This window comes from Vidua macroura, chromosome 2, assembly GCF_024509145.1.
Source record: "Vidua macroura isolate BioBank_ID:100142 chromosome 2, ASM2450914v1, whole genome shotgun sequence".
Lineage (NCBI taxonomy): Eukaryota > Metazoa > Chordata > Aves > Passeriformes > Viduidae > Vidua > Vidua macroura.
The window spans coordinates 98,926,209-99,210,931 of NC_071572.1; the positions used below are offsets into that span (position 1 = coordinate 98,926,209).

At 40.8% G+C, this 284,723-nt stretch overlaps 3 protein-coding genes and 3 long non-coding RNA genes across 18 annotated transcripts; 2 read left to right on the forward strand and 4 right to left on the reverse strand.

Annotated features, from left to right (window-relative positions):
• Positions 1-91,579: 91,579 nt before the first annotated feature.
• Positions 91,580-102,089, reverse strand: LOC128803349 (uncharacterized). The gene is made up of 3 exons (XR_008435701.1): positions 101,979-102,089; positions 96,233-96,292; positions 91,580-94,007 (listed from the first exon to the last, which is right to left on the reverse strand). It is a non-coding gene; the product is annotated as an uncharacterized LOC128803349 (long non-coding RNA).
• Positions 102,090-102,139: 50 nt separating this feature from the next.
• On the reverse strand, positions 102,140-187,814 carry LOC128803347 (uncharacterized). 9 transcript variants are annotated; one of them, XR_008435690.1, is made up of 17 exons: positions 187,700-187,814; positions 186,197-186,316; positions 182,929-183,003; positions 180,310-180,380; positions 179,627-179,809; positions 177,322-177,548; positions 177,126-177,207; positions 176,916-176,959; positions 166,685-166,920; positions 166,168-166,236; positions 160,621-160,707; positions 155,252-155,403; positions 145,690-145,795; positions 143,692-143,777; positions 128,226-128,266; positions 113,554-113,613; positions 102,140-103,987 (listed from the first exon to the last, which is right to left on the reverse strand). It is a non-coding gene; the product is annotated as an uncharacterized LOC128803347 (long non-coding RNA). The 9 variants fall into 9 exon arrangements; XR_008435697.1 differs by lacking the exon at positions 145,690-145,795 and having other exon boundaries at positions 180,310-180,374; XR_008435694.1 differs by lacking the exon at positions 145,690-145,795 and having other exon boundaries at positions 166,858-166,920; positions 187,700-187,811.
• Positions 137,527-216,342, forward strand: LOC128803348 (uncharacterized). Of its 3 annotated transcripts, XR_008435698.1 has the most exons (11): positions 137,527-138,009; positions 165,479-165,526; positions 195,087-195,177; positions 202,395-202,491; positions 206,878-206,939; positions 208,589-208,626; positions 209,781-209,867; positions 210,248-210,334; positions 211,474-211,591; positions 211,926-212,020; positions 215,230-216,342. It is a non-coding gene; the product is annotated as an uncharacterized LOC128803348 (long non-coding RNA). The 3 variants fall into 3 exon arrangements; XR_008435699.1 differs by lacking the exon at positions 202,395-202,491 and having other exon boundaries at positions 137,528-138,009; XR_008435700.1 differs by lacking the exons at positions 202,395-202,491; positions 206,878-206,939; positions 208,589-208,626 and having other exon boundaries at positions 137,528-138,009; positions 209,776-209,867.
• A 14,389-nt stretch (positions 216,343-230,731) lies between these two features.
• Positions 230,732-234,016, reverse strand: KCNRG (potassium channel regulator). Its single transcript, XM_053970224.1, has 2 exons — positions 233,423-234,016; positions 230,732-231,588 (listed from the first exon to the last, which is right to left on the reverse strand). The coding sequence occupies exons 1-2, from the start codon at positions 233,998-234,000 to the stop codon at positions 231,336-231,338; spliced, it is 831 nt and encodes a 276-aa protein (XP_053826199.1). The 5' UTR covers positions 234,001-234,016; the 3' UTR covers positions 230,732-231,335.
• Positions 234,017-235,565: 1,549 nt separating this feature from the next.
• On the reverse strand, positions 235,566-242,306 carry TRIM13 (tripartite motif containing 13). 2 transcript variants are annotated; one of them, XM_053970223.1, is made up of 2 exons: positions 241,866-242,306; positions 235,566-236,807 (listed from the first exon to the last, which is right to left on the reverse strand). In XM_053970223.1, exon 2 carries the CDS (start codon positions 236,802-236,804, stop codon positions 235,575-235,577), a length of 1,230 nt encoding a protein of 409 aa, XP_053826198.1. In that variant the 5' UTR covers positions 236,805-236,807; positions 241,866-242,306; the 3' UTR covers positions 235,566-235,574. The 2 variants fall into 2 exon arrangements, with proteins under 2 accessions (XP_053826198.1, XP_053826196.1); XM_053970221.1 differs by lacking the exon at positions 241,866-242,306 and adding an exon at positions 241,678-241,759.
• Positions 242,307-249,739: 7,433 nt separating this feature from the next.
• On the forward strand, positions 249,740-264,197 carry SPRYD7 (SPRY domain containing 7). 2 transcript variants are annotated; one of them, XM_053971049.1, is made up of 5 exons: positions 249,740-249,880; positions 251,109-251,225; positions 254,137-254,303; positions 255,938-256,040; positions 263,979-264,197. In XM_053971049.1, exons 1-5 carry the CDS (start codon positions 249,775-249,777, stop codon positions 264,065-264,067), a joined length of 582 nt encoding a protein of 193 aa, XP_053827024.1. In that variant the 5' UTR covers positions 249,740-249,774; the 3' UTR covers positions 264,068-264,197. The 2 variants fall into 2 exon arrangements, with proteins under 2 accessions (XP_053827024.1, XP_053827023.1); XM_053971048.1 differs by lacking the exon at positions 263,979-264,197 and adding an exon at positions 258,511-259,610.
• The last annotated feature ends 20,526 nt before the right edge of the window (positions 264,198-284,723 follow it).

The following is a 284,723-nucleotide window of genomic DNA, read 5'->3' on the forward strand; positions in this document are numbered from 1 at the left end:
CTGATGAAAGAAAACAGAAACTGGAAAGATTGTGGTGCCATCTGACAGACTGTCCTGTTCTCCATGTCCCTGAGGAGAGGAGGAGGGAGCTGCAAGGATCAGAGTTAATCACCTTGCCCAGCGCCAGCTAGATGGGGCTGGGAAGTCCTGATGACGAGACCAAACTTGCCCCAGGCAGGTTTCACACCACTGTGTGGTAGTACATCTCAGGCCACTGAATGAGCTGGAAGAAACTTCTCCTGCAATGCTTCAGGCAACTTCTAAAACTATATAAACAGTCACAAACCTTGTGTTCCATCACCTGCACGTAAGCAAACATCGGCAACTTGCCCTTTCCGTGGAAACCCGCATCTGCCTTTGTTTTAATTGAGCTGCTGAAGAGAGGACACCAATGTGGTTAGAAATAGCATATTGAGAGGTCAAGAATTCAATCTGTTCTAGAGAGGCCTACCGCTGGTTTTCTTGGCAGGGCTCGCAGGGGCTGCCGTCAGCCAGTCCCCAGGAAGCATTCTCGCTCACGGAGCAAGGGCGGTGCGAGTGGCCAACATTCAGCTTGGCTGCTGAACCAGAGGAAGGTTTTCAAAATGTCAGCTTGGATCAACCTAAATCAATTTTCCAAGGCACAAAGGGATGGATGGGGAACTGGAATGAAATATAGAGGGAACAAAAGGCCAGGCAAGACCTATACCTTCCCTATAGTATAGCCCAGCTTTTAAGGAGTCCAGGATATGAGTAATCCAAATTCACTTATTTTTCCCCATTTGCACTTCTCCCATTCACTTCACAAGAGTGTCTCAGAAACCTTCCTCATGGCTTTCTGGCCATGACCCACCAGTCAAAGCCAGCTGGTCCCCAGGACAGACCAGAGATTCTCTTTCCAGGGTATACCGTGCGAATGTACTCACTGGGGCTGGCAACATGGGTTCAGGGGCACTGAGACACTGCTGCAAGTGATACTTGGGTGCCTCATACATTCTGTGCATGCTCTATTTACCTAGTGATTGCATGAGGGTGTTAAGACATCACCATGAATTTCAGGAGTGCCCCATTGCACACATAGCTTCAAGCACACAGATTCATGATTCACTCAAGATGACTGCAATCACATGAATGGAGTGTCTTGTTTCATCTTGCTTTTTTTAAAATTTCAGCTGGAGAGAGACAGTCCATCCTAAAGCCCCAAGCTTTGGCCCACTGCTCCACACATCTGAAATCTGATGACTGTGTTTGGTCTAAGGCTGGCTGCAACTTGCAAAGACTTTGAGAATTTAAGCCTTGCTGTAATCCAGTTCCACAGGATACCAAGCAGCAACATCTAATCAAAAATAGCCTTTTCAGTGTTGCTGTATATGATGCCGGGATTGTACAAACCCTTGCATTATTCTCCAAAGGCGAAATATAAATGGACTTGAAAGAAAAATACCTTTCTAAGAGTAAAACATCCTGCTGAAGGCACCAGTATAGGAAGGGCAACATTAAATGCAGAAGAAGTCTTCAACATGTGCTGTGAGGAAGTTATTCAGCATCAAAAGAGGGCAGGGAAACAAAGAGATCTCCCTCCAGAAAAGATGCCACGGTACTGTGTTCAGTGTTCAGCATCCCCATGCCCTGGGCAGCAACCAGAAATCCATCATATTAATACCAGTAAAGGCACAGAAATTGCTTTCCTAAGTTACAAAAACAGCCTGGGCTCCAGGGGATTCCCTGTCCCTCTGAGCAGTTTGTGCCCATCTGTGTTGCAGATAGCAATCATTATCTCATCCAAGGGAAAATGAGCAGTGTTTGCAAAGAAAAGGCAGAGGAACAGCAGCCTTTGCCAAACCAAAGAGGGGCCACCAATAAGAAGATGGTTATTTTTCAATAGGGGCCTATTTTTGCTAAAATGTGATAAAATGTGCATCATTGTGAACAGCCACACAAACACAAATATTGACATTCGTGTCACTTATGACCTTTGTTCCTATGGCAATTTTGTTTAAAAGAAAAATATGTATCACTGACTCAGTATGTTTTCTTAACGTGTAATGCTTATATTAACATAACAGTATCTTACAGCATCACTACAGTAAGCTTGTGTCAGCACTTCCTTTGCAAATAACCCTCTTCAGGGCTGTTTGGATGAAGCAGGAAAGGATTATTTAGGGGCAGAGTTTCAGTCTTAATTTTGAAAGCATTTGTTTTGTTAAATCAAAATATGTACAGGCTTCTTGGCCTCACATTTGATCAATCATTACTTAAATCCTATTGTGGGCACTAGTGGTTTTTGTGGATGGGATTATGGCTATCTTTTCATAACTAGGAAAGTAGTCTTGCCAAAGAACATGATTATAACATTAGTTTTGCAGTATACACTGCTATTCCTGAAGACCCAACTCTTGGCTTTTGTGAACTTCTGAGAAAATCCTGCTTAGCTTTTGTTTATTTGTTTGCTGCTCTGTAGAAAAAGTGTAGAAAAACCCCATTTCTGAGAGAAGAAAGGGCACACTAATTTTAAAGATTTTAATATCCCAAGTCAAATGTAAGAACAGAAAGAGTATTCATTTTAACTAATATTTTCAGCCTGTAACTTTTCATGGTTATATGTTGAATACACATATTCAACGGATATATCTATTATATAGAAGATATACATCTATAAATATAATTTTTATATATTCATAATGATATTATATATATATTATCATTTATATATACATTTATAAATATATAAATAAATATATTTAACAACTATTTTCAGTCTTCAAAGGTTATAGGCCTGTGACAAGATTTGTGGCATTTAACAAAATTAAAGTGACAGTAGTAACAGTGTACTTAAGCAGAAAATTCAGAAAACCCTGCAGTCCAACCTATATAACTACTGTAATTGAATCAGGGTTTCTGGCTTGAGGTATGATTACAAGTTACAGAAAGAACAGAAGTTACATCCATGGCAGCCCAGGGTTTTTGCTGGGTTCGAGTACAATGCACATGTTCAACAAAGAGGAAATCCAGTATTAGGAGTGTTTGTGGATAAACAGGCCAGACAACTGGAAGTCACTGGAGGATAAGAAGGTGATCATGGTTATATAGAGGAGTATCTTTATATCTCTTCTGATGTGTAACAGAAAAGAAATTTCCCCATAAATTAAACAGTTCTGTCCCAGCCTATAACAACGAGCTTTTAGAATATGAGGTTGTACATAATTTGGGGAATAGTTTTCTATATAAATCTCTAAGGCCAGAAGAATGAAGACTGTAGTGAAAGTCATATATAGTCACTATTAATAGTGTCTGACAAGCCTAAATATTTTTCTAATACTCTGTATTGTGCTAATGAGTGGTTGATATAGCATGTATGCAGAGCTGCTTTCACTCTGAGAAAGCCTTTATCTGACATCAGAGAGGGCTTCATGCATCTTTAACAGTATTTCAAATTACAGCCTCAAATATTTTTTAAAACATATGAGAGACATATTGGTAGGTACCCAGAGGTGGTATTATTTCCTTCTTTGTGAATGTTCTTTTGGGATAGTAGAATAAATGAATTGTTTTTCCTTTGGAAAGGAAAAACAATTGTTTTCTCTTGGTGGAGAGAGATATAGTGAATGAAAAAAAAAAAAAAAAACAACATTTTAGAGTTAGCAGATCTAGAGGAGTAGTCATAAAATCTACATTATGTTCATAATACATGTCAGTGTACTAAGACACACAACTCTCCTGATAGACTGCAAGAGGTTTGTTGTGCTGCAAATGAAAATACTATCGCAGACCAAGGAGGACATAGGTACAACCAGCCGTGAGCAAAAGCACCCGTCCCCTACGAAGGACATGTGAAGAGGGCAGCAAGCAAGCTCTCCTTTCTCCTTCTCAGGCTGGGGCACTATCGAAGGCAGGGGCAAACTCTAATCCCTCAGATATGGTGAAAAAGGTGCTTGCTATCTCCATAACAGAAAATAATTCAGAGGCATGGAGCTAAATCCTGAGGTGTCAAACATGCTGCTCACAGCCAAGTGCCAGATCCAGGAAGTGGCTGGAAGTCCTCACAAACACCCATTTGCCCCCTGTTTCCTTCTCCCTTTTTTCAGCCTCAGCACATTGGTCTTTCTGGGCAGGTTTTCAGATGTGCCTGTGGATTGAAGGGGCAGCCTAAGCACCTGACTTCAGCAGTCTGGATTGCCCATCTGGGGATGTGCAGCTCCTGAGCTATCTGTCAAAAAAAAAAAACAAGTCTAGCTCTCGTCCTGCTCTCTCGCAGGGAAAGGGAACACTTGGCTTCAAAATAAAGAGCTGGGGAAACACAGACCTATTCTCAGAGCCCAGTCATGTCTGTAGCACCTTTACAACTGATTCCTTCCCCTTTAACACCATTTCTTGAAAAATCCCTGTTCTTTTCCTTCCTTGGTTGTTTCATGGCTGTGAATCTCCCTCTAAAATGAAAATAATGCACATCACAGTCTTCTTGGTTGTAGATACTTTGACTTGCCAAGTATTTTCATGCACATTAACAAAGCAAAAACTGAAAAATGGCTCAGCTTTCTCTTAGTTCAGGTTGTCCTTTTAATACTTGTTCTGTGGATGCAAGCCTTACTTTCAGGTCTAGTCTTTATGAGATGGAAAGAGGTTCGTCTATTCTTATAATGGGTTTCATTGAAAAGCAAAGCCACTTCTCTGCATTTATTTAAGTGCAGAGCTAGAATAGAGACCAGCAGGATGAATTTTAAACAGAGTTCACATCTGGTCCAGAAACCACAATCAATTTATTGCTGTATCTGAAACATTTTAAGCATCTGTCATATAATATATTTTCACACGTTTCTAACACGACATTTTCTTGGACATAACATAGACAGGTATATCTGTCAGTTCAATTTCATGCAAACGAAATAGAAGAATTTTTTGGCATGGTTTATTGTACTGTCTTTGGACCAGTGTAACTATCATGTGAAAAGGGTATTATTTAAGGATGCCAGAAGCTCAGCAATTTCTTCCAAAATGTGGAACTACTGACTACACAGCAGATTTTTTTTTTTCTAAATCTATGCCTTCTTTTTTTCCATTTTGATAGAATCCATTATCCAGTGAATTTGAGAGAGAGGTGCATACCTAGTATTATAAAACCTATCTTAGCTCATTCTGGGAACTCTCATGTTTTATGATAAAGTGGAATCTTCCATTCATGATGACCATTTAATCACAACTTTATTCAAAGTTTTATTAAAAATTAAATTGCAACACAAATCATATTAAAATTCTTAAGAGCTTCACGTTTTCACCCAAACCTGTCATGGGCTTTCCCACACAGAACCACAGATGTATCAAATAGCCTGACAGCACTGCAGCCCTATAAATAGGTACGCCAACTTGCCCCCATATTGGCCCCAGAACAACCATTTACCACCTCATTTTTGGCTACATAAACTGCCTCTAAGCACTTTCTCATTTGAAAACCCTGGGGTTCCTGTAAGAGCACTGCATCAGCAGACAAAGTCCTGCACTCCTCACCCTTTCCCCTGTGTTCACATAAGATCATCCACAGACATTACTTCTCTAATTAGAAAAATTGAAGGAAATCAGGGCTCTCATGTCCTAGTGATAGTTGACTTGGTTTGTTTGCCCTTTATTATCCCAATTAAGTTGAGAGAAGATGAAGTTTGTCAGGGCATACTGGGGTGCGCGCACAAGTGAGCAAGCCTCTGCTTTTGCTGTAAGCACACTCGAGAAGTGGGGAATCATGCCTGCTGCATCACAGTCCCCCATGGTGGGAGGAAGACCCTGAGATGATTAAACATCTGCTCCTATTAAATTAATGTCTGCCATAATTAAAGGTGACATTTAGCTTCTTGACCCAAGAAGGGTGACCATACTTGACTATCTGGACCAGGTAAAACAGCATGGTCCCTTCTGGGCAGAGGGGTTTTAGTCTTTTGAAATTGGCTTAAGCATTGGCTATAAAACGGAGCAAAGTAACTTGTGGCTGGAGAAAACACTCAGGCAAAATTGGTGAAGGAGGGGGAGGTTTATAAGGAGTGGCTGTCCAAGGCTGTTCACACCACAGAGGGGAGACCCTCGTGCCACAGGGCTTCGTATCCCTATGCAACAGGATGCCATGGGCTGGAGGGTCACAGCTGAGCAACAGACATAGGTTCTGGTGATCCCATACCAGAATTGGCTTATTTTCTTAGCTTTGCAGAAGTCTTTCCATCACTGGACAAAGAGGAAAGTCTTGTGAGGACAGAAGTAGAAAGCAGCAGCCTCCCCTGCATCCCCATGAGTCTTGTGCTCAGGGATGCTCAGCAGCTTGTTTTCCCATGCCAAAATCTGTGTGGGAAGTGACAGTGCAGCAGTAGCCAAAGCAGGACAAGGTGGGTAACTTTTTGCTGGGCTGTGGTGCTCTCAGACTTATTGTCACCTCTGAGTTTCTCCCCCAGCAGCTCTAGATAAGGCTTGACTCAAACATAGAACTTGAAAAAAATGTCAATTTGATTTCTATTGCATTTTATTTTGTAATAAATATTTTATTGACTTTCTTGATGAGGCTGTGACAGTTTGAAAGTTTGTTTTTATGAAGCTGAGGTATTTATATAATGTAAAGACCTTGTGCTCGAAACAAAACTTAGGAGCCTGATTCATACTATCACTCTTGTTTTATTTTTTCTCCACTATGAATACAGGTTTTCACAAGCAGATTCTCCCAAGATATTCCATGTGGGCTTGGTTCCACCATAAATATGAATGAATTTCCAGTGAATATGCCACATGAAGGTTGCCAGCTGCTTTAAATAAGTTTAACCATTTGACTACTGAACGGCATAGCAGGTTATATGGTGCTGAGAAACTCTGTGTCTCATGTATGTCTAATAAACGTATGTTTCAAATTAAAGTGCTGGTATCTTAGTGACACACCATTCTTAAAAGAAGCCCATAAAAGTTACAATGGGACAGGCCAGCAAAGGGTTAAAGAAGTATACCTCCTACTGTGGCATGCCCTGAATTAATAAGAAATAGAATTTTGTCAAGAGAGATATTAGGTGATATCTAAAGTCTACTTAGAATAGAGCTTTTCAATATTTATTTCTAATTATTTTAGCCTGAAAAAGAGAACACAGTACTTCACCTGTGACTCTGAAGAATTCTACTGTCCCCATTTAATTGCAATGTTTTAAAATAACTGCACATTTGCTTTAAGTACCAAGTTACTCAATAAAGTGCAGGACTGATGGATTACAGAAAATCACCTGTGGAAAGAGCAGATTTTTATCTTTTTCAAAACATTGTGATATGTGTTGCCAAGATTTGTAATTTCCCTAGAAGCTGGAAATCCAACTTTCTCCAAAAGGCACAGAGAAGTCAAGGACTGCTCTGCAACAAGAAAGCCAAATCTAAGGAAGAAAACAGACTCTTGAGGAAGTGGAACACATCTATTTACACATCTGCAGTCATTTGGGACAACTGACATTCAAAAAAGAAAATTCTCACATTTTTCTCCCACTTAAGTCATAAATAGTTGAGACAAGGTCCTCACCTGCCTTAAATTTTGCTAGTGTGCTATAAAGAGGTCACAGGCAGGCAGGGACTGACTTGAGAAGCAGATGGAGACAGGGGCTGCAGATGGATGGTATGGAGTGGCAGGAAACAGCTGAGGGGTTTAGCACATCCCCCGGCACATCCCATGGGCAGGCGTCAGGTGAGCGGGGCACCGAGCGTGAAATCCTGGCACTCCAGTGGCAGCCGTTCCTAATGGCCAGGCTGGGATTTGACAGACAAGTCTGAGCCTGCATCATAAAGCAGATGAGCAGTGCCAGGCTGTATCAGATTAGAAGCTGCACAGTCATGGTTAGGGTTGCAAGTATTTCAAATCAAAATGCAATGATCAATTTTCCCCTCTCTCCAACTGTGCAGTTCTGCAACGTGTTTTTACTGTCTCAGCCATAAATATTGATGCTGAACATATGTATAGTATGACAATCCGCAGGCATCTTGTGCTTTAATTCTGCAGTGATAACTCAGCTGTCTCCCATACCACACAATAGTCATAGTTTAGTATTAGCAAACCTGGTACCCTGTATTTCTTCAGCTTTTGTTCCTTGCTCTTCATACACATTACACTTGTTTCCTGTCACCGCACATCTTGAATTCATAGGAAATGCATGTGAATACCCACTGTGTCTGTGATGAGCCAAGTTTGTGAGTTAAAGCAAGACCCCTTAGACATCTTTCCAAAAAATAATATGGCCCATACATCTCCAATCTCAAAATGTGACATCATTTACCATATCCAGAATTATGAGTGAATAGGAGCAAAAGAGGTAAAAACTCATTGTATGGCCTTTGCCAGAAAGCTCCATAAAATTGTTTCTTGTGCAGCTTCTAACCAAAAGGCAAATTAACCACTGCATCCAAATCGCCCTTCATCAGCCTTGACCAGGCCAGCTCACTTTCCCTTCCACCACACAAAGTTTCGTTGGTTGTCAGGCTGGGTCTGGTCTCAGTAAATATTGCCTGTCCCTCTAACTCCCAACAGAGGATCCCTTGAAGCTGCCTCAGGCTGTAAACCTCAAAAGGCTCAAACGGAAGGATGGACTTTGTATTACTGCCCACAGCTCTGTCTGTTTTACCACAACTGTTCAACAAATGTTGCTCCTTCATAGGAGAAAGAGGTTTGGCTAAGTCACCACTGAAGACATCCATGTCCGGCTGAAACACAACAGAGAACATTTGGTTTTGGGGTTTTTTTGGGTGCTTTTTTTTTTTTTTTTTTTTTTTTTATGCTTGCAGCATCAGGACTCAAACTCATAACAAGAACTAAGTAAATAATTACATTTTTTTCATCTCACTAGCCAAAACTTGCTTAGAGTTGACCAAAACCAAATAATTTTCAGTGTCCCCACCCAAAGCAAAGCGCTTAAAATCTTCAATCTAACAAAAGGTTTATTTCAAACAAAAGTAAAAACAAAGCCTTTTGTTTTCCTGGGGAGTGGAGACGGAAAGGGGAGTACTTTCTTATTTTTCCGTTAAGGCTAGATTAGCCTCTAAAAACAGAAATCTCAAAACAAGCACAAGAATTATTCTTTTTCAAATATTGAGTCAAAATGGTTTTATTGTTTTTTCTCCTTTCCCTCTCAGAAAATTTTAATGACTTAAAAGTGCATTTTCAGCAAGAAAAAGAAATTAATCTAGATCAACTTTTGAACTGTTGCTTTCAGGAAAAGAAAAGAAAGCCCCTTGCTCTGCTGTCACTCAATCTGCAGCCCATAGATACTCCCAATCACAGTTGGGAGTAGTCTGCAAAATCCTTGCAAAACAGTGAGCTTGCAAAGGAACATGGTCATGATTTTCCATGCAACCAATGGGTGCACCAGTCTTTTCCAGGAGAAAAAGGTCAGTGCTGGCTCCCTACTATTGACTGTTTCCATGAGGATCATCCTTAGGGGTCTCCAATTCCTCTGATGAGCCTGTTTTTTAAAGTTATTAAAGTTTTGGTGAAATATCATAATTTTGTGTTTCTAAATATTGAATATTAAATAGTGAATACTTTATCTGTCTTCCTCTTTCCCTTACAACTTTCCCTTCCAAGCACCAATGGGACACAAGATGGCAGTAGGTTTTCTGGTTTTCCTTTTTCAGCTGATGGGTGGGGTGGTTGTTAGCCTGAAGAAGCCTTCCTTCCTGCATCAACTCGGAATTAATTGTGTGAACATACCTGGCAGCTATCCAGTAACGAGCAGAGAACAGAAACACAGAGAAGGCCTGTTTCTCCTCACTTACTCTGATCTGTGTATGGGCATAATGGTGCATGTCACCCAACACATCTGGCAAATCTCATCACAGTGTCAGGCAATATCTGTATCCACCTCTGCTCTGCTCAGACACAGACACACACACAGAGGAGATGACTCCCACCAATAGACACCTCAGTGACTAATGCAAAAACAAATACAGAAGCATTCTCTGTGTGCTCCCCATTCCCAAACAGTTCATATAATTTATTCAATAATCATATAATGCCAAAGGAGTAAGGCCTTCCAGAGTCCTGAACTTCCAGATGAGGTACATAGTCCCCAGGCTGGCAGGGGAAGCACCATCTTTCTGTGGCACAATAACTTTTTGTATTGTGTGGTCAGGTTTGGGCAGCAGGAAGGCTACAGGGGTGGCTTCAGTGAGAAGCTGCTGGAAGCTTCCCCTGTGTCCAGCAGAGCCAATGCCAGCCAGCTCCAGGACTGACCCTCTGCTGGCCAAGGCTGAGCCCAGCAGGAATGATAGTAATGCCTCTGTGGTAACATATTTAAGAAGGAAAGAAAAAAAAAGGGATTTTTTTTTTTATCCTTTTTTCCAGAGAGAGGAATGAGAATGTATGAGAGGAGAAACTCTGCAGGCACCAAGATCAATGGAGAAATAGAGGCAGGAGGTGCTCCAGACTCTGGAGCTGGGACTCCTTCCTGTGGTGCAGACCATGATGAAGCAGCTCTGCCACTGCACCCCATGGAGGACCACAGGGATGCAGAGATCCACCTGCAGCCTGTGAGGAAACTCACACGGGAGCAAGTAGATATCTGAGAGGAGGCTGTGACCCCATGGAGCGGGGTCCTGGCAGGGACCTGCAGACCCATGGAGAGAGGAGCCCATGCTGGAGCAAGTTTCCTGGCAGGACTTGTGACCTTACAGGGGATCCATATTGGAGCAGGCTGTGCCTGAAGGATTGCTCCCTGTTGGAGACTGACCTGTGTTCCAGCAGTTTCTGGAGAACTCTTGCCCGTGGGATGGACTCATGTTGGAGAAGTTTGTAGAGGACTCTCTTCTGTGGGAGGGACCCCATCACTGTGGGGGGAGAAGGTAGAACCTGGGAAGGAGTGGGGAGTCGGAGGAAGGTGTTTTTAAGATTTATTTTACTTCTCATTATCCTTCTCTGATTTTGTTAGTAATACATTCAATTAATATCCCCAAAGCAAGTCTGTTTTGCCTGTGACAGTATTCAGTTTGTGATCTCTCCCAATCTTCATTTCAGCTCTTGAGTCTTTCATTAAAGTTTCTTTCCCTTGTCCAGCCATGGAGAGGAGTGACAGAGCAGCTTTGGTGGGTGTCTGACATCCAGCAAGGGTCAAAGATCTACAGCCTGATCAGGGGAGATGGAGGACACTTGTTGGTGGCCTTCTGCACCACCAGAGATGGGACCAAGCTTCTGAGGGATGGAAGCTGTATGCACAAACCCCTTCACAGTAAGTGGAAATGAACCATACATCCTACCACACCACAGTCCTCTTGACATCCAGAGACACATCTCTTGTGCTGAGTAATGACCACAACACCTAGCTCAATCGACAGGGAAGCAGTTCTGGGCAAATACAGCAGTGTCATTCTGGGATGCACTGGTCAAAATTCAGTGAAGTCATAGTAATAGGACTTCTAATAATGAAAAACAGGGTGCAAGTTTTGCGGACCTGTTTGGGATTTGGATACTTAAATTCTACTAAGTTTCCTTTTTAACCAACTAAACCCTCAGCTGCTATTTGAACCTCTGGACCTAGAATTCCAACACTCATCAGTCTGTTGACTGATCCCAGAAGGGTGAGAATGAGCACCAAAATTTCCAGGCTTTGACAACTGTCATTTCAGGGTGGATCCATACTTCAAGAAATACATTGATCATCACAGATTGGAGCTGTACTTTAGCCACTATTGGAGTTCTTCAGCCACTCTGAGCTGAGCAGCAGAGGCAGCTATAAGCACTAAAAGACAGATTGACCTGAAGCTGCTGTAAGGGTGTTATCTGGTCTGATTGGTTTATGTAAAAGTTGAGTAACAGGGAATGAAAAAAAAAAAGAAAACAATCAGTTTTCCAAAGGACCTCTGCTAGCAGTCATGTGGATCCCTCGACCTCTGCATCTCTGCTGACTTTTCCAATGTGCTCTCAGACATTTCATTCCCCAGTTCAGCCCCATTTCACTACGTTTCCTTCATATAACATGAAGAAAAGGGATGTAAAAATACATAAATCTGAGCTGGGATGCTTCTGAAAGCTCTCAGCCAGATGACTACTTGAGCTCATTTTGTCCTGGTCAAATTATACCTTCCAAAGAACAATTTCTGCCAATAGGAAAAAGCTCTCAGTGAAGTGCTGCTGGAATTGAAACATAAGTCAGCAGTCGCAGTAAGAGGCAAAAAAATTGATGAACAGTTTATATTTTCTTTCCTACAAACTGTCCTTTCCATATCAAGCATCAGACATAACGGCAATATAAAGAAAGCTTCCAGATCTATAGCAATGTGTTACAACAGAGCAAGCTGCTTTTCAGGGCCGGATGTCTGGCTCTTTAAACAAGAACCTGCACTAAAAACCTGTTTTAATGGTTATAGAAAGCACACTCTAGCAAATTTGCTCCAAAATGTGAAGTCAAATAGACTGTGTAAGTTCAGTATCACTAAGGCTGGTGAATAATCAGTGGAATGAAATCTCTGCCCAGAAAAATACCCTGTCTATGGAGTAATGCTATAGGCACCCCTGGACAGATGGGACCCAGAAAGGTCCATGACATCTAGAGATGAAAATAGCTTTTACCAAAAAAATGCCAAGATCACAGGCCTGATTCTGATCTCACCTTGCCATAAATCATAAGTCACTCCATTCTGGCTGGAAGTTAAGTGAAATCAATTTAAGACACTTAATTTTTAAGGAAGGATAATTATCTTATTCCCTCCTTTCCAATTTGAAGCAGCCCATCAAGAATCCAGCTGGCTGTAGGCTGTAAAAGAGCAATTCTCTGGATGAAACCAGCCCTTCTCCCTCCTTTAAATCCCCTGCCCTCTAGTGAAACACTTTAATAATGTGTAAGAGCTATTTTTGTTGGGGTATGCCCAGTTGTCCCAGACATAATATAGACTGTCTCCCAGTCCAAAATCAACTCAGGTGGCCACTGTGAAGCTGTGAAGTCAGAGACATGAAGCATGGGAGCACCAGAAGTACCTTCCAGAACAAAAGGTATCTCTTTCCCCTTTCTGTGTCAAATCACCTGCAGCCAGTGGAGATTCAATTAGGAAATAGCTTCTTGGCCTGTTGTTGGCCTCTGAAGACATCTGTCTCTGAAGGGCTCTGTATTTAGGTAACAATCCATTTTCAAAACAACTCAATTTCTTTGTGGAAAATTTTAAAAATTACTCCAAGATATATTTCTTCCTACATCTGTCAGGGTAATGTTACACATCCTGATGTGCATGAGAGATGAGCAGGGTCACAGATGTGTCTTGGTTTTGAGCCAGAATGTTAAAACTACCAATGTTAAAACATGCAGCTTCTGTGTCCAATCCAGCATGCAAACTAAAACTGTAAAAAAGCGCGCAAACCTCTCATTTGCCTGATTGCAATAACATTAAACCTTCCCCAAGCAGGGTTAATTCTATCTTTTTAATTTAAATGAAAATGTTCTCCTTTTCCTATGTGAGCTTGTAAAGTCATGGGAACATATTCTGCTGCCTTCCTGACATAAATCAATGGATATATTGGAGGGTCAGGCCAAAAAATATATACATTTCTTGCCCTTCAGCTCTATTTCACCCATAAGCATTTGCCCACATCCTGGAACAGAAGAAATGTTTTCTTTCCATTGAATTTCCAACTTTCATATTTCTGCAGAAGTTGGCCATCACCACACAGTTGATATTAACAGCTTGACCCAGAATCTGTTAGGAAGAGAAACTCTTTTAACAGAATGACAATTATAATTCATCAAAAAATACCTACCAACAGAATAAAGTGAAATACAAAGGAACGTTTTTCTTGAGAATATCGTCTAATACAAACTCCATTCCAGTCTGACTCTCCTTCAAGCATACCACTCTTTAATAGGTAATTGCCAGTATATTCATCCTAATCCTGTTCAGAATATGAACAAAATTATTGCTTTGAATATAACAAAAGAATAAAGATCTATGGAAAACCAGACATTTCTTGGCCAAGAATGTGTAAACTCTGACAGTTTATAAATTTAAGCCGCTGGAAAGTGCAAGTTTATGGTCCTCAGTAAACTACCACATACGATCGTTACAGGAAAATGTTAAAAAATGTATGCTAGAAGGACAGAAAATCAAAATTTAAATTAATTGCACGTAACATGCTGTAAGGTTTATCTATCATTCCTGTGGACCACTGTTCATGTGGGGACCTGTGCATGCCCAGCAAACCTCAGGGCATGATTCTCTTCCATACCCTTCATAACAAGTATATTTCTGCCAAAAGTAGTGTTCTCCACCATCTTATTTTCAAACCTATCTTGAGCAAGACTTTAAAAGTTTCTAAAGTGCATCCCAAAGTGTTCTGTGACTGTGATGTATCATCTTTCTGTCAAAGGAACATGTATGACTCTGGCTAAGTTAATATAAGAGGGAAGTCTTTATTGAATTCACCTTTAAAGCAATCCTCACAATAGCAACTCCCACCACCCCCTTGCCCCAAGGCAGAGAAGGGTTTCTCAGGAAAATCATCATCAGGATTCATCACAGTGCTTAGAAAGGTTTTGATGCTCAAATAACTCCTGCTGGACAACTCTTCCTTACAGTGTCACCTCATGATCTGAAGGACCCTGCAGACTAAAATGTCACTCTTGGAAATAAAATTTAATAATCTACTCTGATCGGCTCTAATCTCTGTGATTTCTTAATTGACCTCACACTTTGCAGTTTGGACAGGCCTTTGAGCAAGGTAAATGCAAATACAGCTGCACTGTTTCCAGACAGTGTGTCACTGCAGCAATAACAACCACTTAGGGACATTTCTCTTTAAATAGAAAGTTTCCAGGCAGTAAACAGGTTGTCTGAGTTATTTTATTTTATGTGCATTATTATGTATTACTACTTTGATTTTTTTTTCCTATTTTCCTTGACATTTTTACTCTTCTCAGGTACACAATGAAAGGATAATGCAAGCAGTAACAAACTGCAAAGTCTATTTGGATATTAGGGAAGATCTTATGATGAAGGTGGTCTGACATTAGCACAGAGGTTGCGGAGCCTCTGTCCTCAGAGATATTAAGAATTTGACAGGTCATGAGCCTGAGAAATGTGCTCTAATAGAGCTGGAGTTCAAAGTCAGTCCTGTTTTATGTGGTGATTGGACCACATGACCTTCAGATATCCTGTTCACCCAAGATTATTCTATAAACACTTCTGTGTGAGTGTCTCCTTAAACCTTAATAGTTGTCATCCCCCAGTTAATTTTCCAGCTTTTGACAGGTTTCCTCAAAGGTCTTCTCTAGTGTTTCAGTGGTTTTGATGCCTTGAGGAAAGACAGGAGGTCATCTGGGTTTGCATATGAGCCCATCAGGGCAGACACTTGTGTTTCACTGCTGTAGCATGTCCATCCCTGGGCTGACACCAGACCCAGATCTCACTTATGTGCAACTACTCAGCAGCTGTGGCCAGGAGGCTGTGCAAGGAGCACTGCTTCCCCACAAGCCTCCAAGGGCTCAGGAGAAGCTGAGCATCCAACATCAGCCCATATCCTAGACATCCATCATGAGATAGTGAAAGCCAGTGGGTTTGGGCTGCCCTTCTCCAGCAAGGCATCAAGCTGAAGCAGTTGTGCAGCAAAAGTCTGAAGTTTTTATTAAGGTAAAAGATTTCCCCATGACATATGTCAGTGTCCAGATCTGGTGAGAACTAAGGGAGGCTCAGACAGAAGGTAAGCTGAGAGCACAGCCATACCCCAGCACACCTGGGGGCCTGGGTAGTACTAGTGAAATTACTTTCTTTTTCCTTAATAAAGCAAAATAATTTATTTCCTGGCCTTTGCACTTCTATTACAAGCTGTGTAAATGGTGTTGTTTGTTTGTTCTGTAGTTTTATAGCTGGACACTTTTGTAATTAAGGGTGTTTTTAAGTGATATGAGTATAAAATCGAAGTGGGCAAGTGGAAAAAATAAACAGAAGGAAAGTTTTTAAGAAGTTATTTGAATTGGCTGTGATATTCTTCCCCACTAGCTAGTGAGGTTTTAATTAGCATTGAAAATCATAAGTAACTGGAGATGAAAGAGCCCTGTTAGGTCATCCAGTCTAGTTCCCTGCCAGTTCAGAATTGTGCCCAACAGTGTATTTCCCAGTGTTTTGTCAAGTCCGGCACTAAGCCTGTTCATTACATGAATAATATGCTCTTTTGAAGTAGCAGGAGGGAAACTGCTCACAAACCATATCCAGGCACTTTCTTACAGTTTGTAACAAAAAAAAAAAAAAAAAAAAAAAAAAAAAAAAAAAAAAAAAAAAAAAAAAAAAAAAGATGAGTGAAGATTCAAGCCAGTGTATAAATTTATATGCAGGACTCCACATGGGGTATTTACTCTCATTATTCTTATAGGGGAGCTCACACGTGGCTGCGTAAATATGAACGATGGACTAAATGTCATAGCAAGGATTGCGGGAAAAGTGTTTAACTGCTTCACTGAAATGATTCTAAAGGGGCCCAAAAGAGGGAGAGAGGAGGAGCTGCAAAGTCTTCACTCAACTCCTCCTGGCCTAGGTCAGACTTCATCCCGCAGGGATATCTAGCATAGTTCACTTGCGTTTTTTAAAAAATCTGAGCAAGAATTAAAAACCAAACCAACAAGCAAAGAAAAACCCTCTAGAGCATATGTCTCAGGTGACAAATCCCATAAAACAAGCAGCCAGCAGTGAGTTGTCAAACAGAGGTGAAGGTTTCTTTTAGACCAATGAGTCAAACCAGAGATCAGGGCAGCTAGTACAAAAACTACAGTTTGGCAGATGGGGTCAAGGGATCCTTCCATATCCGGTAGCCAGGCATCAGCGGGATTTCTTTAAAATACCTGTGACATTTTTCTAATAAAATTGGCTTTCCTAGAATAAAACTTTTATACATCATTATAGTAAAAATTACAGAAAGTAAACTGTGACAGAAATCGTGATGAAAAGACATCAGCATGAACCAAAAAATCAATTTTTAACATTTAGCTTACTTAAGTACAGTTTCATAGAGATATAGTTCTGCAAACAAAACTTAACAAATGCTACAGAAGATCTTTCCAGGCAGGCAGAAAAGAAAGAAAGAAAGAAAGAAAGAAAGAAAGAAAGAAAGAAAGAAAGAAAGAAAGAAAGAAAGAAAGAAAGAAAGAAAGAAAGAAAGAAAGAAATTTGGCTGGGGATTCAAAGAAAGAAACAAAAATATAGACGTACAGACATTCTCAATCAGCCAAAAGCACATTGTCATAATCAGGAAAGATAATGACATTTTCTAAAAGGCCATCCAGATGAATTTAAACATAAAGGAGCAATAAATGACAGAAAGGTGAGCAAATAATGTAAACTAAAATTCAAAGTATGTAAAGTTAATATAGAAGTCTGAAAATATCAGGGTAAACTACATCTAATAATAAAAACAAAGGATAAAACCTTGCTATATTTTAAAAGTCATTCTAGACAATATCTGATTTGCAGAAAAATATATAAGAAGGCAGAAGTGTTGGGTGTCTAGTTCTGGCCTATGCATGGAAGGCATGGTAACATGTAAATAAGATATTCATAAGAAGAGAATATTATAAGAAACACTTGATTCCATCACAGTAAGAAGGATGTTGAAGACCTACTAAAAATAATATTTTTTATATGGGAAGGCCCATAGAATATACATCTGTAAGTCCTTAGACTTCTGCTTAAGGCAGCAATTAGGCAACTTGCATTCAATTTTGATGCCTGTTTGAACACTGTATACATTCCAGAAGTTTGAAGCATACAGTGATGTCCCAAAATACAGAAAGGACAGGCCATGAGGTGCAAGTAGCCAAAATTTGGGTAAGTGGATGCTAATCCTGGATATTGTTTAAAAGTTAGTAAAAAATGGGATGACAGGGATATAATTATTAGTATTCAGTACAGTTTCATATGGAAAAGGTCTTGTCATCCTAAAAAATAAGTTGGACTGGTGTTTATTAGGTTGTTAAAAGTGCAGCTGAAGTATGGCTCAGTTTCTAGGGCGTGTTCATCTCCCTAAAATTAGCATTATACGCAGTCAGTAAAGGCTGCAGTAACTGAATCAAGTACTGGCTTCAGTACATACCCAAAAGTAGTTATCAGCAGGCAAATTTTCCATATGGGTGCACCTGATGGAGAAGTCTTCTGTGATCAGAGCTGGGCTGTACACTATTCAACTCGCTTTTCATCAGTGGCTTGGGAGTAATAAAGTTAGAATGTTTAAAGCAATCAAATGCAGAGCTGCAAGCCTAACAAGGAATACAGAGCAATGTGAGGGTATGAGAGTCCTAAGCTCTTTGTATTTTTCACCAAATTTTTTCCTCATCAAACAGCTTTAACTCATAACTATGTGATGATTAGGTCAAGCAGAAGAGTTCCCAAAGGAAACAAGAGCTCCAACTCTGTAGCATGATGAGAGTATTCAGCTGCTGTATGGTCAGATGGCATAGCTGATGATTTAGCAATATGGCTCCCACAGAAGAAGTGCAACAACAGCAAAATCCACTCAAGAGTGTCTTACTCAGGCAACAGGGATGGAGATTCAAGCCTTTGGCTGAGGTCCACCTTCTCATTTTTCAGGAGAGGACCACAATAAAGTTGCTGTGAGTTCTCTGCAGATGAGAAAGTTCTTTAAATCTCTCAGATGTAAGAATGTACCAAGCAGGAAAAAGTTTTCCACAAATTCAATCACTCCCTCCCATTACAAATGATAAAATAGCAAGCTAGGGCTAGAGAACAATGTGTGCCTGGGCATCGCCCACAAGCAGGTGGTGACACAATGCTCACAGCAGACATGCACCCAGGTCTAGGATTTTAAAAATTTTCCCTATATTTTGTCAAGACAGAAAGATTTGCAGTTCTGCCACTCATCTTCTTAAAAGGATAGTCAAGCACCTGAGAAGACAATTATTAATTTTTAAGTGTTTTTAAAATGAAATATAAATTTCCTTACTGGGAGAAAATCATAAAGTGCAATCTGTTTGCATTACCTTTTCAACAGCTAGAGAAAGGACTGGGATGTGTCTTGATAATAGCATATATAAATATCTTCATGGGGACAAAATACTATATTCCAAATCGCTGTGTCGCCTGGCAGGAAAGGCATAACGTGAACCAAAGCGTGGATTCAGTTTCCAACCAAATTCAAATAAGAAACAAGGCACAATTTTAAATCATTGTTACAAACTACCAAGAGAGTGTCAGAGACTGTGGCCCTGGATGTCTTCAAATCCAGGTTGGATATGATTCTGGGTTCTGTGATTTAGCCAACTCTGACATTAGTTGGCTCAGTAGGAGGCTGACTGGGTGAAATTTAATGGCTTGTGATGTACAGGAGGTCAGACCGACTGTTCTAATGGTCCCCTCTGGCCTTAAATTTTGTGGAAAACTTCAGCTAACCAGCAAAGCAAGTGCAAACAGCCCAGTGGTTGCAATTGCTCCAAGTGTAGCTGACCAACTTTAAATAATTAATAATTATCAAATCCTGTCTTAATCACAAACAGAAAAACAGAGGGGGAGAGGGAATTAGCCCCTGAGAACAGTTTGCTCAGCCTTAATATAGAGAAAAATTGCATCAAACTCCCCAGAAAAAAAGGTGTCCAAGCCCTTTTACAGAATCAAACCTAGATTTTACAAGTAGAAAAATGGCTTACACACTTAAAAGTCCACTTAGAGCTTGGCATAGATCTATTCCTTTCTACCCTGAGTGCTAGCACACTTCAAGGGCACTGAGGATCCGATTACTATCCTACAAAGTGTAGGGGTTGGCTGAACAACCCCTGAGTAACTCAAATACCAAGGAACCTGGCCTATTCCCTGTCCATAAAATACACAGAAAATTATCCCACTCCCTGACATTTTTTCAGCTGGGACAGCTGCTATAACAACTCAGAGCTTTTCAATCTCTGTACAGAGCTCATGTATAACCTCTTCAAGTTCTCAGCCTGGAACCACTTTTCTTCCAAGCCTATTTCACTGGAGCAACCAAAAGTGTTCAGGGAAAAGCTGTTTGATAGCCTCTGAAGGGGGAGCATTAAATCAATGAAGAATTTAAAAGGTGGGGAGGGAAACAGGGGAAGGGGAGTGGAATAGAAAGATTTATAGCAAAAAAAAACATACAGCTTGAATCCAGTCCAAGGGGAGCCACAGGGGGCTGGTGCCAGTCATCACTGATGAAAGCATTTGGATTTGTCAAGGAGAAAGATGCTATGTAAAAATTGCATTCAAAGCCCCAGTGAAATTGCATTAAGGGGCTGGTCTCTTGGAATTTTGCCTGAGCAATGGCTCCAGGTTTGTGCACTCTGGGTACATTCCGATCCCCTCCTCCATGCCCCACTCTTCCCCAGCAGCCCTGCAGTTCCTGCTAGGGCCACACTCCCCTCAAATCCAACTTAGGCTGCAGGGAAATTATGTGTTTAGAGAATCAGCTGCTTCAACACTCACTGCTGGATTTAACTGTTTAGCAATGTTTTCCAGCCACTTGACTCCCTCCATCACCCAGCCCAGCCAGAGGGCTTAGCCTCTTTGGAGTGTTTCTTTATATGTTTTTTGCTCAGTGGAAATCTGCTATAGTTATGATGTGACTCAAAATCCTGTCTGTGTGTCTGCTGTTGGGGCAGAAATCCCCACAGCCCGCCTCGCCCTGGGACAGGGCTCAGCAAGTGGCTGCAAGAGCTGTTTCCCATCCTTCTCCTAAACCCTGCCAGCCCCTCAGTGCCCCTGGCACCCACTCCCACAGCATCAGGGAACGGGAAGACTAGCAATTTGTAGTATATTAGTAGCAAATGTAGTTTGCTTGATTTAAGGGGCTGATGGCGTCCCCTCTAGTATTTGGCATGGGGATGTTACCCTTGGCTGTGCTCATACTCAAGGGCAGAAGTTTCCATCAGCAATTTAGAAGTCTTATAATGGAAACAAAAAAAGCAGAGTCAGTAAGAAATCTCCACCAGTGAAATCTGAAGCATTTAGCAAGGGAATGCAAAACACAAAACAGCAAACACTCTTCCAGCAAGCTGTACACTGTTCCTATTGACCAAAGCAATCAGTCAATATTCAGGGCGTTAATCTTCCGAGTGGGCTGGAGAAATTAATTCTAGTGTCAGTTATTTCTTTGATGCAATACTACTAAGTTTGAAAGACTGCAAATATTATTTCATGGGACAAACTGGGAATCAAGCCTCTCTTCAGTCACATTAAAACAAAAAATGCTTTACATCTTCTTCTCAGGCCAGCAATGTGAGGCCTTCCTCATTGTCTTCTTCTAGGTGCTGTTGCTTCCCAGGTGTTGAGCAGTGACACTCTGAATCAGCCCAAATTCCCTCAGAAAGGGCTGACAGCCCACCCCAGGACAGTGGCTTGGCAGCTCCAAACGCTGCCTGCACACTGGGCAGAGGCTCCTGCTGTTTCAGCCCCCTCAGCCCAAAATACACCTCCCCAAATTGACCCCAAATAAGGGAAAGGCAGACCTGGCACCAGTACTGTCAATGACAGCCAGGGCAGCAACCTCAGCCCCACAGGTTCCTGCTCTGTCCCTCCACACCCCAGGCACTGGGCTGCTCCACTGGCCTCCAGCCATCTGGCCTGTCATAGGGATAAATAAAGACCGTGCTGCAAGCAGTCCTTCATTCCAAGGTAGAGAAGGGACTTTTTCAGAGGCATTAATGAGATGCAAAATTTTTTCACCCACTGCTGTAACCCTGCAGCATCACTTCAGCTGCAAAGACATGTGCACCACACCAACATCTTTTGGGAATTTTGCTTCACTGAACTTTCTAAAATGTCACTCTGATAATCTTTCAGGTTTCAGTCCTGAGGGTGGAAAGCTTGCGGTCTTGCTTGGCTCACATGGAGTGGTTCTTAAGGACCTTCAAGGGGAATGGCTTCAAACTGAGGGAAGTAGCTTTAGGCTGGATATTAGGAAGAAATTCTTTACTCTGAGGGTGGTGATGCCCTGACAGGTTGCACAGAGAAGCTGTGGATGCCCCATCCCTGACAGTGTCCAAGGCTGTGTTGGATTGGGCATTGAACAACCTGGTCTAGTGGAAGATGACCATGACAGGAGGGTTCCTTCCAATCCAAACCATTCCATGATTCTGTGATTCACATCAGGCCCAATTCTGCATGACCAGTCCAGGTTTTACGCAACAGGCAAATGTAACTCCTGGTTTCCATAGGATTTTTTAGCCTATTGAGTTGCAGCCATGATGAGAATCATGCTCCCTCTGGAAAAGAAGCAGCTCTACTTGTGTCACAAGTAGCCATAGCTGTCCCACACTGTGGCCTAAAGAATCTGCAACACAGCTCCAGCAATGTGAGAGATTAACCCAGGCTTTAGGCATGACTTCATTTCTTGCTGCTTTTTTTCTATCTGACTTGCAGCGTCACCATTGGCATAAACAGCCCTGACTTCTCCATCAGCTATTTCCTTCTTCGCTTCCTCCTGCACCAAGTGTGTGTTTTTCACATTTGTATAGTACTTGCAAGCTCAGAAAAGCTCATCTGACTGTGACTGAAACTCTGGCACATAGCTTGATTTTCTTTTCCCCTTTTACTGAACTAATTTTTGCGTGTTATGCTGCCAACTTTACTTTCCCCCCCTTCCTTCTATATAAACAATATTCCTCTTCCAAATATTTCTTACACATTTGATAAAATGTGTTGCATACATTAGATGACTTTGGCTCAATTTTATAAAGAATTGGCATAATGCAATATACTAACTCAACTTTGATTCACTAAAAAACTATGTCATTAAGAGCTGTATATACTTCTGATTTTAGTGTACAGCCATGATTGACTGTTTCAGTGGTAAGCAAAGAAGGCATGGCCAAATATAAATAAAAGCTGTACACCACCTTTCAAATACATGCCTTTTATTTATTTTATAGGACTGGATTAGGTTCTAAAGTTTTCAGGAGGTGTTGCTCTACCAGTGGCACTTCTGCAAGTACAGCAGTGTTAACCTTGGTTCCTTGGCCAGATTCCAGTGTGGTTAATTATACTCTGCACACCATGAAATTCCCACATAATTTTCAATTAAGGAAGTTATTTGCCACTTCTCCCACTCCTTGAAAATTATTGGTAAGATCTGCTGCATACAAAATGGCTGCTGTGCTCCATCCCAAGAGTGGCCGTGTGTTAGCCAGCACTCATGAACAAAGATGATGCGGATATAAATAAGTTTAGTCTTTTATTCTAGTCATTGTCAATAGAGATTCTTTGGTCTTATGCTTCATAGGCAAAAAAAAAAAAAAAAAAAAGAAGGTCAGAGGCTGGGAACACAAGGATGTCTAAATGCATGCATGCACCTCACCATGTTAAAACTGTTTGGAGCTGATCTGCACCCAAACTTTAACTTGAAAATGTGAATTGTTTGCATTAAAAGTCACCCTTTTGCTGTCGAACCCTAGAGAGGGTGACAAAAGGATTACGTCTGGCTATTAAGGTCTCCCCAAGAAGAGGAAACATTCAAGCTAACATTCACACTACCCTTTCAAGAACATCTCCAGCCTGGGTGGCCTCTGGCAATACTACTGCTGGCCAACATATGCTCAGGCACAGCCAGAGCTGCTTTGCCCTTGTCATCCCAGAAGACTCTGGTCTTGTTTTCCAGCCCATCTGCTACCCCAGGAGGTTGCTGTTGTTTGTGAGGATTGGGGAAAGGCAATGGGAAGGGGCTGTGACCTGAGGTCAATAGCCTGAATTCCATGCCAGATACTCAACACCATGCCTTGTTTAGCCAATGAAGAGCCTTTTTCAACATGACCAAGTCTGGCTTCCCACATCCCTCATGCCTTGTACCTCAGCATTCACTGACAAGGCTGGGTCATGCTCAGAGAAGATGCTGCCCGGATCACTGAGAGTTTCAGCTTTCACAGAACATATCACAAAGGGAAAACTCCTTCCACTTCAATACTGGGGGAAGGATGCACGATGGGAGTGTGCTTGTCAAACCAAGGCTGACCTTGGCCACAGGTTCAGTCAACATGTGCCCTGCAAGAACAGGGTTGTATCTGAAGTCACATTCCTAAACTATCACATTCTTCCCAGTCCTTGGCTACAGTCAGTTGTTCCTTTCCATCTCTGCCTAGCCTTAAGACACTGGAGTCTTCATTCTTCCCTTCCAGTACTTCCAAGTTTCACTAACTCCCACTAACTATGAAATTAACACTTTTCACAAGCTCTTCTTTCCCTGTTCTTCATACCTTCTACAGCCCCATGTCATGACTACAAACGCCCGTCTTCAACATGTCCACTAATTTTTGGATGTCCCTGTCCTTTCTCATCAGAAACACATCTTCTTGTGAATTAAAATGAGAAAAATCTTTGCTCTCTCCTGCATTTTTTCCCAACTCTGGCTGAAGATTCCCCTATACTGGAGGAGTAGTGCTTTCCTCTCTTTCCAACACCCTTACATGACACAGACATGGTACTCTGTACACTGGATAGTCTGCTGAAGTGTCTCCATCAAATGTGTGACCCTCCTGTCTATCCCAATGTACATACAAGTATATGTGTACGTGACAGATTTTCTGTACTGAAACACCATCCCAAAACTGCCATGCTGCCAAAGTCTTTTCTTGCAAGGCAGCTTATGAGCAGATGCCCCACCCTTTCACTTTTGCCCAGAGGTCACACCTGAGCACTCCCTCCCGGCCACTACTGCACTGTCACCTCTTGATTCTGTAGCAACATGACTCCTTATTTCTAGGATTTTACACAGGAAATGATCTTCAGAGGGAGCTGACAGAAGCCATCACCTCAGTGAGCGAAGTGTGGTGAAGAGTCCAACCGGGCCTTTTTTTCTACTGATAATGTCCTCACCATCACATTTTTTAAAATACTTTCAGAAGTAGTCTATTCCATGTCTTTGTCAGCATAAGGAAGCTCTCCCATGTTTTATTATGGATTGCTAAAATTGAGGTTAGCTGTGCCAAAAGTACTTTTCCAAATACAGTCTCTGTTTTGAAGGCCAAATTGTTCAATAATGGCCTACATCTGTCAAACAGGGGCACTACCACTGACCAAGTGATAAATTTAATCCATGAGAAAGCCCAGAGCACATAAACTATATTGTTCCCCATCCGACTAAGCTAGAGTGTAGTTAACTCACTGTGAAGCCGTTATTTTATAACATCTGAAAAAATGTTCATAATAAAGATTCTGTGGAGGCTGTTTTAGAAGTGGGTATAATATTGGAGTGCCTGTGGTAGTGACCCCCTGGGAAGAGCCCCTTGTAAACCATTCATAAACAACATGGAGAGAAGGAGCTCTGTGTGTGGTCTTGACTTGATCTTGCAACTTTGGGAGCTGAACAGCTCAAGGTGGATCCATTTCATAATCACTTTATTTGTTTTGAAATCTCTCAGCATCCTTCAGATGACCTTCATAGGACTGTGAGGCAAGAACTTTAATTATTATTGTACATAAATCTAATGCTTATCATAGGGAGGCCCTCAATCTCTGTTGGAACCTCTATGTATAACTGCAATAAAAACAAAGCAATACTCCCACTAATTACAAAATGAGTATTTAATCTCTCTGTCAGTAAGTCTGATACTGCCAGCATGGCTTACAGAACTTCCCTGGTAACTGGCAGACAATGAATTCTACAAATGCTACGTGACAGACATCTATTTTGAATATCTGTCTCAGCTCTTTGACTTCCCATGAGTTTCTCAAAATAACTTGGTAAACAACCTGCTAACATGGATAGTGGGACCACCGCTAAAATTGGTTCCTACTTGTCCACACAAGCCCTGGGATTCCAGGACTTAGGCAGTGTGAGTTTTTGTGGTCATGCCGGGCATATGAAGCAACATACGTTGAAGTTTCTTGGCTAACCTGAATTAATGGTGACATTCAGACCACCCTGCCTTGTAATTTCGAAAAGGTCAACTCAAAGGCCACTGGTGCAGACACAGGAAGAGACAGTGTTCTTATTTTATACAGCTGTGTTGCAGCAAGTCCCAGCAGTGGAAGGAAAAAACAGATAACTATTGATCCAGTATTTTTTAAGAGCTTGGTTGTAGAAGCAGAAACCCAACCTTGCAAAGTTTGATATTCCCATTCTATCAGAAAAGGGAGTGTTTCAAATATGCTTTTTATATCTCTGAAAAAGTCTGCCTGCCATTTCACAGATCAAGTATGTGTTGTCCTTACTAGAAAGTGGTAAAATCTCATTTCAAGCTTCTTAAACAAAATGTTATCAACTGAATATGTAGAGGGGGGAAAAAGTACAGAGTTTGCTTGAAGGAGTAGTATGTGGGCCTTGCCACAGCAGTATGGGGATATCATCATTTCTGCTAAAAATGTAAATAAAATCCCTTCACAGAGATATAAAACTTCTTAAAGATCTGAATGAAAATAGAAGAAATATTTACTCAATAGACAGTAAATGCAATCTAATCCTTCCCTGCTTATCTTTTTAGTGCATAATCAATACAGTCAACACAGAAATAAAAACTGTTACAATTATGGCAATTGTTTCTTGTGCAGCAAGGTTTGACATCATCTAATGGGAGGTTAATTAATAGTTAACTTGGATAGCACAATTACCTAGTGAAACCACATTATTAAACCTCTGGCTGTAACCAGCTTGTAACTTGAGAAGAATTTGCTCATATCTGGCTCTGGCCCATGTTGGAGACTGGGGACTTTAGTGGCTGCTGACTCCGGCAGTGCAGCCACATGGTGTACATCCAGCATGGAATTCTCCTAGTTGAGATCTAAACATCAGAAACGTATACACAGGATTGACTCAAAGGAACAGCAAACCAGTCTGCAGCTCTGCAGGAGAGGATGATCAGGTGAAACGTGAACTCTGTTTTCACAGATGGGGCTTTTCTAATTACTGGTATGGTACCTCAGAGGTGTATGATTTGGAAGATACACCCTCAGCCCAGTGTGCCTGGGCTTCTCAGTGATGCTGCCACTGCAACTTTTGCCCTGAAGTGCAAAGACCGGGGCACAGTTCTTGCTGGGTGAGCTGACACACTCATATGTTCATCCCCAGGGGTTTTGTGACCCGCATGTCTCACTATTTCAAGTCTCAGCTGATGTTTACACAACCTCTGACATAAAAGGGGATGCCTTGCTTCTTAAAACTAGCCAAAAAGTTACTCCTCATAATTTCAACACTTAAAGTCCGCTTCTAAGACCCAGAGATTTAGTGGACCTACAAAAAATTATGAATACTCTCTGTTTGTGTCTATATTGCTAAGATATCCAGTGCCTAGAAGAAGTCCTGTGTCCTGGAAAGAGGGATCATCCCTACTGTTAAGCTCTTGGAGTGACCCGATTACAGCACAGTTTGGACCAGTGCCATCTGGAGTGTCCTCCTGCAGTTCCCAGGCACAGTTTGGGAGCCAGAGGGTGTCAGGAGTGGGTGGTCCAAAGGCAGCCACCCTCTTCCAAGTGCTGAGCTCCTCTGCCTGCCCAGGCACTCTGTGCTTGGCCTTATGGGGGTCAGACCCAAGCACGTTTTGTGGACTAACACAGACACAGCTTCAACTCCCAGAAGAAAAAGCTGGCTTAAAGCTGTCAGAAGATATGGAAAAAAGAGCAGATATGCTTAGTACTTGATGATTTAAAAAAAAAAAAGTCAAACATTTTCCAAAGCTAAAGAGTGGACTTCACTGAGGATAGAAAATTATCTTCATTGAAATGCTACTAAATTACTTTTACGCACAAATATGTAAAAGTAATTTTATCTTGATTTCAAAAGGATTTTTTTTTTTTTTTGGATGGTTGGTTGATTGGTTGGTTTTTGTTTTGAGAGGCAAGTGTGGCTTTGCTTTCACATTCTCCATTTCTCTCTGCTCTGCCTTTCTCCACTGAAATAAAAAAAAAAAAAAAACAGGGAACTGGACTGAATGGGAGGGGAGATCTTTGGGACTCTGCTGTCATTTGGTTTTCTCCAGGAGATGGTAAGGAGGAATAAAACATTTCTCCTGCCAAAGAAGAAATGGCCACAAAATCTAGCTGCTCAAAAGAAGATGGAAAATGAGAATGAGAATTTCTGGAAAAGAATAGGCATGGGGCATGGGCAGAGAGAAGTAAGGCATTGGAAGCAAGGTTGCACGCAATGGTTGACTGGAGATGAATTCCATCTGGAGCTGACCAGCTGCTTTGAGTGTTTGCTCAAGCTGTACCAACATGACTCGAACAATGAGTCTTCTGCTGGTACAAGTCCAACCTCAATTCTATAGCTCAGTCTGCACACTCAGGATGTCTGCATCTTTAACAAAAAAATAATCATCAAGGTGAAAAGAAAGGTTTAATTTGGCATATGGCACCCTCAAATGGGAAGGACTGACAGAGCCTACTTTCTATAGCAAGGAATTTTGTTTCATTTCCCTGGGTAAAAGGCACATGCACTGTATAGCAAAAACAAATAGGAAATAGTGTGATATTGATCAGTAAAACAAAGAGGAAAATCCAGAAAGCCAAGAAAGGGTGGATACTAGTATATGATATTAATCAAATCAATTAAGATTCATTGAACCAATGAAGTCACATGCTTGAGATTTATTTCATTTGCTAACTAAATCCTGGCACAATCAGCAGTAATCAAGTCTATATACAAGCACTTTTCTAGGGAAATCAGTAATACTAAACAAAGTCTCAGGCCAGTTCCTCTCTATTTGCATTTCATATGGAAGAAGATGAAACATAATATGTCAGTTGCAGAATTTGGTTCACTGATAGAACTCTAGATCCCATTTGTTCTGATCATTAATTCATTTCATTTGGTATTGCACTAATTTGACAAATTGAAGGGTAATTCACTTCAGAATTTTGTTTTTAATTTAAAGATAACTATTAAGTTCCCCAGTGCTTTGCAAAGCATAAAATTGAGTCCATTTCTCCCATTTCTAATTTGCAAGTCCATCTCTGTATTTAGCCCAGCAGCATTGCTATGCAAACACTTGCACAGGGGCATTAAGAGCCATAGGACTGAACAAAAAGCCCTGGGGACAGTGCCCTGGAGCTGAGACATTGTTAAACATTTTACCATTTGTGGCTGGTTGTGCTCACATGACGCTCTGTTCCAGTTATTCCACTGGAATCACCAATTGAGACTGAAACCCTGGTTGCTATGTGGTCTGCATCCTGAGAGAAAAGAGAATTTCATACTGCACTGCATTTTGTAAGCATTAATTTGTTGCATAAAAAAAAAAAAAGTAAATATTATTTTTCTTCATGTAGGTTTCAAAATGTCAAAGAACCAAAGCTAATTAAGGTTCAATGACAGATTTTATAATTTCAAGTTTGGTTGTTTCGTTTTTTTCTGTTGTATTTTAAAGAAAAGCGATGGCCATTATATCCTAATTTGTGAACAGTTTATTTGATGGTTGAGGCTGGAAAGTGTGTTAGTGTTGTTTGTCCTGTCAAAGCCTTTGGAATGGTTTGGAGTCTATTGAACTACATCTGCTGCTATTTATCAGGGTTGGAGGAGTTACCCTGTTTCTAACACAGTTTATAAAAGGAAGAAAAATTTTAAACTCTGCAATTAGAATTTAATTAGGGGGCTTTTTCCTCCTAACAAAAATTATTTAAGTCTTTCTTTGAACTTCCAAAAAGAATATGTATCTTGTAACCCAGAAACCCAAAATGTTCTTCAGTTTTGTGTCTTGCTTGTGGTTGAAAATTGTTGCAGATGTTCAAGTTCAGAATTGGACTAACAGCAGGAGAGCTAAGCTCAGAGACCACATTTCTGTCCTTTGCACGTTCTGACACCATGTAGGCGCCCAAATGTCTTCCCAGGAGCACCCACTGGGGCAGTGAGCTGCTTCCTACATCTGCTGCTCACAGGACAGCACCCAAACTCAACACACAGATCTGTTCTGTGGCAGTTTTAAGCACAGAGCTGGAAAACCGTGGTCTGCCCGTCACCCCACTGACACCAGAAATCCACAATTATTTACTTGGTTTTACTCTCACAACACATTAGAGAGGAAGGAAAATTTCATACCTGTTGTACTGGAAACTGAGCCAAGGATTGAAACCGGGTTTACTGGATACCATCTTAACATTCTGCCCTGTCCGCTGCTTGTCAGCTTTGACGGCATACCTGCTGCTGTGCCAAAGCCAGGACTAAAGCAAAACCTTCTCTTTCCACCTTCCTTCAGAACAGGCACAAAAAGGGGCAACCCACCGCCTGTGCTTTTGAGTGCTTCACTGCCAGCCCTGGGATTTCAGTGTGCTGTTAAATAAGATGAAGTCTTCTCAGGTAAAAAAAATTACTCCATTCTTAAGGGGCAACCAAGAAAGAGACAGAGACAGAGCACAAAGCAGGTACTGAAGAGACCATGGAGACTGGTACCAGCAGCAGAGCTGAAGAGTTATAGAGAGTACAAGGAGAAGAGCTTTTCTCCCAGTATTTAAAGAAAGCACACCCTTGGAATAAAAAGGACAATTTAACAGTCAGAGCCATAGCAGGGAATATATACTAAGCAATCACGTGGGAGCATCACACAAGGGGACTTGGGGATAAAGAAAACAGAAGTAGAGGGGCATCACAAACCTTAATCTCTTTCTAAGTGGGAAAACTTGGCTATAAAGGAAGGAGAGTGTCAGTTTAGGGAGGTGAGACACAAATTATGAAGTCATGTCTCTTCAGCGTCGCTGCCTCAGCTTCCTAAGATTATGGGGGAAAATTCATCTGTGATATTCAAACTTTATTGAGAAACATAAAGCTGTGCTTTCATCACATCACTGTGAAACACCTCTTCTAAAATGTACAACAAGACAGATGAAATTTAAAATAATCTGCAGCAAAATTAATGCAGATTACATATTTGTTGTCTTTGAAACCAGTAGGGATACATCCTCCTGATCAAACCTAGAAGTCAATATTTATAGCAATAACAGTACAAGTCAAATTAATTTTCCCCTTGCAAAAAAAGCAAATGCGGGGGTGGGGGGGGGGGGATAATGGTTAACGAAATTGTGGGAAAAAATACACTGTGGTAGTATCTTGTGGGAGCCTTAATGCAGGTCTCCTGTGACTCTTTCCTGTTCTGCATTCTGAATTCCCTTATTATTCTGCATTTCACATAGACCACAGACTTTGCTCTTGCAGATAGGAAAAGGAAATCCCCTATGGCCCATGATACAAGAGGAAGTTCTTCCTACTATTTTCATTTTTAATAATTCAGAATGCAATGAAAAAATATTTTTAAAAGCTAACCTGAATTACAGCAGTACTATTTTTTACCTGAAATTATGTCAGTCCTGGTCAATGCACTTTGGTCTTCTAACAAAATAATGAATATGAAGCTCACATAGAAAACTGGTGTTTTCAAAGGAATGGTTTCACTGAAACACCAACATTCTGGAAGTAGTCATTGTGAAGTGCCAACAAGCACTGATAAGTATTTTGCTTTTTCATTACTATCAGATGAAGATATGTGAGAGGAATCCAGCCCACCACCTCTAACAAACAACCTGAGATGTCCATAAAAACATTTTGTATTAGTTATACTAATGGGCAATTTAGTTATTACAATATGAGAAGTGAGTACAATTCAATTTCCTGTTAACTTTGGTTTTGTCTCTTGTAATTCATTTTTTATAATTATTGCAGTAGTAGTGTTGCTCAGCACTCACACTGATAATAGTTTAAAAAAAATATTCCCTTGTTTTCCAGATTCTCAACCTTTCCTTGGCCTTTCCTTGGCCTTTATGCCAATGGTGGCACAAAAAAAATCTCTAAAAATCTATTGCAAGAGATTTTTGCAATAGTCATCCATCTTCCATGCCACATTAGAAATATCTGTAGGACACAGGAGGTAGGTGGGATGTGTCACACAAGCTAAGTTCAACTTCCAACAAGCTTTAGGAAGCCTTTAGGAAATTACGGAGTCCAGGAAAAGCAATGAGTGGCATGAAGCTTTACTTACCTCATTTCCTCGCTAGCCCTTGCATTACTTTGGGTAAAACCATAGTATCAGCCACACTTGAAAACTCCTACATTACACTCTTAACAGACTCAGAATTGCAAAGATATTCTTCTTGAAGAACTGCTGGGCACAGCCCAAACAGCCCATGAAACTGAGTCCAAAATATGTTTATTTCTTGCTGAAATCAGCATCCCTGATATGTTTTTAGGAGCCATCAGAAAATACTGCTTTCTGAACTGCATTCCTTGAAAACAGTGCTTTATTTTTAGAGAGTTTTCAAATATTAAATGTGCTCAAATATACCCAAACAGCTTGCAAAAATCATGACAGAATATCACAGCAGTTTATTAGAGAAGGTGATGAGTGTTAGATAACAAGTGATCCATTAAATATTTTGGTCTTCAGTGTAATGAATACTTCAAAACAGTCACATGAAAGTTAGCAGTCACCATAGAAAGTGGCATATGCTTACACAGGAGGAACAACAGGAAATACATTTAACACACTTTATTAGTAAAATCAAAAAGGCATTGAAACTCCAGCATGTTATCATACTCACAAACTCACTGACTTCGCAAGAATCAAATGACTTATTAAAAACTCAGCTCTTGCAGAAACAGCTCCTTGTTTTACTATTTGCGTTCTTTTTAGTTTTAAAAACCTTATCATCTATGTAGTGTATGTCACAGCCTTGAAATTCCATTTTCTAATGAGTGACCCCAGATTTGCTTAGTGTCTACATCACAGTGTCATCTTAGCCACAGACCTGCCAAGTCTTCCCTTTGTAAGGATCTCATAATGGATTAACCAGGAGACTTGCAACTCCAACATCTCATCTACTTCACAAGTGTACAAAGTCATAAATTTGTGTGCTAAAGAATTAATGCACTTAACTTCACAAAGAACCACGGACCTCCCTCTCAAAATTTATCATTAAACCTTTGGCTCCAGAATCACTCTTGTTATTCCAGATATACCTATGTTCCAGATATACCTATGTTAAAGAAGTGAAGAAATATTTTTTGACAGGCATCTCAGAATCATATTCCTGGGTTAATAATTCAGCATTAAGTGATGTGATGTGATGTAACAGACTGTCATATAATCCTCAAAGGTCATGTCTCGCTGTGATTTAGCACCTTTAAGTGAGACAGGATACCAGTTTTAGGAAACATGCAGATATGCTTTATTTCATGCAGATGCGTTTTTGGTTTTTATGGAAAATCTCTCCAAGCTGTGATGGCTGTGACAACCTATTCTGGACCCATGGATGTAAGCCTTTCTCTCTCACCCATCCCTTCTGGAGCCTGAGGATGATGATGATGCACATAAGGATAGCAAACATTAGCTCCACATTAGGATAACAACCACAACTAAGACTCATGCTTCAAGCTTCAGTTGTATTTATCAAGTGCCTTCATAAGCTTTGACTCAACAGCTTTGAGGACTGGACAGGATTTCTTCTGGCCATGCTAGGGGAAGTTTGCTGTCCCTGCTTCCCATGGTGCAGTGCACCAACACCTATCAACCTTTAGCTGTACAGTCACAGCAGACAAGAAGCTTCCCATTCTCTGCCGACAGCACTGACAAGAGGAATATTCTTTCCCATCCTGGAAAATGATTAAAATGTGACAGTGATGAACAGAAGATTGGGCATAATCTCAGTGAAATCTATTAGATGTGTTTTGTCTCTGGAATCCGAGTTCATTTACTTGCTCTTCAAAAGAGAGTTTGGTTGCTGCCTTCTCAGTCACTGATCACTGTTAATTAACAGGGTAAATTAATGTGACAATTGGCTCCTACTGCACTTGCTTGAAGATGACACCTCTAGGAAAGGATCAGTTACATTTATTAACAAGGGACAGTTGGATCAGGTATATTGGCTCTGGCTGAGATGGAGTGCATTTTCCCATAGTGCCCTCACAGTGCTGTGCTTTCTATTTGTAACTAAAAAGGTGTTGATAACACACCAGTGTTTTGGCTTCTGCTGAGCAGTGCTGGCACAGCATCAGTGCTGTCTCTCCAACATTCTGCCTCCCATCAGTAGGCTGGGGGTGGCAAAATCTTGGAAGCAGACACAGCCAGGACAGCTGACCCCAGCTGACCAGAGATATTCCATACCATGTGACATTGGCTCAGCAACAAAAACTAAGAGAGAGGAGGAGAAGGAGGCAGAGCATTCATTATTACAGTGCTTTGTCTTCCAGGGCAATCTGGGCATCACCTGCTTATTGGAAGCAGAGAATAAATCTTCTGTATTCCTTTTCTTCTGCACAAAACCTTTGCTTTTGCTTTTATTAAACTGACTTTAGCTTGACCCACAAGTTTTTGCCATCTTACTTTCTTCCTCCTCCATCCTGCTGAGGGCAGAGAGCATGATAGAGTGACTTGGTGATGTCCAGCAAATGTCAACACACCACTTCAGGAAATCTGGTTTGCTTTGTAAGAGGTATGAAACTGTAGGCTGAGGATGTTAGAGGCTGTCATACATCTCTCTTGGTTTAAACTAAAAGCTGAGCTTTTAGCCATGCTTCTGCAATCTCGTATCACTCCTTTGAATCCATCATAAAAAATAAGGAAATGCCGCTTCATACCACATCTGTGTTGTAGGTGATAACATGGGGTGAGGTGACATCCCCAAAGAGAGAATTGCAAAGAAACACTTCAGTTGTGGGATTGTGTAACAGTAATGTAGGTCCTACTTGACTTTCTCTTTTCTCTATTTTAATTGTGTCCTAATCCAGCCCCATAATTTCTTGCAATTCTAGTTCTCCTCCTGGATTAATAAAACTGCACTTTCAGTTTACTCGTGACCTTTCAATTTTTCTAGGTTCTAATGGACAAACATGACCAACCCAATGCTTCCCCAAATATCTATGGCATATGAAGATTCATATTCTCTAGAGAAATCAATGAGTTCTGCAGGTACCTCCTTTTAGGTAGTTGTGAACAGCAATAAGGTCCTCCTGAGCCTCATTTTTTCCAGGATAAACAATCTCAGCTCCTTCAGTCGCTCCTCATCAGACTTGTGCTCCCCAACACCATTGCCTTTCTCAAGACATGCTGCAGCACCTCCATGTCCTTCTTTTAGAGAGGGACCCAAAACTAAACACAGTACTCAAGGTGTGGCCTCACCAGTGCCATGTACAGATCACTGTCCTGGTCACTCACACATATAAGCACATAAGAGCAGTTTTTCAGAGAGGTACAAGGTCAGGTTCATAAGAGGCTGGCTTAATGCTCTTTCCATCTCTGCAGTTATTTTACAGAAATAAGTGCATAAGGCTTAAGTATGGAAAAGATATTACGGAATCCAGTAAAATTTTGGAGAAGACATCCAATACATCTGAAATATATGTACTTCTACTCTGTTCTTTGTCATTTCACTGCTATCCATAGTGATGTGCTGAGCACAAGTTCAATCTTCATTGACATTCAACAATGAAAAACCATTAATCAAACCTTATAAAGAAATAAGGAGATTGTAGGAGCCATAAAAAAGACAAGCTTGACTTCTCCAAATTTATTTTCTTCCTCTATATAAATCAGAGTTCAGTTTACACTAATTGTTGTGGGTTGAATGTAAAAGGTATGGCTAAGCAGCCACTGAATGTTTGAGCTTATTTCAAATATTTGGACATATTTGGTAAGATTTTCAGACACTGCTCCTTTTCTGTCTCTTCTGCTCTGTGGGAAGGCTGTTTCTTAACAGCTTGACAGCCCTCTTTAGATTTACCCTGCATTGAGCTGAAGTGGGTACAGGACACAGCTGGGGCTCTGAGCCAGCCTTACACTTTCAGGGCTTTAGTTAATCACTTTCCTTCCCTTCTCTCTTATCCAGATGGCTCATAAATGACAGAGAAATGACATATAATATCTTATCTACATTCTTTATAAGTAGTAGATTGGGAGTTCTCCTGACAGAAGAAAGGAATCCAGATAGTAAATCCTTTTCCATCACTAGGACTATATTTTTAAGTTGAAGAACATTGTGTTATCCATATAATCTCTGAGATTATCTTTCTTCAATATTTCTTCAGTTTTTGCCCTCAACTCAAACTGATTTAATTCAGAAATTAAGACAGTTTCTCCTAGCCAGTGATATGTCTACTAGGGGGAGACATTAAGGATTTTAAGTTCCAGAGCTATTGTTAGAGCAACTTCTGAGGGGTGCTAGATGAGGTTACTAGGAAAGTAACAGCAGGATTATCTTTACCCAGAGAAAAACTATTGCCTAATCACATAAAGGTATAAATCCAGGCCTGATGGACAGGCAGAAAGGAACAGCATCTGATCCTCACATCACAGAGGGTAGCTATCTCAGGGACTTCTTGCACAGAAACAAAAAAAAAATGTTTCACTGTGCAATGCTTATCTTGCAATAAATGAATATATTGAAACAGAGGTAGCTTGGGTAGGGAAGGTTCCTGTGCCATATGAAACCATTTATTCATCCCTTCAGCTAGTACCTTTCTTTTGTTGTTGCCTTTCTTCCTGCATCATCTCAGCCAGGGAATGGGTGTGGTGAAAAGAAAGGAAAGCCCCATGGCTGCATCGTTGTCCAAAGGGGGAAGAGGAAAGAAAGGAAAAGGGAAAACAGCTGAGCCTGTTGGGACCTCTCCATCATTGTTACCTTTTGGCTCAGAGGTCGTCTACCCAAATGAACAAAACCTGCTGCAGTAGCCTATTCCTGCAACTGCAGATTCACTCCATTAACTTGTGCAATTTGTTAAAATCCTCTGTATCCAACATACTCCATTTGTAAAATGAAGCTAGGAGGTGCTGTACTTTAGAAAGAATTTTCAAAACCTCATATGAAAAGTACTTAGCTGTGTGTCTCATTTTTACCCTTGCAGCTGTCCTGCCCAATTTATTTCTTCCTGGAGAAAGTGGGCTCTACAAAATAAGATAATACATTTTGTTGGCTGTGTTCCTCTAACACATGAATGCAATCCCCAGCTCCACTGAACATTATAGCAGACAAAAGCAGAAGACATTGTTTGCAAAGTATTTTTGTCTTAGACAAGCGAAGGAAATTAATTGTTTTTCCATACAGTCCTTTAGTCAACAGTGAGCTCATGCACAGTATTGAAACCACACCCCTTCATTATATACATATATCATATTTTATCTATCTGCACTTCAGCAGCCCACTCTAAAACCCTTCAAGAGTCACAGATTTTGACTAGCTTTGGATTAGACCATAGGTATCTTAGCTATCATATAGCCACTCAACTGCATGACTTTCCGTTATTATCTGAAAACAAGAGCCTCACTTAGAAATGGGAAACATTTTCATGCCTTATTTTCTAGCTCTTTTCTCCAGACCCATGCACATCTGCCCACAAAAAGCAGGTGCCACATCTCACCTCAAATATACAGTGCCCACCTGTTTTAAACATTTCTACCAAAATATTGTTAAGAGACAGCATAAAAAGTAGTCAAGAAGAATTCTCTGCAGCTCACAGGGAACTCCAATGATCTTACCAAATCCAGAGACAGCCTTACTTGTACTTGAGCATCCATGTCTGGTACCTGATTGGCAAATCAGGTCTAGATCTAGCAGCTGGAAAATGATGGATAGTGATGAGCTGTTCCATATTTCCACAGAAGCATCCCAAGAAGGAAAATGGAGAGAACAGGATAGGACAGGAGTTACAAAATCCATCCCTTGGTCTCATAATGTAATGTGCTCTGGATAGCACAATCTTGATACAGCACTCTGCTATACCACAATGTGCACAGCACTGAATTCTCCTAAGACTTCAGTCCCATCAACACATGATGAAAGCAACAAATTTCCCTGGAAATCAATACACATAAATAGCTGCCTGTGGTTAACCAGGCTGCCACATTTCCTGGCACCTCAATGAGGAATAGGTTGTTCTGTAAGCATAGGAAAATACCAGGTGAAATATTAAAACCTTGTGCCACAGTGAGATATAAGAGGTCTTCTCCAAAGAAACCGAACTTTTGCAGAGCTCATCAGCATTTCTGGAACCTGACACTGTCCAAGGGCACCAATTTGAAATGCAGGCTGCCCTTTGTGAAGTGGGATGGGTAGGAAGTGTTCACAGAAAAGTAATGCTGTGATCCAAAAATTAGGCACAAATTTAAGATCTACAATATTAATTAAATTCTTTTGTGACACGGGCAGTCACAGACACTGGAATTTGTCTAACAAACCTCTCTTAAAGATGGTACTAAAGTTTCTAGACTACTTTTGTTCTGTGGAGGCTCCAGGTCCAAGCAGTACTTCATGAGGATAGATCTAATCTTTCATATAATGCAGATGCTGTGGCAGAGCAGCTATTGCAAAGATTAATTATCTTTTTGTTCTTTTGGAGAGTGTTTCTGTTTCTTTTGAATGTACCTTTGAATACTTGAGGTTCCTATGTCAATGCCAAACATTAGCATACCAGTAGCAAAAGATTTACAGAGACCTGGTACACAGTGGGAAAAGAAGGTGGATCTTGAAAGGCAAAGGATTTTTACCCTGCTAGTTGAGGCAAAACAAACCACAGCCTGCTGTATGGAGCTGGTCTTTTGCATGCCAGCTTTGGTTTTTTTTAGTGAATGCAATGGAATTTCTTTAACACAAAAGCAGAGGGCATGATCTGGTAGCCACATGGTAAACACAAAAGCAAGTCACAGAGGATACCCTCTTCAAAATTGGTGGGCACATTACAAGGGCTGTGCCCTTTGCTCCCTTGCATCTCATCAATCTCTGAAGCAGCAGGCAGAGAAGGAAAACTGGGTGTGATGTGCTCTTTCAGCCAGGAGAAGAGAAGGATTATCAGGATATGGAGGTTGAAAGTGGCTGACCCACCATCCCAGCCCTCTAGCAGCTCCAACAGCTGATTACATTTTTTGTGATGAAGCAGCCACTGCATACACAGGGAGAACACTGTGGCCCAGAAATGCCTGGCATACAAAGCTGTGCATCACCCTTGCAGAATCACTCCAGCCCCATTCCCAAACCTCTCCTCAGCTCCCAGCACCAAAAAGATTGCATCATCACTGTTTGGTGCAAACCACATCTTCAATATTTTGGCCTGCTGCTGAGGGATTTATTACAGTCAGTAAATACTTTGCAGTACCAGGCATTCTGGGAATAGTTACTAAGAAGTTGGCACTGGGGGAAAGCTGCCATTTTCCCTGGAGCTTAACACAAGAAAGGATTTTCTGCTTTCACCTTTAGCTTTTCAGCTTTTCTTTGCTTCACTACAAAACCACGTGAAGGCCAGACACAGTAACTGCAGTTGAAGCAGCACTAGCCAATCCAATTTCTCCTGCCTATTTTTCATTTGCCTTAAATTCTAGAGACTTTTTCTAACCCTGATACAGGTTTAAAGCACAAAGAGCAGTTTGGGGAGACACTTTGTTGTTTGTTTTTCTTACTTCTTCTCCCTCTGAAAGGGGAGGAAAGGGCATAGGAAAAGGATGAAGCACTGGACGACTTTAACTATAGCTAAGGCAGATGCAGTCCCTCTCTTATAGCTTATACATATGTAATTGGTAACAGTGCTTGGACCTTGGACTAAAACTACAAATTTCCTCTTATTTAGTCAGTCCTTCCCACCCCCTACTCCCCCCCCACCCACCCAAAAGGCCCTAATCTAAATCAGATCTGGGTATTCAGGAAACATGCAGGCCACTACAATGAGCAAAGTATTTGCGAGTCATCCAGAAACTCAATTTCCTTCCTAAAGGAGTAGCACAAGAGGGTTTATTTTGTAAGGAGGAAAAATTCCTTTTTGGTTGCCTAAACTAAGTTTGCTGTCTCTTTGGCTGAGTCCCTCTGAAGCATCCAGGAGCTGAGGACAACTGGTTCACTTTTTAATGATTTTTTTATCACTACCTTGTTCACTTCCAAATGTGGAAAAAGATCTAGCATCACACTGCTAACACCAAATAAAAAACTTTAGTCATTTCCACCCTCTCAACAATAAAGAGAGAAAAGTGATGATAGTAGAATTTTATTGGCTTTATTTAAACAGGCTTCTTCTCCCCCAACAATACTGTGATGCTACTATAAAACTTTTCTGACACATTACTTTAAACATTAGCACATGGACATGCCAGCTCTGCACTTCAGGAGCTACAGCTCAATGCCAAGAGCTATTAGTCACATTAAAAAATCTCTTCACAATAGGTCAGATAGAGACGAGAGTGTCTGAGCACTCCTGCCTTTGGTGCCACCCTGTGCCCTGTTACCCCCCTCCCAGGCTGTGGCCAGCTTGTACAGGGCAGCTCAGAGAGGTTTCTGCCAGCAGTTTGGAGCACGAGAGGTTTTGGGGAGCAGGAACTTTCTTTCCCCTGGTTTTAAGGTGGATGCTGCTGCAGAGCTCCACGGGGATTGCTGCAGCCAGCTGAGGACAAGTGATGAGAGAAGGGAAGAACAATGAAGTTAAGCAAACAAATGTCTCGTCTAGGTCTGGGGAACTTCTAGTCTAAATACATCCCTATCCTCCTTCGGTATACATGTGTGTGCTGCTCCTCAGGACAAATGGGGCCTTTCTTTTCAGACCCTTTGACTTCAGCAAGGATTGCACAGCTGGGATGATGACTTGTCTCCTCTTATTAAAACCACTTCTTACAAGTGTCGGCTGTGTCTCCGTGTTCCTCTGAGTCACTTCTTCAGAGGAAAGAGAAAAACAGAAAATATTTTAAGACCCGATCTATCATCTTTATGCACTTTTATCTATATTTAACCTGGTATGGGGTGAAAAAAATACATCTAATGTTATTAAAAATTATGATTTATTAAGTAACCATTCTGGGTGTTCATCTGTCTACATTTTTCCCCATGTACAAAAGCAAGAGAATCTGAAATAGCCAGAGCACTCCTAAGCAAAGACACAGCCTAGACAAAGCAGAATATTCCAGAAGAGACAGAGAGGGAGGCAGCATCCTGAGGGAATCAAACAAACCACATATATGACTGAAGAGAAGTCTTAATCATACCTATAAAAATAGTAATATCAGTGGGTTGATTTTTGTTTGTTTCTTTTGCATTTAAAACAAGCACATTCTCCTGCTGATCTCAGGCAGTGCATAAGACACACACTGAAATACAAGATGGAGAATGTGTACACACACTGCATAAGAGAAGCTACAATCTGCAAAAGTGAATGTTGCATCCATATATCAATTGAAATGACCTACAATTCAGGCAGTAATCGCTTTGAAACAATCTCACATGAATTCACCTTCACAGGATTAGAGGCTGATGTCACCAGGAGGGTGAAGTCATCAGCAATGACTTAAGCTAATGGGAAAATGCCAGAAAAACTCGATCAGTCTGTTGAGAAGAGCTTAACCTCTTCCAAGCAACAAGGAATGCTGAGAACTATTTACCTCTTTTGTTTGCAGCATTTCCTGAGTAGGTTTTAGCACAGGAAAGCTCACAGTTGACTAATGGGGACAAGGAATGAAATCTCCTTCCTACCGTGTGGCTGGTGATTGCTCTTTTGGAAATTTTAAAACCATATGTCTGAATTCAAGTGGAATTTCAAGACAGAGAAAACTGGCAGTAAGCTGTGGGGATAATTTTGTGATGTACAGTCGATTCCAGCAACGCTAACTCATGGGAGTAGTTCCTGCTCATTTTAGGTCACTGACACAGCGGGATTCGGCAAGGGGACTCGGGCTCAGCTTTACATTCATTAGAGACAAAGATTTAGAACAGAGACGTGGCATGTGGTGACTATGGCAAGCTTTTCCCAGACATCACAAGCAAACCAAGCTGCCCATAGCCACACATGGTGGGGCTGACAGCAGGCCATACCAGTGCCAGCTCAACACGTGTTGGGTGTCTTCCTGAGGTAATAGCAGAGCACATGATTTAGAGTCAGTGGCATTAAAAACGATTGGAGTCATCGTGGAAAGTACAGATATTTTTGTTTGACTGTGTAATGCGTGCCTGTGTGGGAGTGGTGTGAGCTTGTTCTATTTCCAGCCTGTGAATACCGAGGTGTGACAAGCCTGCTTCCCTGTTCCTTCGGCAAATGGTGCCGGCAGTGCCACTCCCTGGCGACTGCAAGGAGCTCGGGCACAGTGCAAACCATCTGACAGAGTGCTAAAACCAAGAGGTGGGCCTGACCCTGGGTGCCGCAAAGCTCACTGGCTCCTTGCACTTGGGCTCAGTGCCCCAAGCAGAGCATACAGGAAGGATTTGCTGGTGTGGTCAAGTGGCCTCTGCCAAGCTGGTGTGCATGCTCCTTTTGCTCCTGATGTGGATATTCTCGATGCACGCAGTCGATGTGGCACCTCAGGCAGCTCATTAGCATCATTTAAGAGAGCCCCCAAGCCCCACCTTAGCAAGCTCCACACACAGCTGCAGAGCCCAGGTGAGCTCCAACTCTAATGACACCAACTCTGCTCTGCTCTGCTTCCCTGGAAATAAGATTAGAGCTTGGCCCTTTGTCTATCTGAAGTGTTTTTCATGTTTTAAAGCCAAGTGTTTTCTTTAACCCCCTCTTGGTCTGCAACACCCTTATAACTCATTTACTTCATAGAGCTTGAAAGAGAAGAGCATTCTCTCACAAAACAAGTGTACATTTTGAGTTGAAATGCTGAAGGTTAAATGTTGAAAGGTTCTCTAACAGTACATGCTGGTTGAATTATAAATGTGGAGATGCACAAGTCCAGCCAACATGACATATCAATCCTAAAAGAACTTAAATTATGATCTTTCCAGAATAGCTCAGCTGGTAGCCTGTAGGCCAGATGTTGCTAAGTAGGTTAGCCCATCATCTTTTCCACGAAGGAGTTAAAGAATGGCTGTTTGGACAACAGGCAGAGGCAAATCTCCCCGCTGCCTGCCCAGCTCTCAGATCTGCCACCTTCACAGATAGCCTGCTCCTGAAAGACAGGCAGAGAAGCCAGGGCTGCCAGTCTCTCTGGCCAGGTCGCTGTAGTTCACAAGGAGAAGGGGATCCCAGGAATAATTTGCAGCCCTCTTGGCCATCAAAATGAAATCACCTGCACTTTAAAGATCCATGTTTTAGCTTCAAATGGCCTCATGTTTAACAGCATGTTTTCCCAAGCAGGAAGTATTTGTTCAAGAAAAAAATCTACAGCTGCAGACAAAAGGACTCTACAGGATTTTAGGGCCAGGTTGTCCTTGTTTCACAGGACCCACACAATACGAGACAAACATTGAGTGGTTTAGCAGTGTACTGCAGGTAAATATAATATCCTTCCTCTTTTCCTTTTCCACTTCACTCTCCATCCTGGCAGATCAATTTCAAAGCAATCTCTCCACCCTGAAAATGGGTTGACTAACTATGAACTGACCATAGTAATTTGCACAGTAGTAGAAGATATCTTCCACACAGGTAACTCATACCTGTTTTGAAGAAATTAAGAATCCATGGATTGGGATGTAGCTCAGTTTTTGCACTTTCTATTTTGACGTTACATTGCTTACATTTGCTTCTTACCCAGGCAAAGAATCTGTTTTCCTGATGGCACTGAAGGGAAGACAAATTGCTCAGTGTTCAAGAGGCAAATTTTGAGCTGCATAACGTGCTTACAATAAAACAACAGATCAGGGTAGAGCTAAGAGTATTGCTATGGTTTCCAAGGAGTGGGAACTACTATGCCTTCATCCCAAACCCATCCTGACTCCCTGTCCAAAGGAGAGTGTTCCTGTAGGGCTTACTGAACTAGCACAGTTGGATGTTTCATCTACAATTCCCTACTTAGGACCCCACTTTATTAGGGCCCTGATCTAGTACTATACAGTTAAATGAAAAAAGAGCCTCCAACTTCTGCAATGCCATAGTTGGACAGAGTGCAGTGGCCTGAGCTCCCTTTACAACAAGTGAAGGTGAGGGAGCTCCTCAACAGCTCAGTGCATCAGAAGGCTTCCTCAGCCTCTGAAGGTGCCTATTTCTTTCCAGCGATTGCAGAGCGGGCTGGTAGGGACCGAGCTCCTGATGCAGGCAGCACAGGTAAGCACCTGAAGTTTGATGGGGGTGACCAGCACTTCCTGCCCTGGGAAAGGAGCCAGCACACACTTTGCTCTCACAGACTGGGACAAGTAGTTATGGTTGCCAGGTTCCTCAGGAGATACTCTGAGCTTTTCCTTCTAATAGAGAACTCTGTTGGGACCATCTACCTCCTGGAGTGAAGGGAAAAGAGGAGGTAATTCTGCCTCTCTCGTTATCCTACTGTGCCTTACGAAGCAACCCATACTGGAAGCTTATAAAAAAATATCAAGACCTTATATTCTGTAAATCAAGTCCCAAAAAGGGAAATTTCTACAATCTTAATTACAATTTGCTGTAGGAGGTCCAATTCCAGCCAGTTTTCCAAAGCTTGTGGCAGCTGACTTATTATTCTAGCACGCTTGATGGAAATACAAAACTGCATATCCTTCTTTGTAAGATGACTTCTCAGGCTCTGGTGCTTGCTGTTTGTCAGTGGATTATACGTTGGATTTTTCTGTCAGCATGTAATAAAAAGGAAATTTTAAAAAAATTAAAGCAATACATGAAAATAATTCCATTCATATTAGGTATTTTAAAACCCACCATCTAGTTTTGGGCTGCCCATGTATGGATAACTGAATGAAAAGCACAACGTCTTCAGCCCCTCACAGAGCTATGCAAGGCCTGGCCATTAATTTCATTTTTATGCTACCAGGGAGAACTGGGGATTTCCTGCTACCAGCGGTGCTCACACTCTGTAAAAGATCAGCTCTAGATTTTGGCCACCTTGAATACACAGAGCTAGGGTAACTGACAGGAGAAGCTTACACTGTGTTTTCTTCCAATGCATTCGTCAGAAGGCTTTCCCCATGTTGACTGGATGAGATTAGCCAGAGAAACACCAGTAAATTACTGTGGGGATGTCTTTCCCTTCCTCTTTCTCCTTCCCCACTACCTCAAGCTTCATGTAGCAGAGCAGGACCATAAATGTCTGTCCTAAATGCCTTAGCAGTGTTCGTCTCAGAGCTTGCTACCCACCACATCAGGCTATTTAACCTACCAATGGGTGACACTATCCAATCTCCACCAAACAAAACCCCCGCCAGCAAATTCAGCCATTCTGGTCTCTGACAGATCCAACAGGATGCAGTACACACCACTGCACATCATGCAGCACAAGGAACATCTCTTTTGACTGCTGCAATCATCTCATTCCCAGTCCTTACACACAACCAGGAAAACTGATAGCATGTCTGCTTGAGAAGGCAGCACCAAAATGGTTAAGCAAGTCAATAGAGCTACTTTGCTGGTAAGATTTTAGAGAACTGGAAAGGGTAGAAGAGTTAGCCTAGACAGATGTCTCTACACTCTGACTCAGGAGAAGGTTTTCAATTATATTATTAGAACATGCCTTAATTAACAGAGCTACTTAAAAATTATCCACAGTTCATACTGTATCTAGATCTGTTCTTCAGTCCCTTGACAAACAAACAACAATGAACAGGAGCAAAACCATTTTGAGTGAAAAATTATTTATTTTAAAGTGCAATTTAATTCCTGTACTTAAAGTTAGGTACTTTTATAAACGAAATACCATTCTGGAAACAAAAAAAAAATGCATTTTATTTAGAAAACAACCTTTAAAAATTTTTAAAGGAATCAGCTGTTTTTCAGCCAAAATAATTTTATGAGGTCAACACAAACTTTGCCAGCAGCTTCAATAACCTAAATCTGGGGGTTTCTTGCTTGCTTTTTTTTTTGTTTGTTTGTTTTTTGTTTGTTTGTTTTTTTTGTTTTGTTTTGTTTTGTTTTGTTTTTTGTTTTGTTTGTTTTGTTTTGTTTTGTTTTGTTAATATATATTGAAAGACCAAAACATTTCCCTCAGCTCTGGTTGCATCTTCAGTCCTAAAAGAGGTCCATTTTTCACTTCCCTGTGTTGGACAAGGCATATTTTTCTTTACTTGCTCTTTATATCTTTCAAGATATTAGGGAATTTGAATAGTAAACACTGAAAAGAAAAGCTTGCTATTTGTTATCTGATCTTTAATCCCAGCTTTCCCCTATGTACATTTCGTCTAGGGAGCTATGTTTTTCAAAAACATACGGGAAACTCATCTGCTAATCTGTCAACAAGCCATTCATCTGTAATGTCTGCTCTACATTTGTTTTGCTATGTCACTATGCACCGAATGTTTGATGCAGATGTTTTGACACAAGTGGTAGAGCAAAATGAAATTTGTTGTTTCCTGACACCACCACCCTCAAACGATTTATTTAAACAACAAAATCTGGCCTAATTTTTAAAAATAACGGAGTACTCCATGACGATGTGTGGCTTCCCAATACCTCCAGTCAAGGTGTTGCCTTGCTTTTTTAAGGAAATTAGACCAGCAAATCTTTTATGCCTTCTAAAAAGGTACAGAAGAATGATTTCGCTCTGATTGCCACATTTATGTTGGAATCCAATGCACAGCTTCTGTTAATGGAAAGTAGAAAAGATAGTTTGCAACAGGCACCTCCCAGATGAGAGCTAGTCCAGACATTCAAAGCCAGAACTGAAACGCTCCTGTCTGTTCCCATATGTTGCACCAGTAATTGTGCCAGACATCTCACCACCTGAGAACGGATGGAAAGACATCTGCTTCCTTTCAGACAGCACCTTACACCAAGCCCTGGGCTCCTGCTCACTCAGTCCACTTTCTTTAACTGCTTCCACTTCAGGAGAGGGGAAGGAAAAAAAAAAAAAAAAACCAAATCCCTCTTTACAGCAAATATTACATGGGCAGTGTGACTCATGTAGATATGGTTGGTAGGACACCCAAAAACAAAGTTTCAGGTTCAGATTACATTGTCAACAGGTCAGTACATATTTTAAGGGATATGTAAAGGCATATGAAGCCAAATCACCTGGGTGAGGCTGGGTGGCTGGATAACCTGATGCAGTCTTTATTTGAGACACCCTAATGTATGTAGGAACGGGCCATGGCCACATCACCTGCTAATGGGTGAGATCCTGGCATTCACATGCACTGTGAAAGGGGTGGGTGAGTGCATTTGCCTGGCCCAAGATCTCAAGCCAGCCTGTCTTCCTTGTAGATCCCAGGGCAAAAGCCATGTCTGAGGGCTGTGCTCAGGAGTCCCCACTAACAGCAGGGCTGGCAGGTGAGTTGGGACTCAAGAAACAACAAACTCAACCCCCCTGCTTATGTGTTTGCACGGGGACATCATAAGGTTAGTTCATCCCATTGAATTTTACTTATGGCCCTGCTTAGAGTCACTGAATTGAGACAGTGGGAGCTTGCCTGGGAGCAATGCCTTGCCTTAGGGGCCTAAATTTAAAGTAGATCACGTCCTAAAGCACCTAGCTTTCTCTGCAGGCTCCTGAAAACCCCTACCAACTGTCTTAGATCAGGTGTCTAAACGTAGATGGAATCAGCTCAGCCATGGTGCCAGCACTAGTATTATGTACATACATATATATAGATATATATGTGCATTTCTAACCATCTTCATACAAAAAGATCCTCAAAAATATGTTATTTTAAATTTACAGTGGAGAGAGCTATGTTACAGTCGCACTACAAAGCCTGGACACGAGGTGCTCTCAGAAACCATAGAGGAATGGGCCTCAAGGCATGAGAAAACCTTCAACCTGTAGAGGCATAAAATGAATTCACAACTGTGAAGATGATGCCACCTGGACTACTTCCAGAGGCATGAGGACCATCATAAATTACCATGTGGCTGCCAGCCAAGAGCTTGCAGCTGAGGCAGGTTCTCTGCTATCCAGCTGGGAGGATGAAGCACATCAGGAGAGGCAGCCTGGGAGCCAGGGAAACAAGGAGAAAAAAAACAGGAGAGCAAAGGACAAATGACTTCCAGCACTGAGTCCCATTGTATGGCTGGATTCAGTAGCTAGAAAACGTAGCAGTACTTTTACCCCTTTACACCAGTTCATCCTCTGATTCAGATCAGCTTTTCAAGTCATTGCATCTCTGCATTTCTGTAAGCATGACCATGCTTGACTCTGTTTCATATCCTACTTTTACATCCACGTTTTCTCAGTGTGCTCATCACATGAAAAAATTAATATTAAGCCAAAAAGCCATTTTCTGGAAGCACCACGTGAGAATTGCAGAGAATGAGACTGCCTTTGTTTCCTTCTTCTTGAGCTAGTTGACTGCAAGGAAAGAGACCAATATGTCTCTTGAGAGGAACCACTTAAGAGGTTTTTACTGTAAAAATATAATATGAGACCCTGGAGGAAGAACTACCAACTTTCTAGCTGCTTTACCTTCTCTCATGCCAGCTGCTCTTGTGATTTATATGTATGATACACAAGTGCTGATAATATCAAATATGTCCATCCTCTTGATACAACTGGTATTATTGCAGCTTAACCAAGAAGTGTACATTAACAGGGGAAGGAACCATGATTATCTGAAATGTGATAGTGAGCACAGTTTTTCTGTTCAGGGATTTTTAGTTATTTCCCCATCCCTAAATCTGCTCATGTAATTTTGGAGAGCTCTGTGGATTTTCAGTTCCCTGTCACACTGCACAGCCAGTTTAGGGTAGCAAAATTAAAGTGTTCTGGCTGCTTCAGCCATTTCAGTCTGAAAATTCTTTGGTTTCAAATCAGAAAAATCAACACAGATCCATTAAAACGAACCATCCATGTGACTGCTAAATAACTTAAAGAGGAAATTAAGAATTAGCAGATGGCACAAGTAGTTGTATATGGCTTCATAAGCACCAGTTCAATCTGCCTAACTTTTCCCAAAATTTGTAAAGACACCAATCATGTAAATCAAGATGAAGTTGTTCTGCACAGATCAGCCATTTCCTGGATGTGTTTTAAGTTTGAACTGTTTGAATTGCTTTGCATCTCTGGGGCTTGTCTGGGGAGGAAGTATTAAACCCCAGGAAAAAAAAAAAAAAAAAACAACAGTGTCCAGGTGCACTTTCAGCAGTCTAGGGGATGGCTGTGCATGGCACAATGCTTTTCTATGGACCAAATAAAGCTGACCTTTTTTCCTATTGCCATGCTGCATTGTAGACTCCTGTCTACTGTGTCATCCTCTGACACGTCTTTCAGCACTTCACCTCCCCTTGGAAACCTGCACTTGCAGTCCTTTTTCAGTGGCTGCTGCCCAGAATTCATTCCATTTCAATATTGCTTCTCCATGCATCAGTGGGTCCTGAGGGTAATCCTTCTACATCCATGGGTCCAGGGAGTTCTTAATTGCTCTGACTGATTTAGGATTTCAGTTTGGATTGGGAGCATGTTTGGAAGTGAATCTCCAGTCTGTCCCCACAGTATGTGCCTTGGTTCACATCACAGAATGGGCTCAGAGCACATGAACTGGATTCCTTTCAAACAAAGCTTGCAGAAATTGTGCCTGTGGAGCCAGCCTGCTCCATCAGCCAATGGATGTGCTGTGAATGGCCCAGACTAGAGCCAGGGTGGAGTAAACCTTCCTGGAGCATGTCTGGTATGGGTGTCAGGACCTCAGCCACAACTCTTTTGCTTTACAAACCTCCTGTTGATCTGCACTGCCTGCTAATACAGATACAGTCAGCAAATGCTATAGGAAGTCTAGGCTAAATTCCGAGCCTAAAATCTTTAAAATGGGTGTAAAAAAAAACTTACTTAAAGCATTAGAAAAGACATCTGGCTGTTGGTATATAAATCTTATCTTTGTGGGAATACAGTTAACCTGCAATACAAGCGTTCCCAGAAGCACAGCTTATTTCTGGTGTAACCTGAGTTTACATTTGGCCTTTTACTAGTATAAATATTTTAGTAAAACTGGCCAGATCACAACTGGCACAGTTCTTATGGTAAACTTTTAAGTCTAAACTGTTTTCGGAGTGAGTGAGATTCAGTCCTTCATCCACAGTCTAAGTGACGGGCATGAGACCACCGCAAAACTGAGGCCAGAGATCAAGGCTGGGCAGAACATCAGAAGGATGCTCCTCACTGGAGGAGCGACAAATCTGTGACCTTTCCTGAGGACCTCTGAAACTACAGCAATTATGGAACAGGTGATTTGTATGCTAAAAAATTAAGTGTAAATGTTTCTCTCCTAAGAGCTAGTAGAAAACTCAGCATGGACAAAATTCTTTCTTTGCCCTCAGGAAAACCAGTTAGCGTGATAATTCCGCAAAATTAGCATGTAATGAAATAGTCACTTGTAAGACACAAGAAACGTGTTATCATGCACAACATTTTGGGGTTGGGCCTGCTTACCTTTTCACTGGTTTAATGCTGATGTGATGCTAGCTTACTATAATACAGCTACTTCTGACTTGCAGCACTGAAAGTGTTAAGTCTGACTTGTTAGGTGTATGGATATTTCAAAAGGCATGAGGCCAGCAGGTAAACAGATTTACTCAGGGATAACACTGATCTCTTTGAAACATAGTGTGCTTCATCCCATTTCTGTTATAAAATGAAAGTTGCAAAGAAAATAAAAGAAACAGCTCCATCTCCATTTACAGGAAAATATTTTACATGATGTGACACCATTGGGAACTGGCAACTGTCTCGGTTCAAATCCATCAACCTAATACCTTTTCAAAATCATTCCCTGTATTACTGCCACCATGCCTTCTATTCCAAGAAACTAAGGCTTTGATATAAGAACAAATTCCTATTGAAAAAGCCAGCTGTTAATGTGTAAGCTCATATGTTGACGATGTGCTTAAATGCTTTCCTAAACTGGTCCCTGGAACTGATGGAATATGACATAGAAAGTCTAGTGCATTCATTTCTAGAGCAGACGTCCTCATTGCACACATTAGCACTCATAGTTCTCCATCAGCACCATTCACACAAATTAATTCCTTCACTTCTGTGTCATTATTTATGCCAGTGCTTCTATGAAGCCCTGGCCAGTAACCTTCCTTTGCTCTTCACCTCAGACCATTTCTCTGCTTAAAATTTTGATTTGCCAAATCGGAAGACTGAAATCATAACTGATGGTCATCTGCACTGTACAAATAAAGAAGATCAAAATACCAGAATAGACTAGAACGAACAGTACATGCCTTGAAAGCAATGCCCAAAACACTTGGAAGATGCTTGCTCTACTGAAAATGACTGTGAATTTCCAGTATATTTCCAAGCAGACAGAGGGTGTATGTAAATGTAATTTACTGATGAAAAACCATTTAGCTGTTCTGCTAAGGATGAATTGCTGTGAATACTGTGGAAGACTTCTGAATTTTGAAACAACTTTCATATAACTTTGAGGTCGCTGAGAGGGCCTTGTCTGCTGTAACAACTTTATACAGTGCGTTTGCACCTCCTTATATGACTTTTGTTTTGTATTATTATTATGAATTATTCGTGTTTTGGTGATTTCAAAAAGCCCCAGGAATGGTCTAGGATCCCATTATGTGAGGATTATACAGGCACAGAAGAACATGCACAGCAGTGTTAAAAGTAATCCACAAGTTGCACTTTGTCTGAATATGCTGTATTTGGAGATTACTTTGTAAGCATTTTTTCCAAGCATCTACCACTCGGATAATGCACTGAAATACCTTTGGGGAGTCTCTGCATGACAACATGCATTCATCTTAGACACAGTAAATTTAAAGCTCTCTCCCATATTACACAATAGTATTAGGCCCTTTGAGTTCTGTTAAAATGAAAATGTTTCAGGACTGTTGTGCTTCTGCTAAGCATATTTTAAAGCCTAAATGAAAGAAAATTATGTAATTAACTGTATACACTTATAATTTAATTACATAGTTGTGTCATATTAAACTGTGAGCAGGATTTCTAAAAAAAATCAGACTCAGAAATCAATTCTCCATTTATGATTCACGCTGACATGTTTTATCGTTAGCAGTGCAGATCAAAGAAAGAACATGTAGAAAAGCTGGAGAGTGTTTCTTTGCACAGTAGAATGAGAGTTTTGTGAACATAAAGCACAAGAGAAGCCTCTTTATTTCGATGCCTATTTAGTAGCTGAGTCACGTACATATTGTTGGACATGAAGGAAAGTTTTAGAACAGCCTCACAAAATCTTACCTCCCTGGGGTATTTTTTAAAATTGAAAATATCAGCAGTGTTTTCATTATCATAGCAAAGGACAGGCAGTGAGTTCTGTACCTTGGCTAGCTTATGACCATGATAATTTTGCAGAAATGCTTTAGGATAACATATCAAACAGAAAACAAGCAGTTGACTAGCTCTTCCAGTTTTTACTCAAGTGTGTGCCATCAGTGCTCTCTGCCAGCATGTCTGAGCCCCTCTTTGCCTCATATGTGCATTTCCCCTGCACAAGAGGTAGCAGTGCCATTGCACAGAGAGGCAGACAAAGCACAGCAGCACAGGATGCCAAGAGCTATACCTGCACCCAGAATGAGAACAGGAATCTCCATTCCTTCCACTGTCTCCTCCCTCTTCCCAGGTGTCGTCCTCCTAGAAAAGGGAGAACATCCTCAGTGCTGGGGGCAGTGCCTGCCTCCCCTCCAATGTCTCCGGTCCGTGACAGGATGGGGCTGCAGCAGCAGGGAGGGAAACCAGCTCCAGCTCAAAATGTTGAGGCCTCTAGGAGCCCATGTCAGTGAGGCATGGGGAATAAGGGCCCACCATGAGGTGAGGGCAACTCTGACCAAGGACACCTGCTAGGATGCTGAACTTCCCAGGATTCTATCCCCACAGTGGGTCCCATCCAAAAAGACCCTGACTCAACTTGGAAGGACGCTGCCAGACTAATAAAAAGGCGTTGTATTTGTAACAAGTTCTTCTTACCTCTCTAGCATAAGAAAAGCTTCAAGGACTCAGGCCAACTGGAGCAGTGTCTCCAGCAGGGACAGGGTGAAACTTCCTTTGCCATGGGACATCTGCAGCTTTCCCCATCCCATCTCAGTTACCCAGGGGACTAGGTCTCCACTGACACCTCAAGATGTGGGAGCCCTGAGGATTTATACAGGTGGATGATGACAGACTGACCTTTATTATGTACTCCTTTTGTAATAACACTTAATGCACCCTTTGTCTTCCTGACCACTAATAAGCAGAGAGCTAATGCTGACTCTCTCTTGAGAGGCAGAAGTTAGGTACAGACATTTTGTTGTACACATGTACATAGCTGATCTTACTTTTCCTCTTGTGTCTCACTCACCATGCAGTGAATTCCTGGTCCCTGTGTGTCTGCTCTTCTGCAAGCATTGCCTTTTTCATGACTCAGTCACCCACATTTTAAAACCTTCATGCACGTCTTCTCAGCTACCTTTAGTTTTACTATCTTCTATAATCTTTAATCACTGATAAGTGTTGATACTTTGTACCATACCTTTTATTAGGTCATTTATGAAGATGATGACCTACACAAGTGTCTATGGATACCTTCAGATAGTCTTTCTCCATTGTGTAAATAATAACTTTTCCCTGTCCTCTTTCTCAGCTTTTAATCAAACTTCAACCTGGGTCCCCACTTGATTCTGTAACAGCTTTGAGAGTTGTGAAGTAAGGTTTTTGAAAAATTCAATCCACTATTTTAATCATACAGGATTTACCTGCTGCCTGCCTGTGGGCAAGAAACCCTAAATTTTAGGTTTGGCTCTATCCAGAGTCTTGAAAGAAACTGCACATTTAAAGTAAATGTTTTTAAATTTTCTGTCTTCATATAGTCCCTGGGGGAATCATAACAATAAACAAGCAAAGCAAAATTTTCACTTTGGCATGAATAATGACTTTCTACTTTACATGTGCCAAGTTTTGTGAACAAGTTTATTCCCCCAGTTATGTCAGCATGCAGCATAGTTGTCTAGTTACCTGATTTGTGGGGGTAATTGGGTACTCAAATGATCTAAACTGTGCAATTACTGGTGCTGGCAGATTACATATGGAAAACTAAGACCAGGCCATAAAAATTTGATCTATTGTGTCCATAGTCATCATAAAACCGTTATGGTTGGTGATTGATTATAGGAATATTAAAATGCAGAAAAAGAAAAAAAAAAGCTGCTTTAAATTGCACTGTATTCTTGCGTTCAGGGAAAAAATGATTGCTATTATCTTGACATGTTTATCACTTTGAGGCTGAGCCAGTCGCTATCGTGTGAGTTCATTCTGTCCCATAGCTGACAAATTCTATCATGTACTATAAAAATCATTATGGCTCACTTCTGCAACTGCAATAAAACAGGAAAGCAAATACAGTAACCATTTATATTTAGGACTTCTGCCCTAGCGCACATCCAGCAAAACTGACTTAAAAGTTTAGACAGAAAACAAGATAGATTCTCAACCTGGGTGCACAGATTTTATTCCAGAACTGGTCTCAATGGCAATCATTGATATTTGTGTAAGAAAAAGAGCAAACAGTAACAGAGGCAATATATTGACATCATGCATTGTTGATCTCATTTTTTGGCCAGGGACTCCTCTGTATTTTTTAGCATTTTTACTTCTTTCTTTTGGAGGGAGCTTTGGAGGTCTGAAAGTGTCCCCTGGCTGCACCTCCTGTGTGGATTTTCTCACCATAGTACATTTTGCAGCTACACTTTCTGCACAAGTGTTCTCCCTCAGGGCCTCCTTCCCCAAGCACTGTTCGTGGGCATGTGCAGGTTGCTGCCATACCACCAGTGTCGTGCTAAAATCCCAAACCCTCAGTTGTCCCCATAACCTGACACTGATGTACACCTGGTTGTGCTCTGCCATGCACCAACTGCTCCCTCACCAAAGGATACCAAAGTACATTTGGATACTTCAGCCAGGGGTAGGACAAATTTGCTTTAGAGATGTCCAGTCCTTGCACATTTTCCCTGTAGACGTGCATCAATTCAGTGGTATGGTAAATCATACCGACAACAACTCCTACTTTTGTGGAAGTGATGTGGGGTTTGTTGAATGCCTCAACTAGGACCAGATGCACATCATCTTGGTGTGGATTTGCACCTTCCCTTAACAGCCTGCTGCCAGACTCCTTCCCTTTAGACTGAGGGATTGAAGCAGTTGAGCAATCTCACATACCCCACTTTTAGCTTTTTTCCTCATTCATCGTGCTTGAAAATGCTTGAAATATCTCTTGGGTTTGAACACAGAAACTAAATCAGGAATATTTCACACTCCTCATTTAGCTTTCACCAAGAAAAAAACAGATCAAAACTGTAACATGGCCATGGACACCTGCAGCATTAGAAGATGCAGATGGCCTTTGCTTGCATTTATAAATACACAGGTGTGCTTCAAGAAGTGAGAAGTATGGGTTTAATCTGCTTTTCTCAGTTCCACATGCTGTAATTTCCAACCTCTGAAAGCATGCCAAGCGAACAGTGAAGATAAATACACAACATTGAACTACAACAAGGGACTTCAGGGCCCATCTCAACACTTCACACCAGTGTCTTCATGGACTCACATCCCATCAAGGGTATACGTGAGGACTGGTTTGGTCAGATGACCAAATTCGGCACCATGCAGGATCAGTCATGAGACACCCTAAATTTTTTGGAAGACCCAACCTCATTTATGATGGGCTGGAAAATTGTACTCAGGTCACTTCTTCCATTCTTAAACACACCCTCCAGATGATTCACCAAAGCCTGTATCAGTCAAATTCTCTTAAAGCCACCATTCATGGCTGATGTTAACTGTCCATAAACATGAAAAGTTCAGATGCCTGAGCACCAAGATATGTGTAGGTAGGCTGAGTTAATACATTGCAACCAAGTACTGAAGGTTCATCTGAAAGACAGAAAAGAATCCCACGTCAGGAGAAATAAAGACATTTACAGCCTAATGCATCAAGCACTGCCAGAAAACCTAGCAAGGATCAGCTCCCAGCATCTCATCCAGTAACGGTTTGTTCAGAACAGCTTTTAACCAGAACAAAACAAAAAGTACTTCTATGCTTTTTTCCCTTTTTTTTTTCTGGGAGCCTCAGGAATAGAACCACATTAAATGCTTGAGCACTGATTGGCAAGTTTCTGTATTGATTGGCTTCAGAGGCTGATCAGATAAGACAGAGTCAACTAATGAGAGCCACTACAAAAATCTACTGGAGTGTTATCTGCGGAGATAAACTCCCCAAACTCCCAAGCCAGTCTATTTAGTATATCTTTTATCTAAACATATCCTGATATTGTTGACAGTATTGTGCACAAACAAAACTGGGGATACTAACAGAAGGGCTTTGTTAAAAAAAAGATAGCTACCGTCCTGGAGAGAAAAAAAAGCAAACAGCCTGGGCTTTAAACCCAGTAGTAAGAAGTGAGAGACTGGCATTAACATCTGCCATTCCTTCTCTGTAATTCAAACTCTCCTTCACCCCCAAAACATAAAAAGTAAACTCTAGGATAGTTTTGTTAAGTGCCTCAGATCCTATCATACTGACCACGTTAGCCACAACCTCCTTCAGAGGAGCAGCTGGATATTGGATGCCCTGTCTAGAAAAAATGCTTTTCTTAAGCTGTGTGCTCTGCTTATCTTCCTTCTTTTTACTTTGTCATGTTATTTTTTAGCCATTGTACTGGATCTGCCTGAAGCCCTCCCTCCGTTTTCACACAGCACTTTTGGAAGTGAAAAATCTTGCTGACTTGGTAGGGGTTTTGGCTGATTAAAACCCAAGTAAGGGAGGCAGGGCAAAGCTCAGAGTTTGTGCTTCAGCCTTTCCCTGCTCAGTCCTGCTCAGCGTCGGGACCCACCATTCCAAATCTCTGTATTTTCTATAGTGTGGAAATACCAGTTGTTGGAAGTGATTTGCGGGTATACAGGACATGAGGGGAACGTCCTGTGATACATGACCTGTTGGGAGATCTGTCAGATGCACAGCACTCATTTAAGGCAGATGTCCAGGAGAGAATCCAGCCCAGCCTTGGGCTTGTGCATCAACTTGAAATAAATAATAAGTCTAAAGAGGAGAAAAAGGAGTTTGAACACACTGTGTGCTCTGAATTTCCTCAGAGGGGTTCGCCTGGGAAAAGCAAGAAGCATTCCTCACCCTGCTCTGGCTCACACTGACAGGAGGTTAAGCTGCAGGGATGTTCCAGTATACTGAATGAGGCAAGGCGTTTTCAGAGCTGTTATCTATTTTAAAATAAACATTTCAGTGTGTATTGTTATCATATTTTGTCGTGCTCTCATAATTTAGAAACAAAAAATAAATAAAGGCTTCTGAATATTAGTTTCAGGGGGTATTTGTACAGAATCTGGCTCAGATACCTTTTTTTTTTTCTGTTCACTCCTCTATTCAGCTTTTTATCTAAAAACAGTTTTAGATCCAACTAAAAGAATACAACTGCTCCTTGAGACTCATGCAAAAGGCTTATTATTAAGCATACACGGCAAGGCAGATGGAAGCCACATCTAGTACTCTTCCTTTTAGGGTTGCCATTGCACAAAATAAAGGTCTCTCACCTAATATCTCAAGTCTAGAAAGTCCAAACTACCCAAGTAAAATTCCAAATTGTTTCAGGCAGTCTTTCCCTTCATTTATGATACTGCTTGCCAAAAAATACAGTTTTCTGTGCATCCCAGAATCTGCTCACAGGCCTTATGGCACCAGATCTGGAATGCTGATGCTCCCTGCAGAGCTCACACAGTACAGTCATGGTTTGGGTTTTTATGGAGATTAAGTAGTATATGAATTCCTTAGATAACAAAGCAGCAGCAAAGCCAAGTGAACTTCGACTGTCTCAAAACAAGAATGCCAGGAAACAACCAACTGGCTGTGTAAGAGCTTCCTACCCTTGGCCACTGCTAAAATCCAGGTAGCTGAGCAGATAAGCAGAGCGTTGTTACCACTTAGTTCTTAGCAAAGCAGCAGTACACATTCAAAGCTGTTGTTATCTTAACAATCCTATAATAAAAGTTCTGCCTTCCAAGCCAGTGCAAAGGTTATCAGCTGATGTTTCTGAAACACAAATTCGCTATAAATCTTCAAGAGAGCTGGAACAACTGAGGTGTCACTTTTGCAGGTGCCAAGGGGAGCAGAGGGCTGGTCTCCAGAATGCCAAGTAGCTAGTGAAAGGGCCAAACTCCAGCCTCACATTCCCTTCAGAGGGAAAAATGTGTGACTTATGTGTGCCCTTTCACATAGGTTATCATGTCAAAAGGAGAAAGCCTATTGGAAATCTCAGGGATTTGTGTCACTGCTTAGATAGTTCTCAGACTTGAAAATGGGAGCTCCTTTGTGGGACCATGTATAGATAAGTCACTAATATTAAGTTTATCCTGGAATTTGGTCTTCATTTTGTCTTCTCCTACCTAGAGGATGGGCAGGTTTTCAAGGGCTTAGTGCCTAGGTAGGGATAAAGAAAAGGGGTACCCAAGTGCTAAGAGGACGTCATAAATCAATATGTGGATTTGCCTTGTCACATCGGTGCTTTGGCAGGATCTGGGCAATTTTGAATACCTGAAAACAGTTGAGTACTCTGAGTCCTTTGGGAAAACCTGCCCCTTAACACTATGTAATTGTTGAATGTTTTATAATTATCCACAGCTTTAAATTTCTACTAACGAAAAAAACCTAAGGAATTCCTTGGCCACTGAACTTTGAAAGCTGCTATATTTTTTTCTAATTACTTATTTATATCTAAGTTGCAAGGTTCAGTTATCTGTGCATATGACTTATTAACGAGACAAAAAAATTCAAATACCAATTTAGGTGACACCCGAGAACATATAATATCGTCTTTCTAAAATTTAAAGCAATTGGTTAAGCACTCAAGGACTTTGCACCTTTGATATGAATGAGTCAGTTCTAACACAATGCATTAGCAAAGATTAGTTGCATATGCTAAAACTGAGTCACACAGTACAAAAATGAAAAACACCCTATATTTTTTTGTCCAGGAGTGCTTTGCATCCTGAATTGGACAGAACAAATGAAGACAAGAGTCTGTCTGCAATCTTTACTCAAAAGAAACAGAGCTGAAGTTGAAATTGGCTCAGCAGATAGCAGCTAGTAGTAGGAGAATGGGAATTACATCAGGTCATATTTAAACCATGTATCCCATGATGAATTTATTCACAGCCAACAAAAACAAGATTCTTACATTTGTTCCAGTATAGGCTGTAAGCTTAAAGGGAGACTAAAAATCCATCTCTTGAAGAAGCAAGGCACCACTGGACTTTGTTTTCCTTTCAGACCTGCATTCTTGCCTTAAAGCAATTGTATTCATTGACCCATATTCATGAGTTGCTTCATTTGGGCATACTGAAAAAAAAAAAAAAAGACAGTTTCTTCTACCAAGTAGTGCCCTTTCCATGTGGAAAATCATTAAAACCTCAGAGACATTTCAGGCCTGATGGGAGGTGTCTTTCACTAAGTTTAATCAAACCACACATATGAGGAAATGTTGACAGAATATTTCTCAGCTGTAAATTACCTACAAATGTGAAATTGTTCCATGTTAATGCTGGTGCTTCTTAAAAAAATATTTACTGATGATTTATCTCCTGAAGTCACATATGTAATGATTGTTTCCCTCATTTTTTGATCCTCTTTGTACAATAAAATATCTTCCCTGAGAACTTCTGCTGTAATGAATCCTGTCTTTTCTTGCAACTATTTTTGTTTATATCTCTGTTCATTGACACAATTTGATTCTCATTGGAAACAAATTAACATTTGATTATGTGTTCTCTTGGCATATAGTATAGACCTCTTATATACATAAAAAATGCAATGAAGAGTGCATATTCACATTTGTGTGCATCCTGCTTGCTGTATTCAAATACAATAATTAAGGTGGACTAGCACTGCGACATGCAGCTGCGTGGATATCTATTGTAGGATATGATAGAACAAGGGGAGATGGATTCCAGCTGAAAGAGAGCAGGTTTAGATTAAATATTAGGAAGACATTCTTTACTGTGCGGGTGGTGAGGCACTGGCACAGGTTGCACAGAGAAGCTGTGGATGCCCCATCCCTGACATGTTCAAGGCCAGGTTGGATGGGAGTTTGAGCAACCTGGTCAAGTGGAAGATGTGCCTGCACATGACTGGGGGGTTGGAATTAGATGATCTTTAAGGTCCCTTCCAACCTAAACCATTAAATGATTCCACCTTTGCTCTTACACTGATTCTGGAGCTAAACTGCTCAGATGAGAAGTGAAAGATGGGCTTTATATATTATAATGCTGTAAAGTGAAAAAAAAACCTAAAAATCAATGTGGACTTTAATTATGGTGTGGAGGTTTTGATTGAGAACAACTTGTTTTGATAAGCAAGAAGGAATTTCTTTAGCATGTCCCATTCCAGAATGGGCTTGCAAGACAGGAGTTAACCTGAATAAATTTACTCAGCATGACCAGTAATTCTCCTGGAGCAACATGAACACTTTTTCCATTAGAGGCTGCATAAAAGCACCCAACAGTCAAAGGAAAATGCAAGAATCACATCAGTCAATCTCTTGCATTTAGACTGCTAAGGGTATGGAATATTTCCAGAACTCTGTCCGAACCTCTGAGTAGTTGCCCAGTTTTTACTGAGTTCTTACTGGAGCAAATACTGTTTGCACTAGAACAGAGTTCATTATGTCAGCTATGCACATCACACAGCTGCATATCCCACCTCTGCAAGGACAGGCTGTCAGCAAGCACCTGAAGATGTAGCTCTGTCTTTCTACACCTATTTCTGTATTTTATTAATAATGTTGTGCTCTGGCCAACAAAATGGGAAACAGGCTGCTGCACTGTTGATGGCTAGCCATCCAATGGAATTTGGGTGAAACCCTTTGCAGATTTTGGAGGCAAGAGGAAAAAAGATGGTCTAACAGCTCAGGCTGTCAAACTCAGCTTTAAAAATCTATACCTATTCCTGTTGCTGCTGCAGGTTTTCTGTGCAATGTCAAATTAACGAGACCAAACCTGCCACTTGAGTTCACTAATGCACCCTTTTTTCCTGCCTGTGTAGTTTGGTAATCAGAAGTCCAAAACATTAAGCACTCACAAATGCAAATGAAGCCAGTGGAAAGATGCCTGAATATACCTGTACTATATAATGCTGGCCACAGCACAGGTAGGCTGGAGCATACATTGCAGAAGACACAGAGACACACCTCGATTAGTGGGGGTGAAACAGCTCACACAAAAGCAGCTGTTTCTTGAGGAAGGTGGCCAAAGAAGAGTCATCACCTGATCTGAGGGGGGTTACCTTACCACCAGTGACCAACATTAGAGGCAGTGATTGATTTTGCGGGTCCAGCAAAGACCTTTTAATCTGTTTTTAATACACCATGGCCTTTATGCATTTGAGTCTATCCATTGAATATTTCTCTCTCTTCAGCACAAAGATTGCCACAGAGACTGCAGGAGGTGATAGATGGAGAAGTTGTGCTTTGCTATGTAAGGAAAATTCAGCCTCCTATATGACCCTTGCAAATATTATCTATGTTAAACTGAAAATGCCCTTACCAAAGATCAAACTGAGCTCCTCTCATGCACTACATCTGTTCTTCTCCTGAAGAAGAAAGCCATACAAAAATCAGCTCAGAGCTGAGAAGTGGAACTCAAATTGTACTGATGTAAGAGGGACTATTATTCATAAAGGCCCAGCATTTAATCAATATGGCAACAGTTTTCTCCCAGCTGTAATAGCTTATGTAGAATGGAAAAAAAGTAGTCAAATTCCCAAGGGATTCAGGCTTTAAGAGTGGTTTACGCTGAACCTCCAGGGCATCCACAGCTCTCAGATCTTTGCCAGCGCCTAATCAAGGCCTTTATCTTAATCAACAAAGCCTCCAATGGATTAAAATCAAACATCTCTATGACAGGCTGAGGCAAGTCTCATTTACTTGGGCATGCAATAACAATGCCAAAACTTTTCTGCCATAACCAGAAGCAGGAAGCAGTACATAGAGGCTCAGATTTTAAAAGGATATTAACATAAATATGAAAAATAAAATTAAAACACCGAAAAAGAGCAGCTCCATAAGTCCCATAGCAGGGAGCGCTGCAGCTCCCTAGTTGGTGTGCACCAGGTCTCTGAAAGCAATATTACTTCATTATGACTGAAAAACATTGAAGAAGGTCAGAACAGAAGAAAAAGATGCAAAGTTTATGTTTTTCTAGTGAGTCAATTGATCAATAGAGTCAAAATAGCACAAAAGTACAATTGCCCAGTACAATTTCTATATTAGAGTCAAAGCAGGGTCTCATCTTGGCATTTAGGAAGACACTAAAAATGATAGCCCTGGTACCTACTCATGCATCAAGGAGAACATCCAAAGGGTGTTTCAACAGCACCTTGGTGAAACAGCTAGTACTTGACATCCCACTGAGAACTCTCAGCTGCACCATTTAGCCCTGGGACTTTTAAAAACCACATAAATTAGCAGGGTGTAATTGCAAATATGATCCAAGAACAGTCTGAAATTAGTTCTTGCTGAGTCTGAAGTGGGGTTAGGATGACATGTTTCCCTGACTTCTGGAAACAAGGAGAAATTTTAACCATTTTTTTCCTTGGCCAGATTGTCCTAACCTAGGATTTAATAATTTTCCTACACTTCCCTGAGACCTGAAAATCTTTATGCAGAAAAAAAGCTTCAAGACATTTCTTCTGCTTTCTTTCAGAAGAATGTCTGTTCAGCCTCTAGAAATCCATTACAGAACCAGGCCCTGCATAGGGAAGGAAAGATTAGGCCTTTAATGATTACTTTGTCCCAGGGATTGATTTTTGGTAGTGGAATCTCTTTTGGTTATTTTTTATTTCCTTCCCCTTGTTTTTTCTGTATTTTTATCTTTTTTTTTCTTTTTTTTTCTTTTTTTTTTTTTTTTTCCTATTCTGGTATGTATTCCAGACCCTGGATCCCCATATTTAGTTTCCTGAACTTCTCCAGTATTTGTTCTAGCCATCCTGGTTGTCTGCCATGAGTATCAGTTTCCTTCCATCTAGCTAAGAGGACAGGGAGGGAGAAAAACTGTTCTCAGGCCAAACAGCAGTGCCACTCTGGAGATCATTTGGTGGGTTGTGCAGCCTGAGAATGAATCATTGCTTGCAACACTTAAATCTTCCTCCATTTCTCACTTTCCCTTTTCTAGGGAGCAAGGAAGAGGTGGTGCCAGAGGCTGCTACTTTTAGTAATGCATGAAGTAGAAGTAAACAGTTAGATTAAAATTACCATGATTGTTATTCAATTCCCAGGAAGATGATATGACGTAATGCTTGTCAATTACTGGTACTACTCATTTTTAACAGTAATTGCTAATATTTAGTAGATTTTAAGTGAATTAAACCACCGAACTTATGGAGCAGCTGTAGCCTGCTTCCCACAAGATGCCTCCACTTCTCTACTATACCCCTGAATGCCCAATGGTGGTGGCTGAAATTTCTTCTGTTAGTCCATGCTTGCTCTAACTTCTTCGTTCCCCATCTGCATCCGTTGCTTGGTATTTTCCCAAGAAGCTGTTTTTTCTGAATATGACCTAATAACCCCCTCTTTCAGCTTGAAACTGTGCTCACAAGCACATCAGTTTTCTTTCAGGTTATGTTCCTAATCTTGCTGTAGACCCTTATACGACCACCTTAAATACATTCACAGGCAGTGCCTTAACATTTCATTCCATTTAGTCCTTCATAGGAACCCCTTCTGCACTCCTGAGGTGTAAGATCAGGAACAGGGTGATGTAGTGCTCACAGCCTCTGCTGCAGAGGCACCACTGGAACATGGGCTTTCAGGCCAAGCCAGACAATGCCCACAGCCAGTTTGTCTGTGGTACCACTCCTCATAGGGACTTTACACTTCCCAGCACAGGCTCAATCCTGCCCCCACTGACTCTTGTAGGAAGAGGGTACAGTCTCAAAGGAAGAAGTATGTTCCATGTCTCATCTTTCAAGGGTCAGTGCTTAAACTCACAAATCCGTCCTCTTCGACATTCTAATCTCTAGTTGTAAAATGGATTTAGTGGTTTAACATTAAAATTTCAAGCACAGTTAAGGGATTGCAAAAGAGTTAATAAGCAAAATAGTTTAACAAACTTTGGCATTGAAAGTTGAAAAGCTCAAACGATCTCCTGACCAAAAGAGTTTAGCCCTGGATTTGCCAGTGCTTCCAGTCTAGCACCTGGACACATCACAAAGAAATTGACACAGGGTTCCTATTTTGTCTCTTGTCACTCTATATTTTTGTTAAATGTAATAAACAGGCCCATTACACCATAAAAAGTAAAGTAATTCATTGCTGTCTGTACAGTGGGTATCTGGCCACATCTCCCTGTTGCTCTGCTCTGCAGTGACTGCTTGAAAGATCATGTTTATTGTTCCACACCACCCTAAATGTACCTGCACACATGCACACACGATCTGCACATTATCATACTGCATTACAGGAAATGACAATAAAAGAGATAATGCCCCACCAAACCCCTTGCAAAGTGACTGGACTCTTCACATACAGCCAGATGTACTTAAGTACATGAAAAATGCCCATGCATGACCTTTAGCAACACTTATAGCAGGTTAACAAAACAAACAAAAGAATCTGAACTCCTGCAGGAGATTGAAATCTTTAAATAATTTAAACTTATGAAAGTAAAATGAAATCTCATTTTTGAATGCAGAGATATTGCAGGTCAAACACTGCTGGAAAGGAGATTTTTGATCTGGACAAACAGAGCAAGAAGCAGATGTGTACTTGCTCTAATAAGCAAGACAGTAGTCGCACTGCTGCATGTGCCATTCACTTTTTGGTTCAGAGACACAGGAGATCATTTTGTTCTGGCAAGCATACACTCCCACAATTTGTCTGCCCTAATAGCCATGTTCAGGATTGCAAGTGAGAGCACCAGTTGACTCAGGCTGATTAACTCACTGGTGGCACAATGCTAAGTGTCAGTACCAGGTGACAAGTCACACAGTGCCACAATGAGAGCACTGTGTTGCCAGGTCTGTACACAGCTCGTGTGTTTCCACTAGGGTGACTCCTCTTCCTCTGCTTCATCCTGTCTCAATTAATAAAATAAAACTGGTGGGGGGAAAATGAAATATTATGGGAAAGAAAGAAGATACAATGAACAAAGACAACATTACAGGGCTAAGACCAGGGCACTGCAGAGCAGATTGAGGTATACTTAAAACACCAAGACATACCATGGAAGGAAGGAAAGCAGAAGGAAGGAAGCTAACACAGCTTGTGGCAAATACTGCTTCTGAATGACTCATCTTTCATGTCCAAATGTGAAGCCTCTTTAAAGGCCTGGCTTTCAGAATGCATGAAAAATTTCTTTTATTCAAAGAGTGTGTCATGATGGGCTCTTGGGTGTGGTAAGTCCTTAAATCACCAAATCATCCCATCTGAGAATCTTTTGTCTATATATTTTTAACATCAGAAAGAGGCCACTCATTCCTGCTATGTCCCACAGTAAATAATTTCTCTTTTTTTTTTTAAGATTTTTTCTTAATGCTATGGAGTTTGAAGACAGATGTAAATTAATATCCTGTTAAATAGCCTGCTCTCTGCCATGTATAACATCACTCATGCACTGGGAAAATAAAAGTCCATCATCCTGTATCTACACCATATCCTGCCTTTCTTGGCAAAAGAAAAGATCTGACTGGCACATATCTGCGGCCAAAGACGACAGACACCATAGCCACCCCATCCAATGTCAAGGACTTGATGAATCCTTGGGAAGATGGCAATCCAATAAACCACATGGGCCCTTTCCAACAATTATAGACATTTAAAGATAGGGGTGTTCTGGAGGAGGTGTGCAGAGCAAAGTGGGAAAGAGACAGAAAGGAGTGAAAGCCAGGATAATTGTTGGGGGGGAAAAAAAGAAGGAAAGAAAAATGTGTATTTTACTGTTTCATGAGGTGAGTTGGTGGGTGTGAGTGCAAAGGTGCACATGTGCCTCTGCCCTCTCCTGGGAAGGGAAGGAAAGGAACTGCTGACCTTGGCCTGCTACAGAAAGAACCAAAAACAGCTCCTTGCAAGCAGCCCATTGCACCAGGCAAACCAACAGACTGCTCAGCTGGTAGTGTGCGAGCTGGAACACCCAGCCTGGGTGCCAGCCTGTGGTGTGCTTTTGATGCCTCTGGGAAGACCTGTTTCCAAATTTTTCAGTCCCATTTTCCCCAGGGTTCCTCTGGTTCTGTCCTAATGCACCAGGCAGGTGTGTAGAACCAGCAGCACCATCTCCCACAGGTCAGAAAAGAGGAATTTGAGGGGGACGAAAAGGGTTACAGTAGGTTGTGCCTGTGCACTTGTGCATCTTTGAGCCTGTAAACCAGAGGAAAAGTAAAAGGGACCGTGAGTTCAACAAAACACCATGCTCGGAAGGGCAATGGGTAGAAGGGTATCTCATTATCCTAACGATAACCAGTTAAAGCAGTTCTCCACCCTTAAGGAGATGAACAGCCAAGACCTTCTCTCCCAGAGGACAAGAGCCACTGACAGCCCTTATCAAGAGTGCTGAATATCCAAATATCACCACGCAGTGGAAAATAAAACCACATGTTAGCTCAGTTTATGCATGGATACCTGTTCCTGGAAGAAGCATGGCATCAGCCTTGCCTCATTGGGGGAGCAAGCACAGCAAGAAGGATGACAAAAGCTACATGTGCAGGGAGAAGACAAGAAAGAGTGAGCACACTGAGTTTTAAATAGAATATTTGTGTTCAAGTTTCAGTTCTGAGGCGTATCCCCGGTAAGTGGCTGCCACACCAGTGTTTATACCAGTGGTTCATTTAGCCTCTGATCTAAGTGCAGTGTACTCTGTTTTCTTTGTAAATTCATCTTGCATTATGGCATATCTGCTTACATTTTAAAACTACCTAAGGAGTAAATAATTTGTTCTTTTTGACAGGCATACTGGGAGTTTCAGTCTGTTACCCATTTGCTTTAAATATCAGGCTGTAAAACTGTGTGTGTGTTTTTGGCTGACATCACTGTTAATGATGCGCTGTGCCTATTCTCTGGTTATGGAGGAATTCTCACATTATTTCTGGGGTAAGCTAATAACGAATATTACTCAGAACAAATCTTATGTTTGTGGTTGACTTGCTGCCAGTGTAGGAAATCATGTTACAACCATTATATCACTCTACCTCCTCCCTCTCAAGTGCAAAGTTTTAATATTCATTCCAATGCAATCTGTATCTAAATAAGCAGTGCCTATTTGGTGTGCAGGATACTGCACCAACTCCATTTAATAGTGTCAATGTGTCATTGGTACTGGTGAGGGGAACCATCCTGGCAACTCGTCTTCCCAGGTTTTTTGGGAGCAGCACTTCATTTATTATGTTCAGCTCTTCTCTGCTTTGCAAAATCTTCTTTAGCTATTCTCATCAAATGAACCTACCTTAAATGTGATCATTTAAATGGGTTTAGTTGCGCTTATTTAGTATTAGAACAATGAGAGAAACAAGATAGACATCACACTTGTCACACTGCAAACACCTCAGTAGAGCGAAACAGAGCAGTTCACTTCCAAGTCTTTAAAAATAGAGCCTTCAGGAGCAACAAAATACGTCTGGAATCAGAGTGTTGCAATTAAGGTTTTGTTCACACTAATGATTGCAATAGCATTGAAAAACAGTCTAACAGACTGCATTCAAGCTCTGTGTTAAGTGGTTGCCTCCACATTTGGGATCCAACCCACCAGGGCCTTCAGAGCTTGACTTTTCTCTGATGTGGTTACCAAACAGTGGAACATTTCTAGCATGACCAAAACTTAGTCATGCCTCAGTAACTTAACTCAGATTCCACATCTTCAAGCCTGAAAGTAGTTTGAGGGGCACAATTTCATCCATGCCATCCATAAAACGTAATTTCACCCTGCTTTCAGATTGCCTCGGATGTTGTGGTATGCATGCATCACCTACCCTGCTCATGTGCACCGTGCTGTCAAAGAGGCCATAAATCCTGTGACTGCAGCCATCCAGTTATAGCATATGAGAATTTTCCTTTAAAAAACTCTCTCCACTGTTAGCACAGTTGAACTTGTGTTCTCCTCACTGTTAGAATCAAGGCTTTCAAACAGCTACATAATACAAGTAACAGGGGCAAAAACACTATCTACATTTACGATGGAACGTGATCAGTGTGTGAAAGGTCCATATGATGTGGTGACGACAGCAGAAGGAGACAGGACTGAGTGACTCAAGTTTTCCTTCCAGGTCCCTGTTAGCGTGAGGGTTCCCAGGGGCTCTTCTCCTCCTATAAGATAGCACAGTTCTTTCCACTGACGTGTAGTTATATCCAGCTCAGTGAAAACTGAGCTCGTTCCTTGATTTGCTCCTCTCTGAACATCAGGTGAGTTACGGCAGGGGGAAAAAAAGACGTTTCCTTTCCTCCTCATCTCACTTTTTCACAATATTGCCAGTGGCAATATTCAAGTCCAGAAAACAGCTTCTTGATGACTTAGAGTGGCAAGACCTAAAAAGAAAAAGACAGACAGTAAAAGCAGAATATCTGTCTGAATATGATCCAAGTATTTTTTTTTCCATCCACATGTTTCCCTTTCTCTAACTTAGGTCCAGGTTTCCCTCACACCTAAAATAGGTGTGCTACTTGAGAGGGGTTGAAACAACCTTTTTCTCTAGTTAGAAAACAGAGCAGGACAAGAAGAAATAGACTTAAGTGGGAATCTTGTTGGCATCACAACACCTTCTCAGCTAGCAGACCTCCTCCATGACTGTCCTTCGAGCCTCTTCATGTTACTACCTGATTTTTAAAACCCTGGTCTTGTACAGCCAAAGAAAATAAGAGGCTGAACCAGATTCAAACATGTTGGTGAAACACTGCATCAGCACATACAGAATCTTGCTTTAAACAACTGTAACTGAGGTCACTGCCTAGAAGTGGCGCTGTTCTGCCAGTAGAAAGCCAATTCATTGTGATACAGTAGACGGCATAAAAGAAGGCAAAAGATTAAATTTTAAAAAACCCTTGAAGTCTTATTTTACAATTTCAGGCTGTTTCGTGGACCACTGCTTTTGAAAAGTGTGTGATTATGGGAAGTGAGGTGTGGAGAGGGATGAGTGTTTTTAGAGCCAAGTGAAATGGAGAGTGGTCTTGAGAAAGAGAAGAAGTGATTCCACAATGGATTAAGCAGAGAAATTTTTACACACAGAAAGTGTTGGAAGGGTGAACCATAAAGAGAGAGAATTTAGTAAGTTACAACAACATTTTCTCGAGCATTAACTACTTATAGTTGTGTACTACAAGTAGTACACAAGCTTTCCCTTTGCTACGTTAAAAGTGTACCACTTTCACATACAAGATGAGCAGACTTCAAAGATGTCCATGACCAGTCAGGGTAATTCCAGTGGTTTAAAAAAAAGAAAAAAATGCACAGGAGAGGCCTCATTAAAGTTCTAGACAGTTCCTTGGAGAAAACATTTTTTTGGAGAATAATACATTTTTGTGCGTGGCGTGCCAGTACCTAATCCACTTTCTTTTCTGCAAAATGAGTTCTCTCTGGGAGTTTTCTCTTGGGATGCCTAGCATCACAGAGCCAGAAATCCCTGCTGTCTCAGCACCCTGATCCAGCTCCATGCAGCCCATCCTCCCTTAGTGTGTTTCTCCAGCTCCTCATGCTCTTGTGCCTTTATCTCATTAGCCAACTTGCTCTATCTGCCCACGGAATTCTCTGCCTGATGAAAACCTCCTGCGCTCAGCTTTTCCTGGTCTCGACGCTTGTCTCGTCTCAGACATGTAGACATAATATGGTCTGAGAGGAGATCAGTTTCTTCTTTGAGGTCCAGTCTTATCTCCCAGACAGTGGTTTATGCAGTGGCTTCCCTGGGGAACTTTCCTCTTTGCACATGAAGCCATTCCCTTGGCCAAAAGCTAACGAATGTGGAACGTCTCCAGACTGCGCCATAAAGACAGGCAGGAAGGATGCACGACCAGGTGGGCTTCTTGTGCACTTAGGCATCTACTCTGAAGCATGGAGAGGCACTTCACTTCCCAAATTGGTGGAATATCCCAATCCCTCAGCAAGGACCTCTCACACAGACAGTTTGACTTTTCCCCATGTCTTCAAGGTGCACTGGGGCATTTCATGGCTGAAGTCCAAAGCCTGTATCTCTCCCTCATCAGCATCATGCTGCTATCACCAAACCCTGAGCACTGTTCCCATTGTGGGCAATGTTAATGACCCATTGACTGCAGTACAAAAACACCAACAATTTGGTCTACAGGGAAGGGAACCAGGCTGGAGGTACTTTTGCCAAGCTTTGGCCTAGTTTGGCAATTCTTCAGAGACATTGGCTTTTCTGTGCAAGTTCCCCATGGCTTTTGTGGGGCTCTGGGGTGTAGTTTGCAGTCCAGGTGCTCATGGCTCTTTCCCTCACACTGTGTACTTCAGTCTCTACAGTAGCTCTGGTGAAGCCAGTGCTCTGTTTTTGCAGGAAGCAGCATGAGCTGGAAAGTTCATGCCAGACACAGACCTCTTTCAATTTGGAAATGTCCAAATCTGGGCTTTGATTAAGGGCCATTTCTTGCTGTTAGCTGCCCTTGGCTGTACTCATACAGGCTTGGCCACAAGCAGTCCCTTCCAGGGAAGCAGAGCAGTTCAGTGGTGGTTTCTGTGTCTGGGGCAGGCGACACAGGGGCTGCTGGTGTAGGGTTGTCTTACTGAGGACTGGATGGAATAGCTAGAGACATCAGACGCTACATGAAGGACCTTCAGCTATATCAGTTTATCTCGCCTATTTACACATGTCCCAAGCCCAATAAATACCTTCCCTGCTGCACCTTCCTCTCACACTGCCCAGCACAAGATCCTCCCTTCCTTGAAACAGAAATGAGTGGTGGCAGCAAGTCCCCCAAACCACTCCTTGAGTCATCTGGCCCTGTCTGGGCAGAGACATGGCACCCATGGCTCAGGACTCCAACTGCTGGAGCAATGACCTATCTTCAGGGTACTTCCTCCTGCTGCCTGCTCCGGCAAGACACATAAATTATGCCCAAACCTCAAATTATTATCATCACCCTCCCCCTTTCCAGATAACATGCCTGTTTCCCAAAGAATTCATCTGCAGAGTTACTATCTTTTCCCAGTTTTCCTCTAGAGGGACCCTTACCTTGATTTTAGTTTTATTAGCTATGATTAAAGCACATTTAATTACAAAGAAGCCTCACTAAAACCAAGTGCTAACCCTATAGAGGTGGCACAGTAACCATTCCTACCACAGGCTGTATAAAAACCAAGGGGAGTCCCGGGTGTGTGAGGAATCAAGACAGTCAATCAATCAACACTGCTGAAGTGCAACTACTAAGTTTTAATTAACCATGCAAAGTAAATATATTTGTATGCTTAGTCTTAAATGTAATTAAATGTTTCAGTAGCAAATTAAGTGAAGAAAACAAATCAACCACATGTTTCCAGATAGTGGGTACATAAATACTAAATCATTATAAAAGGCATATGAAGAGGAAAATGCAAACATTATGCTGATTTTAATTTCCTCAATTATTTCTAATTCCCCCTGAGCCCTACATTCATTCCCAGTGATTGCAGACAGACTAATCACTCAAAGCAGGACACCATTTAATAAGATGCAGCAGCTGAAACCCAGAGTTTGTCACCGGCCCTCTCTTGGCACTGTCAACATGGTGGCACTGTTGCCTTGATCAAGCTCCTCAGCCACAGGGGACTGTGTTTTGTGATTCCCATGGCTGTAGGTATGTAGGTGATGTGCATTTCACACTGCTCTGCAGTCTATCTGGGAAGATCTATCCATCAGCATCTGCCTTCAAAAGCCTACAGAGATCTATTTATGTAACTCCGTCTCTGGAGGAAAGGTGCTGGGAAAGCAGCCAACAATAAATGGAGTGGGTGTGGGAAAACGAAAAATAAGCAAGCAGAAATACTACATAAAAGAATGACCATATGGCTTAAGCCACAAGCTATGTAAGTCACAGCTATAAAGTTGTGTCTGATAACAGATTCAGCAGAGACGTGCGTACGGCCAGAAGCTCTGAGAAGAGGGTCCCTTTGGGGGGTCAGGTGTGGGAAACAAATGCAGGCTGAGAGACCTCTGACAAGCACAAAAGAAGCCAGAGTGAGCCCAGCCTTTTCCCAGCCAGCCATAGGTCTGCTTTACTCATCCACAGACACACCTGCCATGGCATTCGGTATGGATGAAGAGAACAAACACTGCTCAAACCTGGGCACTGCTCTGCTTTGAGGAGGGGTGGTGAGTAGACCAAGGTGTTGATTCTGGATCAAGAAGATCATGCACACTCTCCTGACTTATTCCCAGTCTTGATAAGGTCACTCCAGTGATGTGCAAAGTGACTGTCCAGGCAGACAAAGAGAAAGCTTTTTGTGTAACTTCTCTCTCTTTCAGTATAATGCAATGCATAGGCTGGGACAGAATTTAATGAGCACTCACTGTATTGTAGAAAGCAAATTAAAATCTTTGCTCTTCCAACTAATCTTTAAAACAACAGCTCCAAAGTAGCTCACTGTTCTGCTGCACAACACTGGGACACGAGTGTGGGAAGGGTTCCAGCTCACTGCACATGCAGCCCCACCAGCTACCTGGTATTCAGCACCCAGTGCCTATCAGGGCATTGGAAATGCTCACATAAACCAAAGCAGGAACATTTGAAATGGGTGATGTGGTCAGTTTCTTTGGAAAAGGGGAATTGGTTGTCACTCCTTAACCTGCACTGAGATGAAACCATGTGGATTATATCTTTTTTTAAATCAGGCACCTTAGTTATTTAGTTCCAGCATGCCAATCCTCCTGCCTGGTGGTGACAGGGACTCCAGAGATGGATGATGGCAGTCATTTGCCAGTGGGAAGGTCAGCTGCTTCAAAGGAAAATGTACTTTTTTCTCAAGAGAAGGCACTGAAATACCATTAAAATCCCACCTTAGAAAGCTACTGCAGGGTGAAATATGCTGATCCAGAAAAGCCCGTTTCCCTCCACTGACTGCAAAGGGACCTCAGATTTGGACTTTACATTTGATCATGGTGAAGCCCACATCTTCACAGGAGAGCGCCGCCCCAGAGCACTCATCCTGTGCGTGGAATCTCACTGGCACGAGCCTGCCTCTCATGCAGATACTTCTTTATGATCTCAAGCCATGTTTCAAAACAGACTCCTAATGCTGCCTTATCCCCCAACCCACAGAACTGAATCAGAATTCAAAAGGCCATTTCAAAAATCCTCATTTGCCTATCACTCAGCTTGGATAGACGCCTCTATAGAGGGTCTTCTCCAACTCAGCACCAGTGCTGGAGGTGAGAGCAAGGTGGGCAGACTTCATCTCATAGCCCAGCACATTTGGCAAGGAAGTGTGAAAAGGATGAAAAGGGTAAACATTTTGTCTGTGCCTGTTTACATCCATGGGAACAGTGGGTATAAGCAAGTCGTTTATCCTCCTCAAGCTTCCTGTGGCAACCAGCAACCAGAGAGTTTGGCAGATGACAACAAAATGAGCACGGGGCAGATCAGACTTCAGGGCACTGATACGTGCACAGCACGGTTCAACGCAGTCTGCAAAGCAATACCATATTCAGAAGGAATAAAAAAGCTGAAGAAATAGCTCATCAAGCTGAGAAAAGGGGTGACAGACAAAACGAATGTCACTTTGCAAAGGCCATTTCTTATCCTGCCACCCCCACAAATGAGTTCCAAAACTGATGCAAGCAGTAGTAACAATTTCTAAAGTAGGCAGCAGCTGTGGCCCTTGCAAAGATGGGTCAGAGAATGGAAATCTGAGATTGATGCAACCATTATATACTCAATACTCCCCAGGGTATTTGTGCAAGCATTTTTTTCCTTTCATATGTCCTCTTTTTTTTTTTTTTTTTTTTTTTTGTCAGCAAAGAGGACTTCTTATTTTCAGGATTAAGTGCAATTCTTGTCGGATAGTTTTTCAGCAGGAAATGGAATTTTTAGTTGTGGTTGTTCAGTTCTATTTTTCCTCTAAAAGCGATTGTTTCCCAGACTAAATTTCAACTTTTCATCTAAAAAAAAAAATCCTTAAACCCATAGCATTTTAGTGGGTTTGGTCCAAATCCAGCTCAAATTCAGTATACTTTGAATTGTATCCTCTCTGAGTTGGGCTAACCTATTTCAAGCCACCTCTTCCCCAGTGTAAGGTGACTTTTAATGTAGGGAGACACCAAGGCACCCTGGGATCTGTGGCATGGCAGGGTTGTCTGACTCTAATGGAAAAGTGAGACATCATAGCTTCAGCAGTATGTCTTTAACCACACCATAATTCCCAGGAGGCACCAACATGCTGTGCCACAAACCAGAGCTATCATTTGCAGCTGAAAATAGTCACATTTTGATTTTTCACACCTAGTGAGGTCCTCTAGGGGGAAGATGATGCAGTCCCCTGTAAGGACATGTGTCCCCTGTGTAATACAGTGAAATGTTTGAGTTGGTCCCGCTGGAGTGACCTTGTTTAAGGTCATTAGTGGTGGGGCAGAAGAGGGGAGGGAAACATATCTGCTCACAGTGGAGATCACCCCAGGTGAGCTGCAGAGGCTTAGAGAGGAAAATGGGCAGGAAGTAGATGCTAACTGAGGAGGCTGCAGCGAAGTGCCTTACACGATGAAGATGTGGCCACCAGCGAGCAGCTCGAATGATGAGCCATCAGACTTGTCCCTGTTGCAGGGCTGCTCTTCCCATCCTCTCTGTACTCCTGCAAGTGTTCTGTTCTCCCAGTGAAAATCTTTGTCATCCATTTGGGATTTCCATCTAGATCATCACTGAAATCCCAGTGTCCCAAGGGTCAAAGGCTGCACACCACTCACTGCTCCTCAGAGACTGCACACACACCCTGCCAAGTCAAAATGAGGAACACCAGGATTACTTCTGGCTCAAGGTCCTACACATGGCAGCAGAAAATTTCACCTTTCCACTACAAGATTTCATTTCCTGTGCCAAGCCCGTGACAGACGCCACGTCAAACCTCTAAATTCTCCTTTAGGAGTTTTCCTTTTTTTTAAAAAAAAAAAAAAAAAAGAAAAAAAAAGTCATTTCTAGGCGGTAGGAAGCTACAGACTGCTGTCTGGTTTGCTGTGTGTATATTTTTGAAACTGAATGAAAAATGTTCTGGATGGATACAGAGTAACAATATGTAAGCCTGAGGCATCAGATGGTTAGAAAGCTGTATTCTGTGTGTGTGCACAGATGTAATTCACTGCAAGGAATATGTGACACCACACAGCAGTTCAAAGTAGCAGGCTGGTACTAATTACTATGCTCTTAATGACTTCATCCATCAAACTGTAACATGTTCTATGATTATACAACACAGCCATATGACAACCAAATGCCCAGCCACTCTTTCGTATGAGATGGTTACGCAGCAAAATTCTCTGTTGATTACAAGCAGAAAACTTCAAAAATAAGTTTGCTTTAAGTCATCTGAGCCCTCAGAATTGTTTTATCGTACCCTTTTGTGAGAGGAAAAAGGTAAAGCATTGAGGGTTTGTGAGGAGAGAGGTTGCACACAGATAAGCCAGAGAGGCTCTGGTGGGGTTTGCCATTTTTCATGCAGGTCTGGAATGTCCACAGCCTGTGACTTGGCCCACTTAAGGACACGAAGTGAACATTTTTTGGCCTAAAAGAGTTGTGTTCCCCTACAAGGACATCTCAGTGGTGTGAGTAGCACCATGCTTCAGCCCAGACAGCTGTCCCACTGGCCAGCTGTGGCCTCAACATCTTCAGAGGGCACAGTAGTGAAAATGAAGTTTGTCTTTGACAGATCCTGAAATTTCCCACGGCTGTGTCAGGGCTTTCCCAGGGTCTGGGCACCATCACTGTTCACACCACCTCCATCTGCATGAACACATCCCATGTCTTGGCTTTTTCCCTCTCTAATATGATCACACTTAGCACATCTACCATCAACAGCCACCCTCATCCCCAGCAAAACAACACACTCCAGTGCACACACTTCTCCCCTGGGCAGAGGGCGTGAGATTAAACTCTGCAACAGATCCTGTTCTCACTGCTGCCTGAACCATGAATAGGTGCTCTGGTGCTAGAGCACAGGAAAGCAGGGCTTGGCCCCCAGTTTTCTGCAGTCTTTACTTCATTCCCTCACGAGATCCAGTCCTTTCATCACTTCTGCCCACACAGTAACACCCTGCTCAGTAGTGCAGCATAGATGGAGGTAAGTATAGTTCATCCACTCATTATTTGTACAATGCTGACTTCACCCATTTCCTGTATACGTCAAAAAAGTGAGTTTCCCACATTTTCATTTGCTATTTCACCATTGTTTTTCTTCCAGAATTGCTGTGGAGGGTGTTATGCACCAATGTAAACAATAAAACTACAGATAATACGGAATATATCAGGATGAATAACTTATTTCCAAGCTAATAAACTGTGAAGTTAGCATTGCACAGATACCCTGCAACAGACACCTGCAAGCCCTAGAGCTGAGTGCTGGCTGGCTGATGGAGGCTGTGGTGGGTCTGGAAGCACTGAGCTCTCCTGTGCTATATCCATCCCAACAAAGCAGAAGGTTTGTTCCCACTTTTCAAGCCTAATTTTCATGTCAGATCCAAAGAGCTAATCTCCCTAGAGCTCCTCTGTAGAGCTGAATGAGGGAACACTGAATAGGTGAGCCAGCTACCTCTCCTATGCAGCACTAAGCCATGGAATACATGTGCTCATTTGCAAGATGTAGTGGCACAGGGATGTAAAGCATCATATTTATTAAATAGCATGAGAAAACAACAGGTTTAGAAAAAAAAAAAAAGTGGTCAGAAGAAGACCAGAATGCATCAGATTGGTTCTTATATCCCAGCTCAACAGAAAATTACTGAATTTCAGTGACCAGGTTTTGTCCCTAATTTGGGAGATTCAGCTTCTGGGAAGGGCATTACACAGGTCAGTCAGGCAAGCTGAACATTTATTCTCCAAGAAGCATTAAAAAATGCAGCTGTCTTGCAGGATACACTAGTCTTCAGCATAATTTATACCACATATCATCAGGGTCACAGGCACAACACTAGTTCAACAAAGTTTATCAATCAATTGCTTACTTTTCCAATCCATGGGTTTTTACACAGATATCGATGGCTTTTCAGCAACTTCACCCAGACATCTGCACTTCTGATTCAGAGATGCAAGTTCCTCATCACACAGAAACAATCAAATGGCTGTATCAGTATAAAACAGAGACTTTATTCCAGGAAATCGCTTTATTCCAGGAAAAACATTTTGTCCTAAAAATGGACAAAATGTGCAGTGCTTGTTCCTGTTAGAGTTTCCTAAATCTTTAGAGTATTTCACAATTTAATTGTTGGCATAAAACTTGTCCTTCAAAAGTCTGGAAACAAAAATTTTAAGTGCCTTTATTCTAGCAGTAGATAGTGGGAATGCTTACCTCTATAGGGCTTTCTTGCAAGATTAACATAACTGCTGAAAAAGAGCTACATGAAAGAACTCTACTAAATCAGTGTTTACATTTTTGCTAAGTGTGACAAGGCCCAATACTCATCTCGGTGGCACTTCTGCACTGATGCATGACACAAGGCCTTCAGAGTGCTGTCACTGTGCTTTCCTTTCCTATCTCCACGTGTCCTCTGGCAGCATTAACTGCAGAGCCTCTTGGAGCTCACTGACCACAGAGACCATACCCTGCTTCACTGCCGCCTCTCCTGGCTGTCTGGAGCTTCAGCAGGGCGGTTGCATATCCCAGGCCTCCTCACCTCCTTTTGACTGCCAGGTATTTTCTGGGGCCATGGAGCACAGAGGCTGTTGGAGTGGAGCTCTGTTACCAGAAGGGTCTTGTAGCACCTTGGGTTTGTCTACAGAGTCTAAGGCCACTGCACAGTTTGCTTATGGCTCTTCTGGTTAAAATATGTGGGTCAGCGCAGGCTTCTCATGGAGCTGTTGAAAAGATCTGGTAATGATATAACATCTCAAAAAATTTCCTTCTTTTTTGCCCATTTATTTTGCCCCCACCCCAAGCCATGCCCTACACAGAACAGGGCACTTCCTGAGCCCCATCATTTGCTGTCTGTCAAGTGGCCGTGTCAATGCCTGCCTGTAGCAACTTCTCACTCCTGTACCCACAGATCTTCCTGATGCAGGATTTTGTCAGAAGTTTGAATGACTGAAGTCAGCATATCTCTCCTCCTACGTATCGTCCTGTTGATGTGACAGAGGAGATCAATACACACAAGCTCAGGAAGAACTGTTTGCACCTAAAGGAGTCAGCATGGTTAACCACAGTGACCTGTTTCTGCACAGGAACAAAGAGCTGCCGTCTCACACCAGGCCACCAGCCAGCCCAGCACGGTGACACACTGCCATCCCAGACAGCGCTGTCCAGGTAGTGCTGGCTCTGAAAGGAAGGACAGAAGTGCATTTGCAGTATATGGAGGCCACTGGCACCTGAGGAGACATTGCCAGGCACCACCAGCTTCCTTCTGCCTAATTGCAAGTCTGAAACCTCTGAGAAGACTGCACCAGTTGCTGTTCTCTGACATGAGGAATTTTATGCTTGCATTGGATTTTTCCTAGGCTTATCCTGCAACCTTGACTCTTTTTGCATTCTGTGCCTGAGCAGTAGCCAGCAGAACAGGAGAAGATTGCCTTAATACTTGGGTCTCTTCTGCCTCTGCCAACTCACTAGAGCTATGTGCTCTCTCTGATGGTTTGCACCAGGCCAGCACAGCCAGGCATTCACTGCTGTGTGGTTTTTGACATGAAAGGAGATGGTTAAGGTCAAGGTCTCCATCAGTCTGTGGTTTATATTTCATATTGTGCCATGGGGTTGGTTTTTACACTCCCTAAGACCTTGTACACTGTTGAAAATTGCATTTCACTGCCACCTCTTTAGCTGACCTTGGCAATAGGCTGGGCACAAATTACATTCTGCACCTCTTCAAACATAGACTGTGTTGCTCAAATCCTTGCAGGTTGTTCAGCTCACCCAGAATTTTCCTCTTCTCTCTGCCAGTGGCTCATCTATGTCCTACCTTTACCTCCACCGGTGCTCGCTGGGCTGATTTACATCTATTCTCATTTTCTAAGGAACAGATGAACAAAAAGAGGAAAGTGTTCATAGAAGGTCCCTCTAGCTAAATATTCTTTATTGCTCCAATTCAAAAAAAAACCTATTTACCCTGGGAGCTTTTTCACAGCTTGCTTTGGTGGGGTTTGGGCTCGTTTTTTTCATAAATCATTAATCCATGCTAGAAAGTCCCTCTGTCTACAAAGAAAGCAGCAGACGGTCCTCCTGAGACTGCTGCCCTCCACTGTGGCTTTTTATCTGAAAAAAAAAAAAGGAGGAAAATAATTTCAGAGAAGAGACTGCTACTGGGAAAGCACCAAGATAAAAATGGAGGACCAAGGACAACTGGAAAGAATTACCTCACCCCGCATCCTGCATGTGTCATCACTCTCCACACCTTACCTCTTGTTACTCCACACCAACCTTTTCCTCCTGCTCCCAGCACCAGTGACTGCCTCCATTCCACTGGCATGGAACCCACTTGCACTTAACCTTTTTATATCTTTCCTAAATCAACCAACAAGGCTTCCCTCTAAGAGCCCACGAGGACACACAGTGTTAAGGACATTTCTCAGTCCCCAATGTCTTCCCAAGGCACCCACAAACACATTTTGCCCACTTTCATAGCGAGTAAGTGGTCAGAAAAGCATAGACATTATGAAATAAGCTGGAAACCCATGAACTGGACCAGGAGGGTGAAAGATGACTCATTAGTCAAACTGGATATAGCTTTCTTAGCTTTTCAAAAAAGAGATTAGTGGGAGTGCTCTCAACACTTTCAGTCAGTCTTAAAGAAAGGCATCATGATATTACATCAGCCACATGTTTACTTTATTTTCATTATCACTACCCAAAGAATAGTTAATCACACATGAGAAGACAGTGTCAGAGAGAAATCATCTCCTATAAAAAGCCTGTTTCATAATAGGTGACTGTATTAGCTTTCCTGCCTCTGGGAGATGATGAAAAGGAGACTCATCACCAGCCACGCTGTCTCCAGCATGACAGGTCAATGTACAGGTGGTATTTCACTCCACTTAGGAGAAAATTCATATTTGTCTCTAACATAGAAGGACATGAAAGAACTTTGGAGGAAGTTCATGGAATGCCAGGCAATGATATAATGGCCCCAAGGGAGGGGCACTTTTAAGACTAAAAACAATAGACCCCAAGAATCAGAAAACATTTAGCAATTTGCCTTGCTCCTACACCTTGGAAGCTCTTGTTCTTGGTCCACAGGTCATTCCTTCTTTCCTTGCCTTCATACAACAGTGGCATCTCCTCTCTGTCCTCTCCCATAAGGACACAAAGCCCCATCAGACTGCACAAGACTAGAAGGAATTATGTGACCTGTAACTAGTGCTCCCTGTTTTCCAAAGTTCAAAGAGCATTTTAAGGACCTTAGTGGGTGCCCTGCACTTTAGAAATGGTTCCTTTCAGAGTAATTCAAACAGGAAATTGCATCATCCAATGGACCTGGACCAGAGGCTAAGAATCAGCAGACCTGAACTCCACAATTAGTTTACTAATTACCAAGCATCAACTCTGGAGCCCAATTTCTTTGTCTAAAAACTGTGACTGGTGACTTTATGTGGTCAAAATGCTTTGAGTGCTGTAAATAAAAGGTGACATCAGGGAAAGATTTGCTGTTCTTACATCCAAATTCATTTCCCCTCATCCCCTCCCCCCTGAACATTTCTTTCAAATTAACACATTTTCTAGGCTTCATTGGGTAACACTTTGGAGTGGATTAGTAGGGAATTTGACAAGAAGAAAGCAGAGAGCCTACTGCTGTAAAACACAGCAGGAGAACAGAGGGTATGTGCTCTTTTTGGTTTTTTTCTTCCTTTTCTTTTAGTTTATGTTTTAGTCTTATGGAAAAATGTGGGGTGGTGGGCAGGGGATTTAAGGAGAGAAAAATGTCATCATGAAATGACAATACTCCTGAACAAGAATAGCACTGTGGCATTTATTTCATTGAAGCTGTAGGCAAATGCAGATTCAGAAGAAACAGGAACCACAGAGACTTGATTTGGTTTTGAAAATTTTAAAACCCTTGCTGGCAAATAAGTTTGGGGGCCAAGTTGGGTTGTTTTTATTTTTTCATTTGGAGTTTTTCTTTTTGGCACTAAGTTGGTCTCACAATCAGTGAGATGGTAAAAATTATTGCTGAAGGATCTCAGTTTGGGCTTCTTGAGTTTTACGTGCATAATGCCTAAATGAGGAGCTGTGTGCTGTGACAAATGACTCGTGCAAGCCAGCTGACTTAGAAAAGGTGACTTGGAATTTTTCAAGTTCGATATTTTATTCTTTTTACAGTTCTCTGTTCTTATCTCCTCCCCCTCAGTGTATTTCCTGTTTCCTCATCCTGTAATAGTTATGTACATTCAAACGGTGGATCAAGCACCTTTGAGCTGTTGTTGTCAAGTTTCATTAACATTTCTCACATCGTTTCCTGTTTTGATACTGATACCCCAGCAAAGTCTGCATAAGTGGGCAATGTGGCTGGCCAATACCTCCCCTGAACTGCTGACAGATCATTCTCTTCATAGAGCATCACCCATTCCCAAACCTATCAAAATGCTGGTGCTGCAGCCATAAACTTAGAAGACATTGAAGGAAGCATGTCCCCCACCAACCAGAATTCAGCCAGCTTTGAGAGAGAGATGCAATAAACTTTAAATATATAAATATAGCAAGACTGAACATGGACCTAGGGCAGGCAGTAGCAAAGGAAGTTGCATGTGCCAAAACACAGAGGAGGTGTATGTTGGTAGAAGGATGTTTCTCATCCTGATGTAGGCATTATGCATCCCACAAAAAAAAAAAAAAAAAAAAAAAAAAAAAAAAAAAAAAAAAAGACAAAAAATGTCATTTTGTTTGTGTAGGCTGCAGCACTTCTGTACCAAGTCCCATTTCTGAGACTACACTTTCAGTGGTGCTGTGTCCCAAAGAGCACTGGAGACAGGCACTAATAAATTTAAGAGAAGAACTAAAGTTTCCACTGACTTCAAAGCCACAACTGCAGGAACAAGCCTATTGCTTACAAGCACCAAGGTCTTCTAGCACAATACTTGGCATATAAAATGCCCCAGTCTATGAGTATGCAATGCCATAGTAAAACTGATTGACTAAATCAGCATCAAGCAGTGACTTTATGGAGGTTTTTACATTGCTCTCCCATATAATCCCCCTGCAAAATACAGCAATATTTTTCTACAGAAATAAAAAATATGTGTGTCACTAGGAGGAAACAAATCTAGTGCTCTTTGTTAGCCAGCAATATTAAAAGCAGCGGACACATCAAGGCACATTCAGAATATGTCAGACAGTGACTGAAAGCAGTAGGGAAAAAAGCCTGTGTTCTCCCACATCAAGCTTCAGCAGGGTTTGAGGGAGGGGAGTGGAACTTTAAATGGTTTGAGGATTAAAAAGAAGCCAAATCACAAGAGAAAGCCTTTTCAGATGCAGTATATTTGTGTTTCTAACCAATAGTCTTTGTTTAAAAAAAGGAACAGAGAAGTGTGTTTTTCACAATTTTCTCTTTGGTGTTTTGCTAAGTCTGTTACTTCACAGGATGTTCTATTGTCTTCACTGCCACCATGCACAGAAATACCCTGCAAGCCACTGTGGGCTCCGATACATGTCTGGGGACATGAAAGAAGTGTTTTGCTTTTAATACCAACAGACTGAAAATCAATATTTCAGAGCTTTGCCAGCCACACCTGGCAGGCAACCTTCCCAGTTCAATGAGATTTAAATGTTAAGGAGGAAAGCCAGTAAGTCCACTGCATCCAGCTGCAGGTTGGTGTTTGTCAGATTCCTAAAATCTGCTTCCTAAAGAAATCCCAAGATTTAACTGTAATTGTGCTCTTTTTTTGGTGCTTTTTACAAACCTAGGGGGGGTGAAAAGAGGATCACTGACTTTTCAAGCTTTTATTTACCCTGTGGAGCCAATCTATTTTTCAAAAAATATTCACAGCCAGGGTTACTGTGTAGTCAGCTTCTAGGACTACAAGAAAAAGCAGCAAAACTTTTCTGGAAAAGTTGTCAGCACAGTCCTGGCACTCCACCAAGATCTGCAGCAATCACGTCTTTGCTCCGGTAACCTGAAATGAGGGCCCAGCATCAGAGAGAGGGAAGCCCAGGCCCTGTACTATAGAAATCAAAATCCCTTTTTTCTCCATAACTCAATAGGATCTGGATATCCCTTTTTCCTCCACAACTCAATAGGATTTCCCCATTCCCCAAGAATCAAGATCCTGAAGCAGTGGTAGGTAGGAATGAGGAAAAGTTGATGTCCAGAGATGTGGGACTACACTACAAGAGAAGGTGCAGACTTAGGGTGGCTTATCTCCACTGAGACCTTTGGCCACCATCTCTCTCCATATCTAAAGCAAAGGGCAGCTTAGGTCAAAGTGGGCATTTTCACCTGGGTGGCTTTGGGAAAGTAAGAGCAGCAAATCCTGCTCACATAAGGCTCCCTCTGGAACCAAAAACAAGAGGCCCTTGTGAAGAATAACTTCAACAGCCCCCTGAAGATCCAAACCTACCTCCATGGACATGTCCTTCCCCCTTCTGACTGGCCCATGGGTTGGCTGGGATGAATCCTGCCCAGAGCTTCCCCAGGGTGCAGGACCCTGAAAGGGCCAGGCTGGGCAGCCCAAGAGAAAGTTCAGGAACCCCTAGTCTTCTTGGAGACACCTGGATGCAGATGAGATGATGGGGGTGGGGGGCTTCTGGAAATCCAATGTCTGAGAGCTAGCTCAGACCTCTGCACTAACAGCAGAGTCACCATACCTCAGTTTCACTATGGAAAGGAGCCAGCCTGTCTGGAAGAGCAAATTCTGGAGAAGACCATCTGTCGCCACCTAGACCCATCCATTATCATCATGCAATGTGCTTCTCCTCATCCAAACCCGTCCACACTCTCTCACAAGCATCCCCACCAGTCCACTGACCCGAATTTCCACACCATGCCTCCAAGTATTAAAGCTTTCTTAGCTTGTGGCAGGTCTTTTTCCAGAAGCCACCTGGCTCGACATGTTCCTGCAGCCATACAGCCATCCCTCACCTGCAGCCCTATGGCAGAGTTAGCTGTGCAAATCTCTCCCTCCCCAGCATCTGAACCCAGAGTAGGGTTTGCCTCAGCTTTCAAAGCCTGTGATGCTCAGCAGATGACTGGTGGTGTGTGTCCCAGAAGAACTGTTGGACTTGTCTGCTTGCCTTTCTCCCTGGCCATGCCCACGTACACTAAAGCACAGTCCAGTTTGGAACACTGAAGGTACAACAAATCTCCCAAAGAGAAGTGAAGTGGGCCAAACTGCCAAAACAAGAACTCTGTGTGAGTGTGGTTGCACCCAGCTTTGAGGCAGTTAAGTTTGGCAAGGGGGGGTTAAAGGTATGGGTGGAGGTTAGTCCATGTCATGAAATGTCAGTAAGCTTTTTATACAACCACCAGAAAAAGTCTTTCTGGGTTTTGTAACACCTACAGAGTCTTATACATTGTCTTTCAGATGCCCCAAAAATTCCCCTTAGCACTTTTATCATTCAGCATCACTCCAGAGTTTAGTCAGCCAAACCATACCCTTTCCCAGTGTTAGATAAATTGCATCTTGAAAACAGCAGAGACACTAATATCACATCGTCCTAGAGCTGAGACACAAGTGAAATCTCTATCCTGTTTTTCTACAGAGATGAGTAAGATTTTCCTGTGTAATTAATATATAATATCTTTCTGTGCCTTTGTGTAAATATATAGAGCAAAGATACCACTGCAAAGATAACGATTTGCCAAAGCGCTTTTTGCATTCTTTCAAATGTGGTTGTTTTACTTGCAGTTTACAGCATTTTAGTCATGTTTTGACATTTGAAGAATTTTCACCGAAAACAGACCTTATACCAATAACAGAACCAGACATAAAACTCGTAGTAATAAAGAACAGCAGCAAACAACAGATGCACTTTTTATTGTATGTGTTTATTATGTATTAATGGAATGAAGTATTTAAGTAAATTTGTAATATTTCTAGTGTTGAATTAATGAGGCTAAAATACTTTATTTAAGTAACTTGCACATATTTAACAGTGATAGTAATTATCATTGTTACATATTTTTGGACAGATTTTGCCATTTTTAGACCTATCATCTAGGTGATAAGACATCTACTTCTCTAAATCCCTCATATCATGAGGAAGGTTGCAAATTCTCTAATAACACCAAGATAAAAATAATTTACAAAAACAAAAGAAAACAAAGTCCTGATTGAAAGAAACCCATTACAGGCAGAACTGCAAAGAATTGGGAATTTTGCCAGTTTGGGATTCAATCCTTATTTAATAATTCAGCAATTATTTTAAAATTATCAAGCAGACCAAATTATTCAATGTATCAAGGGGTTTTGCAGAATAAGAGTTTCTTCATTATAAGCTATGGGGATTTATGAAATAGCATGTTCTTGAGAAAAAAACAGGAAAAAATTAATGAGTCACTGATTTGTGAGAAACAAACAGAGGGCATGGAAAGACCAGACCATGCCTAAAATATGGACAACCTACACTTGTGGGTTTGGACAGGAGGCATTTTTTCAAATCCATTAACTTTTAGTGGGAGGCTTTTCATGTTACTTTTCTTTGGACTCTCCCAGAAATGTGGAGCTGCTGAACTTTTTCCGGGGTAGGAGTGGTTTTTATGCACCATCTGAAGCACTGGAGCAGGGAAGGTGACAGGGTGACAGGGAGGCTGTTGGCTGCTTGACATGACCAAGCCATGCTCACATAGAAAAACGTTAACTCGGCTCCACTTCTTTGAGCACATCTAGCACAGGCCTTCCTCCTCTTCCTTCCCCCTTTTAGCCGCCCTTGTGCCTCCCAGCTTGAAGTTTTCATATTCAAAACAAGGCTGCTTGCAGTCGCAGCTGCATCTGCAGTAACCGTGACACCTGCTCCCAGCAGTGCCAGCCCTTTGCCTTCTGTCCTTTGGGCGGCCTTCTGCAGAGCTGTACAGCTCCAGCTTGTATTTATCACCAGTTACTAGCTGTAGGGCACATTAAGGTGGCACAGTTTACTCAGCACAGCTTTCTGCTTTGCTCTAAAATCTGAGCAATTACAGCAAGGGAAACAGTTCAGCAACGTACCATTGCCTTGGTTCTTACCCTCTGCTCCCAGCTCTTTAGGATTCTTTTAATTTCTGAGCAGACTCAGGCACAAAACCACCTCTGTGCCCTATGGCTGCAACCCACGTGTGCCAGAAGGTCACCATGTCCTATGGCACACTGCAGCTGGGAACGCCCCACCAAGGGCATGTTCAGGCATGAAGTCTGACCAGATAGGCCGAGGAGTATGATGTGGAAGGGAAAAAGGAAAGGGCATTTCCCAGGAAAGGTTAGGCAGTTTGACTTTTTGCCAACTTTGCTTTGAATAATTAGCAATGCTCAGGAATGCAGGCTGTGCCATTCGTAGGGCGTTGTCTGGTTACACGCTCTGAGGTTGTCTCCACGTCTGCAGCACCATCCAAGACCCCAGTGCGAAGCGCTGCTCTGTCACACACAGCGTGGGGCTGCGGCCCCTCTGTGAGGCCAGAGCCCACCCCAGAGCCAGGCACAAGTGCAGAGCTCCCCAGGCAGGGCAGCCAGCAGGGAGTAGGCAGGCACATGGAGCACCCACTGCTTTCATGGCACCGGCACCTGTTGTCTCATCTGGCAAACTTTGCCTGTGCAGAAAGGTCAAATTCAGAGGCTAAAGCAAAAAAAAAAAAAAAAAAAGCCCATAATTTATTTCAGAAACACATTTCTAAATGTTTCCTATTCTCCTCCCCCCACCTCAGCAGAGCCCCATCTTCAGAACACAGGTACAAGAGAGGTCCCATTCAGTGGGACCTGCTGCAAGCACAGGCACAACACAAATGTCTTCTCAATGAACAGCATCTGCCCTACTTGCACCACACTGTCACACAGTCAGAAGTGTCTGTGTCATACAGAAACTAGGTTAAATGAAAAGGGTGTAGCTCTGTGAACCTTGATTTCAGCATTGTTTTTCACCTTCTGGGTCAGGAGCTGAAGGTTTTTAACCATTCTTGTATAGATAGGAGTAGATCCATAGGTAGTTTGCCTGAGTAAGAGCTAAGGCAGGAAATAGGGATTTGAGCCGGCTGCTGTGAGGGGAAAAAGACACCATCCTGAAAAATAAGCCTCATCAGCCTCCAAGTGCTACAGTGTGTGCACGTTTTATTGTGTTTTTAGCTGCCCCACTGAACCCAGCCTTCCCAAAGGATGTATCGGAATGTCAAGCTGTGAAACTGCCGATACCTCACCTTTCCAACTACTCCAAGTCTCCCTGTCAAAATAATAAATACATGAAATTATAAACAAGTTAGCACATTGTGCTGGGAGCAGGCAATTCCCCTGCTGGTATGGACGCACTCCCCATGCCATGCCCTCAGATTCTCACCTGTCCTCTCTGCCCAGGGACAGGGATCACCTTCCCAAAAGCCACTATTTGCAACCTCTGCAGACAAGACACATATTGACATTTAAAAATACTGTTGTATTAGAAGATATGGGAGAGCCATGAGCAACCTGAAGCACAACTCTGAGCAGGTTACTCATTACTAACTCCTACATGGGCCACATCTTACTCTGCAAACACGGGGCAGGGGCCCAGGCTGCGCTTTCACAAGCACTTCAGCTCAGCGAGACTGAGAAAGTCTGCTTTACTCCTCGTGACAACAAATCAGTACACCGCTTTCCCAGGTGATGTCATTCCTCCCACGCTTTCAGCAATTGCCATTTACACTGGGAGAGAAGGAAAAGGGTGCTTATGCAGTCCTGGGCTTGTCTTTAAAGGGAATGTTGACCGTAAAAGGTAATCTAATGTTTAGGTAAACAAAATTTCATCTATAAGACATCAGGACATACTCTCCCAATGAACTTTCAGGTGGCGGACACAAGTCAGGTCAGTAAGTTAGTTTACATTGTCTGTAAACTCAGGTTTTATTACAGGTAAGGTATTTAAATGCTGCTTGTTCATGTTCAGTTCCAATGACATTGTGCTGCAGTACTTGTTTTTCCATATGTTTCCATAATGTGGCTATCAGCACCAATTGTGGTTTTCATGGCCTGGGTTACAGCTTGTCTTTACTTTCCTCCTCCAATCTGTGCTCACTAGTACTGGCTACTGAAAAATAAGCCCATTACCAGATTCAGAACATCCTCACATCTCTGTACCTTCTTTTCCTTCCTGGAAACCTCCTACTAAAATGCTGCTTAAACACATCTAGGGAGCAAGAGGAAATCAACATCATACAATTGTGTTTTAAGCCCAAACACCAACCAAAAAGATTCTGCAATATTAAAAATTATGTTTACAATGTGATAACAGCATTTTCTCACTGTGAATGGTACTGGCAATCATAAAAGCAGACACCTTAGGCCAGGTCTGCTGAGCACAGCTTAAGGTATTGGTCCTGGGGGAGCACGAGTACTCCCGTGCTCAGCGGAGGAGCTCTGGTGTAACATATCCACTGACCTGCACTTGAACCTACCACTTGCTGTTTTGCTCTTATAATCTAAATCTGGAAATGTGCTGTCTGGTCAGTAGCGTACTACCAAATCATTCAGCGAAATGCTCTGGATGCCATAAAAGCGTGCCTGTGCTTGCAGCGCCATAGCAAACAAACTTGTAAAATATAGCCCGAGCATGGCTCACAGCCACTGGCATCACAGCCGGCGCATGTGCTGCTGTGAGGCACCTTTGTAATGTAGCCAGGCAGCAGCTGTGTGCATTGCAGACATTGTGGGTGGGTGGCTGTCTGCGAGCTCAACAGCTGTCCCTGCTGCCACGCCGGGCCAGCGCCCGGCCTCCCCGGAGAGCGCCCTGCGTCCCTCTGCCAGAGACCAATGCAGAGCACCCCGTGAGAGCACTGCTGCTGCTCACACCCATGCCCCTTGGTGGAGTTTTGAGGGATGTGGCTGCCCCAGTCACAGGGAGAGCCTGGTCAGCCTGGGCACAAGGTTCAGCTCTAAGTAACTCGACTGGCTGCTGTGTCCACCTTCCCAAAAATGACTGCAGACTATTTGGTGGATATATTTGTGTTAAAAAATACCAGGCAGTAAACTGCAGCTTTGCAATTTTGCTTGTTTTATTCCGCAGCCCTGAAGTTCGGTCAAATCCATGCATTTTGGTGAGCTTGCATGTTTGCTGCCTTTCAGTAAATCCCATTTGTGGACCCTGATTGCTCTAAAGTCATACGTGTGTTCGTGACTGCAGCTTTTGTAAAGGTTACAATTAATCCTTCCATAAACCTTCTTACCTTATGCCATTGAGTAAGAGAAGCAGCCCTTAGTTTTTGTTACCCAAAGAAGTTGAAAAGCCTTCATTTCCAAGTCTACTTGATCTGCCATGAGTGGACGGATGACCTCGGCCATGTTTATAGAAGCCCCTGGCTTGCGGAGTGAGGGGGCTGGGGCAGGCCAGCATCTCAGAAACATGAACCTCCAGAATTGCAGCTTCTCACTGAAATTCAGAAACTGCTGCAGCAGCTGTAGAGGCTACCAAAGGCTTGGATGGCAGTGAACCCCAAGGATAATGGCAATCAGAGAGAGCAAAGTGCATGACCTCACCTAAAACCGCCTGAAATCATTCTGCATCTTTCTGTTGACTTCAGTGATCTTTGCCTCCCTCCCTGAATGAGTAACAAGGATCCCCACAGATTAGGCAAGTGAGAGGTATGAACAGACAGGAATAACCACTTTGAAAGTGCTTACTTATATTTAGATACTTTTAACTTTCTACAAAAGTCTGACAGCCTCCATGAGTTGTCACAGCTTGGCTTCTGGAGTGTTTTCCAGTTTAACAGCAGAATCCCTATCAGCCATTTTAATTGATCCTGTGAGCACAGATCACTTTTCACTGTGAACTGGGGGGTTTTCAGGCTGTATTTTGCATTGACACTTGAAAAACATCAAGCAAACTGTTGACTCTTTTTAAGTTGCAATGTGTCGCTTAGAAAGCCTTTAAAGAAGGACCATACACTTTGTTCATTCTGATTAAAACACTGGAGTTTTTAAAGCTGCACAAGAAGCAGGAAAGCACCAACTGTGCAAGCAAAACCCTCTTTTTCCTTCCCAGGGTAACTGGTGAGCTCTACTGGATTTTCCATTCTGGTGATTTGCTCTGGCCACAGAGGCAGGGCTGTGGCGCTTGGGGAAGAGGGGCTGGCAGGGATGGGCACACAGAGATCTGACTCTTCAGGACTATTTGGGGAGTGCACAAAACATGGAGATGTGGGGACTGATTTTAAAAACAGTGTGCTCCTTGCAACTGTGAATACTGAAGCTCCAGCTCAGAACACAGGGATCACAAAGATGCAAGTGAAGGCTAAGCGGCTTCAGTGCAGGACTGGGAAACCATAGCTCTAAATCCTTCTGCAACACATAACTAAAAAAAGAGAAGAAGACTTCTTACAGGCTTGATGTCATACTGAAAAGGATTTTTCTAGGCTTGAAGGAGCAGGGGAGGATGGAAAAATGAAGGGATTCTTAAAAATCCTTCTCTGCCTTCTTTTTATTTTTTCACATCAGAATATTAATTTCTTCTTTCCTCTCTCTTCATATGGCAAAGAAGCTGTGCTGCCCCCAAAGAGAGGCAGGCACAGGTTAGGTATTGGGGCCAGTTGGGCAAGCCTTTCTCATTGCCTGGGTGAGGTCCTTTCTCAGCCATGAGTCTGCTCTAACCTTACGTAGAAACGCCTTCTAAAAGCAAATTGAAAGAGGAAAAGAAAAATGGATTTACCTGAGGGATTTCTGTCCTGCTTGCTCCCTCTGATCTAACAGAGAGCAGAGGAAGGCAGAATAGGAAACAAGCTCAGAGGAGTCTGAGCAGATGCTTTTGTGCTGCCTCAAAGCCCTCTAAGCACCGAAGATATCTCAGAGCCCAGAGCCAGTGGTAGCACAGACACCACAGGTCTCAGCAAGCCTGACACCCTGCACTTCTTTGTGATGCTGGAGTTGCTCCACTTAGATAAGAGCGAACAACAAGCACCAGTGCCCATGCTGCAGGAAAGGTCTGCAAGCTCAGCAGGCCTCCAGGGCTTGGCAAAGGGGGCACAGGTCCATTTTGGGGACCTCTTTGTTCCTTGAAGAAAAAAAATTACAAGCCAAAGGAGAGAGGTAGATCTGTAGTTTCCAATGAGGACTATGGGCCAATGCCAGAAGAAAACCAAATGATAAATTACGTATTATATGAAATTATCAAATCTTAAACTGTGTGTTAAGAAGTGTCCAGAAACAGTTATTTTCATTACTCACTGAGGACCATCTATCTAGCAACTGATAGAGTTTGGAAGTTGTTTCATCAGTGCTTGCCAGACACCCACTTCCCTTATCAGACCTTTGCTCCCAGGGAGCACCGGGCTTGGAGAGTCCTCCTATGCTCACAACTTCTTCTTGGATCACAATGACTTCTTTATATTTACAAAATCTTTATTAGCCCCCAGAGGCACCAGATAAAGACAAAAGACCATAAAAACGCCCTTAGGAGGTCAGACTAAAGGTCCCTCTAGCCCAATATCCCATCTCTAAAGCTGAAAATGGGGAAGAGTACAGGATTAGGGCAAGCCTATAGTAAAACTACTGTGATATACTCTGTCAACCTCCAGTGATTTGGAGGTCAGGGACTTCCTGACCCAGAAATGGTATGTTTGTGTTTGAAGGCGCAGAAGGATTTGAACCTCTATTCCAAGCATTTGAATACTACAGGAAAAAAAAAAAACACTTAACTCATCTGGTGAGAGAAATAGAAGTTCAGTATAAATACAAAGCTGGTGGAAGCAGACCAAAAGTTTATTTCAAAGCCCATGACATTATCTCCAAGAACACACTAGCTTTCCAAGGCCAAGAAGCACATTTTAGCCTGAAAGGCTCTGACTGCTCCATATTCTTGAAGCAGCACTCACCCAGTCCTCTTCTTTCTTTCAGCTGACCCTCCAGGAGAAAACAGGGAGGATGAGGAGCTCTTAGCATGCAGGGTTGGGGCATTTGAAGCCTTCCTCTTCAATAATTCAGTCAAATGCTGAAGCTTCTTTTCAGAATAAATAGCAGGTTAAATAGATGTTTCCTTCAGGCATCAGACCAAAACAATATCTTACTGGAATGTGGTGGGCAAGTGAATTGTTTACTGGCCAGAGCGCAGCTAGCCCAGCTACAGGTAGTGCAAGGAAGTAGTTCAGAGTTGAAGTCAAGGGTTTATCACAGTGGCCCAGACTCAGGCCAGACCACTGAGCAATGCCTACACACTTGGCAAGTGTGTGCCAACAGCACCTCGGGACCACACAGCTCCAGCAAAATGCTGCCACACCACGACCAGCAGTGTTGGGACCCAGGTCACGAGGACAGCCACCACAATGGGTCTCAGCAGCAGCAACAACAAAAACAAGCACAGGTCCCTCTGCCACATGAAAGGCTGCACAAACATTCGTTCCTTTGCAACCTTTCTGCAGGGCCCTGGTGCTCACATGAAAGAACAACAGCACTTCAGACCTACCCCACTTTTCTCTGTCAGCCACCACATCCCCTATTGAAATCATTTCCTGTTTTATTTTTAAGATTGCTGCTGTCATAAGCTGTTGCTGGCATGGGGGTGGGGATGGGAAGGTGGTGTCTGCCCAGCGAGAACAATAGCCAGTTGTCACCTCCTCCCCAAGGTAGCTTTTACTGCTGCTGCTCTGCAAGATGGCATGGTGGCAGAGGGAGCACCTTGAGGAGGAAAGAGAGCGATGCTTGTCACTTTGTAGCATCTCTCCTAGAAAATCAAGGAAAACAGGATTGATAGAACAAGCAGATTTGATGTTTCAGATCCTTGTGGTGCAAGAACATAAAAGCTGCAAGGGATAAGAATATCTCTTTGAGGGCGAGTCTGTGTAATTGGAACAGAGATGCAACACAGAAATCCAAATTCTAGCTAGCAAGAGTGGCAGCTGGCATAACTGTCCCATCTCCTTATAGCACGCATAGCAGGAAAAAAAAAGAAAAAAAAAAAAATTCAAACTGAAAATGGTGGTAAATTATATTGCTAAGGCTGCATTATTCCTAATATTACCTTTGCCTCTGAGTCCCAGGTCCATGCTCAGCTTACACTGGGACAAGTCTGTTGGTCCATCATGCCCTCCTGTGAGGTCTTTTTATTTGTCTTAAAAAATAACATAGCAAGTGGCATAGTTTGAGTGAGATGAGGGTCAGATTGGAAGGCAGAACTGAAATTAGTAACAAACCAGCTGCTGGAAATTATTTCACTGACTCTGGAACAAACTACTCACTTTCACTAGGGGCCACTGTGCAGCACAGGATCGGCCCTTTCCACCGGGCTGGCGAGAAGGACCAGTGGGCACCACTTGGGAGAGGCGGGTATGTTTTGGTGCAACAAATTGATTTGAGGATAGCCAAGAATTTTTTCTCAAAGGAAACTCTTAAAAATTCACCAGCAATCCCCTTCTGAAGCCAGAATAACTGCGAAATTTAGCTGCCTTTTTTTTTTTTTTTAATGCCAGAACTCATGTAATTTTCATGGCTGTGAATCAGAACATCTTCATTCTTGTGGCATGTTTTTCACTTTTATGAACACTAATTTCACTGCATTTTTAGAGTGGTGACTTTAGCCACAGCGTGGCTGCTGCTAAGTTCCCACGGCTACCAGTAGGACTTTTATGTGGGAAATCTGTGGGCAGCAGGGAGCCTCCCTGTTTGTATCAATATGAACTTCCCAAGAACATCAGACTGACATTTTCTCAGCCCCAGTAAGAGCACACATGCTCTCACTTAGAGCTCTCTTTTCCTAAGCTGAAGGACATGTGTGATCATTTTAATTTCATCAGTTTTCTAGCAGGCCTTTTGCACACACAGAAATGCTGCACCAATGAGGTTTTTTTCTCTCCAGCCAGCAGAAGCCCAATCCTACAAACTGCTGAGTGCCAGTTGCAAGGCCCTAAGGGACTTCAGCAAACACCAGGAGATCCTGGTATAGGACATCCTTCCAGCTTTCAAATTCCCATCATTCTGGAGACCCTCAGTGCTGCAGAGACACCCATGATTCCCCTCCAGCATCAGAGACCAGGCTGTCAGTGCTGGCAGGTCATCAGTGGCACAGCCGTCCACAAGAGTTTCCCAGCCTTTCGCTCGCCGGCTACGCATTCCAGAGATGACCAGACACAAACACATCTCCTGTACTTGCATACTGGAGCACTTTCTGCAGCTGGGTAATGAGTCGAAGAGCACATTAGAAGCATATATATACTGTCTCTCCCAGCTGGGGGAAAAAAAAAAAAAAAAAAGAAGCTGATTTTTTTTTCCCTGTCTCAGAACATAAAAATGTAGTGAAAGGGCAAAGGGTCAATTGTATGGCTTCAGCTTTCTTAGAGATAATATATTGCAGGGAAAAATTAGCCATGGTGGGACACTGTTCAGTCAACCTTTAGAGAAGCCCACATACAAAACAGGACCACACTTAGTGATCATTCCTAACTATTGCTTCCTATTTGCAGAACTGCAAACCTGTGGAAAGGTTTCAGGATCATAATCACTAATAAGAGGCATCAATACTCAGGAGTGTGAGGCACTGGGAAGCAGGGAAGCAGAAACACTCAATCTGTTGTTTACCACTTTGGTCCAAAAGACTGGTTTCTTTGTCAGTGAGAGATGTCCCAGCTTTGCATGCAGCTGAAGCCAAGAGAAATCCTTAAACCCTGATCCTTCAAAACACTCACATTTTAGATTTAAAGTGTTCAATTCTTGTATGAACCTGTCCTTTGGAAGCTGCTGCAACCTTCACTCTTTGTACCTGGCTGCAGGTGAAGTCCACGACACACTGCTTTGGGCATATTCCTTAACATCCTGCCACATGTCCCACATGAGGACAGCAATAATGTGAGATATGCTGCTATTCAGCTAGCAGTGAGAATGTCAACATATAATTTAGAGGGCTTGAAATGGAAAAGAAAATATAAAGTTGAAGGTAGTTTTTATTGTTCTTGCAGCCAAGATAGTCTAGGACTATAAGTGTGGTGAGGTTTGGAAAGAAGCTATATCTTTCCCAAGACCAACAGACATTTTGGGGAAAAACAAGCTAACCTTCCTCTAGCTCAAAACTGTCACTTCTGGGCTTTAAAGTTCTGCATATTTCACTGCAAAAACCTGGAAACTCCATTCCCAAGCACAGCTGTCTTGCTGCTGTGCTCATCATAGGCTTACAGCAGAAGAAGGAGTGTGTGCTCAGCTGCTGAGCAGTGCACAGGGTTGTGCTGTCACTTCATGATTAGAGGAAGCGCTGAGCATGTCAAATACCCACGAGCCAGAAGGGCAGTGGGGAGAGAAAAGGTGTCTCCAGCCCATTGCTAAATGGTGTCATGTTTTGGCAATGCTTTATTTAAAAGGCTCAGGACAATGAGGTTTTTTTTTTAGGAGTGGAAGCATTGGAGAGTATACAGCAAAATTCAGAAGCTGTGAGTACACCAGAAAGATTTATCACAGAGGGTTTGTGTATTTCTCTGACATCAGGACAATGTTTTAATATACCTGGTACGAGATGCATTGAGCCATTTGCAGTCTCCCTTACTCTCTTTATCTCAGATAATGAGATTGGCAGCACATTCCAGGCCCATTTCAAACATTTTTCAGTGAAAGTCAGAAAGCAAAACATCTAGAGACACTACACCTAGATCAAATTTCCCAGTGAAAATCCTTATCTAGTGCAACCACTAGTGCAAGAATGCCAAAAAGATTTCTCTGCTGTCTGTAACTTGGGTCTGTTTTGAAGGCAGTGTCAGTGTCTGCATGTGCACATCTGTGTCTTTTCTCTTTGAAAACCTGAACTCCTTGGCCAGAGAAGCCAAATGAGATAACGATCTCAAAGTTACCAGCTTTTCTAAAAAACACATGAAAATAATTGGCCAAATAGAAAAGAGGAGACCCATACACAACCTCTGCAAGAACTCAGGCTGAAAGTGGGGCTGTGGTACGACCCTCCATGTTATTATGCCCCCTGACAACCACCCCTGAAGCTGTAATACTTCAATAGGGAGAACAGCTTCAACACCTCACTGCACTCACCTATTATACAAATCCACCCCCTCTCAGCAGCCCTAAAGTTCAAGTAATTCCTTATGGACATTAGGAGTGTGCTCATTTTCAGGGCATGGATCTACAGATATGGTTTTCCTGGGGAGCTCAGGGCTTCAGCCAGCTGCCAGCCAACCACACTACTGACTCCCTGACCTCAAATGCCCACTGGGCAATCCCACCCGGTATCTGCCGGGAGAAGGCACATATGGATGTGAGCTGAGTGTCTGGCTGGTGAGAGGGGCTAGAAAATGACAAATGTGCAGAAAAATAAAGGGGAGCAAAAAAAATCAGGGCAGAAAAGAAGGTCAAAACTTTGGTCTCACTCTGCAAAACCTGTAAGAACCTTCTGGTATCGAGTCATATGAAGGGAAAGTGGGTGGGTCTTGAGACACAGTAAAAATGAGATTAACTCACCTACTAAATTCTCAGTCATCCTCCTCTTATAACCACTGCCAGGAAGTATGAATAACCAATCTAAATTTAAATAGAACAAAAAAGAAAATACTATACAGTATGACTAGTCCACAAAGAAACCATGAATTTGCTCTTTTAATAATTAAAAGCAATCCAACAAGTTTTACGAAGCACTCATCTTTTGTTCATGAAATAAAGCACAATCTTTACTGCCCATGTATGCCAAGGGTGCTTCATTATCTGCCCAGATAATTGCATTATTTTTCCCATTTGGATGAAATTGCATTTTATGAGAGTGACAAAGTAATTCCCCAAGTGCCAGTTATTTCTCTGCTTAGAAAATACCATGTACAATTATTCCATTCATGGAAGAATGGAAATGCTTTAACTACCTACTTGCTCATATTTTGTAAATTATGGAAGAAAAAAATATTCATTGCCACTACCAGCATGAGACAAATGTTTAACTGCATATGACCAGGGCTGGCAAAATTTCCACCCCAAGCCCATTTGAGTTCAACTTGGGACAAGCCTTACAGACATTTTTTTTGGGCTTTTTTTTAATTCTTGCTGTGCAGAACCAGTATACTCCTACAGCTCAGCTAATAGGCTATGTGTTTTGACCTTGAAAACCAGATTTCTAGATATCTTCACTCTTGGATATTTTTTATGTGTTTACTTCACTGAACTTTAGAAATATTATTAATATCTGTGTCTCAAGAGCTCTCCTCCAGATACTGCCTGCAATGTAGTTCTCTGGGAGCCATTTAGAGAGAAATCACTTTTAGTCCCTTTCAGCAGAATTTTTCACTCAAGTCAGTGAGTGTTGATACTGTGCAAAGTAAGTAAAGGTGGTAGGAATGAGTTCACAGGCAAAACTCTCCATGAGTCAAACTGTCCCCCAGCTACCACATTAAATTGTGCTGGTAAGAGGTGAGATTGCCAAATGCCATGGAGAGGGGTTTGGCACATTAGCATCTGATAGCGTTTTTCCCAGACATGAGTGTGGTCCCAGATCAGAAGTCCATTAAAGCCTTTTAATCACTCTGGATCTGGCTTTAGGAAAGAAGGGCAGTTTCTGGTGTTGTTGAGTTAGTATTGAAACAACCCAAGTCGTTGAACTGTCAGTGCCGCTGCAATGGAAACAAAGGAGGAAGCGGAGCTGAAGGGATTTCTGAGAAACGTCGCAAACCAGTTAAGTGGGCAGGAATTGGACAACCTATCAAGCCATATGGAAAGGCTGCTTTCCAGAGATATGCCACCTACAGCCATTTTGTCTTTCACTGCTCCAGTAATCAGATCCATACATATGGATTACGCTACTGGGCAAGAAGAAATACATCATTCAACAGTGTCCATAAATTACAGACATAATCAAAGTAAAAAAAAAGTGCATCTGCTTCTGCACCACTATGCACAGCAGTTCGTGACTTAAAATTAATAATGTATTGCTTACTGTGCCTAAATACTGAACCTCAACAAGCCTGATTTCATGTTAAAATCACAAACCTTTGCCTTTTATCAGAGAGAGAAAAGAGAAATTAGCATTCTCTTTTTCATGTTTCAGAACAGAAGTATGAGCTTTGAAGTCCTGTATTTGTGAAAGAAACCGTCGTAGCCCGTTAAAATGAGCTTTTGGTAGTGAAAAGGTTAACTAATTTGGTTTCCCCGATAAGTTTATCTATGATCAGAACTGAGTCATACAGAAAATACTCCTACAAGATTTGACCTTTTACTTGTATCCCACACTGAGATAATATACTTAAAATGGATATCAATAAGAACTTTGTTTTAAAAAGCATATTTAAAATAAATTACTTTTAAATAACAGAAACTGTTTTCAATTAGCCCTGTTAAAGGAAATCAACTAGAAAGTTATGTATGCTTTTTTATTTTCTTTATATAAATTATACCCAGGAGTCCTATGATAGCAGCACTGTACAAACTATTCACTACCTTTATATTTATTTCTTATCAAAATAAACTTAACAAATTAGATTTGTTTTTACAGCACTTTATATCCAATAATGACAATGTTGTATTGGTCCCAGGATGAAAACAATGAAAGTAGCAGCTGAATGGTATTTTTATTAAGAGTTAACAAAAATGTCTTGTGCAAACAGAGTGTATAAAGAAAATTAATTCCATAATTCCTCATGATGAAGGCGTTCTTCTCTTTTTTCTTTTTTTCTCACAATATCAATCTCATTTGGAAAGACCATTTTGAGGGGAAAACTTTAAGTTTTAGCATGACTTACTCAGCAAAATGATATGGCTGAACTTAAACATTGCTGACTGCTAGGATTTAATATTAGGACCTGGCAAATGATTTGATAACTTAATACTTTTTAAAAGAAAACTTGTTTGTTACTGAAGATTTTGGGAGCCCAGAAGAAATATAATCTAAAAAAATAATAGATAGAAAGATCCAAAGCGATGTTTCTTCTTTTTCCCATTTTTTTTCCCTTTTCCTCTACCTTAAACTGGTTCCTCCATGCTAGCATTTTAGAAGCCTTTTAACTGGTGGTAGATTCAGATATATCCAAGATATTTACCATACAGCTCAGCAAGAGTCCACATTTTCCTCCAGCAGTGGAAAAATGGCAGGGCTAATAGTCTGGGGTTTGTTACTAAAAATGAGTCCTTATACCAAAAGAAAAAAAAAATAGAACATTGTTTAGAACATGTGGTTTGCTGCTATTAAGTTAACAGTGGGAAATCTCATTACTTTTAATTTTATTTTGTGGTGGGATTGTTCTCTAGACTGAAGCAGATTTTGTCTTGAACAGAGCCTCTAATCCTACCTTACAGTCTTCTGTTCAGCAATTCACTCTCTGCATAGCTTGGCTAAGTGCATGTTTAAAGTCAAGTGATGAATTAAAAGGTAAAAAGGAAGAAAAATAACTTTTCCCCACATGTGCCCCTGGGGCTGCTAGCAGTTACTCATGTGCTATCTTCTCCAGCTCTTGCTCTAACTACAGGAGTTGTCCAATAAAGATCTTGGGTTAAAGATGCTCTTTTAGCAGTACTAACTATGTTTCTGCTTCTAATGCAAGATCTGAGTGCTCTGCTGGGACAAATTAGAGGTTGGGCAAATTCTAACACCAGCTCCATGCAGGAAGCACCGTGGAGAAGCAGGGGTGTAAGAAAAGTGTAAAGTGGCCTGATGGCCCAAGGGCTCTGAAAATCAAAGGGGTGAAACAGAGAAGAAAGTAGTAACTTGTAAAGATTTCTAGTCCAGTTTGTTTTCAAATTTTGGAAGCAACTAAGCTGACTTCTGACTTTTGATTGAGGCTATAATGATTTACAGTAGCAGAGAATGAAATCTGCAATTTGAGGGGAAAATGACCCCAAGAAGCCTTGTTTAAAGCCTGCATGCTATATATGCATATATATATATATATGTATATATATCCTACTTACAAGTTATGATGACTCAGATCTAAACTCTCATGGTTTAAAATACCAAGTGAGATTCAGTCACATAATATTTGCGTTCCACCAATAGTCCAATGTTTCGGGTTTTTTTTTTTTTTTGTAACGTGATCATTCTATAAAAAAATCACTCTTGTGCAAAGGTGAGCTATTCTATTGTAAATTCCACTCACAAGAAGTCTTGTGTAGCTCAAGTCTGTGAGCTATATTTCAATACACCCTTAAAATTTTGTACTCAGCCCTTCCCCTTGCACTTTTCTATACCAGCTCACCAGGAAATTTTGACACGTGAATAACCAAAATACATGCACATAAGTTCACTGATTTTTTTTTTTTTTTTTCTGAGCATCACTCTAGCTCTTCTCAACTAAGTTGCCAAAGTGTGAGAGCTACATCTAGAAGCCTCCTACCTTAGCCCCACTGCTGCTGAGGTCTTGCTTCTCCATCAGTGATAATTTAGAAAACTCAGGAGCTCAGTTCCTCAGTATTTTTGGGGAAAGAAAATGGACCAGCTGCCCAGCAAACAAAGGAGTTCTGACCTGTCTGAACTCATAAGTACTCAGCGATGCTCTGTTGAAAGTGTCTGTGTCTCTCACAGTTTAACCTCAGATGGCAATCAAGTACCACACAGCCACTTGCTCACTTCCCCACCTGCACTGGTGGGAATTAGAAGAAAAAGTAAACCTCTTGTGTTGAGATGAACAATGATTGAAACAAAAGAAAATATTAAGATAACAACAATTGTCATGAAAATACATTGAGGACCTAGGGGCAGTGTTAATTAAACCCAGAAACAACAGAAACAGCAGAAACAAGTGATGCTCAATATATTTGTTCACCACACACTGCTCAGCCCACCCTCAAGCACTGATAGCAGCTCCTGGCCAAACTGCAGCAGTTTATATACTGGGCATGATATTCTGTGGTATGGAATATCCCTTTGGCTACTTCAGGTCAACTGTCCTGGCCATGCTCCCTCCAGATTCTTGTGCACTTGCCCACTGGCAGAGCATGAGACAGTGAAAAGTCCTTCAGAGTAAGCACTACTTAGCAACAACTAAAACATCAGTGTGTTATCAACATAATTCTCATACTGAATCCAAAACAGAGCACTGCACCAGCCAGCTGAAAGCAGTTCTATATCAGTGCAGCATCAGTTTGTTGTGTTTCACTAAAATTTTACAGAAGCTGAAAACAGAGCAGAGGACTGCTCACTGCCCCACTGTGAATAAGAGCAGACCCCTTGAGATGAGGGGTATGATCTTCACAAGGGCATGAGTTCCTGCAGCTCCTATACAAGCTAGGAAGAGCAGCAGGTGTTCAGTACCCCTGAAATACCAGGTTTTGAACTTAAAGCATGTGAATGCTTGCATGACCTCCAAGTGGCGAAGTGTCTACTCTCATTTTGGGACTAGGAGCCATTTAGAGCAATGATAAAGATTTGGGAAATGAGTTCTCAGTGCTGGATACAACTGTGAAAAACAGGCTGAATTTAGGTCTTACCACAAATTTCTTGTTCTACAGATGAACAAAAGCTCAACGTAACTAGCCTAGAACTGAGAAAATTTCATGTCCTGGCAGATGTCAAAAGTATAAGCTAAGACAGAGAATGAGAGCAAGACCTTGCTCGAACAGAAGGTGAAGCTTTAGAGCTGTTTATCTGTGCCATGGGGTTGTGAAACCAACTCATTTTTGACATCTGTCACATGTGCAATTGAAAAGTGAACTTGCAGAAACTGAGTGAAACTAGCTTGCTCAGTTTGCAGTTTTTGTGTTAACTTTCTTGTATTTTCCTTCATACAGTTCTATACACCAGGAGTTTTGTTTTGAGTTTTAGCTTCAAACAAAGCAAAAGTGATCGTAAACCACTATATTTTGACTTTTCATGTTGAAACTATATCTCATACGGAAAGTTTCAAAAGCCAAAGGGCACAGGACTGGTAGCCTGGGCTAGTTCAGCCTGTGTTCAAGCTAACAAACTGAGGGTCAGAGACAAGAGCTCCCTACATGCAGTGATGCTGATATCTGGCTTTTCTGTGCAGTCCCATGTCTGTATGAAACTACCCAAACCCGTCCAATTTTATGTCACTTTCTTCCAGGAATAATAGAAGAAGCTTATAGGCAGTTGTCAGATTAAATTAACATTAAGTAGTGGCAAATTAGTAACTTCTTATTATTTGATTTTTTTTTTCTAGCTAGGTCCAGTATTATTATTGTTGTTGTTGTCGTTGTTATTGTTGTTGCTTTTTCAAACAGAAATCCAGACATACAGATAGCACTATTTTCTGCTAAATGAATGCTGTTTTTTTACCTGTATCTTATCAGATATGATTTGCCAGAAACAGCATGGCAATGTCCAGAAACATCTTCGTGACAGAAGCTTTCCTTTATTTTCCACATTCATGTTCTTAGCAGCCCTTCAGCCCAACTGTTAACACATTGGAATATTTTAAATAGAAAACAGAACATATTTTAAACAAAAAAAAAATTCTGTCCGCTTTCCAACAGCACTTATTATCATATTTCCATGATCATCATTTAACTTTCCACTATATTAATAACTAAGATAAATTTTACCTTGCAAGCAGCAATCTAAACCCTCTAACTTGACAAAAATATCCTGTGCTTATTTCTCTTTCTAACCATCAAAGAAAGTCACTACAACAACCCTGGGTATCAGCATTTTTCCTGTGTGATTCACTTATACCAAGCAAACCCTCTAGACCTACAGTTTTCCTTTTTTGAATTTCTGCGTAACCAATATGATCAAGAGGTCCCCTTCTCTGTGGGTGGTGATAATGTCAGTATACCACTGCCCAAATAACCTTTCTCTATAGGGAAATGCTAACATTTAACTCTTTAAATTTAAACCACATGTGTTTTGGTCTCATAACTGCACTCTGTATTAACTGACTTTTGTTATTAATTTGTATCACTAAAAATCTCAAGGAAACCAGTTATTGGAAATGTTAAGTGCAGTAGACATCTAAAATTTGTGTATGAGCTAATATATTTAAATGCTGACTAAATATTTTCCCCAACCATTGTAAACACATTTTCAGAATTGCTGATGACACTGCTCTGCTCATGTTCAGTGTAAAGCTGTGTCTCAGAAGAGCTGTTCTTTCCAGCCCATTCCAGGGAACAGAAGCAAATGGTTTCTATCTCTTACCTTCACCTGATCCGGAAAAATAAAGTGTCATTCAAGTGCTGCCTACATGAGACCTCCACCAAGAAGAGCAAATTCTGTGTGCTTTGATTACTTCCAGTTTCCCTCCTGCTATCCCCAGTGAGAGGCACTGCTGCTGCACAGGGTCTTTGCATGCATTACCATCAGGTGACCACAAATATACAGCTGCCAGTGTAGGAAAAATATTGGCATTTGGGACAAATACTCAGGGACTTCTTGTTCAAACAACACAAACCACAGATTCAACGGTTTCCCCAAACTAAATTGTTCCTCAGTAAAATTTAATGCAACTGCAAATGTTAAAAAGTTAATATATGGATTAGCTCTAAAATTGCAATTATATTAAAAACTAGTGGGGGAAGAGGTGGAAAGACTGTATAAAATCCTAAAGTGTTTTCTGTAACCTCTAGAAATGAAACAGTTTATTTAATATTTACAGATATTATTTAGGTAGTATTTACACAATTCTATACTTATAGTCATTGTTTCAATTATGCATTTCATGTTTCATCATATAGATGTGTTATTTAATACATATAAAAAGGTAAAAAAAAATCTCTTTTGAACAGCATTTTTTAAAACAGATACCAGCTCCCAGGTACAAATAAGCACTGCCTTTTTTTTTTAATCTGAATTCTGTAGCAAGTCCCATAAACTGTATGTTTCACTGCTCAGATTACCCTCCAGTCCCCTGAAGTAATATTAATAAAAGGAATGTATTTTCCCAGTCTGTCTGGGGAAGGGTGCAGGGGCTTGCAAATTATATTTTTAAACAACAGTCATCTGAGATTGTTCTATCACCTCAAGATATTCTGTGGGCTGGGTCACAAATTTCAGAGTGCTTAGGTTGTAGTTCTCCATCGCTTCCCATAATGTGAATTCTTCCCCATTTCACAATCTTTCATTAATTCCCAATCCATAAACTCTTATCACATGTCCTGATATTTGGTAAAAGCTTTAAAAATGCCATTATACCCCCCTTACAAGACAAATTATTCCTCCTACTCTCTGCAGGAGTTTTCTTCCACCTTCCTTCAAGCTCCAATTCCCAGTGATCAGAGATGAATGACACCAAGGGTATCTGTTTCTTATTTCAAACAACCATTGCAGCCATTCCTTGGGAGTCCATCCTGAAAAAGATTGATAAATACTTGGGAAAAAAAAGAAAAACACAGACTATATGGAAACAGTTCTCTCTTTCACACCCAAACTATAAAATTAATATTGTACATCACTAACTCAGATGTTATGATTGTTCTGTCCATCATTATCTTTTCTGCAACAATTTCATTTCTTTAACTTCTACAAAAGTAGTCCAAACTCCTATCAATCATAATGCTAGTGAGTGATTTTAAAAAGTTCACAGGAAAGTGTTCTCTGTCTACACAATCCTAATTAATGCCTATGGTGGATTTTATCTGGAATTCACTACTTTCCATTAGCTTTAATTTTATTTTAGGATGAGTTATGTATTTTATACATATACAATATATAATTTTTATGTATTATATGCAACAAATTGCTCTTGTTATAAAATAACAATTCAGAAATGCTCAACCCCACATTGTGCAATTTATATATAACTATAGTGACTAGTATAGTCAAGATTTTTAACTTCCCTCTTATTCAGCAGACCATGAAAACTGGACCTGATTAATATAAGTTTCTAATTGTGTATGTAATTATTGTGTTCTTTAATTTCATTTCTTTAATTAAAAAAGGTTTTTTTTTAATTAAAGAAGTATTTCTTGTGTCTATCGGAGTGTCTTGCTGCCTGAAATTACCACTTTCTCCAGGAAAATTAGTTTGCTGCATCATGCCCAAAATTGGGAATTAAGCTTCCTTTAGCCAGACTCCCAAGAGTTTTGAGCCTCCAACCACTACAGTTCTGAGGAGAAGCCCCAGGCTCCTGGCCAGGACCTCTGTGGTGCATTTGCTCAACAAGAGCCACTCCCAACTCACACACAGGTTCAGTTCAGCCACTGGAATTCAAAACAGACCCTTGACAGCATCCCATTGAATACAGAAACTCTGTCCTTGTTAGATATGAAAGAACTCTCCTGCCTCTATGCCTTGTTGACCGGAAAAAAAAAAACACCTTAGAGGGAATTACCTTCCCAGACGTGATATCTTTAATTTTCTTAAGTATTTGCAGAGGCATATTACCATTTACAGCAGTTTTTTAAAGGGGAAATTCAGGTTCCTAAAAGAAGGTACCTAATGCCTGCTAGGATACCCTGGAGTACCCATTATATATGTGCAGGGCTGGCATGTTGTGGGACCTACAGGAGATTTTTGACCTTTGACAAAATCCCACACCTTTGATCTGGCAGTGAGAGGACAGATGGGCTTCCTACAGGCTCTAAAATGCACAGGCCTATGTTTAGGCACATGAGTTTTTTCTAAAACTAGTAAAATAAATCACTAAAATTAAAAACCAAAAGAGACTAAACATAATTTTATATTATTTCATTTAATTAAAAACCTGGGAAAAAATAGTAAAAACTTTAAAGAAATAACTTTGTCTAAATCTCATCCTTTACTGTACTAAAACCTGCTGGAGATTATCATGGCTTGTTATCTTGATCCATAAAGGCCATAATGAACTAGTCATATTTGCAATACTTTTTTACTTTCTGACTTCAAATTTTAGAATACCACTACATTTTCAAAGTTAAATACTTAAAAAGTCAGAAAACATTAATACAGGCTTTGTGCAAACCCAAGAATACAGCTTTTAGCTATTTTGGAGTGAAGTTTTAAATTCTATGTTTACATACTATTTTTTCTAACTCAGCAACTGAGTGCTTGGTACTGTTCATAAGAAAAGTGTTGTTACGTTTCTAATTAAATAACATCTTGGAAAAGACATGGCTGCCAACAGGACAACAATTTTACATCCCTTCGTTGCAAATAAAAATTCTAAAAGTGTAAAATCAATTCCCACTTTAATGTGCTCCTTGCAGCCAAGCCTTGGAACTTGCTTTCATGTTTTCCCTCAAGCAAATTCCCCTTTGATTCCAGGAAGAGTTTTGGCACGCCATCGTATCACAGTAGCACACAGTCCTTTGTAGTCCTTCTAGAAATGGCTGAGAAGGTAAACCTGGCTGGACTAGCCAAAGGGAAGATGATTGTGATGAAGTTACAAGGAAGAAATTATATACAGGGCTAAGATGTAGCAGGTGAAGTATTTCTAGAGGGGTGTGGAAGCTCTTGCATTAACATTGCATGCAAGGCAGCAAGGAAGGGAGCACACTTCTGTGTGCTTTTGTTTAAAGCAGAGCAATTTAACTTAAAGTAATACCAGAGGACTGGAAACCTAAGCTTCTGGAAGAAAACAAATGCAAATTGGGTTTGTTCAGGCTAGGATGCTCAGGCCCAAATCTCTCAGCTGCATGCCAATACAAATGGTATGGGGGAAACTTTAATGTAAAAGGACAATAGAGATACAAGGGATCTGGATGAATGCAAAAGACAGAAAGACAGAAAAATATTTATAATCATCAGAGCTGTGATGGGTTGGAACAAACTTCCAGTAGCATATAGGGTGGTCAAGGCAGCTCCTGCATGGATTTTAGAGTAAGTTTGGTTTTAACAGCCAAAGATTAGACTTGATAGACCAGGAGCCCTCAGCAATGAACCAGCAGGGTCTTGGTTCTTTACAACTCTGCCACAGCTTTCTCACTGTGATCATGAGACATCAAAAACAGTCTCTGCATATTAAAGGAGGTTGCAGCTAACACCCAGATAAACACTTAAAGGAAAACATAAACACTATAAGAGATATTAAAATTATTATGAGATTATTTTCTGCTTGAGGCTTATTTATGCCGTAGAAAGTTAAATACTACTTTCGGTTATTTCAGATTAAATTCCAAACATTTCTGCATTCAGTTGCTTCAATGGGATTACAAGAAATTTACCTAGAAGTAAATGAAATCTGAATTCAGCACCTTAATTCTTTGTTTCTTGTGGGAAGGTTGATGAATATTGCTGATTTCATAGTCATGGAGGGGGGCAGTGAGTAAGCAGTGGTAAACACATCACAGAAAACAGTAAAAAGCAGAAGACAGCTTTAAGTAGACATTGGTTTGCCTTACCAATTGTCTGCCCTTTGTTATTTATAGGTCAAGATTACACACTGCACAAAGATTATTAAAAATTGCAGACCAGCCAGCTTTCTCTTGGTTTTAGTTTGAAGTGAAATATCCTTCAAAAGCTATATTTTAAGCAAACTTTTTTTCTTCTTCTTTGTCACAGCCAAATTCTCCAGTTCAGGAATTTACAATATTTTCCTTTTTCCAGAATGACACCTGCTGGTGGGAGAAGCATGGATGAATTGCAGATATTTTAGAGGTTTGATTGTTGCTAACCAGACATATTCTCTGAGCATGCTCATCACCCCATGCTCAGGCCAACTGTGGAAAATAAAGATTTGGAAGCTGTAAAGGTGCTTTAAGGAGGTTTTTTTAGAAGTAAAGTAGTTTTCCATTATGATTTAATATTTGCTCTTAATAAACCACAAAGCTACCTACTACTAAGACAGTGCTTCCATGGTGTTTCAGTGCTGGACACTAGCCCTGTTTTGGGAAGCCCAAAGCATCATTCTGTCAGACCCAGGTAAGAGCCAGAAGGAAATCCTCCCTAGCCAATACAAAAAGCTGCTGGGCTGCTTTGAACTCTCAACTGCAAGTAAAACCAGCTGCTAATGCAACTATTTGTGCTTACCATCCCAAAAGATTAGATCTCAAAGACAGGTATTGTGCACATGTTCCTGACTTAGTATGGGAGGACACAAGTACAAGAGACAGCAATATGTGCTTTTGCCAAAACTGTGACAGACACTGCTCAAGGCACCAGGCAGCATTAGGCTTCCATATTCACAGCTCTTCTGCTGCTGGGTCTCTTGCCATAACCTCCCCCACAGCTAAACCAGAGTCAGACCTGAGTTTTTGAGACTTCCAACACATTTACAGCAATATTTCTAAAAGTGATTTCCAATGCTAAGAACAATAAATAACACTACTTCCTTTTTCTGAGCTGCAAACCATCTACTGTCTTCTGTAAAGGCAAGCTGAAGTGTAAGGTACTCAGAACCCTGAAGAAGACTCTGGGTTGGGCTCTAAACTGTATGTTTTAAACACAACTTATGAATAAATTGTTGAGGAAAAAAAACAGTTATAAAGAAAACTGCTATATATTAAATTCAGGATTAGAATTCAAAGAAATCTTTCAAAGTGTTTACAACACCATAGGCAAATATACACATTCAAATGTGCTCCCCTTGGATAAATACTAGGTGTTGTTATGGCACACCTCATAGTAACATCAGAAAGCAAACTTTCTTTTGATTTCACTGGCTTGTTAATGGCATTAGATTGCAATTTAGGAGACTTGGCTTCTACATCTGGATTTATCATTGGCCTCCTTTATGGCTTTGAACAGGTAACTTCACAGCTCTGTTCCTTCAATTCTTCCATTTGTACAAAGAAGATAGCACTGCACTATTCTCATGGTCAAAAGGTTGGTTTCCAAAAACTGATTTTATTTTGGTAAATGCAAACACATGAAAAGGAGGCACCTTTCTACAAACTCACTCATAAATATAAGACACAAAAGACTTCAAGAGATAGTTTAGATCTGGAGAGTTTTTTAACATATTTTTTGCAAAGTTGATCAGATTTTCAGTCCTACCCATGGTTGTACATACTTCTGTTTCTAATGTCCTTGTTTGTCACACATATAACAAAGATTATCAAAATCTGGAAACATGGTTACTGCAGTTTATCGTTCTTAACCTCATTAACAAAGCAGTAGCTTCACAAAGAGCCCAGCTGCATCTCAATGCTTTCAGAATAGCCCACGGTAAGCACTTTGCTGCAAACAGTAGCAGGATGGAAGCAGAGAGACTGATCTAACACCAAATCTGTGGACATCCACACAAGGTTCGAGCTAGCTGAAAAGCAAAGAGGAAACAGCAGAAGAAAATGCTTGTGTAAATATGTTCCTACTTTTTAGAGCTAGAGCCGAGGAGGTTTAGTGAAAAAGGTTTTTTAGCCGCTTCCACTTAGCTCAAGGAGTGTCTCCTTTAGCACATCATTATCAATGATTGACCATGACCGTCTCCATTCTGTGCTAGAATCCAGCAAAAAGACACTTCCAATCCCAAAGGGATAACACAGGTTTTTGTGTTAGATAGAGGTCAGCTTGAGTTTGAGATCAGGTTGCTGATCACCCTTAAGAAGTCATTCCAGTTTTTATTGCCATACATGGGGAATGAAATGCCTGCACGGGATACAAATAGCTTGGGATTCAAATAAACCTCTGCACAAGGATAAGAGCTCTGAATTTGGCCACATTTTTCTCCTTTCTACTCTCTACCTATCAAACTCACATTGCATGGAATAAACTTGTGAATACTTTCATATCCCATTCTCTTTATTTCACCTAGGACACTCTTAACTTCAACACTTTAACTCTTGCTCTCTGAAATGATGCATAAGATGTGCATGATTGCTATAGACCCCTCCAACTTCTTATTCAGCAGCTATTGGGAAACTGGTTTGGACCAGAGCACTGCAGCTGCAATGTTTTTAAGCACTCATCACTCCTGGCAATGTGTTTCCAGCATTATTTCCCATAGAAGTCCTTCCATCCCTTCCCCCACCACGCCCCTTGATGAGTCACGGCTCATCCAAACTCCCTTAGCTGCTAAACCACACAATGACCAAGAAGCTCTTCCTCAAAGGCATCCTGGCTCCAGCTGACCTCCTTAGGGACAGCCACAGGCTCTGCAGAAGTGACCTCTAACATGAAAGTTAAACATTACTTCAAACTGATACACACAGAACAAGACATAACCATATATGATACCATGGCTTCATTTTCTCACTAGTTTTGCATGTGTAACTTTTCTTGTGCCTGATGGACACACTTTTCTTCCCCCTGTAACCAGCTTCCTCCAACTTTATTTGGTTCTGTACTTCTAAGAGTACTTTCTTCCCTTCAAAAAATATGTCCTTACCTTCATCTCTTTTGTCCCAAGCTTTCTTTACTTGTCTTACCCACATAACTTCTACATTTGTATGGATCTTTATCAGCATGCACTTTTTCATTTGCCTCAGAGAAATTTGTCTCCTTCCAACCACAGTCCTTTGCAGTCAAGTTAGAGGGAACTGTTTATCTGCACAGTGCAGTAACTTCTTTGGGCTGCACAGACAGACACTGTGCGGCCACTTCTCAGCAATCAGTTATTTGTTCCATGAGGATGAATACCAGGTAACATACAAGTTTTGGGAATGTCACTCTATATTGGCCTGAAGAGGTCTGGAAGACCCAGTTTTACAATTGGGGAAGTGAGTCCATTTCTTCAGAATACTAGGCTGGTGAGCTCTGGGAGTCTCCAACGTGCAGGGGGATGCAGTGTGCACTGGGAAGCTAAATACTGTGTAGGGAACCAGAGCTCCCGGAAACCTGAACCAACCCACCCGTCTGCACATCAGTTTGTGGGTCAGATGTGATTGCAGGCACAAGTATGTGCTACCCTCACCACCCCTGAGGAAAGCCCACTGTGCTTTTTCCTGGACAGAGTCTCCCTGTCCAGACTACAGGGCAGCAGAGGAGGTGCACATCACTCCTTCCCTTTGGGAGTTTGACTGCTGAAAGTGATACAGATCCAGAATCTCAACAGCTCCCTGCACAGTGGAAGTTAAAAAGTTCCTGAGTGTTACATATTTTTGTATTTCTGCTTTTTTTTGCACTGTCTTTTTTCCCTTTCCACACTGTTTCCCTTTCTCAGAGTTGTTTGCCATTTTACAATCCTTCCCTGAACACCAGAACGATACTTACGGTTCTCCATCTAAAGACAAATGCCTTCAGCCAAAATGTCATATATTTTAAACTCTGGTAAGAGCAAAGCAAGAGAGAATCCACACTGTGAGTACCTTCTGCATCTGTACAAGACTACTAAACACTGCAGAATGCACAGGATATAATGTCAGTCCATGGGGGGAAAAAGCATAATTACCTGACCCAAACCAGCAGATAAACTCAGTCAGAGAATTGCTATTTCCTACTTTTCTCCACCTTATATTTCCCCTACTTCCGTATTTGTCTCCTTCTTCTCAGAGATATATTTTATGGGGATATATCAAATATGTTCCTGTACCACAGAAACTCTTTACTGAGATCCAGAAAGGTTAGTTTTTACAAGATGTCACTTTTCCAGTAAATCAAAGTACCAGATTTGCATACCATGTACAAGGTGGGGGCTTTTTTTTAATGAATTTTCCTCCTCCTACCCCACATTTACTATATAGAAATTTGTTTCCTTCAATATCTCTTTTAAAGCTTTGCACCCCTGAGGTCAGAATAATAGGCCAATCTTCACACCAGTCTTTCCTCCCTTCATACACAGAGGAACCGTCTTGTCACCTGGTCCTTTTCCTTTTCATGAGACATTCACACATATGGTTTCACATACCTGTTCTGTCTGAATTTTGAACAACAGTTATCCCACTACCCCAACTGGAGCCTATGAACTGTCCTAAGCTTTGTTCCCTTTTTATCCCATTGGTTATCTGCCATTTCCACACCCTCAGAAAGCCTCCAGACTTTGCCCTGTTCCTAGATCGTCATTAGTTTATCCCACACATATTATAATTCCTCTTCACAGCACAAGAGTCTTTCTCTTTCCCTTTCCCACATTTTTTCTAGATAAGAACTTTTTTTTCAAATGCTGCCTGAATATTTTTCTCAAGCTCCTCTCACTTGTTTTTTACTTTATTCCTGCATATCCTGTCTCTGAGATACAACTTTCTATTCTGATTCCTCTTTTTCCTCTGTCCTTGCATTACCTACCAACATCTTTTCTGTGATGATTACCCATCAAATTAGACAAGGTGCTTTTTCCAACTGTCTTTTGTTTGGACTATAAGTTCTAGGTAGCTTTCACATCTGAAACTTTAAAAACTTTATACCTCCTCCACATTTCAACCCTGAGGCTCCTCAATCTGGCAGACTTGAGTAATTAAATAATATAGTTTATGAAAATTTTCCTCTTCAAAATCAGGAGCCTTATTTACAATCCTGTTTCTATTTAGTCTTATATTTAATATAAACATAGTAGACCTGTGAACACTTAAAAATTTCTTTTATTTTTATTCTTCCATAGAAGCCACAGTAGTCCTCAAAACAAAGGCAAAACAGGATTGGCTGAGAGGCCATTTGAAGAAGTATTTCATCTACTATGTTCATAGGTTCCTTAAGAAATAGATCCCTACTTCTGCACACCTTCCTCCAACCCCCATCTAGCAAGTTGAAGTCTCACTTAGACACATAATTTCCAGTTGTCATTTATTTCTCTAAATATACTACAGAGATCTCCATCCATGTCTAGACTATAAAGATGAACTAAGGGCTACAGCAGCCATCTGGAATGGTTCTCTTTTACTAACTTTTACCAAAGTAGTCTTGACACATGCAAATTTTGTCTTAGGCCAGCAATAAATGCTAATAATCTTTATTTTTTTCCCTGAGGAAGAATTTATGACACACTGGGTTTTTTGAGAAAGACAGTATACAATATTTCCAGGTCATTCCCAAAGCAATTGCATCACTGGGCAGCAAAACCCCAGGGCTGCTGGACTCCTGGCTGCCCTCACATTGGGATACCTCAAAAAAAGCAGTCTCCAGTGAAGCCTTGGGGAAGGATAACCAGAAGGGGCAGCAGCCTGAGGACTCAGTAGGCTTGAGGGGGCAGACCACAAAGGTCTGATCTGCCACCAGTCTAGCAAGGGAGGAAGCCAGAGGGCTGCTAGCCCACTGCATGGACAAGGTTGGAGGGGTCTGTGCTGGGGTAGGGGAGACTTGGGGTCTGGAGGGAAGACGTGACTTTATCCATTTCATTATTTATTACCATGCCATCAGTCTGCTCAGCCCAGCAAAGAGCCCAGGGCTCACTGCGGCGAGAAGCAGGGGCCAGGCAGCAGCCCCTCAACTCAGCTCTCTCTGAGGCTTCAATGGAGCTGATGCACCCCAGAGACAGCATTTCCACCCTGCACAAATGGCATTTTTCAACTGAGCATGGCCCCAACCAAACACCTGTGGCAACCAAACTCTTATCTGCAGCTCTACCAACTCCGGTTACCAACAAAATATCTACATCTTTCACAAGTATCAGAAGTGTGAAGCAAGACCGGTATTTAAGCCACCAAATGAGTAATGTCTGAAGCAAACTCAGAAAGAAGCTTGTGGGAATTTTTGTCTGGCATTATTAACTACTACAAATTACTTACCATATCTAGCCAGTTCAGACTGCTGTGCTTGTTGCACTAACACAAAAAAAAAGCTGAATTCTGTGAATCTTTTTTTTTTTTTTTTGTTATGGGGTACTGTCACTCACTTTCACTAACACAATAAAAAAATGATGCCTGGAATTACAATAACGTGGTGGAAACTTTCTACTACATTACAGTGAACCTTAAGGGAAAACACGTACATATGTGCTACAGATATTACATGTATTTCCACGAACCTTGTCAAAATGGATCACATGAAAAAAACAAAACAATTACGAAGAAAACGGCTTCATCAACTTCTTCCATTACTCACACCATACGGCAGATGTAAGATCAAAACCAAAAGTGTAATTTTCAAAAGCCTGTCGAAAATTTGAACATTTGGCTAGATTTCTTACCTTGTCACCTCCATGAACCCCAGAGAAAATGAGTAGTCTGCGATCTTTCGAGAAGGAAACCTAAAATATCAACATGGTTCAGGATTAGGTCCAAACACTGAACTGTTTAATTCAAGAACAAACCGCATTGTACTTTGCAAATGCATCTGCCAACAGAATTAGGATATGATGAAACAAAAAATTCTCCCTGTGGTTTTGTGTATATCATCCTTGCCACTTTCATAATTAGAGGGCATAGGCTACCATTAAAGTCAATTGCAAAGTTCCCATTGACTTCAGTAGATGTAAACCAGGCTTTAATATTATGCTTTTCAGTTTTCTTGAGGTTTAAACACCTCATAAAATAAATTTACAGATGAACTAGTAAATGTACACTTACAAAGAAACCTCCTGAGGAGTCCCTGAAGCCATATTTTTAAATGCTGCTATTCATTCAGGTTATATCAGACAGATTAAGTGACTGTCAAACATAGCTCAAGAACAGCAATAAGAAATGCTGCGAATATACTCCAGAAATATAATTTTTAAAATATCATTTGATACATTTGACAAAACAGAGTTAGAAGAGGGTTTTATATTATGCTACATATTTCACAAGCTCAGAAATCCCTATCTATTTATCTGCCTATCCATTTCAGTGATCTGTAAATGAAAACGTGTACCATATATACAGCAAGTTCTAAGAACCATTTCCAAAAAAAACCCACTCACATAAAAATGCATGAAAAGCTAATTGAGAAAGAGAGAAAAAGTGTGGGAGTAGAGAGAGTCTAACCGATGAGAAGTCAGAAATACTACCATCTGGAGCTGACATTTTCTACTATAGAGCTTTGTGCCCATTGGGCATAATTTTTGGTCTTGCAGACTTTCCACAAGTAAGACTCCAATTGACTACAGTGCAAGTGAATGAACTGCAGGATCTAATTAATCCTGCTGAGGTTTGAAAAACAATCTCATATGCTGCCTGAATATTTCAGTGAATTTCAGAGATTTTCAAGATAGTTTGTCCAAATCATTGATAAATATTTATTTATAAATATTTATAAGTATAAAGTAAAAATATAAATAGAAGGTGAACATTAGATGATAAACAGATGTAAGGAAGTAATAATTACCTAACCTGACTTGATGAAGTCTTTATTAGATGGAACACCATAGATGACATTACCAAAGAAAGAGCTGTGATTGCTGGATGACATTTGCACATCGTCTTGGTCCAGATACTACTGGAACAAGCAGAAATGGTCTTTTGGCAATTAACCACTGGGGAAATGTCTGCCCGTTACCACACAGGAAGATGGTAGAAGAGGCATACTCTTCTGTCCAGCTCTCTGGAACAAACTTCAACTACCTAAACCTGGAGATCTTGTTTTCTTTTTCTACCATGTCCTGTTTCAATCAGGAAATACCTTGCACCTTCTCAACAAGTGACCTAGAGTTCTGCATCCACCAATCCTTCTCGGTGCTGCTTCATCTCCAGAGCAGATCCATGCTAGATAGAGAGATGAATCCATGTGAGTGAAAACACAGTGCAATCACAAAACTAGAGTCAATGTTTCCACACAAACACATGTTAGAAGTGTACTGAGGTTGCAGAGATCATTTTTTTAATCTTAATTTTAGGATACCTGTCTATGCACCTTGAATATTATCTTAATGAGGTGCTTTGAATACACTTGTTTTTAAAATAAAGTATTAAATAGTATTTCCACTATGTGCATCATACCTACAGAAACCCATCAGCTAGGATGTTGCCTTTAGGCCTACACACACTAGTGAAGAAATGGTCAGTAAAGAGTCACAGGACCATGAACTCATTCAAACTGGGAAGGACCCTCAGGATGCTGTCTATTCTCACCCCCTGCTCAAAGCAGGACTCATTCCACCATTAGATGTGGTTGCTCAGGGTCTCATTGAGGTCGTCCAACTCTCTGTGTGTGTTCAGGCTAGCAGCAAAGAGAAACTATGCTGGAGTTTGGCCAACAGCATACAAACTAAAATTTGGGAGCCCTAAGATGCATTCCAGCTCAGGAGGGACTGGCTCCCTACTCCCAGTTCCACTGCAGAGCATCACTGCAGCTCAAAGTAATGCCCAGGGACAGCACGATGTGTTGCCTCAGTTTTGGCCTCTGGTGCCCCCAGCCAGTGACTGTTCAGTCATCCTGTGAGGACGGTGTATGGAAAGTCTGATCGTGGGAAGGAGCTGTGCAAGGCGGAGAAGATGAAATCTCTGGAAATATTTGCTGTTAGGCTTTAGTAAACCTCTATGGGATATTGGGTAACTGTGGTTTTTTCCATGCCTTGAAACAGTCGACCAAACTTGAAAGGTTTTGTGAGGATGGCAAAAGGCACATACCTGATTCAAAGGCAGAAAAAGGCCTGTCTTTGCTCAAAACTATGCAGGGCAGATATTATTTTTTTTAAAAAGCAAAAATCTAGCCTTCTTTTTATAAATAGTTCAACCACTTTTCAATTCAAAAACTTAAAGACCTGGAGACTGGCATTGGATTAAAATAAATTTAGCCCAAATACATTCACATTGGCAGAGCTCTGGAAAATTAAAAAAAAAATAATAAACAAAACTAATTTTTTTAAAAGAGACTATTGAAACAGGAAGCACTAGAAGACCTTAACAATGGCCAGAGCTGCCCATCCTGCCTGTAATATTGTTTGTTAAGCACTTTGGAATCCTTAGAAATGAACAAAATCATTTCTCTGAAGCTGCTGGACTGCATTTCTCTGCTCCCCATTTTTCTGCTGCAGTATCTTGCTGCTAATTATTGTCATTATAAACCACAGCTGGCTGGTGGGAGCACCAGTCAAGTATGTTTTCCTCTGGAACTAAACTCCAGGAAAATAAAAACTCTGAATATGCATTGCATCAGGATTAAAGACAAATTTTGAAGTTTGCTTCCAGAGAAAATGCTGGTACATTTAAACTGTATTAATGTACAGGGGAGGCAGTGCCAAAGGACAGCAGCACTCCACAAATACAGCTGCAATTCCATGAAGTCAGAGCAAGCAGCTCCTTGCCCACAAGATGAGGTAAGTATGGATGTAGTGTAACAGTCTACAGAACACAAACGGATCTTGCAGTCCTATCTGGGTTGTGAGGCCCCAAAATTGGCAGTGTTAAATACATCATACATACAGTTTTTGTATTCAGCTTGGGTTTTATTTGAGAGTCCTAAATTTTCACTTTTGAGAGAGTATTCTTTCTATCACTATTATTATTAAGGGTTGTTTTTTTCTGAGCTTCCAGTATGCCATGTCACTAGCTGGTAAGGGACCACTGATGGACTCTCCATCCTCTCATACACAGCAAAGTGTTTGCTACTGGTTTCAGAGGAGCAAGATTTCACCCCACAGAAATCAAGGTTAATGGGAAATAATACTCATTTCATTCAATTAAATAGTAAAGCTCACACATTTTCAGGATCTCAGTCCACAGACATTTCCTTTTTCTGTCACAAAAATGCGGTTGGGAGGATATGTAACATAAAGTACAAAAAAAGGTGCTGTAACACAGAGTGAGACAAGGGGGCCAAAGCTGTAAATTCCTTCCATCGACATGGTAATCTGTATTTGTAAAAGGCCAATATTGAGCAGGCAGTGAAAACAGAAATGCATAACCACATCACATCATTCCACTGCCAGAAACATTCATACTAATTTCCACCATCAAACGCGCAGTATGATTACTTAAAAGCTTTTTTAACTTATAAAAACAAAACCCTCAAGATGGTATAACTTCTCATTTTCATATTCTGTAACATGAATATACATCAAATTGGCAACAATCTGTACCTTGTGTACAAGCCTCCTTCAGGGTCATTAACATGGAATCAATTCCTTGCAGTAAGTAAACACTTTCTTGGGTTTTATGTTAAAAATTGAAAATTAATCTTGCAAGTCATTTTGAGCCAGCAAAACAGGATTGACAAAGCAAGTACTGTAGTATGATATCTTTTATTAGGCCAACTTAGAGTTCAAAAGTATGCAAGCCTCCTTGACCACACACAGGTTCCTGTATGCAGAATTCCAGGCTGGAGCCATAAAATGTATTAAACTACTTGCTTTGTCACTACCTATATATATATAATATATATGTATATAATGCATATGCATACACATTTGAAATGCTTCAGAATAAATTGTTCATTGACACAGGTTTAAAATAACAACTCTGAAGGATTTCTGTGGGTTGGCATGTAATCTTGCTATGTATTACTGGGTTTAATAATTTATCAGTACACAAAACAAATCCTGCTTCTGATTTCTAATGAGGTCTAATTCCTATGAAAAAAAGCCATAGTAATAATGTTACCAAACATACATTGTTTGCTGTTTATAATAATAACAATGAGAACACACAAAAGAATACACGAAGACACAGCTCAGTGTTTCACATCAAGTGTTTTACAAGGAATAATACAGAGCATCACTAACCTTGTAGTAGCTATGCTACTTCAGGATACTTTATGCAGGCAAGACCCAATCTAAATGGGTCTAATCTAAGAACTGAAATGTTTCTAATGTTTAATGTGCCCCAGCGAGGTGTGTGCATTACCTGCTTAGCTCTGCTCTCCACCTCACAAGCACATAAACAGACACCACCATGTTGTTGAGCACCTCTCAGTCCACATGACAAACCTTTTATTCCTGGAACAGAAGGGCCAGTGGTGGGAGCTATATACAAAGAATGTATCAAAGAAGAGTGACAGAAGCAACCCCTCTTCTTCCTTCACGTTCTGGTGTTTCATTAGGAGTACTGTCACACCAGTAAATGGAAGCCAGTCATTGTTACAAAGACTGAAGAATTGGTGTCCCTCAAGCCATTGGGTGACCATATGTAACGGTTCATAAACATGAGTATCAATAACTGCAATAACGGTGCAGTAACTGCAATAACGGTGTCAATAACTGTGTCTCTAAAGCCCCCAGCTACTGCAGCTCTGCCAGCACAGGCTGTGGTCTAGTTGTGGTCTAGAGGCCTTGTGCTTTAGTTGTACGTGCCTTGGGATGGGTTGATGGTTCTGATAGGATCAAATGTGCCTCTGATAAAGTCTGTTAACTCACTTTGAACGAGCCTGAAGTTGATGCTACATTTTGTTAGATTTGATCCTGAGCAACAAAGGCTGTTTAAGACCAAAGAACATCACAGATTTGTAGAAGAGCTTTGTCTGGCTACAGCAGTACACTCACAAAGGATCAACATTTTGATCCTTCTGCTGGTGAACTGGGTCATGGGAAAAAATATTTGTAAGTAGATATACTGATTAATAAGAAATCTGAAACCGCCTTTAGAATAAATTTAAGATGTGGCCTCAGTGTTACCCTATCCACCTGAAAATAATATGGAGGATTAGACATGAAAGCTAGAATGTCATTTATATCTGAGCTGAGATAATGGCTACTAAAAATGTGGATTTCATTGACAGATGATTTAGTGAACATGATGACAGATGCTCAAACATGGCTCCATTAAAAATAAAAGCAACATATTTAAATCTCATGAGGAGACATTTTTTCTTATTGGTATAAAATGTATGTCAAGACCTTTAGAAACTTAGGAACCACATAACGAGAGAATAACAAAGAATCAGCACTCATAAGTGTCTGGCTGAAGTTCCCACTAAACAGGCTTTGATCGATCATTTTTTCCTGACAACAAAGGCACCAAAGGGATTGGCTGGATTCTGGTTCTCCACTACAACCTAAGATGAAAAATACTTCCTGTGGCCAAATGAAAAGACAAGGAGAGTACTTTCTCCCTGAAAATGTGGGTTTGTTTGCACTTCTAGAGTGAATGTAGTCCAGGGATATCATCCAAGGACATCAATACCATCAGGGCCAAAGGGGGAGATGTAGTTATAAAAGTGTCACAAATATTGGGACATTGTGTTCTTTGAAGATGGGAGTTTTATCAATGACTGAGAAGATACTGAAAATCTAGAAATTAAAATTAGTATTCTTTTGCTTCTGAGAGTTCAAACTCCACTGCCAGCTGTAATGCACTGCCTAAGTGTTCGGTGTCAATGAGGGTGACTCAAAGGCTAGCCCAGAGCTGTCACCCTCTTCTCTGTGGGCCTCAGTGACAGCTGGCTGCTGCTACAGAGCTGGTCTTCTGGAAACACTGGTCTTGAGTGCAGCTGATGATAGTGGGTGGCCTCAGTCCTCTCATTAATGGGACACAAGAAGAGAGAAACAGACACTTCTAACGTGGTTCTTCCCACCAAAAAGGAAATGTCAAAAACAGGTAAGATGGATAATTCCCCAGAAGTACCCACTCCTCTCCTAAGGTGATGCACTTAAATACAAAAATTCACGTTGCAGACATCTACAAATAGATTAGAAGAATCCCGCCTCAGATATCCACATTTGAGAAGAGGAAAACATTGGAGCTTTACGGCACAAATGCACCTAAGAGGTGATATTATCATCGTAGTCTTACACATTACAAAGACTAAAATTTTGAGTCCCAAGTCTTCTTTGGGCATTCACAAAGAATGTCAAACTGCACATTTGACAGGAATGTGGCCTGTTTCTCAAGAGGAGAATATAAATCATGTCCATCATGTCATACACCTTTCACATATGGCTTAAAGCCTGAGAATTTCACAAAGTGGACTACTAAAGGAAATTGTACATATATTAACTACTATTTTAGTTATTTGACAACAAACTCAGAAAAATACCTATGACAAAAAATATAGTAACTATTAATTACAGTAATAATAAACTATCCTGAATTAATATATCCAAATAAACACTAGGACTTTGCCAAGGAACAATAAACTAAAGAAAGTGAAGTTTGGGGCTCTTTTTTACCTTTGGATACTGTGATTTTACAAACTCAAAGAAAAATAAGCTTTTAATCTTGCTCTATAACAAGATTCCTCCATAATATTTTCATAATTAAAAACTAGGAGTAGGCAGGTGAGAGGCAGAGCTGTTCCATGTGAACAAAGAGATGAGAAAGAAAGGCATAATTGGGGCTCCTACTTCCAGTTCCTACTCCTCAAGCTATAAAATTGCTGTAATGCTTTTCTAAGAGAGCTTTATGATGTTTTTTCATAGGAACAGGCTACCCAGAAGTAGTGCAGTCACCATCCCTGGAAGTGCTCAAAAAATAACTGGAAGAGGCACTTCATGATATGGTTTAGTGGACATGGTGAAATTAGATCTAATGTTGGACTTGATCTTGCAGGTCTTTCCCAGCCTTAATGATTCTGTGATCTATGTTTATATGACTACAAAGAGCATTTAGACATTCAAGTCACTTGTGGACATCTATATTTACACAAAAGGTAAACATCTAACACCTCTCCCATGCCTCACAACTCTCACTGACAGATAGGTGAATATTCCAGACTAGCTTAGTGATGAATGAAATTGCCCTAAAAAAAAGAAAATAGAAATAGTCTTAAAATAAGAGACAATTCTATTGAGACAAAAATAAAATTCTGCATTTGGGCAGCCCTTGAAGGATATTGGGCTAAGGAACAATTCTGAGAAAAAAATTTAAAAACTTAAGATTAAACAACAGTGTCAATTGGTTATGAAAAACAAAACAGTCATAATATGATGGGATGTACATCTGACAAGGCATATGAAGGGATCCTTCATTCTGTTTGTCACAGGTTATACTGCATCTAGGAATGCATGAGGAAAGATGGAAAATAAAAGTAAAGCTACTGGAACAGCTGAAGGTCAAGAAAAATAAGTTATCCTCAATCATTTTCAAATCAAGATCCAGAAAAGGTAGCAATGGTCTTAATTTGCAGCAAAATAGACTCAGGCTGCAGATTAGGCTTGTATGTGTAATTTGCACATGTCAAAAAGGACAGTTTTCTAAAATTATTAAATACTGGATTTAACTACCTTGAGAGGTTCTGCAATCTCCATCCTTGGAGGTCTTAGAAAGCAGCTTAGTCAAATATCTGTTACATAGAACATGGGATATTTAATGTGACTTGATCAGAAGGAAGGAGTAGATGACCTCATATCTGCTCTAGCACTATCACTTTCTGTGATTCTGTGATAACAAATCACAGAAATCACTTTCTGTGATTCTGTGATAACAAATCACTTTAGAGACTTGTCTTTGACTGCAACACTGTGTTATACCCAGGATTAGAATATTCTGTCTTTTCTCATTCTTTTAAATAACACCAGCCAGCAATATTGACCTATTCTTCAGACAAAAAAAAAAAAAAAATCTCTTTTAAACAGACACATAAACAGGTAATAAAATCATACAATAGATTGGATTGGAAGGGATCTCCAAAGACCATCTAGTCTGATCTCCCTGTCATGAGCAGGGGCTTCTTTTACTAGATCAAGTTGCTCAAAGACCCATGTAACATGACCTTGAACATTTCCAATGATGGTGTATCCACAGCTTTTAAGGGAAATCTGTCCCAATATCTCACCACCTTTAGTAAAAATTTTCTTCTTTTTGTCTAATCTCAACCTGTCTGTCAGTTTAAAACCATTGTCCCTTTTCCTTGTCACTACTGTCCCTCTGTGTTTCTTAGAAAATCTCTTTCTATACTGAAGGGCCAAAATAAGGTCTATCCAGAGCATTCTCTTATCCAGACTGAACAACCCCAACTCTCTCAGTCTTTCCTCATAGCAGAGGTTTTCCATCCCTCTGATCTTTTTTGTGACCCTCCTCTGGACCCACTCTAACAGGTCTTGTCCTGTACTGGGGAGTCCAGAAGTGGTTGGTAACTGCCAGCATCCTCCTTTTTACCACTTTAAAACTGGGGATAATGTTTCCCTTTTTTTACCCACTGGTGACCTCACAGGACTGCCATAACTTTTCAATAATGTTGGAAAGCAGTTTGGCAACTACATCAATCAATTTCCTCAGGACTCTGGGATGCACCTTATCAGGTCCCACAAGCTTGTGTTCAGGTTCCTCAGGTGGTTAGGAACCCACTCTTCTCTTACAGTGGGAGGGACTTTGCTGCCCCAGTCCCTCTCTTGGGGTTTTGAGAGATGTGGGAAAGAACATTACCATTGGAAACAGAGCCCAAAAAAAGCACAGGAGTAACTGAACCTTCTCCATGTCATCTGTCATTAGTCTTTCTATTTATCGGGGCAGCGGCTGGTGGTGTAACCCTTGCAAATTTAAAGAAGTGCATAACTACAAAATTGTTGAATCTTTAAATATAAACTGACCGATTTCATCATTGTTATGTCTTAAAAAATCACACTCATATTTACAGTCACATCAATTGCATAGCACAATAAACATATTACGCAGCAGATACAAAACTGAGCATGCAATGTCATGCAGTACTTTTGCACCTTTTTAAGTGCCCTGTAAAATCCCTGAAATAAAGACACCAAAGAAACTCTGAAGACTCTGTCATATATAAACATCACTTTCATTTTCTTCAGCAACTTCCCTGCAGAATAATATTATCACAGACCCAGAAATACAACCTCACTCTTTGACCTTTTCAAAACAGATGGGTTGGGGGATCACCATGAAAACTGTAATTACATCATCTTCTAACACAATTGTTAAAACCCTGTGCCTTCTCAGAAACATGCTGTCCATTTGCACTGAGTGAAGGCAAATTTCTGGCATTATATTTTAATGACCTTATCCCCAGGGCTGAAAAATTATTTTTTCATTTGTTCTAGATGGTCCAAGCATACATCCACCACTTCTCTGAGGTCCTATGGCAATAATGCAGTGCCTTCCAACAAAGTGATGTTTGGGAGGAGAAGTATGAACATGGCAATTATTATTTTAAAGCTAAGTGTTCTTTTACATTTGTGGATTCATCTGCCTATGCTTCTTCATTCCTGAAATTAATTATCATGTTGCTGTTATCTGTTTCTTAGTAGTTTTTACCAAATTTTAGAATTGAATTAAATTTCCCTGTTCAGTTTCAGGACGAACATTCTTATTTGCATTACAGAAGACATCAAAGGATTTCACATATAAATGGTGTCCCATGCTCAGCATACAGCTGTAAATGGATACATAAAATGTCTCTTCTCTGTGCCTTGGCAAAACCACCTTAAAAACTGCTGTTCAGCATTTTGGTTGTTTATATACCAAGCTTAAAAAAATAGAAAACATGCTACCAACTTTTAATACTGTGACCCTATATATTTTAAAAGTCATCAGATCTATTAGACTACAATAAAATTCTAATGCCATTATCTTGCTTCTATATTGCCTCAAGTAGCAGTGTAGAAGCCAGGGGCTCTGGGACAGGCACTGTCCTCTAGAACTCCAGCAGTCTCATTTGCTACTCAGATCCACAGACACTGTAGCACTCGCAGTTTATCTCTGTTAGCAGATCAAAGGCACACTCAGGATTTGTCTAGACAAGGCACTTTGAGAAAACTAATCTGAATCAACCAAACAAAGTGAACTATATGTTGGATTTACACTCTAAGTATCTGCACAGGTGTTTATTACTATTCAGTAAATCTGCATTATAAATCTATTGAGATTAACTTCTATGTCTCATAGATAATTCAGTGGCCGTTTCTTAACAGGAACTCCCTAATGTGAGCCATAAAGCCATCCTCTTTCTTAAGACTTTTTCAGCCAGGAATGACTCGATCTAAACCTGCCGTTCTTAACCAGGCAACAAGAGGAATGATGGCAGCTATGACAGAAGTGTTCTGTTAAACTGACTAGAAGTATTTGGTATTATAATCAGATCATTTAGATATTCTATATTTAAATAGTGCCCTGTTGCTATCAAGCTTTCCTAAAATTCTAACTAATGGCACATTCCAAACGTGGAGATATTGCCCCTCTTTCCATAAGAATTGAGAGAACAGAAGTGATTTGTTATGCACCTGACACAAAGAAAAAAAAAAAAAACAAAACCGCATAACTTAACATTAGACACATAAAATACATATGTCTACATCTTACCTGTTAGATCATGCTCTGCACAATTGGGTATTTATGGGTGCATCTCCTCTTTAAAATAAACTAGATGAGTTATATACTCAAAGTACCTACTTCTCTCTACTGACTGTAAAGAAGTGTAATGTGACATGGTACACACTGTATATCTCTGAACTACATTAATGTGTATCAAGTTTTCCCTAATATTTCTTTCATCTTGGCATGCCCTGCTAACCATGATCAAGTTAATGACTTCAGGTTTCAGATCTCTGGCTGCAAGCTGTATCTCCCCTTCTCCTCTTCAGGTCATCTTCTGTGCATTTTCATTCTATATTTGAATATCATGAAATACCTCAATATCTGAAAGTCATATTTCAATGTTGGTGGCTTTTTTTTGGTTCCAATAATTCAACTGTTTTGCTACAAATAGCATCTCAGTGTTACTTGTCACGAGCACTGGTGTTTTAAGGAACCATGCTCACCTGTAGAAAAGACAGATGGAAAATGCTCAAGGGCATTGTCTCACATGAGATTGCTCTAGCAGTCCCACTGCTGAGACTGTGATAGCACAGTAACCCTGGCAGATGTACTTCAGCCTGTGAGCCCAATTCTCCAGTCTGATTTCAGGCAGGTTGGTGCATCCCCTCGAAGGCCCAGCCTTCACTTGAGGCCACAGTTTGGAAACTGGTGCTCCAGGCCTCATAAAGGCTTGAATTAAGCATATATAGCATTTTCTAGATAAGACTAGGTGGAATCTAGTTTCCTTCTGTGGCAGGATAACAGATGGGAGAAGCAGGAGGTGTCATATCTTGACTGTTTTTGACACTGACATGTATTATTCCTCTACCTCAGACACAGAAACACAGTTTAGAGGAAACTGATATGGGACGAGTACAAAATGGCTGGGAAATCATTCACTAGAAGTATTTATCAGTGGTTAGTTATTGAAATGGAAGCAGATATAGAGTGGAATTCCTCAGGAATCCATTCTAAATTTGGGGCTTGTCAATATTTCCATTAACAACCTGAATGAAGAAAGATAAAATATGCTTATTCATTACTGCAGATAATCCCATAGAGACCACCAGCTCACTGGAAAATAGGACTGAAATTCATATTACCTTGACAAGTTGGAGAAATAGTATTAAAAATAGGTGGCAAACTTATGTAAGGACACGTGGAAAGTCCTGCACTTTCACACTACACAAATAAAGTCTAGGCAAGAAGTGGTAAGACAGCAGCCCCATAGAAAGGAGTTAGGAGAGCACAGCCAGGGTTTAATCAACTGTGCTGTTGCAATAAAAAAAATATTAAAAAAGAGTAAACCCCACAGTGGGATAGTAAGAGTAAGATAGCCTTGGGAGACTTGAATTGGGGCAAGGTCCTAGATGGAATATCGAGGCTAATTTGAGACACAGTGAAATAGAAATGGCACAGAGTTCAGAAAAGAGAGAGAATTGTGAGAGGTAAAAAAAAAATAGCACACCAGTGAAGAAAATGCAAAAGGACTGGCACAGTTTAGTCCACAGATGACTGCAGAAGACGCGCCAAGAAAACACTTCCAGCAGGAGGGGTGGTTAAACACTGGCATACATTGCATGAGGAGTGTGTAAAACCTCCATCCATGGAACAGGCTAGACAAATGGAAAAGACAAAGGGTAGCAGATCATCAGGGCATAGGGAGAGGTTCAATGATCGCTGGGTTCCCTTTTACCTTTTTTTCTAGGATGCAATCATTCTGCATCTTCTAAACTTTTTGTTGAGAGCAGTTGTGTTTAGAGTAATTCTGCAAAGACCAGCATTTCTCATTCAGCATCCTTGGAGCTGAATGAACCTGAGCTTTTTACTTGTTATAAATTCAGTAAGTTCGCTACTGCTCAGAGTTCACTGCACTAAAGCTAAGGCAGTTAGACAGCCTGCTTTTATAATGCTTTCAGTGAATAAATTTGCACAGCTGCTACCTACAGCCTACATTATTGCTCAGCACCACTTTGTTAATTTGGAATCCAGATCTGGTGACTGATTTAGGAAAACAGTTCAGCTAATCCCTAGTGAATAGAAATCCTCAGCCTAAGATTGTACGGCTCACCAGATTCCCACACGTGCAAAAGCAGCAGCTGCCTTGCAAAGGGAAGTTAAAATATCAAGCACAAACTTTAGGGGGTTTTCATATGACATGCTTATTTTCCTTCCTCAGAGACCTAGGGTTCCAAAAGGAAGGAGTAGAGACAATCACAAACTTTCCCAGTAGATGACTTTCATAGTAAGGTGGAAAGTGCATGTATGCGTTCCAGAGAGCTCTGAGAGGGCAGTGATCCTGGCAGGACAAAATTCAGGGCTAGTGTTAAATAAATTCTGCTAATTAGCCTATTCTTGTTTCTTCAATCAGCCAATACAACTAGTGTGCATAGCCATGTGATATTAATAACCCATATATTTTAAACTATCTTCATGTAATTGCCTTCTGCATGATAAAACATATTCAGGTAGAGTACCGTGAATTACAGTTCCTTCGTGAGAGTTTCTGGGCTAGAATTCATTGTTATGGGAAGGTTCCTGTGCATCCTTCATGCCTGATAGGAATCCCTTGACTGACACAAAATCTGTTGAGTTTTGGGAGACAGCATAAGACCCATTACTTCACTCAAACTTGGCATGAGGTAGGCAAGCAGCTAGGATGTGGAGATAGGCCAATCAGTCAGGCATATGTTATGTACCATACCTGTTCCTGCAGTAGCCATCCAAATTTAGAAATAAATGGAAAAATATAATAAAACCAACTATTTTAATTACAAAAATGGAAATTCATTTCTTCCTTGAAATTATTGTTATAAAGACATAATAACTGCTCTCAGATAAGTCCTTCTGAGTGGCACTGCATTAGTGAACGGTTCTGCTGCAGCTGGAACTAGCTTCTATTAAGCACAAAACTTCCACCTACCCATATTCAGGAGAATGTCCCCCAAATATGATTCTCTCTATTCTCATATTTATAATACAAGCTTTGAGAACATTATGTAAGTTGTCTAGCTATATATTGATTTATATATGCCCCTGGATATCTCAAACATACGCCTCCCGTTTCTCATTCTTGCTGTGCTCTTGCACTGATTTTTTTTCACTTTCCTCCCATACTTTCTTCCACTGTTTCTGAGATTTTTTTTCCTTCCAGATTAAGATGTATGGAATTAACCTTAGAAGCTCATTTTCAATAGACTTATGCTTCTCTCCTGTTCTCAAGAGCAAAGAGATTTACTGATGAAATAGTCTCACCTGCCAATTACAAAATGGAGCTCAGTGCAGTGCAGCGCAGTGCAGGCCACTAGAGCAGAAGAGCTGAAGTCTGTTCATTAGAAGTAGGATATTCTTGTCCAGGGTTATTTTCTGGCAAGTGTACATTTACAGGCGCAATGAGAGATCTCTGATGTAATGCCTAAGAAAAAAATGAGGCTTAGAATCTAAAGGTATTCAGATACCTACCTCCTACTGCCCAGCAAAAAAATACTTAAACAGGAGTCAGATGCCCAAGGACCCCAGATGACCTTTGGGGATCCAGGCCTACGGTCCCATCTGAGCTACCCAAGCACCAAACAATTCAAGATGTTCTCAGGTGAATAAGAGTCTCATGTGGAAAACTTAACTAAAGTTTCTGACATAAGTATACTTCTGGGAAGTGAACTAAGTGTTGCTGGTCTGTTTTCTGAGATCTGTATTACAGATAGCCAATGTGTACCAGAAATGGTTGTGTGTAAACCACGTGTTGATTGTGTTAACTTACAGTTTTTGTAGTGTCACACACTGCTGAGCCACTCACTTGACCTGTAAAAAAATAAAAAGAGAAACAAAAAAAAGCCAAGCCATATTTACTAAAGTTATGTAACTAGCTTTTGATTAGCAAATCCTTTCTGAATATCATTTTAAATTTACAAGAATTCCTTTTCATATAACATCTTAAAAATTTTACCTTTAGCCAGATACTGACAGATCAGGGATCTGGCACCTAAGGTAGGATATACGCTTCCAAATCAATTGCTTCAATTTGCTGTGCAATACATGAGAAAATCTAGACTCTCAAAAGAGTGATAAATATACAGTTGCACATTAAACCATGAAGAGTCAGGTAATACAACAGGCCAGACATGTGAAGCTGCTGAAATCTCATTTCTCTCTGGAGTTTGCATACCTTGAAGTAACAATTCAAAACTAGTTTGAATTCTAGACCAGCACTTAGCATCATCTTGAAGCACTGAGCATTGCTAGTATGGGTGAGCACTTCAGCAGGAGCAGTACTATTACATTTGCACATTGCAAATCTCCAAAGCCACAAGCACATGCATTTCATCACGCAAATACTTTCATTTCTATCTAAGCAGATATACATTAGAGATACTGAAGGTTTCTCCATACATTAGCCACTTGATACACTAATCATTTGGTTACTTTTCATTCAGTTCACTCTAGAACACTTATTAATTTATGACTGAGAAGTAATATTAATTAATCTATTAAAAGGAGGAAATATACATTCAGATGTATGCAGGGAAACATTTTTTCTCTGTTCACTCTTAATTTACATCTTGATGAGTCAAATCCCCACTGTTACACTGCCAAGTCAAACAACATTTCATCGTCGATTAAAATCGTCCCACGGGATTGTAGAACGTAAACCTCTTTAATGAATTTGGTCCGCTAAATTATTATGGCCAGGAAAAAAACTGTATTTTGCATCTCTAAGCAAAAGTAATGAAGAAGACATCTTTTCAGAGCCACTAGCTTTGAGAGGGCGAATGCTTTGCAGTTTCAATAGAGGAGTATCGGCGGGACGGCCGCACCGCCCTGGAAGGGGAATGGCCGGCGCTGCCGCCCCGAGTGACCCGCATGGGCGGCCCGGCGGCGGGGTCGGGGCGGCGCGGGCGGCGGCCAAGGGTCTCCAAGGTGGGAGGCAAAAGAAAAATGGAACGAGTGGGGAAACCACAAGGTGTATTGGTGCAGCTGTACAGAAGCCAGAAGGGATTGATATTATCGACAGCCTTTTCGAGCTTTGGGCTAACCATGTATTTTTACAGGGAGGAGATGCGGGATACGGACACTTTTTGAACGCCGCATCTCGGCAGCCCCGTGTTACCGGAGAGCCCGGGGGGAGGCGGCGGCCAGCTGTAGCGAGCCCTGGGCGAACTGGGCGGAGAGCCCAGGGTCGGCTTTGCAGGCCAGCCCTTCCCCGCACGGACCCTTCGCCGCGGCCGCAGAGAGGCCGGGCCGGGCCGGGCCGAGCCGCGAGTGTCCGGGGCGGTCTCCGCGGCGAGCGGCAGAAACCGAGGCCGAGGCTCAGCCCCTCCGCGGCCCGGCCCCGGGTGACGGCGGTGCCACAGGCAGCTCCCTCCGCCCCGCATGTCCTGCCCGGCTCGGCCTCCGCCCGACCCGGCGCCTCCCGGCGCTGCCCTCTGGCAGCAAGGACTGCTCCGGCTGTCCCGGCACCGTCCCAAGAGGTACCGGCACTGTCCTAATTGTTCCAGCACTATTCCAGCCCTGGCCCAGTCTGTGCCAAGACTGTCCTAAGGTAGTTCCAGACTGCACCAGCACTGTCTCAGACGTTCCAGCACTGTCTCGAACGGTGCCAGAGCAGTTCCAGTCTGACCCAGCTTTGTCCCAGCACCGTTCCAGGATGTCCCAGCATTATCACAATTGTTCTAATGCTGTACCCGACTGTCCTAGCATCGCCCCAACTGTCCTAGCACTGCCTGACCATAGTCACAGACTGTCCCAGCGCTGTGCCAGACTTTCCCAGTGAATTGTCGTGAACTGTCCCAACATAGTGCCACAACTGTGCGGGCACAGCCACAGCTCCTCCGCGGGTACCCATCCCACCTGTCCCCCGGGGTGCCCTAGGGCGAAGCTCGTCCCCCGTGTACCGGCCAGGAGGTACGAAACGGAGGGACTTAGCGAGTGCAGCCCCCGCTGACAGTTCCAGGGCCAAGGCAAGAGCTAATCGTGCCCCGGGATAGCACATGGCCACTGTTAGAGAGACAAGCACGGGAAAAGGAGCCGGGGGCTCTGCGGATGGGACCCACACGCTGCTTTGCTGTGGTGTTTGCAGTTACTGTGCTCAGGGAAAAGTCAGCAACGTTTCTGCTCCCCAGGAAAGTCCAAGCACGGACAAACCTGCAACTCAGGGTGTCAAGTTTGCAGAAAATGGCCGAAGATACTTTTTTAAAAAATTTATTTATTTTTTCTTTCCGGAAATAAAAACAGTAAGCTGAACGCGGGAGATAAACGACTGTCTGGTGGTAAATATTGACCAGCAGTAGCAGCAGCAGCTGGAGCCGGATCACCAGCACTGCCAGCGTGTTAACGGCAGCGTTCAGAGGAGAGCAGGAGAGAGGGGAGATCTCCGGGCTGCCGCAGCTGCCTGCACGCCCACTGCCTTCACTGACTGGTTCGAGTGTCTGCGAGAAAAGATAAGAGGCTGGTGCAGAGAAACAACAACAATAAAACCAAAAAATATTTAGGGAGGAAAAAACCCAACAAAACATTAATCATTTGGAAGTAGCTGCAGAACCACTGTCCCCGGCCGGGGCGCGCAGGGCAGGTGGCAGCGGGTGGCGGTGGCGGTGCAGCGATCCCTCTGTCCTGCACAGGCCAGTCCAAGGGGCCAAGGGAGGAGCGAGGAAAATGAACCCCGACCGCAGGGAGACCCCGCTGCCCCGCTGGGAAACCTGCGGGAAATGGACAAGGCGCCCGTAGCATGGATGGCAGGACAGGCAGTGATAAAGGACTCCCCCATTCTCCAGAGGTTATGGAAAAGGAAAGTCTAAAACTCCCCAAGCACACATGTTTCAGTTTCAGCGGAGCGGTATTGAAATTACTGTCATTCAGTACCAGGTCCCGAAGGCTTTTCGGAGAGTCAGAAGTTACGTTTAGAAACGGTGTCATTGTCGTTTCTGTCTTTACATGTTTCCAATGCACCGGAAAGTTTCCATTCGAGCAATTTGAACATTTTACAGTAGCCACTCTTTTCCCCGGAAGCCAAAACCTGTCTGGGAAGCAGATCTGAAGCAGGCTGGCAGCTGCTCTTCGCCTCGCTTCCCCTGACCAAGAGGTGATGGTAAGGATGGCTGCACTGCCAGGACACTCTGGCTCCTGGCTTCACCACCGCTTCACTGGGACCTGCCCTGGGATCCTCAGCAGCTCGGCATCTGCCCCGAACGACTAAATAACTCAAAAGCAGCAGCTAAGCAGCTAACTCAACTCCAAAAGGTCACACTGGGGGGGGGGGGGGGGGGGGGGCCGCGGATCCCTAAACAGTTGTTGCTGCTTTTTTGATTTTTTTTTTTAATAGGGGCATTCCAGCTTTTCCCGACTCTGAACTTCTTTGCTTAATTGCGTCGTTTGACTTTCTGCTAACAAGACGTGATCCTTCGCTTTTTTTCTACATGTTAAATAACTCCTGATGTGCCAGGAGAAATAAAAGTACCACCAGACACCCAAGGTGCCGAGTACTTTAGCATTTGGTATTTTTACGACGAGATTTTAAATCACATAATCCTGAATTTACACCTAAGTCTGTGCACAGTTTGACAAGAGACGAAACCCCGCCTCAATGTCACTGTGGCAGGAGAGGGACAGGGGACACACAAAAATATGAGCTTGGGGACATCTCTGCGGAAAAGTGTGTTCGAAAACGGGACGCTGAGAAAGCTGACATCGAGGGGATGAGCAGGATGTTGAGCCTGGCACGAAAGCGAGCCTTTACACAGATATTTTGTTATCATCAGAGAAATCTTTGGACTGGGGAACGAAAAGGAGCGAGAAACTTAACGCTTGCGGTAGGGACAAGTGATGTCCCCATGCCCATGGTCCCGGTGCCCTGCAGCCCCTCTCCGGCCAGAGGCGGCTAGGCTGCCATGGGAGACATTTATGAAATAATACCCCCTGCTCCTGACCACAGTTCTGAAATCACTGAAGTCTTAAAAAATAAATTAATTCATTAAAATGAAAATAAAAGGAAAAAAAAGAAAAAAAAAAAACGGAAAAGGCAAGTGCTCCCAAGGCACTGGTCATCCAGGTTACTGCATTTCTTTTGCTAAGCGCTGTCATTTTTTGCGGTATATATCGTCTCAATCGTGACGAGAACGTGTTAAAGACCCCATTAATTTACAAGGAACAAAGACACTTTCCAGCTACACTAGGAAAGAAAAAGAAGAACGGAGAAAAAAAAAAAAAAAAAAGAAAAAAAACAGCAAAAAACAACCCACACCAAACCTCGACTCAATTGAAAACAACGATTTTGTTCTTGGACGGCTACCAGGTTTTTGCTCTTACCGTCCCGGGACTTTGATTTAACCTCAGTAACATCCTGAAAGGCTACAGTCACTTTGCATACATTGCATCGTACCTTTTCGGTCCCGCAATAGAGAGCAGTACCGAGCAGACGGCGGGCTCTCCAGAAAGGTACTTTTTTCGGTAAAAGAAACGTGATGAGCCGCACGGGGTTAAGTTAGACCTCTCAGAGATCCAGTTTGTATGAACAAAAATCGCCTAGTCTTTAACAACCTGGTCACACACGCTGGACATGACAACGGTGTCTGAAAAATTATTACGAAATTACGTGGGTCTAGACACACCCTCCCCCCCCCAAAAAAAAAAAAAAAAAATCAGACCAAAAAAAATTGTAAAGTGCCCCAAAAATCTCGGCAGAAATGACCGGTGTTAACTGCGGCTTACTGATCCTTCAGCTTCGCTTCGACACGCAGATCACGTCCATTCTCTCCACAGGTTTCCCAAAATCTCGCCTTTCCAGCCCATTCTGGGGGCTTAATCGTACGGAGAGCGATTTAGGGGAGTGGAGGGGGCTCCGCCGCCCGCCCTCCTCCCGCTGTGGGGCTGCCCAAGCCCTCTGGAGGCGTTTGAGCGGGGGACAAGGGGAGGTCACGGGGTCCTGGGGCTGCCTCGCAGAGCCCGGGGTGTGCAGTCCGGGAGAAACCTCGGTGCTCCCGCAGCATTCCCAAGAAAACCGCCGAGGAGGAAAGCGGGATGCCGGAGTCGCTCCTGCTTCGCTGGAAGTGCAGAAGCACTGTGTCAGCCCCGGTACAGCTGAAGCCCCCCCCTTCTCACTCCCTCTTCCCTCACTTCTCTCTCCTCCCCAGCTATATCTGGGGCTTTTATTGTTGAGCTTGCATTTTTGATTTTTCGGTTTTGGGTTTTTCTTTCATTTTTTCCTCCCTTAAGTGCAAATATCTTCTCTCCTTTGCCTTTGACATTTGGGGCTTATGAGCAAGAAGAGCTCTCTCTTTCCATGACACCGCGGGGGAATTTTAGGGGTTCTTTAAAAAAATAAAATTCAGGCAGGCGAAGGCGTTGACTTTATTTGGTGGTGGTTGGCAGCACCCGCCGAAAGCAGAGCCGGAGGTGGCTGAGCGACAGTGGCTCATCCCCACGGTGAGGCAGCAGGGACGTACCCCCGTGTCCAGCTGCAAACTGGGAATCTGCTGGGAAACGGGGCTTGGGGACGTGCCACCACCACACCGAGAAACAACTCTTTCCCGACACCCAAAACCGTAGGAGGCATTTTCCTGCCCCCCTCCCTGCTTAGGGGTACGGGGAGCTGCTTTCAGCCGCTGCCTCCGAATTTCACTGGTTTCTTAAGAGGAGACGCTGAACTATCACTGTTAGAAACTCACAGCTGCTGCAAGTTGTTACTAAAGAGCATCGAATCAAGTCTCTACCATTGCTGCGAGATTTTATTTTTAAAAATAAATAAAGGAAAGGAAATTAGATTTTCTGTCCTATTTATTAAATGCAGTAATTTGCCGTACTCGACCAATAAAAACCTAAAAGTTTATAAAAATATATCAGTAATAATGACAATAATACCAAAAGCAGCGCTCGAAGCGGTGGGCAAACCCGGTAAACGCCTGACCGGAAAACCAAGGCGTTTGGAGCTAAGTTTCGTCTTTTCAGTTCTCCTGCTGGTGGCAACGACGTGTCGATATAGAAAAAGTGAGAATTGAGGGGGAACTGCGGGGGGCAAGGGAGAGGCGGCAAGAGCTGCTTTCCAAAGGCGGAGTTCTCTGAGGTCATTTCGTCTCGAGTCTTTCGTCATTTTGAATATCAAAGAAAGCTGACTGGATGATTTTCCCCGTCCCTCGCCTGGCCGGGGTGATGCGGTACCTTCGCGCACAGGTAACTTTAAACAAGATGTTAAAACATTCAGGGTTCTTCCCCTGACCCTGACCGTGCGTTTAACAAACGCTCGGCGCAACTGTCCGAGCTCGCTGCAAACTGGATTCAGCTATGAATCTTGACAGTGTGGACGTTTGGCGTTTAATCGTTGCTACTTTTACTTTACATTACAGAAGAAACATGGGAAGTTGTTTGGTAAGTTTTTGATTGGAACTTCAGAGTTTCCTTCTCTTATCGTAAGAGCAAAGCACTGTGCAACATGTAGTAACTTTTCCCTATAAGGCATCTATTTCCCGGTGGAGAAAACAATGACTATCCCTTCGGGATATAAAGTACAGCTCTTAAAAACTTGGGGAAAAGACTTTGTCCTCCGCTTAAGCTCTTTCCCCCTCAAAAACCAGCCGGTAAAGCAGCGCTGAGGCAGGCAAGCTGCTCTGTCCGCAAACCTGGGAGGAGGAAAAAAAAAAAAAAAAAATGCAGCGGAGGCATTCCTTAGAGCAGAAGTGAAACCGTCTCGATCCAGGCGAGTTTGTTTGTAAACCCGGGAAGCAGCGAGCCCGGGCGGCGGCGGGGGGGCGGCTCCGCCCAAGGGGTGCGGGGTGCGCGGTGGCGGCGGGACCCGCCGGGGCTGGGGCTGCAGCTGCTGACTCAGAACAGCAACGTAGGTCATAACGAGTTTCCTTAAGTTACCTAAGTTCCAACAATTCAGCTTTTCTTTAGAGACTTCTAAAGTGCTGTTGCAACATTTCTGAACGCCGTGGCTTCTGCTGAAGCTCAGCCGCCGGCTCCGAGCCACCGGGCTGCGGCGGGGCAGCGCCCGGGGCGGGCATACCCACTTCGGTACTTATCCTTTTACATCTTGCTTTTATCATCCCATTTCTACCACAACGCTACTTTTCTTTCTTTACTCTTTTTTCTCAGAATGTAAAAAAAAAAGTGCCAACGCGTCGCACTCCTTTTTCAGAACAGAAGCGAGAGAATTGCCTACCTACTCTCTGCTCACTTCAGCTCTTTCCAATAAGGTTTATTCACGGTTCACAGTTTGGATCTAGCCTGTATTTCTGTATTTCCACTATTTACTACTTTCCACTACTAGTCAATTTTTACACCCTCAGTTAAAAGGCTGTTAAAAGAGCCCACTTGTGCCAGGGGTTTTGTACGAAAAAAAAAAAAAAAAAAAAAAAAAAAAAAAAAAAAAAAAAAAAAAAATCAGACATTCAACACCATCCGTCTTCGAACTACGTAATTTTCGTTGATTTTTTTCTTTCCCCTTTCCCTTTTTTTTTTTTTTTTCCTGCAACCTCAGCAGAAAAAGCAAAGAGTAGCCACGGAAGATGAGCAAGCACCGTGTTCTGTCGCAAGAGCAGCGATGTGGGACGGAGATCTGGCGGCGAAGTAGTAAAGCCCGGCATTCAGGGGACGCTTCAAGGAAGGCACCACACTAACGGAATTTATTTTATTCGGTCGAAGCTTTCTTCAGGCATTACCTGCGCTCCCCGCTCCGCAGGGAGCTCCACCACTAGCAGGGACCGTGCGTGGGTTGGGCGGAGCAGGAGAGGGAGACTTCCGAGAGAATAGCACTCTCCCCCAGAAAATCATCATCGCGAAGGCATCTGTTGTCCGAAGCCTAAGAGAACTCATCCGCCCATAGAACTCACGAAAACAAGGAGCGGGAGAAAAACCTCTAAACGTCACCCGGTTCGACGGCTGTGTTTCTGCAGGGCAACAATCGCCCGCGGGTCCATCAGGGGTATTTTTAGGGCGCTCACACAGCCGATGTCACGGTCACGCACGTCTTCAGCCTTCCTCCTTCCCTCCAGCTCCTCTCTAACCCCGCAGTGACAACCCACCGGCCTGTGTGATAGCAAGAAAGGATTTTCCCATCTAAACATAGAAAGATTTGCTCAACCGAGCAGGAGCCCCGTGGATGTTTCCCCGAGCCTGTTACAAGTAACAGCACCAGCAGCTCTACGGAGCCCCGAGGCTGGAGCCGGGAGCTCTCGGCAGGCTCAGACAAGCCCGGTCCCGGCCTCCGCCCGCCCGGGGCACAAAGGCTCTGCCTCCCGGGGCAGGAGGGACGAGACCCCGCTCTCAAAAAAAAAAACCCAAAAAACCCCCCACCAAACCAACAAACAGACAAACAAACAAACCAGCAACAACAACAACAAAAACTACCCCAAAAACAAGTTGAAAGGAAACAAACAAAACAACAAAAAGGAGCACACTTGTTTTGGTTCTTTTCCAGGCTTGCTACCCTGCGCCGTCCCCGCCGGCAGAAAGTTCTCCCCCGTCCCGTGGCACCCGAGGGCGGTGGCCGGGGTGACCGTGGGCGTTCAGGACCCGGAGGGAAACGAGCCCTGGGCTAAGCTCGGCACCCCTTTGGGAACACGTCCCCCCAGCCTTGGCGGCGGTGGAAGGCCCTCCTCTGGTGTTTGCAGTTTTCTTTGTTTACATTCAGTTTAGAAACATTGGCCTTCGTCCAGGAAGACGACGGTTCCCCTTCTCTCTCCCCCCCATTCTGTGCCCCCTCCCCCCGCTTCTTCTTCGGTGGCGGAGAAAATACTTAAGTTTCACGACACCCAGGTTTCAAAATGTTTTCCCCTCGGCTCCCCTGATTCACCCTTCGGCGCTACCTCGAAAAGAAAACGGAGCCGGGTGGTGCGTGCACCTGCCCTCGGAGCTCCCAGCCGAAGGGGTCGCAACAGGTTCTACCGGGAGACGGAGGGTACCGGCGAGCCGATCAGCGCCCAACCGAGCGGCGGGTCCCCCCCTCCCCGTGGCCCCGCCGCTCGGCTCGGCGCGCCTCGCCTCGCCGCCCGCGGGGCGGTGCTGTGCGGCGGCAGCCGGGCGGGGAAGCGGCGCGGTTCTCCCCGCCGCCGCCGCCGCGGCTGCACCGCCCGGTTCTCCCCGTGGTCGCGGCGGCGGCGGCGGTGGCGGCGGGTGGGGGAGAGCGCTGAAGTCGCTTGTACTCGCCGGGCTTTCACGTCCCCCCCCCGCCCCGCCCCTCCACCCCGATATCTTCCCCCACCACCCCTCGGCGAGGAGTAAGTGCCACCGCTCCGCCTTCTCCTTTTCGCAATGTTGACGCAATCTATAAATAGTGGAACAAAAGGACCAACTTCCTCGCAGCTTTGCTGAAACTGCACAAAAAAGGCAACCGGGGGGGGAACACACACGCGGTTATTTTTTGATTTTATTTTTCTCCGGTTAAAAGGCGAATCCTCCTCCTCCCTTCCTCCCTCTCTCTCCTTCCCCCCACCTCCCTACTGGAAGATCTTTTTTTATTTTCCCTTGCTGCCTCCTATGCTGGCAACGTCCTGCGAGTGGCTATTTTGCTTTTGCACCGAGAGAAGAAGCTTCCCCCCTCGCCCTCTCTTCTGACAGTAAGTGCCATTTAGCTACTGCCTCTTCGGGGACTGGGGGGGCCGCCTGCTCGCCTACCTGCCTGCTGCCCCAGAGAGCGGGCAGCAGGGACCGGGAGCTCTGGGGAAGCGGGGGGAGCTTTGGAGGCAGGGAGGGGACAGCGCCGCGGAGCGAGCGGGGATGCGCGCAGAGGGGACGGGGAGTCGGGGACCCCTGGATTTAGCCGGGGGGGCCGACGGGTGAAATAAGGTGATCGGGAGAGGGGACGGCGGCTGCCGCCCGCCGAACAAAAGCTGACTCTGATATTAAACGGGCTTTTGTTAGGGGGAAGTGAGTGTGCGTGCGTGCGTGTATGTGTGCGGGGGGGACACCCCGCCCGCAGCAAGTTGCCGTGCGGCGGAGGGCACCTCAGACTTGTTTACCGCTCGGCGCGGCGCTCACTGGCGTGTTTACCCTGCACACACGGCGCGGGGCTCCCCTCCTCCCCCAGCCCCATCCCTCTTCCGTGCCCCGGGGAGGGGAGGGATGAGCGGAGCGGGGTTTAAAGCGCCGTTGGGGGGGTGCGCCGTCAGGAGATGCTGATACGATCACGCGTAAAACAACCACCCCCCTCCGGTTTGCAAGTCGGATCGGTGCAAGCGCAGGCAGTCACCGGCCGGAGGGAGAATTACATCATCCCCTGCTCCAGTGATGCTACCTTTCGTGCCGCTACCATGCGCGCAGGGAAACAACCGGGGGCGCGCTTGACGCCCCCCCGGCCGGCTCGGTGCCACCCTGGGGGCGGCGGGGGGGAGCTGGGGGGCGGGGAGGCGCGCCCCCGCGTCACTCACACACACACACACGCCCGCCCGAGTGTTTACAGCGCTCACACAGGCGTATTGTGACGTCGCCTGAGTGACAGCCCGCCGCGCCAACGGGGGGGGGCGCGGCCCCCGACGCCGCGGCAGAGCACGGGCGCCCCGCCCGCCGCGGCCCCCCCGCGCCCCGCGGGACCGGCGCCGTGAGCGGCTCCGCGGGGCGCGGCGGCGGAGGCTGCAGGGCCCCGCCGAGCCCGGCCCTGAACGCATCCAAAGTTAAATCCAACTCGCACGCTCCAATACCAGCGTGGCTTACGCGATGCCGATCGGTTTGAGTTTGTGACGTTCTGTGACGTTTTAAGCGCACGCTGTAGAAGGGATAGCTCGTGAGAGGTGTATTTGCAAGCGTGGGGTGTCCGTGAGGTTGCACCGCTCGCTCCAGGAGGGAGCGGGGACGCGGGGGCCGGTCTCTTACCGGGGAGCACGGTCCTGATGGGACTTTGGGACAGGGATGCCGTCAGAGTAGAAGCTGTCATATCGATGGCCCTGTTATATCTGGACACTCCATTGTCCAGAGTGGACAATAAAAATATTACTTTTTTTTTTTTTTTAAAGGGATATAGACCTAAGTTCCGAGGACAAAAATCTAAATATGCTTTCCCCAGTGTTATAAGTGTAATGTTATAGGGTTAGAAACTTGTTGCAATATGCTATTGAGCTGGGGAAAAGTGTCTGTGGGGTTTACTCAGCCTGTGAAAATATTGAAGCAGTACTTACCCACTGCAAAGTCAATAAAACTGTATCACACTAACTAAAACCAACAAGAAGTGCTTTACAAATTAATATTTGTCAAGAATTGTCTGCCAGAATGCAGCAGTGTAAAAATTATTGCCAAAACGCCAAAACACCAGCATCATCTGCTTGCTGCAAAATTCAAGTAACCACGAAGCTCGTTTAATAGTACACACAGTTTTTAATGTGTTAATGGTTTGGGATTCTTCAAAGCATATTACTTTTTGAAGTCTGGGTGTTTCTATTTGTGCAGAAAATAGACTGAGAAGCTTTGAGCTCCTACTGTTACAAAAGTTAAAAAGAAACAAAGTTGAGCTGCTAAGTCGGCAGTCTGGAATGAGTCAATAGTATCTCCTTTGTCCTGCTAGCTTTCTCTGCTGTGGTGTATCTTTGCTCTATTTCCTCTGCAAAAGCAAATGAGCATTTCTACCCTCAGCATATTTAATAGACTTAGTAGAACTCCTGGCTTCTAAATATTCTAAACTACCAGTAGTATTCCAATGTGTCTGCCTTTCCCAGCAGAATACAAAAGTCATGCTACCATCAATGACAGTATGCTCACTTCTTTAACCACAGAGATACTTCCACATTTTCCATTATCTATATTAACAGAGCAAATTATTCTTGCTTTGTTGTAGTAAGCCTTCATAAGGGAACAAATATGCCTTGTTAGAGTACTCCATTATCCCTTGGGTTTTTGGTTGGTTTTGGTTTGTTTTTTTGTTTTTAAGAAAAAAAAAAAAAAAGATTGGGCTGGAGACGTGAAGGACATGTAAATAACTCCTATCTTCATTTACTTGGGGATTCCCTGGGAGTCTCAGAGGGCAAGGAGGTAACATAGCTGGCTTTTACAACAGGATGACAGGTCCTGACACAGGGTCACAGAGAATCTATGCTTGGCTAGCCCTGTGCTGCAGTTTTGTTTAGCTGGTAGCTAGTCCCTTGAGGGATCAATGTCAACTTAAGCATGCTAACTTCTACAAGCAATGGGCTGGCCAGTGACCGAGAGCTGTGACTGGCTCCTCCAGGGCTCCCTACTTCTGCTGCACTTGGAGCTTGAGTGCTGCTGCCAGGCTGCTTCTGTGGCTCTGCAGCTTGTCACAGAGAGAATTAAAGGCAACAGTACAAAGCAAGTGGCAACACTGCCTGTTCTCTGAAAACAAAAGGTGGCTAGATGTATTAGGTGGATAGGAAAAGCAGCTTGGGAAGGGACATGGCTTAATGACTGAGGCACAGAAACTGGAGCCAACTCCCATCACCATGAGCTAAGTTTCTGTGTACCTCAAACCCACTTTCCCCTAAATTCTGGCCTTGAATTGCTTTCAGTTGTTCCACAGATCTGTCACCCTCTCAGAGATAATAAACAAATGGCAATTCAATATCCTACGCATAAAGGTATTAAATATCAACCTACTTTCTCTTTTAAGATACATATATCTTAAATGTATTGATTAGGTAAGAAGGTACATGTGTGTGTGTGTGTGTGTGTGTATGCACACACACATACACACCTCCTCATACTGTCAGTCCTTTCTGGTTTAACTTTCAAAACCCACTGGAGATAAGAGTTGGGTTACTAAAGTTCAAAGAAGAGTGAATTTGTATTAAGTCACTGGGGTTGAAACCTGTATTTTAATATGTACAATATATAGTTTTTATTCAGTTTTATGTTACAGCATGAAGGCTTTTTAAGTCTGCAAGATCAAGATAATTTTTTGTGTTCATAAAAATAAGGCTTGTTTGTTATTAATTTATCTAACTCTGCTTTTCTTTTGATACTTCAAGTACATAAATGCGCAATTTAGCACATGATTAGCTGGATGACCCTTCCTTTCCTTTTTTCACACTTGAAAAAGATTATCAGTCAACTACTGCTGTATTACTGTATATGTGACCAGTCTGTCTCTACCATTTGATGTCTGATACTTTTAGGTTTTTTTGTAGTTTTTTGTTTGGGTGGTTTTTGGTTTTTTTTTTTGTTTGTTTGTTTGTTTTTGTTGTTTTTTTTTTTTTTTTTTTTTTTTTTTTTAATGCAGGCCTATAATTCCTAACAATAACAAGCAGTTTTCTCTGATCATCATAAAGGCCTGTGCTATGGATTTCTACAGCTTTCACTTAAAACTCTGGACACATTTCCATCTTCTCATTTGTAAATGGTTTTACTAACTTACATTTGCAAATTAGACTGTTTCAGACAGCACAGTCTTCCTGGTTCTGCAAGCAGGCAGTTCCAGTGTTTCGGCTTTTGCACAGTAGCACTTTAACAAGCAGCAGCCATGCATAGCTAACAAGACTGCAAGTCCAGTTACTGCTTTTTAGAAGCCTCTACCCAGCTCTTATGTTATCCAAAATGTCCATTTTATGTTGTTGCAGTAATATGATAGCACTAGTAACAACAGGAATGTGCAGTGGTTATTTACAATGGATAAGATACAGGCGGAGAAAAAGAAGTTTTAAAAAATGGAGCCTGTGGTGCAGGAAGAAAGAAGAACAGCTCCAGTTATCCTTTTTATAGTAACTGGTGTTTTATGGAAAGTGGTTAAGAAAGGAAGACTCTTGCTTCCTTCCAGCAGTTAGCCAGTGATGGCATGATACTTCTAATTGAAGGCTGATAGCATTCTTGGATAAACCCTTATGCAGGTTTCATATCTAGTATCTAGTATTGCTCAGCTTCTTCAATTGAACTTACTTTTAGATTCTGGGTCTTACTCTCTAACTATATTGATGGATGTCTAATAGAACAGTTTTCAAGTTTGGCATTAATGCTTCATAAAAAGTAACATATTCTTGTGAATATTTTAAAGTACTGTTGTAGGGTTTTTTTACACATACAGTTAGCATTGTAAATACAACACATGAATAGATGATATTAGCTAGACAGGGCATCACTTTAAAATATGTACATAATGTGTACACAAGATACACCTAGCACAGGCTAAAAAAGTATTCTTAGCATGGATTACAGGTTCAAATGAATACTTTGATGAATGGAAACAAGGAATTCAGTAGTAGTTCACCAGATGAGAAATATGCCTTTAGACTCCAGAAAGAAGTAAAAAATAAATATGCTGAAAACCAGTCAACACTAGCTAGAAGAACAGATTATTGAGACTGCTGTAATTTTTTAAGAACTTTTAGTGTCCTTCTTTCTGTCTGAATGTGTTATTTGTGTGAACATCCTTTTTCATAAAGCAATGAATATCACAAAGATTCCACTGTACAACACTGTACTGATTGGTTGTCACAACTACTGACTAAATATTAATTTTTAAAGTTAAATCTATAAACTCCTATATCTGGATCACTTTTTAAATCCTACACATAAGTGAAACTCTCAACAAAACAATTTCCTGACTTACACATTGTCCATCCTCGTTTTGAAAGATTTAGTTAGTGATTTACATTAGTTCATCAATTTTATTAGTTAGATAGAGAAAAATTAGATAGTCTCTTTTGTTTTGAAGTGTGTTTCATCTCAGTTTTATGACTCTAAGGAGAGCGATAAACACTGCAGGCTAACTAGGAGTTCGACATTAGTGCAATCACTTTGGTTTCATAACTCCTACAGATTTTTATCCCTTACAAGCAATGATTTACATACCATTGAGGGAAAATGAAAATGAGGGGGAATCTCATTATGACACTGTAAAGTGTTCTTAGTTTCTCCTAACACAGACTAGATTAAACCTGGCCTATGTCACAAGAAATGTGAAGGCTGAGAGCAAAGGGTCCTTTCTCATAATACTCATGCACAATTAATGCTCTCTTTACTCAGTAACGAAACCCAGACCCAAAATGAGGAGGAGGATATGGGCTACTATTCTTTCACCTTCACTCCCCACCCCCATCCCCTGAGCTGTGAAGAAAGGATCAGGTTGCACTATTTTAAAAGCTGGTGCAGTACGCACACTTCCTCACTATATTGGCAAGCACTGGGAGAAAATATCTGTCAGAGCTCCCTGCAGGAGTTCCTACTGCTCCATAACATCCTTTACTCAGGACTGTGACTTCTCAACAGAGCTGAGTCTTCAATAAAGTGATGAAAACTTCTCCCATAAACATACAATATTTTTAGGGACATATACAAATATCAGTATTATTGAAATAACATACCTTTGACACATGGCTTTGAAAGCTTCATGCTTCAAATCATAAAAATCAAACTATCACAGTAGTTCAGCACTACAGGCAAAGTAGACCTGTAAATAAATTAAAAGAGAAGTTAAGCAACTTACCGTAATTTCCTGAATATGCTTAAATAAACAGGATTGATTAACACATTAAAGAAAATGCTCTGTCTTTCATCCTATACTGTCTGAGCACAGGTTTCTGGTTACTGCTCCTACAGACTCTTCAAGTTAAATCACACTGCTGATGTTAAATCTGTGTCAAGGTAGAAGATGGATGGTGCTTTGGCCAAAGTTTGGAATGGGAGTCTAAACAAGGGCCATAATCCTGTCCTTGATTCAGAATTTCACCAATGACTTTTCCAAGACAGGGACAGTTAAAACTGTCCTACATCTCACTGAATCTAAGAGATAAAATAATACTTGCAGGATGTGCCAATGCCACACATACTAGGGTTATAAAAGTCAGAAATAATCCAAGATCTGAAATAAATGTTTAGCAACATTTTGTTTACCTGTACATTTGTCTTTTTCAAAATATAAAACTCACAGTTCCCAAGGCAAGGTGCCTAGTTAGCAATGCCTAACAGATGTCAAGAGGCTAATCCAACTATGAAGGTCTCTCTTAAGAGGAGTTCCCATGCCATATCATATCTCCACATAAAAAAAGAAACCCAAAATTTTTTGAGTGATTGAAATTCTCACCACTGACTGATTCAATTCAGTGATTGAATTCTCTCACCATGTGAAGAGAGTCTTCCACTCTCTTCACATTAGAAATGGAGATCAGGTCTGGAAAGGGCACTAAAAGCCTCATATCTCACCCAGGGATCCTCCTGCAGGAACTGTGGAAGGAAGCCATAAGCCACCTCCTGTTGGAATAGGGCAAGTTTCGCACTGGGAGAAAGAGTCTGCACAAAGCACTGCATAAATGCTGGGCTGAGCCAGTGGCACTCAGAGGCTAGAAGAGCTGCATCAATCTGTCAAATGGCCTAACAGTGAGAAGGAATAAATCCTGTTTAGTCTTGCCTCAGCCACTATTACCTGAGCTCTGAGAGTTTTAAAGGAACAAAATCTCATTCCAGGCTTAAAAGAAGCTTGAGGTCTATAGACAAAAAGCTATATACTACACCTAGGGACTACAACTGTAGTTGCAAATAATACACAATTTCAACATACAGATTGGGAGATATTTCATTTGAAAGCAAGAAGGAAAATAATGACAGGTTGTGTCATATGACAAAAAATTTACAAGTAATAGCAAACCTGTCCTTTTCTTTTTGCATAAGAGTCATCATTCTAGAGGGAGAGCCTGCCGAAAATATGAAAGAGGCACATTAAAATGGAAGGAAAGATAAGTTTAATGGAAGATGCTGATCTGGATGACTGAAGTCTTCATCAAATAAGAAAGCAGTCTCCTATTTACTTTGTGATGCTGTGTAAATGAGTGAATCAAAGCCCATACATTCTCTTGCAAATCATGTCACGAGGATTCTATGTCTCTATGCCCCTGAGGTCATGAGTGACCATGTACTGACCCCTGACAGGCTCCTGCTGCCTTTCCTTTAATACACCTCCCTAACCACTTGAGCCCCTATGAGTACTATACATTGCATGCTTCCTACCTTCCTTTCTTTTATTTTAGCAATCTATACCCCACAAAAATTTCCTATAATCTTGTGTGTTTCTCTACAACCTTTCTTGTACTTGTGAAGTTTCTCAGTACTTAAGCAGACATGTTAAGGAGTAAGGAAAACCACAAAAATATAAGAATATTTCAGGGAGAGACTCAGCAAGTTTTCAGAAAAAGAGAAAAAGGAATACTGTATTTCAAATGAAATAAGATGGTTTTCAACTGGAAGAGGCTCACGTTTATATTATCAGTGAAACTTCTGCTGAAAGGGGAGGAAACAGTAACTGTAGACAGTAGTTCAAAAGGAAGTGCTGTTACAGCACAGACCAAAAAAAAAAAACTTCTTCTTACCAAGTATAAAATATGTAATTAATGCTGAAGTTCCGCATATGCCTTAAATACTGAGCTGTGAGTGTAGATTGCACTTCAATGTGTCCAACAGCCTTAATGCTGAAACCTATACAGGGAAATCATTATGACAATAGCATTCACCAAACACAAAACTGAGATATTCTTTCATTGAAACTCCTCCAGCTCTAACAAAGACAGCATTCAAAAAAAAAAAAAAAAAAAAGAAAAAAGAAAAAAAAAAGAAAACAAACCACAAAACAAAGCGAAAAAACAAAAGAAAACAAAAAAACAACCCAGCATTCGAAAGACCACTGTCGATGCTGGACATACTGGACATAGACTGATTCTTGAGTCAAAAACATACAACTTCTACTCCAAAAGGAGTAACTCAAACAAAGAAGAGACCTTCAAGTTTAAGACTTTCAAGTTTCAGACCTCTAGTTTGAACGTATCTATGTTTTCACACATCAGTAGGTTCAGTGGAGTTAGAAATATCCAGTATGTGTAAGGAAAACAATCTCTATCAGGGGATACAGCATGAACATGATAACGTATGTTTCCCAAGCCTAGAGCAATTGTCAAGCAATTACTGTTTGTCAAGACAACACACTTGATAGTCAGGGTCATCTAACCCCAGGTCATCTCCTTCTACCTTACACTGAGGCAGGTGTCAGTAACTCAGCTGCCCAGCTTTCTTTAATTTGCTCTGAACCCAAGCTGCAGATGCAGGTTTCCCTCGCTGCACGCAGCCAGAGAGCCGAGGGAGGCGCGGTGACAAGGGCTCAGCTCCCGCACCGCGATGGCTCAAACAGGCAACAGATGCTGGGGTTTTGTTCCGAGGGAAGGAGGGCCCGCGCGGGTCAGAGGTGACTCCTGACAACTGATTATTAACCAGGGCTTTCTAAAGCACTTGCAAGGCCCATATTGTGTTTGTTTAGGACCCAGAACTACAAGTGCATGTTATAAGCAGACTGGGTGAAGTGGTTTGTCTCTGAGTTCAATTACCAATTCTAGCTACCTTTTAAAACAGAAAAGAGAATGGCCTTGTCTTACAGAGTCTATTTTAGTCCAGTTTTATATTTCCTTTTTTCCCCCTTTCATTTTAAAGACCCTTATTCAATTAAATATACCCTCTTTATAAAATATTATTATTATTGCTATCTAGATTGTGATTTCATGCCTGCACAATTTTTATTTAATAATTTATATAAGGAACTTCTTATTCTTAATTTTTACATCTTATGATAGAAAATTTAATGGCTTCTCTTTACCATGATTTTGTCTTCCAATTATAATTTATAAAAGTGCATATGTAGATGGAAAATGGAATTCAATTTAAATGTAGCAAAAGAGCCCTTAATTTTTTGTCAGTTAAATTAAATAGCTAAAACTGTATACAACTTGTAAGAATAAAAAACTTATCAGAACATACTGTATTGAAAACTGATTTATTCAACAAGGATGAATCACTGCTAGTTGGTGAACTTAGGTGATTGTTTCTGGCTAGCATGACCTTCAAGACTGTACAACTAGTACATCTCATCCTCTTACAGATTTCATTCATGGACCTAGTGAGAAAAAATTAATTACCTGCTTTTTCATCTCCCAGTAGATTTTTCAATTTTGAACATACTAGTCATTAATATAAAGTAGATGAGTACACTAAAAGAGAAAAAGAAGATGGTTCCACATTCTGCAGATTATAATTCCGAATGCTCTGCCAGTGACTTCCACACCTTCAGTGGTTTGACTTTATCTAAAACTTTGGCATAAAAAATGTGTGGTATGGTATTTTTATTGTGTTATTTTAAAATACTACAGTAAATTTAACTTTAATACTGGCTGTCCTAATTTCATAATTAATTTTAAGTGGTCCTGTTAAAAAAATAAACTTTTAATTTAAAGAAAGCATACATAGAGAACTCATTAAACACATATTAATCATTCCAAGAGACCACACAAGTAACAGAAAACATGATTTCCCTCCTTTCTCTAATAGCCATTTAGACTATAATATGTTCAAAGCAGCATGGTCCCTACTGTGCCTGCTGGTGCACATGCAAAGTTAAAGAGACAGAGGCCTGGCACAGAGGTTTGCCTTCATCTCCTCAACACCTGAGGCATTAGAAGTAAGAAGCCAAACAGGATAGGCTTCTTCTTTAATGCAGTGGCTGTTCAGGTGCAGATTTATCACCAGCAGGAGGGAAAGGGTGAAAGGATACCATGAAGAGCCCTAGATCCTTCCCTGTTCCTCCACCCATTCTCGTCCTCCTCAAGCTACAGCTGCACCTCTGCCTATCTACTGAAAACTGAACAGACTTCAGGCTAACCAGGGAACTGAACATAAGAATTCACCACCTTAATCTCTGCCAAAAATAGAGACTTATCACTAAACTTCCTTGTCCTTGCAAAGTGACTTAGAAGGATAAACCTACTGTCAGGACAAGTTTCCCAAATTTAAAGGGAAGTTATTTCTGAGAATTTCCAATAGTTGTGATCCTGGCTTGCTGCATTTTGTAATATGACTTTCAGATTTGGCATCACAGATCCACAGATCCCCCCCTATTCACTTAAGATGGATCAGAATGAAATTCCTCCTCCTCCCAAATTACTGTGATGGAAACAACATTATCCCATGGATTTTCTGTTCTTTTTCTTGCTCTTTTCATTGCTGGGCTCAAAGATTTCCTCTCTGTAACAAAGAAAAAAGCCAGTATAAGGAACAAGAAAAGTCACTACTCAGGATTACAATGGTAGCAACAAGTCTCTAGAGAGAGAAAGATGAGTAAAGTTTCATTTAAGGAAGGGCAAGATTAGGTGAGAAAAAAAGGAGCGATAGAGGCATTTCATTTATATGTGTTAAAAAATCTTTGAAATACTACAGATTGGGAAGTTAGCGAAGTTGAGAGTACAGTAAAAGGAATAAGAATGACTAAGGTTGATTCTAGTTGATTGAATTCAAAGAGGGGAAAGTCCTGAAAGTATTTTGTTTCATTTTTGCAAAGACTAGGAGTAGGTCATGATTCATAAACAAACTTTGTTTTAAGAATACTAGAGAGGTTAGACTGGTTCAGGCCCGGGCATACACTTGGCTCATTTACCCATCTCCAACAGCTGACAAAAGCCAATTCTTTTCCAAATATTCCCTCAGTGAACAGCAGGACAAGGACAAGCACTTGATAACGCTCATACATTCCAGCATCCAACTTTACTTTAGCTTGGAGGATTTCCTGAACCTGATGTGGTTTGTCCAGTCAGTAGCTTTCACTAGATCTCTCTTCCAAGGCCTTGTGCAGTCTTTCCTTAGATTGTTGCACACTTCATTAATCTATACTGTCTTTAGTAATAGAATGCTGTGAGTATAATACCCATGAACATATAAAGTAATATAATTTATTGTATTATTTACTTTGAACAGGCCTACTGCTGTCCTCTGATGCACTCTTATTTTTTTATTGATAGAGAAGGTGAAAAGTTGATCCTTGTCCATCCTTTTTGTTTATGACTTTAGAACATTTCTTACTGTTGTGAAAATGCAAATTTTGCTGTTTGTTAGAGGGGTGCTGTAGTTACAGTGTCTGAAGAAGACTGTATTGCCCCAGGGCTGGATATCTATTTCTTCTTAGCTCTGCCAATCAACCACCAGTCTGCCTGCTATCTGTGGCAGACGCTGAAGCTGCTATTGCAAAGAAGTTCTTCCAAGATCCTGGGGAACTGGAAGCCTAGATGAGCACATTCTGAGAGAGCCATTCTTTTCCACTGTTAGGGAAGATGCATTAGAGGAAAAGATGCAGTCATGCATATTGTGCTCTTAAAACCCTGCTGGTCTTTCTGCAAGCAGAACCTAAAAGAATCGTGGGTAGTGGAAATAAAGAGAAGAAAATTTGCCACTGCACAGAAATCAGCCCCATTCCAAGAAAATTACTTTCTAATAACTAAAGCTCAAGGAATCAATGTAAACTTTATCTAAAACTGGAAGCAGAAAACTGAAGCTAAAATAGTTCAAGCCTCCTCCAAAGGAGAAGGACATTGTTTCTAGAGTAGACCTTAAGTGGGCACAGTTAACATCACAATGAAAACCACAGAAGCTTGTGAGAGTTTCCTATTATTTCAGTAGGAGATTCGTAATTCATGCAGTATTCTCCCATTTTCCCTGCCCTGTGTTTTACAAGACACAAAAATATTTTTCAGGCAGACAGGAAAGCACAGTTTCTCTTAGTCAAAAATTACAGACAGGTAAAACAGGTCTCCATTGTTAGGCAAAAATATAAACAAAACCCTTTCCTAAATCTTACTACAAGTTAAGGTATATTGTATCACTGCACAGAAGAAGATAAGCAGCTATTGCAGAAAAATGAACTTTTAGAGAAATTATATAAACTCTACTTAGTGTCAAAATTATTTAACAGTCCTGTACTATTGAAGTGGAAGAGACTAAGGGGACTGACCTTGCCAGGATATTCAAACAGAAAGTCTTTTCATTCATGTTTTAGACTAACTCTAGTTAAAGTGAATCTATTTGACACAAAATGATCTGCACTGTTGCAAAATAGTTTCTGTCAGCAGACTTAGGCAACGCCCTATCAGCTATAATCATTCCGGGTTTGGCTACAGGATCTGATTATTGATTCAGAAGGGGATATCTGGCTAAGCAGGTAAAGAGAATGTACTGAAAGTTTCACAAGACATAAGATTTTTAAAAAGGCACCCACACCCCTGTTATAAACAGGTAAACAAAACATTTTGTCAGGAGCTCTCAGCATCCCTCTAGTTAGAACAGGACACCTATTTGTATCTGTTATGAACAAGCACACATTTAGAAATCCCCATGTGAAAAATGTGACTCCGGAAGATAGGTCAGTGCCATTGACTCTCTGCTATGATGGCTAGATATGCTGAAGGTTAGAAAGGCTCAAGGCTCTAACATTATCAGCTCTAATCCCAAATGTTTCCTCATTCTGTCTGGCTTAACTTAGAGCTGTATGTCACATAAAAGCTCCTGAGGATGGTCTTGCCCCTCACTGGCTTGTTGACAAAAACATATGATTAATTATCATGTTGACTACTGGCACTTGTTTGGGAAGTTCCTGAAAAACAAACCCGAATTTATTTATTGTTCAAGGCAGAGAGTACCGAGTGAAATATTTATGTGGAGAGCAGGCATCTCCTGAACATCACAAAGATTTTGAATGTGAGCAAATCCCTGTCTCTGAATAGATCTGTCTATCCCCCAGACCCTTGGTACTTCAAGGTAAGAAGGTGACACTGTAATACGTATAATTTATTCAAAGTTTAATGAGGAGAGGACTCCTTTGTGTACCCCAGACACCTGATGCAGCAAGTACCAGGTCATTGCAAGGCTGTGCTTTCAGAATGTAGCTCAAGTATAAAATGTTTTGGGAGACACTGTAAGTGCTGAGAGGTTTTTACTGATCTTGAAAGATGACCTAGAGGCTGATTTAATCAATCTGTTGCTGTCTACAACCTCTCCTCTGGGAAGTAAAAAGCTCCTCGTAATTTGATGTCTAACAGTAAAACCATAACAAAATGTTTTAAATTGATGTTGTTTCTGTAAGTCTGAGAATTGTTATGATGATATAGTTTTAGACCTGTGTGAACTGAACCAACGATCTGTTGTGGTACTACACCTCAATGCTTTATCTTCTGAAGCAGGCTGTGGTGATGGCTACTTTTTCTGGGAGGAGGCAGGGTGAACACCAAGTCAACAGAAAATTCCTGTTCAGTTCACAACAAAGACTCAAGAATAGCACTCTGGAATATAATCCAGAGTTCCTATGAGGAATCTAATGTCTTTTCTCTGCTGCATGGATCCCCATATAAAAATAGACATCTTGCAGGCTGGCAGTTCAAAGTCCCTGAGGATTAGTGATTGGTTAGGAGATTATGGATACTACTCCAATCTGAATTTGAAATAGCAAGTGAAATTGCTGAGGCACTGATAGTTGACACTGAACTGCTAGGCCCTCACCCTTCCTGTAGAGACAGAAGGTTCTGTCACTGATTTGGAATGGTACATTTGCTTCTGCAATCAGTTGTAGAAGACACCCTGTTTCTGGTGTTTATTGTTTCTAATAAGCTGGACAGCTTGTTAGAGAATGAGAGAGGAAAGCCACGAGGCCAGCAAGTCACTCAGCACTATGTATGACACCATGCTGAAATAAAAAGACAATCACTACTATTGGGGCTATAAATACATAAGGCACTTAACACAAAGCCAGCCACTATCAAGGTCCATGCAGAGAGTATGCAAGTAATAAAATTAGTCTTTTCAGGACCTGAACTTTAAAATACATGAACCAAAGACATGTCATATTGCTGAGGAGTATTTTATCACTTCTACATGCATGGGCAGCAACTTGTAATGAGATTCATGTTCCTCTTGCCTCCATCAGACTTCCCTGCCAATACAAGTGGATCCTACTAATGGATATGTCCCAGAAGATCAGAATCCCACCTTTTAGGACTCTGGACAAGAGATAATGTCTTAAATCATAACTGTAGCTTTACTTGTAGAATTTAGAAATTAACTGATCTCTTTTTAAGGGAAGTCTTCTCCCCTCCCTGTTTCCCTTCCCTGCTCTCTGTTTCATCTCAGAAAGAGGAAATGTTACTATGGGATATGTTGCTCCCTGAAGAATCACACTAGGGAAAATGTTAAACACCAGTAACCTATGACTCCATTATCCATATACAAAGAGGTATATCTAGTATGTTAACTCAAATTGTATTTTGCTAAAGGTTGTTAGGGAACTTAATTTATTGTATGAAATCATACTATTACAACTAAATACATGCATTGCATGATTTCCATCTCTATGTTATGATGGAAATAATTAAATCATCCATGTTTGTATTCACATGGCTATTTAATGCCCTGAAGTCAGTGGACATGAGGGTACTTCAGGTGTCTGCTGATACTATTTAATGGACCTTTTCATTCAAATAACTTGTCCTTGCACTCATGGGGCACATGCACACCAGCAATGAAACACTTCTACACAACCACTCAAAGAGGCATCAAAGAACATCCCAGAAAAGTTATTAATGTTCTTCATTAAAACTGGACAATTATAATAACTGTCTGTGTTTTGGTCAACTTAGATGGAAAACTGGGTTATATAAATTAACACACACACAAACTGAATTAATAAAGTAATTATCTCTTTATGCTGTTGTTGTAGCTCACATACTAGTCTGGAGAGCCCAAAACTGCATAGAAATGCAATTTTTAGTTCTTCAAATAAAATATTTTTCTTAATTCTGACATTTTTTTATTTATTTCTCAAAACTGGCCAAAAAACCTTAACACTCCTAAATATTAACCGTTTCCAACTTATATCTTTCTGATGTGCAGCTTGTACTACTTCATTCAGACCAACTGCAGTTATGTTAAATAAGGAGATTACATTACATAATTAAATCTGTTAAAATAGCATAACTCAGAATAACTGCACACCAAGTTCTACCAATTCTACTCCAATCATATACTCTTCTGCCAACTTAAATAAATATTATATCATTCCAGTTTCCTTGCATGTGAGGCTGTTTACCTCACTTAATCATATATTGCATATATTTTTTCTTCCTAATCACCCTTTAATTATTCTGGTTTTGGATGTCCATAGTTAATCTGTAAGTAATATTTTCAAAATTATTAAATAATGATTTCATTAACACCTTTCAAAATGGGGGGTAGATCCATCTATATATTATTAACTGTATGTTTCTGAGTACCACACTACTCAAAATAGATACAGTCATCTTGCTGGGAACTGATTTCTGTAGTAGTTGCGCTGGACCTCATGCAGGAAAACTATATTTCTCATCCTAATAAATCCCCTCTGGTTACTTAAATAGTTTCTTTAGTCAGCATTTTTTTTAACTGTTCAATAAAATATTACATGGGAAAGCTTAAAAAATATAGTTTGCAGTTGTAACTTCAAACTGTAAAAGTAATGTTCCATTACAAAAATTCTTAAATTAATATACACATTGAGAAGCAAGTTCTCACAAGTAAAACAAGACAACTGTAGGTTTCAATTGCAAGTAAAAGAAGCTTTAGTATTTTTTCTCCATTTATTTAACTGATTAAGGCATCTTGCAATTTAAAACCATTATTCTCTCTTCAGGAAACACCTTGGATCAGAAATTACATTTCTGACTTACAGAAGTCAAGTCACACAAATTTCAGAGGTGTCTCAAAAGCAGTATTCACTTCTATCCAGAAATTATATTTTCCTATCCTTGTAAAAAACCATAACTTAAGCATTCTAAAGTTATTTGCTAGACACGTTCCTCTAAAAACGTCTCTCACCTACACTGTTTTCCTTCTCATAAACTGCATTAATATAAAGATGCAGTGTTATGTGAGTCATATTTTTGAATAATTCTATTCAAGCTGACAACAATCTTCCTTCAAATGGGCTTCTATCATAAAGGTTTTAAGACTTTGGTTGTCTCTTTCTAAGTTAATTCTCAAATAGCATAAGAAGATGCCTCCTACTTCAAAAAGAAACAACAAAAAAACCAACCAACAAACCATAAACTAAAGCCAAGTAAATCTAAATGGTTCAGGTGCAGAATTAAATAAAAAAGTCTTACTGGAACCCTTGGTTCCTTATCAATCAAGATAACAAGATAAAATGAGCCAGAAAAGTGAAGGGCTGCTACTTTTCTTTTTTTGTCTCTGAGGTGTTAGCTGAGTGAAAGTTATTTGATTCTCTGTACAATATTTGCATTTTTAATACAGCTGCATCTCATAATTGAAACTTTTCTAACACAATTTGAGAAAAGAAGGTAGAATAAAATGTCCATTTGCAAATGTTCACAGCCTTTCCTGTTGCAGACCCAATATAAGAAAAACCACTGGAAGATGAACACTTTAATTTGAAGACTTTAATTAATGTTTGATATAAACACACAAGTCTTCAAGCATCTAACATAGTACAACAGAGTAATAATTATTAATACCTTTGTCATCATCCTTCAAGTTGAATTTCAAAGAGAGAACAGACATGATAGCCAGTATTCTGAATAGACTAAATTCTGTCAGTATTCTGAATAGTCAAACGATCTTCATTCCTTCAATATTCTTGTTGTTACATATTTTATGCTCTAACAAAAGCATACACATGGATTATTCCCAATTTAATCAAGGCTATGAATGTTGGTAACATGAACCATACATTTTCTTTAATATTGTTTTTGAGTACAGGAAAATAAAATAACTTGAGGTTTGGAGCAGAAATACAAATGATTCTTTCTAATATCACTAACTAATTTCACTTTACGGTTCCATTATCACAGCATAGATACTAGGTTTCATTTTTATTACTAACAGACATTATTTGTCACTGTAAAAATAGCCTGTTAACCACAGAAACTAAATTCACCATCAAAGTTCTGGTTTTGTTTAGGAATCAGACTTTTCCAGATATTCTGTCAAGTAGCAAACCCTAGTTATCTATATGTGACTTAAGAGAAACTACATGTATTTTAAATTCAGATTATTTCCCTGTAATACATACAAAGCTATACATACCTGAAGAGCATGTGCTAGAGAGAATTAGAATTCAATAAAAAAGGGCATTGGCAATGCTGAAATTAGCTTCCTGACCAGAAAACCAAGGAGTGTAAGCAGAATAATAGCACTGCTTGCATGAACAGGTAACATGCTTTATCCTTACTGAGGATCTGTAAATAGAAATTATATATAAATAAACTTTAAAATTAAATAAGTGAAAATTAAAATACACAAAGGCGTGCAAAATTCAAGAATACATCTATTAGACAAAAAAAGAAAGCTGCATTTATGATGATTGATCATGAGTTCAGACTATACAATTTTATCTCCACATTGCAAATTTATTTTTCAAGTTACAACTTAATATTTTGGGCTATCTATTGTGTGAAGCCAACAATTATGGAAGAAAATAGATGTAAGAGCATTATTATGACAGAAACATTTTGTCTAATCTGTTCTAAATTGTCAATGAGGAAGATGCTGCAGCATCACCAGATAACTTCGTTCCAGTCTTTAACTGTCCTTGTACTTAAAAGAACTTTCCAAATATGTAGCCTGTTCTTTTTGACTGTAAATTAAGATTTTTCTTTTTCTTGTCCTTCTACAGCTGGGTACAAAAGACCGTTGGTGACCATCTTCTTCACAATAATCTTCAGATGTCCTACTATTTTCCCCAGTCTTCTCTTCTCTAGGCTAAACAAATACAACTTTTTTGAAATATGCCTTATAAATCTTGCTTTCCAAAAACATTTTCACTCATGCGTTCTCCTATGGATTCCCCTTCAGCTGAAAACTGAAATAATTTTCCTTTTGTAGACTTTATCTTAACACAGAGATCAAACAATTTTATTCACTGATTTTTATTCTGGCAATTTTGCACGTTCTTTGATTTTACTTCATCTGTAAAACTAGGTAGTATCCATACTACTTGCAATTTTATGGAACTATAGAGCAGTAGGCCCCACAGACCCTTGAAATAAAATACACCTCTACATCTCTTCAGTAACTTTTTTTGGAAATCAATAATGACAATTTTCTTTGTATACAAAGTAAGTAACTTTTTCTTATTTTTTCCTTTACTACAAAAAACTGGATACACTAAGGATTTTTTTATATCTTCTTGGTTTTACATTTAACAGCTGAAACAAGAATTATATTATTCTTAATAAATAAGCAGACAGATGGATGGATGGACAGACAGGCATAAATCCAGTTGTTCTTTGAGAATCAAGCATAATAGAAGGGAGATTTGACTCTCAGCCCATATCTCTGTCTATTGTCTCAAAATAGGTAATGTCTGCTGAAACAGAGTTAGAAGGATGCTGGTAGGTGAAGTCTAGGAATCTCTTTTTGATGATTACACAAGTTTGATGATTACTAGTTTGTGGTAAAAATATGTCACATTTTGCATTATTTTCAATGAGTTTTGCATGAATGAAGAAGAAATATTGTGGACCAAGAGAAGTAAAACAGAGGATTTAAGATAATAACAGATCAATTCTGCAGCAATTATCTGTATTCACATTTACTCCCAAATGCCTGCTGTTAGAGAACCCAGTCTCTTTACTTTTTTTTAACCACAGATGGTTTATTCCAGGAATCTTCAATTTATTTCCTTGAAAAGAAGGTGGCTGGGGTGAGGGGGGAGGCGAGGGGAGATGGAGAAGAAGTCATAAATTGCAGAGCAGTTTATGACATTTAGACCAGATTTTCCATTTCTTTGCTCTACTTCACTTGCGCAGACTATGCAACTATGCCATAATCACATATGAAAGTTCTTCTCCGAAGTGGTTTCTACAGTTTGGTTTGGCTTTTTATTATTCATATCGTTTATTCACAGAGTACTTTCATAATGAATTTCTGAAATGTAGCAGTTGTTCTTTGTAATCTAGTTAATCTATCAATAGGCAAAACATCCCTAAGTGTGCTCTCAACAGGCTAAAGGAGTAAATAGGCTGAAGGACTCCTCACAGCACTATGCTCCTGCTCAGAGCCACCCAATCTCAATCTCCAGAAAAGCCTCTACCCTTCAGCCAAACTTCTGAATGCAGTTATCTCCTCCTTCCCATACTTCAATTCAGCTTCCAGCAGCTCCTATAATCTATGTCCCCCCACTTCCTCAGGAAACATTGACAGGCAAACCTTCAACAAGTGATTATTTAAGCTGGAGTGATGGGCATGGAATGTGATCACAACGAACAGAGAAGCAGCCTATGAAGATTTTTCTAGCAGCTCCCTCCTACCTGCCGTAAGATTTTTCAGAATCTCTTTTTGCAGAAGTCTTGAAGCAACTCTACCTCAAAACAGGAACTACCAGTTCTGGCAGTTCAGACATTAGGTTTAGCATACATAATGTACTCCAGAAAGAAGTGGATAACTTCAAATATTTTGTTTGGCTGTTTCATGTAATTTTCTAAAACTATACTTAAGGGCATCACAGTATTGTAATTTTATATAATTCACCTGCATTTCCAAAATATAAGGTCATTATAAGAAAGAAACTTCTTTATATGCATCTAGGTATGTAATAAGTGTAATAGATTTGCTTTGTTATTCTCTATTTATGTGCATCTAATTCCAGTTTCTTATATTATTCATTGATATTCTCTTCCTTCTTTTAATGTAGTGTCTAGTATTGGCAAAATCATAATCCTACTGATGTAAAGCAAGCCAAATGTACAGATTTGTATATTCATACTACAAAAGGGATTTTTCGTAATGCAGTTCCCTACTGTGTTGCACATCCAGTCCATGGCAATATGGTAAAGCCAGATCAGCCAGTTTGCTCCTCCAGAAAAGCTGCCTGCATTTCTGCAGAACAGCTTCTCCAAATGCTAAATCTACAGGCAAATTTACGCTGAATTGTTGCTATGATGGTCTATTTTCTTACCAGTGTTCCATTAAGAATAATTTCATATTAAGAACTGTTTCCAAATCCCTACTCTTAATCTTACTTCTCAAACTCTTGGCTATTTTCCTTTGATCTATAGCATCCTACAATTTTGCCCAACTTCCTTCATTTATGTATTTTATGTCCTCAGCACTCACCAGAGTAGCTGACTGCTTTCAGAATATGTATTTATTTTTATTTGAACTGTTTATTTCCTCTCTTTACATCTAAGTGACTTAAAAGACAATACTCAACTGAATGCTAATTGATCATGGTCCAGCATTGTCTGATGTGCCACATTTTCCTTTCCTTTTTTATTTTCTGTCTTCAGACTTAAGCAGTTAATCCCAGGTCACAAAGCAGTCCATGAAAGTAATTTCATTTTCCCTTTTTGTGCAGTTTTTCCTGCACATAGTTTTCTACAACCTGTAAAATTTGAAATTACTATGGAAATAACTGGCGACCTCACAGGTCAAAAGGTGACCTGGAACCTAATGGTAATTATATCACATACTGAGCACCTGTCCAAGTAAAACAGAGATTGCACTCATTCTGCATATTGGGTTTTTTTGAAAACTGTATAAATATTCAGTAGAACCCTTATCCCATCCTGTGCATGATGAGGTGACTATTTTATATTGAAGCGTGCCCACTTCAGCATCAGTTCCTTCTCAAAAGTCTCAGAATAAAATATCAGAAGCATATTTCAGGCTTTTGTCCTACAAGGTAGACGGGACCCAAACTGCATTTTGTTAGTGAACGAAATCTATTTACCCAAATGGTCCTATGCCGAGTTCTTTATTGTAACCTTGCTTATCTTGAAAAGAATATTCAGTCAGCTAACAGGCTTTCAAGTTTCCATGTTAAAATACTTCCACATCAGATAAGTACTGTTTTCCCTTCTTTGTCCTCTGACTTTCTTAAATTGCCAATTTTTTCAGATTTTCCAGATTTTCTATTTTCCTTTTAGTTGTCACGTATTATATCCAAATGTAATACATTAATTGAAATTTCTGGTCAAGAAATAGTTAGACTGTAAGATTACTGGTTTTCATGCCATTGCATTTTTGATTTAGAGCAAACTAGTACAATTGTAATTACTGCCAACTGGATGTAGTTCCCAAGGTTACATCTGTCTTACTGAGCTGCAGAGAGCTCAGGCACATACTTGAGCTCAACCATGTGATAATCCACACCCTTTAACTGTTTGCCTGCCCTTTGGTATGCTTTTGGCCGAGGTCAACAAGCACTCAGGTAAAATACTGCAAGATTTGAGGAATAGCATGGGTTAGGGAATCTTCTAATGGGCCGTACAAATGAGGCTACCCTGGCTCAGGAGAGCAGGTGGGTTAGCCAGGCAAAAGTGATCTGTTGTTTGCTACTGGCTCTTGACTGGGCTGTGGTGCATTTTCTTTTCTATGTGACCTAAGAAATTAAATGCAGCCAAAAACTGGTAGAGAGATACCTTCATTTGATGCCAGTCACAAACCTGCACAGAGGACTGAGCTGTTGGGTGAAGGATAGACCAGCGTTAGGCTGACTGTGACTTCCCCAGAGCAGGCAAATTCTCAGCCTGTGAGTAGGAATGGATCTTGGCTACCTTATGCTACCTCCAGTGAGCAGAACAAAGGCACAGAATCTGGAACCCTTCATATTTTCAGAAACTTTTCTGTATTCTCAATTACCATTATTGTTCACTGTTTCTTCAACTATCTTTTCAAATAAATGATCTGATTCATAGACAGTGGTCTTAAGACTTCCTTTTATTCAGTATTATTCTATGGGGGAAAAATAAAAAATTAACTGCTCAAGAAACTTGAAAAAAATCTGCTTTCTTGTATTCTTTTAAGATTTTCACATACTTTCAGAATATATTAGCAAAATTATACTAATTAAGTGGATAATTAAGCTTTCTTAGATAGCATCACACGGTCTGAGCTCTCATTCTGTTCTTTCTTTGCATGATGGCAAATTTAAAGTTCCCCTTTCCAGTTCTGTTTCCTTTTCTCCAACTTTATACTTCACTAAACATTTTTTTACAGTGGAATCTCTCTTATTCTATTGCAATATTACTCTGAACCAGCTTTTTGCTATTACTCTTCAAAATCATTCTGTCAGTCTTTCTGTCAGTGATTTTCACAGTATGTTTACACTTTTTCTGGTCTTTTTATTAAAGCAGAAGTATTGTACAGTCATAAGGTCTTCATATTAGATCTAGTATCTCCTTTTCTCCTGATCACTATCAGATCCAGTGAATTAACTCTCATTACTTCTTCCAGTTGTTTAAATAGCATACAAAAATCCTGTAACCTATTTTGAAGCACCTCTTGCACATAACTCAAATTTCTCTTTTACAGCTTTTCATATATTTCCATATATATAGCAATATATGTATGTATACCATTAATATAATACATCTGTATATATATATATATATATATATATATATAAATCATGGAGACCCTCATAGGCCTAGAGAAAATCAAACAAATCAAACCTTCAACACAATCTTCATGGATTTTGCTTCTTCCATTTTCATTTGTGAAATTATTTCTGTGTCTGCCAGCCATGTGATCTGCAGAATCTGCAAGCAGGGTGATTACTTTATAAATGGTTTCCCTCACTTTTTATTCCTTATATAGCTTCAGATAGTAGCTATTATATTCTATTTATGTCTTAGCCAGGCCTGTTTCTAATGCAATCAAAGAACAATTCTTGGAATTTGTAGTGGCATTGCATCTCTCAAGACCACCTGTACCTAAGCTGTATTTATGAACAGAAAGACCTATTTTTTCATTATTATTTCCTGCAGGACTTTATAGATTATGTTTTCACATCTTAATGTAGCAATTCACTCAAATTTATTCTCCTCTGGCAAATGTTTCTCTATGGTTACACTTACTCATTTGCTGAAATATCTTTCCTGTTTTGTTAGTATTTTCAGTTTTGCTTTCCTTACTGTTCCTAATAGATTTAAAAATAAAGACATTTTAACTGATTTTTTAAAGCGAGAGTTCATCACTCAAAAATCTCAAATCAAAAATACACAAAGTTGAGTGTAGAAATAATATTATCATCAACCTACAAGTCTGAATTTTAGATTAGTAGTATTATCAAAAAAAAAGCAATAATTTTGTGACTTAAGCTACACCAATACAGTACTCTCAAAACTAGTTTTCTAAAACTGTGCTAAGTCAGTTTGATGTACTTCCTTCTAACAATAATATGCCATTGTTAGAATTGTATTGTTTTTCATGATGAGCAAGGCCTTAGTCCATAGCAACTCTACTGTAAAATGAATACAAGTATTAAGTCATAGATTATTTCAGGATCTGTATTGCCTTATATTGTTAATAGAAAGGACAAATCTTCAGCAACCAGTAATGACTTAAATGTATGCTGTCAATTTGCATCATTTGAGGGTATACTGCAGAAAGCCCCATCAGGTTTTACATGGGATTAATATTCTTTTGTTTTCTGTGGATAATTTTCATATAGTTTTTCTTTATAAATTTAGTTGCAGCCAATGCAACGTAATTTTGGCAAAAACTTACTGCTTCTACTGTTCAACATAAACTCCTCATTGGTGTAATCATTTTAGAGATTCTGAATTTCCTTTGCTTTCTAATCATTGTCTCTAATGTCATCCTCATGCTCAGTACACACATCTGGCAAAGGTGTTTTGTTAATGGGCTCCAAATTATGCAAAGTCCTGCAGGTAACTACACTAGTTAAAAACTTTTAGGCACCATAAATGACTCTCATTCACACCTCTAATAATTTTCTAGTATATTGCTATTATTAGCACCATTATTTTTGCCTATTATTGTTGGTATCAGAAGAGGCTACAGAATAATATTTTACACATATAAAGTAAAATTCTGAACATCACTGTTATGTTTTATCATGGCATTCATTTTACTGTAATCCAAATAATTTAGATTATCTAAAGAACTTATAAACCTAATAAAATATGTAGGTATCTATCCCATTAAAAACATTAACTATTATTCAGTATTTCTGCTACAGCAGAGAATGATTTTCAAAAATTCTCCTGATTTTATGCATGTATACCTTTTAGTTGTCTTTTTCAATAAATTCTATCTCCTTATATTGCTATCAGTACAAGGCACTCTTTCCTATTTTTCCATTTTTCTTTATATGCAAGCAAAACTGAAAACATTTGCCATACCATTTATGAACACAGCATGGTTTCATTCATGCTCTTTTTAAGTTAGCATTCCTATATTGAACAAGTACCATAAGTATTTATTTTTACAGGAATTTTTATCTCTGTCTATATTTACTATTCCAATGATGTAGGAAGCAAGGTCCTTTGATCCTCTGAAGGCATATGTATAATAAAAAACCCTAAAAGGGTGTTATGAATTGTTAAGTTTTTTCTCTGCTTTACTGGAAGTCCTAAAATAGCAGATCCATCCAGCATTTAGAAGTTAATATATTCTTGGGTATGTATGATCATGCTCAAGGCAATATTCTAGGCAAATGGATGCAAACATGAGAAAAAAGGAATCAGTATTGGACCAAATGAGTTAGGAGAGACCAGGGTAGAAAAGAACCACAAACTTAGGTTAACAAAAGGAACAAAAAAGGGGAGAAGACAGAACTCAAAAGAAGGAGAGATCTTTAACAGGTATAACAAGAAAATATTACCAGAGGGAGAAAGAAAATAAGTGGACCTTTTAATAATTACTGAACAGAAAAAGAAATTTCATTTTTTAGTAAGTCAGACTTTACCAGTATACAACTTTGCAAGTCTACCCCACATTTTGCAAATGAGCCATGAAGGACTCAGTTGTTAAAATAAAGACTAATGCTGTATTTTATTAAACTTTTATGTCTTTAATATGGATTTTATACTATTCACATTTAATTTTACATTTCTACAAACATCTTTAAGTTACAGTTACATTGGGAAACCAACACATTTTATATGAAGGCAGAAGAACAATATTTTTTGACTATGCAAACCATAAAAAAATTCATGAGTACCATAGTCTTGTTTTTCTATGTCTTCATTACAATACTATCAGTCAAGAAAATACTGGTATCAGCATCAAAGAAAGGGCCAGCAATCTTCCACATCAGAAGTTAGGATAATACTTTCAACATGGAAAGTAAGATTGTCAGAGAGGTAGCAAGTGAAAAACTTCAGAAAAGATGGCAGCTGTAGAGAGTCAGGAACAAAAAAGAAAAAGAAACGGGGAAATATAACAAGATTGAAAAGGACAGGAAAAAACAATATGCAGGAAATAGCAGCAGTAACACTCGTGTTTATTCATATTAGAAACAGTACAAGAACACTGACAGAAAAGGTGAGGAATAAGGCAGCCATTCTTAGAGAGGTCTAATGACAAGATCTACTGTGGTATGAAATGCTCAGTTATTTCTCAATGAAGGTGATAGGCCAGTCACTTAACTTTTAGTTTGAACTAGTCACTTAAGAGCAGGATTCCTGTGAAGTCAGCAAACTAAAATGGGCACCTCCAGAGGGCGATTCATCCCATCCTAAGATCTGAATCTTAGACTCTGAATCACATATTTAAAATGTAATTAATTTTGTGAAGTTCACTAGTATTTATTAAACTAGCATTTTATCTTCAAGATTAATATTTATGGATAACAACATCTGGATTAAAATAATAAGTGATTCAGCATATTTTCAACTTCCTTTAATCTGAACAAGGAAAATTTACTAATGACTTTCATCTGCACAGAACATGTAATAGGTTTGTGCTGCATAATATTTTTTTACTACTGAACAGTACTTGTGTGCACTACACTGAGCACAAAAATGAAGTTTGACACAAATAAAAGGAAGTTTGCTTTTCTGTTAGAACTAATTATATATTACTGGGCTTTAAGTTCATCTGCTGCAAATATAAATTTAAGCTTAATATCACTGGAATTCTCTATTCCAAACTTTAAGACACAATTAATTAAAGATCACATTTAACTGATTCTTAAAATGGCACAGCTGATATTACAGTAACTTGTTACTAAATACAGTAAATACTGCTGTGAAAAAGTGCTGAAGTCCAATGTCATGGTCATGGAGACATAATGGTTATTTTAAACTAACTATAATTAAATAAAAGAGTCATGGGGAAGGGCTGGTTTTAAAGTTGGTATACAGAGCAGTCTGTGCAGGAAACTTCAGTGTGGAACTGGTTTGTGGAAATGGAAATAATCTCTTCATACCACCTTCACCACTTGCCAGCCCAGATGCAAAGCCAAGACTGTGTGCTTACAGAGCAGCAGTACCAAAGCATAAATAATCAGAGAAGGGAATGGGAAAGTGAGCTTTCCTCCTGGGCAGTGATCTGGGGGCTGGAAGACACCAAATGGACAGCTCACTGTTGGTACTTCCTTGTCAATACAGAAAGTCTGAGAGACAAAGTGCTGGGATTGGAGTGGTCTTCCACTATTAACTATTTCAGAATACAGTCATCTTGATACTGCCTATTACATGAGGACAACACAGAGTTGCCAGTTACAATGCAATTAAAAAGACATCTTTAAAATCTAAATATACTTGAAATGGGATTTACATGATCTAAACCACTCTAAAATCATGCAACATTAAATAGTGTAACATCAATGCAAAACAACATAACGGCAAGGGTTTAACCATAAAATAGACCAAAAAGTCTCTTATTTAGAACTTCTAAAAATTTTATCTGCATTTAATTTCATTTTCTTTTTAGAATGAAGAGTACAGTTATGTTAATTTTTCTGTATTCATATCTTTACTGGGTGCCCTTAAAAACTGCTGCACAGTGACATAGACATGGCATAGGAATGGGAACCCTATCACACAGTAATTTATAGCATAGTTCTTATGCTGACCTATCTCTATCAGCAGAAATTAATACACTACATTCCAAAAAGTAGATGTTACCATTCCAAAATTAATTGTGAACTGGCACCATAAGATCTCTCCCTGCCCCACCCATTTTCACTCTCTGTCCTCTTTTAGAGGGGATGTTATTCTGCCATCCATCAGCTCAGGGCTCAGTTACATTGAAGTGTTGCTCAGGTGAACAGTTAAAATGTTTTATGCGCACCACTGTGTGAATGTACAAAAATGGGAGATCCTTATCTCTGTAGTTAAATGGGTCTTTTGCATGGTAATTCATGAAGACCAGTTATAGTCACTGTATGAATATTTGTTAATTGATTAGTTTAAAAAGTATAGGATTTCCCTAAAAATATACTCTTGCTATAATACTATATATACTTATGGGAATCATGCAGAACTAAGCACATCCATGAAAAAATTACTGAATTAAACTTTTTTTTTCAGTTTCTTAACTTATTTTATTTTATTACAGCTTATGGATGAAATCCACACTGATGTCTAACCTGTAATGAGTGCCAATGTAAGTAATCCATTGTTCTACAGCTACATTTGGTTATGAATTGATTGACTTTGCCTAATCCTGCTGAGTAACAGCTAATTAGCAGGTTTTATTTTCAATTTCAGTACTATTACAATTAGGTTTCACATAGAAATTCTGACAGTCTTTACTGTTACTGCCTGCCTGCTTGTGCCTTTTCCCAAATGCTAGTGACTAGAATTAACAGAAACATATATTTTAAAAATGGTTTTGATTTTTTTAATGTCTAATAGTAGGGTTTTAAGACTAACTTGGGAAGACAAACATTGGGGTAGTCATCATTTCAGCAGGATAATGAATTTTGTGATTCAGGTTGGCCCTGAATGTCAATTTAAATCCTTCCTTAGAAGTCACTGTGCTAAAATAAAAATGTACAGAGAGTAAAGTACAGCTCAGAACAGCAGTTAGAAAGCTGAAGTCTCATTCTGTTTTCCATGTAAGCATAAAGCATAACATATCTGAACACTATACAAAAAATATTACTGGAAACACTCACCTGACTCCTCTCTTTCACCCTATTATTTCTCCTATGCTCATTAAGTTTTTTTTCATCTTTTCTTCTGTAAAGGAGAATAATTTCCTTCTCCCCATTTCAGTTTCTTTCTATGCTTTTTCCTACTCACCTGCACAGTTTCTCGAATTCCAGAATTTAAAAGAGCTATGGATCCAATCCTGGGGTTAAATACCAAGTCCTGAAAGTTGTAGCATGGCTGAAGATCAATAACTTAAATTTTAAGTGTTAGTGTTCTCTTACTTCCAGCAAAGATATAAAAACACTAGAATAAAGTTCAGCAATGAATCTATTTAGATAACTGCAACCTTAGGATGAAATCATCATTCTGTAAAGAGCTATGCTTATACAGCAAAACAGAAAAATTTCTATAAATTTGAATGATACCATTATCTCTGATACCTTCTTTTCATGTTTAGCTGTTATGAGAAGGGAATGTCCACTTCTCTCCTTTAGTGCCATTCTAAATGATGCACACTGTGCTTCAACAAATTAAAAGATTCATAACTTTAAATATTTATAACCATCTTATTATAAGATATTTAGGAGATAAAAATAGCAAGAGCTAAGACTAACATCTTGTACATAAATGTTGTTCTGTCCTGTAACGATTAATAAACATTTATTACCTGCATCCATGACATACATTTTTAAATGCCAGGTCTTGTATACATAAAATCCATTCGTATAGATTTTTTTCAAGTAGCTTAATAGCCATAATATCAAATGTTGTTTCACACATAGTATCAACATTTGATGTTTCATTGACACAGTAACAGGAAGCCAGCTCAGTGTAAGTTACTTTGTAGAAGATAGTGCCAGAACTTCAAGGTGTTACTTCTCAGGAATCATGAACTCCGGCAGTCTTTAAAGATAAAATGACATATGACAAACAATAAAAGTAAAGCCAATTTTTAGGGACCAATGTTGACTAACTAAAAGAATTATCTCTATATCCAGTATAGAAATCTGACCAAGAGAGAAACACAAAATTAGTTTCCTTTTAAAATAACGTACCCTCTTAGAAAAAACACTAAACCAATCCAACACCCCCCACCCCAAAAGTATGCTTTATTTTACTATTATTGATCTTGGTACATAATCTATTTGTATAGTCATGTGCTGACAGGATTATTAATTACTGAGTTCTAAACTTGAGCAGAAATCATCTATCTTGTTAGCTAAGTTTAGTCATAGACATAAGTGTGCAATCATAATCAATATTGAGAAGGAAAACTGTTAAATTAAAGCTGAAGACTTATGAAAAGATCAGTGCCAAAAAAAAAAAAAAAAACAAAAAAAAACCAAAACAACAAAACAAACTACTGCATTTAAAAACAAAAAATTCATTTAAGGGGATGCCCTATGACATTGCTTTCAGTCTTTCTGCAGACTCTTTAGTCTTCATAAATAACTTTTTGGGGATCAGCAAAATAATAATTATGAAAAGCAATCCCTCTGTCTATAAGCTTCAATTTAACACCAGTAGGTGTAATAATCCACTGGATTAATTTATTGTTAGGAAGATCATAGATCACAGAAAAAGACCATGCTTTAGAAATCAAAAAGACCATGCTTTAGAAATCCAAGACTTTTTTCCTTCTGTTTAGTAAGACAAACATTATCTAAAAGTCATAACTCATCATGTGGAAAAATCCATCACGTTCTTATGAGTTACATAGGAAAGGGAAAAAGGAATAAATGAATTCATCTACACTCAGCAGATTTCGAATGATGGGACATGTCCCACTTGGAGAAGATGCCAACTGTACATTGTAAAGGAGAAGCATTACCATTGTGCAGCCAGCTTTCCACAGCATCTCATTTGAATCATTTTGTATTCACTGGTGAGGCCATGCTGCCAGTACTGTGTTCAGTCTGGGGCTCCTCGCTACAAGGACATGGAGCTGGGGCATCAGAGAAGGGCAGTGGAGCTGGGGAAGGTCTGGATCTCAAGTCCTGTAAGGAGCAGCTGAGGGAGCTGAAGTTGTTCAGCCTGGAGAAAAGGAGGCTTAGGGGGGACCGTATCACTCCCTACAACTGCCTGAAAGGGGTGGGTGGAGCCAGGTGGGGGTCAGTCTCTTCTCCCAGATAGTAACCAGTAACAGGATAAGTGGAAATGGCCTCAAGTTGTTCCAGAGAAGGTTTAGATTGGATATTAGGAAACATTTCTTCACTGAGAGGGTTGTTAAGCACTAGAGCAGGTTGTCCAGGGCATTTAAAAGACATGTGGACACAGCACTTAGGGACACAATTTAGTGGTGGAATTTTGCTGTTAGGTTTATAGTTAATTTGACAATCTTAAGGGCCTTTTCTAATCTAAATGATTCTATTCTGTGATTCATTTGTCCATCTGCATCTGCAGTGCAGAACTCCACAGATAGGAGGCTGAAGAAAGTATAATGGGACACAAGACAAGCTTTAGATGTAAAAGATTTATAGGATCATTTGTACCTTTGCATGTAATTGCTCCTGGAGTAAGCAGGGAAGTAGGTTTTCCACTTATAAAGGTCATGTGCAGAAACTGGAGAAGAAGCTGAGGTTCCAGAAGACAGGTAAGGGTGTAGCTAGGAAAAGTATGGTGTGAGCTAGACTCAGATAGAGATCTGTAGCCATGTTCTCTAGTAAAGTGACTTTCAACTGACCTCAGTGTATTTATCCAACTGTGATCTTTCCAACTCTTACTGAAACCCCTTCTCTGATACCTATTCCGAATTCTTCATTCTTATGCACTTATCCTCAGACCTAACAATACACCCCGTCACTACTTCTATACCCATATGCCTTGCCTGGACTCATAAATCCCTCTCTCCTGTCACTCACAGGTAAACTCAGGAAACCACCTTTCCCCACAGTACAGCAGAAGTCACTCTCTCCTTCTTCACAAGTTGCTTTCTGATACAAGGCAAAGATTCCCCTCAATCTCATATTCAGCTTGTAGCTCAAGCCTGAGCAAAGACAACATCAGAATCATGTAAGCTAGCAACAGGTATTTAGCAAGATAATATAAAAACAAGCACAACCCCCCTTATTTCCAGATTTGTATCAAAAGACATGAGTAAGAAAAATAGAACATAAAAAGGTTAAACAGAGCACCTGTCAACTTGCTTTATCCTTTTAAGAAAACTATTGTCAGTATTTGTTTCTAGCATTTTGTTTAAATTTCATACAATACATTACAGTGATTTTAGATCAGACAATATTTTTTTAAGATAAACAAATTTATACCACTTGAATACAGCTTATTGTTTAGTGTACCTCAAACTTGACACCACCACAATTCCTGACAAAAATATGCACAGAAGATTGTTGGAAAAGCTAACATCTTTGCAAATTACTTATGGATGTGCTTATATGGTACTCGGGAAAATGGGAAGTAAACTATGTCAAGGGCAACTAAAAGCACTGATAATATATTTTATGATGCTGGAAAAATTTCAGTAGTAAGAAAAAAGTAATAAGAGACATGATATGAGGACAAAGAAGCTTTTTACAATGTAAAATTATCATTCAGGGAAATAAAAGAAGTTGGTCAAATACAACTGTGATTTTGAAGAAGTAACAAATAGGTAATAAGACATGCTAATACTTGTAAAGAAAGTTTATGCCCGTTAATAATGACAGAATGGAAAATTCTAAAATCTGTTTTTCTGGCAATGAGAAATCAAAGAAGGATGTATAGTGTAGTGTAGAGGAGTTGACAAGTTTATTTTTGTCAAATGAAGACCCAAGACTTGAAAAATCATACTTACTTACCAGAAAACGAAATCTGCTAGTTGGGAATATATATGAAAAGTAGGACTAGTGAAGAATTTCAGGGATACTCAAAGACAATATGATGATTCAGAACCCCATACATCTGTTACTGGGGAAGACATGATGGGGACAGAAGGGTTAATGCTGCCAGAGTACTTTTCCTGGCTCCTTTCTGGGCACCTGTTGCTGTTGCTTCTTGTGGAGAGACACGCAACGTACCTAAAATGAGAAGGTAGGGAGTGCTCTCTATTTTTTCATACACTCCAGAACATTGGTTCCCACTTTGTTTTGAGCAACAGATCATTATCAGCCCTCAGCAATTTTCAAAAGCCACCACACACCCATCTGATCAAACTTTTAATTGGAAACACTATTTAAAGCACAGTTATGGTTTAGCCAAACAGATGTTCAATTCACCATAGCCTTGGAGTCCACTAGGAATTTGCAGACAACAGCTTGGAAACCATTCCAGCTGTTGCAAAGGTACAATGATGTCTTCTACTCCATCCCTCGCTCCAGACCTTCTGGTTGCTGCATGAAATATTTCTGCTTCTTTATCTGACTTCCCCTGGGTGTAATTTTAGGGCCTGTGACTGCTCTGAGCTTCTGCAGTAGCAGCAAACTGGCATTTGCCATTGCCCACAGGTTTGTGAACAGTAGAAGTAAAACTGATCTGCACATCCATAATATTGCTACTGCTAGAAAAAGGAAAAATAAAAAAAATCTACAAATTTAAGAAAATGAGAACAGTATATACTTGATTCATATTTAAAAATTTATCATCCATCAATGAGGACAACAAACTTATTTACAGATCCAGAATTATTTTAAGAAATTAACAGAAGCTGCTAAATATCCATCCAAACACCAGTAAGGTGGCTTGAGAGCCCTGGCTTCTCACAGCAGCAAGACCTTACCTATCACTTTAACAATGATATTCCAACCTTGTAGCACACAGGAACTCCAAGTTCAAAACACGTACTTTAAACTCATTTGGGTTATGAAACTCAGAAAACAGGGAGAAAGAATCTTCTCTTCATTTTGCAGCCCCTGCTGTTAAAAAGAACAGCTAGAAGTCCCTTCCTTCCTGAGTGGCACGACTGGTCACAGCCTGCTGGGCTCATGGTTTATGGGCTGATGGCTGCTGTAATCCAACAGCCACTGCCTCTCTCTGATGATGGATTCAGCTGAACAGAGGGGTCAGTGATATCTGACCACTGTGACAGCCACGGCTCCTGGATCACCACAGGTCCTGCTGTGAGATCCTTCTGCAGCTCTTCAGGGTCAACATTAGGTCTGCCTCCAACTGTGAATATTTTCCTTTTATCATCTGCAATATTTACAATTGCACTTTTCCAGACTGTTTAGGAACAGGTGGACCAACAAAGGTGCCAGTACAAACCTCTGTGAGAGGGCAGCGTAAAACTGCCCACTGGTCTCTATACTGTCCCTTATCTTCTAACCTTTTACTAATCCACAAAGAATTTTGACTCCCTACTTCATTTTGTTAACAGTCTTCAGTTACAGAACTTTTTAAAAACTTTTGGCTCACTTTTTCCTGTGCATCTGGAAATGACTCTTTCAAATAATTAGCAAAGCTCCAAACAAAACTATTTGTACAAAAGCCATGATAGTTTCTATTATACCTATCCATGTTCCTATAAACAGTATGCTTTATCACAATCACTGGCATTTTGTCTGTCATGGTAGCCTGATTTTTTGTCCATTAGTCCACGACCATCCTTAAGACCCTTTTTAAAACTAGGGTCACATTTGTTACTTTCCTTTCCTCTATTATCAAGGCTAATTTAAGTACCAGATTACACAACACAGTTCATGGTTTGCTCACCAATTTAATTTCTGAATTTTTCTAGGACTACTGAATGAACAGCATTTATTGGGCAATTTATTAATGTATATTCAATCAATTTGATAAAAAACCTTTTATTGAGATATCAAATCTAACTATTCCCTATAAAAACAACTCTTATTTGAGGATGTCCCTAATCATCCTGTCATAAACCTTGCCAGTGCAATGAGTTCAATTTCTTTCTGTAATGGCTTTGTCTTTCTCCTTAACCACAACTATCTTTTAATATCACCTCTCTTCTAGCAAAATTTACACTGGAAAAAGATGGGGTTTGGCTTTTAGAATTTTAGCCTATTGCATTTCAAAATCTTTTTGTTCTGCCTCATACTAGGTCTACACTTGCCAGAATTGTGCTCTTTTCTGCTTTGCTTGCTTGGATTTTATTTTTTAAAAAAACGGTATTTATTTCTTGTAGCTTCTATTACTGCTGAATTGTGTTGGAAAAGTCTTATTTAATCATGTTAGAACTAGAAAACAAAGCCCCCGTGTATTTTTAATATTTATTTAAACTGTGTCTTCATTACTATACAATTCTTTTTTTAAACAAGACTGGAATTTTAAAAATTTTTATTTTAATCTTTTTTTCTCCTACAAGTACAACAAACTTGAGTATGATATCTCACTACTGAATGGTTCTTCCAGTCATTTGTTGTATGTTGATCTAGACTAAATCAAGGGCTATCTTTCTCCTTCTGGATTCCCTATCTTGTTTGCTCAAAAATTAGTGCTCAATGATATCTAAATACACAGCCTGTGCATGATGGCCTAATGAGGCTTAACATTAAGTTTATCCAGTCTATACATATATAACCAAAAACTGTTGCTATGATCAAGCTTTTGGGTTGTACAGACTCTCCAGGCTCCCACAGTATTTCACAGCAATTGCCTCCAACTCACCAACTAGCCCAGAGCTCTTACTAAAGTTCTCCTACTCAGCCATAGAACCACACAGAAGTACATTTTGTGGTTTATTCTTTTGAAGTTAGACTATTGGACTATTATTTTCTTTGGTACATACTGCACCATTTGTCTGCACAGTCCAATCTACCATCTCTGTAATCAGCCAGGCACTCAACATTCCATCAGCTCTGTACAATCTAAACACTGACATTTCAGGGTGCCTTTAAAAGAAAGAGTTACATGCAGACCCACTTACAGAAAGAGGGTGACACACCTGGGAGATTCCCAATTAATTAATCCTTACCGCTTTTCTGAAGACTCATTACTTTTGAAGCACAATGGAAGCACTGCATTATGAGATAGGAACATGCCAAGATACCAAATAAAAACTACTGTAGGTTCCTTTCCAACAGAGATCAAATGGCATTTGAAAAAAGGACTGATGAATGGCACAATTATGGTTATTCAAGATTTCTGTACCAAGAGTTGCTGTGTCAGGAAAGAAATACATGAAGTTTGCTACGAAAGTATAAGAAAACCTTCTGCATACACTGCAGACCTTTGTGATATTTGCATTTACTTCCTTATATGAGAAGGGAGAATCTGAGGAGAGGAGAGGAGAGGAGAGGAGAGGAGAGGAGAGGAGAGGAGAGGAGAGGAGAGGAGAGGAGAGGAGAGGAGAATGCTTTCAGGACACAATGGCAGTAGCTACAGACTTGAGTTTGACAGCTGAGAAGGCCTCTTGGGCTAGCATTTTTCCAACTGCAACTCACTTCTTTTCCTTTTGTGAGGCCTCTGGTTAGAGCACCTTCTTTCTGCATTAAATTATGATGTGGCATTAGGCACAACAAAATCCAACAGTTACGCTGCAGCATCCAGTGTATATTCATTCTTATTTATCTGTACTACCATAAATCTTGGAAGGCCTCACTTGGGCCACTTCGTATTACACCGGGCCATGAATAAATACACAGCAAAATGCAGATATGCTTAAATTTTACATAAAGAGACAACAGAGGGATTACGGCAGAGTCCAAATGCAATGACATGTACTACTGTGATAGGCATTGGCATTAATACACCTGCAATCTAACTGTTGTCTAGCTGGATTGCTCAAAGCTTCACAGTGCATAAAACTTTCAAGAAAAAAATTAGAGGGAAGATAGTGAACACTTCTGTTTATGAAGAAATCAACCAATACATGAGAGGCAGCTGAGGAGAAAATATTCAGTGTGGTCTGAAAATTTAATGACTGAATGATGAAAGTTGGCATCATATGTTGATCAAAACCAGAGTCAACCTCTTGATACTGAAGAAGAGGTATCAGGTAGAAGTAGTCCTGATGACCCTTGAAAATAAAGACAGATAGCTTATCTTTATGGCTTTAAAATGAAGCAGGAAATTGAAAATAGCAAAGGAGTAGGTTTGGAAAATGGTATTAACAGTAGAACAGCACTTTGATAGCAAATGAGCAAGGCAAGACTGCATTTTGTCAAGGCAAAGTAAAAGATTTTCTAATAAAGACTTGATCCATGAAAAACCTGCTGACAGAGAAGAATGACCATCCTTTAAGGATTGGAAGAAGATTCCTAAAATGCAGGTTTACACTAGATTTTATGACAAAACAAAGAACAGCATGATGGTGTCATTCATAAAGGATCCAGAGAAATTTTGTGAGGGCATCAACCTAAATACAAAAAACCCTACTAACAAAAGACCAACAGTTATAACTGCAAATAAGGAACTGAGAACATGGCTGAAGAAAATTTTCATGCATTAAATCTGTTTAGGATTGGAAAAGAAGAGGTATTTGAAACACATGAAACATTGTTTTTCCTATAAATACTGTGAAATGAGAAAATTCTTCCGTGTCACATTTATTATGAACTTGTTACAGTTATCTATGCTACCATGTTTTGACTTTCAAGGGTTGAAGAAAAACAATGTTCCTGATGTTACAATGTGAGGAGTGCCTCATTCGACACAAATAAAGACATGCTACATTCAGGACAGTCACCATACAAGCAGAGTGCAAACAGCAGTAGAGAAAGAGATCTCAAAGACTTACAGTTAACATGCTGAATGTTCAGGCACATTTCTTTGCTCTTCCTTCTCAGTGCACAGAAGGAAACTTATTATGTTGCTGTAGTTTGGCATTTCAACTCTTGAGGATTCTCAAGAGTTGACAAAGTGTAGCTGTGCAGCAAATGCCCACTCCCTACATTCCAAAACATCATCTCCTTCTCTTGAAATCTATTTTCTTGCTTTGGTCCTGGTTTCAGTCATTTATAACATCACAGCATGAGTTAAATGATAGAGATCATCAGATCAGGTACTCAACAACAGGGCTAAGCAGCAGTGAGTATTGAAGAGCTGGTTACAGAGTTCTTCCTCTTCTAAACATATGTAGCAGCACTGCTGCAGGCAGAACAGAGCTATGCCCCAACATTATCTCCCTCAAAGTACTGGGAAGTTTCACAGGAAGGGGAAGCAGTCACACCCAGGTGATCTGCCTCTCAGTGGTGATGAGAGAAAAAATCAGACAGAGATGAAACATGCAGAGGATTCCTCATACCCAACTCACTGGCATGTCACTTTCCTTCCTTTCGTCCTCTGAAATTAGATCTGTTCTGAGGCATTCTGATCTAGAGTTTAGGGTTTTTTTTTTGCAATCATCTAATCTCATTCTGTTTTTTTTTCTTTCACTCAACGTACTGCAAGTAAAAAATATATATGGCCAATATGATTAAAAGGTGAAAATGGCAAACATTTAGGTCTAAAAATTTTTAAAAGAAAATATGCTGATCAGGATTTTTTTACGTAAAATGAAACATTCCGTGTTCTGAAACATTTCAGTTTCTGAAATGAAATCATGATTTCATTTCATATTGAAAATTTTCAATTTCATTTTATATTGCAAAATCTCAAAAGAGTTCAGGTTTTTAAATGAGAACTCTGAAAATATCCATCCCATAATTAACATAATAAAATTGTGGTTTGAGCACTGCTGAAGGTGATACATTTCAAAATCATTAAGTTTTGTGTTTGAACAAGAAATGATGGCTTCTGCTTGGCACTAATTTTATATAGCAACCCATTGTCTTCTCTTCTTAGTTGTAACCATCATCTTGAATCCCCAATTCATACTGTAATTCACAAGTAGTCACTGAGTCTTCTTTAACACTTCAAAGTTCTTCTACTCCTCTCCAGCAGAAGAAAACAAAAAACTTCAAGAAAAGTGTTTCCTGAAAATTTTAAACTTAAATCTATCATACATTCGGTGCAATGAAAAATACCAGTAGCTATCCATTTAGTTCTCCTCTCTGGTACATTTTTCAAACCCATATTACCCCATGTTTTGGGGGTTTTTGTTTGTTGTTTTTTTTGGTTGTTTTTTTGTTTTGGTGGTTTTTTGTTTGTTTGTTTTTTGGTTGTTTTTTTTTTTTTTTTTTGACTGGACTCTCTAGTCTACTTCTGATCTGAGTCTGATTTCTCTTTTGGTCTTGCTCTTTCTTCAAATTACTTTAATTTCATACTGCTCTTGTGCCAAGCAATAAAAATAATCCTGTGCTCCTTAACCTTTACTCATCAATTTTTATCTGTGTCCTTGCTTCATAAAAAAGCATCTCTAATTGTCCTTACACACAATTCCTCCAGACCTTTACCAGCCTCTTGGTAATTATCCACAAATTCAGTAACATTTCCAGTTGTCTTTTTTTTGTGTTTTTGGTTTTTTTTTTGTTTTTTTTTGTTTTTTTTTTTGTATTAAGAGACAGCTGAAAACATCCTTGAATTTAAATACCAGAAAGGAAATATAACATCATAAAAAAGGGCACAGAGTTTACAATGCCCCTTTTGTTATACAGGGAAAACACCTACATGTAGTTTTTGCTCATTTGTATATAAAAACAGGAGTCAAAGCAATGACTGTACCCATAACTACAAGAAAAGAACTTCCTCCTTACCCCAAGCATAGATATTTATAGGTATTTTTGGGTGAATCCACTGACATATGATATAGGTAATATGTAGTTCTTGCCTAAGACTATAGCTAATCAGCATGTATGATCAAATTCGCTCACAATGCCAGCTCAGTTTAATTTAACCAAGGTACACTGACACAAATATAAGTGTATATTTATTAACATTTCAGTATTCAACCCAGCAAGACAATTACGTTAGTAAATCAGTTTGCAATATCTATACAAATATTAGTGGCATAAACAGTTTTTATAGATCCATAAATTTCAAAAGGTTTATCCATCAAAACACAGAGCAAGTCAGAGACACACCATTCTGAAAATAAAGAAAACAAACAGCTTTGAATTCCCTACCTAATTGCAGTAGGGAAGAACTTCAGGGTCCCATGGTGAATTACCTAAGAGTAATAAAATCCTTAATGGGTGTACTGTATATATTTTCTAAAAAGAACTGAAGTAATTTGACAGAAGTCAAACCTCTTGATTCACATTTTTATCACTATTAGCTTCCCAACATCAGTAAAGACTAACTATTGAAAAAGTTAATCATTTTAATGTACTTACAGCTGAATTTTCTCATCATGTGACCAACTATCCACAAAGCCTCAGTGCCATTAAGAAGTTTTGCGGAATATAGTATTTGGTACTGCCAAAAAAACATAATTAAAAGAATGCATGTAAATTATACTAATTTTCTAATTAGAAATGTTTCATGATTAATTCACATCTAAAATACAAGCAGGGGAAAAGCGGGACTTACATTATCCCAATAGGCAGGTTCCAGTACAATCAATGAGACAGTGACAGAATGCACAGTAAGGAGTCACAGTAGGGTCCTGATCTTGCAACTGAGCTTTCACAAAAAGAACCCCGCACTACTGCAGAATCTCCTGAATTTCAATAGGGCCCTACCCACACATAATCAATTACAGAGTCTGCCTATGTGGGAGTAACAACAGCGAGAACAGGACCTGTTCCTCCACACACCTGCAAAAATACCAAGATTTAAAAAAAAATAAAATTAGTAACATGCAGCAAAACCTACTGATAGCCTGTTTTATTACAGCATTTAGCACATAATAAAGGAGTTCCATACCTCTTTAAGTGGCATATTTTTAATAGGAATTTTTTAGTTCCTTCTTTAAAGAATGTTGGCTTAAAATTGCTTATGAATTTTACATGTAGTGACAGCACATTAGGGAAGCTTTTACTGATATTACTTGAAATATAATTTTTTAATTATCACTTTCTAAAAATTAATTATCCTAGTTCCTTTGGTCTATTGTGCAAGTCACTTTTTAGTGCTTCAACCTTCTTAAAATCTGTCCCACAACATCCATTTTAGGGATGCAGCATAGGCCTGTGAATTTTTTGAGGTCTACATGACTGTGAAAGTATCTGACCACATATAGTAGCATCCATGACTGAAGTCTTCAAAAATACATAATGAAAAGAAGTTTAGAATTAGTAATTTTTAGACCAAAAAGTGGTAGCTTTTTAAAACAAAAAAATCCTTATGAAAAACTTTGCTAAGTTTAAGGACTTTGTGAACACCATTTAAAACACAGGAAGCACACAACAAAGTGTTAAACACCACCACTTTGCTGTTCATACAAAACTTAACATCCATTATTTGGCCTTACTCTTCTTATTAAAAACACATCTATGTTGGTCTTTAAAAGGAAAATGTTATCAATTACAGTATTTTTATATATTATAACCATTTAAAAGCTGGTTAGCCATAGGTTCCATTAATTAATATTTAATAATTTGACACTAGGCAAGACTACTGGTGATAAAGGTTTTAAGAACCAGTAGATCATAGAAACATGCAAAAAACCATTTCTTTATTCCTTTAATACAGATAACTCTGCAGAAACAACAATACTTAAAAACAAATAAACAAAAAAGCTGGGACCAAATGAAAGGATTTGAGAATCTGACAATCCAAAATTTTCATAAAATGGAATGCAGCTTGTTTGAGGTTGGGTGTTTCTTGTTTGTTTGTTTGTTTTTTTTTTTTTTTTGGTTTTTTTTTTTTTGGTTGGTTTTTTTTTTTTTTTTGTTTTTTTTTTTTGTAATGACTAATTGTTCTCTACTTGGCTTTGATTTTGTGGGAAAAAAAAAAAAAATTAAAATTACCAGAAAATGGAAAAGAGTATGACAAGCTTTTGTTCCTTGCTGCCAGGTTGATGGTTTTCAACTGGGCAAACAAAATTTGACAAAATTTCAAGACAGTTACCTTATGATACTGAACTAAAAGTGTTTCTTCTCATGTTGCTTCTTTCAAATTTTACATTTCATATGGATGACTTTTAGGCTTGTTATTCTGAGAAATCCAACTGGTTTTAAGTAATATGCTACAGCACTAAATTCTGTTTAAAGGGTGTTGTCTCTTGACCCCTGTCTAACATAACACAGAAAATTTAAAAATATTGTACATATGCCAAGTTAGTGTGCCTACCTGAGCCTGAACAGTGAGTGACACAGCACCTCTGGCACTTGTAATCTGCCCATTTCTCACTGACTGAGATGAATGGGCAGACAAGACCTTTCAGTATGATTTTGGTGACAAAAATCACACAGCTACATATTTAGCATTTCCCAAGTTGCAATGCAGTGTGGTAACTTGATGAAGCCAGATCCTAATATTGTTTTCTCTCCCTGTATCTAGCTCCACATCTTTCTTCACAAAGGAAGTTAATTGGAATACAATGCATATTTTCTGCACTGTTCCAAAAGAGTAGGTTGTAGGATGGGTCAGGGACACATAGCTGCAGTCTAAATTACCATCAGTTTCTGAAGAGAGCTGAAAACACAGTTTTACAATTTTGACAGCCTCAGAAATAGCTCAGAGCTAACATACAAGCAACGAAAGAAATGAAATACTGAAGCTGTCTCAACAGTTCCCTTCTCTGGCATGGACAAGAAAAACATTTTTCTAATCCAGGTATAGAAAACACCATATCATGGAATGATTCACAAGCGTTTTGGAAGATTAGAAGGCCCTGGCAGAACCAAGGATTTTTCATGACTAGCAGAAATAATGAAGTCTAGTTACCTACCTGCATGCTTACAGGTGCCACCAACACACTTGTGCTGAAGCTAGCCTGGCTGTTTTCCCATTCCCTTCTAAACAGATTTCTCTAAATTTCAGCTTCTGCTGTTTAGGAGAACAGGAGGCAGCTCACACTGTGGCCAGGTCTGAGCTACATTTGTTGACTGGCAGACCAACCAAGCATGCCGACCTGCAAGGCAACAGGTTGAACAGAACAGTAAATTTCTGAGTCCATGCTGCAGCTTTTTCTACCCCAGGGGCACTAATTTGAGTCCCTTCTCTACACACAGCCGCTAAATTTCATTCAAATTGCAGAAACTTGACTTTGTGACCTCTAACTCTATATCAAATGCAGCTGAAATTAAGCAGTGGATTGGAAAGTTATTAGGAGATAACATGATCCTATAATATATCTTGTTTTGCTCAGAACCTAGGCATGAAAACACTGTAGCATAATCACTGTGAAAATAATGATTTTTATGTCACTTACTGTTTTCATTCAGGAGTTACACCACAAAGTCGGATACAACATAGCACAATTGTTACGCAGTGATAGCATAAATGAATCCAGAGAATGTAGACACTTTCAATAAAGCTGGATTCATTTTGCAAGGTGAACAAGGCCCTGAATACAGGTTGCTTCATAAAGGTGAAAATTGAACAGAAATAAAGTATTTTTTTTTAACTTACCACGACTATAACTCACTGTCCTTCATGGAGATCCCTGCTTCTCTTCCAACTCCATCCTGTCTTTCCTAAGGCTTAAAAAAAGTTCAACGATACACAGCTCAAAAAAACAGCTACATAAAGTCTAATCAGTCTATTCAGTATACCTGTACTTTTGTGGGTTTTTCAGTTGGGTTGATTGGGTTTTTTTGTTTTTTTTTTTTTTTAGATTAAGCATAGTGATTTTTAAAGCATCACCTTAAAATCCTGATCTTACTGCCTGGATTCCGATATCCCAAATTAGGGAATAGTTTTTAATAATATGCAAAATCCAGTTCCTTTTCTATAAATAGCATCCCCAATGCTCTGTTTACCCTTTCTATTGATATTGCACTACATTTTTAACTTGTGTATTTCTCACTTAAAAGGCAAACTTGAACTCAAAGGGGTTTATTTATTGCTGGATTCCAGAATGAAGGAAGGAAATAAATTGGAAAAGTATAATGACCTCTCTAAAACTCCTGTAAAAAAGAAGAGAGACAAAGAATAATCAGTGTGAAAAAGTTAGTAGAAAACTGGACATTAGAGGAAAGGTTAGCAGGACACAATAGGTATAAGAAGAGTCAGGGAAGTGAAAGTGATTCAGCCAAAAGGGGCTGGAACAAAAGAAACAAAGTTATATTCTAGGCAGGGTAAGGAAAACAAGCCTTTCAAAACAGTTTGACATTGGCCTACCTATTCTTCTGTCGAAGTGAAAGAATTACATCAATTCAAAAAATGCCTTAAGAAAACCTTAAAACCATTTAACTTTAAGCATTTGGAGTAGCTAAACTCTGCTCAGATAAGCAACTAGAGAAGTGCTTAAATTTGGAAATCAATTTACATCCTATTGTTATTGTTCACTAGGTCTGTAGTATCAAAAACATATTCAAAACTGAGCCTCAGCTCCTTTCCCTAATAACAGTCAGACTCATACTTTGGTGTTGGTTGGCATCCAGCCCACTGGTTACCAGATAGGCAAATACAAGATTCAAAGGGACTAATGTGGTTTCAGGCTCTTCTCTCCCATACTCAAACAAGTATTTTTACTTAAGTGCAAGATTAACTCTTTGATGAAGAGAATGCAGATAGTTAAATGCTCAAAATTAATTCAAGAATCAGCTCTCTACAAGAAAACTAAAGAAAAAATGGCTGAGAAAGAACAAAGAAACAGATTGTTGAATCTGTATTAAAAATAAATGACCTCTGGGTTACATCTTAATGAACTGTGCCTGAAAACTGCTGCTTCTTTCTGGTTTAAGTATTAAACCTTGTTTTTAAAACATGAAATTGTAAAGAACCTTGGCAAAGGTTAAGTAAGTTTAGTAGTTGATAACAGTACTAAAGTAATTCTTAACACAGGGTATAGCTCAGATGTTGGCATAAAAGGGCTCAGCATCTCTCTTGGCTATTTAAACACATTTGTGCTTCCAAATCCAGTATGGTAAACAGCTGACACAGGGCAAATATCCCATATTCCAAGAGAATAAACTGTAGAAATTGTAAGTCACTAACTGGGTTCTGTCCCTTTTACTCCTTACTCTACAATACAGTTACTAAAGGAAAACAAAAATTGAGCCATTTGTTGAGATACCAAAAAGGTCTGGGATATCTCTCAGCATTCTCTGAACTTCTGGTCACTGTAATCCATCACCTGAGCTATGGATCACCCTGTGCATCATTATTTTAAACTGTCACCTATCTAAATTATCAGGAAGTCAACAACAACACTTAACAACTATATTCTTACACAATAAAGCCCCTGCTACCAATATTACATCCTTTATTTATATCTCTAAAAGAAAGGAAACGCCTCATTTTTAAGATCTATGCTTAATAAATCCATACATATAAAAATCATTACTTATTGATTCTTATGACTAGGATTAAGACCTGATTAAGGCAGTGAAATAAAAAGAGAAATAGTTCCTCTATATTCAGTCACCTTTTCACAAAATGGCTAAACAAAATAATGTTTTTTTCTTCCCAGGGGAATTATGAACACTGATAAAATTTTATAAATGCTGTGAAGTTCAGACTTCAAAATTTCCAGAAACTGGGAAATTAGAGAAGCAAATTAACATCTTGCATCTTTCAGTCTTAAAAAAAAAAATTGTACGGCAAAAGAGCAAACAAACTAATACTAGCTAAAAACACTTTCAGATCCCCCACTCCTGCATTCATCTCAGTAGCATTTCATTTAGTTGCAGGCATTCACATCTGTAAAATTTAAACTTTAGTCTTTCAAACAGCTTCATATATCCTGAACTTCACTCTTCTAAGTAGTGCTACAGATAAAAGTATTCATGTGAACAGAGTTAAGCACAGGACTAAGGCTAAAGAAAGCAATAAAAAAATTAACTAATGAATTCAGTGTACCACTAACAATTACTTTTGAAGTTAAGGACAGCAAGGAATAAAGCAAAGCTTGAAAAATTAACACTGAAATATGGGGTGTGCAGGAAAAATTAAGTTATGGTCCCAGAAATTACGTGACAAAAATCTAACTTCAATACTTATAAAATAAAAGAATCAGTGCTAAACAGGAAAAAATAATAGAGCATCCCTAACTTAATAGTCATGACAACCACGCTCTTTTCTCACCATTTGATGAGCCTTCTTCAGTTCATGGTTGAAGTTCATGGCTGCTGTGCAGAAGACCACTTGGCCACTCTCCTGCTGTAATTAATCCATGAATAAAAGAATGGGCTTCAGTTTTCACAGATACCAAAGCAGAACTTTTCATAACCATTAAATCCACAAAAATAATAAAACGTTTAGAAGTTACAGTTAGACCATTTAGGCAAAACTTTACCACAGAAACTAAGTTTAATACCAAATTCTTTATTAAATACTCAGGGATACATTTGTTATTATGAGTCAGGCCTATAGATATGTTGGAGTCAATACTATAAGATGCTAACAAAATATAGAAATCCAACCTTTCGATGACTACACCACTAATCTTTATGCTATATTGAGTATTTTAGTGACTTAAAAAAATCTAAATGGAAGGTTTGCTATTGAAAAATCAGGAGGTAAAAGAAAAAAGGTTGGTTTTATTTTTCATGTGGAAGTTCATAGGACATCTAATAAAGTATATGCATGTCCTAAGTCAGCACATACTTCTTGCAGTCCTTACAGTCTACAGAAGCATCCTTAGATCAGATTTATTCTGGCAAATTCAAAACTCTGCTTTCATTGTACAATAGCAAATACTGTCCACTGTAGTACTTTCTGGTTACAACCTCTATCATTGCAAGCAGACTAAAATTGCAAAAGCAATGAATTCCAAATCCTGTATTTGTCAGGGTAAATTAGAGACTGAATGGCTACAACAGAAAGCAAAACACACATGAAGGAGGATGCTCAACTATAGTTACTAGGTTATTAAACTGAAACTTTAAACTTCAAGTGATACGAAATTTACAGGGGAGGCCTGAAGGGAGGCTTAGATGAACCTATAACAAGGATCTAGAAGGCTGGATGATCATCAGGGGCAAGGCAGGGCTCAAATTAGAAAAATAAGTAGGAAAAAAATCAAATTTCCACTGGCTGTATGTCCATATACAATACAAACACTGAATACCAAAACAATATGTAGGTGTGCAATTATTATAATCATGTGTGTGTACCTTGGTGCCCCCCAATTGGTCTAACTTAGCTAGGAACTTTCCAGATGAAATAGAATAATGTGCAAGAGCCCAGGCAAGCCAGATAATCTAACTAAAAAGTTACACAGTAATGACACAACGCCAGTTTTCATTACTACAAATTCCTCTAATCCTCATAGTTGTAAAATAAATCTTAAAAACACATAGCAAGGTAATTTGTAAATGCATGCCTGAGCCAGAAGACAGCCTCCAGCTTTCTAACCATCCCTAGCTATGAGCTTCTGTGTCATTTCAAGACAAGTGCCTTGCTTTGGTTTTGCCACCTCTCAACTGGATCTAAGCAATCCAGTATATCCAAGCACAAAGCCTGCTGCATATAGGAAACTCCAAGTACAGGAAGCTGGCGGGGGGATGCCATCTTAGCAATGTAGGTTATTATAAGCCCTTCTTTACACTGCTTTTCTCTAGACTTTTAATTTACAAATTCAGGGGCTCAGGATTCTCCAGGGCATAAACTCAGGATTCCTAAAGTGCCTTCCAGGTCTCTTGACTAGATCCAGTCAGCAACAGTTTCGCTTGTCTGACCTATAAGAGGACCTATGCAAGAAGTGGGGAAAAAAAGCTGAAAGTTCTATAGACAGAACTTTCTCAGGGTCGATGAAAGTCTTATGAATTAAACTGCCTAAGAACTAAGGGCCATCAGAAATCTAACTACACCTTGCTTGAAGAACAAAACACATTACTTCAACCTTACCTGACTAACATAAAGACATAATGTGTATGGAAGAAAAGACAGATACAATAAACCGAAAACATTCAATTGCACATGCTCCTTCCCTTGGTAACAAAAGAGCAGATAATATGACAAATGCTGGTCATGTCACTTCTTACTGCATGAGGATTCTCTGACAATTTAATGGCACTCTCTGAGGAGAAGAACCTGTAATGCAGGACAGGCACTATGAGGTGGTGTTCAGATAGTGCTGTAATGAGAACTGCATGAAGATAGGAGTTGATTATAGAAACTGCAGCTTAACCTCATATCTGCTTCCACAGCAGATAAGACATCCACCACTCTGATGAGTCCAATTTGTTTGGGATGGAAATTTGATCTAAAATATTTACATTATTTTTGGTGAGGCTCAAAATCCCTTTCTTTTCCTTCTGTCCTCAGCTGTGTTCCTGCTGTGACTTTTTGGCTTGGCTAGTCATTGAGGAAACACACTGATGATCCTTTCCCAGATGCTACAGCTAAAGAATGCAATAGCCACCTCCTCTTCATGGATTTTTACACTACAGCAATTGCCTGTCTCACTTGTTCTAATTCTCAGTTAAATATTTACTCATTCTGACCAACAAATTATTGTAATTGTGCATTATTTAAGAGATATGGATAGAAGGTGTAAACTAAGACTATCACATTAGGTTTAAGCTTTATGCAGTCCTAAGTAATTCTGAGAATAATGAATGTGTAATGTCACTATTAGCTTTGTAAGTCTGAAACACAAGAGCATAATAATAAAGAGAGCTACTCAGTGTGCTTACACATAATAATATACATTTCAGACTGTGCAGAACTGGGGCCTATGTGCATTAAGAATGGAATCTGAGAGCAAGTACTAGATATTAGGGAATGTAAAAATTTCACTTTCATTAAAAACCTTAATGAAATCTTAGGAATGATATCTGAAAGTAGTGTCCTATTCGTATTAAAGAATACCATGCATCACAGAAACAGTGAATCATAGAATATTGACATACTATTTTCTACATCTTATTTTTATATTAAGGTTGGAAAAATGGGTGAAAAACAATAACTAGAAATGTCTTAGGGCAAAACTATACATAATATAAGTACAGAGAAATGGTATCAGCAACACCATAATTTTATATTTTTCTTTACTGTTTTCACTGCTATTTCTACTGCAAAGTTTTCTCTTCACAGGCACATAACCTTCAGGAAAAAAATTAGAAAATATGTACTATCAATCTTTTCAGTTGAAAGACATACTTATCAAAAATTTTGCTCAGAGTAATTTTAATAAAAGAGCAAAAAAAAGTAAATATACTGCAAATAATTTATATCTCCTCCTTTTTAATAGAATGGCTTTACAATCCGAAGTTTTATCATCTGGCTCATTTTCACCGAGAACCTGGTTTTAAAAAATTAGGAATCAGTATCTTTAGCAGCACCAAACTTCAATTCAGAGGAAACTATAATAACATAAATACATAATATTAGCTATGTGATTACTTACATCTTGCATCGCACTACTTTTTTCCTTAAGGAGCTCCAGAATTACATACTCTCTGAGCAGCAGTAGTTTTCGTAGCCATGATGGTCTAGGTTTTTGAGCCCAAAAGCTTGGTTTTTTGTACTGTGGCGGTGATTAAAAAAAAAAAAAAAAAAAAAAAAAAAAAAAAAAAAAAAGAGAGAGAGCGAGAGAAATTACCTCTCCCTTTCAAGACTTGTTCTGCTTATATTTTGTCAGTGCAGCTCTAGCAGGGAGCAGTGGAATCATGAAAAGCATTAGGCCCTGAGCCTGCTAGCGCTCGTCTGCCAGCAGTCCAACCGAGTTCAAGAGGACTTGCTCACAGACGTGAAGGGAAGATTTTGAAAGTCAGTGGGAACAGAGCTCCCAGACTCCCATTATGTACTTCTGAAAAATCTTCCCTTAAGTAATGAGAACAACAGTTTGCAGGTCTGAGGCCCCTGCTTTCCTTTCCCTTTCTAAAAAGTTCATCAGATTAGGAAAAGAACCCAAAACATTGAAGACAGAAAGCTCGAGGAGCGGCTGGCAGGGATGCGCTGGGTCTCCCAGCCGAGGCAGAGTCCGCGGAGCTCCCAGGGAAGGACCCTTCATGAGGCACAAGTCAAGTGCAGGCTGCGAGTGGCTCGGGCGGCACTATAGCCTGCCTTCCCCCCGCGGCTTTCGGCAGCTCGCTAACCTCCATCTCGGCTTCCCCATCCCTGAAACGCGGGTGGGAGCACTAACCCGGCCATCAGGTATCTTACGATCAGTCACAGCTTGGGGCGGAGGGGAAGATGCGGCGTGAAAATGAAAGTTCGCCTTCTCTCCGAGCGCTTTGCGCGCAGCCGAGGCGGGAGCGCTGCCCGAGTTGAACCTCGCTCCGTGAAGTTCCTCCGAGAGGGCTTTTTTGCGTTTTCTTTTTTTTTTTTTTTTTTTTTTTTTTGGTGTGGGGTATTTTAGTTGGTTTGGGGTTTGGTTTGGTTTTCTTTTTGTGTTTTTTGTTTTGGTTTTCTTTTTTTTTTTTTTTTTGCAATGACCAGTATAGCGCGCTCCGGGCCCGCTCTGTCCCGGGATGAGCCCACACAGCCCCGCTCCGCCGCTCAGGGGCTGCTCGCAAGCCCGGTCAGGGAGCGCCCCGGGGCGCTGCCGCCCGGAGCCGGTGCGGCGGCAAGAGGGGGATGGGGAGCGGCGGCTGCCAGTCGGGATCGCGATCGGGATCGGGCCCGCGCGCTGCGGGCAAGCGCCGAGCGCTCCGAACCCTCCTCTGGCTGCGGAGGGGTGCGCGGCCATGGTGGGGGACAAGGGGGGTCGGGCTGCAACCTGAGCGCAGCGGGAGCCGCGGGGGTCTTTGGAGGCGCGGGGGGCGCGGGGGGGAGGCGCTGTTCATATTTTCCTCAGGTCCTCTTGGCGCACATCCCCCTCCCCCAGCCAGGCTTCCTTTCCCTACCTTCCCAAAATCTGCTGTCGTGCCCCCCTATCCACCCCCCTCCCTTCCACCGGCGCCTTTACCTTGACAAGTTCGCGGGGCCAGCGGAGGTCTCGCTCCCCCTCTCTCTCTCTCTCTCTCTCTCTCTCTCGCTCCCTCTCTCCCACACACATCTCTAACGCGCCACCTCTCCCCCGCGGGCCCGGGCTCCGGGTGACATTTCCCTCTCTCTCTCTCTCTCTCCCTCCCTCCTTCCCTCTCTTCCCCCCCCGCCCCCCCTTTCCCCATTAGCGGCGGTTGGGTCGGGAGCGCGCGGTGAGCGGGGAGGGCGTGGAGCGCGCGCGCGGGCGGCGGGAGCGGGGGGGGAGGGGCGGCATTGACAGCGAGCGCCGTGTCCGTGCGGCGCTGCCGCCTCAGCCCCCGCGCGCCCCCCTCCGTTCCCGGCATGCCCCGGGGCGGCGGGGCTGGCGCTAACGAATTTGAATGAAGAGCCCTCCGCTCTTTCGGCGCCATTTTCGAGTGATGCCCGATCGCATCGCTGCTACCGCCGCCGCGGGGGAGGCGCGGGGGCCGCCCGCCCTCCCGCCCCGCGAAACTCACCTCCTTTCCCCTCCGCTACCCCGCTTCCATCCTCACCGTCGCGCTTCGGAGTGGTTGCCGCCGCTGCCGCCGCCGGCACAGGCGGTAAGAGCCGGAGGGACCGGGCGCGGCTGGGGCAGAGGGAGCTGGGCTGGCGGGGGAAGAGCGTCTTTGGAAAATGGGGGCAACATGCACCCCGCCGCCGGGAAAAGTCACCTCGAAAGCCCGGCGGGCAGCGGGCCGGGAGGCTCCGGGAGGCGGCGGCAGGTCCTGGGCGGATCTGTCACTCGCTTCCCTCAGCCTCAGCAGTCGGGAGCGGCCGTCTCCTCCGGCAGGTAACCCCGCTTGCTCCCCGGGCCGGCACCGCGCCCAGGCGGGGATCCCGGGAGCGCCGCTTGCACCCGGCCCGGGGAGAGCGGCGCGGAGGCTGGCGGGGGGGCGGGCGGGAGCCGCGGGACAGCCGGAGCTCCAGAGGGTCCCGGTGCCCCGCGCTCCCTGGACACGATAGGACAGGCTTCCCCTCGTCTCCTCTCCGGTCCCTAGCACCCCCCCCGCCAGCGGATCCCTCCCTCCCGCCTTGTTTCCCCCCCCGCTCCCCCCCCCCCTCACCCCCCGCTCTCCGCCGTGGAAATTTCGGGGCAGCGCCCGGGACACGGAGGCTCCTGCTTCCCGGCTCTGCAGCAGCAGCCGCCAGGATGACTTCCACACATACATGCACATCTCCCTTTTTCGCCCGCCGCCCCCAACCCCCCCCCTCCGCCTCCTCCTTCCTCTCTCCCCGTGTTTTCGTAAGCTGGATTAATGCCCCTTCGCTCTTTCTCTTCCCTTTCCCTTCTCCCTTCGCACCCCCCCCACCCCAAAAAAATATATAGAGGACAACCTTCGGGGTTTTTTTCTCCGTTTGTTTCCTCTCCATGTTAGCAGATTAACTTCTCCGTTTAAGCGCTTTCTCCACCTCCCACTCAATCGCTTAATTTCCCGTGTCGCGATATGGAGCCGCCTTTTGCAGGAGCCCGGGTGACGGTCGTGCTGCCACATGCTGTCACATTTATCATCTCTGCCCCTTTGGGTATTAACGAATGACCAAAGTGCTCTTCATCCCCTATTGCACAGAGCTATTTTTTCCCCCTCGTAGCGTTAAAACGCGAGTTTCCTTCCTGGACTGGAGGGGGGGAAACATAATCCGAGACCATTTGAATCGTGCCAGCTATTTGTAGGTGTTTTTCCTCTCCTCCCACACACCCCAAAACCGAGTAAATACCCTCCCCATAGATAGCCCAGCCTAATGCTGTGATCAGAGCTGGCCATTCACCTCCTCTTCTCCGCCTACAAAATTCTCTGTCTCTGTCACCCGGGTCGCTATTTGTCATTGGCTTAGCTATTTTTTGGTGGTTGTTTCTATGTCATTTCTCGGTGGCCAGCAGCTCTCGGTCTCTCGTAGCTGTATGAACGCGATCGTGCTTATTGTGATAGGCGCCGAGATCTCTCGCAGCCTGTGCGCTGGGCGATTCCCCCTCCGCACACACACATACACACATAATATGTGACACGGTGCCTTTTTCTCCACGACGCCGTTTAACCCCCTCGGGGCCGGCTCTGGCGTGGGCGCTCGCGTTTCGGAGTTGCGCACACAGGCTCACAAGGCATCTTTTTGTGGCGGGAGCGCTGGCGGGGACAGCACCGTGCGGCGGGGCCGGCAGGGAGCTCGGGCGCTGCCAGGCCAGCGGGCGCCTTCCCAGCCACAATTTCTAAGCGTTACTTTTTATTCCTCTTCCTACTTCCCTCTTCACTTTCGGCCGCCCGACCTTTTTTTTTTTTAATCATTATTATTTAATTTTTTTTTTTTCCGGAGGCAGGAAGGCGTATGGATATTTTCCCCGATGCCGTGTGAGCGGCGGGCGCCCGGGGCTGCCGTCGAGCTGGCGGGCGCGCAGGATGCGCAGCGAATGCAGCATCGGGCCCCCCGTTAAGGCGCCCGTTCAGCGGAGGCTGGACCGGTTGCTGCCCCCCCTGGTTGCCTGCGGGGACGCGGGGCTGGGGCTGCGAGGTTGGACCGGGTCACAGCCTTTCCCCGCTCCTCTTCCTCCCCCCACGCTGCCCCCCCCCCCCGTCCCCCCGCTACCCCCCCGCGCATCCCTCCGTGGCGTTCAAAGCCAGAAGCGGCCGCCTTGCGCTTAGCACCCCGGCCACCGAAAATAACGAGTTAACCGAGGGACGTAGGAGGGACATAGAGAAGAGTTGGGGTGCAGAAGTCCTGTACAAAAGATTTCTGTGTACATGGCTGAGAGCGTGTAGTCTTAAAGTGAAATGCAAAACTTAGCGTTTCCAGCATGGCAACTGGATTGTGATTCAAGGTATTTTCTGTGTAATGCAGAAATCCAACAGTTCAAGGAGTTTTTCTGTTTCAAATCCCTAGTTACCCTGGATTCTTTTAATCCAGTATGTAAATTACACTTTTTCAGTTATTTTTTTCTTAGGAATAGCTGCTTAGTTTGTCTCCGCAATTCATACCTTTGTGCCCTGATAGAAAATTCCACTTAATCCTTGAAATTGAGATACTAGTAAGATCCTATTGAGATTTAGCACTCATTTCTTTAGCTCTGCATCATTACTTTCAGAGTGTTTTCAGAAATGTTTTTGACAGTCAGTGTGGGAATGTGCACAAAGCTGTTTCACTGTAGCTGTGTATACTTTGAAATATCACAATTTGAAGAGATTTACACTACTTCGCTGTGGAAGTGCACTCACAAATACTGACTTTCACTTTCAGTGAAATAACTGTCCTGACTCATAGCTAATTTACAAAAAAACCCCTGTAATTCAGTATTGTACAGGTGCGTGTGCATTTTTCCCCACTAGTCATGTTCAATAGCATGCAATTTATACCTGTTTTTCATTTTAATTAAAATCTGTGCTTAGCACGTATTTGACTACATGAAACAACTGTTCTTTTAAGCTTTCTTATTTCTCAGCTGCACTGTTCTCATATTTTACAATTACATAAAGGTGGGTGTGGCTAAAATGAAAGCAGTAAGCAATCTGATATGAATATATAGTGTATTTTAAGTAACTTTTCCTTTCTTATATTTGATGTACTCCTTATTTTGAGATATTTAGGGGGAAAAAATCATGTAGCTTAAATAGACCCTTGTAGAGCTGCTTGCATTTTTTACCTCAGTTAAAATGTCAAACATTAACTGGGATTACTTGGCACTGGAAAAGTTACATTTGGAGGAAATATCAATTGAACTTGAACATCTAAATGTATATATTTATATTTTATCAATAAGTGGAAGCTAAAGTTCTATGCTTAATTAAACCTTGCTTAGGTATAACATGTAGCATAGTGTGTGTATTTTTTAAATTTTTTTTTCCTTTGTTTATTTGAGTCTAATCCTTTATCTTGATTCTTAGGAAAAACATCGAAATAAGCTTCATTTGGTTCGGTTTTTTTTTTTTTTTTTCTTTTTCTCCTCTAAAGTTTTACTGAAAGTTTTGAAGATGTACCCTCTCATTTTATAGATATAAATCTACTGAAGCTGGAAGTAACTCTTGAGAATTCTTAATGTTCAGAAATAACAGTAATTTGAAAGTATGACTGTACATCTGTGTGACCTTTTAATGTGTTAGGCTAATACTTCATAGAAAGCTTATTGTAGTAACATTTTAAAGGCAGACTACATATACGATACCAAGGTATCATAGGGTTCTTTTTCTGTTTAGTTCATTGTTTTTTTTTTTTTTTATCCTTAGCTTCTGGAATTCTGAATCTATTACTATTCCATCCAAAATGTAATGTCATGGAAGGAAAAATATATTGGAGTCTTTAATTCCTTAATTATTTTTATGACTAATAAGTCAAATTCTGCAGTGAAGTACAACTGGAACTGCATACAAACTACCTGGGTCTGTATACCCTGCCTGTGAACACTGTGTGAAGATGCACATCTCACCCATCTTGAGTGTCAGAAGCCATCCTAACAGGTGTATCACTGCTTTTCTGATACACTTTTACACATGTAAAAGCAGATGAGCTTTCTTTACAGGAAAAGTAGCCACAGATCAGTTAGGGGTACTCTTACAGGACCTTACTATAAGTTTTGTTATTTGCTCTGGGGAGCAATTAATTACTGAATATGTAAGGGAGACCCAAGAAGCTTATCACTGTATTCTACGAATATGCTGTAGGTATTCTGCTTTGTAGGTGCAGTCATCCACCCACACCCAAAGGCCCATTGCAAGTTATTTGAGTAATTCACATTCATTACAAACTGTCAAGGGTAGAGCATATCTTGGACTAGTTTTGACTGTGAAAGAAATAGAGAATGAAATTGTAGACTTTTCTGTAAAAACAAAAATATTTTTGTCAGAAAGTTTTTAAAACTAAAAATAACTTCATGTACACCAGTAAGTGTTCTCCACAGATATTTTTCACCTATTTATTATTATAAGTTCTAAACACTTAATATCCAACACTGGAACCTGATCTCAAAAAATTGTGTTTTCTATTATCAGTAATACTTGGAAAATTTTGTTTGAACAGGCTGCCCAAATTGTTTTTGAACTTAATCCCCTGTGGCTCTTCTCACAGCCATCTATTTTTTTAACAGAACTAGTAATGTATTTTAAAGATAGAAAAAAAAAAAAAAGTTGATTTGCCCCTCAAATAGAAAGGGGACATGAGACAGAGTAGAGAGGTGTACCTACAGATTTGCAGTAACCTATTTTATTCAGTGAAAATATTGCTTTGCAGGGTTTTTTTGTGCGTTATTGGCAAGAGTTATGTAGAATTTTTAGGTTACTGGTGTATTAATAAATAAGTTGGATTTCAAAAGGAAATGTCTTTATTGAAAAATGTCTTCATTGTAGATACTGGACAATTTCAGAAATATTCAGAGTAAGCTAGGTATAAAAATTTCTGCCTATAAGGGTGTAAGGCAATGTCTGTACTGATTATTTTTTTAACCCTTTCCTGTAAGTTTTTAAAACACTTATTCTAATGACGAAACTTTGGGATACAGTTAATATTACCACAATTGAAGAATAGTTCTGATCTTAGCTTTGAATGCTGTGTGAGAACTGTAGAAGATTTGGATGCGTGTTAGAGAAGGGAGCACAACTTGAGCTCTAGTCTAGCTAACACTTAAATTTGGTCAATTTTTTTTCTAATATTTGCATATAATAATATTTTTAGTGCGTCATTAAAACAACAAAAAAAATCTTTTTACAGAGAATGCTAAATTTTTAAACTTTATCTAATTCTTAACACTTTTCCAGAGCTCGATAATGGACAGTTGCTAGTGTATAAGGATGACATCACACATACACATTTATTACCATATGCACACAACAACAGCAAATGTAAATTATGTACATTTAGCTTTTATTTTGTTAAAGGTTTCCCAAGATAACTCCTAAAACTGAAGGTGATATTGTTATATTGCTTAAAACTGAAAGATAGGAGTGACTTTCAGTGATCGTTATTAATGTCTAAAGGAAACCACTGTTAGAAATAGGACCCCCCCACCCCGTGACTATTTAGTTTGTTTTCAGACACTGTAGTGAGAGAATCTGCAGTAAATAGGTTATTAACAAACTTTTCAGCATTGAATCTGGTTACAACTAATTATTTTATTTAGCATGAACTGAAATTCTCTTGAAGATTTGGTCTGAGAAAAAGATAATTACACATCGTATAGGGCTTAGGCATGCATTTTCATTTTAAATAGCTTTATGTAAGTCCAGTTTCAATATAATCTTCAAGTATGTTAAATTTCAATATAAGCACAGAGGGGGACCACAACTTTGGTGGGTTTGGTTTAAGAACAAAAACTTTTTTTTAAAAGGTGAAATAGATGATGTGTGGAATACACGAAGATACAAACTCCTTTTTCTTGTTTAAGCAGGGTGATTATTATAAGTTCATAGCTGTGAGGGGGGTTGTAGTATTTTCTGGAATACTCTCAAAGAAAAAACAACAAATTTATGGATTTATAAGCAGGTGACCTGCTCTAGGCATCAGCTATTCATTTATTAGGCATAGGATGTGTCTTGTTATGATGTCTACAATGAAAAGTTCAAATAAAGTCAAAACAGATTTAAGGTTTTGTCTTTGTGAATGCAGTATTTCCTCCAGTAGCTATTTGGCTATATTTATTGCATCTGTCAAGTTATCCTTTGTTCTTACCTGATCAGGGCTGCTATTTTTTTTTTTAATTTTTAATTTTTTTTTAACTCTTAAAATTTTATTTCATCTCTCAGAATGTATTATATGAGTGTAGTTTTTCCATTATATGTTTTAAAATAGCTAATATTTGTAGGCTGAATTTTAATAAAGGCAATAATAAATGCTAAAAAAAAAAATATCTAATTCCTTAAAGTGAAACACTAGAATTTAAATACTTAACAGTCAATAGCATATCTTAGGAAATATGGACATATGACAGCAGTAATCACACATCCATTAAGTAGTTTACTTACTAAAAAAACTTACCTGTTTGCTTGTTTGAGGGTGGCGGGAGGGATTAGTAGTGTAGGGAAGGGAGAACAACACCCCTTACTCTGGTTTTTTTTCTTTTTTTTTTTTCCTTTTTTTCTTTTTTTTTTTCCTCCTCCTTCCTCTTACTTTCATCTTAAATGCTGTGGGTAGAATGAAAGCAGAAACATGCTAATCTGATTTGTTTCAGGAGGCTTCTGATAATAAAGAGGCATATCACAGGTGTTCCTAATCAAGTCAGTTTGGTTTTAAAAAAAAAGTATTTTTAAAATTAGGATTTCCTGTAACATAGACAATGCGAGGGTCAAGCTGATGACCTACATCTATGTTTGGGGATCAACCATGAAACTGTGGGTGTTGGAAATATGTTATAATACATGACATTTTTATTGCAGGTTTTGACCTTTCAATAGAGAGCTGATTTTGGAGAATGGCTTACTCCTGTGATTGAAAAAGTCTCTGGAAGGTTGATGGAGCATGAGCATGGTATATATTATATTAACATTTCTCTTATTACATATGTTCTTTATTTTAAAAAATGTACACAGTAGTTTAACTTATTCAGAGTATTCAAAATAGGCCAGTTCTAATGGGATTGTTCAAGAATTTATTATTTGTTAAAATAATTCTTCTTTACACTTCTCCTGTAAAATTATAAAACACTAAGTAAAAGTATTAACACAGGCTGTGCTCAGAAGGAAATGAAGTGGCCAAAAATATGTATAAAAAGCTGAGTTTGTAACAGCCTTGATCCATTTGAGCTATATAAATTCTCCTTATAGTATTGTTCTCATATTTCTGTCTTGGGAATTACTCCAACTGAAATGTTGCTAATCCAAAAACAAAGTATGGATGATATAAAAAAATTATTTTTCAATAACTTTTTTTTTTGGGAGGGTGTGTTAAAGAATATAATAGAATAGAGGGCTAGCTTAGTGTATTTCCATGTAGTGTGTAAAATTTGGTTTTAAAGGCATTAATAAACTAGCTACCTGACAAGCAAAGAAGCAGAAAACAGGAAAAAAAGAATAGGTTTTCAGATCCCTCCATCTGTACCAGAATATTCAGAAATTTTATCTATCTTATTTGTTGGCAAACAGATATTATATAGCAAAACACTGAACAATTAAGAGGAATTAATATGGACTGTGCTACACTCATATTGCAAGTCCTGCTTTGCACTAAAAGTACTCATTCGGCTGAAACTGAGAAATCCATTCAGAGTAATCATAACCTATCTACTCATATACGAATAGTCTTAACTAACCATTTACACAGACAATTGAAATGAAAATGGTTACTGGTTTTGGATTGAGTAAATTTGTTTAAATACAAAATGGAATAGTAAAATCTGTAAGACTTTATCTTCAGCAGAACATATTACAGTACAGCAAATTTTATGAACATGTTGTGACTTTAGCAATTCCAGCTTTCAGCTGGAATTCAATTTTTATCCTTAATCAAATCTGTCTGTCTTCAAGAACACTTTTTCTTTGTAGGAAGTAATTGTACCATAAAATCAGAGAAGTTTTAAAAACCCAAGATTTCAGTTTATCCCAGTAACTCCTGATTTCTACCAAGCAAATCCAGTGAGGTGTAAATTTCATATTTTCTCATTGTTGTAAGAAATGGCTGGTAGAACTGAAGAATTACTAGAATTTACCAGCAGTATACCTCTTGTTACAGAAGTATTTGAGGCAGATGGGTTCTGAATATATTTTTCATACAATACTATGATTTTTAGGGTAGTTAAGGCCTCCTAGAGAAAATTCTTAGTTGAGTAAGAAAATTTAGAATACAGAAAGTATAGGAAGTAAACTGTAACTTTATATAAGCCTTGAAGTTTGTGATTAGTGAGTAGGTAATTCTTTCAGTTTTAATCCTTTCTTTATGTGATTAAACACACAGTGAAAGCACTTATATTAATGCTGTTACTGTGTTTGGGTAACATGCCTAATATGCTCCCAAATAAATAAATATTTCGGTCTGTCCAGAAACTGCTTTGGAGGTGCTGCATTGCTGTTGTTTCTTTCTTACTTTCTTTTTCTTTTTTTCCCTTTTTCCCCCTTTTTTTTTTTCCTTTTTTTTCTAGTAGCTTTCTTAGGAAAATAATGATTTTAGGATTTCTCTGAGCAGTTTGAGTTTGTTCTTTTTTTTTTTTCCTGTACAAAAGCAGTTACATTCTTGTTAATGAAAATCAGGATTATATTGCAAGGCAAAGGTATCTAAGACTCCCTTGTGAGATATTTAAAAGGTGAAAGTTTGATGGAGTGTTCCTTGGTCTGACACAGGTTCAGAGTATTTTTCATAGATTCTTATTCAGCAAAAAAGGTGGTTTCTGGTTCACAACTGTAAATCAAAGGGATTTTACTTTTAAGGCCTAATCCTACAAACTTTAATATACACAAGTAGTTCTAATGACTCACGACCATGAATAAGGATTTGCAGAATGGTATTCTCATTAGATGCACACTTTCTTTTCTTTTTACAAATTTAGTATATATTAAAGTATTTAGAACTTTTAAGACAAGTCTAAATGTTTTTTTAGAGGGTGCAAAGGGTTTTGCAGTAATGTAGTAATGGGACTCTTTCCCATTTACAAGCTCTAGTATCTTTTAAGAGTGCTGCAATTGTCAGTTATGATTAGAGTCCACTTAAGGTGTTGATTTGCTCTAGAATATTTTTGTGCTGAATTTTGGCCCATATTAAATTTTAATTTTTTTTTTCTAGAGCTATTTTTTACTCTGTAGTCAATATGAATGTTTCTTGACCCAAAGAGTAGGTGAAACTTGCAAGAAAGGTGGTGGGGTGCATTTATTTTCCTACTCTAAGCCTCTCCTATTGTAGTTCTTATTTAGTAAAACAACTACTGATTTTGTTGGAAGTTCAGTCTGAATAAAGGGCCTGCAGTGCTTGCCCCTTAAAAATTGCTTATGTGGCTATTGCAAGCTGTGTGCTTGACTTTGTAAACTGTTTTGCAATATCTAATTGTAATGAGGTTGAAAAGATAAAAATGTGCAGACTTCTTTACTGAAGTGCTTCAGATGTGGTACTTTTCACGGCCACTTCCACTGTTCCTACTGTAGGTATAACACTTGAGGGTCTACAAGTCTTGTTCAAATCATAATTTGAAAGCTGTCAATGCAAGCTTGTTGCTCATCCAAAAGGAACTGTTGCAGATTACTTTTACAAATTGTTTATGATTTCTTTAAGGACTTCTCCTGCTTTGCAAAGGCAACTGAAATAATTTTCCTGAAAGAGATCTGTAGCTATAAATGTAACTCATTCCTAGTTACTACAACACATGTTAAGTCAACCATTGTTTGATATCTTAGGCATGAGTATTTTAAGTTTTAAATCTGAAGCAACTGAATTTTCTGGATTTTGTTAGTTTAAACTAAATCCAGCCCTGCATCAGTTTAAAATGGAGTTTTGTAGACTATTAGATTTAAATAGATGTTAATTTTTATTATTACTTCAGACATTCAATGAAACATGTATATAGGAAGAATTTAAGACTGGCATACTTACACATCATTTTTCCTTGTCTGTTGATAAAATGGTCTTGCTAGGCAATAGGAAAAGAAAAGCAAATGGCATGAAAATTCTTTAGGAAAAATAGTTAAAATATGCTAACTGGGATATTTAAGTGCTTATTCTTCTCACTCAAATGTAAATATATATAAGTAAGGCATTACCCCCTTTTTATTGTTATTTTTGTCTAATTTCAACAGAAGTCTAAGGAGGAATTTATGTAGACCCATACATTGAAGGTTTCAGTGGGGGAATGAGAAATGCAATGAAAATTGTTAAATGTTCATATGGTGTATTGATGGCTTCATAATACACCTTGGTTTAGACTGTTGTTTGCACACGAAAAACAGGGCATGTATGAAGATGCAATTGCTAACTGAGTAGTGTGTTTGAATAAACAATTGTTTCTAGCTTTGTCAATTTTGAATTTCTTTCAAACACATGGATATTCATGGTAATTTTTTTTTTTCTGCATTTGTTTGGGGCAGGACATTTTTGTGATTCTAAATTTTTAGACCAGTATTATAAGAGAATTATTTCCTTTTATTGAAATACATTATCAAGATAATCTAGTCAAAGCAAGATATCAGCAATATCTCTTTCTAATTTGTGAGGTACTTAAAAATATTAGTAATGTGCAAATACCTCTGAAGTATTTATACCTTTACTTTAACCCACTAATTTTAAGAGCTTGCTTTTTACTTCCTGTGAGTGTCTTATGGGGTTTTCTTTTGTTTTGTGGATGGTTTGGTTTGTTGGTGGGGTTTTTTTAAGCCTTTAGTCAAAGATTTTTGTGATTTTATGCTTCTTCTTCCTAGTTGACATGAAGAACAATTTTAATTTTTTTAATTTTTTTTTTAACTGCCCTTTGTCCCCACAGAAGGAAATGGATTTTAGTATTCATATGGAAATTAACTTAGACATTTAGAAAGTATTGAAATTATGAACATGATTATGATCTTCCCAAATTTAACTGATCATTTCCTACTTCAAAATAGATATAACATCATACAAGTCACGTCTAGATTTAACAAGACTTCCAGTGGATCTGATAAATGAAAACATTTGCTTTATAATTTCTGTATTCTTTTGGAGCAAAATTTTCTCTTGGTAGAATGGGTAGATACTATGGTCTTATGAATGTTATCACTTTATTCTGAAAATACCTCGCTTTCTCTTGTTGCAAGTTAGTCCATCTTTTAGTCAGGCTCAACAATTAGACAAAGAAGATGCTCCATCTGTTGTGAAACATTGCAGTGGCTCTTATAAGAAAGTCCTTCTCTAAGAGAAAATATATGGGAAAGTTTGTTGTGGAACAGAATTCCCTTTTGATACTGTAACACTTATTGTCAGCATCTTCCACAGGCAAAAAGAACTCCTGATCAAAAAGAATGATTATGTACTGGTTACCCTGTCTTTCTGCTCTCTAAAACCAAAAGATTTTTTCCAGGTTGTCAGGAGAAGGGAAAATGCTATTTCTAATGCCAAGCAGAGAAGTTATAAAAGCAGCATTCAAATCTGTACTTTTCTTCATTGTGTTAGCACCTAATTCTAAAAATATTTTTTCAGCTCTGTCAGAATGAGGGATTGTAGTTCTGTATGACCAGAGTATTTTTTAAACAAAGGGTCATACGCTGATCTTCAATTCTATGTTTGTGGAAATCCATAGCTTGTATGGCATGCAAGTGTTATTAATATATTCGCCATACTTTAAGTCCCAGATTCATGAAATAAAATCAGGGGAAAATACTTGCCTTCTCTTCCTAGTATTACCAGGTTTAAAATCTGGATCTTCATGGTGCCTGTTTTGCATCTGGGTTTAGGGTGTAACGAGGAGACTCTTGAATTAGCAGTTAGAGAATAATTCCTTCCAGGGTATTGGTGCTGCTAAACTGTGTTCTGTTGACACCAGCAACTCCTCTGGGGTTTTTTTGATGTTTTGATCTCACCATAATGACAGTGAATTTGGCTGTGAATATTGAGTATTTGCTTCAGAAATCTATATTTTTGTGAAACTGCATATGAAACTCACTGAAATGTAAAATACAATGTTTATAAGTTCTCTCATAAATCTGTTGTCCTTGATTTTTTGGCCATTTAGGTATATAGACTTCTTGTGTTTTTGGTGTGTAGTACTTATTTGTCAACCTCACAGTCTTCTGACCTGAAAACTAGTTTGGAACACTGTTCAAAGTTTTTTGTTTAATTTTTTTAGCTTAATATAACTTATGTCGCTTACCCACTTTCTGTTATTAAAAACCTGAACAGGATTTTTCATTGAGGTAGGAATTAATGAAGGCTAACACTAGAGGGCAATTCAAAGCAGCAGCCTACCCCAGAACAGTTATGGGTGTCTGTGGCCCTGAGATGAAAAAGAGGGAGCCAATGGAGACTTTCCCAGGGTCTCCCCCAGGCAAAAACTGCTCTTTGTGATTACCCTCCTAAATGGTTTGTTTAAGTCACTTTTCATATCTTGGAGTGCTCAACTGAATGAGAAAGAAGTTAAGATAGTTGTTATGCTTTGCTGAATTACAAGTTAAGAAACGTCTTCCACAGTGTCTTACTTTGTTCACTCCTTGCCATTGTCAAAAAGGCATAACTTTCTCAGTGGTGAGTTTTGTTTGGTTTTTATTTGCTGTCACGTGCTACATCAAACTCTTGGAAAGATACTGGGTTTTGGGGGAGTAAGGTAACATGGCAGAAAAGCTTAAATGTCTTTTGTTAAGTACCAAGGAAAATGGAATATATGGTGAGTGAAATATTTTCTTACAAAATACTGTAAAGTTGGTCAAATTAAGATGACAGTATGAATAATTAATTTCATATTAAAAAAATACAGAAAAACCAAACCACATGATAACCAGGATAAGGCATGAGAGAGGTACTTTGTGTCTCTAATTTTATCAAGTAAAATATATTATATAGAATGGGAAAAAAATAGTTGAAGATGAGCAATAAAGTGCTGTATTTAATATTTAACAAAGTAGAAGAGATCATCTGTGTATATTGTACACAATTTAAACAATTTATATAACAGTGCATTACATAATAAATTACAGTTTTCACTGTTGCAATGTTCGTTATAGATTTACAGAACATATTAAATACTTGTGAATAATAACCTGTAATGCAAATGATGGTGTCGTGGTTCTTGAAAAGCACTCTAGTATTCTTATTTTAGCAATGCAAATTTTCTCATTATATTGAAATATATGCACCCAGCCGTGTAAATGCTTGTGGCTCAGTACAAATGTGAAAAAAAGGGCATTTTATATAAGAGTGTGTGTGTGAGTTTATACCTGTCTTTCTATCTAACTTTATGTGCATATATATAATATCTTTTATATTTTGTGTACTTGTATAAAAAAAGGTGATCTACTATTAAAATGACATGTTTGTTTCTACACTCTGGATCAGTTAGTCAAGTTGTATTTTCTTTGCATTCTTTTGCACAACTTACTATTGATATCTAAAATTTGCTTTAGCTGCAACAACTTTTCAAGTTGTTTTTCTCTAAAGAATATTTACTTGCAATAACTCTGGCAGTGCCACAGATGAAGATAAATACTGCAGTGTATTGTTGCAGTATACATTTACATCTGTTTTCAGCAGGTCTGATCAGCAGCTCTAGTGCAATTTGAAAATATCTAATCTGTGGGCAGTGATGTGCCCAACCTTAACTGGTGCTGGTGCCTTTGAAAGAGAGCTATTGTGTCATAACACAGTATATACAGTCCAACAATGACTGGCCTTGATCAGTCTGTCCAAGAAGAAAATAGTTGTCTTGGTTCTTAATTTGCAAAATGCACAACAGGGGGAAAAAGGAGCATGTGGAATTTAACCTACAGGTTCTCTGGGGTTCAGGGGAGATTTTTGGTTTAACTGGGGGAGTGGGTTTGAGGAATTAGTTGGCAGCCATGTACAGTGATACAGAGGTCTTAATCACATACATGAACTCTTGGTTTTGGAATGTATTTCTTTGAAACCTGTCTGATTCTAGGTGATTAAACCTAGCTAGATTAAACTTAGCATGCATTAAACCAAGCTTTTAAGGAACCGAACCCTTAGTCTTTTGCAGGTAAAACACTATAATTTTAAGAATAAGCACTTTCATGCCAATAATATGACTTTTCTCTTTTTTTTTTTCTTTTTTTTTTTCCTTTTACCAGCTTGATTTTTGGCCTTAAATCAAAGAGATAAGTTCAATCATTAACATTAGAACTGTCTTCAGTATTTTGTTTATTTGAACAAAGCAAGAACAAATGTGTAAGTACCAGCAATGTGCAGACCAGTATTGCAATATTGGTCTGTTCTGCCTTTAAGCAGGTGGTTTCATGTGGCAGGCTGGAAGAGAGACTCTTTTTCTTCCCAGCTTTTGACAAAAAGATGACGCATATGACTCAGAATTAGAAGGGGAAATCTGCCAGTTTGCATCAGTTCCTTAACTTGTGGGCTGCTATTCACCACAAGAAAAAATCAGTATACTCGCACCAGTGCTTCTTAAGAGATGAGGAGTAATAATTTCCTTCAGAAAGTGTAGGATGATTGGAGCAGGCCTCTCATACGTCTAGGCTTTTCCTATATTAAGGTATTTTTCAATTATATTAAATTTTTAGAAAGAAAAAAAGATAATTTTATTAAATGCTACATTTAATAATTAATATAGGAATCAGGTATTATAGCTTAAGGTAGATCAAAAGCAAAGTGATTTGTTTCATTAAACTTCTGGTTTTTTGGCACTGAAACTCAGCTGTTATAGATCTCTATATTCAAAAGGTAAGGCATTTTTTTGTGTATTTTTTTAACCTAATTCCACATATCTGAATATCCAGTTCCAGCTTTTAAGTAAGTTAGTAGGACTAAAAAAACAATAAAAATAGTAATTTGAAGACAGAAGCCATCTATTTTGAAGGGGAAAATAATTATTTGAAGTATGGAAGATCTGTGTTTTCAAAATGTCTTGCCTTAGACCTGCTATAAAAGATAATGCAGATAATTCTGCTTCTTTCATATAGGTTTGGATTACGATGGAGAAACACTTCTTGCAGTACTGATATTGCTCAAGGACCATACTGTCAAGTAACTTTTTATTTAAAAAAAAATCAGATGCTAGTTTTCAGAGATATTACATCTTTTAGGTTTGTGGGTATTGATTAGTTTGAGAGTACAATTCTGATTTTTTTTTTCCTTTTTTTAACTACTTGTGTACTTTGAGTATTGGATTATAAATCCTTTTTCTTAATATACTAACATCTAGTTAATTCAGCATGGTTTTCCTTTAAGCTTGTTAGTGAAATATTGAAAATCAAACTTAGTATAAAGCTAGAAGCACCCAACATCTTTATCATTCATCTTTTTTTTTTTTTTTTTTGTGGATAAAGTTCCTTTCATTTATCAAAGGCATTGTTATTACTTTGGAAAAGCATGTTCTAAGTGAAGTTTTTTTTCTAGCTGGAAAAATGAAATTTAGTGTTTATTGATCTGTGTCAGCCTTAGAAAGCACCATTTTATTTCGCATTAGCTCAGTTCTGTGTGTAGTGGGTCTCATTGATGGCAAGTGGGGAACCAAACAAGAAATGTTTTTGAAAGGGAGTACACAGATCTGTGAGTTAGATGTTATCTATTAAGATTAGTAGGATTCTATTAATATTTCATGGAGAGGTGTGGGAAAGATTGCTGCATCAGCTACCATTGAATAAATAATAAGATAACATGACCAGGAATCTGCACCCCAAAGATGTTATGGACACCTGAAACTTCTACTGAAGTGACTAATTAAATAATGAAGTTGTAAAAGTACAGCAAATGGCTGGAAAAGTACAAGTAGCAGTTACTAGGAGGTGTTCCTCTGCTATTAACTAGTGGATTCCCTTAACAGTTGAGTTGATTTCTTCAAACAGGTCAGTCTCACCTTTCATAAGTCATGCTGTTGTCTGGCATTTTATGGAAGTCATGTAGTGATGGTTAAGAAAAAGACAAATTTACTGCCTGAGCCAGAAGGCAGGCTTACAAAAAGCAACTTCTTTCAGGACACGAAAAGCTCTTTGTTCTGTGGCCTTGGTCTTTTTGTGCTTTGACCCTTATTTTATAGCATTGTCACTCTGACCTTAAATCTTTGAAAGCAGACAAGCAGCAAATTTAGCCCTTTACAAGTGAGGTTTCAGTCTGAGCTATGGGCCTGGTTTTCATCTTTAGGCATTATAGTCCCATACAATACTGAGATGTAACAAAATCTCAATTTAAGATTTGTGGTTTGGCATACTGTAAATAGTTATTATTTATATGTAAGGCAATGAAAAAAAAAATGTTGCTCTATTACTGGCCTATGGTTTGTAATTATTTACCAATTTGAGATAAGACAACAACTAGAAAGGCAGTCTAGCTAATACTGACCAATATATATTTTACTTTCCTAGAAGTACTTTGGAAACTGATCCTGTGCACGGACCACCAGGGTTTCTGTACAAACAACTTGAATATTCTATTGAGGACAAGAAATGCTTTGCTATACATTTTAGAGTTAGAAGATTTAAACAGCAGTACTTGCATGGCCTTTCATAAAAAACTCTGCCAACTTAGGGCAGCACAAAATTTTACACAAGGCTTGTGACTGTTATGTGAGCAAGTCTTCTGAGAACTTGATAAAATCAATTTTTCTTTTTTTTGTAAGAAAACCAGAAATTAATGAATGTAGTAGAGAACCAGTAGTTGTTAGATTTTAAAGTTTTGCTTTTTTAAAATTTAATGTGTTTAAAAGGAGAACCTGTTTTCCTGTCTTAATAACTTTACATTGTGTAGCTGGTTTGTATTGAACAGTTATTGTTGTTTGGAGAGGGATTGTCACATTTTCTTTTATCACTAATGATTCTGTACGCTTCAGGTTTTGGAAACTTGAGCTATAATAATAGGATAATCTTTTCTGAATGTAATAGCGTAATGATCTATGTCTACATTTATTGGAGAACTTGAAAGTATTTATCTTTTTTAATAATTTTTTTTTAATCTGAAAAGATGCTAGAAAATTTTTAATAGCCATACAGAAACTGAAGATTATAGTCTAAGACAGATCTGGCTTTCTTTTTGATGGATCCACTATATTTAGTTTTAATATTTTTTGTGATAAAATTGGGGGAAAAGAACATTTTAATTACAACTATAATGAAATATAAAAAATACTTTGTAGAACTTAGAAATTAGCTTCTTCGTTTTTCTTAATTTCATATGTGTCCTTTCAAGCAGAAAGAATGCTGGTACAGATTGAAAGTGTTCACACAGTTTTTCTTTCTGTGTGCTTGCCAAAGGTGCAGAGAAGACAGATTTTTAAAAGTTGTGTGCAAGCTATAGCAGTGCAGTCAAGAGGGGTCTGGAAAGCTTTTCTGAAATGCAACTTTTACAAACTCTGCTAGAACTTGGAGCTTGTTACACTTTACAAGTTCCCTGTAAAGTGTTTCATATAGCAATCTAGTTAATACATCAACTTCTGACAAAAAACGTTTTATAAGCTGGGAAAAGAGGTGGGAGGGGGTTAGTCTCATTCAGTTTTATTTTTAAGCTGCAGTTGATTCTAAAATACAATGATAATATACCAAACTGTATATTGATAAAGTTTTTGTGTGCTATATCAGCTTCCTGTAGTTATGCTTTTTTTAGCTAGCAAGCTATAAAAATTGACATACTGTACTTGTTCAAGTCAGAACTGACTACCTTTAGTTTCTTGCCTTTAACAGAAATCCATTGCATTCTGTTTGCTATTCATCACTCCAGTAGAAGCATCAATATTGCAGAACCAAGTAACAGTTTTCACTTTGGTTTGTTTTCCTGAGTGCAGTCTCGAGGGGGGGAGGGGGGTGCACCTCATACAAATTAATACATGAGTCAAGCTAGTATAAGCAGTAGTTGGAGTCTTAGATTAAGTAAAAAGGGTGTAAAACAGAATTTGATGCTGGGAGTCCTTAACTGCACTTCTAAATTTCCAGGTATTTTTATACTTCTGAATTTCTCAATGGTTTTACTTCCTGGTTTTTATTTTTAGCTGGCTTTGTTATTTCATGTTTATCTTATGCAGTAGTTCTCCAGCTAATCTAAATCTGTTTGTTCATGATCCTTGGAGAGATGGCTGGACACATGATATAGATTCTCCAAATTTAGTAGCAGTAAATTTCAGTAATCAGCAGTCATCTGCTTTACTTTAGTTATTAATACTTCACATTGCAAAAAAAATGTAGTTCTCCCAGTCTTTTGCCATAGTTATATGGGGAGTATTGTTAACATAATCACGAAATAGTGAATACACTTTTTTTTTAATGTCAAAGTTTGTGCTACCAAAACTCTAAATTAGTGCTAGTTATCTCTGTTCAAATATTCATCTTTTTGTTCAGAGAATTATTTAAAGCATTATTTGTGATTTTTTTTACACTACTTTATCATAGTCTTAGAAATATTCAGCTTGCTAGAAGGTATGGGAGGACCTATTATACATGGAGAGTGTGTATAAGCTTGGTCCTGGATTACTGCACCTTTGAGGTGAAGTGAGGCAAATTTATTTCTGTGTTAGAGCTATTTAATTAAAAAAAAAACAAACCCATACAACAAAATTGCTAGTTTAGAGACAGATTAAAAAAAAAATTATTTAATTTTATTTTTTCTTTTTAGAGCTGCAGTCTTAAACAGCAATTAAAAAATCTCTCTGTAACTTCAGGAGAAGAGCAATCAAGGTATATAGGTTATTCTCTTAATTCTTCTTCCTCTGACCAGAAAATAACCTCAATTAAGTTGAGTGAATTAACTTAGTATTGTAGGTTATGCCTGAACCAAATAATAATGGAATAGTAGCTGAAAGTTCACTGATACCTTTAAAGTTAATGTTCTGAAATATTTCAGTGGAATCTTTTATTCTTTTAAAAATTACATGCATATCACTTTAAAGGCTGCTGACACCACAAATTAGATGAAAAGACAGTTCCTTAACAAAGAAACAAGAAGGCAGGAGTAAAATAATATACTTCTAAATAAATCTTAGATTTAAGAATGAACAAGAGTTATAAATTTTAGTATGTTTGCAGTATAAATACTGCAGTGTTGAGTAAGCATATGACAAAAATAAAATGAAACTATTGTTTTAACTTGGAGAGAGGATTGTAAACAGTGTATGAGCAAGATACAGCTACATATACTTCTAGATCTGAGAATCTTAGAGAATGGAAGTGTTCAGATTTCTTGGTAGTGAACAGTGAGATTATCTGTCTTTTTCCCAGATTAATTCAATAAAACCCTAAAAGTATTTTCCAATGTTGAACTGCCATCCTGTTTATTCATCCTGTTTATTTAGTGGTGTGTTAGTGACACTGAACTGTGAGAGGAGAGCTTGGCAAATTCACCAGCAGTTGTCCAAAAAGCTACACTGCAAAATGTCCTGTCTAACATAGAAGTAATTTACTCCATTAATGGAATGCACAGAGCAGGACACTTGTCAAAGATGCCCCACTTCATGCTGTGCCATCTCAGTGCAAACCCTGTCTCATTTCTGGTTAAACTAAGCTAACCTGGCAAAACTGAGATATGGACATGTGTAATTGCTGATGTCAGGGCTGTGGAGGAGAGTAGCACTGGTGGGGACAAATGTAATGTTTTTACACTGTGGAGCACTTAATCTTTCAGGTTCACGTTCAGTTTTCTAATTTTAATCTGAAATAAGGTTGGGAAAGGGTCACAATGAACAGTGAAGCAATAGCCTTGCTTTCATATTGGATCTGTGTTTTGTATTAATGAGTAAGGAGCTAAAGCAATGGAATATGGTTGTGAGCAATGGTGTATAACACTATTGGTGAGGAAGCGCTTCTGGCCAAGAAGTATCAAGGGAGTGTTTTTTTTGTATGACCAAATGGCACGAGGTAAATGTTTAATTTTAGCTCATGTTATTGGGTACTAAAGACAACATACAGTGTTTAATAGAAAGTCCTTGGTATCTTTTACTCCAAATCGCTGACCTGTCAGTCAGATTGCAGGCCTAGTGGTACCTTCTGGATATAATATGTTACATAGAGGTTTAAGGAGCTTTTTAGTAGTTACAGTAGCATTTAAGGAGCTTATTAGTATGTATAGTAGCCAGAATTGACTTGTAGCTGGTTTTCATAAGGTCAGAAAGATTGAGTTTGGCTTGGTGTTTCCATAAACTCTGAACTATAAACAATAAAAACCAAAAATTGTATTTTATATTGGACTTGGTCTTTGATAAATCAACTAAGAAATACTGAAATCAAAGAAAGGCTCCTTCATTGCTTGGGAACACTCTAATTGCTAAAACAAGTGCAAATACATATACATACACACTTCTCTCTTTTTTCCTTTCTTTTTTTTTTAACAGTTCCAGTACATTTTTTTCAAAGAGCATTCCTGACTTGTGTATGTGAGTTGCTTCTGTGGAATTTCAGTTTTGCATCTTCAGAATCCTTCTTCCTCAGCAGAGCTCTTGCTTTTAGGGACTTGGGAAATGTAATGGAGCTGCTTGCATACATGATTCCCAGCTTTGTCTGTCTCTCATCTACAGACTTAAGACACATGGATGGAGGCAGGAGAAGCACTCTTGGTAACAACTGTATTGACTTTATGACCAAAGCATAATGGTATACAGCTTTGTGCAGACATTCCTGGATTTCAGTAGATTTCTGGCTCAGATATCAATGCACTTGTTATCTTGGACTTCCTCCTTTCATTCTTTTCCTGTTCCACAGCTCCTTCTTTTCACATAGACTGCCTTCAATTTTATGTGATAATTTGCTTATTCTCCTTGCAGATTATGTCTATTTTAATAGCAGTGTAGAAAGCATACAGTCACATTGTGTTGAATTTCGGGTTGATTGGCTTCTTTTGGGACATTTTGTAGTAAAGTTAAAAAAAAAAAGCCAACAACAAAACACCTTCCAAAATCATTTAAAAAAAAAAAAAGGAAAAACTCAAACAGTCTGGGATCCTGTAATTCATGCAAGGTTTTGTGTTCATGTTTTGTATGGGTGGGTGGAATTACCTGCAAGTTTTTTTACTAATGTACTTTCTGTAGAAAATAGCATAATAGTTCTACCAAGTCTTCATTTCATGGTGTGTATAGTTTAATTTTAAAAGGATTTAGTTATGCAACAGGAAAAAACCTCTCCATACTTAAGCTAGAAGCTGAAATCAACCAGGCAATTGAAAGAATAGTATCTGTTAGACACATGGAGTTTCAAAGGAAGAATTTGGCCTGAATGTAAAAATGAGAAATGCACTTCCAAAGGTATTAAATGTTGCAGCTGTCTTATTTAAGTAATTTTCTTTCAATCCTTTAAGGTAAATCTACAAGTACAAAACAGTATTTTTTCTTGCTAGAGAACATTTTTCATACTCTTTTTCCAGAAAAGTTGAAGTAAATCTTGTACTGCTGGCCAGCATTTTTGCTCACATCTATCTTTATCTATGCCTTCCACATTACACATATATATATATGTGTGTGTGTGTATACACATATATATGGTGGAGATGTTGTCTTTACTTTTTCTTCTCCTGGTTTATGCCTAGCACAGTTTCTTCAGGGGGGAGACCAACTGTCAGAGCATACGTTTACAGTATAGGTTTATTTTGACTTTGCACTCCTGCTTTAATTCACCATGGTAAGTTGGGTAAGTTGTGCCTATTTAGTTTGCCTATTTTAGCTGTCTGATTTAAAAAACAAACATAGGTTGTAAGAGGTGGGGTGGGGATAAGTATAAATAGTCCTGTGCATGTATAAAATATACTGGAAATGGTTCTTTGATTCCAGTTCCTAAAGTTAGCTTTCCTATCTGGATAAACTATATAGAAAGTGTTGCTGGTGTTACCTGTAAATTTACATTGGCAATCTCACTTTAATTGGCACATTTGTGGCAATGAACTCTTCTAGCAGATATTGCCTGGCTGTAGTAGGAAGGGAGAAAAGAAAATTCCAAAATTTTCCCAAAACATTCCCAAATCTTTCCCCCACATGGCCTGCCAAATCTTTTTGTGCTTCCAGATAGCCCTGTTAATTTCCAGAAGTTGTCTGTCATGACCTGACTAGAAGGCTTATTGCAATGGAGTGGCATGCTTGGGTCCATGCTGTGTAAGTAGCTTTTGTCTTAACAGTTTAGTATAAAAACATTAAAGAAAGCATAATTCATGTTATCTAGGGAACCAGTAAAAGGTCTGCACACACTTAAATCTCTTTAGACATTCTTTAGTCTAAGAAAATGATACCTAGTAGGCCACAAACTCCACATCTCTTGCCTAGATCAAGTAAAGCAGCACGGTCAGTTCTAGGCTGGGGCAGATGAATTCCTGCTCATAATAACTAAGTTACTATTCTTGCTAACAATTGCTTTGGGTTATAATTTTTTTTTCCTCTGAAATTAATTAAGGCTCTTTTAAGTCTGTCTGCCCAAAAGTTGCAGTAAGGGAAAGCTGCAGAGCTAACAGATGGTTTGAGGACTGATAGAATAGTTCACAGAAGCTTATTTTGAAATTAGCTCTTATTCGCTTACATATGAAAGTTGTTGGGGTTTTCTTTTCACATCTGAGTTTCCAGATGACAAAAAGTCAGATTAGGAAATAACCCAGATTTTTTGCTTTCTTTTAAGATAAACATCTGCATAATCTTTAGTTTCTCTAACTAGACACAGTTTTCCAGTTTGTGGTTCATATCTCATTATGGTATTATGCACAGGTGACAATAAAGTCTAGAGCTTCACCGCAAATAAACAATCAGCTTCTCAATGGACAGATGTTTTCTAAATTTTTTGTAGTTCATTAATACAACTGATGTTACTACATGAAAGCTAAAGTTCAATAAGAAAATTCTGCATTCAGCTCAAGAGTATGTTTCTGTTTCCTTGAAGCATGGTAGACACCTTGGCATAACGTAGCAGCACATAATGGTTTGTGGGTTTTGAAAAGGTGCAGGCCATATTGTGCTGCCTCAAAAATACAAGGATTTCATCACCCTGAAGAGACATACCACTTATGTATTAGTCAATCTTGTGATGCTGATGTCTGTCATACTTTAGCAGCACGTAAATATTGGTGTTAAGACTGTAAATATCTCCAGTATTAACTGTGCTGCTGAAGTAAGGCTAGCCACTTCTGCACGCGAGTCATGGAACAGGACATTGCATGTATTCCCCTATGCCTTTTGGTTGCTATAAATGTATATATTGTTTGTATATGAACACTTTCTTAGTTTTTTTTGTATTTTCATTTATTCAGAAACTATGTTTAGAGCTTCATAGTATCTGATGGTAAATAGAATAGACGTATATACAATTTTGCTTTGATTTATGTGTAAAGGAGCCGTCTCAAGCTACGCCTATCTAACAATGCTTTGGTAAGTGTGTTTGTTTATATATTTTAAAACTATAACAATTATGTTACTTTAATTGTCAACACATTTCTTTATTAAAACTCTTAAAACTGTGCTCATTTTTACAACCTTTTCTAAATTAGTGGAACTGCGAACTATTTGGTCACACTTTTAACAAAGAGCTCATAAAGAAAAAGTGCCTTCCAATTTTTTTAACAAAACTTATTAACCACTTCATTTCTTAAACCACTGGCCTATAGACAGGTAATGGTTTTATGGTTAGAAGCTTAAACTGCATTTCTGACTTTGAATTTACTAATTTTTTTTCTCATCTTCCACTAAGATTTTTCTCTTGCAGGAGAATCTTTCATTGAGATGATTGAAATTGCTGCAGTGAGAATGGAAATTACTTTGGCTCCTTTCCTTTTAAAAGCTGCATGCGAGAACTGTGTGGTGAGTCAAATGTAGACTAATGGTTATGTAAATGTCACTAATTTTAGATACAGATCTGAAAGTGTGTTTCCTTTTAAGATTTTATTTTCTTCACTATCATGACTCAGTATCACTTGCTAATCTAATTTTATTAGCCCTGTTGTATTTTACCATTTAAAATACACATACCTTATTCAAATAGGTGTTCACAGAGTCAAGTTAATATATCATATAGATGTTTTAAAAGGAGGGAAAAAAGAAAAAGCTTATCTGCACTCAAGATTTGTTTTGATTTTAGCCTTCACAAAACTGCTACTGGTGCAGTTGCACAGGTACAAACATGATGTAGATGAATATGAATCCAAGTTGTTATAATTCGTTAGTTTGCATTATTTGACCATATTTCAGATTGGTAAAAATTGTCTACTACTGCTATGGATTTGAACTGGCAAAATTACTAATAGCTAAAATTTCCAATTTAGTTCAGACCTGAGCAGTTCTCAATAGCACAGCTATGCAGAATTAGATAGCCTACAGCTTTTCATAAAGAACATTGGTGTGCACATTTACCTACTACATTTCTCTTCAGATACATGACCAAAATGAGGTTGAGTACTTTGAAAAAATATCCTATCTGGCTCAAAGTTGGATAGCTTTCTCATTGAGTTTCTTTAGGTAGCACTATGTAACTGCTAAATATTAAAGATCTGCACATACACTTTAGCCATTTGAAGACTTAGAAATTCCTGGTAAGACCTTAAAGGTCTCTGCTTTTTTTTTCATCATGCTGCAGACTGGTGCTTGCAGTGGGCCCATCCATCCAGTTGCTCTTGTAGATCTAGTATTTTAATGTACCCAGGATTTTTCCCAGAAACTTCCATGAGTAGATGCGAATCTAAAGAGCTGATCAGAGGCTTGAGAGCATACAACAAATAAATCTATTTGCATGGCTTTGTCAAAGTCCAGTGGCCAAACTGTTTGTTCCTGACTACTTCATTGTGCTCGTTTTGGTCTTTGTGCAAAGAGTGAAACAGACTGTGCTTCCTTCTAGTTCACCATGCAAACTCCTATCACTGGCACAAGGGCAGGAAATAGCAGGGAGCAGGAAGAAGCAGAAGGGCAAAGGTTGGAGTGCCTTGTTCGGTGGCCCTAGCAGCATAGAATAGTTCAGTGACATGGTGAAAACACAGTTTGAGCATTTGCAGAACCAGAGTTCAACTGAGGAACCAAAGTTCCTGTCTGGATAAGAAAACTACTTCAAGTGCTTATGAAGGCCTACTCAAATGATTCAGTTCCTAAACCTTTTAAAAGGTTGTTACATTTCTCACATGGTTCACAGGTGGCTTAATATTAGCAGTTATATTTTCTAGAGGTTTGCCTATATGGGTAGTGCCAGAGACTGTGGCTGGATCAAACTCACTTCATGCTGCAGCTCTGGGGTCCTAAGGACTGTACCTGATGTAAGAAAGGAAGGCTCACTGTTTTCAGTTCAGGTGCTTGTTTTCTGCTAGGCTTAGGAACTGTATGGGAAAAAGATGATTAATTTACATAAAAAGGCAAGAAAGATAGGCCTGCTTGAAAATAAACTGAGACTAATAGCTGTATATGAGTGAAGACAGCTAGTTTTAGGAGCATGTCTAAAAGTGTGATGTTAAAAGGTTGGAGCTGAGAACAAATACAGGAAGTACAGATCTGATGAACTGGAAAATCAGGATTGAAATATGTTGGGCAAAGATTTGGGGGGTTGTATGTATATTGAAATTGGAAGAAGCAGCAGCCTGACAGAGGATCTGGCTTGAGGCAAAGAGAGCAAGTCTTAGGGCAAGGCTTAGGGAAAGAGGCTTGCACTCCTTAGATGATTCCTGACATTCACTGGAGTGCTCTGCACTTCAGATCCAGAAGGCAATACAGACTGTTAAGTGGTAGCTTTTGCTGTCATATGGGAAATCACTGTCAATTTCACCCCTCTTGTATTCCACAGAGAAGAGGGCAAGCCTATTAGTACCCTCAGCTACTTCATGGATTTTGGTCCTGAAAAGAAATCTCAAAGTAAGAGTAGTTGAGGTTGTAAGGGAGATCTCCTGTTCAACCAGGGTAGTTTCTTTAAGGCTATGTCCAGTCAGTTTTGAATATATTCAAGGATGGAGACTCTGCAGCCTGTCCTGTTCAGCTAGAATTTCTTGCATTTAATTTCTTACCTGTTGCCTCTTGTCCTATTTCTGGACAGAGAAAAGCCTGGCTACGTCTTCCTTCCTCTCCCATACCCCCACCAGCAGGCATTTAGAAACATTGCTGAGATCATACAAACACAAGCCCTTTCTTCTCCAGGCTGGAGTCTCAGCTCACTCAGCCTGTCTTCATGTGAAAGATTCTTCAGTTCTCTCATCGTCTTTGTGGAAGTAAATAAAATGCTTCATCTAATAAGGGGAATTAGAATTCAAAGGAGGATTTTTTTTTTTTTTTGAGGGGGAAATAAAACAAAGCACAAGCTAATAACTGTAAAAAGAACAAGAAGATCACAAAATGAAACGTTAAGAAGTTAGATAACTCCTGCTTTAAGATTCTGCAATCTTCATTTGCCCCCTTGTGTCAGTATACTATGAAGCAATCTTCATGATCACATGGAATATTTAAATCTATTGATAGGGTCTGCCTGTGGTGCTGGGCTGGGGAGGATGTTTGTGGGCTGTGCAAGCAAGAAGCCTGATATTGCTATAGGAATTGCAGAAATTAATTAAAAATTCTCTAGGCAATGGAACAAATGGCTGCAAGTAGAGAAAACCATGTCTTCATGGTTATGTCAAGTGAGAATTCCTAAGAATTGGATGTGATGTTTATTTTTCTGCCTGTATTCTCGCGCGATGCTGGACAAGTAACCAGGCCATTGTTTCTGTAGCATGTATATTGTGCTTTGCTTTAGTGGCGTCTGATTTAAGACTCACGTCTGAAAGAAACATTGGTGGTTCACATTGGTAGCTGAGCTTCTTAGGAGTTGTTATTTGAATTAAAATACTCTGTGAAGTTATGTCTGCTGACTGTCTCCTATCTTCTTAAAGAGAACTTCAAACTGTTGCATACTATGATAGTTTCTACACCTTCATATCACATTTAAAGTAGGGGTAATGGACACATACCTTGAAGGTCTGTTAGCTACTTTTGTTTAGCAGCTGTACTACAGTAATGCATTGCCTCATGGAATTTTCTATGGCATTTATTAATTCTGATTTCAGAGGAAGAGGTGAGTACTGTGCATCTTTTAAAGACCACATCTGCAATCAACTTTCCTTGTTACCAGCTCAGGCTGGGAAGCAGAGTTTCTGTGCTGTTTATTCATGGTCTATTTCTGCAGTCCTGTGAACTCCAAAATACTCTTGATTTGTGTCCTCTCTTGTCACTGATTCATTTTGCAAATATAACTCATTATTACACCTGTGTGTGCCATTTTTTGCTTGTCGTTTTTGTAAGCAACATCGTCAACATTTTGCAAAATCTTCTATGTAGTAAAGGTAATGTACATGTTTGAACTTCAGCATATTTGACAATAAATTTTCCTGTGAAGACCTATTTTACAGAAAGAATGAGCTGTTTAAATTGTAACAATTTCTTAATGTACAGTAGTAAGCACTGCATCTCTAAAAATGTAAAGTGACTTAAACCTAAGTATTTAGGACTTCTACTGCCATTTTCTTGAAATTTCAAAGGCAGTTTTCTTGGTACTGCCTATGGCACACTGCTAAATGAATGTGGTCTGTACTAGAAATTTGGATACAGTGATATGAAAATGTTTCAGCTTTTCCCTTAGTCATGGTATCTTAAGTATAGGGGGAAGTCTCCTCTAATCAGGTAGCCACATTAGCAGTAATGGTTGAATTTGAAGTGTTTAGACTCCCTTTATCTTCATTGCAACCTGTTGTCACAGAAGTCACAAGAAATGATAGAAATATACCCAAAGTGGTGAGCTGCTATTGTACCAGTTTAACAGCAGCAACAATTCTTCATGTAAAAAACAAACAAAACATTTAAAATTTATTTGAAGGAAAACTTATGTCTGAGATGTATGCAAACCTCCTTTCTAAGGTGGCAGTTGCAAGTGTATTGCAATAAAATATTTAACTATTAAGAGAAATAAAAAATGATGGAAAAATGCAATGGCATGAGTGACATTGCTCATCTTTCTGTGAGGGGGATAATAGTCATCAGAGTATTTCTTTTTCACTCTAAATAGTTTATTTCTGTTAGAAGCTATTTAATGGTTGTCAGGTGCAACTCTTATTTTTTTCCATATCTTATTCACTTATAATCAATAACTCTGTATTTGTTAATAAATAAAATTAAATGTCTTATATTGCTTCTGTCTCTTATTGTAAAATTTGAACTTTTATGTTCAAAAGTTCTGAAATTACATATTAAATATAGCAGCATTTATCTAGGTTGTATCTTCAATCTGAAGTATACAGTGCATAGTAGGTGAAGGCTTAGTTTCCCTTGAGAGATAGGAATAATATATCCATAGTGTTTTCTTCTGCTGTTTATGGCTCTAGGAGTCAGACATGGATAGAAAGCTTCTCATTTCCCTACGTTTCTGCAGGGCAAGTATGTGGCTTTATTATCCATAAAAGAACATTCTGTTAGCAGCTTTTATACTTTTAAGTGGTTTTAAAAGTAAAACATTTTGAAATCTCTCAACAAATACTCAAATAAGCCTTAAGTATTAAAAAAATTGAAGTATATAAGGCATAAATTACAGCATAGAAAGTCTCAAATGTATAATTTTTTAATGTTTTATTGAAATAAAGGCAAAGGAAGAGCTTCAGGGGTTATTATATTATTTGACCAGCTAGAATAGTCAACCTACAGCTGTACAAGACTATGGTTCTACAACCTTGTGATTCTCGAGCCAGACAAATTTGGGAATGAGTTTTCTTGTTTCCTTCACTATTACCCTAGCTCTCATATGACTTTGGTGGTTTCACTGAATGACTTTAGGTTCGTTTTTGGTAAGCTCAGCCAGCTGAATGTGCTTGCTGTAAGCAACAGTGCCAGCACCGAGAAAATACCCTTCACTCCTGGGACTGGCACTCCAGTTTTAAAGTCCATTTACATTGCTTAAATCTGTAAGAAATATTCAGGGCCTAATTCTTCCTTTCTTGACAGTACTACAGACAGACTTTGCCTATCTGCTCTTTAAATCAATATCAAAGGATCTTAAAACATTTTGGTCTATCTCTTTTCTTGTACAGAAGATTAGTATCAACATATGAAACCAGCACAAAAAATGCTCATATAGATGTAGCTTCTTAGCATCTGGAAGCAGCTGTGATATGCCTTTCCTATTATCAAGACAATGTGAGAGTCTCCCCCTTTTTCAACAAGCAATATCTATTATTTTCAGATGCATCTATAAATACATTAAAGCTATATTATCCATCTATAATGGAACTTACAGATCAAAAATATGAGATTTGCAGTAGTGTGAGACAAAGATGCACAAGAACTCTAATATTTTGGAGGTATAAAATCTGTTAAATGACTTGTTCTTCAACCAATTTTAGGAAGTGTTGCATGCATGGTAGGTTGTACAGTCAGGAAAAGGATTTCACTGCAGATTTGATAACATCGTGTAGCCAGACAGCCCCCTGTTGGTTGTATTGCTGTGGAGGTTCTAGAAAGGAATTGTGCTTGAATTCAGCTATTCATTGCACTCAGCAAGCAATTTTTTTCAATCCCATATCACAAATAGAGAAAGTGGAGGGAAAAGAAAAATATGTGTGCTTGTAAAAACTACCTTTGAATCAAGTTTTATCTCTTGTCTATGAGAAGTGTTAAAGCTTGGTTAAATAGAGTGCCTGCACACAGTTTCTTAATGCCTTTATTTTAAAATTGCTGTAGTAAAAATGTAGAAAAGTACTTTGTCCTTGTGATAAACCTTAATGCTTTAATATTGGCATTAATATGGCATGCTTTAATATCACATTTACAGCCTGACTAAGGCAAAGTATTTAGATCAAGTTTTGTCAAGAATACAGGGTTTTAAAACACAAAAGTTTGTAAGCTGGCAGTGAACTAACCAGCCTTATTTAATGACTGAGACTCTTTTGTAGGCACATCTGTGAGAGCTTCTGCTATTTAACAAGATACAGTTTTACCAAGAGTCTTGGGTGTTTTTAAATCACATTTGCTTTGCTTTAAGATGTTTTTTGTACGTGTTCTAAGTTGCTGCCAATGCAACTAGCTGCATACTTCCAGTTTGTGTTTTCTCATATATTGAGAAACTGAAGAAATTCTTCTTCAAAATGAAATTAATGTTTCATGCTGACAATTGCAGGATACTTATTAGGCATTTTTGGCATTTTGGCTTTTTTTTTTCCCAAAGAGTTTGTAAAGAGAACCTAAAATCTCCCTTGTAATGGTTACTGTATATCCATGTAGTGATGGAATACTGTAGGTACTGTATGAAACGTAGTACTGGGTGACACAAGGATTCTAGAAAGAACTCTGTCACAGAGGTACAGCATCTTCTGCTCTGAGGTAAACAATACAGAAGTTCTCTATTTCTGCATCAGGTATGGCCAAGGTTATAACGCCTCATCTTCATTTAAGGAATTGGATTTGTGGCTGAAAATCCATCGCTGCAACAGTGCTAAAGAAACCGATGTGACAATTAGTTTTCTACTACAGCACAGAAGACTAGCATGATGCCGAGAAAGTCAGAGTGCTGGAGGACTTTTTCTCACTCTTAGAACACATTAAAAAAATCAGTGATCAGATGTCTTGGAATAGCTGGCAGAAACAAGAGGGTAAGGCTACACGCTGTGATTGAAAAGGGGGAATGGGAAAGATGGTGACAGAACAAAGAACTGGTTTAAAATTGTCACACTTTCATAAAATGCCTCAGAAGAGTTTTAAGGAACTACCTGAAACAATCTCAAGGCAAGGGGACTCCTCCATGAAACAGAAAACCTGGGTTTGAGAAGCCTGAGGAGATTCAAGTTCACATCTTCTGCTTCTGAAAAAATACCCTGTTGAAGTTGCCCACAGATGTTCCCCATCTTTCTTGTTAAATCAAGGATATGTGCAAAAAAGTCACGAAATTATTTTGTTCAAAGGTTGTTGGCAGTGATAACTATTGCTGTTAGCAGATGAAAGCAAGCTGCAGGTAGGATTTCAAAGGGGAGTGGAATTTGCTTTTATTGGACTAACTGTGCAGTTCCTTGTATGTTCCATATTTTTTGCCTAAGATATTTCCTGAGTAATGGTAAAGTCAGCATACAATAAATATAAGTACCCATTAAAGCACACTAAAGGAATACCTTATGTTTCCAGTAGATGAACACTGAGATAATGAAGTATTTGTGAATCACATCACAGTCCTCTATTATGCCAAATTCTGGATTTTATTGCTGAAGAGAGCACCAGTAAAGGTGGCTTTAAACTGCTTTATTCTCCTACATTCTCTAAATCTGCTGAAGATGGAAAGCAGGGAGCAGCATTAAAGAATTTCATGGCTATTCAGCAACCAGCAAGGGGACTCACCTCTTCCCTCCTGCAATCTACCCTCAAACTGCTTTCTTTCTATGTTTGAAACAGCTTTTTGAGTCTTTGGGTTTCAGAGGTTTTTTTGGTTTGGTTTGGGTTTTCTTCACCAAGAGAGTTTACATTCCCCCCCATAAATTGGCAGCATAGGTAACAAACAGCCTGTTCTAGGTTGAAGAAGATTCAAATAACTTTTCCTGTTCAGAAAAATTAAAATATTCTTCCTCTTCTGAGGTGTGGTTACTCCATTCCCAAATTAGGATTGATCTTAAGACTTCCTCATGGTTCTTGGAGTATCTTTACTTTTTAGTTTAAGTAATTCTAGTCACTTGGAACATACAGATAACTTGCAGAGCTGTTACATTGTGATCCCATTATTTTATGCTTATTCAGGCATAAAGTAAGTAGCCTGAGAAAAGCACTACCTTTTTGCTATGAATGTATCTCAGTTTCCTCTAAAACTGCAGTTTTTTCTCTTTAGCTGTGAGCAATTGTCCAGAGCAGTGGACATTTTCAATTGTAATTGTCAGAATCCTAATTTTATCCCTAGTTTTTTTTAATGAGTACTGCAGCATTCTTTTAAAAACAGCACCTGGTCCTGGTGATTTATGGTGTTTGAGTTTCTCAGGCTTTCTTTTGAGACATCTAGGCCTGGGGAAACTACTGTGAATCCCCATAAGGCACATCCTTAAGATAGGAATTTCTCTGTCCCACTTTATGTAAAAACCAGATAATTTATATTGAACTTCTTTGCCTGTGACACTTTCTTTCATTTGCCTCTGGATATTACGTAGACAAAACTAAAAAATATCCTCCTGAATTCTAACATCTTTAAAAATACTTCTAATTGTGTGTGGGGGAGGGTGTTGTGCATTGATACAGGGGCGCTGCATGCAGCCATCAGTACCCATGAGTACCAATAGAGCAGAACATTTTTCAGCAGCACTTGCAAAAGCAATAACTGAATTTCTTTGTGCAAAAGTAGTGTTAACCCATCCCCTCATTCTTTAGGCTACCAGTGGCTACAGAGAACTTTTCATTAGCCAATGATACTAGTAATTTTATTTTTCACTAATCTTATTAACTTTTTCTAACTTTACTTTCTTACTTGTTTATATTAACACTTCAGTAACTGTTAAGATGTGGTTTAGTTAAGAAACTGTAGCATCTCTGGTTTGTTGGGTTTGGGATTTTTTCGCTTTGGTTGGACAAATTGCTTCAGCCTAGGAAGAATTCCATGTCTGCGTATACCCCATGAATGAGCACGACCTCCCTAGCATTCAGACATTTGCTGTGTAATGTAGTGGTGTCATTAAAGACTGTCTACATAAAATACACGTTACTTGAGTTGATGAGCATCACGTATATCTTCTAAGAGGGTTGAGCAAGCAAAACATCTTGCCTCAAGATGTCACAAGTGATACAAGCACCTGGCCTCTGGTTCTAGTTTCTCTGAGCAGAAACACTTGAGAAAGACCAGAGCTCTTTTGCTTTTCTAACTTCTTGTCCTAGGCTGTCAGCAAGAATCCTAACATGGCTAGACCTTGATTAGATGGAGACAAGGAACAGAACATTTGCAAAACAGATCCTGATTTTATCCTACATAAATTCTTCTGAAGTTAAGCACATTTCAGATCTGGGAACACCAGGCAGTCCAATCATACAGAGCTGGAATTTTTATGATACAGTGATCTACATTTCTTGGATTCCTTGTCAGCCATAATTCTAGAGAAATTATCAGTAACAATGTGGCACCAAAATTATAGCAAGGTTGAATCACTTTTGAATCCTTGAGCTTCATCAGAGAAATCCAGCTCCTCACTGTCAAATCAGGCTCAGAATCATCCCTCATAAACGTCAGCGGGTGTCTGACCTTCAGTATTCATTCAAACATTCTCTACTCTGCTGGTAGTTAGAGACCACTTTTATAAGCTTCTGGCATCCTGTAGGACTAGTTCCATATAAAATACTACTGTGCTTAGTCAGAACAAGAAGACTGAAAGGTTCTGTACAGTTCTGTTTAGCTGGACATCCTACACCCAGAGAGGTAGGTGTGGTTCACACTAGGGCAGTTTATAGAGATGGGAATTTCCTGTGTTTTTCAGCATCTCACAGATTCAGAAGCATTAAGGTTAGAAAAGACCTCCAAGATTTCTAGTCCAACCATTAACCCAGCACCACTATGCTTGCCACTAAACCATATCCCAAGTGCCACACCCACACGCCTCTTGAGCTTTCCAAGGGGTGGTGATTTCACCACCTCCCTGGGCAGCCTGTTCCAATGCCTAACTGTCCTTTCAGTGAAGAAAGTTTTCCTACTATCCAATCTAAACCTACTCTAGCACAACTTGAGGCCATTTCCTCTCATCTTGTCACTTGCTATCTGGGAGAAAAGACTGACACCCACTTTGCTACAACATCCTTTTAGGTAATTGCAGAGATCTTGTTTGTTGTTCCAGGTAACAAGTGACAGGATGAGAGGAAATGGCCTCAAACTGTACCAGGGGAGGTTTAGGTTGGACATTAGGAGGAATTTCTTAGAAAGGGTGATTAGATGTTGGAATGGGCTGCCCAGGGCAGTGGTAGGGTCACCATCCCTGAAGGTGTTTAAGGAAAGATTGGATGTGGCACTTGGTGCCATGGTCCATTTGACAAGGTAGTGTTCAGTTGGTCATAGGTTGGATTTGATCTCATGGGTCTTTCCCAAGCTAATTGATTCTGTGAAAGCTGCCTCCAATGACAGCAAATACTGACACCTAGAGCAAAAAGATGCTGAAGTTTTATCTCTGCTGCAGAAAGAATTACCTTCTGAAAAAGAGGGTCTCAAATAGAGTATTATTAGTTAATACTGCAAATGCTAATTTGAAATTGTAAGAATTGCCACAGACATCTAGAATGGAATTTAGATATGGTGTAGTAGAGAGCCTTTATGGCAGTAGTGACATTTCCAGAGACAGACATCTTGATAAGAAGTATTTCTTTATGGGTTTCTGAAGCACGAGCTATTCAATGCTTTGCATTCTCTTTGTATAGACAGGGTTGTACACACTCTTCTTAGGTTCCCAAGACAGGCGAACACCAGTTGCCAGCTACAGGCATCACAAGAACATAGGCTTTCCAACCCTGCAGGCCTACATGCCCTCCAGCAAAGCAGCACAAGACTTAAAGAGGGGGAAAAAAAAAAAAAAAAGACAACTTCCTTGTGTGTTGCAGTTCACCTGCTTCTTTCATCCACATGGCAATGTCTGACTGCTCCAGAACATTTGGAATGTTTTTAAAGTTGTACCTCTTCCTTTCAAGCACTGAAATGGTTTTATAATGTGTTAAAGCCTACCAACTGTCACAGAGATTTGTGTATTCTATTTTAGTCACTCATTGACTCCTTTTGGTCACAAGGTGTTTTATGAGAGCATGTTAGATCATTAGTAGCATTGCTTCTTTTCCTATGTAAAAGAGATTCTCTTTTTAGCTCTTAGAAAGGGATGGGGAAAGGTGGTAGTGAGCCAATTCCAGTACAGTATTCATTTTGGCTGTCCCAGATCTCAAGAAATGCAAATATGTACAGCTGAAAGATTGGATACTGAGAAATGTTTTCAGCCAGCAGTTTATCACTACCAAGTTAGAAAGCCCTGAGAGCTCTGAGCTTCAAGAGAGTTATTTCCACACTGTTATTTACCCACCCTGCCTGAAGGAACTGTGTGGTCTTTCTGGCAGGCGTCATTGCCTCCAGTATAAGGCCTGCATGCTTGTCACTGCCTATTTCAGAAGAACAAAGACCTACATATGTGTGCATGTCCTGAACACTCCATAAGTGATTTAAGAACTGTCATTACATCCTTCACTCATGACTTTTTCTTGGTTCTGAGGGTAGACAAGAAGTCAGCATAGATCCCTCCACAGAACAGATGATCCAAACCATAGCAGTCTGATGTTCCATTAGCCTTCTTTGACTTCACATAACATTGAGCTTTTCTATTCTATCTTAGAGCCTACCTCAGAAGCTCATTGAGGGCATGGATCATGGGTCAGAGGGTGGTGAGGCACTGGCACAGGTTGCCCAGAGAAGCTGTGGAAGCCCCATCCTTGGAATTGTTCAAGAGCAGGTTGAATGGGACTTGAAGCAACCTGGTGTAGCGGAAGGTATCCCTGCCCATGGCAGAGGGGTTGGAACAAGATAGTCTTTAAGGTTCCTTCCAACCCAAACTATTCTGTGATTCTAGAGGTCAGACTTTCAATAGCTTAGCACAAGACACTGTTACAGCACAGCTTATGAGGGCAAACTATAGCCAATAGATGAGTTGCTCAAGTGTTCCTGTGCCTGCCTGGGCATTTTCCAGCAGGGAGTGTCCAAAAGATGAACCTTGCAAAAAGATGATTATTTGCCTATCATTTTTCCAACATGTATTCGTAGAGATTTTGGGACTGCGTATGGACAGTGAAGTCTAGATTGCACTTTCACGCTTCAGTTGTCAAAGAAATCTTATGAAATAGGAGCAGAAAGCAGTTTTAGTCTAATCAATGATGGAAGAAGCTTCTGTTACATCAGGGACCATGCAGATACAATGTTTCACTTACATTCTTGACATGGCCATATTTAAGCTATTAATGTGTTCTGGAGATCCCTGGTTTACTGAGCCATCTTCAGAAGATGTTTTGAACAGCTATAGGTAGCAAATAAATATTATATGGCTTAAGGATAATACAGTTGCAAATTCTGTCATCCTTAAGCCATAAAGGTAAACCAGTCTGTTCCAGGAAATATCTTTCCAGTTTATGGAAAATTAGGAACTTACTGACAGGATTAGTGCTCACCATAGTGCAACTGGCATTGAAACAAAGGCCACCAACAGGGCATATCCAGGAAGTGTTCAGTAGGCTTATCACCACAGCACTACCAAAACAGTGATGTTTTCTGATCTTCAAAGTTTATGTTTTTGACCTCCAAAGGCTTAGCTTCTGTTTCCAGGTGTGAGGTATCAACATGACTAATCCATCTAATGTCTGGATCCTGCAATGTTTCACTTCACAGCACGTATACAGAAATTGCCTGCTAAAGAGAAATTTTATTCTTCAGGTATGCGAACAATTACTGGAAGATAGTCTATAGATGCATTAATCTAACACACTGGAAAAAAAAAATACATCCCTGTAGTCTCATGAACATTTAAGTTTCCTGTCCGTGTTATTCTGTGCCATTTCCAGATTTGTATAGCAGCTATTGCCCACCCATTTGTTCACCCCTATGAGATCTGCTTTTCCTTGTCCACTGGCATTGACATTTCTGGCAGCTCTGTCCTCTCCTCAATACAGTAAGTTGTGTCTCTTTGGTCCCACAAAAGCTATGACACTTTCCAGCCTGATTTTATTCATTTACTTCCTCTCTGTAATGGGAAGGAAGTGAGTTTGCCACCTTTTGTGGATCTCTGCCTGCCCTTACCATGTAGCCCCTTCCTCTGTTCTACGAGGACCCAGCTGAGGAGCACGCTGAAGACATAGTAAAAACACAAAGATTAAAGGATGGAAGGATCAGCATGCCTTCTGTTTATTGTTGAATACAACATTGTAAATAAATCGGTATGTCAGCAATTATTTTATTACTCAGTTTAGATATCACTGGGGAACAAAAACAAAAACCATAAACGAGCCTTTTCAGAAGGCCCTCAATGAAAGCTACAAACTGCCTTTGAAATTCAAAGAAAACTCAGTTCCTGACTCCAGAGTACCAGTAAAACCCCAGACTTGATGTTTCCAATCTATTGCCTTTTTTTTTCCAATGGAGAATTAGGCTGGAACAATGTTGCAATGTTTAATTCTTCGCAGTTTCAGCAAGCACTCATCTGACTGCTGTAACAGTAACTTGCTTAGAAAGCAAAGCCCTAAATTAATTTTCTACAGCAGACTTGTACACATTACAGTTTCCAACCTTTAGGGCTACATTCATCATCCTTCTGACCAGAAAGAAGACACCAATTATTGAACCATTCCATTAGATTTAAAACAGAGTAGAAATGGAGGAGGGATTCTTGGAAAAACTTACACATCAGATCACACTTCAGGAGGTTATTTCAGCAGAAACTACATGATAGTCTAAAAAACTGACATTTTTTTTTAATAGAAGTCAGATTTATTTGTATTTTATATGATGACTAGTGATTTACATCGCACCCACCCATTTGAGAATATTCAGGGCTCCAGGCATATCTCCAGTCAAAACCAGACTATTCAAATCATTGTTGGTCCATCCATTTACTAGTTACAACAAGGCCTTCTGTGACTAATTATGGTCTGACTGCAGCAGGAGAGGCAGCTTCAAAGAATGGGAATCTTCAGGCACACTAGCAGTTCCCTTGGTTCCCAAATTCATTATTTATGTGGATTACATTGAGTTGACAGATTTAACTGGGCTGTTGAAGATATGGTCAAAGAAGCAGAGTCACTCCCTTCCCTTTTATTGTCTTCTGAAGACATAACAGTCATATGCATCTGTCACTAGAGAGAGGAAGTTCTCCATCACTGGACTTCATTTGGCATTTTATAGGCTGTTTCAGTAGCATTTGGGAATAGATCAATATAATATGTGGTAGGGAGTTGTATTTTTTCATGATGCACTGTAAATCTTTTATTGAAGATACTCCCACTGTTTATTGTTGAAAATCGATAAAAATAAACCTTGTAAAGTTAAAGCCTGGCAATGGTTCAGTACAAATCAGAGGGAAGGAGTAATAGGCAATGAGCCTCCCTCCTCTGCTTGGATAATTCCCAGCTTGTTTCTCAAGGAATATTTAGTAACACTTTCCAGCAATCTAGGAACAAATTAAAAAAAAAAATTGTTCAAAGTTATGAAGTCTTCGACAGGACTTTTGATCCACTCTGGTGGCTTTCTGGTACTGAATTCAGCTGTGGTTCAAAACAAAATACCACCCAGGTTATGTTGGATGTATCTGAGACTTACCCACTCAAAAGACTGACAAAAGCACGTCAGCCTTGGTTGGGTCAGATTAACGGAGTTAATTTTGAGCATTGGAAAGCTGGAAACCAACCAAAATAGGTAGAAACTGGGAAGAGTTCACTGGGCAGAAAAGTTTCTCCAAAGTTAACAGAAGTTACTATCATGGGGCATGATAAAATTATTTCAGCATCATTGTTTTGCCCTATGGCTATTATGGCTATTAATTCCTCATATACAGCATTGTAGGGAGGATCTTCTACTAATTCCATGAAATTCAATTATGAAGGTAATTGAAAAACGATTTGGAATTATTTAGTAAAGGGGAAAACTTCCCAGTACTATGGCAAGCACAGAGAGATCAGTCTTAGTATCTAAGATACTATCTAAATAGTATCTTAGTCTATGGTATCAATTTATAGAGCTTTATTTAAATATCTATTCTTAATTATTTATACAATCACATGAGTGCTGACTGCAGAACCTATAAGAATGCAGTGACTGCACTTCCCAAAGAAACAAAAACCCTCATGAACTGTCATTGATATCAATACCCAAAGAACGAGAAGATATTTCATAATAGACTGTCCTTCCTGGTATCAGCAGGATACTGAACAATTCAAGTGGTAAATAAATGACATGTCCCTGAAAGGGATAAGTACAACATGAGAGACTTCCCAATGTGTGAAGAAGCAGGCAAAAAGTTACTTAAAAGCACAAAAAAATGTCACCCATCACTAGAAAAGCAAGTCAACACAGTTACATGGTGCAAGAACAGGGGGATGGAAAAAGTGTGTGGTACCTCTATCCTGTTGGGACATCCAACCGGCATCACAAGATTGTAGTGGCAAAGCCCTTAACAGTCTTGAATATAGAAACACAGGATGACACACAATTATAAAGGAGGGAAAAGTGATTAAGATGAGAAAGTATAAAGCAAATGAGGTGGTGTTTTTCTGAATCATCTGCCTTTTGCAAATCCCGCAAGCTATCACCTCATTTTGGATGACCTCCTGCCATGTAAACTGCAGTCTCTGTGAGTGGGACTGGATGATGGTGCTGCCTCACCATTCAGTTTCTTTTTCCCTATGGCTCTGTCTGTTTGCCTGTTACAAAACCATAGAGAGCTCATTGTGAGTGAGGGATGGGACTGCCCCAGCACTGTGGCAGTTCCTTTCTAGGATCGCAGGCAGTGGAACAGTTTGGACATTTCTGCTGAATCCAGGGAAGAATAAAAAGGCAAATACAGCAGTGAAGTTTACTCAAATCAGCAAAATTTGCACCTTCACAGGAAAAAAAGGAATTCTCTTGAGAAAGTTGGCAATGACTTGAAGAAGCAGATTATGTCAGGGATAACAAATTACTTTCATTGGAAAATAAAAGTCTAAATGTCTCAAAATCCCATTCCCATTTAATCAAAAAGAGAGCTAGATGTGAGCAATCAGAGCTTCTGGTTCTGTCACATGTAAAAGCACAACCAAGTCACCTACAACACACTGCTAGTCTAGCAAAGATTGTTTGTGAGATAGCAGAGTTGAATTGCCTGCCAAGGTTTGGGTGGAAGTACTCAGTTTAGCACATAATCTGGTTTTGACAAAGCAGCTTTTAAAATCACTCAGACTTGTAGTTCCTATCAGCCAAATTCACTTGTACAGCTGTTCCCTTCTGTGTGAATAACTCTGCTGAGTACACACCACACAGTCTGCTCTCTGCTACATCCCTGCTTGTTTGGGGCTTCAGAAGGGAAGGAACAGTAAAAACATTGGCCACTATTTCTAAATTCCTGCCTTGGTGCCTGCAGGTTACACTGCATACCACTTCAAAGAGGGCACAGAAAATTTGCCATCCTGACTCAGCAACACTTTGCAGTAGCATAAATAACCTCGCAAGGTGGAGGCCAGCTGAAGATCATCCGAGTAAATCAGTGCTATTTTTATATTAATTTGTCTGCAAATAAACATAATTTCACCTGTTCCTCCATAATTACTGCTGTTTAGTTGTAGCTTGAAGCTATACAACACCTGTAGCTCTATCATCACTTCTTCCTTTTTCTGTATAAAGAAATCCAGTAAGGTGCTTTCCTTGAAGAACCAGCTTCAATTCAATTAATTTATTCCATCAATCTTCCATTGAATTCATGGGTATCCTACTGGTATCAGTCAGACACTTTCAACAGATTTCTATCACGTTGTTCACACACATGCTGTCAAACTTATTTAAGGAACTATCAGTTAAAAAAACAAACAAACAACCCCCAACAAACTGAAAGCATTGTGTAAGAGCTTAATCATGTTCTCTGCAGGAACACAAAATGACAGAAGGTGACACTTCTCAGTTCAGAGCTAAGTAAGAATAAAGCTAGAAGAACTCTGGGAACACAAGCTTGTTGATGGTCATGTGCTTTGCTTCCAAAAGAAGCACAGAGTCACAGCACACTATTACCCAAGGGTGAGGTAAAGCACATATGGTTCTTTACATGACAGCAACTTGCACTGGTATATTTTCCAGAGCCAAATGTTGCATTCACAGAATGATGCTGTGCTAAATAAAAATTAACCCATGTGTTCAGCCCATCATAAAGTTTTACTAAAATGGTATCAAACATTCATTTTGCCAAAGACATGGAACATGGATGATGGCATAGGTAAAAATTTTAGAGCTTTTTAAAAATTGAAGTATTTTGTCTTTTCTTTCACTTTATTAAAAAAAAAAAAAAAAAATTGTATCCAAACTTCAGTTTTCAAAGTGGCTGCTGCAGCATGAAAAACAAAGTCTCTACTTTTGTGGTAGGTGAAACAGTGTAATTGTTACTATGACGGGTTCTGAAACTTGTCTCAGCTTTCATCACTGCTATTGGTGATCATTTAGGGCATAATGTCTCAATACAGCCTCAAGTCTATTTTTTTAACTTTCTTTGTAAGAATTTGCTTTTATTTTTTTTGTCTCGTGCTTCACATTGGCTAGTCCCTCCACCTACAATATCCACAGCCAGTAACTCACCCAATAATCAACATTATCGTTTCCAAACAAGGAGCACTTGTGTGCAGCACAACAACTTGTGGGGACAGTCACCCCACATAGCTTGTCTGCTCTGTCACCCAACAGTGCTCTAACCTCAAAGCCCACCATGATAGGCTTTCTGGCACAGACCTTCATAGAAGGTCTGTACAGAATCATGGAACAGGCCAGGCTGGAAGGAAACTCAGAGTATCATTTGGTCCAGCCTTTCATGTGAAATAGAGCCTCCATGAAATCATTTAGCATCCTCTTCAAAATTTCTAACAATGGAGACTCTACCACATCTGTGGAGAGGTTGTTCAGTGAATGCTGGTTCTCGCTGTAAGAAATATCTTACTTCAAGACAAATATGAACATACTGACATTACTGACAAAAAAAAAAAAAAAAAAAAAAAACATTTGAAGTGGAAGCATTCACTCTTGCATTCATTACATAACCTGTGAGCAGTTTAGGAGATGTAGTCCAATAATCATGTTCTTCTCAACCCAAACAGCTCTAGAACAAGCAAAGAGGACCTCACTGTTTCTGCTGAGCTTCTGAACTCAGGTCAAGCTGAAATCCCCCAGAGTAGTAGCCAAAGAAAAGAGGAGTCTGATAGTGGAACCACCAGTCTGGAAAGATCCATTTCAGTGAAACTCTTTAGGGCAAGAAACAGATGGCTGAGTCCCACTCCCATTATCAAGTGCTGCACATAAAGTAATGCATTTTAAAACTAATGAAATGCATTTTAGAACTAATGAAAAGCCAGATCTAATTGGTCAGCCAATAAAGCCCAAAGTGGTTCTCCTGGGCTGTTCAAAGCCTTGGGAAGATGGTGTTTTACCAGCAAGAAAATTGGTATGCAACTAATGAATCCCTGAAGTTATTGCTATCTTCTTTCCCTAACTTGATGGAAGGACAAAAGATTCTTAATTTATAAAGCTTCATTAACTTACCTCTCTCAGTACCTGAGCTAATTTTGGCATCTTTACAAAGCTTTGTACAGGACTAACAAGGCTCTTGAAGCCACTTCTGCTAAGCCTTCCAATTGTGTTGTACTTAGCATGTGCTAAAAAATCCTTTGCACTATTTTGTTTGAAACTGTACAAACTTTCATCTGAAGGGCTGTTCATCACATTTTCATCCTTTTTGTGGTGAAAGCACTAAAAATTAACTGACCTTCTGTTCACAAAGATCTTTATCATTTAATTCTCAGAACCAAAGAGCATTTTAATGCCACCAGAGTGGGAGGAGAGCTCAGAAGAGTGTTCTGCAAGAGACAGTCACACACATTATTTCACAGATCTCAACGATGGCTTTCACAAAACCACACAGCAGCACAGCTCAGGACATTCTTACACTGCTCTCAGCCAACTGCAAGAGAGTCAGTAAGTGGAAGCACTAATCAATTGTTGGGGTTTGCATTCCTCCTCCAGCCACTTCTCCTAATTGTTGGGATGACAGTTGCATCAAGATGTTATTTCTTCATGTATTACCTTGTTTTTAAAATCTACTTGCAGATCAGCACAGAACATAAAAACAATTTTCTGGAAGGGATGGCTGATGCTTTGCGAGTCCTCATTTAAATTTTAGGCACAGAGGAAAAACAAAAACAACTCTTGGAATTGCTGAAATATGGTCCACAAACCCGGTATTGAATCTGGGCTTCTTTTACTTAAAGAGGGTAGAGCAGTCAAAGGCAAGAAAGCTATTTTTTCCCCTAAATACTTGAAAGAAAATGTGTTTGTTACTTCCCTCAATAGCTGCAGTTTCAAACAAGCCAAAACAAAACAAAACAAAGAAGACCACTAGTGCTGACACCTCCCTCTTCTACATTCAAAACATGGAAGGAAAAGCCCTTATTTCCATTTCTGTACTTGGCTTCTCCTTGCCTGTTCTACCCCAGAGCCCCCTGGGGTTTGGTTCACCATGATGGCAAGGCCTGCTGGCCTCTTCATCCTTTCAAAAGTGTAGCATTCAACCTTCTCTTCACTGGCAACCGTCCTGGTGCTTATGAGGCGAAATCCATCTTTGAGTAAAGTGTCAAGCAGCAGGCCTAGCACGTTAGTACCATTAATCAGCTTTCTCTTATCAGGCTTTATGGAAACATACCTAAAACCAGAGGGGGAAAAAGAAAAGCAGTTACAACACACTTTAACTACTTCTTTAGAGTGCAGATCAGCACAGCTGCACCGTGTTTACAGCAACCAAGGCTCCAGATATATTTTTTTTCCTTTAAGGACGACTGGACTCTTTCCTTCAGAGTAATTCTCAGTTCATCCAGTTATGTGCTGGGGAAGAAGCACTTCTCTTTCACACCCTCCCCTGCCACAAAACTTTCTTAAGAAATACCTGTGACAACCCCCATCTTGTCTCACTTAACAGAGAAGAAAACAACAGGCTCTGCAATGCTGCAACAGTTTTTCAGGCAAGAGTAAATGATGGACAGCAGAGTCACGTTCACCCCAAGAGCATCACTCTCCAACACACAGGATCTCTCTCTACAAACAGTGACATTTATTGCAAAGTTACCTTGTACAGCAGGTTCTGTGGTAACAAATATGAAAATCATTTCCACATGGCCTCAAATGATTTTATTTGATATAAAGTACAGTGTAAGAATCTATCCAGACATTCTGAGGAGCAGAGGTCAGGTAAAAATACTATTACAAAATGTATAAACTGACAGGGGAAACTGTTCCACAGTTCACAGGCAAGTACACCAAACATTCATGGAAAGCACAAGAAAGGCAAAAAAGTCCATGTTACCACAAAGATTAAGGAGATAGAAATTCAGCAAGGCAACATAATAAAATTTGACTTGTTTCATTACTCAAGATCAGCTTTTCTATTGATCTGCAAAGGGAAATTTTTACCAATTCTGAAGAAATAAATTTAAAAATCTGAAATACTTTCCCCACTACTTAAGTTGGCATAACCTACTCAACCAATTCCTAGTCCATTAAAATTAGTAAAATGTTACAAAGTTAAGGTTTGGCACACAAACATATATATTGCTTCACAAATGCAAACTAGTTTTTATTCTAATTGCTTAGCCAAAGAAAGCTGGAAGAAAGATAAACTTTATTTTCTTAAAAAAATAATCAAAAGACTGTTGTGTTGGTTCATATATTCAAATAGAATATTTCTGGAAATATTTCAATGAAATTTCCTTAAAATTCCAGATGTTCTAACAGCCACAAAGGACAAATTAGGTTAACATTTTCTTATACAGTAAGAACATGTCTCCATACAATAGAGACATCCAGCAAAAGACAGTTTAAAAAAAATCTAAGTAGTCATTAGAATACGATACTGCTATCACAAAAATTACTGATACACAGTTATCTTAATAAAAACAGAACCTGACTCTGAAATCAAAGAAAACCCACTATGAAGCATATAGTTAATAATCTGTCTTTTCTCTCTCCCCCACTAATAAAAAGCTCTACAAAAGCTTTCTAGTCCCCAAAATGCTGTCTCAGTTCCACTGGAGTTTTTAACCCTTCTTGCCATTCTCTGTTTCCTGTTTTCCATATAAAAGCCTTTTGCACCACAAGCTAGTGGAGATTTTAGGTTTCCACCCAGTACTTTACTTCTTTACTTTGTTTCCTTTGCTTCATTTTACTGTGTTTTTCATGTTCTGTAGAAGGTGATACTGTGAAATTCTAAAGTGAGTGAAGAGGAAATTGCAGAGAGAGAGAAAAACCCAAGAGCACTCATGAACAAATATCAAGAACAGTATTTTAGGAAGCTGAAGAAGAGGCAAATCAGTGTAACAAATTAAACTGGGTGTTTCAGAACTAGAAAAAGATAATATTGAACAGAAAGAAGGAAACATATTTCAGTTTCTTTAAAATTAGCTTTGCTAGCACTTAGCGTGCACTTCATGAATTGCAAGTCACAAAGACATGTGCATAATGAGAAGTCACTCTAGGGACAGTACCTGGCCACAAACTGGTCACCAGCAGAATACTCAGTACCACAGAGAAAAACCAGATCGTGATGAGAGGGTCTTTCCAAAGGAAGTGGAACAAGTGGCTTCTGGGAAGGAAAAGGGCTGCTCCAGCCCTGTCCTGACTGCTGCCCTGTAAACACAGTGATCTGCTCAGCTAGTGCTTCAATGGTGGTACTGCAGGAACCAAAGATCCGGAAAAAGGCCTGCATTTCTTGGAGAGAAAAACGCACTTCCAAGATCTCCAGCCTTGGCTTCAGCAAATGTTCTTGGCTAAGGAGGTCGGCCAGGGAGTAGAGTCCATAGAATTCTGCTTCTCTCTGCAGCCTCTGATAGTCTGAGAAATCAGTTGGTAAGGACACCTGGAGAGTCCTCAAGAAGTCCATGATGTAACTAAACAAAGCTCCATCTCTGTCCACAAAAAACTCTCCATTCACCAGTTTAAATTCCCGGTCATCATCATTTACCATCCGTGCCAGCCTGGACTCAGGGAACTGCTGCAAGGTGGAAGCCCGGGTTACAAATCTCACACCGCCTACACTCAGAAAGACCACCTCTCGACTACTCATGGCTGCCTCAGTCACTCAGGAATCGTAGCCCTCTGATCTACATGTCTGTGACTTGATCTTTTCTAAACTGCAAGGCAGCTGCAAAAACCATTGCATGCTTTTAGCAAGTGTTTGGAGTGAGGTGTGGAGCAGCAACAGGATTCCCAGGCAACAAAGATGTAAATATCATGTACAATAGTTTTGTTTGCTAGGTTTGGTTGCTTGGAGACTTTGAACTTTTGGAATTTAATGTTTTATTTTTGAAATGAACAGCTTGCAAGGACTACTGGAATACAGTGAATTGACTGTCACAATTTATGAAACCTGGAGAGAGGCAAACAAATAATCCCAAAGGATGGCACACATTATGCTTGTTTTCTAGAAATGCCAGTTCAACATTTTCATTCCATACACTGCTGTTCATACGACCACGACATTTCAGTACCGTATGCTCTGAAAGAAGGGCACTTCAGAGAACTCAAGCTTAAGGTTCCCTTTAAATCACTGTTATCTAAGGCCAAGTTAATACAACCAGAAAATTCAAATAGCTCCTGAAACGAGATATACAAAAATACAGCAACAGTAGAAGAATCTATACAAGGTTCTTCAAACACCACCAACATCCATACACCTGCTGCATCACACAACCTGTTCCAGGAATCATCCAGTCATTTTTCCTGGCTTTGGAATTGCAATCTGGAGAGGCAGAGAGGGACAGGAGAGCAACTGTTTTACCTGCAACCTCTGCAGGGCTAGAGCCCAGGCTGCCTTCCTGTGGCAGACCCCAGTATGCCTTTCATTGCACTAAGTTCTTTATGTTAAGGCCAGTTTTTAACAAAGTGTGGCTTCAGAGAAACATGGATCTAACAAAACAGCCCAGCTACCCCAAGAGTTTGATGTTGGAAAAGTAAACTGCGAAGTATGAACTATCTGCAAAGCACATACCATTCTGCAGCTTGTTCTTATCATTACCTCTAGAATTTATGCTTGCTCTGAAGATACATTTTTGTATAGAATATGTAATCTGAATGCACAGGGTAATTACAATATTTGGTTATACAAAAAAAATACCCCACAAAACCAAACCAAAACATATAGCTATTTCAGAAAGAAGTAACATTGTCAGATAGAAGCTGGTTCCAGAACATGAATGATGCACGCTGCATTTTGCAGTGGAAGGGCAGTCCTCAGCAAACCTGTCAGCACAGTGCTCACCTCAGTCACAACTCTTCCTCCTCTTTCCAAACAATCTCCCAGTTAGAATTTTTTTTAAACTACAATCTTTTACCTTATTCTACAATTACATTAACATCAAACTAAAGATAGTTTGGCCCTGTATTTTGGTAAGAAAAATGATTTACAGTGAGTAATATTCCCATAATCATCACTGAAAGAAGAATCCACAAAGTGTTTTTCAAAGCTCCATTTCATTTTCTGATTTAGCAGTGCTCAAACTATGTGAACATTATGAATGTTTTGGAATAATTTTGAATCTTTGAATGTTTTCTCTGGAAGTCTGAAAAGACCAATTAATTTGAGAACTCCCATGTTTTCTTTCCCAGATCTCTCTTAGTTCTTATATTCCAGCAGACGCTTCACAACAGTTTATATTTGCACACAAACTGTGCAACGTTATCCAGTACAACCAATGTATAGTTTTTACACTTTTCTCTTAACAGTGAAGCTCCATCTGTCATCTGTTCCCAGTAAAAGACTGCATGATCTGCTATCTCCACAGTATCTGCCAAATAGGACAAGCAAATTGTAAGGAACTGAGATTTCCAGCACTGGAGGTTGTCAATGACTGACTCCACAAAGGACATTCTGGTGACAGCAAGAATAAGCAAGAAAATAAGAGAGTTCACTATAAATCTGCGTGAAAAGATTGAGGGAATCTTGAATTTGAAAGTGTTGCTTTCCTGAGGCAACGAAAGTTTGTCCACATCAACAAGTTTTATTCCATTCCATTGGCTGGTATCAAAGCTCTTCATTGTGGGACTGATGTCCACAGTGGAACAAGGTAAAGGGGTTTCTTTGAGCACCTTGATTTTTTCCCTGAATTCCTGCATCTGTTGCAGAAATATAATGGGTTCAGACACATCTTTGAAGGCCTCTGCAATGTTAAAAGCCATCCGCTGCTCTTGCAGAATCGTGTTCAGTTTATTGATTTCTGGATCATAGGCTTGCATCACTGCAAGCTTCATGGTCTCAAAGTCAGACAGAATCTCATTTCGTTTCTGCTCCAGCGTGTGCTGCAGCTTCTCAAAGAACTCCTTCACTTTGTCAGAATCTTTCGTCAGCATCTGCAGAGCTTTCCTCTTACTGGTCTCTAAGGTATCCAGCCGTGAGAGAGCATCTCCACAACGCCAAGTTTCAAATCCCTGAAACAAGGTTTCAAAAGCCCGCTTCTCCTGGGAATAAGCTTCTTCAATGGAACAGAAAACATGCTTTGTGTGGTCACCACGGGTGGCACAAACCCCACAGATCAGCTGCATGTCTGTCCTGCAAAAAATGTTAAGGGGTTGCCCACTGTGCACTTTGCACACAGGCATTTTTGGAGTTACTTTGATTTTGTTGTACTTTTCCACGATCCCTTTCAGGGAATAGTTGACCTGCAAGCTGTTGATTCCAGTGACAGGAGTCTCCTTCCTGCATGTGGGGCACTTGAAAGGGGATGGCCTCCAAAGCACATTCCGCACATTTCCCTCAAGAATTCCTTCCAGACACTTTCTGCAGAAATTGTGTGAACAGGGCAGGACACGAGGATCATCAAACAGGCTACAGCAAATGGGACAGGTCAGATCTTCCTCTAGGAGCTCCATCATGTCCTAGGAAAGAGAAAATGATGGTAACAGAACTTACAAAATGTATTTCTCCCTCAAGGAGACCATACAAAAACCAATCTCCATCTGAGACACGTCTCAGTGAGAGAAGGATGTATTTTTTCTTCCAGTATCCTTAAGACAGAGCCTCAGCTGAGTTTTTGCAGCCAGTCCCCCTTAGCTGTGGTACCTGGCCAGCAAATGGCAGGGACAAGAATGGTGCAATGCTCAGGCAGAACGATTTTTTTGGACTTTCAACTAGAAATGCTGGAAAAGAACGCTTGCCAATCCCAGCAAGGATTCTTAAAGAAAATAACTTATGTACTCATAATAACAGTGCGAGACTTACATCTTTCCTTGCTGATGCAATACACAGAAATGGGATTTGCACAGAAGATACATAACCAATACACTCTGCTAAGATTTGATTACTTTCTACTTGCTCTACTCATCCAAAGCTTCCAGTTTCAACCACACTCTGGTACTGTAGACAATACTAAAAGTGACTGAAAAAGCCCAGCTGCAGTATTTCTGCTGCTACAGAATACATGATGTGTCTTTTTGATCTACAAAGGAGAGTCACCACTCACTTTAAGAATTAGCTTTTCTCTTGCTCCTGCAGTATTTTTAAATAACCAACTGACTGTGTTACTATTGAGCCATTCAGCACAAAATTAAAATACTTCAAATAACAGCCACCCGTAATCCTTGATAATTCATCATGATACAAAACTGTTAAAAATTTTTACTCATCTACAATCTCTATTTCCAATTCCATTCTCACAGCATTCACGCCTCAGTAATTTCTTTCTGTGGAGAGAACCTATAGGAAGAATATTTATCGCGTAATCCTTCCTACTGGAAAGTCGCAGTGAAGGGACCCAGCGCACTACCCTCCCCCTGCCTCTAACTAAAGCCAAGTTCTCAGATGCAGACACCCTGTAAGTTACAGCATGCTCTAAGAAAACAAATAGCTAATAAAGACCAAAGTAGGTGACAGTCTGTATCATCTAAAGATCTCAAGCACTTTGTTTTGAGCTATAATTAGAAAGATACTTCCCTTGCATTCCTTCCGTATTATACAACATATATTCATATATATGTAATAAAATTCATTTTATAAATTGAAAGACATCACAGAAAAGTGCATCAAAGTACTGCTGTGACATCAAGGCATGTGAATGAGCTCTTAATTAGTTTTGATGTAATTTCTAAGGTTTCTGTCCCCTCAAAGAAATATGAAGTGGAAAACATGGGAGCCAAGAAGAGACCTGCAAGGGAAGATCCATGCTGCACAGGACAAGAAGAGCATTAAAAACAATACCTCTGACCCAAGGAAAGCAAAGTTCACTATCAGGAAGAAAAGTTAGGTCACTCCTGACTTTCCTTCACAAAAGGACTAATAGTCCCAATAAGACTTCACAGTAAAAGCTGTTCTTGGGAAGTGTAAGCAAACCTCCCATGCTTTTCAAGTGAGGAGGAAGGGTTGTCACAGACTGAAAATTCAGTACAAATTGTCAGTGGGCTGAACAAAGACAGCAGCACAGTGTCAGGAACTCTTATCCTTTATTATATAGCCACCTTAACTCCAACAGCTATCCCACTATTTAGTTGTAGAAGTGTTGGCTAACAAGCTCTTGACTTTTACAATGAACTTTACCAAGCTCCCGACTCTCCCAGCAAACTTCAGCACAGAGCAAGGGGTGAAATGCAATTGCTGCACTTGCTGGGATAGAACAAGAGAGGAGAGAGTAAAGACAGAAAATAGAGAAAGTGAAGGAAATAGACCACCAGTCCTTAGATCCTGCACTGGTCCTGCCACTGTGTACAGTCCAGATCTGGGATCAACAAAAGCCTGGGACTGATCCCCTCCCTTTTACAGTTTCCCTAGGGCACATCCCCTCATTTTTTGTGCCATTTGCTGCTGCTGGCACATGCACAGTAAACCCTTAGAGCCCTTCAGGAAATGAGTGGAGGGACTGGGGGCCTGGGAGCCCCCTTTAGTGAGGTGCCCAGGACTTGACCTTTCTCTTGCTGCAGGCACACTAAATATAAGCCTCCAGGCTGATTAACAAGCCCAGCAATGAAAGGGAAGCTGGCTCACAACAGCGCTTCCCTGCCTCAGTGGGACCCTCCTTCCGAATCCCAACTTTCCTGTCACAGCATGACAGTCAGAATGTTTGAAACAACCATGCTTATGTGCTTATGCCCCTCCACATATTTTCTGTGCTTGCTGGACAAAAGAAACTTTGGAGAAGTTGCCAGCTTTTTTACTCAGAACTAAAGTCAAGAGACAGAAGAAGCCACCACTACAACTGGGGAAAAAGTCCCAGAGGAAAGGTCTAATAACTCTAACTAATGGGTTTCCTGTAAGCCCACAGATCCCATTCACAAACCTCACTTTCTGTGAGGAGAATGTAGTTTTGAAGCACCTTGCATGCTCTCAAAGCAATGTTTCTCTTCCATCTTTTTCTTCCATCTTTATTTTTACCTAGTGGTAAAAATAATGGGATGACAGGAAGATGATAATTTCATCCCTCCACTCTTGAATCCTCCATTTTGTGAGCAGCTCTCTCTAACTTGTACTCATAGCTTTTAGCCACAGTTCTGCTCATGTGTTAAAGAGGATAATAACTACAAAACTAAAATGACAGTTTTCCATCTCTTAGTAAATGGAAATGCACAGGGCAGAAAATATTTGCTGTGGTCCATCTCCTTTACAAGGGAGGATTTTACTTCCCAGTTGGGGAGCCGGAAAAGCAGCTTTGCATGCCTGACAGCAAGAACTGCAAACCAATGCAGAAAATGCTCACTATAACACTTTCCATCAAAATTGCAGGACAAACACCGAATATTTTCACACTCCTAAAAATACAAAAAAACATACACAAAAAGGCTTCATGATCCAACTAATATTACCCTGTTACATTTCAACCCTACTTACCGAATTACATAATTATGCTTTATAAATATAACTGAATTTCAAAACCTTTATACAACATCATTAAAAACACTGGATTTTAAAAAAATAAATGGGGAGGTCTACAAACTCCCCCCCCTTCCCCCTCTTACAACACCAGAAATGCCAAACCAAAAATACTGAAGACCTGTATGATTGGTTGGACAGATTAACTTCTGTCTTCTTTAATTTCAGACAGTAAATTGTCTGTGGATTGAAACATCCCTTAGCAACCTGGTATTTCTGTTATGAACTACAGCTACATTTCAACTTTTCCACTGGGAATTTTTCAGTGGAACCTCTGACCCAGATTTGGGTTGCCCTGGAATTCCCCACTTGTAGCACATGGACCAAAAGCATCTCTGGGTATAAACCCAACAGATGTCACCCATCAGAAATAGCAACTTGCACAGTTTTATCATTAGGAAGAAGAATGACAAACGACATCAAACCATAAAAGCAAAAACAACCACAGTAGCTTTTTCCCCCACTCCAGACAAAAATTCATTTAGCATGCTTCTCAGCACAGAAGTTGGGTTTATCAGCCAGCAGCATGCTGAAAGCGAAACCAGAATTTCACCAGGCTTCAAAAAAACCAAAAAGATAACCTTTGAATGACAGGTTTCCTGCAATGGCGTGTAACTGTTCTAAATGAGATGTGACCAATCAAGCTACATTTCTACAAGCAGTTGAGCTAGTCAGGAGAGGTCACATCTCCCTTCCTTGGCAAGGACCCTGGTCTGTGTCAGGACCCCCTATGAGCAATTTCACCAGCCTTCTGTCAGACTGGTGTGTTGAATCAGCCCTAAAAAGAGTCCTACACAGAGGAGAAGAGAGATGGAAGATCCTCATTCCAGCAGCTATGATCTTAACCCTGTTCACTCCACTGAGAGAAACTGCAATCTAATGGAGGGTCACTGTATACATTTTATTGTGGAACAACTGACCTCCATGAGCAGTAGGTAACATAGGATCATAGAATGTTAAGGGGTTGAGAAGGACTTTGAAGATTATCTAGTCCCAGCTGCCCCTGCCATGGGCAGGGACACCAACCACTAGACCAGGTTGCCCAAGGCCTTACCTAACCTGGCCTTGACCACTGCCAGGACTGGGGCATCCACAACGTCCCTGGGCAACCTGTTCCAGTGCCACTGCTCCCACAGTAAAGAATTTCTTCCCAATATCTAAATAAAATTTCCCCTCGTTCAGTTTGTACACATTACTCCTTGTTCTGTCCCTATAGTTCCTGATGAAGAGTCCCTCTCTGGCTTCCCTGTAAACCCCTTTCAGCTACTGGAAAGTTGCTATCCAGACAGCCAAAAAGACATGGGTAAATTGCCCATGCTTTAAACCTGGTATTTCATGGCCAAAAGTTTTTTCAGGAGCACCAGGCAGATCCAACACGTCCAGACTCTCGAAAGGCAGGAAGGCCTGGAGAAATAAGCGATCTGTGCTCAGTGCATACACAGCCCCATGAACACCGTTTCACCCCCAGGGCTGGGCAGTCTGTCGAGCGCAGGGGCTGCCCCAGCGCTGGTCCCTGCGCTCACCCCCACTGTCCCTTAACCTGGCAGAGGTTCCCTTGCTGCTCCTGGTTACAACCCCCCTCTCCAATTCCAGCGGGGAATCGCCCCTAAACGCCGACACTGCAGCCAGCCGCCGGCCCTGGCCTCCGCGGGGGTCTCAGCGCTCCGCCCGGCACCGCAGCCCGGGGCAGGGAGGCCATAGAGATCCGCCCGCGCCCCGCGGAGCACAGCGGGGCTCAGGGGGGATGGCGGCTGCCCGCGGAACCGGCGGCTCCGGCCGCGGCAGCAGCGTCCCCCGGCCCAGGCACTGCCGCCGCCTCTCACAAAGCCGCGGCCTGCGCTCGCCCGGCCGCGCCCGCCCATCCTGCCGCCCCCGGGCCCCGCTACTCACCATGGCAGGCCGGGGCCGCGGGGGGCCCGGGGCAGACTGGGGACCGGCCGCCTCGGTCACTCGCACGGCTCGCCGCGCTCCCGCCCCGGCCGCTGCCCGCCTTCCGGGCCCGCCGCTCCCGCCCTGCCGCCCGGCCCGGGCCCGCCGGAACGATCGGCCGGGAGCTGCTGCCCCGCCGTCCCACCCACCTTGGCCCGCGGCCGCCGATCCAGCCCCAGGGCAGGAGCTGCTGCGTCTCTTCTCTTCCTCCGCTTGCCTGTGAACGGCCAGGAAGGGCCTCCGGAGCTGCCAGGAGAGAGGGCCGGCGGTGGATACTGCTTGCCTAAGGCGGCGGCCGAGGCTGCAGTCTGTGCCTCCGCCGAGATATATACGGGTTTCTGTTGTTTGTTAACTCTGTTAAATTACACTTGAGCCTGCAGTTCACAGGCGCACGTTGCACAGCCTAGGGAGGGGCGCTGCTGGGTGACAATGCTGCTGGGGATCTGCCACCTTCCGAAAGCACTTATTAAAAGAAAACATAATTTGAGACAGATAGCCTTATGTGCTTCATAAAAGGATAGCGACTCATTCTTATTTGCTTGAGCACACTGGTTATACCGTTTCCAGCTGGTGAATCATTTGGAGAGTTAACGTGGCCGTAAAACCAGTGCAGGTTTTCCACAAAACACTGACTAGTCCCCGGGAAATGGAGCAGAAGAGATTCCATGTCCACTTGAAAGAACATTCTAGTTACAGGACTATGAAACTGAGTCTGGAAGTGCTGAGATGTCAGAGGACCTTTGTGTTCCATATCTCTTTTGCAGTTCTGTTAGTTCTCAGTCAACAGAACAGGTCTCACATCAAAGTCAAACTGAACTTATTTTCAAGTTAGACTTTGTGAAATACTACATCAAAAGCTGTTCTGAAATGTACATACTCTGCCTCCTGAATCCCTTCACTCCCCTACTCCGCAGCCACTGCAGTCCTGTCACTCATCAGCACAGGGGAGACTCTTCACCTCCAGGACTATCCACCCAAGGAACATCACAAATCAGACCATATTTCTATCAAATGAGGCTCCCTTGCACATATGACATATTTCTTCTCATTATTTAGGAATCTGGATCTTAAAAGCCATTCAATAACATGCCAAGGTTATGCTTCACCAATTCACTGCAGTTACTCCTCACCTTCTCTCCTTACTGCCCCACCCAAGCTGGCCTGTCTGCTCAGCTGAACTCAATGGGAACAGTTTGACCAAGGACAAGCATTTTTGAAAATTCCTTTCAGAGTGCCTACACACTGAGGCATTTCTTCCACTATCCACTGGAGAAACAGCCCCAGCAGGTAGACTTGTTGCACAAAAACAATCTAGACCTTCAGATGTATTTCAACATCCTGCTTGTTTCTTCTTAATTGTCCAGCATCTTGTTTGATGTTTATTAAAAACAAGTAATTCCAGATAGTTTCCCTCAGCCACCTAAACTGCTTTCAAATTATATCCCAATGCTTGTGCAGTTACATTTGCTGAGTACTCCTTGTCTACACTTGCCCAACAGCCACTTTTATATCAAGAATTTCTGTGTCCTATTAATCTTCTCTGTAATTTTATGGTTAAAGATTAACAACATGGCATTTTAGATTTCTTGCTCATTATTTCCATCTATTTCTCATATAAAATTTTAATATATTTTTAGAGTACATTTTATTCTCTATTAATTCTTTGGGCTGGCCCAACTCTGTCTCCTTATAAATGAAGAAGGAGCTGAATGGGTGAAAGAGTGGTTCCCTGCCCACCTGGGACAATGCCTCTTCACTAGGTCCACCTGAAAATGTTCTTGTCCCTCCTTGCCTTTGATTTCTTCTGTCAATGAGGAAAGCTTAAACTTCTGGGCAAACACACAGCAGGATTTCTGTGCATAGAAACACTGCCTAGCCAGCACCCTACTTAAGTGTCCCATGGCTGTCCTGAGCATAATCAAATAGAATTTGGGCACTCTTCTACTTCTTATCTGAGTCACACACAACTATTTTGCACACATACAAGTCCATCTTTCTATACTTTTTAACTCTGCTTCAATAGCAGCACTTTCAGTAGCAGTTTATGAGCTTGCATTCCTGCATCCAAGAGCACAGTGTCTTCCCAAGGCAGCATCAAAGGCCGGTTGTGGAAGTTTCAGAGAAAAGCTCTGGCTGATGGAAAAGTACACTTGTAGATCTGTGGAGTAATAGATAAACAAAGTCAAGGGAAATCTAGGCTCAAAGGAGAGGCCCAGCTTGAAAGGTAGTGTTAGGATAAATGCCACTTAGTTATGGGAAGGTTGAAAATATACAGGGGTAGAAATTTGGAAGGAATTATACGATTGTGGTAATTTCCAGATTTTCAAGACAAGCACTATATTTTTTGTAAGACAAAGGGCATTCCTCTACTGTCATCTTTAAACTACAGAAAGAACCCAGATTGTGGCTCTTCTAATAAGCACTATGCAAGGATATTTCTGAGACGGAAGCTCTGAGTTGTGGTTCAGTCAGCGACCTCAGAGCTGACAGCTACTACTCCCCTTGCCTGTCCTAGCTCTGCCAGCCTCTGCAGATGCTCTGCTGAGCTGATTCCACCCACTCAGTAAGCAGAACACTATTCCCTTTTCTTTGTCGAGGTGAATTTTGTGCTGATTCAACAAGTTAAATCAGTCCAATGCAAGATTAGACAATCGCCAGGTCTAACGTCAAAAGAGCGAGGAAAAGAGTAACAAGATTTTTCTCATCCAGTGGAAGCAAGCCATTAACGTGACTCAAGTTGTAACAGGTAACTCTACCCTGACAGGCAGATTCTCGGGGGATTAAGCCAAGACAAGATTGTACTACTGGCAAAAGTCATCATTCCATCCTTTCCCCTTTCCTTAGTCATGCTTTCCTGATGCCTCCTCTCTGCTGGCTACGACACTCATGCAGCCACATGTTAAGCCTGATCAACTTGCCAACAGAGCTGGAAGCTAATCCAGTTTACAAAAAAAAAAAAAAAAGAAGTTTCCAGCGGGATCAATTTTGGCAGCCAGCCGATCCTGCAGCCGAACAAACACCAGCGCCAGGATGAGCCAGTGAGAGGGCCTGCTTCGGTGGCAGCCTGCACCCACGTCAGCATAAACCAGAAGTGTCCCCACAGGCCATAATTTCACAAAGGCTTCCAGCCAACTATTGCCAGCACTGCTGCCAAAAGTAACACAGCCTTGCCCTCGGCCACACCAGCTGCTCATTCCAGGCTCCAGGCAACCGCTGTGCTTTGCTGGAGAAGAACTGATTGATAACTATAGTTGGAGTTAAAAGCAGCATTTTTTTCTTCCCAGATTTGTATTCCCTATCAGTAAAGCACCTCTGAACCAAAGACTTGTTGGATTGTAATTGTCTCCCGGGGTGAAGCTCCGGGGAAAAGAGGTGAGTTGAGGGCATTTTACAGTCTTATCCTTGGCTGCAAACCTGCCTTCCCACTAAGGCTAAGGCTTCATGTCCCGTTAGGGAGGTGTCAGAGCACACACAGAATACACTTCAGCTTCAGGACTCTAGCTTGAAGGACTCTGCTTTATTAAGCTGTGCTGGGGTGAGCATACTCTCAGTCTGAGGTGAATAATGTAGTTGCTGTGGGGACCTAAATATGGACATAAATCTGCAAGACTTTAGAGCAGCTTGATAAGATACCGTAAGATAACACAAATAAATAAATTATTCAAAACAGCTCAGCGTATCAAACACCTTACTGATGTATGAATACTTCACAACTATATTGTATCTGACTACATTTCTTTTCAACAGATACATCTGGACTATATTAAACATTCCAAACAAGGGATCAGAGAAAGCAGTTTCTTGTTATTGTTCCATAAAAGCTACTTTTAATATGGATTGTAGAAATACCAGGCATTAAAAATCCATGAAGGATCATCAGCAACTGAAATGATCAACTGCTGTTTTGAGGTCTGAATTTCAGAGACTGCCTTGATATCTGCAGGGTCTCTGGTGGTTATTTTAGCAGCACTGAAATGCTCTGTAGTTTTGCATACAGAACTTTGACCTACAGAGTTAACTAATATGCAGCACTTTGCCAGATTTTTCTGCGGAGGGACATGGGGGGGAATCGATGATGAACTCAGTCAGCTCCTTAGCAAAATCCTATTTATTTACAAAGAATGTACAGCCACGTCCCATTTCCTTGCACGCAGAGGAAGCAAATGGGAGGGAGAACTGTGCAGCAGTCCAAGTTTGCTGCTCCAGCCAGGATGCTTGCCCAGAAGAAGCTGTCCCTTGGCTTTTTCTCAGGGCCATACACCACTGCTTCTCCCACTGTCTGCTGGCTCTTGCGTGGTGTTTCCGGTCCCAGACATGCACACAGGCAAACACAGCTGCAACCAATCTGGGCTCTTGCTGCTGCACTCACAAGCAGTCCCTAGAAAAGTGTCCCTGACTTTCCCTAAATTAGTGCTTGCTCATACAAGTTAGCTCATCTTAGCACTTGGCCACGCACCCCTGTGCCATGGGCAGCAGTTTCTCGTTTTTAGCTATCTTATGCCATAAAAGAACTTAATTGCTCCTTCCTGAACAAAGCACAGCCAGCATCCCTGTCAGTTATAATGAGGTTTGGGATTGCCTATAGATCAAAGCTCTGCTCCAGTGGGTTTTGCTTGTGTTGCATAAAGAGGAAAGGAGAAGAGACCTCCAAAGCAAAGAGAACAACAAGGAACAAAATTAATTTCCATATGTCATTTCTTCTATGATTTGGCGAGCGTCAGATTAACTGTGTAATACAGAGGACTTCCTACAGAATGTTAATCCTCACAAGAACTACATTATGGTGAAGATTTCAAAAGTACAAGCACAACCTGTTTTTCATCTGAGACCTTGTCTGTATCATCTTCCAAACCACAGGCCTGACCCTGGGAGTGGAAGGACTGTTTTCAATAAACAAACCTTGATTTTCCAGTTCTGCACCATCATTTACTTCTGTGCAAATTGCATGGAGACATTACTAAACCCATTCCAACATACATAATAACTACTTTTTTACATTGGTTTTCACAGGTGTAAATGCCTCCACAAAGCATGCAGCAGCAGAGAAGCAAGTCCAATTGGTTTTTACTTGCAGGACAACGAGGAATTATTTCTCTGTGAACAGATTAGTCATGTATTACACTGTTGTAATGTGTGCTGCCACAATGGGAGAAAGCTGCCCCCTCCTGCAAATTTGGCATATCAGGGAACCTTTCTGAAACATACTTGTCTGAAGCCAGCAGATGTACTTTGCAGGGCTAATGAGAGACAGTTGTATTTTGTGAATGAAGCTCTAAGCCAGAGAATGAAACAAGTCAATGACCATCATTTTCCTTCAGCAGGTGCTCCAAATAAATCTGCATTCGTGAAATGGATGGGAGTGGTTGTGTTCTACTAGCATGGTTCCCAGACAAAATGTCTCTGGTGCTACTGTTCAAGGAAATAATGTTAAAACATTGCAATCAGCAAACATGTCTAGGCATGCCAAGCATAATTTTGCATCCAGTGTGGGAGGGTCCAAAATACTTGGCCTCCCCAAGTGAGAGAAATGAACATTCAAGTAAGGCAGAAGCTGAATTAACCTTTGATTACCAAGCACAATTATACTTCTAAATATTGAAGGCAAGATCTTAATTTCTTTGGGGCAGTTCTTTGTGCACTGTTAAGTTTTTGGTCTTCACACACTCTGTAAACAGGCTGACAAGCACATTTACAAATACAGCGCTATCCTGCTGCAGCTGTTCACCTCATCCTTCAAGAAAGGCATATGAGTAAGCCACATTTCTTACCAGTTGACTTTTGCCTTTCTTCTGCCACACCAGCATATATTCTGCTTGACAGTGTTCGACGCCAGAGCCTTCACTCAGGGCACACAAACACCTCTGCCGCCATTCCTCGCCACGCCGATGTGCCACCGGCCGCTGCCAGGGTGCTCAGCAGCTGGGCTCTGCATCTGCAGGGAGACAGGATGGGCGCAAGGATGAGTCGGTCCCTGAGGCTTCCCGCCCGCCACGCACACGGGCGCTGGAAACAGCGTGCTCCAAAGCAGCACGGGCAGCTTTTCCAAGCTGCGGCGTGTGCTTTGCCGCACGAGGGCTGCGGTCTGCTGGCCTGCAAAACCAGCCTCTCCAGTTCAGAGAGTAGTGGAGCAGGAAACTGGCAGGGAGGCACGGCCAGACAGTGCTCCCCAAAGCTTCATCCCCTTGAGTCCAAAAGACTTGGCAATGCTGACTTCATGTGGTGAGATGTGTTTGTATTCCCAGTGCTCATTTTGGAGAAGAACGGACATAGTGGGGCAGAGAAAAACATAGGACAGGGAGTCATTTAGAGCTTAAATCTCTATCTTTTTTCTTTTTCTTTTCTTTTAAAAACTATATTTATCTTTTAGCATTTACTGTAACAAACCCACAGGCAAATAAAAATCCCACAGTGACTTAAATGAGACTAAATTTGTGAACAACAAGCTATGCCAATAAGAATCCTGATGCCCTCCATATGAAATAAATAAACATCAGTTTCCACCTAATATTTATTTCTTGGAAGTTCAAGACTAATCCCATTTGGCATATTTTAAGGAAGTGAGCTCTTGACCCCAAATGTTTATGGGCTGTAACAGTAAGTTCAATTAAAAAAAAAAGGAAGCACATTTTAAAGCTTCTCTTAAAATCAGATTGGTTTTAGGCACGATTTTGAGAAAGACAGCACTTTACCTCATGTTTCAAGTAAAAGGGAGTAAGTGTGACTGATACAGCCCATCCAGACCAGTAAGAGATTTGTGGCTATGAAAGTTTTTGTGGCTTTATGAAAGGTTTTCTGAATACCTGTATTAACCCCCAGCCCCCACAAGACAGATAACATAGTACCACATGGGTTACATTACTTACATCATACTTCATATTGTAATAAAATGTTAAGGGAGCCTTCTAGGTGAAATGCCACAAAATAATACACCAACTGAAATAATGAGAAACAACAATTTCATCCCCAACTGGTTTGGAGATAAACAGGCCTTCAGATGCAAGTAATTAAATTACCTGCTATCAGCAAAACATTCTATACCAACAGCCCATGGTATATTTATTTGATATTTTTCTGTAGAAAAATAAAAACGTGAAGTGGGCATCGGTAGGCTTCTATAGTCATGTTATCAATATTTACTGTGTTTGTTGGAGCCCAGTTTGTGGGTCCTGCTCTGGATGCTGTGTGTGCTGTAGGAATGCAGAAATAGACATAGAAATGTTTGTGTAACCCAGAGACCACAAGTCATGTTGCAGGTTTTTTATTAGGTGGTATTCTACCTCTGTGAGGGGGACACAAAGCTGGCCCCAAACTGTGCTTTACAAAATAAAATGGTAAGTGCAATGACAGCCCACTGTAGCAGTCTTTGCAGTTGAATTTAAGTGAATAAACTAGGAGAGGTTTTGAACACATGCAGAAGTACTCTAGGAGCAAAGCGTGCGTCTTCAAACACTTGGGGTTAAGACTCAGAGACAGAAGGTCAGAGGTCTGGAAAAGAAGGAGAAAGAGCAACTCACAGGTGCACCTGCAGGCCCGCTTGTGCAAACCTTTCATTTCAGTGAGCCACGTCTGGGTTTTCCAAGAATTAAAAACGAGAAAGATGGAGGGAAAAAAAAAAAAAAAGAAAGAAAAAGGAAATAAATAAACGAGGTTCTTGTTACTTAGCGCCAGGAATAACTGAGCAGTAAATTTCCATGAAGGAGTCCCTTCTCACGTGTGAGGTTCGTTGATGCCATACCTACCACCTGCCCATTATAATCAGTGTCCTCTTTTTTATATATGTACACATATACATGAATTATCCTTTATATGTATGTACATACGTACAATACGTCCTTTAGGAGGCTGCGCCAGGCGCCTCACGCCACGGCAACTGCGGAAAAGGAGCAGTAGGGTCTGCACTCGTTGTCCACTAGATTTTAATTTCCACAGGAAGGATGGGGCGTTAATGCTGATTGATTTTCTTTAGCTCCCTTTAGCCCGCGCTCGGCGCCATGTCGCGGTGGGGCGGGGCCGTGCTGCGGCCGTTGCGCCTGCGCGGTGCGGGGGGTGCGGCCGGCCATGGCCGCCTCCGTGTTGTGCTGCTTCTCCTGGTGCCGGGATGGCGGCGCCGGGCACATCCCGCTCAAGGAGATGCCGGCCGTGCACCTGGACACGCAGCGCATGGGTGAGCGGGGCAGGGTCGCTGCCGCCGGCGGGCGGCTCCCCGGCGGGCAGGGCCTCAGCCCCGGAGCGCGGCACGGGGTAACCGCTGGGAAAGTCGCTTTGGGGCTACTTCTTTAGCAGGAATTGGCTGCTTTGGGGGGAAAAAAATAAGGACGCTTGGTTTAAAAGTGGTTTAAAGCAGCTTGTGTTTAACTGAAGTTGATCGGCGCAATGAGTGTGTGAGGTGCCCGAGGGCGGCAGGCTGCCCGGCGGGGGCTGTCGTGGTCGGGGTGGGCACGGCTGGGTTCACAGACCCACGGAATCTGTGAGGTTGGAAAAGACTTCTGAGGTCATCGAGTCCAACCTGTGACCCAATGCCACCACGTCAGCCACACCAGGGCACTTAATGCCACGTCCGGCCTTTCCTTAAACATCTCTAGGGACGGAGACTCCACCTGCAGTTACGGCAGTGGAGTTGAAGAAGGAGCCGCGCCGTGCAGAGTCTTGTCAGTGCTGCTCTTTTGAGGATTACCTAACATTAACATGAGCTATCCACAGAGCCATGCCCGGGCCTTGTTGAGGAGAGGAGGGATCTGGGCCAGCAGCAGCAGAGCAGGGGAGAGAGCTGGGGAGGAATGGGTACGGTCCAGTGCTTGAGCACAATTGTTAGCCACAGCCTCCATGTGCTTGGCCATGACAAAAGTGCCTAAAGATGAAGTCGTCCAATGGAGAAGGAAAACTTAGCAGAGGATTTCTTTTCTCTCTGTATTGGCAGGCACATTTCTAATAGAAGGACTGTTTCAGAGACTAATTAAACACCTTGTCATTCCATCAATCATTTCTACCCGATATGCTTTTCCTTCTTGTTGAAGAATGCTTTTTCTCCGATGTTAGAGAACAGAGTACAGGGCTTTGGTCTCACAGTGAACCCTTTCTGACTAAATTGTAAGTTATGTTTCTGATGTGGCTAAGCAAAGGTTTTAATCAGCATAAAGCCTGAGAGGTGAAAATTAGATCAGGTTATAGATTTTAAATAAATAAACCCTATTGGAAAGATGAACTAGCCTGTTAAGAACCTTCCTTCTCTTGCTTCAGAGCACGGCCCATCATCATATTTCTCGCAGAGTAATGAAGCTTTTACTTGGGACAGAAGTAACAAAAACTAGTCTCAGTGTTTAGGGCTTTTGAGGGCTCCTTTCAGATTTCTAAAAATGTTTTGAAGTTCTGTGGGTTTTTTTTTCTACTTGCAGGAACAGATGTCGTCATTGTTAAAAATGGCAGAAGAATATGTGGCACGGGAGGCTGCTTAGCCAATGCACCTTTGCATCAGAACAAGAGTTATTTCGAGTTTAAAATCCAGTCCACAGGTTAGTCAGCAAAAAATATACAACTTTAAACTTGGGAGGTATGCTACATTACCTGCTGGTGGCAGTATCTCAAATGCTTAGCACATGCATCTTTCTAATAGCATCCTGGAACTTGTGAACATTAGAGAGATTTGTAAGTTACTGTGTGAAAGGAATTTTTTTTTCTTTTTTAATTCTGACTCTAAAATATTAAAAATAATAGTAAGTGTATTACTAAAGGAGTGCAAATACTAAGCCCCCCATTGTTTTGTATGCTGTTATAGGCATGTTTTTCAGGTGGCATATTTTAGAAATATTATTGAGCATTTTTGCTCAATAAATGCTTATGACCACAAAAAACACTGTAGCTATGAAGTATTTTTTAAGGAGTGTAGTTTATCCAGTGATATTTGTATCTATTTGTCTACCCTCATTTGCTCTTAGCAGGCACTGTTTGCCCAAGCAAGGGTAACACTCCTTGTGCTACCCTTTGCTCTTCAAATGAAGTGTGTAGCACTTACTCTGACACTGCCTTATTCTGAGGAGCCTTTCAGCACCTTGTTCCTTTATTTGCTCCTACAAATACAGTCAGCTTCACTACTACAGAGAGCACTCCAGGCTTGCCTGTATTCTGGCATGGAAAATCAGCCTGTATTTTTAAAAGCTGCTAGCAGACACTGTGAAAATGAAGCTGTGCTTTCCCTAAGTGTGTGTGTGGGGAGGGAAGAAGAAGAGAAGTGTTAGTCCAGAGGCAGGCCTTATGTACCAGCTCGTGCATGATGCTGAAACTTTCTGGGTAAGATTTCTTTGCCTTCACGTGGACAAGAGTACAGGCAGCATGAACACAGATCTGCCCACAACACCTTGCAGTCCAGCTAGCTTTAAGTTTTAAGCTACATGTAAGCCCATATCCACCTTAACTTGGCAATTTTATTATTCTTTATTTTGGGAAGAATCCATTGCAGGTGTTGTTCATACATGGCCATTATTCACACAGATAGTGTATCCATGTTCTTACACTTGAGAAACATGGGAAATAAACTTTCCTGGTCCCTGTGAGCCTTTTTTCCTCTATTCCTGTGCCCTGAGGCAGCAGAATTGTGGAAGACTTAAAGTAAACCTTAGATTTCCAGAAGTATCCCTGCACAGTCAATTAGAGGTTATCTATGGGGTCACCCTGACTATTGTAAAGTTTTCTGACGTCGAATCACACTCTTACCTTTTCATTCTTGGTGTTAGAATAAATTATTCTACAGTTTCATCTTCTGAAAATAAGTTTTTTACATATTTGCCTCATTTTAGTCTCTCTAGAATAAAAAGTCCCAGTTAGTCGGGTTTTTTTTCATTATCTCCTTATAGATACAATTTTTACACTTTTAATTGGTTTTGGTGTTTCTTCTACAGTATCTTTAGTCAGCCTAATTTATCTTGAGGTACAGTGCTTAAAATGGATGTTCTGCTTCAGCTGCAGCAGCAGTAGATTACCTCATCAGTTTTATGCATGCCACACATCCAGAAGTTTTCCACATCAGTAGAGCACACTCACACTCAGCAAGTGGTCTGTGAACTGGTTACCAAGCCACCACTGTATTTGTGCCATTTACTGTTCCTACTTACCTGTTCTTCTTTATAATTTAGTAATAACAGATGCACTTTCTTTATTTCTAACCAGTTAGTCAGGATCACTTTAAATTTGAGAGGCCTCTCAAGAGCTTGCAGTCCTGTCAGGCTGGGATTGGCAGCACATTTAATCAACACATCATCATGTTTTTCAAGTAACTGATGGTAATACAGAACAGTATCTGACCTTGTGCATTCAATGCAAAACCTCAAACCCCACTTGAGTCATCTTTTTTGATTTGACAGGGTGCTGCTGGTGAGTAATCCTGGAATAGTTTTCTAACCACTTGTGCCTTCGTATTGCTGTAACTGTCTAGACCATGTTTTCATCATTTGACTATTTCAATGTTGTATGAGTTTCAAAAATATTACCAAATTAAGGTCTGTAATATTAACACTTTCTTTTTTTCCATAAGACTAATCTAACTAGCTGAAGAAGGAAAATTAGTTGTTTACAGATCCATGCTAGTTGGATTTATTTTTGTATCCACCTACAGCCTCAGAGTTTGTTTTCAATATTTTTCTAGGGATAAAAGTTAAGCTGAGTGGTTACAATTCTCTTTCTCAGAGATCCTTCTTTTTTAAGATAGATGCTGTTTGTCTTCAGTCTCCTGTATCTACTTGTGCTGGGTCTGGTCAGGATGAAGTTAATTATCTTCATAGCAGCTGCTGTGGTTGTGTGTTTTAGATTTGTGATCAAAGCAATACTGATAACACACCAATATTTTAGCAATTGCTGAGCAGGGCTTGCACAGCATCAAAATCTCATCTGTTTCTCAGTCTACCCCTCCAGTGAATACGATTGGGGTTGCATAAGAACTTGTGAGGGGACATACCCAGGTGGATGACCCAGAATAGCCAAAGAGATATTCCATACCACATACCACCTGTCTTGTTCAGGAATAAATGGGAGAGGAGGGGATTTAGGGAGATTAGCCATGTTTTACTTGGGAATTGGCTGGGCATCAGTCTACCCATGGGAGGTGATAAGTGATTGCCATTTTATCACTTGTTAACTAAACAATTTTTATCTTTAGCCACAAGTTTTCTTGGTTTTACTCTTCCTTTACTCTTCCTCCATTCCATGAGGGCCTGGGTGGGCTGGGGGAAGAGAATGACTGGCTGGATGGTGCTTAGCTGCCAGAGCTACCAGAGCTAACCTACAATAGTTCTGGTATTTCCAGGAGATATTTACTGGTAGTACCATCATGGCATTAGTTAAAAAACAAATTCTTTATGCTGTTGTGCTTTAGTCAGTCTTCAAAATAACTTTTTTTTTTTTTTTTCTTACTGTGTTAATATCACATTTTAGGGATTTGGGGTATAGGAGTTGCAACCCAGAAAGCAAACTTGAATCAAATTCCACTTGGTCGAGATGTCCACAGCCTGGTGATGAGAAATGATGGGGCTCTCTACTATAACAATGAGGAGAAAAATAGGCTACCAGCAAACAGCCTTCCTCAGGAGGGCGATGTGGTGGTGAGTTTCTTAAGGCTTTCTTACTTCCTCACCTGTTCCCAAATGCCTCTTATTTACAGCTCTGTTTTAAGTCAAATTTAACTGTTTTAAGTCAAATTGTTCAGTTTGCATCTCCCATTTTGGAAACTGCTGGGATATAGAGTCCTGTTGTCTTTGAATGAATCAGCAGCCTGGATATGGGTGGACTTAATTCTTGGTATTGATAGGTTCCTAATAAGGGATGGACTTGACCAGAGTTTGAGAGATAGTTTCTGGTGCTCTATTGCAGTATCTACCTGACTGATAATTCCCATCACACGGATCTTACATTGTTTGAGATGGGACCTGCCTGAACAAATAATATGCTGGAATGCATTACATGGCTATGCACCATGCCCAGCTGAACTCAAGAACCCTTAGCTAACTGGTTAATGATTAGAAGGACAGAGGGGAGCAGAGATGGGTTCTTGGTGATAAATTAATTGTATTTTTAGCCAAACTTTAGTAGTTTTTGGGGATATTGAGTGGGGAGGGGGGTAATGTTCACTGGAAAAATGATTGAGGGAAAATTTTAATTTTTTGTACCTTACTATTTCAGGTTTCTCGAAATATCCTTAAGTGACTTTGTTCAAAGTGTTGTTTTTTTAGTACTGTCATTTTCTCCATGTCCTCTTACATATTTTCAAAAATACATGAGAGCAATGCAATGAAATTGAGATCATTTATCACCCCTGCTTTTTCATGCTGGGTAACTTGCCTTTCTATAGCCATGGTTAGAAAGGCCACCTTTAGAAGCTGCAAACAACTAAGGGTGACATCTCCACCTTAACCCTCAGATACAATACTATTCTTTTAATCCCTTTCTGAAATTGTATTTTGAAGGGTTGCAGACTGTTTCAGGCTTTGGTAAACTAGTGTGGTCTGAATAGCTTCAACTAATCACAAAAAAACATAACTGATGTGTTACTGCTAACTTCTCCATTTCCATAAATACCAAGTTATTTTGTTCTGGCATGAAAACAAAATTTAGAAGTCCTGCATGAGCACACAAATTGCCACACTCAGACATACCAAAGCAGTGAGGAAAGACCTTTAGCTAACAGATTAGTAAGTTACTATCTTGTTAGTGTTTGCTTTCTGCTCTGTGGTCAGCATATTTATAGCATTGTGTGTGAAACCACGGACTGCTGCTGCCAGCAGAGTAAATGAACTGAGAGAGGTTTCCGTATGGAGGTATGGAAGGATGAACTTGGTTCCTAGCATCATTATTTATTAAAGTTATTTCCGTGAGAAGATACAAACAAGAAGATTGCAAACTGCCTCATACTCAAAATCGTTGAACATCTTGTGTTTTCTCTAATGTGGTGAAGTTTGGAAATTTGTTCCGTAAACTCAGTAAGATGCAAAGTGTTTTGTGCAGTACTGTGCTGCATCCCAGCTGGAACAGGCATTAAGGAATCCTGAGTATTTGAAAATACAGATGTTACTGGTCATTTATTAACTTCTAATCCTTGTCAGGAAGATGTCAAGATTTTCTAGGATGCTGTGGTTTGCATAATGGTGTTAAAATCTGCCTGTGGCTAAGGAAGCTAAGTAGCCTTATGCATATAAACTTGTTGATGCTTTTTTTTTGGTTAATTTTCTGTACTTTGTAGGGCATTACGTATGACCATGTAGAATTAAATGTATATTTAAATGGCAAGAACATGCATTGTCCGGCTTCAGGAATCAGGGGGACTGTCTATCCAGTGGTCTATGGTAAGTCAAATATTTTCAAATTGTTTCACATTGTGGAAAATATTTTCATTACAGTTCTGTTTTGTGAGCTGTGTATTCTTCTCACTTAAATGGAACACACATGAATCATCTATTCTTGGCAACTACAACAATTAAATACATGAAAATGTAAACCTAGGAAATTACAAAAGAGTATTTTCACCTAGTTTTTAATGCTGCTTAATAGGAAAAAAAGCACTGCTTACTGACTGCTTGCAGTATCCACACCCAGCAAGCTGAGGAATTGCTGCACTCAGTCTAAAAGATGCCAGGTAAAAAAAAAATGAAGCAGATGGCAGACTTGTGGGTTAATCTGATTTATCTATGAAGCTTGATATTTGTGCCTTTTAATTTCACATACTTCACAAATGCCATCAGTATTCCATAGCAATAGAATTGTTTGTGTTTTCTTGAGCTTCCTGTGCAGTTTCTGCCCTTTGCCACTTGTCCTATTGCTCGGCACTACCAAGCAGTGCCTGGATCCACCCTCTTGGCACCTTCCCTTCAGATACTTGTAGATATTGGTGAGGTCCCTTCTCAGTCATCTCTTATTGAGACTGAACAGACCCAGCTCCCTCAGCCTTTTCTCATAGGAGAGATGCTCCAGTCCCTTCATATCTTTGTCACCATACTCTGGACCTGCTCCAGGAGCTCCATCTTCAGTTTTTCTGAGCCTCATCTAAGTAGTGGCCAAAATAATTTTGGTCATAAGGATAACCCTTAGCTACGTGATGGGGATATTTTTTAATTCATGCTGGGTTCCTAATGAACTGTTGGCATGTTCCCATTTATATCTTGATACATTTTGATTGATATGGAATTTTATGAACAAGAAGAAAACACAGCAGATGTGTTGTAGAGTATTTGAAGTCTATAAATGTAGCTGGTGAATCGCTTGCTGCCAAGCCCTGAGGGTGGAATCGTTTTACATGGTCAAGTTGTGATGTGTCCTTCAGCCACGTGATGGCGCTGCTAAAATGCTGTGGCGGCTCCGCGGGACCTCCTCGTGCAAAATCTTCAGCAGCAGCAGAATTACTGTGTGGCTGCATCTTCCTGCATTTTGGAAGGGGTCTTACACAGCACGAAGAATGAAGGTTGCTTTCAGAAAATACTCGGTGGCATGTTAGCCTACTGTTAATCTTTTTTCTCTGATTAAAGAAGTTCCATGCCTGGAGAATGCAGTGACCTTTTATTGCCAGGCTCTTTTGGTCTTCTTCCACAAGTGGGCATAATTTCATCATAATTATCATGTCTCCTACATATAGCTATTACTTGAAGCCTGCAGGTTGTTTTTGTACACTACTTACTTGGTATAAACTTCAAGTGTCCTTAATTTGATGTGAACTTCCAGTCCTGTGGATGGATTTGGCTTTGCAGAAGAGAGTTTCTCAAACATTTATCCTATTCAGATTAGAACTATAGATATTTTTTACAAGGAACGTGATAGATCAGGCAAATGCAGTGTTAAGCGTTTGAGAAGATAAAACAAAAAAATGAACTTCAAAGTTATTCCCTACAGCAGCTGTACCTTAGGCACTTTAATGGAAGCAAGACATAAACACTGCTTAAGTACCAGAGAACTGTACAAACGTACTGATAGGAGTTTTCACAAAGCCTAGAGGGGAAGAATTCCAACCTTGTCTCTGAGATAGCTAAGTTCCAAAATATGGAGATGAAGCTTTTCTTGTTTGAACTAACGTTGATATTCTGCCAGGTTCATCTCAGAAGTGTATTTGAAAGAGACCTTGTTTTTCTGACTAGGTGGGTGTTTCAGTTTGCTAGTGAAGGACGCAAAAGCGTTGCTCTGAAAATACTCATCAGTTTCTTTTTTATATTCTACATTGAAAGTACTGCTGTAGGTGGGTAGATTATGTAGGGGGTCAAAAACAGGGAGAAGTTCTGTAAAAAAACTACATTAACTTCCAACTTCAAGAAGCAGTCAAAGAAGCTCTCTTTCAATCATATGCTAAAACTGATGGTTTGAAACCAACTGCTGCAGACATGTGAAACCTTGTAAACCTCCAAAAAGCCACTGCAGACATCTGAAACTCCAGCAGAATTAGGAACAGAAAAATATGCACATGAAGAGGTGACATCCCTGCAAGGTTTATCTGGTAGCATCCTTAATCTGTAAATTTCTGGAGAAATCTAGAAATTTTGGAATCAATAGCCTGAAGCTCTGCTAACACTCCCAGTGAAATTAGACATTCTCATTGACTTTGCCAAGGAACCATTATCGAGTAAACAGCAGAAAAGAGAGATGGTTTGCTCTCCTGGCTTGAGCCTTGCCAAATTCATTGAAGAGATTTATTTAATTGTGTATGCGTAATGGATGTATTGAAGAAATTCTTTGTGGTTTGAGCACAGTCTACAGTTTATTAAGATGGTATAAAAGAGGATCAAACTGTGAGTGTTCCTTCTCTAATTCCTTCTTTTTGGTTCTCTTCTGCAGTTGATGACAGTGCCATTCTGGATTGTCAGTTCAGTGAATTTTATCATACACCTCCACCTGGGTTTGAAAAGATCCTCTTTGAGCAGCAAATCTTCTGAATGTCTTCATACTGAGAATTTGCACCCTGCACTGTTACAAAAGCTTTGTCATCTTGAAGCCTCACTTTACTTTTAGGAAACGTATCTGTATTTTTAGTAAGTACTTGTGACTGTTGTCTGCAGAATAAATACGTTAACTGCAAGACCAGGTAAATGTTGCTGTCCAAATAAGAGTTTTCTGGCATTGTTTTGTGGTTGAAAATGAGTTTTTGAGGCAGGGTTTTTTCTCTGATTTGAACTTGATGCATAAGGAGACTAGGGATATTGCTGTTGTCGATATTACATTCAGTATTTTGAATAAACTGGAGCGCTGTAAGGCAATTAGTTTTTATGCATATGACAGCTATGGAGATGGGTAGTTCTCATGATTTTTTCCCCCAGCCTTTTTCTCACAGAAATTATGTAATTTCTTTAAAGGATGCACTGTGTTTCTAGTCTGTGATTTGGAGTTGTGGTGTCCCAGTTGTGCACAATGACTAATAATACAATGGCATAACTAGCAGCTAGATATGTTCTTTTTTTTTGCCAAGGTAGGTTAATCAATTCCCTCAATCTTAGACCAGCAAATATAACTTACCTGTTTCTTCTAGCTTTTAATTTGCTTTTATTGTGACCAAAAAAAAAAAAAAGAATATTTTCTAGTAATACTTATTTGTTGAACCTTAAAAAGTAAACCTGAACACTACCTGTGTGTTTGAGGACCACCATGCTCTGTTACTCTGGTAAGAGAGTAAGTACAGATCACTGAACTTGGGTAAGCAAAGATCCAAGTGAAGGGTATGAGATGTTATGGTGAAGCCTTACATCTAAACTGTAAATTCGATTATTCTCTTATAGAATAGCATATTTAATTTCTTCATGAATCATTTATAAACGGCTAAGACATTGTTCTAAAATGTGATGCCCTTGAATATACATTGTGAGATGCTATTTTTTCCCCCTCTTGTCATATTTAATATACTTCCTAGAAGAATTTTTTGTAAAAAAAATCTTCATACTGAATGTTTGTGGTTTTTGTTTTGGCTTTTCTTGGGTTAATGTGTTTGCATAAATGATTTTATTTAAGTATTTTTAGAAATTACCTTATTTTGATGTTTTCAAATACAAACAGCTTTCTCAAAGCCTTTCACCTTAGGATTTACTGCATCTGTCTTAACTCTCTGGCCCACGTTTTCCTTCCTTTTAGCCTTGCTGTCACATGACAGTATTGGGTAGAACTTTTCAAACTTGTCAGCATTATAGTGTAAATCTCAGGAAATTAGAGTGCAATTTTATCATTTCCCTTTAAAATCTCCTCAAATCAGAGTAAGATAATGAGAAATAAAACCTGAATCTTAAAACAGCTCCCCCCCACCCCTCCCTTCTTTCTGGGCTTAAATTTTCCCCTGATTTGCTCTATCTTGTTCTCCCAGCAGCACAGAGAGAAAAGGAATGGGGGCTGTAATCAGTTCATCATGTTGTCTCTGCTGCACCTTTTTTCTCAGGGGAGGGACTCCTCACATTCTTTCCCTGCTCCAGGGTGGTTCCTTCCCTTGGGAGGCAGTTCTCCAGAACATCTCCACTGTGAGTCCTTTTCATAGGCTGCAGTTCTTCATGCAGATCTCAGCATGGATCCCTTACACTGGGTGCAGTCCTTCAGGAACAGATGGCTCCAGCATGGGTTCCCATGGGACCTGTTCTGGGTCACAGCCTCTTTGGGGTATCCGTGTGCTCTGAGTGGGGTCCTTCACAGCCTGCAAGGGGATCTCTGCTCCCCCAGTGATCCCCACAGGCTGCAGGGGCACAGCTGACTCCCCATGGGCTGCACCAGGGACTGCAGGGAAATCTCTGCTCAGGTGCTAGGGGGACCTCTTGCCCCTCCACTGACCTTGGTGTCTGTGGGGCTGTTTCTCTCATGTTCTCATCCCTCTTTCTGGTTGAAATGGTGCAGTTTTTCCCCCACCCCTTCTTAATCTGTTATCCTGGGGCTCTACCACTGTCTCTGCTGGGCTTGATCTTGGCCAACTGTAAGTCCGTCTTGGACCCAGCTGGCATTGGATCTGTCAGAAATGGGGGAAGTTTCTGGCATCTTCCCATGGAAACCACTTCTGTAGCCCCCTACTACCAGAACCTTGCCATGCAAGCCCAATACAGCTTCCCCACAGCCTGTGCTTCAGATGTCTCTCCAAGTTCCAGGTTGCAGGGAATGTCTGTGACCTCTGTCTGAGGCCAAGAAAAATGGCCCTCTGTCCTTCCAGAGTTTGCTGTCTTGGGGAAGCTGTGCTGCCAGCTGGATGAGTTCAGGAGGCAGTGAGCAGGTGGCACATCAGAGAACATGACAGGGGCACAGACAGGAGCAGCTTCTCTGAGTCTTAACAGCTTGAAGAGCCTCAGACCCCATCTATAACAGGGAAGACAGCAATGTCTGCCATGCACTGTCAAGGTAAGCAAAACCTCTGGAGAAAAGGATGGATGGAAGCTGATGACTTCGGGCACCAAGAGGAATGTTCTTGCCACACCTATGGGTTTACAGCTGCAAAACAGGTTAATTGCCCTCTTAGTTGAAGAGAAGCTAGATAAGCATGGGGGCCCAAGTGGTAGACAGTACCTTGCTGATGAGAGGAAAGGGAGTGAGACGGAGAAGGCACTAATAGGACAAGTCAGTAATTAACTGTAGATCTAGTGTTGGGAACATCATAAGATCCTAATAGACAAGTTGTGGTAAGAACAGATCATGAGGTGGACTGAAAACTGGATGAATGGCCAGGCCCAGAGGGAGGTCAGTGGCATGAAGTGTAGTTGGAGGCCAGTAACCAGCACTGTACTCCAGGGTCAGTACTGGCTCTGGCTCATTAACATTCTGAGTGATGGTGTAGAGTGTACCTTTAGCGAGTTTGCAGCTGACACAAACTTGAAAGGATTGGCTGATACGCCAGAGGTTTGTGCTGCTATCCAGAGGGACCACAACAAGTTGGAGAAATGGACTGATGGGGAACTTATGAAGTTCAACAAGGAGAAGTGCAAAGTCCTGCAGCTGGGAAGAAACAACCCCATCTATCTGAACAGGCTGAGGGCTATCCATCTGCCAAGCAGCTTGGCAGAAAGGAACCTACAGATCCTGGTGGACAACAAGGTAAACTGAGCCAACAATGTGCCTTTGCAGCAAAGGAAGTGAATGGTATCCGTGGCTGCGTTAGCCAAAATATTGCCAGCAGGTTAATGGAGGTCGTCCTTCACCGTTACTCAGCGCTGGTGGGGCCACACTTGGACTGCTGTGTCCAGTCCTGGACTCCTTGGTACAAAAGAGACAGAGACACGCTGGAGAGAAACTGAAGAGGGCCACAAAGATGATTAAGGGTGAAGCATCTTCCCTGTAGGGCAAGGCTGGGAAAGCTCAGATTATTCAGCCTGGAGAAGAGAAAGCTCAGGGGGATTTGATCAGTGCATGTAAGACACATGGAGGGAGTATGAAAGGAATGCAGAGCCAGGCTCTTTGCAGTGGATCAGAGTGACAGGACTAAAGGCAATGGGCAGAAAGATATGCAGGAAGCTCCCTCTGAACATCAGGAAACATTTTTTATGGTCAGGATTACTGAGCACTGGCATAGCTTGGCCAGACTGGTTGTGGAGTCATCATCCTTGGAGATATTCAAAAGTCAACTGGGCATGGTTCTGGGTAACTGGGTCTAGGTGGCCCTGCATGAGCAGGAGGATTGGACCAGATGACATCTGGAGATCCCTTCCCAGCTCATCTATTCGGTGTTCATTCAGATGCTTCACCTGGAATTATATTTCTTAACGTTCATGCGTAAAGGAGGAAGTACTTAAAGAAATTCTAATCACTGTATCTAGCTTCATCCAGCAAACAATTCTCTCTGAAGACTGCTATGGTTAAGAATATTTAACAGTAGAAGCTGCTACCTTGAGCTTAATGTAGACTTGCTTTAAAATAAAGAGGAGACTGTCTTCATCAAAGCTGGTGTTTGAAATGGAAAACATTTTGGTAAATATACAATACTCAAAGTAGCTGCTACATTCACCAAAAATATGGAAAGAGCCTGCTTTTGTGGCTTAAATTTGCAAATTTCTCATCTTAAAAAGAATGAGATGCATTTGTAATACTGCACAATGTAACTGCATCTCTTCTGTAGAAGTCAGAAAACTTATTGTTTTATAATCGGTGACACAGGAGAACTCTACCAAAAAAAATAGGTGAGTAAAATGATAATCTATTCATCAAAATTGAAAGAAAGACCAATTTTCACCTGAAAATAAGTTTTGTGATGAAAGTTCTTAAAAGAAGCAAGATTTAACTCCATTGGCCACAGAAATCGAATGTGAGTTAACCTGTGCCTGTCATTTCAGCACCTGGCAATGAATCCAGATGTTTTCCCAGAAGTGTTCCCAGTCCCAGCTTTGCCCAAAGAAATGGGGTGCAATACCCATTTCTAAAAGTTGCATTTCAGTAAAAAGTAAATTTCAGTTAAGATTTAGCAATATATTTACTAGTAGCCAATTATTTTAACAACTATGAATCATACTTCCCAGTGAAATGGTATTTCCACTAATTGTTTATACTCAAAATGTTTTCTTAATCTTTGAATATTACAGTTTTGACACCCTGTCTCTTTGAGTATAAAACTTTGTATTAACTAATGTTTCCTGAGTCCTTTTGACATTATACTGAGGCAGCAAGATATGAAGTCTGAAAAAGACTTCATTTTCACATCCACAAATCAAGAAGTGATGGGACACATAATACAAGTTACATATAGATCAGAGGAGTTGTTATTTTGATAATACTGGAACTACCTATGATGCTTTGGGGGTAGATGAAATCAGCCAGTACTATTCCAACAAGATTAAAATCCTAATTACATATTAAAAGGCTAGAAACACCTGTCAAGGATTTCCTGAAAAGGTGCTCTTCCACAAAAAAATCAGGATCCAGTACCATGGATTCTCTGCAAAGAGAAACTTTATGCTGTGCATTGGGTCTCTTAAATGCCATTCAGCACAGTTCTAATCCCACATTAGAAAAGAGCATTCAGAGATGGCAGGACGTGGCATTCAGGTGCAAATGTTCATGAGAATACAGACTTCCATGAATATTCAGGCTGTTTTTCCTTTCTTCAGGCTTTCTTAGGAGTGCACTGCCATTCATACAGCTGTGTGCAAAAACAACAGAAGGAACCAGGTTCTATAGTGGGAATTTCTTTATTTCATCTGATTTCTTAGATTATTGTGCATTCACTCATCTTTGTTATCAGTTTGTGTTGATGTTCCCTTGCATACTGGCAACCAATCGAGCTAGTGGCTGAGGTAAGTTTCCACAAAGGTCCACAAGTAAATCAACAAAACATTGTTTCATAACTTTCTCTCTGAATCCAGACTTTAAGGCCCAAGGATCCAGCCCCCCAAGTAACCTAAGGTGTGGAAAACCACTGTTGCTTCTGGAAATGGAATACTTCTTGCTTTAGTGAAGAACTGCTTGCATAAACGTGTCCAAAACGAAGCCGCTAAGGTACTTTCAGGAAGTATGTTATGGAAGATTTGGAACAAATTTAAGTGCCTCTTCACTCCTCTTCACTGTTCCTTCCCTTGCCCAGTTCTGCAATAAAATAGTTTTCACTATAAATATCTTGGACTTCATAGAATTATAGAAGCACTTAAGCTGGAAGAGACTTCTAAGATATTCAAGCCCAACCATTAACCCAGGACTGCCAAGTCCACCACTAAACCTTGTCCACACGTGCCACATCTACATGTTCTACCTGCAGGAATGAGGATTCCACCAGTTCCCTAGGCAGTCCAATGCAGGCAGTTCCAATGCCTGACGACCTTTTCTGTGAAGAAATTTTTCCTAGTATCCAATATAAACCTCTCCTGGTACAGCTGGAGGAAGTTTCCTCTTCTCCTGTCACTTGTTACCTGGGAGAAGAGACTGACACCTGTGTGGCTCCACTCTCCTCTCAGGCAATTGTAGAGAGTGATAAGGTCCCCCCCGAGCCTCCTTAGCTAAACACCCCCAGCTCCCTCAGACACTGCTCAAAAGACTTGTGCTCCAGACTCTTCAACAGCTATGTTGCCCTGCTTTGGATACACTTCCAGCATTTCAGTGATACAGATTTCCAAACAAAAGTGCAAAGGATTAGGGAGAGCTCTCAGGTGTACAGTGCTTTGTACCTTTACTTTTCTTGAGTGCTTCAAGTGTAAGCTTTCTGTTGAGGCAAATATTGGTGGCTTGAATGTTGAATTTTTGTTTGTTGAATATTTGTATGAACAAATAGTTGGAAGTACCATTTCCCACCTCACCTGGCTTGTGCAAGAACCCTTTAATATTTTCCTTATTTTCGTTTCCCCATACAGACATTTCGGCTTTTCCTAACTCCTTTTCTAGCTCTCTGTTGGAGCTAAGAAAGCTGACCTGATCTGGCTGCCAAGATGAGTCAGCAGAAGAACTCTTTGTCCCTCCACATAGTCCTAATGTCTGACACTTTGTGGGAAGAGGAATGATTTCTTAGACACTGGATTTTCCTTTGCTGCAGTCAAGAGAGGTGGGCTGGGGATTAAATGATATTGAAAGAACATTCTCATGGGGAGTCAACTGCTCAAATGCCAGAAATTCAGTGTAAAGTGAGTAAATAAAACTCAGGTCACTATTCCTTAATTCCAGAGCTTGCCAAGAAAAGAGTTTATATCTTCGTGTATATGTATTTAGGTTGCATTGTGCCTGCAATTTAATTCAAGATAATATAGGGAGAGCAAAAATTGAAGCCAAGTCACATCCATGGAAAACTCTGGCATGTTTAGTAGACGAGACACTTCCTAGCTTCAAACGTGAAAACTTGAGTCATTTTTCTTGGATGTGCTCATTATATTGGCAGGCAGTACATGTTAAAATCCCCATTGTTGAGAAATCTAAATTCCCTTTTCTCTTAAAATATCTGTACTCAGTATAGGAGAGCTTATAACCTTTTCATAAGTGAACAAATGTTATACTGAATAATTGTTGCAGTAGTTCAATGAGGATTTTGTGTGGAAAAAGTGCTGCTCTTGGCCAAAGTAAATGCTGGCAAAAAGGAGATAAGCTGGTGGAAGAGACATTTTTCATAGCTTGCTCCAGACAAAGTCATCTTTTCCTGTGTGTAGGATGGAAGTAGCGCTTCCCTCTTCAGAGGGATGTCAGAACACATTGAAGGAAGGTGAGGCAGCCAAGGCCATGTTCAGACTGCTTGTACCCTAATGCCTGTCACAACTCCATCTCTCCATTGTCTGAGGAATCAAGTCTGAGCAGTCTGAGTCACTCATGACTAATTTGAATGTAGTAGTTATAACTCCTAAATTAAGCTCCCTGAGTAGGGAGTGTGAACACACCTTCAGATGTTACAGTAGAGGGAGGGCCATCTAATTATCTTAAGAGTCTGTACTTTCCCAGAGATTTCTTTAGGAAAGGATTGGGTTGCTTGTCCATTTCTTCAGTTCTCTCTCAATTCATAATCTTTTTCTCATCTGCTCTAAAAGCCCATTTTCCCACTAATGTTAAAAATAAGTGATACAACAGCCATTTATTGTTGCAGGCTGACAGTTCCCAAATTCTGGGAAACTTTGTCTCTATTCAAAAAAAGATGGTCAACATAATCCTGTCAGCTAAAGTCCCTGTAGGAGATGCATGTCACGCAGCAAAAGATCTCTGCTGATGATGCTTGAATTATTTCCTCAGACAGAGTGAGCAGTAGTGACAGATGGCCTTTTTTTCCTATTCTCCATGTATTGCTGGAGGTTTGGCTTGCAGAGCCATGCTGGTTGGGATAAGGAAGCAAACAGAGCTGCCTTGAGGCTTCTCAACAGCATAAGCACATTGAAAGTTTGGGTTCTGGGGAGAGGAGCCAGGGCTGGACCAAATGGTGAAGACAAAACCAAAATGCTCTGCATTTTCTGTTTGCTACTGCTGCTGCTGCTGCTGTCATGGTGGGATGGGAAAGAAGGAAGTTGTGACTATAGCTGGTGCAAAAGCACACCTTGCCCACACCAGCAAGGCTCTGGTAAAACTCTACCCTAAGTATTTTGTCCCAGGTCACACAGAAAGTCTCAATCAGGTGAAGCAGGCCAGCTCTGTTGGTGAGGAGAGGGAAGGGCTGATATTCCCAGCTAATGCAGCCATGCAAGTGGGAAGGAGCTTCTGAGTTAGTGAGTGTTAAACTGTCAAAAACATTGCTTGTAGCTGCATCACTGCTCACTGCATTCAGGAGGGTGTTACACTGCTAAAAAAAAACCAAACTCCAGTTTTACTGAAATAGCTCTGTCCTCGCTAGACGTGCTTTTCAGGATAGCACACTGCTATTCCGGAGCTGATAAGGCCGCCCTGCCGTGCAGATAGCCTTGACAATGCTGCTATTCGTTCTCCTCTGTGGAATGGCAATCATAATATTTCACCCTTTGTCTTCATCCTAAGAGCCAGGGATGTCAGATCCATCTTGGGGAAACAGCCAGATCCCCCAGGTTTGGCTGTCAACTCAGTTCTGCATCCGTCGATCCACAATGAGCCTCCCACTGCGGGCGGTTGTGGGGGAAAGTAAACTGTGACCTTGTGTAGCAATGAGCTGCATAGCTGTGCCTTACTGTCAGGGTCTGATTGTTGCTTTCAGGATTGGTCTATAAGAAAGTTCCCTTTTAGAGCCATCTCTGTTTCTACCCTTTGTTTCTCTTCCTTTCTCATTTTCCTGTGTCTGAATCTAGCGACGCACATGATTTATACCAGCACAAACCCTGTTGCATTGATGTGGAAGGATCTGCAGCTGCTGGTGTTAGCTTGACTGCTGAATTGCTCAGTGGCTTGGACTCCTCCTAGAGCCTGGAGTCGTTCTGCAACTCGACTAAGTTAAGCTTCAGCGATCGCTGCCCAGTTCCTCTCTTGGGCTGTATGATCTTGTCCTCATATGGAGTTGTGCTGGCCTGCAGCCAGACTGCACTTCTTTGTGTCCATGTGCTCCAGAAAACATATCTAACACATCGCCTTACTTACCTGGATGCCCTACCTAGGCCCAGTGCTTGCTTTCACCTGGCTCTGTTTTCTTTATCCTCTGAGGAGAGGAGTAAGCACAAATCCTGATCTCTCACTAACTTGCTTTGGCTATCTACAAAGACATCCAGACCAGTCCCAGTAAAATCATGGAAAAGGTTATTCTGGGAGGTATTGAAAAACACCTGGATGACACAGACATTGGTCATAGCCAGCATGGCTTCATGAGGGGGAAGTCCTGCTTATCAAACCTAACCTCCTGCAACAGAGTAACCCACCCAGTTGATCTCGAAAAGCCAGTAGATGTAATCTTGGACTTCAGCAAAGCTTTCCATACAGTCTCACAGTGTTCTTCTGGATAAAATACCCGGTGCACAGCTGGATAAATGCACCATACAGCAGGCTCATGGGTCAGGTACACAGGGTTATAGTGAATGGGGTGACATCAGAGTGGGAACCTGTCACTAGTGGGGTTCCACAGGGCTCCATCCTTGACCCTGTACTCTTCATCATCTTCATTAATTACTCTGATGCAGGACTGGAAGGGAAACTTAAGTTTGCTGATAACACTAAATTGGGAGGAGCTGTTGACTCCCTTGAGGATTGAGAGGCCCAGCAGAGAGACCTTGACAAATCTGAGGTCTGAGCAGTCACCAATCGTGCCGGATTCTGCACCTGGGATGGGGCAACCCTGGATGTATGGACAGACTGGGGAGTGAGAGGCTGGAGAGCAGCACTGAGGAAAGGGACCTGGGGGTCCTGGTCCATGGCAAGTTGAACACAAGTCAGCAGTGCCCTGGCAGCCAGGAGGTCCTACCCTGTGCTGGGTTGCATGGGACACAGCATTGCCAGCCAGAAAAGGGAGGGGATTGTCCCACTCTGTTCTTCACTGGGGCAGCCTCACCTCGAGTGCTGGGGGCAGTTTTGGGTGCTACGGTATAAGACAGACATTAAGCTATTGCAAGTGTCCAAAAGAGAGCTATGAATGTAGTGAAGGTCCTTGAGAGGAAGCTGTATGAGGAGTGGCTGAGATCACTTGGTCTGTTCAGCCTGGAGAAGAGGAGACGAAGGGGAGCCCACAATGCTGTCTACATATTCCTTATGAGGGGAAGAGGAGGGGCAGGTACTGTCTTCGCTCTCATGACCAGTGACAGGACCAGAGGCAATGGCCTGAAGTTGTGTCAGGGCAGGTTTAGGCTGGAAATTAGAGAAAGGTTCTTCACTCAGACGGTGGTTGGGCACTGGAACAGGCTCTCCAGGGAAGTGATCACAGCAACAGCCTGACAGAGTCCAAGAAGCATTTGGACAATGCTCTCAGGCACCTGGTGTGACTCTTGAGGTGTTCTGTGCAGGGCTTGATGATCCTTGTGGGTGCCTTCCAACTCCATATTCTGCAATTCTATGATTCTATTCTTAGTTGTAGCTAAAAGCTTGTTAAAACTTAGAACCAAAACTGATTATACATTTTTTCAGTACAATCTGAACACCAGGCCTGTGCATGATATGTGATGATTGAACCATCTTCAGTCCTGTAGGTAGAAAGGTGCTATCTTGGTAATGATTTTCAGGACTAGTCACCTGTACAATGACACCAAGCCTTTTGCCTGCAGTGCAGGCAGAGGCCAGCTTGGGAGTTATCTGGAAGTATGATTCTTCATGCCAGCTTCACAAAGGGATAGTGAGTGACAGCAACAAGCAGGGACTTGCTTCTTCTCCAGCACTTTGCTACTACATGAGGTTGCAGCAGCCAAATAGCATAAGACCCAAGGTTCATCTGTTCTCCAGGCAGTGCTCCTCCCAGGCACACCTTCCTCTGTGACATCTCCTTGTGGGGCCACAGCAACATGTCCTACCCATAATAAAGGCATTATTCTAAGTCATATTTAACAGTCATAAATGTTATTGCATACGGGTACTTTGTGCCATTTGGATATGTCACTGTTTAAATATTTTCTAATGCCCTTAATGGTATTAATGAAAAAAAAAACCTCTTTTTGTTTTCTTTTTTTTTTTTTTTTTTTAATTTCAGGAAACAAATAGCAATCCTGGTGCTTTCAGGTAGGTTGCGAGACCTGCAAAATTACCTACTAGAAACACTTTGCATTTGCAAAAGTCATTCCTGCTTTTTTTCCCCAGTATATCCTAGTGAATTTTTAAAATAATTGTAACCCCTTCGTAAGTATCCCACAGCACAGTAGTGGCATTTCAGTCAGCAAGCTTTGCTGGAAAGTATTCTGGAGAATAGGATGTTTTGGAACAGGATGACCTTCACAACCACATTTTTAGATGACCCTTGTGCAAACCATTTTAAAAACCTGTGTAAATTACATGAGCTAATGTAGCAGTCTGCAGGAGACGATGGACTCACAGTCAGATGGGAACAAAGACACACTAGAGGAAATTCAACTTAGAGGGTGCTAATTCACACATCTAAACTACTGTGCACAAAACTAGCTGGGATTGAATTCCCTGCTCCTCTTTGGATGTTAATGACAAAAAAATGTGTAGCAATAACAGTTTAATCACCCTTCAAGAAAGGCTCTTGGGGGAAACTGAATGGGAGCAGAGAGAGAAGTCAGGTTTAAGTTCAGCAGCAGCACCAAGAAATCTGGCTATAGATGCCCAGAAAGGTGCTACTGCCTCTGCCTCTGCTTCCACCAGTATTATGGTGGCGCAGCTACTGGTAGTGGCAGTCTGCTTCTGCTCCAGCAATGAAATGGAACATAATCAGTGAGGAATCTTGCTGAAATTCCAGATTATTGTTGTTGTTATTATTGTTATTATTGCTCTCTGATAAACCATAAGCATGCCAGGCTCTCCAGTGAGCAAGCCCAGTGAATGCCGTTGATGTTAATCTTAAGTGATACATTACTGGGTGTTCTTCAGCCTCCACACTAGCATTTTGTTTGGAAAGGAGCAGGGTGCTTGAGAGAGGGTCAAGCTGCAGCCTGTCCCAATCCCTCACAAAGCTCAGAGGCTTGTGGTGCAGGGGTGCTTACAGTGACCTGTAGGTTGGCTCAACAACTCCTCATCCCTCCTAAAATCTCACTCATCCCATACATACTTTCCATTTTTCCTTGAGAGATTCCCTGTAACTGCTTCAGAGCTTCGACGCAAACACCTTTGTTTGAAATACAAAATGACAGCAGCAGATGCCTTCATAGACAGCAAAAAGCTTGGAGAAGGGCAGGGTAAATAAACAGCGAAAATTAAATATATAATATTGCCACACAGAGAGGAGCTTTCTCTTCAAAATGAAGCAATTAACATGTACGGACTCATTCTGCTGGGCTGGGAGGAAGCAGGAGGCACCTTATTTAAACAAATTGCCATGTAGCCCATGATTATCATTAGGATTCATTCAAACCCAGGCATTCAGTAAAGCTTCTGCTCTGCGGCTGGCTCTGTGCTGCCTCTCTATCAGTACCTATTGTTTCATAATCTCACCATACTCGACGCTTTTTTTATCCCAACCAAGTCTGCCTTGTTTATTACCCTCCCCACTGACTAAGCCGGAGCACATTAACAATGCAGGGTTTCATTCGGCTCTTTTTCTCGGGTTAGCTGAAAGAGGGATGTCTTCTCCCCTAATTGCAGAGGATCTCTTCAGCTTTGCAGTTTCTGCACTGGAGCTTGTTTAGGGGAAGGCGTGGGGCTATACATAAACCCGAGAACTCACTGGCAGGGCAGATAATTGCTCTTTCCCTCCAAGCACGGCAGAGCCCTCCTAAATAGCTCTGCACAGCCAAGCTTTTGCATGGCAGACGGGAACCTCACACGTGGCACAGCAGCCCCAGGCTTTCTCCCTTCGTCCCAGCCAGGTGGCTTCCCTCTGCTTACAGCAGCACAGCTCAGGTGGGCTATCTAGGACCAGATCTGGCCTTTCCTGGCCATGCTCTGCCCAGGGGCAGACCCCATCTGGGGTGTGAAACTGAGCAAGACAAGGATGTGCTGCCCAATGTGTCTCTTGCACAGGCACCACGATGCTTCCTGCTGGGAAGGGAATCACTTCCCTTTTGAGAACAGGGGGCTTGTCACAAATATTGTCAAGTTTTAAATTTTTTCCTCCCTCTGTTCTGATCTAGAAAAAGACCAACACCTTTTTTGTGCTTTAGGAGTATTGACCTGACTGAAGAGGAATCTTGCTTCCTAGATGCTAGGGGGAGCAGCCTGGTTCATCTCCAAGGAACCCAAAACTTTGCATGGTCACATTCCCCTTGGCACATCTGCCAAGTCTCCAGCGCTCACAGTGTCCTGTGGCAAGTGACCTGTAGCACCAGGAATCCATCCCTGCCCAAGCCTTGGCATGCTCAAACCTCCCTTGGCATCTTCCCTCACCCTTTCTCCTCTTTGTGAGTATCTGTGCCTCCCAGTGTGGATCAAGCACATCCAGCATCCAGGACCCCACTGCACGGACATGCAGACTCACCATTGCTCCCTCTCTCCTTCTGCCAGGAACACATTGCAAAACCACCCATCCCTTCTGCAGGAAAGTAGCCCCCTCTTCCACAAACCTCTGCCTCTCTCCTATTGAAACCTCAAAGCGATGTTTACAGGAGGAATTTGGAGCATCACTCAGGGTGGATTAATCCAATCGGAGCTGAGCTGTATTTCCCTTTCTGCATGCTGTGTTTCAAAGATGCACCCAGCACAGCATCAAAGCCTCTCCACCTACAACTGAAGGGAAAGTGCACCACTAAGTACATAAAATGCAAAACTACCACAGACAAATACATATTTTGCATATAATGTGTCCATATAAACAAAATTTATAAAGATAATATAAATCTATATGTACACATGAAGAGCATTTATATATGAAACAGAATACTACATATTGAACACAATATGTATACTATACATATGTATACAATATGTATACTATACAACACATATATATATTATATAGTATATAGTATATATACTATATATACTATATACTATACTATACATATATATACAATATGTATACTATACAATATGAATACTACATAATGAACACAAATCTATATTTCTATGCTGTATGCATTTATTTACATTTATAAAGATATATTGTGGCTATACAATATATATGAGCCACTGGTTTTAGCTCAAATAAGACATATTCAGACTAACATTTTCACATATGTCCAAGAAGTGAAGGCTGTGCCCAGAGGCCGATACCTGTGGTTCAGGTACTGCAGATGGGGATGGAGAGGGGTCTCAGAGAAGCTTCAGTACAATGAGCCAGGAGACCTTTAGCTAACACAGACTCAGGGCTTTGCTTTAAATTGCACCTCTTATGTGAGGGGAGAAGGTGCTTCCTCAGCTCACCGCCCTTGCTGCTGTCTGAATCTGTTCCTCTGCAGTTTAGGGTAACCTTCTGGTAGCCCAGGCCTGGCCATGACAGGAGGATGACCACTTTCCGTGGGACAAGAAGCTGTGCTCAGCACGACGAACCATCACCCAGAGCCGGTGTCCAGCAGCACCCCTGCAAGGCAGCCTTGGCTGGGCTGCAGGTCGCTGGCTCCCGATGCCTCTGCTTTCTAGGTGTGACGTGCATTGAGTCCATGGTGCCATGTCTGAACCCTTTCCAAGCTTCAGCAGCAGCATGCACAGGATTTTGAGGTTCACATTTCTGGATTTAGGCTCAGGAGCTGTGGGCTGAGCTAACCACTAAATCCCCTTCTGTATTAGGAGCTTGGTGTGGCGCAGCCTAGAAAGTACCTTTGCACTGCAAAACAACGACTGGCTGCTATGGGACCCTAAAGGGACCTGGGACTGTGCGTGGCATTGCGCCTGGAGAAGAGGAGGCTCAGGGGGCACCTTATCACTCTCTACAACTGCCTGAAAGTATGGTGTAGCCAGGTGGGGGTCAGTCTCTTCTCCCAAGCAACTAGTGAAATGGCCTCAAGTTGCACTTGGGGAGGTTTAGATTGGACACTAGGAAAAATTTCTTTCCCAAAAAGGTTGTCAGGCATTGGAACAGGCTGCCTAGGGAAGTGGTGGAGTCCCCATTCCTGGAGATATTCAAAAGATGTGCAGATGTGGCAAGTGGGAACATGGTTTAGTGGTGTACTTGGTAGTACTGGATTAACAGTTGATCTTAGAGGCCTTTTCCAAGACAAACAGTTCTGTGATTCTATGTGCTCATCTGTGCTAAATCAGCAAAAATGCCGAGCTGTAAGAAGCAAGACTAAATCCAGGTATCTAAGAAGGGTTTTTACCTTTGAGCTACCAGTTTGAGCTTTGAGAGGGCAGCGAGCTGTGCCAGCCTAACCTTCCTGTCCTAAGGCTGCTCGAGATAGTACAGGCAGATGAAGCCCCTAAACAGAGTGAGAGAGGAAAACGTAATAATCAAAACAGAAGTGTTTCACAATTTCTGCTTTCTGAAGCATGTAGGCATACTGACAAGGACACCTAAAGCCTGTACTCTGTCCAGAATGGAAAGTCACTAAAAAATACTAACAAAAGTGTCTTATCATCACCAAATGTTGCATTGCCCACTCCACATTTTCTTATCTTTATCCCTTGTTAATTTTGAAGTAATTTTCCATATTTTCTGAAATTTCTGTGCATCATCTGCAACTGAATTTCATAGCAACTAACTCGTCAGGACCTATCAATTGTGTAAGGGAAGCCTGAGGAATAAGCTCAGGGAATTCCTGAAGATGAACATTGAACTGCTAATGATTAATCATAATATGCACAATAATGAGGATGATGATGGCCATTTGAAGACTAACATATGACAAATGATAGTGTAAATATTCTTCACTCAGCCTTTTTGCTTTTTGTCTTGATACTTGTTTTGCTTCTTGGAATGTTAATATTGAGAAAGAATTAACTAATAGTTTAAATTACAACTCCATCAGTGCAAAAGAATTGTGTTCCTGCAATTTGGATATGAAAGAGATACAAATAACTTCCTAGCTAGTTATTTTAAAGTATTTAAAGTAAAACAGTAAGCAGGTATTAAGTCAAACACTCCAGTACTGATTGATGCTAGGTTATCCAGGCTCAAAGAGATTTTTCTGCCTTGGATGAAATGAGCACTGCAGTGTGGTATTGCTGAAATGAGGGCTGGCTGCAGTTCCTTTGGCACTACTGATTCCATCTGAGTTTAGCTTTCAGCTTCCCAAATAACTTGTGCAATCTCAGCTCCCACAAGGGATTAACCTGCCACTCCACAGCTCAACATCCTGCTTGGAGCTGGCTCTTAACATGAAACACACAGCCCTACACAAGCAGTGATGTTCCTCATACCTGCACAAACCTGTCAGAGCTCACCCAACCCGACATCTCGGGACCTGGCAGGACCCATCACATCATTTCAGGAATCCATGTTTTTCCATAACACTCAAGTTCTATCCATCATCTCTCTTTGCAGCAGGCCACGGCTGTGCCCTTCGGAGACTGCTGCATGGCACCTTGCAGCCAACATGACATATCCCAGGCTACCATGTTGGCCCAAAACTGGCCACCCTAAAGGGTTGGCCCTCTTTCCTGGCCCACTGGAGAGGACAAAACACCACTGTAAATCCTTGGGGTGGAGGTTGCCAGCTCTGGGGCGATGCTCTAGTACATCCAAATAACTGTGATTGGGACAAGATGGGGGATTGGCCATGGGAACAAGCAAGGCAGTGCAGCGCAGTAGCTGCCACCCCAGCTGGCAGCAGCCCACCTGGGTGTCTGCTGAAAACATCACCCAGGCAGGAATTGCTTCAGGCTCCCTGTGATGGCAGAGACTTTGGAAACCCTCCTCCAGCTTAAACCAGATTTGCCTTCTTCAGCACAAGCCTAATGGGATTGTAAGCAGTTAAATCTCTGTGACTTTCTCAGACAGTGTAATTTTACACAGCCTTGCCCTCTTCTCCTCCTTTCTATACCACAGCCTTAAGATCAGACAGTTTTCTTTCTTTTCAACTTGGGTTTACTCAAAAGAAAAACAATTACTCTCTAACCAGTTTAAACAATTGTCAAATAACCTGCTGTGACCAGACAGAAAAAGTGTGAGGGAAAAATACCCTGCCTTCTCCTGCCAAGTCACCTTCCAAAGCAGTATCTGCTCCTCCAGCTGATTACAGGTGTCCGGCTGCCTCAGGATCTCTTGGTGATTTTATAGTGATCCATCAAGGAAACACATTACACAGCTCTGAGCTGATAGGTTTATCCAGGCAGATGAGAGACACATGCATGCAGAGACACAGCCCAGGCCATGGCCTCCTTCTGACAGGAGGGTGACTTTGCTGGGCACCTGGGATGGGCTCCATGATCCATGTCCTGCCTGGTGACCTGGGCAGTTGGAGCCATTGCCTGGGCAGAGGCACCAGTGCTCATGGGGAGAAAACTTGAGAGGAGAAGGCAATACTTTCTAGGGCAGCATCTGAAGAAGGATGTTAATCCATGGCAGTATGGAAACTTGGAAAAGATCCTTTTCTTTTGGATAAACCACAAGTTGTCAGCTTATTGAAGATAAGAGATAGCATATAGTTATCAAATTTGGGTAAATCACTGTGATTTCTGTATTACTTCATTTTTTGTCACCCAAAGAAGGGGTGCAAACATCCTGTAGCTTTTCCTGCTTTCTATACCAGACATGCTGGTGTTTGCTGTGCACCAGAAACAAGACCTGCTTCCCAATGTCTTCCCTGAGGTTAGCTCAGCTGGTTGAAGCATGGCACTAATAACTCCAAGGTTGTGGGTTTAACCCAATTGATGGGTCGCTCTCTTAAGAGCTGGACTCTATGATCCTTGTGGGCCCCTTCCAGCTCAGAATATTCTGTGATTCTGTAACTCTGTTTGCTGTGTCTGTCACCAGGAGACCCTCGGGCACCGAGGCAGCGGCGCAGCTGTGAAGCCGCTTTGGTGTATAATTCAGCGAGCATCGCCGCTCCTTTCACCTTTTCATTCTGTGTTGCGCCAAGAGCCACGGAGAATTTTAAGAGGATGACCTGCATCCCTCAGCAATTTCCAAGGACACTTGTCTTTCAAATAATGGATTTGTGATTCATGGCAAATAATTTTGTGGTTTATGTGTGCTCTTCTGCTGGGTCAAGGATATTTTAAGTCTTTGACCCCAGAGTGTGTGTGTCCGTGTTAAGAAGCTGAAGGTGATGGGTGCAGCCCATACCACTCATGCTCCTTGCTCAGGCAGGCTGGCAGTGTCTAAGAGAGATCATTTAATCTTTAGTCTTCTTACTTTCTCCCCAGTTTAAATCAACACCAAAAGCAGAGAGGATACTCTTGTGATTTGGCTTAAATCTCCTTCTGATCTAGGTAAACTGAGTTGAGATCAGATGTTTTTATGCCAAAGCATGTGATTTCTTACATATAGTCCCCATCATTTCAAGGAGATGTTGGAAAAAGGAAAGGTATGCAAGGGAAAAGCAACAATCCAGTAGTGATAAAGCCAGTCCTGTATTTCCTGGGGAAAATTGCTATGGGGACCCATCAGAGTGGTCCATAAAAAACCCCATGCCAGCCAACTCACCACGAAGAGACCCAAGTGCAACTAAACTGGCTGCCCATGCCCTTTACAAGGCCTGGTAAATCTAAAGACAAAAGAAGATGTCTGGAAAATTAATTACTTGTTCCCTAATTGGGTTCTTTGCACTTTCCTGTGTTGACTCCCTGCTCCTTGAAAAGCAATTTGTAGGACCAGGGCATGAGTTTGCTGAATCCTGGCAAAATCCCCACTGTAGATGAGAATGGTGAGTGTGTGGGGTCTGCCAAGGTGACAAAAAGGGGTCCCTGGTGTCACTAATTTCACGACAGATCAAGGAGCAGAGCAGACACTGTGCCTTCAGAGACAAAGTGTAATTAAACCCATGGGGCAGTGCTCAGAAGTGGACTGACACAGCATTACCCATTATTTTGAAAGGTATGTAGGAAAGAAAAGGTGGCAGCCAATTTAGGTCTGAAGCAGTCCAACTTCTGGCTCCTGCTTCACTAGCAGCAGGCATCTACTGTGGGTCTCCTCCCCATATTTTAGCTTCTCACAGGTGAGTTAAAAAGCTGTTCCTTGGGCCATGGGCATGGCTGGCATTTTGAAAAATCACTGCTGCAATAGACTGGTTTGGACCTGTGCTTGTGACAGTTAGCCAGGTTGCTGGTGGTGTTTCACGTGCCCGTCACTGTGGCATCTTTCATCACCATGGCTGCCCTTTGCAGAGGCGTCCTGCCGATCTGCCAGAAATGCAACCTGGGTAGCAATTAAGGACACTTGATGAAAAGCATCTGCCCTCTAATTCATTGTTTAATTTCTTGGCATCCTTTTGTGGAGTGAACTGAAATAGAGATGTTAAATAATACTCACTATGAGGGATTTACTACTTTTTTAATGCTATAAGTAACATCCAAAAACTATAGCTCCAAATAACATGTATATTGTCAAATATGTCTAAGAGGTGAAGTTTTATTAGCTGCATTTGTTGTCCTGCATTGCATTTCTACTAGATTTTAAAAATGTAATCATGTTTTATTATGGTCCCTACCAATACAGGTTTCTAATGATCTGCACAGAATCTTGAAGTTTCTGTCTTTACTGTTAAATGTAAAAGTTAAATGTAAAAGGAAGATGAAGAGTGAATGGTCTTCTTTCCCTCTCATAATCTGCAGGGATTTACTCTCCAGCTTTAGGACGCAAATGTATCTCCCAGTGTTTGATACCACTCAAAAATGTAACTGTAATTATTAGCAAACCACTACCAGCACCTAGTGAGAGTCTGAACAGAACCCCAAATGTATTATCTACCAAACCAGGTATTTACATCTGACTGCATCTGAGTCTTCTGAGATTCTGTAGTAAGCAAAAGATGCTTATTCTGGCACTTTCCCCAGAGCAACCTACCAGGTTTCAGATATTACAGCCATCAGTCAATGCAGGTTGAGCATATTTGCAGCAGAGACCCCCTGCACTGCTGTCATGGCTGTAAGATTAAATTAAAAAGCACGGTTATCTTTTGTAGCCTGGAGCACTGTTATCTCTTCAAACACAAGGAAGCCCTATTCCTTTTACACTGACAGAGCAATTCCAGGAACTCACCAAGTATTTTCTATGCAACACTTTTAAAAAATTAAAATCTGTGGCACTGAGATAATTATCTGAACTCCCATTTATTATGTGGAAGAAATCTGGCAGGAATTTTGCTAAATCTGGCAATGATTTTCTGCCAGAGAAGGAATTCCCTGTAGCCAGCAGGGAAGCTGCTTTCAGTTTCTCATCTACTTGGCCTCCCTCTTGTTTTAATATGAGCTTGCTGAGTGCTGACAAGGGACATGGTGATGTGCAGCTCAGCATTTCATAAAGTGAGCAGCGCTCCCACCGAGGGGCAGGGGGAGCACATGGGTCTGCCAAGGGGGTTTCTGAGGGGACCCACCCAGCATTTCCCCCAAACAGAGTCCCCTGTCACTACCATTTTTCAAAGTGGATGAAGGAGGCTTGCAGGGTTTTGGGATTTACCGCTGTTGTTTTTCCTCACTGCTTTTATTTACCTTGGCAGCTGGGGAAATACTGATCCGTGTTGCTGAAGGTTTGCTGGAGGGTTTCTGGGAGGCCCTGGTGGTTTCTCACTTAGTAGCTAGCTGAGGGCAGGAAAAACAGCCTGGAAAAAGAAAAAAGACCACCACAAACACCTCTCTCACTTTTTCTCTTTTCCCATGGATCAGTTCTCTGACCTGATTCTCGACAAGCCTGCCAACCACCCATACTGGCACATGGCAGGGGCCTTGGGGAGCAGAACCAGCCCTTGTGCCTGGGGCTGGCAGGAGGGATGCCAGCCCAAAAGGCAGCATCCCTCTCTTCACCTAAAACAATTGGTATAAAATACCAATTTCAGCTAAATTTTAGCAGCCACACCAGGCTGGCTGACACCCAGTTCAACTGAGCCAGATTTTACATCAACTGTGTTGAATCATCATAAAACTATCTGTAAACAATTGCTTACAAAAGGCTCTCTCCCCTCTCAAACAGTCCACACTCCCATTTTTTTGCTCCTGCTATGTTGTCATTGTCATGTTTTAGCTTTGCCAACACTCATACTGCTTGAGGTTGCATTTTAAATCCACTGTTTGAGACAAGTAGTGAAGTAGGAACTAAAGCACTCCTTATTAATTTCCTTTTGCCCTTTTCCCTCTCCTCTCCTCTCCTCTCCTCTCCTCTCCTCTCCTCTCCTCTCCTCTCCTCTCCTCTCCTCTCCTCTCCTCTCCTCTCCTCTCCTCTCCTCTCCTCTCCTCTCCTCTCCTCTCCTCTCCTCTCCTCTCCTCTCCTCTCCTCTCCTCTCCTCTCCTCTCCTCTCCTCTCCTCTCCTCTCCTCTCCTCTCCTCTCCTCTCCTCTCCTCTCCTCTCCTCTCCTCTCCTCTCCTCTCCTCTCCTCTCCTCTCCCTCCTGGGCTCACCCTGAAGACAAAGCCAAACTCAGGACTGGCTTAGCTCAATCCCCACTGCTGGAAAACAGCAGCTGGTGAATCTATTTTACCAGTGGGTTGGATGTCCCTGCCCAGGATGACAGCATCCATCGGTGGATGCTGGAGACAGGAATGGCAGTCATCTGCAGTGATGTGTCCCACGCCGAGCTTGGAGTTAATGGGCCCCAATCTCCTCCAGCAGGGGCTTGGCAAGTCCAGTGGAGCACCTGGCATTGCCCCATCCTGGCCAGTGAGCCATGAGGCCTCAGTCACCTCATCCAAGTCCCATGGGACGCTTGGGATGCCCTTGTTCCAGCTGGGGCTGAGGACACTTGCCTTTAAGCAAGCTCGCTCGCAGCTGGCGAGATGTCATCGTAGCGAGTCGTTGTCATCACCCGCTCTGCTGGTTGTGATAATAAAAAGAGACAATTTAGAGTTGTACAGCTCCAACTGGGACTGTTTCCCAGCTGTGTGTGCTTCTCAGCCATGCCACAGCTTTGCTCTGGGTTGAGCAGAGCTTGAAGTGCCTCACCCTGTGCGACATGAAAAGCTCCTGTCTGGAGCTCTACAGGCTCCTCACTGCTCCTGCCATGCTGCTGGGATCTCTTGGATCCCCATGCAACCCATGTTGGTTTTGTCTTATTGCCACAGCCCTGCACCTGCAAGCCTTGTTACGACAGTCTGCCATGAAAAGTAATAGCCACCAGCGTGAGAATCACCTTCCTTTTCCATGTCTCTTCCTATTCCTGGGCTCTTGCTCTCAGCTTACATTGGAGAACACAAAAAAATAATAAAATCATATAATCATTTTTAGAATCATATAATCATTTAGATCAGAAAAGGTCTCTAAGTCATTGACTCAACCTCAGTCATTGGGTCCAATCAGCAGTAAGTGAGTGGGTCAAAAAACTCCCCAAAACCCCTATATACTTACCATGGGAAATTTGTCTGCAGAGAGGTGACAGATGTCAGTAGAGGATGCTTACGGGAGGACTCTCCTCTGAAGACCTCCTGTACCTTCTCCTCCCAGCTGGTCATGGAGGTGAGCTTTCTTTTCCCTTCTGTTTCTCCTTTCATTTTTTTACCTTTTCCAAAGAGTTGCTGTTATCTCTGAAGTCAATTCATGTAGCCAGCTGTGACCCTGTGAATAAAGCTCTGTGTAGGTCCAGCTGTCTCAACATTCTCCGCACAACAACCTGGGTGAGATTGCCAGCAGCTGAATACCAGCCAGCAGGTGAGCACCACTGGTAAATAGTGCCCAGCTTCCTGAGGGACTCTGTGCCTGCCAGCTCCTGGCATTCCTGCATAGGGATCACACAGGAGACAGGCTCCAGAAGTGATGCAGAGTTGGGCAATCAGAAGAGAAAGTCCATGCATTACCTGGTGACCTCCATGGAGAGATTAATCCAGTCACAGTCCTTCTGGAACACCCTCAAAGGACAAAATGAAGGTCCCTCAGAATGGCAGAAAACCATTCTTTACTCAGAGTAAAGAAACTTACTGTGTAGTTGATTCTTCCTTCATCACACGTTATCTTCCAACTCCTAAGGCAGCACCAAAGATGAAAACAGATTTCTATTCTTAACCAAAACGACTCACAAGGCTTCCCATTTTGATTAACAGCTCCAGTTCAAAGGGGGAACATATGGTCATCCAAAATTAAGCTAGAATATATTTTTCTCCCTCTCCTCCTCCATGACACCATTTCAGTGGTTCTTCGCTGGGAAGAGTGATGCCTTATGGGCTCCCAGTGCACGTATGCCACATCATTAGAAAGCCATTCAAAGGGGTGAATGCAGATCTGGTTTAAAAAGTGACAATATAAAAATGTCACTCTCTCACTTGACACATCTGACCAAGCAGAGCATATTTTTATGTGCACTTGGAAAATTGCTGTTTACTTTCATGACTGAAACGAAACCCTCACCCCACAAGCACACACTGTTACGCTTAGCTTTATACATACGTGGCTTCTGGTTTATTCAGTCAAAATAGCTGTGCACATTGTTATTTTCAGGCTTTGAGAAGCTATTGCCATGGGGACTGAAGATCCAAATAGATCCTGAGATCAGATCACAGGAGGTTTTAAAATAAAATTGCCAGTTTTGCCAATAATCATGTGAAACCAGCTTCCATGTGTAAGCACAGAGACTCACCACCTTGGTGACTTCTTACAAATCATAGTTACCGAAACAAGAAGGATATTCTATATTGTTCATAGCAGCCTGGTACCAAATGCATTTTCAGGATTTCAATATACAGAATGTCTCCTCAAAGGAGAAGGAGCTGGCAGTAGCCAGCTGTAGAGGGTTTGTGCTGGTACCATAACCATAACTCCAGCTGACTTTTTTTCCATCAAGGAACACAAAAGCAAGATCTTGTTCCAGATTCACACAGAACTGCACTTGTGACTTTCTTATCTCAGTAGGAAGACAAGCTATTACACACACACAGAGAAATATGTATATATATCAAACTATGTATACAAATATATATAAATATATATGTATTAACTTATAGTGGAGCAGAAACTATAACTTGTTTTGCAGAACAGAAGTCATTGGAATCCGCCTCTACTTCTGTATAATCTCTGCAGTGAAGCAATCTCAAGCAATCAGCTCTGGTAAATGAAGTGATGTCAGGGCAGGTTAATACTTGGATATGAGAATGTGAAAGAAAATCTGCCTTTCCAAGGATGCTGTAATCAGAGCTGCATTAACCAGGGACAGAAACAGCCTGGGTGCAGGGAGGCATTGCTTGCACAACATGCACACAGTGTGCAAATGCATTGCATTTGGGATTTGGGGGATAAAGGGGGCGGGGGGGGGTGGTGGAACCAGAAGCTCCCCAGATCCACTTCAGTAAATCTTTGCCTTTTTTTGTCATAAGGATTGTCATGCCTTTGTTTACACACAAAGAAATTCTTAGTCTAAGTTAGTGAATTTAGATCAAATCCAAGTGAAGGCTTTGGTGTCACTGCAATTCCACTTTTGAGATACTTCTGTCTTTTTTTCTGCAGTGCAGATGTAAGTCCTTCAGCTCTCAGCAACTGTATTTGGGGGAAAGAGTGCTAACATGTACTAAAATCTGAAGCAGCTCATCATGCTTTGTGATGGTGCGGTGGGTTGACCCTGGTTGGACCCCCAGTGCCCACCAAGTCACTTTATTACTCTGCCTTCTCAGCAGGATATGGGGAGAAAAACAGGACAAACGGTCATGAGTTGAATTAAGGACAGGGAGGGATCATTCACCAACTACTGTTGTGGACAAACCAGACTCAACTCAGAGAAATTAATTTATTGCAAATCAAATCAGAGCAGAGTAATGGGAATAAAACCAAATCTTTAAACACCTTCCCCCCACCCTGCCCTTGACGGTTGGGTCCATCTTGGAGCCGGCTGGCATTGGCTCTGTAGGACACAGGGGAAGCTTCTGGCAGCTTCTCGCAGCAGCCGCCCCTGTAGCGTCCCTGCTGCCGAAATCTTGCCATGGAAGCCCAGTAGAGATGGTAATGTGCTGGCTCTTCACATCTGTGCTAGCTAAACATCACTGACTATGGTTGATCAAACTGCTCTCTCCTATCCCGGTGTTAGCTATTGTGTATCACTCATCATCTCTTCAAAGAATCAACGTCCCAGCACTGTGGTGTTTAGGAAGCTGTCAGGATGGCTTCTCATTATCATTCTAGAGCTGATGAAGGTCACCCCACCTACAGAGCTCCAAACCTGCAGTTAGGTTATTTCAGAAGTGATCCTTCAGTGCCACCAAATCAGAGGCTACGAGAGAAAAAACATCCTTTTCCCTTGTGCTGCCAAAATACAAGACCTTGTCAGATACGCAGGGCCAAGACTTGGACTTACGATACTTGTGGGTCTATTCCAACTCAGTATATTCCATGGTTCTATGAAATGTCTCATTGCTTGGGGTTGTCAGCATAAGGGAGTTTGCAAGATGAGATCTGACTTCGCAGCACTCCAGAGACTTTGTGTGTTCACTAAAATGAGGTTGTCCTGTCTGGATCCTCTTTGAGAGACCAACCAGAGCCAGCCAGGGCTCTCCTGTGTTTAATGGTCGAACTGAAGCCCTGAGGTGGGTGTACAGGCTGGTTTGCAGAAGCTCCAATAGTTCTGGGGAGGACAGGCCATGGGCATGTGTCCTACCAGCTGTCAGGACTGGGCTGTGACAACAGAGCTGCCATCCCTGCTGAACCTCACCAACACCAGGCCTGGGCAGCACACCCAGCTCTGAACTGTCCATCTTGTGCACACACTGTGACCACACAGACATGTGCAATACCAGCACCCTGCTGCAAGTGATGCTGACAGTTGTCTCCATTATCCCAGGGGCCACCTCCTCACAGATGGAGAGCAGTAGCCTTTATCTGGCCCACGACTCTTGCAGGATGCAGTACAGGGGCTTTGGGTAGCTGATGTGAGTCCCATGGCTCCCAAGACAGGCTTTCCCTCAACCACTGTGACATTCTCCACTTGCCACAGTTTCCACAGAAGACTTTGAGGAGCCCTTCTGCCTAGAAGACGCAGCGAGACAGGGAATGGGGAGAGAGATGTCAAAAGATAATGATTCTCACATTGGTGGCCATCATGTCTCATGGGAGAACATCATAGCAGGGCTTGCAGGTGAAAGGCCATGACAATAAAAAAAACTCTCCCAATTATATAAATTGAATTATCCACTTTGAAATATAAATTAAGAGTCATCCTGCGGACA

Coding starts and splice junctions, on each gene's coding strand:
- KCNRG (XM_053970224.1), bottom strand. CDS start 234,000: ATGAGTAGTCGAGAGGTGGTCTTTCTGAGTGTAGGCGGTGTGAGATTT. Junction 231,589..233,422: donor GGTGACCAGTTTGTGGCCAG/GTACTGTCCCTA, acceptor CTCTGGTTTTAG/GTATGTTTCCATAAAGCCTG.
- SPRYD7 (XM_053971048.1), top strand. CDS start 249,775: ATGGCCGCCTCCGTGTTGTGCTGCTTCTCCTGGTGCCGGGATGGCGGC. Junction 251,226..254,136: donor GTTTAAAATCCAGTCCACAG/GTTAGTCAGCAA, acceptor ATCACATTTTAG/GGATTTGGGGTATAGGAGTT. Junction 254,304..255,937: donor CTCAGGAGGGCGATGTGGTG/GTGAGTTTCTTA, acceptor TGTACTTTGTAG/GGCATTACGTATGACCATGT.